The 256754-nt window shown below is 33.3% G+C and overlaps 4 protein-coding genes across 10 annotated transcripts; 1 reads left to right on the top strand and 3 right to left on the bottom strand.

Annotated features, from left to right (window-relative positions):
- The first annotated feature begins 1200 nt into the window (after nucleotides 1-1200).
- LOC124360200 (V-type proton ATPase subunit E 1-like) lies at nucleotides 1201-12432 on the top strand. Of its 4 annotated transcripts, XM_046813599.1 has the most exons (5): nucleotides 1215-1333; nucleotides 3329-3483; nucleotides 7005-7180; nucleotides 7616-7790; nucleotides 11895-12432. In XM_046813599.1, exons 2-5 carry the CDS (start codon nucleotides 3415-3417, stop codon nucleotides 12195-12197), a joined length of 723 nt encoding a protein of 240 aa, XP_046669555.1. In that variant the 5' UTR covers nucleotides 1215-1333; nucleotides 3329-3414; the 3' UTR covers nucleotides 12198-12432. The 4 variants fall into 4 exon arrangements, with proteins under 4 accessions (XP_046669556.1, XP_046669555.1, XP_046669558.1 ...); XM_046813600.1 differs by lacking the exon at nucleotides 3329-3483 and having other exon boundaries at nucleotides 1201-1333; XM_046813602.1 differs by lacking the exon at nucleotides 7616-7790 and having other exon boundaries at nucleotides 11895-12034.
- Nucleotides 12433-67432: 55000 nt separating this feature from the next.
- Nucleotides 67433-78574, bottom strand: LOC124360198 (protein ROP). 4 transcript variants are annotated; one of them, XR_006922221.1, is made up of 7 exons: nucleotides 78309-78574; nucleotides 75701-75802; nucleotides 73996-74203; nucleotides 73238-73486; nucleotides 72961-73148; nucleotides 70703-71020; nucleotides 67433-69864 (listed from the first exon to the last, which is right to left on the bottom strand). XR_006922221.1 is itself a non-coding variant. In XM_046813596.1 (7 exons), exons 1-7 carry the CDS (start codon nucleotides 78557-78559, stop codon nucleotides 69803-69805), a joined length of 1215 nt encoding a protein of 404 aa, XP_046669552.1. In that variant the 5' UTR covers nucleotides 78560-78574; the 3' UTR covers nucleotides 67433-69802. The 4 variants fall into 4 exon arrangements, 3 of the variants coding, with proteins under 3 accessions (XP_046669552.1, XP_046669550.1, XP_046669551.1); XM_046813596.1 differs by having other exon boundaries at nucleotides 70703-70857; XM_046813594.1 differs by lacking the exons at nucleotides 67433-69864; nucleotides 70703-71020 and adding an exon at nucleotides 71488-71620.
- Nucleotides 76524-77701, bottom strand: LOC124360199 (polymerase delta-interacting protein 2-like). Its single transcript, XM_046813598.1, has one exon. It carries the CDS (start codon nucleotides 77563-77565, stop codon nucleotides 76564-76566), a length of 1002 nt encoding a protein of 333 aa, XP_046669554.1. The 5' UTR covers nucleotides 77566-77701; the 3' UTR covers nucleotides 76524-76563.
- A 5946-nt stretch (nucleotides 78575-84520) lies between the features above and the next one.
- LOC124360196 (voltage-gated potassium channel subunit beta-2) lies at nucleotides 84521-227782 on the bottom strand. The gene is made up of 7 exons (XM_046813593.1): nucleotides 227666-227782; nucleotides 120945-121163; nucleotides 117225-117432; nucleotides 116000-116127; nucleotides 110026-110232; nucleotides 87043-87140; nucleotides 84521-84589 (listed from the first exon to the last, which is right to left on the bottom strand). Exons 1-7 carry the CDS (start codon nucleotides 227697-227699, stop codon nucleotides 84554-84556), a joined length of 930 nt encoding a protein of 309 aa, XP_046669549.1. The 5' UTR covers nucleotides 227700-227782; the 3' UTR covers nucleotides 84521-84553.
- Nucleotides 227783-256754: the final 28972 nt, after the last annotated feature.

The raw sequence follows: 256754 nt of genomic DNA, 5'->3' as shown, positions 1-256754 counted from the left end.
TATTGTTGCAAATGGTAAATAGCCGGAATAGAACAGGGCACACAACGGGTTATGAAGTTTTATTGTAATAAGATATAAGGATCTGCCACTTTTGAATAGATGTCTTCACTGTTACATAGAACAGCTCACTGGGTTCACATGGAACTTTGGACAGCTGGTAATTTACTGGATAACCACAATCTATTGGCACTTGATCGATAATTAGTTTCACCAACAGTTTGTAATATAGTTAGTAGAGAAGGTAGAGGTGACGCGTGACCTCAAAGAGTTTTATTACTAATTGAAAAGAAAATGCCACACTATGAGCTGACAGAAAATATGGCACAAGGCGGGGAGAAGTTTTTGCAGACAACACGGCCATAGTGGGAGATACAAATCACATTCAAAAGGTAGTGTGAATAAGCTAATCATAAGTATTTTATAAAAAGTATGGCTTTACAAATAGTCAATGGAGAAACAAACAACGTAATCAATTAGTTTTCTTCACGATACAACACGCCAACTTGATCACATTTTTGGGCAAAACTACGCAGTCAGCCTGCTTTAAAGATTGCCTAATTAGTTTCAGATATTATTTCCAAAAATTGGGACAGAGACTGAAATAAAAATCATGGCAAAAACGACCTACATCTTTTACACGATTGGAATATGGCCTTCCTCTATTGTTTTATTTTTGTTTGATGTTTTAAAATACGTAATTTATCACACATTCAACACAAATAAACAAAATATTTAGCCTGCTCAAATGTATACTAAGCAATTCCGATTTTAATCGTCACTTATTCTAAAAATACAATACTTTGAAAATAATGGTTTAACAATTAAATGGGAAACCCAAGTCGAAATTTATGGCTTTAAAAATCTTAGTTTTAGTAAAGCCCCCGTTTGAATTCAAGTATCATTTTTAGTTTTAGCCTTCCATTACTCTTAGATATCTACATCAATAAAGTTCATGTACAATGTACAATATCATGTAGTTACTAATCAAACCACTTATGTATTATAATATTTTTCATAGTGCGTAAAGAAGTTAGACTTACAAGTTTAGTTGTTAAGTTAAGACTATATATTATATATACGTTTGTATTTGCTTTCTTTAATAAAGATGGTTTGCTTCAGCAATATTGGACATTGGATCTTTATGATTTCTCGGCATCTTGATAACTACTGTCAGTTACAGCTGTTCCATAATATGCAGTAGTTAAGTAAAATTTTGTAAATAAAAAACAACTTAGTAAATCTAGGTATTATTGATAAAATATTATGAATTTGTAAATTTTTTGTACAAACTAAGTTACCTTCAATGGCTGGCCGGGATGACTACGGACTTCGGGTAATGATTGATTTTTAGTGTGTTCAGGTAATATATGTATAAAATATTGTATAACCTCAGCCATTTTGAACAATACCCTCTGGACTCTTGCAATGACAACGATTCATACAAGTATACAGTTTTGGATTTTCATGCTATACATGTTATGGAGTTTATCTTTATAACTCTAAGACTTTACACTTCTAACCATATGTTATATTATATTTCATGCAGCTATATATATTTAAGTTTATCTGTTGGCATTGTCTTCAAATTTTGTACCACCCGAAACTGGGAGAGTGAGGCTAACCTCAAAAAAAAAAAAAAAAAAAAAAAAAAAAAAAAAAAAAAAAAAAAAAAAAAAACAGATACCCAGCTTTGTGCCCATGACAAATTTTCATGATAGAAATAAAGGGATGGTGTTGTAGTTTGACTCAGATCCTTCAGTGCAAACAGCCATGTTCATCAGTAGTGTTTGGCCTTGTTATGTTTAGTTTGACTTAGAGCAAAGCAGAGACTACCCAAAGAAGTTAGTGAAATATTACACTTCCATATGACTCACCTGAAAACTACCTACAAGAAGTGGGCAACACCAAAGATGGTATTCCTCACCAGAATCAGAGGAACATAAGCTACATAGTACTCATATGGATAGAGGATTGTTGAATAGATACAAGGACAAATGACATGTTTTTTTTTAGATCAGAAACTGACAATTCTAGCCATAAACAAGACTTAATTAGAGTGTCTGAGCAGATGTTGGGATGCACATTGATGGAAGAGGATAAAGTTTTAAAGAAAGAAATCACAGAATTGAACATTTTATATATTGAGTAAACTACTTGATTCAGAAAGTAGGTCAAAGGCAACATTCTTTTTTTAACGCCTAAGTTTTAGCAAAACAAGTTTAGGAAAATAATTAAAAAGTTCTGCTTGGAAATAATTGGGAATAGATATTGCACTTGGATCAGTCGAGCTCACCCTTTAGGAAGTGGGCCCTTTAGAATTATTGCACATATCACAGAAGATGTAAGTTTCACAAATACTCGTATATAATGTCTTGGGTGAAACATCTAAAGAGCACTGTGTATGTTGTGCACAAACTCATGACATAAGATACTACACAAGCATGTTGTTAGAGAAAAGTTAGGGTGGAGATGGAACGAGTGACAGGGAGATGAAAAGCCGATGGTTTTTTACCATCCACCAGTTTACATGGAAGGAAAGAGGATGATTAGTTTGATAGATGGAATAGAAAGACTTTAACTACAATGTTTCAGAGTACATGGTCAATTCTAATAAATAAGTTTTAATAGGGTAAGAAGCATATATGGCACAGAAGGACTCAGACCCACAAATCTGTCAGGAATATGATCAAGTGCAACCACCAAGAAATATCAAGACAAACAGCTACCTTCACTGAGATGTCAGTGCCAATCTTGTGGTCAGCAGTTATGGAAAATAATAGAAGAGAACAATAATACATCACTTTTGTTATTGTAATATTTATTATAGCTAAAATTGCAGAATTAGGTAGAATAGTTAATGTAAATGAAGGATTGAATGATTAATGAACATCGTATTAAAGGATTAATATACACAATAAATTCTACATTGATATATGCTAAAAGTCTGACACTAGTACATAAACAGTGTTACACAAAGACAAATATTAAGAATAACAACAAAAGAAAGCATTTGTCACCAATATTTTGAATTAGCTTATAATTCAAGTGATAGTTTAAACTTATGCAGGGACCATAAGTACTCTGGTACTCTGGTTACCTACAATAAAATGTAACTACCAGGAAAAATTTTAATGAACACATTGGGAATGGAAAGAGCTTTTCAGATAGAGCAATAGATAAGTTTAATAAAGATTTTAATTTTGGCAGAGTATCAAACAATGAATTTAAAAGCAGTAATGGGAAGAAGATAAGTTTTTATAGGTTTTGATCTAGTAGTTTTGAACGGAAGATCCAGAAAGATCGGTTTTTGGTGAATTTTCTTTTGTAGGAGCCATAATTTGGTGGATTGCTTACAACTAATCAAGAACTGTATAGCGGTAAGTAACACAAATTCTGACCATATATATCAATGACATGATCCTGTGGTCATGGAATGGAAGGGGGAGGGAAAATCCAGCCACTTCCTCTGTTACCCAAATTAAGGTGAGTGAATATGCTCAATACAGAGCAAAAGTTGAAATATTTGAAGATTTGAACTATGTAGGTGATGTTTCATACGGTGTGAACTATAAATCTACTATTATAGTCATTGATAATTTAAATTAGTTGGTGGTTTTATTTAGGTAAATTATAAATAATAATGATGTTCCACTGAACACAAATTTACTTAGATTATTATGCTATTATTAGAGTTTCTTTTTTTAGACATAATAAAGAATTTAGTCCTCAGTTTATTAGAAATCTGTACAGACAACAATAATTTAGATTAGATTTATAAGCCTGTAATGCTATATTAATAAAGGCATTCAAAAAGAGTGTGATTTTGTTACACTCCAGCCAACATAATAAGAAATAAACAGTTAAGTAAATTAATTATCCACAATAATGATACTGTTTATTCACACAATTCTAATACGTTTTTTTTTAGAAAAATGGGAGATGTTGGTCTATTATTTAGCTTTAGTTTGCTCTTATACTATAGCTTATTCACTGAGATTGGGATGAAGTGCATCCACCACTGCCGTAACGTGACAGATCAGTTCACATGTGGTATACAGCAAGGTATGAGTAAGCACTTGGGAAATTTGTGGGTGAGCGCACCAGTAGTTTTGAAACTTGCGTTGTCCATGTACCAAATCGACTTAACTAGGTTTCTCTCCCTAATTGATCACAACCACAGAGACTTGTTAGTTGTGCTGTGGGTGGGCTTTATTCTCAGCAACTGATCAATGGACTATAGACCATATGAGTGTGCAAGGGTCTTATCGAGCATAATGAGGAACAGTTGGTAGAGTATGAGGTTGACTGTTTTGATACACTTTGTTTAAGCATACAAAATAGTTTTTTGATACATTTATAAAGGAATTTACTTAAGAAAGAAATCGATCATCACCAGCTGCATTTGTTTTGGTGGGAGAAATCAGAAATCAGAAATTTATTGTCATGTAACATTACATAATTGTAATAGATAAGATCTACAATGAACAGGTGACTCGTCAATATAATTTAAAATATACTTATCCTAAAAAAATTTTAAACATAATTAATAAATCATTGATAAATAATCTATATTAATCACAAAAACAGTGATCCAGTATGTAAATGAATTATCCAGTATGTGTGCTATATATATATATATATATATATATATATATATATATATATATATATATATAAGCACACATGAAACATTAAATTCTAACGGTACAGGTACAGGTTATAATTTTATTTATATTAAAATTAAATGAAGCTAGATGTAGCCATTCTTATCCTAAAATAAAATAATTTACAAAACATAAAACACATTTTAAAATAATGAGTGATAAAATAAATAAAGTGGAATATATATATATATATATATATATATATATATATATATATATATATATATATATATATATATATATTAGTATAATTTTAATGTATATATATACATTAAAAAGTTTTTAAATGGTTGGAGAGTAATTTATTCAATGAAGGTTGCATCAATTAGAAAATCATTTTCTGAGTAATATTCTTTCTTTATTAAGATATTTTTTTAAATTTTATAGAGAGCTTTTCTAGAGGCAAAGAGGACAGAGATATTGTACATATATTGTATAATTTTAGTCCTTTTTTAATAAGGGACCGTTTCAAATAATATAGTTGTATAGATTGTGTATGTGTCTGTCTCTCTGTCTTATATTGTAATCATGATCTTTTGTGGTGATATTATTAGGTAAGTTTTTATGGGTATACATTAAGCCCTAATATATATAAAGTGATGGAACGGTCAATAAATTTAGCTGTTAAATATAGACCTACAGGATGATCTTAAATTTAATTTTGTTATAATTCTAAAGTTTTTTTGCAATTTAAAAATAGATTTTGCTTTGGAGGAAGAACCCCATGCCAATATGCTGTATTTCATGCGAGGAACTAAATAACCATAATACACTGTCAATATCACTTGAAAATTGATAGTATTTTGTAAAACTCTTAAGGCAAAACACACAGAACTCAGCTTACTTTCTAATTTTTCAATATGATGTTTCCAATTAATGTTTTCAACAATGTATAATCCTGAAAACTGTACTGTATTAGAAACACCTACCGATTCATCATTAACATTCACTGTCTGAAGAATAGATTTATTTTGGTGTGTTTTAAAATGAACAATTTCTGATTTTTTGCTGTTTAAAAATAAACTGCTTAGATTGAACCAATTATTTAATTTTAAGATAAGTGAAGAGATTTTACAACGCAAACTTACAGTGTTTAGGTCTTTTAGTATTGCTGTTGTATCGTCAGCATACAATATTAAACCTTCCTCTGTTACTCTCTGTAGGTCATTTATATAAATTAAAAATAATGTTATGCCTAAAATAGATCCCTGATGCACCCCCTTACTTACAGACTTCCATTCGGATTCATATTTTATGCTTACAATTTTAATCAAAATTTTTGTTTCCTAAATTGGAAATAAGACTTAAACCAGTTTTAATTCTTTCACACCATAAAATTCCAATTTTTTAACAAGAATGTTATGCATAACTCAATCAAAAGCGCTAGATAAATCGCAGAACACACCGGTAGTAGCCCACGACTCATCCAAGGCTTGAGGAACCTCATTTACCAAATGAGCCAAGACCTTTTCAGTGCCATGACCTCTCCTAAAGCCAAATTGATTCTTATGAAATAAGTCATATTGTTCCAAATATCCAATCAACTGAGATTTACACTTTCAAAAATGTTTAAAAAAACTGTGGGGACTGAAATTGGGCGATAGCTTTCAACATGAGCTCTGTTTCCTTTTTTTAAATATAGGTGTTATCACAGAATATTTCAGTCTGTCAGGAAACTTGCTTTTCATAAAAGAGAAATTAATTAGAGTGTATAGTTGCAGATGTAGGGATTCACTTTTTTATAAGGAAGGTAGGAATATAATCCCATTCTGTGGAATTTGTACTTTTTTATTTAACTATGGCTTTTGATACATCTTTGTTTTTTATAGTTAAAAATTTGAATTCATGAGGGATTTGTTTCATATTGTGAAAAATCATATGTTCTTTATAGGGTATACTTCTGGAAGTTTATTTAAGTTTAATGTAGCTAAAGCAAAATGTTCATTGAATTCATAAACAATTTTATTTGGATCAGATATTGTATTATTGTCAATAATTAATTGTCCAAGATTTTTATCCTTTTGACCGAAACCCAATTCAGACTTAATGACTGACCAAAGAACCTTAGATTTATTTCTCGGCTTGGAAATTAGTTCGTTATTAAAATTCGTTTTGCATTGTTAATAACTTTTCTAAATATCCTGGAAATCGAAATGGGAGGTTGTGTGTTTATGCAAAGCATATTGGCTCTCGACTTCAGACTAACACGGTAAATTACCTCTAATTTACACCCAAAATCTAATACCTTAGACCGTATAGCCTCACCCTCATCCAAAGGGTAGCCACTTTACTGGTAACAAAGATGTTAAACTCTTTGAGATGTTTCAAACTTATTTTCAGCTACAAAAAATGGTACAGTACATTGAACAAGATGGCCACGAAAAAGCAGAAGAAATTGATGTGTTAACAGAAGAGGAGTTCAACAAAGAAAAGTTATCATATATGGAAGCTAGGACTGAAGCAGTCAAGAAATATTATGATAATCTTGAGAAGAAATACGAGCACCAGATTTTGTTGTAAGATCACATACAAATTATTTTGTGACTAGGTAAATATTAGCGAGTACATTTCATTTTCAGATCAATTTTTTTCATGCTTCCCTGTTACCCAGAGGAAACATTCTGCTGCAAAATTTTATATTCTGAGAATATCTGGATTGTACTTTCATATAATAAGGATTGCAAATATTTTTAAAATTCATGTAAAATTATTACATTAATGTTTAAACATTACATGTTACATAAAATGTTTAATCAAACCCTATATACGAGGGTTTCAATAATAATCCATAATACCAGACTGTAATAATACATCTTTAATCTTAGAAGATTAGATTAGGGTAAATATCTAAGTTTGTTGAAACTTTATTACTCTGTCCAGGAGAACCTTTGTGTTTTTTAATAGCATCTTTAAACGCTCTCCTTCTTTTATACATTTTTCCTGACTTTCAGGGACATGTCAAAAATGAAAACTCAAGGACATCGAGATATTCTGGCAACTCGTCACACGGTTATAGATGAGTTGTTTAATACAGTTCAGTGTCGAATTACTAACCTGACTCTTGAGGAAAATGTGTGCTTATACAAAAAGGTTTTGTGCAAACTAATAATACAAGGGCTTCTAAAAGTAAGTAATCATTACACTAAACACCCAAAATATAAATATATATAAGAAGTAGTATGGAAAAAAGTTTCTTGTCTTACATACTAAATATTGTATTTTGATACATCCATACATTACCATAGAGTTCTATAGGGTCTAGCTTGGACTGCTGGGATACAATTTTACTTACTGTGCTTTTATGCAAAATTATAATTTTCCAAATTCTAGGAGTCAAGTATGTAACAGCGTCAGATTTCAGACCCTTCACTAAGAGAAAGGAAAGCTGGAGCTAAACTCAACATTTACATTAAATCAACGCTTTGCACCATAGCTACATTACTCGTGTGTGTAGAAAATTCAGGTGCTCCACCATGTGTAGAGATTGTACCTAAAACATCGTAGTGCACTCAACTGTGCACCTGACGAGACAATCGGAAACCTTATCACTTATATTATACCTACTATATTTTGTAGTCCAGGTGACTTTAACGTCAAAACTATGTAGAGTTCATAATTTAGTACAAAAATGCATTAAAAATTTGTGTATGCTGTACATGTGTATCATATTGGTATTTTATTGCTTGTAGTAATCAATAAAAATCTTAATTATTGAAATTTACAGTTTTGATCCTATTTCCCCCATTTTCTTTGTATGCATCATTTTTAACCATTCCATAGGCATTTTCATTAAATTAGTAGGTTTCACTATAATAATTTTGTTTTTTGACCAAAATATAATTGTTTTGGTAAAGCTTAGATTTTCTTCTTTAAACTTAAAAAATTAAATTGAAACATTTTTTTTGTAATCTTATTAAAATTACAATTCATATCTTCATACAATTTTAACAAACATGTTTACAGAAAAGCTGTGTTAACTAAAAAAATCCCAATGTAAACAAAAAATTATATTTTTCAAACTATAATAATATATGTAGTATTAACTCCAGTATTGGTAGAAGGAGAAATAGAAAAACAAATTGAATACTACTGTATAATATTTTCTAGTATGTATAATTTTTTCCAAGGTTATCTTTTGAATGTTTTTTTTAAATGCAACTTCAATTTTAACAGTAGACGTAATTAAACCCACACCTATAAAATAAGGGTTTACTTTTTAAGAATATTTTACATTAAGTTTTCAGAAATATGTTGTAATGCTTAACTGTTATTAAAGCATATTGGAAATTTGAGCTTAATTTAGTTCAATTTTCACAGTCCACTTGATTGTTAAAATTATAAATGATGTGTGTTCAAAAGGAATCCTGCTTTATTGTCTAGTACACAGCAAAATAATCAGACTGAGTTATTCATAGTAATATAGTCACAGTCAACTATAGTGGGCATGTTCTTCTTCTTCTAAAGGGTGGTCTATTGTCATACACTTAAGCCTCAAGGGCCTTAAGCACACCCCGGAAGTATACCATGAGGCCAACCAGTTTCCAGTTTCAACAGTTCTACAAACCACCGTAAACAACCGATCAGGTCTTCCTGGGGAAATTCACCAGTTTTGTCCAGACTACCAAAGATGGCATAGCACTTCCTTGCTGTTGCCGGACAGTCAAAGAGGAGGTGTTGAGTAGTTTTCTCCTACTTTTCACACTTTCTACAGGGTGGATCCTCACGAAAAATGCTTAGCCTGTGAAGATACTACCTCAGGTGACCATGTTCCATAATTAGACCCAACCCAAACCCTGTCAAATTTTTGTTTTATGAATTATGATGGAACATGTGGAACAGTAATACTGCATTCAGATTTTGTAAACAATAACTTGGCGATCCTCTATTAGAAACCATTTGAAAACTTTAACAGGCCTTTGTAGGGTATGCTTTGAGTGTGATAGTAAAGATAAAGGAGTGGTGCAAAGGGATGGCCACACTTCATTGGACAGTGAAACTCGTTCTGAAAGACCAATGGCAAGTCGAAATGATGCAGTTATCAATCATGTTAACATTTTAATGGTGGAGTCAAACACAATCATGATCGCTGGATCGGTGAATTGATGTGAGTTAGCCTGTTAACTAGCTACAGAGATAAGTATTGAAGTGGTACAATTTATTTGATTTGGCTATGTGCAGATTTGCTGCAAAACTTTTTCCAAAGAACTTAATAACAACAAACTTTTTATGGATATAACAACAATGTCAAAATTTAATACAATTTTTTTTTATTATTTATAGGACATGTTTTCTACTATTACGTATTGTAATATTTAAAAATAAATCAAATTAAATATAACTGAGTATAACCTTGGAGACATCCAAATAATTTTAGGTAATTTTTTTTAATTGTACATTTTTAATTTTGTTATTTATACAATGTTATATTATATGAATTTTGTCCACTGTGTGAAATCTCTGGACTTTTTTTTGACATTGGTTTCTAATATAATATATTCTAGAGATTTGTTGTAAAATCTTACTCCTTCCTGTGATGGAAGATTTGTAAATCAATTTGAGTTGCTGAGGTCTAGGGTTTTGATTATATTGTGTGTTGCGATTGTGGTTATCCTTTCCCTCAAATGACTTACATTTAAGTATTGAATGACACGGTCAGAATTTCTAATTCTTTAAAAGCAGATTTATACGACTCTCATCTGTACTCGTTTAACAATTCATATAGACCTTCTTTGTATGACAAACAGTCTCTGAAACTAATTTAAATTAGATCATCCTCAAATGGCAATGTCGTATGAAAAATAAGGTTGTACAAGGCCATAATAGGCCATTTTAATACAATTTTTGTGTAATCTTAACTTTGATTTATTAATGCATATATGCCAGAAGAAACTTTTGAACAGCCAGTATTAACATATTGCTTAAAATTTAATTCTTTATCAACATAAATTCCTTTGAAAAAAAATACTTACTCAGTTACGGTTTCATCAATTATAACATTAATGTTAATGTCCTCAACAGGAACATGACAAATAGAAAATGTTATGAAATGTTTTATATATTATTATGATTTTAAATCAATAATAGAGAAAAATTCTGCACATGAATTTAAGTCCAAAAACTTGTAAGCAGAACAAAAGCAGTTGTGACCTGAAGAATTATACAAAAATGTTAGATGCACACAGAATTACCCTATTTCCCCCAAAACTGTCATGACAGAAAATGAATCTTGGGTGAATGGTTATAACCCACAAATCAAAGGGCAGTATTCTCAGTGGAAACATACTAAGGCTGGCAACCAAGCCCCTTGGTGTTACAGTTCTCTGCAAGAAGCAAAATGGTTGCTTGTCGACTGTGCACCCAGACCCAAGTGGGACTATTGGTGCAGTGTGGTTGGTAGGTTGTGAAATGGAGTGTTCTGTTGGTTTAGTAGTCGGCGATGATTGATAATCAAGTGGGGTCAATGGAAGTCGACGTCAGCTGGTGTCTATTCATGCATGTGGCTAAGGTGGGTGGTCCAGGATGACCCTAAGCTGGGGGATTCTGCATGGCAGGACTCAGCTGTCGCTGCATACATAGTCCTAGCCTGGTTGATGTAGTCATACAAGGTGGGAGACCCCTGCAGATCTTAGGGTGCCCTAGATTGTGTTCCTGATGAGTCAGGGTGTGTTCATCAGTTGACAAGAGTATCCTCTTCTGGAATGCTTCCAGTGCTGTCCTAGTTGACTTGGAGATGTGTGAGTACCAGGCAGGAGCAGAGTATGTGATGGTGGGTCGAACTATCGTCTTGTAGAACAGCAGCTTCATGTTTATGGGCAGTCCGTAGCTTGGTCCCAGTAATGCCAGCAGCCCTTGACAGGTCCCCATGCCGAGGTTGATCCTCCCTTTAGTGGCTTATGTGATGGTGGGTAATTCTTCCTTGTCGTTCTGGTGTTCGTGATCGGCCTTCAGAAAGTCTCCACTATTCCAGAGTGTTCGTTGTCTGGATGCCATCATTCAGGGAGAAGAACTGAGTCTGCGTAGTGTCAGCAAAGACCTCAGCAGAGTAGATCTATCCATTCTGTCCTAGGATGGGGCTGACAATTAACTTTGTCAATGAATTAACAATGAAAGTATTGTGAAATTAGGAATTATAGGCGAATAGTTGTGAATATGTCTTTTTTGATATTTAGATATACATCTCATACCACTGTTCCTAATAATTCTTTAAACATTAAATGTTTTTTTTTTCAGATAATGGAGCCAGAGGTTGTTATCGAAGTTAGGCAAAAAGATATTACTATCTCAAAGAAGTTATTAAAACAAGTTCAAGACTATTTCCATGGAAAAACCGGAATGACAATAAATTTACTATTGAGTGAAAATAGTTTTCTTCCTGAAAACAGCAATGGCGGAGTTGTTTTGTACACAAAATCTAAAAGTATCAGACTCGATAACACATTAGAAACAAAACTAACTCTAGTGCGCAACATAATACTGCCTAGTGTTCGAAAGGCATTATTTGGAGAAAATCCAAACAGAAAACATTTAGACTAGCATTTAACTATTTTATTATCGTAGCAGTTAAAAAGACATGGGTAAACATTAATAAATCATTAGTTGTTACAATATAGATAATACGGTGCACAAATTTAATCTTACTTTTATCTTTTGTTGAATTTGGTAGAATATGCTTCTACTTTTCTTCGGTCATGAAATAATAAAAGTATTCAAAAAACTATGTGTAATTGGCACATTTTGCTTTAAAACAATATAACTTTATTATATTGCAGATGTTTTATTGTTCTCAGATGTTTAATCTACTGTCATTTACTCTAGTATTAGTGCATTTTAGGTTTGTGAAACCAAGTTTTTATCTTTTTTCTACAAAGAATAGCGTATTTATTGCTTGTGTATTATTAACTCTTTTTTCTGAATAACCTCCACTTGATTTACTGATTTGGATTCTGGAGTAAAAATGGTACATCCCCTTATCATTATCAGCCTGAAAATTCTTTATCACATAGGCAATCTTCTGTAATCTTACATGGCCAGTGCCATCATTATCCTCTATATTTTCCAGTTCACAATGTGTCGAACAAAGCATTACTTACACAATTGTAATCTTGAAATATTTCGGCTTCGCTGTGGAGAGTCATAACAGTAAAGACAGTTATGCATTAAAGATGTTAAAAGATTTAATTTAAAGTATAATTTCTTAGATTCTTTTATTTTTAATTCTGTGGCAATGGTTAAAAATTATTTTTTACTTTTGAATGTTTATTTTTATTATTACTGTAATTTCATGTCATTTGAGTAATCTTTATTCTGACACTAGACTTGTTAATAAATTAATTAATTTTTAATATCGTTTTCTTAACAAGCAGCTTACTGACAGTTTAGGGCCATTTTATTATATATTGTGTATGAAACTGTGACTGTGCATGTTGTATTTTGTTTAAAATTTGTGATTATTTGTTTTTTTATGCCAGAAAGGCCTTCTTAAAATTTTAAAAACAATAAATTTCTTAAATAATAATACACTCTTACGCATAACGGTTCACACTACTATGCATTCAAACAAACGTTCAGAGTATAAGGCAGCTGATGCGTAGTAAAAGATCGCCGTAGACATTACGTACTATCTCACTCGCACCCGCTTGTATGTATATCTCTCGCGCTCGCACCTAGAGTAACTTTTGAGGTGCCTGGCTGCGTGAAGGAACCATAGAAAGTGTCTGGGAACTGAGAAAACATCTTTTTATAGTTCCCCTAATAACATATATAAATTTCAGGTTTTATAATATGACGAAAGTACTATTTTGATTAATCGTACTTTAGGGATGCCTGGCAGGGGATTGGAACTATACTAAGTGTCCGGCAACGCACATGCAGCTTTCTATCGTTGTTTAATGTTGAAATGTATAAAAACTGAGCTTTACACTATTACGAGTTTAAACTGTGATTTCACTCACCTTTACTACCTGTTACCTGCCGAAGCCACCGCGACCCAGGCTCCATACTCAAGGTAAGTTTATACCTGTATAGTACTCGTATACTGACAAGTTGTCAGCTTTTATGAAATAACGAATGCCTGGGCGTCGCGGGCTCTTAGACTAACAAGTTATGACTTCTGGGAATGACATGTTTTTTAATGCGCAAATCCTAATATAGTAATTTTTTATAGTTATATAATTTAAAAAAAGTACTTGGCTTTTGATAAAATATTACAAAGGAAATTACATTTTATATCAATAAAAAGTGCCACTCTAGTTATCTTTCATTTACATATTGTAAAAATCCTTATACTTATGTTCACCCATTTTTCTGTTGGTCTGATTACAATATACTCCCAGGTACTACTTTGAATATATACAATTCCTCAAGGAAGAACCAAATACCGTTTTCTATATTTATATTGTCTTCAAGAAAGCTATGACTAAAAAATCTTTAAACAACAAAATGATTTACCTAGTTGGACTTCAATCCATTTTTTTCTTCTTGCTACTTTCTTTAATTTAGTTGTTTCGAAATAGTGGACTGTGATATGACAAAACCAAAAACTATAGGTTTTTTTTAAATTTACCAAGAAGGGTAAATTTGATTAGTGTAGCACTATAATTCATACTCTGGGTGAAATTTGTATGCGTTAATTAGTATTTACAATGTTCACAGTTGTAGGCATGTGTCAATCAGTCTACTGTGGCATTCTCAATGTTTCTGTACATTCTCTGACTCAATCATTTGAAAATGTTTAATTGATGTTTGCAATTATTCAACCTCATTACACCAGTATATCCTCATATAGTGAATGTACTATATGAGGAGGAAAATTGAAATAGAACAACCATATTCGTATCCATCAGATTTTAATTAAAAATCACAAAAATAATACTTTCTATAATACAATGACGATAAAACTACAAAATACATTTGATTTGCTTGTAATAAAAACAAAGTATAGAAGTACCGTACAACAAATATAAGTTGAAGGTATGTATATTAATACAAGGTACACTAACAAAAGTAATCAAGAACAAAGAAACAAGCATATCTATATTTTGAGCTATTGTTTGTTACAAGTAGTTTTTAACCCAACTATACACTTTAAGATAAACAGTTGATGAATTTAGGGTTGCAGAATGATTAAAGACAAATGGAATTTGAGTTTAAGGTACTTCTGCCATTTCATTAATTTACGGATCAAAATAACAAATATCTGTTTTAAATTTAGAAGTCAGATTTATAACAATGAATGTAAATAGCAAAACATTATATAAAACACAAAATAGCAATGAAAATATTACAACAGGATTGGATAATAATTAAGAGCGTGTTGTTTAATTGTTTTTGTGAAACTGTTTTTATTATTTCCAAAAATATTTATTTTTATTAAACATTATGCAATCACATAAATAATTTCTCATTCCATTTGTATTCTTTATTTCAGCTTTACTTTAATCATTTAAAAACATTTGATGCTGTGTAGGTTGATGTGAAGTTTTAAATAAAAATCTCCAAATACAATTCACAATATCAGTTACAGTTTCAAAAAAGTCAGAATTGAATCTAGCTGGAGCCATGAAAGTATATAATTTTTCTAATTTTGTTCAGAAGTAATTTGAAGGAATTCCATATACTTTTGGATGATTTACTTGACAAAATAGTTCAGTTTAATGAGTTGTTTATACATTAAAAAGAGAAATACGGTATTGTTATAACCTGAACATCGCATGTACATTACACTAAACAAAATACTTAAATATTAAAAATAATTAACAAAAATACTTATAAGGTGTAGTATTAATTAAATATACTGTTTGGGAAATCCTTAAAGAATTTAACACTATAACATTATTTACACTATACATTACTGAATAATTTACATGTTTTAAATTACTAAACATTGATGTACATTTAGTTTGATTTACATACAAGGCAATCCGTGACATCAAAAAGCATATAACTAAACATCATTACTTGTTAACGTTTGTTCTAATATTATTTTACCTTTATGACAATACAATTTTTTCCATACGATTTCATACACCCCATTACATTTTGTATATTCCATGTAAATGTAATGTTGTCTAATACCACACTATTAATGTGCAATTTCATTACTGATATAGTTTGGAGTAGAGGTTTAGGTAATTTCATTCAATACATAAAAGCGGCTGCTATAGCCTTTTACTTTGGTCACAAATTGACCTTAAGAGCCGCTCTAGTAAAATTACCTTGAATTTTTCCTATAAGAACAATGTTAAACCTTATGCAGTTTTACCCCATTTTTATCTTAAAGATAATATTAATATGCATCCAAATGTTTTTTATCAATATTTCTATGTATTTTTCAAGAAAAAATCTCAAACATTAATGTATTTCATCGTTTAAATGTTCAAAAAGTTCACATATTACAAAAAAAATTAAAAAATCATTTTAATTTGTATTAATTATATCTTTAAAATGAGACCTCTTACACAATGATACAAAATTAAGGATGTAAAATAGTGTGAATGTTAACATTGTTCTTATGAGGAGTACCTCAAGGTCATTAGAATTACCTATGTAAAACATCACAAAATATTTTATATTTATGAACACAATGCACATAGTACAAACCAGTTGCTAATACGTAGTGACAGTTTCTTCCAGTGTTTAGAATAATATATAACATAAAATGAAATTAAGTATAGCAGGCCCTAAGTTTAGATAACAAGTACAAAAGTATAAATTTACTACATAAAACAAGCAATATATAATAATAATACCTGCATGTAAAAGAAAAGGATTTAACCTAATCTGATTAACTTTTATAATTGATGAAGAGAAACATTTTTACTTGAGTTGTTATATTGTAGTTTACATGGATATAATAATTATTTAAACTATAATACAAAATTTCACTTAAATATTTCTTCCAAAATATTTTTTGCAAGCCAAGCATGTTTTGGATCCAACACTACCATGCAAGAACTGATTGTTATTTTGTTGTGTAATAGTGGTGTTACTCTGCAAAGGAGATTTGTTCCAATCTAGCTGATTATTGGACATAAAATCTTATAATCTTTTTCACTTGAATAAAATAGACAGCATTCACCATGGAAGTGAATTATTATTGCCACATTTAGTTGAATATACTCAAAATTGATATATCTCTCTTTCTAACTTCAGAGAAAGTAACTCTGCCTATTCTGGATTCAGAGTTTTGATGATTAAGCACCAGTGCCACTGATCTCTATAGAAATATTAAACAAGGTCTTAATTTAAATATTGGTCAGCATTTTATGGTTAATTATGAAACATTTCCACTTGTAATGTGAGATTTGTATAATGTTCTCCTCGATTGTTTACATTGTTCCCACCTCTCAATACATTTCAATAGCCTTTTCTATTTGAAATGTTCTTAATAAAAGATTCATTTCCATTCTGACTTGACCTTCTTGTTGCCTGCTAATGAAACATTTCGCCAAATAATTTTGAAAGGTTTTAAACTAGATATTTCCGATATTATTAATAACATTCATCACACTATTATACTTCCTACACTTGTCCGTGTTGTTGTTTTTTTTTTCAAATATATCCCACACCTGGGATATACAGGGTGTTTGAAAAGTATGGGTACGGCTTAATATTTTAAAAACCATAGGAGATAACATCTATAAACTTTGCACAGTGTCATATGACTATGTAAATTATTTTTTCTTGCTATTACCATGACATGCCAACCATGGGGGGACGGCCCACAGAGGAAAACATGGAAATCTTAAATTGAAGCATGGGTCGAGTGATACCTCATTTGAAAGAGATCAGTTAGTAGAGTTGAATGCCGCAAACCGCATCTCAAAAGGTTTATCCAATCAGAAATGGCGGGTTGTTTTAGGTACACATTTGTGAAGTACATTATGTGCTGCCATTTCTGACTGGATCGTCGTATTCTGATGCGGTAGGCGGCGTTTCACTCTACTACCCAATGTGTTTTCACTGACTTTTATTAATTAGCAAATTATGTCATAAATTTATAACACAATAAATAAAACTAAAAAACATCAGTAGACCCTATTTATTGTGTTTTATATATTGTGTTATAAATTTATGACATAATTTGCTAATTAAAAAACGTTAGTGAAAACACATTGGTTAGTAGAGTGAAACGCCGCCTACCGCATCAGAATACGACGATCAGAAATGGCAGCGCATAATGTACTTCACAATGTGTACCTAAAACAACCCGCCATTTCTGATTGGATAAACCTTTTGAGATGCGGTTTGCGGCATTCAACTCTACTAAGTAAGCTCTTTCAAATGAGGTATCACTCGACCCATGCTTCAATTTAAGATTTCCATGTTTTCCTCTGTGGGCCGTCCCCCCATGGTTGGCATGTCATGGTAATAGCAAGAAAAAATAATTTACATAGTCATATGACACTGTGCAAAGTTTATAGATGTTATCTCCTATGGTTTTTAAAATATTAAGCCGTACCCATACTTTTCAAACACCCTGTATTTCTGTGTGTGTCCCATTTGACATTAGGAATATATATAGTAGCATTTAACGAGAATATAAGTGGAAGGGCAGAATTGAGTTGTAACCTGAAAGTGCTTGTACAGTAATGGTTTGACAGATCACCACCATGACGCTACATAGAGAAAAACTTGGCAAGGGAACCTAACATTATGCAATCAAAACAAATCAATAGACAATACCTCTTTTTATTTGAAATTTAGACTGCTGAAACCTCTTACGACCACCACTAAATCCCACAACAGATTATATCAACTATTTTATAACATTATCAACCATGTGAGTAAATCTGATAATGTTGTAAATTTTCATCTAATACTGAACTTAATCTATATGATTCATAAGCTGAACACCAGAATTGATCATTTGATATGTTTTGATTGTTAGATCAGAACAGATTAGAAATTACATTTGGTACTTTTAAGTTTTTATAACAACATACATAGGGTTACCAAAATTAACTGTAACCTCTAACCAACAGTATTGCTAGTCAGTGTTGTAGTTTTTTAATATTTTGAATATTTGCTTAACCTAACTGTAGTTTAATAAATGTATATAAAATAATGTATATAATTCTTTGTGTATTTTAATCAAGTATATGATTTTTAATACTTTTCAGAAAACAGGGTTTGATGTCAAATCTTTCAACTACAGTATGTAAAAATATATTTTGCCTATTCTAAAATTAAATATTGTAATGACAGTAGAATTAGTCTCAAGAGGCTCGTTGCCAGTCGAGCGAATCAGACAAATTTTTACACTTACTACATTAACAGACAATCCAGTTCAACTACAAATGTTGTACCGAAAATAATGCAGAAATTTTCATAACTTGTGTTCAAAAATAGCTGTTGAAATTTGTTCAAAATGCTGCTATTCAAAATGGTAACCACTGAAGCGTTCTCATAACAGTTTTACATAAGATTCATATTTTGTTTGAAAATGTTAGTATGCTGCATCACTACTTAACCAACAACTGGTTTTCCCAAAAACTACCTTTCATTGGCTAGAGGTAGTGAAGGTTCAAATCTTGTCTGTGACCTAGCACATTTTATCAGTACCATCGACCTTTTACTGCATCAACTCTCCCACTTATTATGTTTGATACGATCCTCACACAGGCCAGTGGCCCATGAGGATGGGCGTATCAAGGCTTAAAAGGGAATCAGCCTCTCCTTTGGAAAATCACCAGAAGCCATATAAGGCCAGATCTGGGTTGCAACATAAATGGGAGACTGTATACTAATCTAATTTAATTTCTCATAAATCTGTTCTTCCAATGTCATCGTAGCCTCGAGAGTTGATAGAGGTAATGAATCTTTTGTTAGTAACATAATCGCATTCTTTGAAATTAAAAAGAATGATACTCTTATTCCTTCTGTCACACCCAAAAGAAAATAAATAATCGTGCCCTGTTTGACTATATGTTTTAATTAATTATCTCATTTATTTCACTGAAATAACTACACAAATAATGTTGCTCAAGGACAATTCAAAATTGAACGCCTTGCCGAGGCTAGTAACTAGGACAATCAACTGAGGTTGCAATGCTGTGCTTGCGCTAGGTTATGTCGATGTTATACAGTATTGGTCTTGGGATTACACAGTAAACAGCTGTTGAGTCTTATCTCTTCTGCGATTTTATCTCTCTTTTATATTTCATACAGAAGTTAAGATAATGTCTGCATTATTTTCGGTACATCTCTTTTTACTGAGAATGTACAGACTAAAACAAAAAGCTACTTTAGAAAAAACTATGACTTTTTCTCATAGATGCTCCCATTTGGTTATCAAACGGGAGATTATGAACCATGTAATGAAATTGATGTTAAAGCCAGTATTTTTATAACAGAGTTTCTTCGTTTTTAGAGAAATTTTTACCAGTATTTTGACTGAATTAAATAAGTTTTATTTGCGATTGATCTAAAGTTGTATTTATAGTGTGAATCAAACTAACTCAAAAATAGAAACTGTAATAAAGTGACATTTAATTAATAATAGACCTTTGGTAAACATCTTACTGGAACTCAACTCTAATAACCCAAACGTAGCAGAAAATGTTTTAGGAGAATAGAAAATAGTTTAAAAAATAACTATATACACTCATGTAGATAATATTAATTACATCAGTATATATATATATTATCAGCAATAATTACAAAATAACTCCTCTCTCACAAATGTGATTTAATAAAATATTTACATGATGTTTTCTAAAAGAGGCATTTCAAAATGAAGAAAAGTTCTTGTGTTGCATCTTTACCCTCTGAGCTCAGTAATTACATTGATTAAGTCTAGTAATTTAGAAGTGTAGAATAATCTTTACCATAAAATAAAGATTCAAAATGTAATATTGGAACTTTTAAATTACAAATACTAGCTATACATATGCAAAAAGTTGCAGGGGCGGCCCGACCTTGAAACTTAATGCGTGGAAAACTATTTTGGAGACCCTCAAAATTTGCCATTCCTGGAAATGCCCCTTCCATTTTTACAACCTTCCATCATAGGTATTTCTGTAGGTATTTTAATTTGTATAATTAATAACCTCTCCTTAATGGCCACACTCCAAAACTTCCTAACAAGTACAAGTATTTCTTATGAGTGGAAGGGGGTGAGAGGATCGACAGTGTAGATTCAGTGGTGTATTTTGGACAGGCTTAGGGGGAGCCAAACCCATGAACTCATGATATAGACCAAAATGTTTAGAAATAGTAAAAGAATTTTATTACTCAGAAACACTTGTACAAAAACAAAACCTTTTCTGTTAGTACATGCTATGTAAATCAACCATTAAAGAAATTAGTAATACCAGATTTAAATTCGTCTAGTTTAGTTTCTACAGATTTCTATGATATTCGGACACATGTTTATAACGAAAAGTAATTGGGTTCTAATCGAATAATTAAATTGAATGTCCCAATCACTAATGCCCAGTTGCGCTAAATTTCACGATAAGACCAAAGGTGCTGTTGAAGCGATCGGAATTTGGGTTCTTAGATATAGAGATAGAGTTTTATTTTATTCTTATAACTAAATATTTATAAAGTGTTAAATTTTATGTCATTTTAAAATTATAAGATTAATAGAATTATAAATAAAAAGAATTATATCCTTATCGGGCATAATTTTACGTGTCTGACAACCGCAATAATTTTACAACAAATGGCAGTTTGATTTACACAAACAAAAAAATAAAAATGAAATGAATGAATGAATGATGGGTATGTGCATAAAAATTAATACAGAATTTTGAATTGAATTGAATTGAATTTAATTTCTCGAGTTTTGAATCCACTCAACATTTTCAAATCGCGGATAAAGTGACGTCGGGGAGGGAGGAGGGCTTCACGCTGAATTACCAAGAACGTCTACTTTTCAATTCTTAGTAGAAAGTGGGATTAAAGTAATTTTTTACGCAAGAGCTTTCTGAAATCCCTTAGATAAGTGGTACTATGGAACTATTAACAATTTTTATGGATACAACATGTTGAGTGAAATTAATTTTTATCATGTATTTAATTTAATTTGACGCCCTTTCCTAAACGGTGTAGGGACACGGGTCACATTTACCTAGAGCCGCCCCTGACAGACTATCCTAACAAATTTCATGATGTATTCGTCTAAAACTGTATTATTTTATTCTACACAATGAATTCTTTGTAGCCTAACATACAACTTTATTTTAAATAAATTATTTTATGAATAATTGTAATGAATTTAGTTGCTTATATTATTATTAACTTCTTGTATGAAACGTGTTTCATCACAAACGAGAATTGCTTGAGAAACGCATTTCCTCCAATATCCGAATAAGATAGATCGAGCTGGGATTCGTTTCGGTGGTCTGAATTTGAAGATTTGTTAACACAGAAATAGATTAGTAATACAGTACATTAAGCAAATATATGAAATTACCAAATTATTAATTCCGTATTACACAGATTTTTAATTTTGATGTTTTTCAAACATAAGTAGGCATGTCAGGTACATATTATGTCAGTGTCGATGGGTAAGATATTCAAAAGTCTTGTTTCAGGTTTTGCACGTGTAGAAGCATGCATTTCGTGATCAGTCAATTATATTTCCGATACCAAAATTGAGTTTGCCTGTGGTTCACCTATACAACTTTGAATAGGTCCTGAAACTTTTAATAGTGGCCTCACTGATAAGAAGAGCAAACTGTTGTTGGAGCACTATTTTTAACAATGTTGTGGACTGGATGAATTCATGATACTGATTTAATTAGTATATGAAATGTACTCGTGTATCAGTCAGAAGTAAACAAATCAAAACAAAAGTATCCTAGTTTTTCATCAAATAAAACTTAATTCCTTGAAATACGCTTCCATGACAATTATGGGACAGGTGTTAGAGCCTATACTAAAGTATTGCAAACATGGGTTTAACTTTGTGTGTGTTAATCATAGGCATCTCTGTTGATAAACAATGAAACTTGTATATTTTAAATTAAATTTTCAGGTTTAACATTTCAAAAAGTTATATTCTTGTCATTCGATTTTTTACTCAAACTATTTTTTAATATAGCTAAATACTTTCCTATGTTCGTTTACTATAATGTCAGAAATATGTAAATAAAATTAATTGATTTAGGCTTAGTAGTTTTGAAGAAAAGTATGCCATAAGTAGAGCAAAGTACATTTCCAGAAAGGCCCATTTAGCGTACCTTTTGTAGTAAAATCCTCATAACAACATTCTCGGTTCATTTTTAGTACATTCTCATGGAAAATATTCTGTTACTGCCAAAATAAAGCATAGATATTATGTCTATTTTGTATAACTGTACTCAGGAAACGGTAAGTAATATCAAAAACAATAAATACAATTTTCTAAATTAATTTTTAAACACCGACTAGGTTTTAATCTTAAAAAACGTTATCATAAACATTGGTGAGTACTTTTTATTTTGCCCCTTTCAAACTGCTTACTTGATATGTGTACCTCGAAGACTTGATGTTTTTGAAAATCTAGCAATTGATATAACAATGTTATAATTTAGAAATGGTTGAGGAATGTAAGCTACCACAAGCTTATATACTTTTTTAACTTACTGAAACAATATGCAATGTATGTTTTGTATGGTGCTGGGAGAACATTTGGCCTACATTCCAGTTACAAATTAATGTCTTTATCTTTGCTTTATCAGTGCAAAACAAATAATTCTACACTCACCTAGTAAAGTTAATAGTGTTCTGGAATAAAAGTATATTTGGAAGTCTTGTGCAAAGCATTGGAAGTTAAACAACATTAAGTAATTAATGTATTTGCTTTCTATCTTGGAAACAAATATGTAAAGCAGGATTTTATGTAACCTATATGGATCGAAAGAATATTAATAGTTATTAATATTATTTTTTATTAAAAATAAAACTATTAATTACTTCTCTAGTCAGCTCGAAACGTTTTGCTCTCTACTTTTTACGTTCTATTTTTAGATATTACAAAGCTATCTAAATGGACTGTTTTAAATTACTTATATAATAAATATATACACAATGGTGGATTTTGTTACTGTAGTCATAGGAGTCGCTCGTTGATCAAATACAAGTAATAATGGTGAGAAGGCATCGTTGTAAGTCACAGTTTATTTCATATTTAGGCACGTTGAAGAAATATCTGAAACAAACAAAAAAAAATATTTATTTAGGTGAAAGACTACTTATTATGCAAACTACTATTATATAACGATAATTGCAATTGTTGTCTCTGGTTAAGTATATGTATCTTGATGTACTATTTTTAGGATTGATAATGGTAAAACATTGGTAATTTATTAGATGAAAGAAAAAATAATAATTAGTGAAAATTTAGGAAGTAAATGTTTTACCAAAATAAACTATTACTGAAGAGTAACATCAAACGCATCAAAATCGAAAGAAGAATACATTTATTTCTTTTTTTGCAGTTTGGTATTAACGACGGATGCTTTTGAAATGCTAATATGATTTTTCGGACATTTGCCCGAAATCCCTATCTCTACCGACCATCACCTTCTTGTTCTCTTTGTTTCAGATGCTGCGCCGCGGTGTCACAGGAAATGCCAACATCGATTTTCCCGGCAGTCCTCCACCTTGCTGGTGTGTGTGACGTCTTGTTTGTGCTCTTACTTCTGTTCAGTGACACCGATTGAATTCTTCGTCTCCAATCTGGACTTCATGTTTTTGGTTAAGTCATACCAGTTAGGTATTACGTAAATTTTTGAATGGTAATTTTTAGTTTTTGTATTAAGGTTGTTTGACAACTGAAGAAGAGGGTAGATTTCAGTCCTCGACACGTAGTGTTATACGTTTTATAACCTATAAAGATGGTAAATGTCCGAAATCAAACTATCCCTTCAAATTAATTTGAAAATATTATTCTTTATTCGGCTACAAAAACATTATCAACACGAGGTTTTGTCTTTTATTATTAATTTTGTGGTTATTTGTTTTAAATTCAACATGGGATGTTAACCCAGTTGAATAAGTTGTTAAATTTGTACAAGATACGAATTCCAGCGTCTAATAATATTGATGTTGGGTTTTCTAACACAAATTTATTATTTATTCAACACCGATAGATAGATGTAGATTGGATTTCTCCTAAATTGTAACACACACCTAAGTCTGATGTATAATACGTTGGTTAGCTTAGGTAAATGGCAATGATGGCAAGGAGGGTGATGGCCAATGTATAAGAATAAAGACTTTAAATTTTATATATATTTCCAAAAGTTGTCATTTTACTATAAAACCATCTGTTTTAAGGCGGTGCAATCGATTTTTGATTGAAACATTTTCATGTTAAGTTTACCCTTTATTCTTTGCTGAATGCAGAAAAAGTATCTATAAAACTTAGTAAATAAAAATAAGTAATAAAACATTATTCGACGTGAAATTACAGCCATTTAAGAGAAGGTGTAGGTAATTTTGTAATCAGGCCCAAACTGCTGAAGATAAAACTGTGAAATGTTTACAGTTTGTGTATTTAATTATATCTTCAGTAAGTGAGATGTTTTTATTCATTCAACTGAATAAAAATTGCATTTTTTTAATTTAAGAAGATTGCATGTTTCTAAGTGTTTTGTCTCTAACAATGGTTTGTATTGAAGATTTCTCCTATATTGAATGCCTGTAATTTCACATAGAATATTAAAAATAGTTATATCCATTTTTCTATAGGCTATTTAGTCAAATTATTTATTTAGGCTATATCAATTTAACATAAAAAATATATACGATTCCAAGTCCGAAAAGCAAATGGACCACCGCTCTAAAACAGTCACTATTTTGAAATACTTTTAAGTATTCATATTATTCAGAAATTTATATGTGGCATAACAGGACCACAACAGGCTAATTTATAATATTGATCCGGGGTAGTTAACAATAATAACCATTTTCATAATTTTCTATGAATCTTAAAATACTGATTTTTTTCCTTAAAAAGCTTAATGTTAACACATGAAAAAACAAGAACAAATTTTTGACAGATGTTTTAATGGGGGGGGGTGGGGGGGGGGGGGGGTGGGGGGGGGGGGGGGTGGGGGGGGGGGGGGGTGGGGGGGGGGGGGGGTGGGGGGGGGGGGGGGTGGGGGGGGGGTGAACAATACAGGATAGAAATTGTACGCCACCACCAGGCCATGTATGCATAGAGTGTAAACACCACTCAGTGTCATTCCCAATATCACGCCACTAATCGTGTAAACAGGCGTCGTTTTGGAGGATATATGCAAAGGCTATAGTTTACGTGCGTTACGATGTCGCATGTAAGAATATCGCTTTGTTTTTTACAAATTGATCTCATTCTGCAAACTTTTTTTTTCGTTGTCATATTGGTTACAAATTAATGCCATAGCATGGTCTTAACGGGTAACTGATATATTAACGCTCAGCCAAAATCCTAGGGAGTAGTATTGTAACGGGTAAAGGCCGAGCCTGTATAACCTAAATCAAACTTTTACAATTAATAATAAATGCGAGAATAATATAATACAATAAACCAATATTTTTCTATTAGTAAACAATCTAACTAAATGAATAGGAATCCAAAAACCTGGACAATTTAATTGCTTAGTTAATGTTATTCATTCTCATATTTGAAGAATAATCAAATTTCAATTTATTATGAAGGTTAGTTGTGCATGGTGACATAGCCCCGTCACTGACAGTTTTGTAACCTCAAGACATAAATCTCAAATGGTAAAAGCGGCCATATTTAAATAAAACTTCGATAGTTTTCTCATCAACATCAAAGAACTAAAACTAAACACGGCAACACGCGTGCACGATTGGGCTAACGTACGTAAGGATTATTCTCATTGGAGGGTAGCGACCCCCGCGGGAACGCAAACTCGTTTTCTTGCGCACCGAATTCGAGTGGGTTGTCAGCAGAAGTAAAAGCGGATCATTTTTTTTCGACCAGAAAAAACGGAAAATTTTACCGTTTTGTGAGGGGTACAGTAGAACCTCGGTTAACCGAGGGTGGTATTGGGACCCGAGGGTAACCCTCGGATACGGCGAACCTCGGATAAACACGGAACGTATCCTAAAAATCGTTTACCGGGGGCTAAAAATAGCTCGAAGATATACTAAAACATGAACAAAAGTTATTAAACTGAACTGTTTTGTTTTAGTTTATTAGTACAAGAGGGGGCCCCACCCCCTAATGTTATTAGTACGCAATAAAAACGTGAGAGGAAAACGGTAAACACTCACAATACTAAACACTAGTTTTAATATAAACTACTCAATTTATTGCACAACTGAATAACGTATGATATAAGGCTACAAACAATGTACAGAAGTTTAGTTACAGTCAAACAGTATTCCTGTTTTTACCCAAAATTATAATCAAAAGAAATGAAAAATTAATTTTACTGTACATTTGTTACAAAAATAAACAAAAGTAAGCTAATCTTTTTTTCCCAAAGAAATCACGTTATTGTTTTTTGACTTAGATTTAGAGGATCTTAGGCTAGCCCGCCGCTGTTGCGCCCAGCGTCGCAGACCAAAAACTAAAATCGTTTGTTGTTGCGGTTTCTTGTTGTTCATATGTGTATGCCAGTGCTCCCTCGATCGTATCTTTAAGACCTTCTGTATTGGTGATATTTGTTCTCAGTTCTGCGCCCCAATCAGGTTCATCGCTTGTAAACAAAAAAACTTTTGTTTTAAGGTAACCGTAAAAGACGCAATCAAAAGGTCAGCAGTTGGAATTGGTAAAATGAAATTAGTTTTTGGATTGATGAATGGGCAACATTTAAACTTAAAGTGTAAACAAATATTAGTTTGTGTATAAAAAATTGATGTTGGATTATGTTTTTAATGTTTAAAAACGTTTGCATAAATCAAAAAAAATCAAAAAACTTACTTGTTCATCATCTTCTGGTTGGTTGAGCATCTCTGGATATATCATCATCATCAGTTAGGGCCTGAATCACCTCATCTCCATTTGATCCATTCCACTGAATGTCCTCTGCACTGGATGGGCTCAGCCACTGGAAGGTGGTTACAAAGATATCAACAAGCTCTTCATTTTCAGGAGGGACATGCTTCTTGGGCTGGTTTTCAGCGAGCAGCTGCGTCTCTTGGCGGGCTTTGCCTTTTTCAATTCCGAAAAGTTTGCGCCATGGACCTTCTTATAGTGGTCCCCTCCCTAAGACGTTATCCCAAGCTTTCTGGACACCCAGTAGACAACATCTTTCATCTGCTGATTAAAACTTGAGAGCATCAGTGACACCCAGCCCGTCCTCTAGCTTCTCCAGTAGTAATTTCCTAAAAAGTCAGCCTCTTTTTGTAGTTTTCGCTTAAAAAAGTTTCGTAGAACTCTCCTGGTCTAGAGGCTGGTGATGAGGGCCAGTAAACGTTTTGGAGGCAAAAATTAAGAAGTGTCTCTAATGCCATCGGCTGACCTAGCTCACTCAGCATCTGGAATGGGACGAAAAGCGTTGTCAAGAATAAGAATGGGCCATTGCCGAGGGAGTTTTTTTGTTCTCCAAGAAAGCTTCAACGACCTGGAAACGAATTCCTCAAAAAAAAACCATTTGTTTGAAAAAATCCGCGAGTCCCATTACCATGCGTTTTTTTCCTGGGGGGTTTTTTTTTTTGTTGTATGTGCTGGGGAAATGTGATCCACATTAGTATTTTTTAAAAGCACGTGGCTTTTTATTACTTGCCCTATGTATCAAGCTGGTTTTGAGTTTCAAACCCTTTTTCCTGCAGCATTGGCACAATCCTAAAACTGTAAACTCGATCTTTTAGATTTGCTTTATAAAGCCCAGGAGCTGAATGTTTCCCTCTGCTGACTGGCTATAAAAAGTTATTTTGAGAGGCAACCATGTCTGAAGTTAAGAGGGCCTGTCTCATCACAGTTATGAATATTTGATTCGGATGGTAAAGAAACCCTCCACACTGTCAAAATCAATTTTCCTTATTTTTTTCTTCAAAAACTGTCACATCCAGTTTTCATTACCTGAAAGTTTTTCCCTCAGTATATATTAAGTTTGCCGTCACTCCATAACGGTTCTTCCATCGCATTATTACCACCCGGAACTAGCGCGGTAAAAAGGTTCATGCGCCATCGCCAAAAGATTTTTATGGGAAATCTAAGCGCTTTTATGCCTGCCAAAATAGGCCCACTTATTGGACTTCCCCTTAGCTCTCATTTCCCGAAAATCCGCATAAGAATAAAGCCTCGGAAGTTTTTTTCATACTCCACTAAACTGACTTTTAATAAAACGTTTTTCTCTCTGAATTGCAATTGGAATTTAAGCTCTGAGCACCCCCGATTTTTCTAACTCAGCCCTCTATCCTCCTCCAATACTCCGACGAGTAACCTCACCAACAACCCAAGTCGTTTAGCGACTGTTTTCCTTATTGACTCACCATTGTACCAGACGACACGAATCGTGCAATTTTAGTTTAGCTCCTCTAAGGGGAACAAACACAACGACACGTTTTGCGTTGTTAGCACTCATTTACACTCTACTGATAGAACTGCACTCTTAAAACACTACAATAAAAAAAACAGTGATAGAACACTTGACCTTGTAAAAGATAGAACAAAGGACTGCCACTGAGAACGAAATGGCGTCTTCGGGCAGACGCGCATGATGCCACGAACTACATCCGAGCTGGAAGCCTGTACACCAGGACAGCCCTACTAGAATGCGCAATAAGCTACTGGAGTCCGAATCGGGGGTGGTGGGGGAGAGCGAGTGGCTCAGTCCGCGTCTCGGCATTGAAACAGTTCGCATTGGTCCGGCGGCGAGCGGTGTCGGGTTACAACACCTGCAGCTGCTCTGGCGAGCGGTGTCGGGTGACAGTGCCGTATGCATTCGGCAAAGATAAGCGCTAAGCTACGCAAATATTTGGCCGAGGAAACACAACAGTTGCCAACAATTTACTGTACAGTAAGTTTTAACGCATTGCAGGCTAGCGTGCGTATTGCGATAAAAGGAGCACCCAAACGCTCATTACTGTACGTAGTTTGTGCGTGTTTCTTTTGCTTTTTAAATAAAAAAAATCGTCCGAGGACGGCCTCGGTTAACCCGGAGTCCTCGGTTAAGCGAGGCTCGGTTAACCGAGGTTCTACTGTATCACTTTTCCCTCTCTGCGCTACTGACGCGGAGTTTGGAAAAGAGAGAGTCCTTCTTTCCTCGACCTCTTGATGATGTAGTACCTTGTGAAACAGTTTTCAAAATTTTTCAATTATTAATCAGTCTTTTTTCAATGTGATCCAAATTTAAATTTTTCAATTATTCTGTGAGGACCGCCGTGTCGCCATCATGGGATTTGGTGAATATGTTTAAGAGTATTTAGACCTTTTCGATAAACATTTTTAACTAATCAAGACTCTAAATTTTAACTGCTAAGGAGTAGGGGTATTTTCTAATTAATTATTTCAACCTAATTGGATTTTGTGTTGTAGGATGTTTATTTTAAGCATAGCCATAATTTCATTTCATCAAAATTATGTTTCATTAGTATTAGTTTTTATTAAATAAATTTAAAGTTTTGTTTCTATAAAAATTTATTTTCATTTACCACACATAGCTGCCCTACGCCGCACCCATTGTAAAACGACCCTGTAAAGACAAAGAGTCTAAAGCTAATATATTTTTCACAAAACCTATCTTTTTACTATTTATTATAATGTAACGTATCCGTTACAAATGGCAACCCAGCAACGTGGGGCAGCTAAAAGTGGTGTAGCTTAATAATTGTGTAGGGGTTTTCTAATTTGAAATAGACTAAATCAAATTTAAAAATGATGGATCAGAACTTGGAGAATATTGACAATTCGGACAGTAGTAGTGAGATGACACTCGCGGGAGCTAGCTAATAGGCCTAGATCAGACAGCTCTTTGGCTAATGCGAATAATGTTGAAAGGGTGGTAGGGCCTAGATAGAAACTGATGCATATCAGCAATTGTTGTTTTTGATGACAAAACTTAATGACAAATTTGATGGATTAAATTAACAAGATGGATGAGATAAAAACCGATATTTATAACAAGATGGATGAACCTAAAAACCGATATTTATAGCAAAATGGATGACGTTCAAACGGGCATGACACAAATTGAACAAAAATTAAACACAAAAATTGAGAACGTTCAAAGTGAATTGAAGGGAGAGATTAAAGTTTTTTTTTTCCTGGGGGAAGAAGTTGAAACTAAAATTGCTAAAAGTCAATCAAAAATTCGATCAAGAGGTTTCACAGGATTAGTTCTCGGGTTGATGAGATTAGTAAATAAAATCGATACACATGCAACGGAGATACTGAGAATAAAAGATTAATGTAGGGATGAAGTGAAAGTACTAAGGTAAGCTTAAACGAGGAAGAATCTAAATCAAATTTAAAAGAGGAATCAGACCTACTAGTTGAGTCGAACAAAGTTCAGACCACTCGTGAAAAGCGTAAAAATGGAGGGTAGCGGTCTTAATCAACAACCGGCTTGTAATATTATGGCGGAAACTCTATTTGACCGAGTTTGATGAGGGTAATGATAGGACTCACCCTATGAATTTTTTGAAATTGGCTGAAAAATTTACTAATAGTAATCAAGAACACTGGGAAACAAAACTTTTGTATATTGTAAAATACTTGAAGGGGGAAGCATCTGAGTGGGCTCGGAGAAACATTGACAAATGGGAGAGTTTTGAACAATTTTAAAAATGATTTCAAAAAGAGATTCTGGGGCATTACTAAACAAAAAGATTTTGAAAACAAATTGATGGGTAATGGGAATTTTTGTGAAGGTAAAACCGATTTGACAAACTATGTGCTTGGGTATTTTTGACATAGCAAAGAAATTGGACAACCAGATGGATAACCTTACGTTTGTTGGCTTTATTTGTCGACATTTGCCGCCACACATAAGTGCCAGTCTGGCAATTCTACAATCCCTTGCTGGTAGGGAAGAACTAGAAGTAGTATTAAATCAGCTCAGTTATGTAAAGCCTTTCAAAAAAGAAAGTTTCAGGGATACATACAACACTAATCATGAAAATGGAAATAGACAAAAAAACATACACAGGAAGGGCCAACACAAAACTTTCATGACAGTACCCAAGGACAGCAGTATAGGCCAAATCATGAGAACAGGGCAGTAAATACCACACAATTTTCTCATACCAACAATGGTAGGGCCAATCACACTAATGGAATCATTTTGAAAGGAATCGGGAAAATAAATAGGGGATACAACAGACCCGAGGGTTTCAGAACATTTCGAGGTAGGGGAAATTACAGGGGTGGACCAAATTACCGGGGGGGACACAAAACTATAGGAACAATTCAGAAAACTTGATGGGCCTAGGGAAATTGAAAATGGTCAAGATTGACAACCAACAATCCCAGGGGAAATAACTCGGAACTTAAATTTTGACGAAAGACCAAAAATAAACAACTTTGAATTGATAGGCGATAGTCAGTTTTGTAGACTATCAAACAAAATTTTGCAAATGGATACAGTCAAAACCCCTGGTGGTAGAACATCAATAGGACTTTGTGTGGGGGGTCAAACGATTAAAACAATTATATGAGCAGGTAAAAATACATTCATCAAGTTTATCTGAAAACCTAATGATTTTTATTAGTACAAATGACATTCTAAAAAATAATTCACTTGAGCAAATGAAAACTGACATGAAAGATTTAGTTGAATACCTAATAAAATTGTAATAAGAAATTAATCATTTTGACTCTACCCTCCAATTCCGAAAGTTGCTAAAGACATTGATATCAGAGGAAAGGTTAAAGATTTTTAACAGGTTCATACGGGCATTAGACTATGGGGATACAATCAAGATTAATCATGTCACACCACACTTTGTTGATCACAATGAGTTAGGGTGTAATTTAAAATATTTTGAACAAAACATCAACTTTGGGGGAAAAACATTTGCTGATTTGGTTCATCTGAATATTGATGGGTTGAAACTTTTAAAAGAAAGCATTGATGAGTTTTTCAATCAAACAAATGAAGAGTTGAAAGGGGTTGTGCAAAGTAACCAGAATCAAATCATTATGGATCAAAATATAGCGGATGATTTTTTAGATGAAAGCAACTACAATGATGGAGTAATGCGTGATAGGGTTCAATCTTTACCAGAAATTGATATTGGTATTGGAGGGGTTAAATACAAGTGTTTAGTAGATTCAGGTAGTCAAGCATGTATAATGTCAGATGAATTCCTATAAGAAAATAAAAAATCAAGTGGGGTACAACATTCCAGAGCTACCTGTTAGTAATTCTGTCAATTGTAGGTGTTACAGGAGTCAGGTCCAAAAGAATAAATGTTCAAATAAGACTGGAGGTAAATATTGGTGAACAAGTTGTCCCAATAACCTTTTTAATTGTTCAAGGACTAAAAAATTGAGTTTGATACTTGGTTGTGACTTTTTCAGCAATCATAAGGCTGTACTAAACTTTGATACCAATACTTTATGCTATAGACATAACGGGAAATATCTAGAGACTAAAATAGTGTATAGAAATGGTGAAGAATTTGTGGGGGGGGTTAAGAATAATATATATTAACAGAATTAACTTGTATAAAGATGAAAATGAAATAGACAATACTTTAGCGAATTTAAATCCATTTTTTGAACACAGATCAAATCAAGTAGGCCTAGGACAAAAAATTACTAAGATCAAACATGAATCTGAATCAGAAGCAATTGAACAAAGGTTAGTAGACAGAATAAGTGAATTAGAGGCAGATAATTTGAGTATTAAGGATGAGGAACTAGAATTATTAAGAGTAGTACTTTTTGAAAAATAAAGAAGTTTTTTCGGATCAACCAGGGGTGTTGTCAAAGGATACACAGCAAAGCTGAATGTTGAAAGTGAAGTCCCATATATTGGCAAGTCTTATCCGGTTCCGTTTAGTAAAAGAAAATCTGTAGAGGAAGAATTAGAAAGACTGAAACAACAAGATATTATAGAAGAGTCAAATAGTCCTTTTTCTAATCCCTTAGTCCTGTGTAGTAAAGAAAGATTTGAGTATAAGATTGTGCTTAGACAGTAGGAAATTAAATTCGTATCTTGTTCCCGGATAGACAAAGTACAGAAACAACTGATGATAATATTTCAAAAATTTATGGGAGTTAAATATTTTACAACATCTAGATTTAACGCAAGGGTTTTTTTTCCAGATCAAAACTCGATAAGGAATCTAGAAAATTTGTAGCTTTCACATTCAACGGAAAGAATTTGCAATTTAAGCGATTACCATTTGGTTTGAATGTAAGCACGGCTCATTTTACTAAAGCGATGAATAAAATTTTGGGCCATGAGTTTAGTAATTTCGTAACTTGTTACGTTGATGACATTCTAATTACGTCCAGAACTTTTTTGGAACATTTGGATCATATCGATAGAGTACTGAAAAGACTGTATGAGTGTGGAGTGACTGTTAAACTTAAAAAATCAGATTTTTTGAAACAGGAAGTAAAGTTTTTAGGTTTTGTTTCTTAGTAAAAGATGGGATAAAGATGGATGAGGATAAAGTTGAAAAGATAAAAAATTTTCCAACCCCAAAGAACTTAAAAGAACTGCAATCGTTTTTAGGTTTATGTAATTATTACAGAAAATTTCAGAAGAACTATTCAGATTTGACGGGTCAGTTTGGTGACATTTTGAGTTCTAAAAGTAAATGGTTTTGGGATAAGACAAAACAAAATCTGTTTGAGAAAAATAAAAGAAACATTTTTAGACTCAGTTTATGTTACATCATCCAAATTGGAGTAGGGCATTCTATTTAAGTACAGATGCATCAGACAACAGTGTGTCAGCCATTCTTTATCAAGTAAATGATCAGGGGGAACATTGAAGTGATAAGTTTTGCAAGTAGGACTCTTTTAGCAACAGAGAAAAATTATAGCATAACAGAAAAAGAATTATTGGCTGTGGTCTTTGCTTGTAGAAAATTCCGATGCTTATATTATTGGGACATTTTTCAAGTAATTGTTCGTTCAGGTACCACAAGGCCATTATCTTTCCTTACAACCTGTAGGCTATCTCATGGTAGAATTTTGAGGTGGAGTTTGGCATTACAAGAATACAATCTCACTATTGAGTACATCAGCGGAAGGCAAAATAGTTCCCGCTGACATTCTTTCAAGAGTAACGGACGAAAATTATAAAAATCCAGTTGAAAGGAATTCGGTAATGGTTTTAACAAAATAAAATTGAAATTGAAGTTAGCGATAGGAAGATTAAAAACCAATGTTCAGAAATATAGAAGAAGAAAAACAAAGGAAGTGATTTGATAAATTTGGGCCTATTTTTACTAAATTGGAGGGTAATGATCAACAAATAAAAGATCAATTTGTTATTCATAATGGAATACTTTTTAAGAAAGATTTAAATGATTGTGATAGTTTTAAAGTCTGTATACCAAAAGCAATTCAATCAGAATTAATTCAATTTACACATTTGAAATATGGTCATTTGGGGGGACATAAAAATCTATTTAATACTAAGGGAATATTGTGTTTTTCCTAAGATGGGAACTTTCAGTAAAGAATCAGTTAAAATGTTGTCAATTGTGTCAATGTGCCAAAACACACCACTGTTAAATCAATAGGATTTTTACAACCAATAATTCCTAAAAAATTGAAAGATATAAATCTCAGTTGACTTGATAGGAGAATTGCCTGTAGGAAGAGGAGGTGTAAAATACATATTTGTTGTGTTGGATTTTGTTTTCTAAATTTGTGAAGTTGTAATCCGGTCCAAAAGAGCTGCTAGCCGAGTATTACTAAATAAATTGATCAATGAATACATAACCTGAGGTAGGTGAGATAGGTAGTGTTTTGTCCGATCATGGCTCGCAGTTCACTAGTAATTTATGGTATAATACCCTTAGAGACTTAAACATTAAAACTATTCATAGTTCCTGTTTGGCATCCAGCCTCAAATCCAGTTGAAAGGGCTAATAAGGAAATTACTAAAATATGCAGGATATACTGCCATGAGAAACATACTAAATGGCCATTAGTACTAAATTTCATTGAAAAGTGTTTAAAATCATTCCGTGCATGAGACCACGGAAGAAATCCCGTTTGAACTAATGTTTGGTAGGAAAGATAGGAATTTTTTACAGGATATGGTTCAATTTCCCAAAGAGAAAAGAATGTTTAGCTGACTATCCAGGTAAAATAAGATTAGTCAAAGATAGACTAGTTTCAAAAGGGGAAAAAAAGGAAAAGAAAATTTTGATAATAAGGTCAAACCAATTAGATTTAGTTATAGGAGATGAAGTTCTAGTAAAAACACATTATCTGTCTGACAAACTTGACAAGAAAATTAAGAAGTTCTTTCTGCTTTATGAGGGCCCGTATAGGGTGTCACAAATAAAATTGGAAAAACGCATATGTTTGTGGTCAACGAAGATGGTGGTGTGATAGGAACATTTAATGTAACACAATTAAAAAAGTTTTTATCGAAATTTGGTTTAGTTCAAACAAAGATGGAGGGTTAAAACAATAATGGGTTTTCGTGATTTTTATTATTCCTTTGTAGCTTTTTCCCTTCGAAAGATAAAAAAGTCTTACAAAACAGAATAAAATGGCATGGCCTGGATTTTGTACGATTTGACGGCCCATGGGGACAAATAAATGTCAAAAACCACATATCATCACACAGTTTAGGTTTTCTTGGGTGGTTAACACAAAAAAACATACTTGAAATATGATTTCAAGACAACAGTACAAGGTACACGATCACACACAGTTTATTGTTTCTGGGTGGTCAACAACAAAAAAACATACTCATCTAAGACGATTGAAGTCAACTTACAGTAACAAGTTACATAATCACACACAGTTTATTGTTTCTGGGTTTGTAAATAGTTTAAAAGTGTAAGATTCATAACAAATTATTAAATATGATTGGATTTGAATAGGAGAATGAACATTCAAGTAAGGAAAACACAGTTTATTTAAATTGAAACTACAGTAAATTCTAAAGAAAAGAAAGAAGAAGAGAAAAGTAAAAGCACAAAAAAAAAGACTAATTAAAATATTTATTATTGAAATAATGTATTGTTTTTTCTGATGAGTTAGTTTTATTTTGTTGTACGGATAAAATAATAATAATAATAATGAAGTAAACATGGGGGGATACTGAGATGATAATAATAATAAAGCAAACTGGGGGGGTATACTGGGTATAAAAGTAATTATTCCTTAAAGTAAAATGTTAGAGGTTAGGTCAAGTAGGAGGCCTGTTTAAATAGTTTTTTAATATGATAATGATAGATAGAGGGGTAGTGTAAAATTACACTGAACAAAGGCTAAAGGTGAAGGATATATTGTGAATGGAGTGGATAAATAATAGTAGAGAATAGAGAGTGGAAATTGAGAGGTTGGGAACAATTTAAAAGTGGAATGGAAAGTAGGAGTTACAGGATAATGTATGAAATAGAATTGAGCCAATAAAATAAATTCAAAAGTCAGTACTAAATTTAATTAATTCCAGAGGGGGGTATGAATAAAAAAGGAAATATATTAGGCTAGTAAATATTTGGTTTAATAATCATTTAATCAACTTATAATAATGAAGTGCAATGACACTTAAAAGGGATTTTACTGTGCGAAATGGGTATTTTATGGTATGAGGAAGTTAGGAGAATATTGTATTAAAATGAATACAAATAAATGAGTGAGAAGAAAAGAATTCAGCCTAATATATATATAAAAAAAAAATAAAACTTCAAAACAAAGGGACAAAATTGTATTATTATGACTTGGGGGGGTTGCAAAGGAATTTCATTAGTTTAAAAAATTGGTAAGTAATTAATAAAAGGTGATAAGTATTAGATAGTGCGTTGAAGTAAAATAGTACAACAAATAGGTAACAAGGAGGGTAAATAAAAATAAACTACAAAATAGACAGGTTATAATTATTATAACCTCGATTAAAATAAACAAAACAAAAAATATTTAAATTATGTAAGATTATTACAAAGGATAAATAATTAAATAAATTTTTACCATTTATTGTGTAATAATTTCTAAAAAAAAAGGAGAAACAAATTTTATAAACTGTGTGGAGAGATTGTTAGTTAATTATGAATGAATTTGTAAGATGAAAAATGCTGAGAATGAATTTTTATCTAGTAACAATAGTAGTAATAATTTATTTGAAAAAATAATGGTTCATATTTATGTTATGTTGATTGTTTTTTTTGACCTTAGTTGTAAGAATGTTTAATAAATAATGTAGGTACTATTTGTGAAAAACTTTAATTTTAAATATTAGGAAATGTTTTAGTGTAAGATGTGATAAGTCGAGTGCGCGAATATCACAGGCAAATCACAACAAATTAAATCACCAAAGCAACTGGACTTGGACACTTTTAAAGTCATGGTGTGTTTTTTATGAATCTACCACAAGTATGGACACTTTGAAGTCATGGTGTGCTTTTCTTTATGTCTGAAAATAAGTCTAAGGACACATAAGTTTGAAGAAGTTTTTTGTCAGTGAAGATGAGAATAGTGTTTAAAATGGAACATTTTTTAAAAGCATTGGATGTGAGAAAAAGTCAAAAACGTTTGGATCAATTCACTGCAATAATACAATTCACTTTGGTAACAAGTGATGAAATAAAAACTGTTCTCCCAGAAGGGAAATAGAAATGTGGAAAGGCAAGAACTTTTAATCAAATTCAACTTCCAAAGGTGATGTTAAATGAAGTAAATGTGGAAAGGCAAGAACTTTTAATCAAATTTCAACTTCCAAAGGTGATGTTAAATGAAGTAAATATGGAAAGGCAGGAACTTTTAATCAAAATTCAACTTCCAAAGGTGATGTTTAAATGAAGTCAGACAGATAAAGCGCTGGGCCAATAAGTATAGAAGCTGTGATTAACTCACCATGACTGTAAGTCTATGAATTAAGAAAGTAAACTGTGGATAACTTAGCCTGTAGACGATAGCAAAACTTAAACTTCACAAAATTTTAACTTTAAGTAAAAAATTTGTTCGTCAAGAAGCATGAAGAAAAATTTGTATATATTAGATTTAATTAACAGTTGTTTGTTCTTTGTTCTTCAATTTATTTGTTTTTGTTGTTCGGATTGTTTAATATGTATATCTTTGTTATTTTAAATCATTCAACTGTAAAAGTTTTTAATGAGTAAAATTTTGTAATGAAAATTTTCAATTTTACCACAAAATTTGGGGGGTATCTGTAACGGGTATAGGCCTAGCCTGTAACCTAAATCAACTTTTTACAATTAATAATAAATTCGAGAATAATATAATACAATAAACAATATTTTTCTATTAGTAATAAATCTAAATGAATAGGAATCCAAACCGACCAATTTAATTGCTTAGTTAATGTTATTCATTCTCATATTTGAGAATAATCAAATTTCAATTTATTATGAAGGTTAGTTGTGCATGGTGACATAGCCCGTCACTGACAGTTTTTGTAACCTCAAACATAAATCTCAAATGGTAAAGCGGCCATATTTAATAAAACTCGATAGTTTCTCATCAACATCAAAGAACAAAACTAAACACGCACGGCAAAAACGCGTGCCACCGATTGGCTAACGTACGTAAGGATTATTCTCATTGGAGGGTAGCGACCCCGCGGGAACGCAAAACTCGTTTTCTGCGCACCGGAATTCGAGTGGGGTTGTCAGCAGAAGTAAAAGCGGATCATTTTTCGACCAGAAAAAAACGGAAAATTTTCCGTTTTGAGGGGGTATCACTTTTCCCTCTCTGCGCTACTGACGCGGAGTTTTGGAAAAGAGAGAGTCTTCTTCCTCGACCTCTTGATGATGTAGTACCTTGTGAAACAGTTTTCAAAATTTTTCAATTATTAATCAGTCTTTTTTCAATGTGATCCAAATTTTAAATTTTTCAATTATCTGTGAGGACCGCCGTGTCGCCATCATGGGATTTGGTGAATATGTTTAAGAGTATTTAGACCTTTTCGATAAACATTTTTAAACTAATCAGACTCTAAAATTTTAACTGCTAAGGAGTAGGGGTATTTTCTAATTAATTATTTCAACCTAATTGGATTTTGTGTTGTAGGATGTTATTTTAAGCATAGCCATAATTTCATTTCATCAAAATTATGTTTCATTAGTATTAGTTTTTATTAAATAAATTTAAAGTTTGTTTCTATAAAAATTTTATTTTCATTTACCACACATAGCTGCCCTACGCCGCACCCATTGTAAAAACGACCCTGTTAAAGACAAAGAGTCTAAAAGCTAATATATTTTTCACAAAACCTATCTTTTTTACTATTTATTATAATGTAACGTATCCGTTACAATATGTACCATCAATAACCACAATGGATCGTTGGTAAACTCTAATTTGCCTAATCGAAATAAAAACTTCATGGGATCTTTCAAGTCAGTTGATTTAGAGATTAGTGTGGACAGACAAACAGATAGACAGAAATGAAAATGTTGCTAGACCCTCGAGTGATAGGCGTCACTAACCGCTCAGGCCAATAAGTATATTACTATATCAGGAATTGAAGTGGAAGAAAATATGACGCACTGGCCGGTCCTGAAACGTCAGAAACGTTTGGTGATTCATTGATTCATCCAATTTGGACAGATCCCTGCCTTAATTGAAGCGTATGAGTGGGGTAGGAAATAAAATAAGCTGAAACACTCACATGTTCCTGAAAAGCAAAAAAATAACACTTCATTCCATACCTACTGTAGAAGTGCTACACTTTCATATTACCTAACCGTAATAACAGCTGTTTTTTTTTTAAAGACATATGTTTTAATTCCACAATTCCTCACATAACCACTGTGCAGAATTTCAAGGTTACTGTAAATTTCAATAAATACAAAGTTTTGTTTGCTATGGGTCAGTGCATAGAGACAATTAACAGTTGTATTGCATGCGTCAACAGAGTAAATAAAGGAAATACTTAATTTAAATGATGTTTTGTTAACGTATAATAATTGTAAAAATCAGAACATGGAGTTTTTATTGTTTTTTTTGTTCTTCAAAACTTTTCTTCCCAGATGTCCATTATGAGTTAATCAATAGAGTAAAACTCCTTTGACACCGGGAGGTGTTTCAGGCAAGCTTTGATTTTCTATCAATTTACTTATTTCATACCATCAGGGAGACCATTGATTAGTCTGACACCAACCTGAGACAGCAAGCGTTGAAAAGCTGTATTCTGTGTTGTTACGATTCAAAAGGTGTCCCATCTTTAAAAATTGTTCAAATTGTTTAAAGAAAAAGCTTTTTTGGAACAATTTTCTAAAAATAGGGAAGATGAAAATTGGGCGAAAAATTGTTTGGGATGCAAGGGTAGTCTTTTTTGACAATTGCAATGACTTCGGCAATCTTCAATGCCGATGGAAAGACGTCTTGTGCAAATGAGAAATTCATCAATTTTGTGATTTACGTCAAAAGATGCTTGAATCTCCCCTTGAACAACCAAACAGACATGCCCTTGAAGTAGTGTCTTGATACACACTGTAACAACATAAATAATATTCTCTGTATCATCCGACAGCAGTCAGTTTCTATATTACAATTAACTTAGATGTTTAATTGGTGCAATACTGATGGGACAAACAACTCATGTTATGTTAATATAACACTTTCATACACTCAGGAACTCCATAATCCTGAAACCTTATTAGACAAACCATTGTTGTAAACACACGTGGAATTGATTTAGTCACAATTAATCTATTATTATTTTTAAATATATTCACCTATAACTGTTCAATAGTTGTATACTTCTGTAACTTTAAAAGACCACCGTATTAACACTTTGGAGTTATCGTAAAGTAAGCAAGAATAAATGTTGTTTAAAAGTGCTTCACAGTTTTAAGAAAGTTGTTGATTTTGATTTTATGTTGATTATGAAATATCCGAGACAAAAATGTTACTCAAATGCGAATGGACCACCATCCAGCCAGTTTTTTTGGTAAAGACTGGCTAAAGAACTCAACCAAGCTATGTGTAAATTATATTTTTTTACCACGTTAAGTCTGAATATATTAAGAGCCATAGTATATTATCGAGTTCATAATTAACTTATTCCCCCACAATGTTGTTATACTACTTTCTTAAAAACTATAAACGCCGACTATCCTGGCAATCTTACGATATATAAAAAATTACGCCTCACTGACAATCATTATTGTAAACTATCTGAGAATTCTAAAATACTTTTTATGTGCTATGACGCATAATAACATATATAAACCAATTCCTTTTCAAAAATGTAAATGGTTACCATCTTGAAACCTTAAGGAAATGTCGAAGACATGATAAAACAAAAGTTCGTCATAATTATGTAGTATGTTCAAATAATCATCATTTTGGGTCTGTGTTGGGAATTATTCGAGTTACAATTTTTGCACCGAATTGTGAATGGCCCGCCACCTTGAAACGTTTTATTGGATAAGACGGAATAAGGAACTCATCCAAGATATGTGAAAGTACTGCCTTTCTACCAAGTTTAGTATGGATAACATAAAAACTTCAGCAGTTATCGTGTTTACAAGCTCGCCGAAAATACTATATATACGGATTATGGTAGTTTTGTACTCTCTGGGGGTCGTAATCGGTGAGAACGTGTAAAAACATTCTCAGAAATTCCTTCGTGGAGGGCAATTACATAGGTAGACTTTTATGAAAGCTATTAATGGTATTTCTCTGTCTTATCTGATAGCAGAAACCGGCGTATTATTACAACACCAAGAGTACTGCAGAAGTAGTACATGACACACATGTAATAACATAAGAATAAAATTATATCTCTGTATTATCTGATAACAAAAACTTGTCTATTGTTACAATGTACACTACTTCTGCAGAAGTAGTGTTTTACACACACTGTAGCAACAATAGTATATCTATGTTGTCTGACAACAGAGATTGAATATATTGTGAAAATGTCATTAGGAAGTATTCTACACACATTATTAGAACTTAAGAGTAGTATATTATTCCTCAGTGTTACAACTTACATGTGTAGACTGAATCTCGTGTCTTGAGATCGCAGTAGCCATGTTTAGTTAGAGACGATGGGATGTTTGTAGCGACTGCGTACTTACGACACTACTTGCAAGCGTGTTCACCGTTACAGTTTCACTTTATAGTGCTTACGCTGTAGTTGAGAAAGTAATATATCCACAAATCTTACGGTTAAATATCTCACTAGTGCTAGCCAAAGTTCACACGTGCATGGACATTAGTATGGCAATGTTATCGATTCCCTATTGCAATGGTTGAGCATGGCGTGCGAACAATCAGAGATTGGCAAGGGAAGAGGGTTGTATGTCTGTCTTGCGGCACTCTAATTATGTCTATTAATAGATCAGAGAAATGGAGTATCGTGGATCGATACAAACGTCATCAATCGATCCGTCCAAGGGCTGCTGCTTCTGTCTGCTTTCACTGTTTAGGTGGTTACACTGTTGTACTATTCGCTTACGACTTTCTTCTTCATATTTTAGAAGCTTACGTTAGTTGTTCGATATGTAGGTCTTCCATTTTAATTAATTGATCATATAACAGAAAAATCACCAATAACATTAATAGTTTTATATGATTGAGTACAATTTATATGGTATGTACTATTTCAAATGCTGAATGTCGATACCTCACAAAAACTCTGTACATAAATGTTTGATCCGAACTAACATTTCATATGCTATTCAAAACGGCCCCCCTACATTGTTTTCTATGACGTTTTTAAAAGAATAGGGGTTTACCATCGCGGAACTTAGGGCCGCTACTATAGGCCATACTACACATTTTTTATTTATTTTTTATAAATGTCAGCTTTAATTCAGAAACCTTCAATTTTATTTCAGAGTTGTTATTTGTATTGTAGAAAATATCTATTTCAGAAACACTACATTTTATTTAAGAACATATAAATTGAATAAGAAATAATAATTTGAATTTAGGACATAATAAAATGTAGTAGTCAATAACAAGAAATGTGGATACTTACACTGAAGCATTTTAACTCATACAATTTGTACTTTTTTAATCATGTTTACATTATGACAGCAATGCAAAAAACAAGCGAAAAAATAAAACTTTCTGAAATCATCACGACTAGTTTATTTGCGTTTATATACGGGATAGCTTATCGCAGATGTCGTTGAAAAGATCTTAGATAAACATTTTGTTTCCCTGGTGAATTTGAAATAATCAGCAGTATTTTTAAAAATTCTCTATTTGCATGATACCATTTTGAAAAGATAGCATGGAAAGCAGTTTCACTATCACAAGAAGGAATGATAATCTAACTTTATGATAGATTTATCTATTTATTCTTTTCCAAACATTGATAGTATATCACTGTACTATTGTTATCTGCTGTTTTCTAAACATTGATAATATAATCTCTCTCCAACGATAAAAATAGGATTGTTTAGGAACTGTACATTTTTTTTGTTCTCGAGAGTAGTAATAAGATGTTGAAACGTTGGTGGGAAAGTTATTGATTTTTTGAGTATTGAAAATGCTTCTCTCTGGGGTATGGCTCGTTGTCTGTTTACCGAGAAGTACGGGTTAAATTCTTGGGAAGTTAAATAACAATTTTTAAATGATTTGAACTGTTTTCCGTTTTCTGTAGAAATAATTCCTTAAAAAAGAAAATACACAACAATTTAGGGTACCTACAAGGTAGAAGCAATTAAAAGTAATAAACAAATGTAGAAAATTAAGCAATTAGCACAGAATTTTCTTTAAGGGCGAGACTTTGGTAAATGAATCTATCAGCTTAAATAACGCTATTTGTATTTCGAATTTTATTAAAATTCAGTGTAAGAGGCTTTGTTCATGCGTGGCTCCGTCAGTAATTAGTCGTTAAATTAATTATGTTGGTAAGTTAAAAAATTATCTTAATTATAGCGGTAGAAAAAGGCTAAGTAGATTTTGTTGGACTGATTTATCCTTTGAGTAGGCCACCGACTGATATACTCCTTGGGATTTATAGCGAATCTACTACACCTACTATGCCTTCGTTATGGTATAGATTTTTATCTCGTAAAAGTGTATCCAGATGGTTATATGGAGAAAACAATTTCTCCAAAATCTTTTTTACCTTAATAGTATTTTCAGTCGGATACCATTAAAACCATAAAATAATTATAACGTTCATATAAATGCATATTATGAACATTTCTAACTTCTCACTTTTTTATTTTTTTTTTTTATTAATGCGCTCTTGATATGTTGCAAAAGTAGTTTATCTCCTCTCAGGACTAAGTTTCTGAGTTCGATCCTGGTATCTAACTAATATGGCAAATTCATAATAAACACCATAATTACAGTGCATCCATTAAATATTGTTTTATAATGTCGCGTGTTTTTATGTTACGATTATTTCCCGACATAAACATTGCGTCTGTAGTTCAGTCATTCCGTATTGTAGCAATGTAGATACGGTGCCTTGATTAATAATAAAAAAAAGGAAAAATTAATCCAATGATATTAATAATTCATGTTGTGATAGGTAATACAGTGGGATTGAAGGATAATTAGAAATTAAACCAATACGAATCTTTTTCCAAAATATACAGTTGTAGATCATTTAGTTCCATAATATTAATACTTCCATATTCTGTTGGATGATACATTGGGGTTGAATTAGAAATTAAACAATACGCATTTCATCCTAAATATATAGCATTATAGATAATTCAGTTCCATGGTATTAATACTTCCATGTTCTGTTGGTTAATACACTCACGGTGAAAAGGAAAAAATAGAAAATAAACAATACGTTATTTTCTACAAAATATATCGAATTTTAGATCATTTAGATAACTAGACCAATTTTCTGTTGCTACATGGTTAATTAGCATTTTAACAATCGTACTGAAAGGGGCAGATATTAATAACGTCACTTGCCATTTAAATCTCTATTCTTTCTGCGTAATCTTCCATTTTTGGCTTCCCGGAATGATGACGTCAGCTACTGCTGGCCAACGTCACAATGTTGTGTTTATCACATTCAAAGTTAATGAAGGCCTTATCTTCATCACGAAATGAGGTTTGGATTTTTTCTCTTGGAATTAATAAAAGCAACTTGTTAATTTAAGATTTGACAGTTCGAACCTTTTTTTAAACGTTCTTAACTATTTTATTAATTAATCGATATATATTTTTTTATTAATCTATTTTTAATAACTATCCTTTCTTATCCAAAACTGATTGATATTATACACGAGACGACCCCTTGCTTTCTTGAACCAAGATGAGAAAGTTTTTCACTCTCGGACATTCTTTTCCTTACTAATCATTTCCATTAAATTTGTCTGTATTTCTTGGAATTTTCTCTCTTTTTGCTCTTTCCATTTTTTTACATTTTGTTACAAGCACCAAATTAGATCACCATTTAAAAAGGCTGTCTTTAAACCGATTTCTTTCATAAGAAATCTTCAATCGCTTGCAAATCAAATTTGTTTAGTAACAATATTGTTGAGGATAACTCTTACATTTTACTTGATCAGCTGTTCATTAGAAGCCAATGTGTTTTCCGTATTGCCTGGGGAGGCCAAACTAGTCTAGAAGCAAACAGCAAATTGTCTTTGACTCGGTTTACTGTTAGCTTTCTAAACAGAACGTTGGACTTGCTCTCAATATACCTATTTAAACAAGAGATCGTTTTTATCTCGGTCACTTTCATTCTCGGTGTTGAGCAAAATCCATAAACTATTTCCATTATTTATATTGTTTTTTCTAAAATTAAATACATTGTAAATGGGACGAGTAAAAATAAATAACTTACTCCTCAAAACTAACTACAATCTATGCAAAATTATACTACAAATAATGTCGATGTACATCAAACACTTGGAAAACAAATTATTTCTTAATCGAAGAATGATGAAAATTTGACTTAGGTATTTAACTGTATTAATCATAATCACAGTCATAATTCTACTATGAATTATTTGGCCATTGCGGCCCTCTTTGTTATCGTATACATGTATTCAAAAGAAAATGAGTTTTTCGTTGATTAATTTGACACTTTTAGCAAAATTTTGTTCGCTTCAAATAATGCCATCCCCCGACCTAGTTATATACTTTGCCACATTCATTGCATAAACCTACCTACATGGCGGGTTTAGTCTTTAACACAGACAAAAATGTAATAAACATAGGCAGCAATCAGACTATAGAGGTAATTAGGTAAATAAAGTGTGTGTTACCGGATTTTAATATTCCCTAGCTCTACACTGATGGTTGTAGAATTGGCTCTTCAACATAACTTCCAATCAGAAACTGAATGGAAGACATAAGCTCTAGGGTTTGGACCAGGAAACAAAGAAATTCAGTCTAAGGGAAATTCGGCTTTGGGTCCTATGCGTGCGTATAGCTGCCATGGGAGGTTTTTAATTACGTTAATTGGCAATACGTTTCTCAAAGAACCTATTAAAGATTATCTGTCATAAACATTTAATTAGCCTTTTATTTTAAAGGCATACTTTCATAACAACGCTTTAAACCGAAAAGGGCTTAACTTGAATCTCAACCATTTGGTAAGTATTGCAATTTAAAACAAAGCAGAATACATAATAGTTAATTCAAGTGATAAGTTGAGTTTGACGCAAGTGGCGTTTCGGAAAGTTGCGGTCACTGACTAACACTGGTTTCTTTACTGACTCAATTTGGGTTTTGTTGTGCTCCATGCAAACCCACGTTTGTACGGTTCAAAACTAAAACTAAGGTCCATAGTTTTCCTTATTTCCAGACTTGCCTTTCAGCAACTTGCAACCAGGTATTGTTGATTTGCCTTGGGAGACACCATACGCTACCACTGGTTCATACATTACAAGCTAATCAAATTAAATAATACAGCGATTATCTTAATGAAGGATAATATTATAAATAAAAAAATGCAAGTGTTTCAGGGACAAGCTAAATAGTTTTCAGATACAAAGTATCTGCTTTAAAATATTTGATATGGTTCTGTTACTACTAAGTGCTTATTCCGGGTCTAGAAATTGAAAATTGGTGTCCACTGCAGAATAAGGCAACATTACTTCTATCAATTTGTGGGGGGGGGGGGGGGTGGGGGGGGGGGGGGGTGGGGGGGGGGGGGGGTGGGGGGGGGGGGGGGTGGGGGGGGGGGGGGGTGGGGGGGGGGGGGGGTGGGAGTGGCGTTACACTCCATGCATACATGGCCCTGGTGGCGTACAATTCTAGCCTGTATTGTTCTCTAATGTCACAAAGAATGAATATTAATTTAATTTTTTACACTTTATTACACGGAGTAAAAGTAATTAACCGACCTTTTCAGTTCCTACGGCTTCTATAAAAAACAAATTACCGTATTTGCTCAGTCCATTATATAACGGTGCTTTGGCTCGAGATCGTTTATTGTTACAGTTACAAATATAAAGTAAATTATTTTTAAACAACGTCCAGTTTTAATGACGGTAAGAATAAAAAATGTATTGGTTTTTTTCGCGTTTTTCAACCAAAATACAACTTTGAAAACTCATAACTGCGAAACTTCTGGTTCTATTAAGACCAAATTGTTATATAAGGCAGGTAAAAACTTACTGTTTCAGAGTGTGGGGATTATCTATGTTGTAAAAGTTGTTAATAAATTACCATCTTAACTTTTATTCTTGATTGGGCGGGTGTTTCGAAACCATTGGTATTGGTCATGTTATGGAACTACCACTATGTAACTGTTTAATTTTTAAATCAGATTAAATTAAGCAGGTTTGTTTTAATTGCTACGGCTAGCGTCTGCTCGTTTAAACGTGCCAAATGAAACCCCGTTGATGCAGTGTTAAATATTATACTAGTTAGTTTGTGGTTAAGGTTCAAACTGGGGTAATTGGGAATACTAGGTCTGACCGTCGGATCGCGTAGTTGGTCCAGTAAGACCAGCCGAGTCTTGAGTTCTTGAGATATAGGCTAGGCGTGTCTCCATTAATGGCCAACAAAGTATTTCGGCAATCGTTTTAGTACCAAGTAGCAGTTTGGGTACAGTTTTGAGGTTTATCCTGCTCTTTTTTGAGGTAACAAGCTAGACGTACACTGTATTTACAATAATGTTGTTAGTCGAAAAATTGTATTACTTCACAGAAACGTCATTTGTATTGGAAGTTAAAGTAGGAAAATGTTTAAAAATGAAAGTCAAAAAAAGAAATAAAAACCAAAAGCGTTTGGTGAAGGTAACATTTAACAGATGTTTATTAACAGTTATAACTATGTATCAGTTTTCCTTGCTTTTACCAAACATTGAAAAATTGAGATCACTGCACTGAAGGTCTTTTACAGCTTTATTTCGTTAAAATAAACTACTTAGAAACCCTAATCGCATGTTGTATAGAACGTTTTAAAGTACTCTCTCTTATAATACGAGTATCATGAACTGGTTTTTCGATAGTAATGTAATACAACGAACCATTTTATAAATTTTTAAAGCGTTTTCTAAACTGGAGTAAATGTTTGATTTTATAGATAAATAAATTACTTACAGTAAATCTATGAAGTCCTTAATTGTCAAAGAAAGGAAACGCCATTTTCAAGTTGTATTAATGATACTAAGAATACTTTGGAAAAGAAACTAACAAATAATGTAGGAGTAACTATTAACCTGTGGGACACCTGATCTCTTTGCCGCAGCGGTGGTGACCAAGTATTATAATTATTAGTTTGTGGTTAAAATAGACAATGTAAAAGACGTTGAATTGCTTAAAAGCGTTCCTACTTAAAAAGGATTTAAATGTTCCATCCCATTCGTCCGGTGGGTCAAGTTAAAACCTATAAAGTATTAACAATTTGTATCATCAACAAGTGTGTCAATGGGATTTGAAATTCTTATTTATAAATCTGTCGAATGCGAGCGTTTAGAGCACCTTCTAACTCATTATTACCACTGTTTATGCAATAAAATCACAGTGTTTCTGTGCAAATTTTGTACTCTTACATTGCGTTTACAAATCACCCACAAGCGAATACACGTATCCAAATCAACTAGTTAACATCCTAGAATCATCAAAGGATCTGAAACAATCAGTGACGGTGACTTTTGTTGTAATTGGGACCTTTCACATACATAGAACACAGAAAAGGAACCTGTCTGTTCTAAGTTAATACAACACTGAGGCGATTCTAACTTTAACTTTGCACCATTTGCCTACAGTCCAGGGGTGCCAACCAAACACTTTCATCCCTCCTTCACAATATATTTCTAACCATTTCTCTATCTATCCATTTAATTGGCTTCCCACTACATTTTATCTAAACTATGTGATTATGACATCGTAATTCTGACTAGAAGGTAAAAATAGATATGCTCTAGTGTAGGCGACATAGCATGCGATGTTTTTCGTCTCACTCACCACGCAGTGGTGACTCACTTAGTCCTACGCTAACATTTCCCACCCCGTCATTGATCCTTCCAAAGCATGACATCACAATGCACTCTTGGTAGTTTTCGTATTTATATGTGATAATGCAGAAGTGGACCCACGGAAGAGTTTGGGGCAGTTTAAAATCGCCCTCGGAATTTAAGACTAATTTGGCTGAAGAATTATTCCTCTGACTTCCAACATTATTGGAACGTTTAGTTGTCAATAAATTTGGCTAATGTATAGATTACATTAGTAATAATAACTAAAGATATTTGCCAATCTAGCATAGATAAAACAACAAGTATCCATTTTTAGGTGAAATAAAACTATTCCAGCCATCCCCGACCGCGCCCTTGCCATTAAAATGAAACATACAAGAGTTTTAGTGAATCGTAGCAGAGCTTAATGTGCTTAATGTTTCATGTATACAAAAAAGATTTCATATAATAACATCTGTTACAGTTATAAAATAAAGGAGATAAAGGAGTTTTATAGACTAAGTTAGGGTAAAGAAGCCTTTCTTATATCATCCTGAGGAACGACTTCCAGTACAGTAATTGTTTGTTTTGCCGCAGAACATCAGCCACTGTGTCATTTGGGAATGAAAGTGTGAAGGTTACTTTCCAACCCACTGCCAACATCAGAGCAAGTGGGGTAGTTGTAAGGGCAACAACCAGACCAATGCCAAAGGCTACGCATTCAAGGAGCCTTCGACGTTGCTTGACTTGGTTAATTTACGATAAACCGCTGAACCCACCGGACTACGATATCGCGGCAGTTTTAAGTTCTTGGGAGGTCTTAAAATGTATTCTAGATTAAAATGAAAAAGTTTGAACTCTGTCAAGTTCTGATTCAAGCATCTACTATGTTTTAGTTTAATTCCATCTATTTTGACTCTCATCGTGTTCTAGTTAAAAGCATATTACTAACACAATTAAAAAAATTAAAACACTCCAGCCTTGCTGCGGAGAATCATCCTTAGTCAATTATGCCGACTGGCAAAGCCAGTTAAGTATAAATGTGATTGGAAGGAGCGGAGCTGTTTAGTGATAAGCTGAAGCCTAACCATTCAGCGATCAATATTACTTCCTTATCACATACTGCTAACTTTTTGATAATATGATATCTCCTTATGATTTGCTTATTGTTGCATAGAATTTTATTTACGAAAATAAATAATAACAATTTGCTTATCTGAGTCCTCTATTCTACAAGGCAGTAAACAAACACATATAACACACGACTTAATAACGAATATAATAATACGCCAGTAAAAACGACACGCTTATTATGACATAGGCACAAGCTAAAGTTAATATTTTTACAATTGGTTTAAAAATTAGTAAACAACACTTTTAATTATCTCCGAAACTTCACTTAACACAACTTTTTTTCTATTTTTGCGTAAAAAATTGTGTATGGCTTGTGAAATGAAAAGGAAAGGGGACAAGGCATGTTGTTCGTAGAGTTTGTATTTTATGGTAGTTAGCAACGAGCAGTTTATGGCTGTTAGCTTTGTTGATTGCAGCTGCATGGCCGGTCCTTAACCTGTCTCAAATACTCTTTTCTGTGAAGCGGTGTTATTATAACAGATCATATTCCATACTTTTTATTTCCAAGAGACTACAAAGTGTTATATGAGCAATTTTCGGGTCACATATTAACTCATACCCGATTATTTGTTTTGCATGTTAGTGTACAGGTGCTGAAATCCTGAATAGTAGTTTATATTATTTAAGTTTATTTTTTCAAATTCCAAACGAATTTTGTGTTTGTTCTTGTATTTAAAGCTAGTTTATTGTACATACAAAACTAGCTTGTTTATATGATTGACATTCTTATAATTTTATTTTTTAGATATACATAGGAGAAAATTCTACTGTATCTATTGCGATAGGGGCCATAATGCGACTTCCGGACGTTCTTTCCTGTCTTTTGCGTTTAAAGAACCACTCAGTATGAAATAATTCCCAGTCAAGAAGTGCTGAGTTGTTATCCTTGGTTTGCTGACTCCTGGCCTACGGTCTGTGAACCTCTAGAATATCTGTGCGAGATAAGCCCTGTCTTCCCGAGTAAAACTCCGTCGTCTATCCTACAAAGTAAATAAACAGCAAGTCACCACAAATCTGAATCTTCTTCAGCTTGTAGGTCGTGTCGAAGGAGGTTATTTTAAAGTGCAACCAGTACTATACTAGCGAGTCTTGATACATTAGAAGTGGTTGACAAAAAGTACCACATACATACGTGCTACCCCCATTACACAAATAGGAATGTACCCCCATGTTTAGACCTTAGCAAAAGTGCTTATTATCGATTTAGTAAGTTTAAATGAAAAATGATGTAATACGTCGCTAAAAACAAAACTGGTCATTTTTAAGGGATAAAAGAAACTCTGTTACTATGATAACAAATTTTAGGTAGAATGTAAAATACCAATCTATAAGGGATTACTGAAATATATTTTTACATTAATTAGCTATCCAAAAATAGTTGTGAAGCTAACAGGATTTTTCAGAAACTATTTTGACGATGGAAGAATTTTGAAGGCAGTCGGAATTTTTCTGATATTTTCCATCGTTCAAAGATACAAGAAATTAGGAACACTACTTCGACATCTGCAATCTGATCTATCCTAGGTGAATAACTAGCACATAATTTTGAAACGATTTTACTGACTTCTTGTATCTCCGAACAATGGAAAACATCCGAATAATTCCTATTGCTTAAATAGGACCTTTTTTAAATAAATTCGGAAGAATATAACATTTCTGTAAATTTTCTCAATTACGCGTTTATTCCTGCACCAGTCGCTAGGATACATTTTTACATAATTCACTGCGGTAAACAGCTGATTAATCGTCGATTACTTACATAATCTTGTTTCTTAGTATCACTGTATCACCAACCATGTATTGCTTTTAGGAGGAGGAAGCTTTCCCCTCTTACCCTCGTTTGGAATGCCCATGGTTCAACTCCTGATTATTCACACTGTTGGGTGGGATTCACCGCAAAGAATGGCAGTTACAATAATGAAAGATTTGTTTTCATACATGGTAGGCCTTCACTCTCAAAAATAGGGTGGAAAACAGATAAGTTAAAAACTGATCAATGAAAAGATTAAAATTCTATCAGACAAAAAAAAATAAATCATGGGAAAGTTGCGTGTAGAACGTGTATACTGCTAAACCGCGTGTCTGCAAAATAAGGAGGGTCTTGTAACTTTACCCTACCAGGAAAATTTGCTAATGGGCTAACACGGGATTTCACGGATGACTGGTCACCACCCTCCTTGCCGCCATTGACATTCACGCAAGCTAACCAACGTATTACGTAACAGGCTTAGGCGAGTGTTACAATTAAGGACAAATCCTACCTACATCTGTCAGTGTTGAATACATAATACATTTGTGTTACAAACCCAACATCAGTATCATGTAACTCTGGAACTCGTACCTTTTGCAAATGATGTGAACAGTTAATTCAACCGGACTAACACCCCATGTAGAACGCAAGAAATGTTTTCATTGTAACTGAATTTGAGCTATTTCTGCTCATCCTTTAGATTATTAATGTGCTTTTAACAAGGGTATCTCTGCAGAATAATTTAATGTAAAGTGGTAAGGCTTTGCTTAGTTTTATTTGTAAACATTACACTGTCAGAAATTTGGAAATAAAACCCTTGAAGACAGGAAAAAAGATATTTTTGTCTTCCAAAAAAAAATGTATAGATGTACCCAACCTACTACATACAACTACCAACAGTACTGCTTTCTTCAACTAAGCCCAAACGAAAACAATTAAAGATAAGTATCTGATTGGTTGCATATGAAAAAAATATTACTTAAAGAAAAGCATGTTGTAGTTACTTAAGACACAATGAAACGATTTAATTTGTCTTAAATCACATTTCATACAAAATGTAGTTTTCTTAAATAATAATTCTTATCAACCATATAAACATTTATTTCTCAATAAAAACCGGTGAACATCGAAGCCGGCATAGCTAAGACGCTGAGGCTGAAAATGAGGTTAGAAAAAAAAACTACCTGAGCAGCCCGAGTGTTTGAGTCATCAGCTGTTTTAAACTTATCAAAAGTACTCTTAAGGTAACACTGGAAATTTGGAAGTCAGTGGGGCAAATCCGCAGAGTAATTTATTTTAAGATCCCCAAAGGCGAAATTAGTGTAAGAGCTTTTGATTGATACTAGGTACATATGTATTTTAAATGACAGTTTTAGATTCCTAAATCCGCCGTACAAAAATCAAGAAATTCTTTTAAATAATATAATGTTCCTTAGTTTAAAAAAAATGCCTATAACACTACTGTACCTGCCAGTGTGTCGAGCTCGTGGCCACGATGTAGTGTGGAACGTACAAGAGAACAATAGGTATTCAAACACCTATGAACTGATAACAAACGGAGAAACGCGATAAGAGACTGCAATAATTATTCCAAATAGATATTCAAGCAACCCACATAAGATCATACTAATTTAATTAGTTATAGTAACAATGGTAGATTCAAAATATCTTTCAAGTTCAACGTATTGTTAATAAAATTATTAATTAATAAAACGAGTTGTTTTTCAAAACAGAAGTGAAAATAATGTGCGGCTCGAATACGCCGACTGTTATACAATGCTCAATTAATAGTCAATTGATGTATACAACAGAGCAGTATACAAACCAGGAATTTGTGTATTATATCATTGTCTTGCTGGTTGCTCCCTCTCCCTCCCACCATCAGAGGAGGCTAATAAGCCTAACACCTGGAGGCCAATTGAGGTATTGGTGTTACCTAGTTTTTCATACCGAGTTCTATTTGTACAGAAAGATTCTAAATTTGCATATCTTGTTAGATATCTAAATTCACTACCGATCTTAAACACACTCCTACTGAACCCTAGATATGCCTTCTTTAGATGTAGCAAAAATCAATGAGTCACTTAAATCTGGGCAACCCAATGATGCCCAACATTAGGGAGTATCATCCCCTGCCCATTTTGACTGAAAGAAGCTAGAAAAGGGGTGGATTTCCTTCTCTCAAGGTGGGATAATGTACTTATCCCTGATCATGGGATCTCGGCAGGAGGCGACCCCTACTCCCAATCTTGCTCATCCTGATTATCCTGTCACCCCGAAGCAACAGTTTTGTAACATTTTTGGTTTTGTAACAATTTGTTTAATAATATAATAAACTGCGTCCCCGTGAAGACAAATTTTCAGTTTGAGACCCACTGCCATGTGTGTATAATGAGATCACTAAACTATTAAATTAATGTATATTGTTGAAAATGCACTTTAAACAGTCTTATTATGATTGCGAGCACGTTGTATGATCCCAATACCTCACATAAATGACATTCAACAACTGTCCTGCAATTTAAACATAAGTTTCTGTTTTGTATTAAGCTTTTGATTTCCAATAGCTATAATTGTTTTAACAAAAGTTTGGCCACAGAATTTTAGACATTTTTTCTGAAGATAGAAACATAAGGAGACAGTGTTGATCACTCCATGGCCAGTAGTCGGAATGTGAAGTAGAGTTTATAAGTATCTTATTATGAGGGAGAAAAACTATTAAAGATAACTACACAAATTGTCAACAGGATGTAGATGAAAAATGACTGGCTAAGGACATGTTTGAACTAAAACAAATATTAATTTCTTAAAAAGATCTTGTTGAAAAGCGTAATTTTTAAAATTATATTGTATTAAAAAAATATTATTTACTTACGGATAACTATAACTTATTTGCATGCTGTAAAACGTTCACATTTGTATCTTTAGGTGTTTTTATTATGTTTCAAAACCAAATGAATTTTTCATTTTAAATTCTCAAAAAGTTATAAACAAATCCCTGTTTTTACCTATTCTATATTCAGTCTCATTATCTTAATAAATGGTTTTATCAATCATTGAACTATCTCATATTTGCCATTAATCAATCAGGTATTTTGTAAAATTAATAATGTGCAACGAATCCAATGTAAAACTTGTTCCCAATATACAATTAAAAATGAAATTCTGTCGTTACTGTAACATATATCATAGTTTGTACAGAAACGGTTTGCCTAATTGAAAAGATTCACTACGCATAGGCAATCTTAATGAATTTCTATAGGCTACTGGTAATTGTCCAGCAGCCGAGAGCGAATCTGCATTGTATAATCACCTAACCTGGCTATCTTAAAACCATTAGAAACATTTCCTTTAAGGAAGAAATCGTTCGTCAGGCACCTAAATAAACGTTAAATCGTCGTCGGCTAACCATATAAAAAGACCTAAAAGAGGTGACATTCAGTCTCTTTATTTAGTAGACTGACAGCCGATCGCAAGTGCACCAAACTAAAAAAATCATAATCTGAGAACAAATTACCATTTCATATTTTAACACTTTCGATACCATCAAGTCTCATCATTTCAAGTTCGACCAAAAACTTGGGTAGCTACCGATTAATTTCCGTTTACGGAAAATTTCCTCTATCGACTTCAAGAAAAGCCAGGTTATGTTTTCATACAGAGCAAATTGGCTTTCTGCTCATGGGCTAAAAAAGTATACTAGGTAAAGCACGATTTATATTTTCCAGAAGAGTCACGAGTACCGGAAGAATGCGAGTGTCTGTCGCCCCAGCAGCAGACGAGCAAGGAGATGACCCACTTGAGGAGCGAAGGTCTGGCGGGGGCGGAGCCCGGTGTGGCCTGGCGGTCCGTCCTGGAAGGGGGACACACGAACACAGTACAATGTCCCATCACTTGCTACCATCGTGGTCGCGGGCACTCATCACACTAGCGGTCTAGAACACGTGATACACGAAGTTCTCAATCATCGAGAGCAATCCCATAATAGTGTCTAGTCACTGTGAACTTTGTCGATTCCAGTTTTGAAACGTTTAAAACTCTAGAGGGCGATCCACCGTCACATCACCAGGAGGTTCGCGCACCGGTCTGTGGTCACCTGGGCGGGCAGCGGCACTCTGCTCTCCTCCGTCCACCGACCACCGTCAGAGCCGCCCTAATCAATCCTGGCCTGCGTACTACGCCGCTACTCTTATCAATATTGTACGTTTCATTTGGGGAGAGCTTTCCCGCAACACTCTTCATATCGCGTCAACTCTGCCACGTGCGGTCCACTAACAATCAGAATACACGACATCTACTTTGTACTTTTTGAGGTTTACGTCATTTCTACCGTTCTACCTGATCAGGGTATTCTGACCACCTGTTAGGGTGTTCATGCGGTTCAACCTTTATATTTAAATACACGTCACCCAGACATTCTGCACCAGGATGGAGAATCCACTACCTCACCTTAGTCTCAAAAACGGCCATCGGTATCTAACTACATGACAAATGCCACGTTTACCACACTAATTTAGTCTTTAACTGTCCATGAAAACTAATTTAGATAATCGAATCCTTATTTTTTCGAAAGGTTGATAAAGGAACCTAACTTGTTGAGACTGTTAATAAATTAAATACCGTACTCGCTTTCGAAATTAATAAATTAATTTGATTTTAATCAAACATTTCAACACAAGCATGTATTTTAGGCTGAGTTATATAAATTGAAATATGCAATCTAAATTTAAATCACAGGTTGCTATTTAAATGGGTGGGGTTTAAAATCTATTGATACCACCTGTTATTGTTTTATCGCCATAGCAGATTTTTAAATAAAAGCTCATATATTACGGTTTAGACTACAAAATGTTTGCTAGCGCTCTAAACAAAGATCCCTTAGAAACTCATTCTACCATTTATTTTGATCAAAGTGACTGTAGTCTAAACGGCTGAGTAAGGACCGAAAGGGATAAAAAAATGTATTTTTACAGTATTAAACTTGTGCAAGCAGACTTTTTGCCAGGGTCTCTTTTTATTGTCCGATAACCTATACATTGAAATACCCACACACACAAATTTCGCTATTTATTAAACTTAATTAGTACCATAACTGTAAAAATTTACCACTATTCTTGACAAGGTGTTGCCAAATTAAAAGAAAAAACTAAATATTTTAATTTTGATGACAATGCAAAAATCCGCAGGTGTGGTTGAAGGAGCAAGTGGTTTTTGATCAACCTTCCATTTTTTACGTAAGAATGTTTTTATTATTACATATGAGAATCCATAAATTTTTAAAAACTAATACGTGTGGCTTGTAGTGATAGTAATAAATATTCGAGCAAACTTCATGACTGATGAATAGAATCTAGAACAACGCCCGCAATAAGAGCCATGTTTACAAAATATTCGGGATGTTACTGATAGCAACATTACACTTGGCTAATTACTTCTTCAACTCATCATTTTCCTTCCTTCCAACTAGCTATTTAGCTGTCAGGCCAATATCAGACAATGAATTTTAACATTTTCCATTCAGAAATATTCCGATTGAAGTCGTTATGCCTACTTTATTACTCTTACGTTGAAGCGCGAGGAACCGTATCTTTGCGTACTACAAAATAATGAAATAAATGTAAGGTCGAATACCTTATGCCTATAGGGTTAACTCTAAAAACTCCTTTTCATATTAAGAAAGCCAATAAAAATTGGTCTTATTAATCTTTACTTAAAGAAAGAATTGCATATCATCATCGTGAAAGATGCCTCCTCAAAAATAGTATTAAATGTAAAAAAACTGAATTAAAAAAACTGATTTAAAAACCCTGAACGGTACAGAGTTCAACAACATTCTCGAAAGCATCCAAAATAGATGTAAAAAGTTTCTGAAATAGACAAGAAAAATAAAATCTCAAAACTTGAAAAAATTAGGCCCAACAATGTGATTTGCCTAAAAATGGCAACGTAAATACGGATGCAAATAATAAAAATGTAATCAACCTCTCTTCAAAAATCCTCAATGAAGCGGAGATATCAGTTTTATCCAAGGGTTTAAAACTGTGGCACAAAAATCGGTAAAGGCACTGGATTTCGTAACTGGAATCGAGTCGGCTGTTTCACAGTTATCTGAGGAACAGGGTAACCGGTTTCGTTGTGAGGCCAGTCTTTTGCTCAGGAAAATTCCTCTCGCAAAGCCCAATTTAACAATAGAGGAGAAAAAGGCCTTGTTGATCCTTGGGAAAGGCGACACGGTCAAAATCATACCAGCTGATAAAGGCAACGCTGTTGTACTTAACTCAGTAGCGTATAAAGAAAAGATTGTGGAAACTTTAAATAAAGATCCGACTGATTCATTTGAACGCAAAGTAGCTAACACCTTAAGAAAACACAAAGCATATTTTTCAGATAAATTTAGATCTAAATTAACTCTTCACTATTCTAAAATCTTCCAAACGTTTGGCCTTCCCAAAATCCACAAACGTATCATCTGGCCCATCATTAGTTCTCGTGATTCACCTTGCAGGGCATTGTCTAAAGTCCTCTTGTACATTTTAACGCCATTGGTAGGAAAAACTGACTCTTTTATTAAAAATTCTAGAGATTCTGTAGAGAAGTCAAAATCCCTGAAGTTCACTGAAACTGACAAACTAGTAAGTTTTGACGTTGAAAGTCTATTCACAAATGTACCAGTTCCTGAAACTCTCGGAATCATTGAACCACGTCTCAACAAGAAGACCACGCATTAAAGGTAAGGACTAAACTTCCCGTGCCAGTAATTGTAGAACTGTTAGAAATATGCTCTCAATGCAATTATTTTGAGTTAGAGGGTAAAATTCAAGAGGGGATGGCAATAGGTTCTCCACTGTCTCCTTTTTTCACCAATATCTTTATGAAGGAATTTGAGCAAAAAGCTTTAACTTCAGCTCAGTTCAAACCGAAGATTTGGTGGAGGTATGTGGATAATACCTTTGTTATTTTTCCTCATGGAGACACTGAATTCAATGAGTTTTTGAATCGCATTAATAGTATTTCTCCTTCCATCTGTCTCACAATGGAAGTGGAAGTCCAAAACAAGCTTCCTTTTTTGGATGTGTGTATATTAAGAAATAGGGCCCTTAAGACAACTGTTTTTCTAATGAAAACGCACACAGGATAATATTTAAATTATCAATCCAACCATCAAAAATCTATCAAAGAAGGAGTATCCTACTCGTTGTTTGATAGAGCAAAGAGCTTATGCTCAGATAAAGATGGATTAAAAGAAGAATTTAAGAAAGTTGAATCGGATCTTAGAATCAATGGATACCCTCAATTAGTAATAAATAAGTGCAAACGAACCAGAAGAATCATTCCTGAGTCAGAAAAACAGAATAGTGATAAATGTGCCGAGATTATCGGAGAAAAGTAGAAGAGTAGGTAGAAAGTATAACATTAGAACCGCGTTTAAAACACACAATTCTAAAAAATTAACTAAAAAGAAAACAAAAAGTATAAAACAGATTAGATATGTCTAGTAAACCAATGCGGAGTCACAGTATAGTTTTAAGAAGTTAATCTAGCATGAACCAATAATAAAAAAACAAAAGAGCCGCATTCCTGACTCCCTTCCTATTCAGTGCCGCGATCTTGTTTCTGCCGTGACGATCGCCATTTGCTAATAGCCTTTGGTCAGTCGCAGGTAGTTGATCGATGAATGCAGACGTATTGTGACTTATATTCTGTAGTTCAGTTTTAATAATCAGTGTTGTGTTTAGTTTTTAATTAAGTGCATGTTTTAGAGTTAGTGAAGTTGACACACAACATGGTGATTGTGATTCCTGACTTAAGCGTGTCACAACGCTCTGGTATGATTTGTTTATTTTAACCTAGTTTGTAATATTATGTGTTAGGTTGGTTATTTACCTGAAGAAGAGATCAGATTGCAGATCCCGAAACGTAGTGTTACTGATTTTTTGTTTCACTGAACGATGGCAACTATCCGGAAAAATCCGGTTTCCTTCACACACATGGGTGTGCGCAAATCGCTCACGTATGTACATATAATCCTGAACTATGTTCAAAATTTCAAGACTTTTACATCTAAAGTTTAAAATCGATAAAATATATTTTGCAATTAACAGTCAAGTACGTGATTTAATAGAAACGTATTAACTGCCATACATGATATCATGCTTTATCCATCCAATCCTTTTAGTAATAATATCAGTCAACAAAATGCAGTAAAAAGCCCTTTACCATTTAGCCCGTTATGTAGATGGGATTACAGATTCAAGCTATATATGAAACCAACCAATACAACCAAGTTACTTCATAGCATTTGTTGATAAGTTCCTGAACGTGTCATACGATTAACCTCCACAATACACTGTTTCTTCTGTGTTTTCTTGCTGTCGCCGTGGTTATCCAATAGATTAACATACCGGATTACTTTCTGACAGACATTTGAAACTCGAAATGGACCGATGTGTACCATATCCCATTGTGACTTGACGTAAAGATAAAATTTCGCGCCAAATTTCAACTCATTTGACAATTACTGTGCATACAGACAGACAGTATCGGATTTCGTTCATCAGCAACTGAGGGGAGGGTCTTTGCTGAACGCTCTACCAATAAATGAACTACTGTACTTTGATTTTCATTAGAACTAAATTTGCTTAACCTCACCATCTCCTCGAAAATTTGCTTATTTGTTGTAGACACTGGTATCGCGAAAGAAAATCTTTACATGCCAATCGATTACAGTACATCTCAAAAGAGGTCAAGGCCTTATTGATCGTTATATTCTTCCCTTTGCCTTGAAGCTCTCGTGATGTTATCAAACTTCCGTTTTGTTTATTCATACACCCACTACCGGCCCGAGAAGATATTTTTGGCATCACCTCCTTTCAGCAGCAAGAAATAACCATCATTCGTGCCTGCAAAACTGTTTTCCCAGTAAAGTAATATTTTATTGTTGTACATCAGGAACTATGTTTTTTATAATTTTTCAATTATTTTCTTTCCAAGCAGTTTTATATACTGATGGGACTGATAGAGCAAGTGGTGCTACCTTGTTTGATATTCTGAATGAAATTATTTCTCTTCATAAGGAGGTAAAGTAAACCAACTTAATTGCACATTGCAAAAATCTTCAGATTGGTTGGAAGAAAATGCAGGATGTATAAAATAAGCTCACTGTTGTGTCGAATAATATTGAAACACTTTTTCAAGAAAATGTTAATTTTATGAAGAAAGTTTATGTATTGACTAATAAATGATGATTTGGAACAATGGGAGTTAGGAAATGAAGTTTAGATTCAGGACGTACTGTGTGAAAAAGGAGAAAATATTATAGTACTACTGGAGAAAATATTATAGTACTACTGGAGAAAATATTATAGTACTACTGGAGAAAATATCAGAAGTAATTGGATTTAAATTTGAGGAAGAAATGGTCAATAATTGTTACAGAAAACTGAATGACACTGTTGTGCGTTTTCTTCACAAACTTTATAAAATAAAATATATTGACTGTCAGAAGAAGAAGAAAAATCTCAATTCACGATACCTTGGTTTCAATACTGGAGACGGTCACTTTATATAACTCAATGACACTCTAAACTCGAGAGCGCCACAAGCTGCTAAGAGCGGTGCATGAAGTAAAGATGACTAAGCAATACGCGTACGTATTTGTGGGTGAAAAACATCTTCCTGCGGAAAAATTAGGGCGATCGTTATGTGACTGTGGAAAGTGTCAGTGACTTGGGAAAGTTGGCATGACTGCATGAGGTATCTCAAGGAAAAATTTATTTATTCGTTTTTAATTAATGTATATTAGTTACAATTTGCATGAGCGTTTTTTGGTGTTTATACTTGGAATTCAATGTTTTGTTTACAGATCAATGTGCTTTATTGTGTTTAATGTTTAAAATGTCACGTCTCCTTACCACCGGTGAATCTAAATGTTACAAGTCTTGTGTTATGTTTTATAATCCTCTCTATGTCGGATAACTTGATTACTCAAAAGAGAAACAAGATCAGCTGGTTGTAATAAGTCTACAAAAATTTTGAAAGCTGCTCATGTTAATGTGGAAAATCGAATTGTGCATTATGTTTCTTTAGTCTTGTCAAGGAGTGGATTGGATTTCATAAGCATGGCGCACACTGCAGACGCGCCGCGCCGCGCCGAACCGCGCCGCCTTTTGGAAAGTTCCGCTGACCGTCGCACATACTGGGCGCGCCGAACTCCTTCCCTCACCACAGCTGCAGTGCTATGTGCAGTCGTATGGTTATGTTGTGTCGTTTTGTTTAATAATTTACACGATGAGCAGCTCTGAAAATGAAGATCTGTTTTTATTTTGTCTTCTTCAATCAGAAGAGAAGAAGAGACAAAAAACAATGTGAGTTCATCCTATAAATGAGAAAAGGAAAAATACGGGGAATTTCACCACCTTTTCCCCGATTTATTAAAGGACAAACGGAAATGTTTCCAATATTTCAGAATGTCCCCCGAAAAGTTTTATGAACTATTGAACATGCTTAGGCCTTTAATTGAAAAACAAGACACATATTTTAGAAGACCAGTTTCACCTGAAGAAAGGCTTGCGGTTTGTTTAAGGTAAGTTATTAACTAAGTCTTTACTAAATACCAAAATATGGATAAACTTACAATAAAGTAGTTTTTATTAAATGTATGCAAATAATGTTTTGTAAATTTTAATATTTTCAGAAACCACAATTTACTCATTAAATTTTTTTTCTTCTTCGGTTAGAAAACATAACATCAAATGTGTTTTCAGCAATAAATTATTATTTAACAATGTATCTCTGTTCAGGGCTTTTTTAATAAGCAATAGGCTATTTGTTTCAAAAATGTAATGTATTTTATCTGTAAGAAAGCAAAGTTTTAAAAATAACACACAAATTATGCATACAGTACTTCCTACATATTACAATAAGTTTTATCATGTGCCGTTGTATCACTTGACCCTGCTGAGTTTGAGGTTTATGAATAGTTACTGGATCCATCAGGTGAAACAGCAAACCGTCCCTCTTGTGCCCCTGGGTATTGTCCCATCTGACCAATAGGAGATGGTAGTTGCGGCATATATTGGGTTGTCTGAAAAGGAACTGCTGTGGGTGTAGGATCTGCGCGTAGAAATGTATGAGCGGTGTTATAGTATGACCCAGAAATGGCCTCTAGCTCTGCAACATGAATTATTCTGGAAATGTTAGATTTTTACGTCGACTGCTATACCTCACCGACGATGGCCGAGGTAATACGAAGACACCCGAAGGTAACCGCGGCTAAGAAACGGTTCCGCTGCCTACGCACACTATAGACGCGCCGCCCCAGCGGAACAAATTCCGCTCGACTTCTCCCAAGAGTTCTGGCAGCGGAATTATTCCGCGGCGGACGCGGCTGCGCTGCGCGGCGCGGCGCGCTCTAGTGTGCGCACTCCCATTTGAACACATGCAAACTATTAAGCCGGAATTATTTACAAAAGGCGGCGCGGTTCGGCGCGGCGCGGCGCGTCTACAGTGTGCGCCATGCTATAGCAGTTTCCGAGACCTTTCTTCAACCTGTAATTTCATTTTCGCCATATAAAATAAATGGATATAATATCGTAAGGAACGACAGACAGGGTAAGGAAAAGGGAGGAGTTGCTTTATTTATTAATCAATTGTTTACATATAAAATAATATCATCATCCCAACCCACTTACTGTAAAAAAACCTGAGTATTTAATCGTAGAAGTATGTCACGGTTGGAAATTATTATTATGTCTAGTTTATATACCTCCTAAGCAGGTCAATAAACTGAATTATTTTATGTGTTTGTAAATTTAGTCCCTAATTACCAGAATATCTTAATCCTAGGTATTTTTAATAAAGATATTAGTATTGGTAGACCGTTTTATGACAAAACGCAGTTATTAAAACTGGTGGGTAATTTAAGTTTCACTATCTTACCTTTGCAACCCATCTATCACTTACCGCAATCTGATACATGGCTTACCTTAGTTATTTGTAATGACATGGACAAAGTGAAGAGTTATGGACAGGTTCCGGCATCCGGGGTATCTTACCATGACATGATATATGTGGAAATTGATCTAAAAGTTAAGATAATAATAGTTGTACAAATTTAGTACGAGATTTTAAGAATATTAATATTGAGGAGCTTAAAGCCGAATGCGCTAACGTGCAATGGAATGATTTGTATGAACAATGATCTATTGTTGATAAAGTAAAAATACTTGTTAATAATCTTAATTTTTTATTTAATAAGCATGTTCCAGAAAGGAGAATACATAATAAGAGGCTTGTTTGCCATTAGATGGATACTGATGTAAAAAAGATGATGACTGAGAGAGATATTTTATATAGACATTATGTCAGAACAAGTAATGTTAATATATGGGAAAGGTACATAGTACTGAGAAATAATGTTAAAAGATTATTGAGAGACAAACGAAACAGCTATTTTCAGTCATTGACTTCTTCTGAGGGTACAAATAAAAAATGCGTGGTGTTATTAGAAATCAAGGTGTTGGTAAACAAACTGATAAGGTAATTGAACCTAAGCTTAATCTTGATAATTTGAATGATTATTTTTGTAGAGTTCAAAATAACTTTAACTTGAACCTCATTGAGTACTATGAGAGACTAAATAAATCTAATGAACAATCATTTAATTTTTGTGAGTTTTCATAGGAACAGATTTATTGTGTTTTTAATACAATCTCTTCAAATGGAGTTAGTCCGGATGGGGTTCAGATTAAATTTCTTAAGTTAATTTTGAAGGAAATTGAGCATGTGCTATGTCACATTTTTAATTACTCCATTAGCAGTTAATAGTGTTTATCCCAAGGAATGGAAAAAGTTAATATCTTGCCTTTGCCTAAAATAGCTGATTCTGTACAATGTAATCAATCATTTTAGACCAATAAATATATTATGTGTACTGGGAAAGTTACTTAAGCTAATATATTATCAATTAAATGAATTTGTTAATAGAAATAACTAATGTTTAAGTCAGGTTACAGAAGTTGTTACAGTACACAAACAACACTAATTAAAGTTACAGATGATATTAGAAGAGTTATTGACAATATAAACGTCTAACTATGCTTATGTTATTGGATTTAAACCGTGCTTTCGACTGTGTTAACGATTTATTGCTAATGTCCATTTTGAAATTATAATTTTGGCATTGCATCTATCGAATGGTTTGAGTCCTATTTGTCTGATAGAATGTAAAGAGTAAAGACACAATGTAGAGCAACCTCTGATTGGATAATTAATTCTGTTAGTGTTCCACAAGGCTCTACTTGTCAGCCCTTTTGTTTAGTTTGTATATAAATAGGATAAGTGATAACATATTGTTTAGTAATACGGAACCAACAGTGTGCACCTACTTTAACAGTGTGCACTGTATGTTTGATTGTATTGTTACATGTTCCTTTTAAAATGTCAGAAGTTATTGACAAATTGGTATATGTGGACAAACTGATAATAGTAGTGACAAACCTAGTGCTATTTGACATTACTATAAAAGATCATCACAACCAGGATGAAACATATTATCCAACATCTGGTCAAACTGCTGTAAGCACTTTGCAACATTAAATACTTCTTGTTCATTTATGCTGAAAATTTAACAAGCAATTATTTATTTTTTGAACTCTCAATTCAAAATGTGTCTTTGTTACAAGCTGAAGGAGCAAACTGTCAAAATGCTCTTGACAAAGTGACTATAGATGCTACTTCTGACGGTTTGCTCCACCAGTGCGAGTCCAGTCTAAGGGACCTTCATCCTCCTTCCTTTTGCCCACCACTTTTTGTTTCATTACGCTACTGCTTTTAAATAAAAAAAATTGATTTAAAGAACTTAAAAAAGAGCAAAGACATTGGCAGACAGATATGTAGAAGATTTAATCCGATTTTTATTTTTTTAAATTTACCAGTGATAGTAAACTAAACTTTTTCCCAATGCTCCAAGATTCTTCATTCTTCAAAGATTTTTATGTTGCTTATCTGTTAAGTCTCTGTGTAACAAAGATGACCGATTTGAGTTTATTGCATTGCGGTTCTAGATGAGGCTCCCCCTGTGGGGTTATTATGAATACCTAAGTATTTATTAGATATGACTTTGGTAATTTCAAGAAGCTCCTTGTGATGGTTTAGTATGGATATCCATTATAACATTTTATGGTGTTTCATAAGGAATGGTGAAAACCCTTGACCAGTTACATGGCAACATTTATTTCAAATGTAATTACACATACCTAAAATGTATTACCATAAAACGCTTTTTATGTCGTGATAAATAAAATCAACTTATATTTATTTATTAAATTACCGAAATACATACTGTACTTCATGGTGATGTGACTGATATTATTCTGAAATTAGAGGGCAAGATTGATTGATTTTGCACTGCTCATAAACGTTCTCAGTCCAAATATGTGAATTACACTCAATAAGATTTTTATATCTCCTTACAATTTCAGACATTTATCCAAAGACTCTTTCTTTCATAGGAGTTATAAATGAAACACTAACACCTCTCAAATGACTAGAGCATAATTTATTATTATACATACTAACACAAAATTCAACAATAAGTCACAAACTGCACTAAGCCAATTCATTGTTAGAATCATGCCTTACCCAATCTAATAAATGTCACTATACAATCATAACTTGAAATAGTCTCACATTCCTAAAATTTCTTAGATTACTAACAAACCGTATAGCGCTAATTTGTTCTTCAAGATTAAAGATTGTATAATGTTATGAAATAATACAGTGCAATCTCGCTAATTTGGTGCAAACGATAACAGAATAGTTCCTTTGTAACAATATATTTAAAAATTATACAAATATTAACCTTGTTTAACTGAAGTTATAATTTTTGGCAAGACTAAAACTTTATCACGAACAATAATATTAACAGTTACGATTAGTATTTAATACTTTATTTCAAATAACTTTAACAGGAGTTTTTTTATTCTAATTAAAATACTGTGACAAACTATATACAATAACACTACAATATTTAAGGGTAAACAATATTCTTATCAACACAAAAATCTTAAAGTTACCACTAAAAACTATTTTAATTATTAAGCCTATAGATATTAATCAAAGCAAACCCCTCTTAATGTATATAATTTACAACAAAACTACATCCTTAAAAAATTAAAGTAACATGATAATGTTATACTACTTAGAGATTGATATTAATATTTTCTATGGCAATTTAGTGGGTTTATATGAAATGGATTCACCAGTCCTGAAAATATAAGTAATTCAAATATTTGATGGTTGTGAAACTAGTTGAAGACCAGTATCTAATTATTTTTAATGTTCACTCAATATTTTGTTAAAAAATAATTTGGTAACAGCTTATTTAAATTTAATTTTTTTTCCACTTGTTGTACGGGAGCCAATAGTAAATGAGAACTAATAAATATATTTTAACATCCAATACAGCAAATAATAATTTTAAAAGTTTTTAAATTATTTGCAAAACGGCATAAAACACTTTTTGTTAGTTTGATGTCTTACACTATTCATTCTCTGAATATTTTTACACATTCAACATTGAATAGAATCCAAAAAATTGTGTTTTTATCTAAAAGATCTATTAAGGCAATGAAAATGGTGAGACTTTATATACAATATTGGCACCTACTGACACACAGACAAGAAATACAATCAACACTGACGGACATGAAGCTCTAACTCTGCTATGACTCAAGCGGATATAAAATTGTAATACTTTCTTTTAAGTACAAACAACAGAGCTAGCCGAACTAGTAAGATACTGATTCTACAAGATTAAACTGAATGTTAAATATCAGATTCAATATTTATCTGAAAGATTGTAAAATTCAATCTACGATACTATTGAATTCCATTTATTGTATAAACGATTTTATTTATTGCTTGATATATTTAGGTATACAATATGAATAATCATTTTAAATTGAGTAAATCAAAAATTTGAAACATTGTGACAGTTGCGTCGCATTAAATGTGCTGTTCTTGTGATAAGTTCCCTGTAAGACAATATACATGTAGTACAAATTAAAAAACGTGCTTATTTCAGACAATAAGAACGTAAATGATATTTCATTCTTTAAATAAAAGTCTGAATATAAATACCTTTAAATATTATTAATCTACTTTAAACGTCCATGAGTAAAGATTAACAATTTAAATTTCCACTAAGCTCTCATATGTACAATGTACATTGAAAATATATTTTAGATCAAAATCTAATGAAATAAATGAAGATTAAATGACTGGAAATGGTGTTGGTGATAAACACGAGTAAAATATTATGAATTTTAAAATAATTTTGGAATTTACTTTAAAAAGTTGTTTGTTTATTTTGATTTTAAACCAAATTATATTGTTGAAATGATTATACATAAAACATATGTACAAAGTAATAAACAAGGCAAAAAGCAGATAAGATTAATTGCCAAATAAATGTACAATACAAAGGTATGTAACTTGAATGACTACACATCTCATCAGAAGATAATAAACAGCTAAGCTAAGCTACTGTTTCGTCTAACCATCTTGGTTACAACATAGATTTATCATTTAAGACAGCCTTCTGATGATAATAAATGAAACGCTGTGTTCACTACAATAGTTAGAGATTATGTCTTTATCACTTATGCTTTTATTATTACCTTTTCTAAACATCATATAATCAACTAGCCATCATATTATAAGCTAACATAAATATAACAAATCTCCAATTCACTTAAAAGCAAACTATACTAAAACAATTAATTACAAATTAAGCAAATTAAAAATTGAAAGAAAAGAGAGGAATGTTGAGTTCATAACAAACAACGGTTGGTAGTGCTGGTAGCAAGTAGGCCGCTGTCAGCAATGCATCTAGCTGAAGCCTGTGCTTAAGTGCTCAAGTTTGCCAGATTGCTCAGGAAATCCTCAGGAGTTAAAATATGAGAGGAACCTGAAATAACACAAAAACAAATCTGATTAGTTAAAAGGCTATCGTTAAAAATTTAACCCTTGTACTGTTCTTCAGCATTTTTTATAGAAAATATCAATGTGATTGATGCATCATTGAATTGGGAAAGAAATTAGCAGTTCTGAGTAAGAAAATATGAAATATAATATATTTTCAGGGACAATTATGAAAACTATTATTATCAAACTTAAACCAGTCTTCAACATTGACACATGCATAACTTCTTTTTGTTTTGTTCCTTGAGCACAGTTCCATATGTGTAAAAAGTTATACTCGAGCCTTAAAAATACTAATATTATCTATATTCCATTCTGAACTAAACGATTTATATCTTCTTGTCACGGAATTTTCGTAAATTTTAAAATAATATCTTGCACAAAGCTCTACAGTGATGACAGTACAGGAAAAAAATGTTTGAAGACTACAGATAGCAGAGTTCATAGGTTCGAGTTGAAATCTTAAATATTTGATATTGTTTTAGTTGAAAACAAATAAAAACTTTCTTTGCCTAGAATGGTTATTTTGTTTGTTTGGTCACATGATTTTGAATATAGAACATTACTTTAGTAAGCATTTCTCAAAGTACTGTCCACTTCTACATGAGGTGTAATGACAACACAATCAGGTCCACATTGAACATGATCCAGACTTGCTAGCCAATCTGGACAGTTTGATGTCAGTCACCAGTCAATGGAAACTGACAATGATGCCTGTATTGTTTTAGATATAAGCGAGAAAGAGTATCAGGATTAAGATATTTTTTTATTTTACGTATATATATTTCGGTAGTAAGCATTAATTAGATGCTTGCACTGCCTACCGATAATGACTTCCCAGTTCTTGTTAGCAGAAGTGACCTCATAAGCACAGCGGATCTCAGAGAAGCTGACACCACCAACAAAGAAAATGATGATACGAGGGACATTCTTCACTGTGGGCTGACCCTTGTCCTTGTGCCAGTGGCCATACCTCACACTGAAACATATGTAAGCACAATATTAGTGAGTGCAAAATATCAACTATTTAAGCACAGCTGATCTCAGAGAAGCTGACACCACCAACAAAGAAAATGATGATACGAGGGACATTCTTTACTGTGGGCTGACCCTTGTCCTTGTGCCAGTGGCCATACCTCACACTGAAACATATGTAAGCACAATATTAGTGAGTGCAAAATATCAACTATTTAAGCACAGCTGATCTCGTGATGATACGAGGGACATTCTTCACTGTGGGCACATACCTCACACTGAAACATATGTAAGCACAATATTAGTGAGTGCAAAATATCAACTATTTAAGCACAGCTGATCTCAGAGAAGCTGACACCACCAACAAAGAAAATGATGATACGAGGGACATTCTTCACTGTGGGCTGACCCTTGTCCTTGTGCCAGTGGCCATACCTCACACTGAAACATATGTAAGCACAATATTAGTGAGTGCAAAATATCAACTATTTAAGCACAGCTGATCTCAGAGAGGCTGACACCACCAACAAAGAAAATGATGATATGAGGGACATTCTTTACTGTGGGCTGACCCTTGTCCTTGTGCCAGTGACCATACCTCACACTGAAACATATGTAAGCACAATATTAGTGAGTGCAAAATATCAACTATTTAAGCACAGCTGATCTCAGAGAGGCTGACACCACCAACAAAGAAAATGATGATACGAGGGACATTCTTCACTGTGGGCTGACCCTTGTCCTTGTGCCAGTGGCCATACCTCACACTGAAACATATGTAAGCACAATATTAGTGAGTGCAAAATATCAACTATTTAAGCACAGCTGATCTCAGAGAGGCTGACACCACCAACAAAGAAAATGATGATATGAGGGACATTCTTTACTGTGGGCTGACCCTTGTCCTTGTGCCAGTGACCATACCTCACACTGAAACATACGCAAGCACAATTTTAATGAGTGCAAAATATCAACTATTTTAATTATCCATCTCCCCTTTTTACAAACCTGAATAGACATAATCATATTAATGGCGGAGGGTGTGTGTTTTTACAACAGCAACAGAAACGCACATTTTATTTATCACCTTCAGACCAGATTTTTCATAATATTATGACTCTATATTTCAAGAGAGTACACTATACTGCATAAGAAAATCATACAAAACAAAAAATACAAATACAAAAAAATACAAAATTTTTCTAAAGTAGTAGAAGTATTTATTTTTCAAGAAACCAACAAAAATGTACACTAGGGTGTACATCAAACATAAATTATTTTATTTAGTGTTTTCCCTGGTGGTGAGTTTTGGAACTAGTTCAGCCTGTTTATTTATAACCCTTTCAACTGTTGTTCAACACACCTCACACAGCTGTCATTGTTTATATTATTAGAGTTATTTGTGAGTGTTTATTTCGATATATTTTGATTATTTAAACTCTAGGTAAGTTAAGAACTGTGTAAAAGTCCTCCTCCGTAGACTAATCGTTATAGTCTTGGCTCTCCAACCGAGAGATCACAGGTTCAAATCCCGGAGAGGTCCAATCATTTACTTTTAAATAAAAAAATTTTAAAAAAACCAGTGCACTTCGAAGCCGGCATAGCTGACACTGAGGCTTAAATGAGAAAAAAACTGTGTTAAGATTTGTTTCAACCAACAGATAAACTTTGTAAACACTAATTATTTCAGTGTACAGAATAATGTACAATTTTACGATTGGTACTAACCAGTATTTATTTTACTAACATGAAAATGTATGTCATCCTTGACACATCCTTTTACACTATGTAAAAGTTTCACTGAGTTTTACTAACTAATATGTTTAAACAATTTTCTGTATTTTTTAAATGGAATATCCTGGTGTTAAATAATATATTACCAAAAAATGTATTTCATTTTACTTCTATTTGGCATTCTGTACAGTATAATCTACATCTGATAAAACTAGTTATAAGAGATATAACTCTTTTTCATAAACAATTGTTTATTTTTACTGCGATTCAAATATAAATTGAGTCAAAACTCCTGTACAATAATAGTGTACGATGAGTCTAGGAGGTTATATTAGACTAATTCTTGTCATTACGAAAGAAAGGAGTAATGCACCTTGTTGGAGCATGGTAGCCGGAGGAGGCTGCTCGACCACCGAGGTAAGGGAAGTGTTTCACATCCAGTTTGTCTTCGATGGCATCCTCAATAAGATCCTTCACAACAGGAGTCCAACGTGACATCTGGTAAGTTTGCTCAGTGATGCGCTCTTTCCTTTGAATCTGATACATCTTCTTCCTGTTACCCTGTTGATCAAATACAACAAAATAGAATTACTCATTCCATTTCAAAGACTCAGGATGGCAAAAGATTAAATACTAAGTGAAAGGTTTACCTCGACGACGACATTGACGCCTAAGTTGGCCATGTTGATGATGGCCTGCTTCTCCTGCGGTAAGATCTGTGCATGCTGCACCAACTTGTTGAGGTTCTCCTCGGAGATGCCGTTGCGAGAGAGGATATACAGCAGGATGATCCTCATCTTGTCATAGTTGGAGACGGCCTGGTCCAATAGGATCGGCACAATGTTGCGCATGTGATCCTTGATACGCTCTCCCTCAGCGTCTGTTCCCATTGCTAGGTCCTGTACAGTAGCAAACATTACTTCAAGTTCTAGATTAGTTTCATCATGTAGATATCTTGTTTTTTTTTTACAGTTTCATAGAACATTTTAATATATACCACAGAAATTTCGATATATTTTTCATACATACATGTTTGGTTCTTGGATATACAGGTGTCCATAAATTACTCTATCACACTTCATCATTTGATTTGTCAGGCCATAATAAGTAAAAAATCAAAAGAATTTAGTTTCTTTTGGAAGCTTAACTACAGCATTCAATTGCCATACAATTTGTTTCATTAGGATATAATTAATCCATTCATAATCACATATTTGTGCTTATTAAAATAATGAATAACAAATTATTGAAGTGAACAATGCAATTAATGTACATCAATATATTCTAAAATATACACTTAATTAAATAAACACTGTTTCGTTTCCCTGCTCATATTTTCATTCATGTACCTGTAGGACAGCTGAATAAGTAATCAAGTAAATTCCTAATAAGAACTGTTTCGACTGACCTGTTCCACCTTGCAAAGCTTGTCAACATAGCCCTGGTACGCCTTCATGCAGTCTTCGGCCAAGTGGAGATGGGTAGCATACTTGCTCAATTCCTTCTGGTACTGTGGCATCTTCTTGATCATCTGTGACAAGTCCCGCATCGATTGCTTGTCGCCCTGTGGCACTCGCTTGGACTCAATGAACTTCTTCAAATTCTTTGTCACGTTTCTATGAAATAAATTTCTCCCTTAGTTTTATCTTTAAAAGGATTGAAACAATTATTAGATACCTAAAAATATGTAAATATTTAAAGATTTTGCCCAAGTACTAAGATAAAAAATTATTCTAACATGTGATATTAAATCAGTTTTTTCCTGATTTGAGAATTAAAATTATGCTCATGCTACAGCACAAACCCCTTTGCGAGCTATGGACTTGAATGTTCACACAGAAATTAGTATTAAGAGTCAACAGTGTGCATACATGGATAATTACTAAATGCCTTTTTTTAATTAGCAACTTTCTAGGAAGTGCATGCAAAATTATGCTGTAGATACCATGTATGTTTCTGATGTGCGGGAGTCGAGAGCACTGGGACCGTTTGCATGACTCTATTAGTCATTGTTACTTCGAGCAATGACATACAGTACGGGGATAGAACAAAGCTATTGGTTGTAGCTGAGTAAAAGTCACATAATTTAATAAAAGAATTAAACCATTTTATTACTTAATATTGGGGTTTTCTGTAAATTAGGATATTTTATTGAAATTTCCATGTTATCCGAGTTTTTTGATAACCAAGGTAGTACTAGCCCCGTTTAGCTTGGTTAATCGGTTCTGTATTGTATTTAAATACAATTTTTACTACAAATCTAAAGCCCTTTGCTAATAATGACATATTAAATTTGTGTGCTTATATAGAGTGAATAATAATCATGTATTTAGTTAGTTTAAAAGTAAGTTTCAATCTGTACTGGTAAACGAAAAAATTATTTATTTATACCAAAATTCCACTCAGTAAAAGAAATTTCTTTACTCAGCCTTATTGAGTTTACTCAACTCATGGCTTTACTAGATTTGGATGATTGGATGATGTGATTGCATGCATACAATTTTGTATGTAGGCTACATTATAATAATTGTATCAATATATTTATAATTTTGCAATTCTCTTTGATCTAATTGTAATATTTGCAGAAGGTCACTTTATATTGTCACATATTATTACAAGTTCTAATTTCAAAAAGTAAGAATGAATAATTAGTTGTTTTACAATTGTAGTGGGTTATTTACACTGAATTCAATTTTATTTGTTTATTTTATTTCCCAACATATTTTAGCATAAAAAAAATAACTAGTCATAAAAGTCTTTTCAACAGAGAACGGAATTTTAGATATAAATTCACATTTTTTAGAATTTTCCAAGTGCATGATTAACTTGAGAGCTAAAGAGCCCATTATATCCAATATGGCTGGAAACTGGTATCAGATTCTGGGAGAGATGCCATTAATCACCAGCGTTATCATCTCTCTCTGACTCAGCAAGTACTTGACAAACTGCTCTCATGGATCGTATCGTGACAGTTGTAAGTGTATAAGTTTCAGAGACCCATATTACACATCAAATATAAGCTGGCCATGTTAGAAAATTTTTGGCTCATAAGTTCGTCATTAGTCAAAACACCTTGTTCAGAATTTTACTATTATATTAGGTATTAGACTTACTGAGACACAACAGCAATGTGTTGGTGGCGTAGATCTACCCACAGTTCATCATTCTCATCAAGTAGTACCTCCTTCTCTGGGCTTCCAGCTGTCGCTTCGTACCTGTTATAACATGCATAAAACTATAAAAACTTTGCAGTTCAATCATTTGTGGATCAAACTGTTTCAACAACTTCAAAATATTTGAAAAAGGCTGTAAAGGAATAAATTATTTTGGTTTGTAGTTTATTTTAAACCAACCATCATTCATGGTTCATTCAGTTATTCAAAACTGTTGATTTATTTGAAACATGAATATTGAATGCCATAATAATGAAGTTTTTGACATTCATAGATTTTGGTCAATGAACTCAAACCAATATTCTCTATATAAAAGCAAATCTCATTCTGAAATTAATGAAACACACCCATAACAATACATCAAGCTCTATTTTAATTATCAGTTTCTTAGCTAACAAAAAAGCCTACAACTAAAAAGGTTTGTGAAAAACTTCTTACTTTAGAAATCTCTTGCTAGACCTAGACCAGTATTATACAAGAAATCACCATATTGTGTATCTTGATCATTTCTATTTTGCTACACTGCATGAATTCCAATGAATTATTGATTTACATTTGAGCTCTATGAGATTTATGGTTTGTCAACAGAACGTGCTGGTCATTATTACACAATAAAACACACATCCCTCCATAAATTATCACAGAAAATTATTTCCCCAGAAAGAAATTCCTAAGAAAACTATTGAAAATTACTGAAAAATTATGTTGGTTTTTAACTTAAATCTGAAAAAATGTCTAACAAACTGTAGTGAAAAAAATAAAGTAACACAAAAGCAATTATTTATTATTACAAATCAACTGAGTTAAAAAAGAGTATCATCTTGGTTTATTTTAGTTTCAAGAAGAAATAATGGAACAAGGCAATCAAACGAAGAGCCATCCTCTCTGTTCACTTGAAAAGAGCCACTCATGTGACCGTACGGTGTAGACAGGTTGACATGGCCACAATACTGGAATGAGGGAGAATACTTATCCAGTGACAGTTCTTGGCCCATCACTCCCTTGCCTTTCACCGTCTCCGTCAACCCTGACATACTAAATATTCTCCAGGTGTGACTCTTGAAATGAAGTGACATGTCACTCAAGTTCTCCAGTCGAATGCAGTATCTCCAGGAATATAATGTAGTTTCTGGCATCCTTCGGCAACCCATGAAAAACGGTATCGCTGTGATCCTCACTTCCTCTGTTGTCTCTTTATGGACATCTGATATCCTCAGCCAACTCACGTTGTTGTTCTTCCAGACCTTTAACGAGTCCTTTGCTTCTATATTCGGATCTTTGTTCGGTTTGTAGAGGAAGAAACTGTCGAACATTTCATGTTTCAGAGGCAGTTTCTCTGTAGCAGTGTACGGCAGGATGTCTCTGTGAGCCGTGTAGTCCAGGCCTGGAACAGATTGCAGTAGCCTATAGCTACTGCTGGCACAACCCATGAATGTCACTGCCTCGGTCTGAGCTCTGATGTACGGGCGGTCCCGGCAGTCTATCAGGACCTGGTAGTAGTTCTCTGTGCTACACTTAACCTCTCTGCCTCCAAGAAATGTGAGATTATACTTGATTTCTTCAGAACAGTCTTTCAAATCTCTATCAAATATTCGTGCAACCCAGGGAAAGAGAATGATTCCCCGATAACCCCACACTTTATGTAGGAATAACTGTCCTGTCTCATAGTTACTGGTAGTTTTCGGTTTCTCAAGATGTCCTATCTCTATAAGTTGAGATGAAAGGGCTGTTTGGTTCACCAAATAGACACATGGTCTCAACAAGATTTTACTTCTACATTTCAGCAGCAAATTTGAACTAAGCATTACAAGAATAGGCAACAGTAATTTTAAATAAAACAATAATACAACCAAAATTAAAAGTAAACAAAATAATTTTACTTGTTTGTTATGAGGGGACTACAAGATTATTTATGAATGTTATTTGTTATTTATTTTTAACATGTGATTTCAATCAGCAGTTACAAAAAAAACTTGTTCTACAGCATGGTGATAAGTGAAGAAAATACAAAGTGAGTGAAATAGTTTTCAGAATGTTTTAATTTTAAATAATAATGATTGGTATTTTACACAATAGTTAAGAAAGTTACAGCCAATAGTTGGTTTGACAGTCTAAACAGTATTGCTTTAACTTATTTCTCTGAATTGCATTTAAATATCAATTTCCTGAGTTACTACCTGTAAACCTTTACATTAAAAAAATAATTAATTTTTGAAAATTCCTTAGTAAAAATAGGAGTTTTACCATTTTCTTTTCTCAATAATTAACAATTTCCTCATATCTAACTCAATCTAAACATATGCACGGTTCAGATCTTTTATAATACAAATGGAAAGTATTTCTAGCCTTAATAAATGAATCTGATGAATAAAACAGTGACAACACTAATGAATATCTTAACATGATCTCAATAGACATCAAATTTCAGGATAAGTTATGAACTTCAGTAACGATAATTAGTGTTAATTTTATCTGAATCGTAACAATATGATCAAAATCTCACTTATATAATATCCCCTCAATGTTCATGTATTGAGGTTCAACCTACTTGTAAACATCATTCTCGATGGGCAGAAGGTCGTACGCCATGGCCTGCAAAGTGAGCTCGTGCAGGAGCGGGGACACGCAGTCAAAGCCTCGGTCCAGGATGATTAATTGTGACCTCGCCTTCTCCGGCCCCTCGCCCATGGTTGGCTCGTCCGCTTTGTATGCGTCCAGCTTCTGCTGCACTAACTGTGCCAGCTCTGCGTTCTTCTCAAAGTCACTGCGACACAAATAGTCATGTAGATGGATCACCATCTTGTGTACATTTTTTGTTGTTTAGCTTAAGGCACATTTTCATTTATACGGGGTGAGGCAGACCATCCACCCATGATGTATAATGGGTGAATGGAGGAACCTACCATTTTCGTTTCAACTAAAACCCCCATACTTCAACCTCAAAGAATTTGGGAAAGAATTTTTAACACTTCTGAGCAGCACTGGCCGCAAGGTTGCAGACAGCCCGTGTTAGTTTCACCGTTGTTTGTCCTCGCAACTTTTATGGATGGCCGCACTACTTTCATTGATAGCTCGGCGGCCATATTTGTTGTTTGCCTCTCCAAATCAGAATTATTTTTCAAATTCCTCTGTGTTATTCGCATAGTAAATTAAAATGTTTAAAGAAGAAATGGAAATAATCTAAAATTTATTTTTAATTAATCTTTCTGATACAAAGATAAACATACATTTAGGAAATTCTACTCTTATGCATATATTGTTAAGAAATATATGTAATAAAATATTACAAAGTAGGCTTTAATAGTTATGTGACACTCAGATATGAACTATTTTACATTTTTTTCCGTCTTTACATTTTGTATGGAATAAAACTTTTAAAAATACATACCTGTGTGTAGTCAAGAATAGTTAGCACACGTCTTCTAATAAAATTTTCTAGGTTTCTATCCCTTCTATCACTTCACTGTATAGGCCCCCACAATTTACTGCTTTACACTTAAAACTTACTTTAAAATAAAGCTGCTCGATAGGTTTCAGCACTCGTCATTCATTATAAAACAATGCGAATATTAGAAAATAACTGCTATGTTGTACCGTTATTTAGTTGTATTTTATATAATACACATTTTAATAACCCTGTTACTCGTCACTGGTTAATATAAGTTACATCTGATGTTCTTGAATTAAATTCTTGGCGGATAAATAACATAATTTGTACAAGTATTAATTTTTTCTAAACTTCGTAGCGACCGATCCTGCTGCCGAGCAACACCTTGCGCGCCTTGTTCGTAATTCATTACGACCTCACCGGTATCCAACCCCATGTGTTCGTCCATTTGGTATAATATTTAGTGGTCGGTGATGCTAACCTTGCGAGCTATGAACGTATTATATCTTGGCCAGTACAAATGGACATATGAGCTGAAATAACATTATGGCAAAAATTAATTCGCGTTTCCGGCAAAATGGCGGCAGCCAGTAGAACTGGCCATTCAAGCTCCAAGGACAAATTATAAATACTGCCTTAGAGTGCATAAGGTTAAAAATCTTTTAACTTCACAAAGCCTGTTATGGGCATAGTCCTAATTAAAAATAGCAATACAATTGCAAAATAGTATATTAATATCCAATTTTCTGAACACATTTAAAGCATATCACAAAATCATTCCATTTACTACCAGATTATAAGCCTATGATACACTAGCACACCCAATACTACTTCCAATCTACACATGAAACTACAGCATCACAACTGCATTCTTAAGTTTTTATTTTTGTTGCCGGTACTGGTTAACCCGGAGTATCAGATAATCAAGTTTGGTTAACCCTTTTAGACCCAGAGAAATTTGTCAAATTGTGCTCCACCAGTGCCAAGTATTTATTACCAGTGTGTACCTGCCAGTGCCAGAGGGTTTCTATCTCACTTTGCAGTGTGTTGGTAAATAATGAAATGAAACCAACATAATGTGTATCTCTGTTATTTGTTACACAAATTTAATTATTGTTATACCTAATTATAGATAAAACATCAGTCTATTGGAATAAAACACTAAAAATAGCCTTATTCAAATTAAAATATTTTTATTGCAAAAGATTTAATTACATGGCAAAGTTATTGTTTTTTCATTTTGATCTCCTTATTATGATTAAAAAAACTAGCTGGGCTCTATTCAAAACTTTACTGCAAAGAAAACTAAATTGTAAACACCCTTTTAAAATTTCACAATAAAATGTTCACAAATATAAATGTTGTGGCAATTTTGTTTTAATCAACTAAAGCATTACAAACAGCTCATGTACACAAAATATGAGTGAAAAAAAAACATTCAACAGTAAAACAATCAAAAATAAACAAAATTATACATTTTAAAAGTTATCAAGATTTTTCAAGTAACTGTATATGTGGTGTTTATGTTAAAGCATTTTTTTTACAGATAAAAAATTGTTTCGAAATAAATAAAATGTTTATTATTTATTTTTTATGATTGTTTTTGACATCCGGTTAACCAGACATTGGTATTTTAGGCATAGCTTTTAGAACGTCTAGTAAAACAGGACATTGGTACTTAATGCATAGTTTTTTTAGATGTTCAGATAACAGGACGTTGGCAATAAATTGGGGGGGGGGGGGGGTGGGGGGGGGGGGGGGTGGGGGGGGGGGGGGGTGGGGGGGGGGGGGGGTGGGGGGGGGGGGGGGTGGGGGGGGGGGGGGGTGGGTACATTTACAGAGAAAAAATTCATGATCCTGGAACCAGCCATAGACCACACTGTGCCAGTTTTTTCAGAAAAATTCTACTATCCCATATTACCCTTTACTGCTTGACTCGTAAATAATAGCAACCAATGCTTTTATACTAAATTGGACTACTACTACTACTACTTACTAAATTGGACTTTGGACCCATCTGATAATGTAAACAATAACTTTAATGCTTTTTTGTCAGAATTCTTGTTAATATTTAATGAATGTTTTCCAATGAAAACCATTAGTGGGAAGACGAGAATTTACTAAAAACTCCTGGTGTACTACGGGTGATAAAAATTTCAAGTATAAAAAAAAGAGAGTTACACAGCTTAGTCAAAACAAACAAATCACCATTTCTTTTAAAAATATTATAGAAACATACAGAGGAATATTTAGAAAAGTTGTTAACAATGCTAAACGAATGTTTAATGACGAACTAATTTCCAACTCAAGAAATAAATCTAAGGCTGTCTGGTCAGTCGTTAAATCTGAATTGGGATTCGGTCAAAAAGGAAAAAAGTCTTGGACAATTAATTATTGACAATGATACAATATCTGATCCAAATAGAATTGTTCAAGAATTTCAATGAAACATTTTGCTTTAGCTGCAGAGAAACTTAAACAAACTTCTCAAAAGTATACCCTATAACAAGGATATGATTTTTCATAATATGAAACAAACGCCTCATGAATTCAAATTTTTAACTGTAAAAAACAAAGATGTATCAAAAGCCATAATGAAATTAAAAAATACAAATTCCACAGGATGGGATGATGTTCCTACCTTCCTTATAAAAAAAGTGAATCCCTACATCTGCACCCAACTATGTACATTAATTAATTTCTCTTTTATGAAGTGCGAATTTCCTGACAGACTGAAATATTCGGTGATAACACCTATATTTAAAAAAGGAAACAGAGCTCACATTGAAAACTATCGCCCAATTTCAGTTCCCATAGTTTTTTCAAAAATTTTTGAAAGTGTTGTAAATTCTCAGTTGACTGGATATTTGGAACAATATGACTTATTTCATAAAAAATCAATTTGGCTTTAGGAGAGGTCATGGCACTGAAGGGGCCCTTGCTCATTTGGTAAATGAGGTTTTCTCAAGCCTTGGATGAGTCGCGGGCCACTGCTGGTGTGTTCTGCGATTTATCTAGCGCTTTTGATTGCGTTATACATAACAATCTTATTAAAAAATTGGAATTTTATGGTGTGAGAGAATTAAACTGGTTTAGGTCTTATTTCCAATCTAGGAAACAAAAAACTTTGATTAAAATTGGAAGCATAAAATTATGAATCTGAATGGAAGTCTGTAAGTAAGGGGGTGCCTCAGGGATCCATTTTAGGCCCAACATTATTTTTAATTTATATAAATGACCTACAGGAAGTAACAGATGAAGGTTAATATTGTATGCTGACGATACAACAGCAATAGTAAAAGACCTAAACACTGTAAGTTTGCATTGTAAAAATCTCATCACTTATCTTAAAATTAAATAATTGGTTCAATCTAAATGGTTTATTTTTAAACAGCAAAAAATCAGAAATTGTTCATTTTAAAACACACCAAAATAAATCTATTCTTCAGACCGTGAATTTCAATGATGAATCGGTTAGGTGTTTCTAATACAGTAAAGTTTTTAGGATTATACATTGACAAAAACATTAATTGGAAACATCATATTGAAAAATTGGAAAATAAGCTGAGCTCTGCGTGTTTTGCCTTAAAAGTTTTACAAAAATATTGTGAGTTTTCAAGTGATGATGACAGTGTATTATGGTTATTTTTTTCCTCACATGAAATACGGTATATTGGCATGGGGTTTCTTCCCCCAAAGCAATTTCTATTTTTATATTGCAAAAAAGAGCTTTGAGAATCATAACAAAATTAAATTTTAGATCATCTTGTAGGTCTATATTTAAACAGTTAAATTTATTGACCATTCCATCACTTTATATATATGAGGTCTTAATGTATACCCATAAAAACTTACTTAATAATATCCACAACAAAAGATCATGATTATAATACAAGACAGAGAGACAGACTTACATACCCAATCCATAGAAACTAAATTATTTGAAATGTCCCCTTATTACAAAGGACTAAAATTTTACAATAAAAAATTCCAATATCTCTATCCTCTTTGCCTCCAGAAAAGTTCTCTGTAAAATTAAAACATATTTTAATAGAGAAAGAATATTATTCAGAAGCTGATTTTTCTAAATGATGCAACCTTCATTAATTTAAATTACCCCCAACCGTAATCAAAACATTTTGATGTACAGTATATTATATTAATTCCACTGTATTTATTTTATCACTAATTATTTTTAAATGTGTTTTATGTTTTTGTAAATTATTTTATTTTAGTGTAATAATAGCTACATCTGTCTTTATTTAATTTTAATATGAATTATAATCTGTACCTGTATCATTAGAGTTTACTGTTTTATATACTGGATCACTGTTTGTGCGATTAATATTGATTATTTATCAATGAATTGTTAATTATGTTTATAACTTTTTTTTAATTAGGTTTAGTATATTTTAAACTATATTGACGAGTCACCTGTTCATTGTAGATTTTATCTACTACATTTATGTAACGTTATGTGACCAATAAATTTCTGATTCTGATTCTGATTTTAAAAACACTATAGGATACTATTAAATACTTTTTGTGGCTATTCTGGATAATACTTCAAGTACATGCTTCCAATTAACACGACTTCCATTTAAGAATGCAACTAAGGAATTAATGGTATTTTAATATTGAAAGATTGAATACAACAATGTGATAAACAAAATTTGGCCACTTTTTTTCCAGATTATCCGTACAAGAAAGCTTATTCTGTCAATTTCACTGATTATTAAACATCTTAAAGTTATTTTAATGTGGGGTATCCACAATAAAATTGTAATAATTAATAAGTTTAATAAATAGATGATAAATAAACAATTTGGGTTGTTTTAAACAGTAACAACACATACATTTATGTTAGGAAATAGGAGGATACTGAAGGTTTGGTACTAAATTAAAGGTACGAGAAAACCTGATGCAGCAATGCACGGACACACTTGCGTATCACCCACATAAAGTATTGAGATGAAGTTTTGACCTACAAGTACAGCATTCTTAATGAAAGGGTTTCATGTTGATGCCTACTACAGATTTGAGACATCTTTGAAAACTGGATACGTATATTATAAAATGTTGCATTTATAAATCCTATCAACAAAATCACCACTCAGGTAACAGTGTCCATCTTAAATTTTGAAAATTTCTGATCATCTTTGGATTCTAATGCTGATAAACATTGCACTTTATAAGTATGAAAATTATATAAATCACATTGGTTTTGTTTGTAACTTGTTGCCCTTTGGTCAGGATCGTTGCAAAAACTCAATACCAACTTCTGACTAAATGTGAAATATGAATTATTTGTATAAAAATAAAGTGAATGATGCTTAACTTTAATTTTATCATACCATTTTCTTATGTGTAAATTACTCACTTCTTTTGTTGACTGAGTCTCATCTTCAGTCCAACTGTGGCTGAACGAGGAGTAACTTGTTCTGTAACAAAAAAAGATGGGAATACACAATGTTACTAGTAAATATACAGTAACACATTTATGGTACATATTTTTCATTTTAACAAATTTTAAAAATATCCATTGCATTTTGTTGTTTATACATTACCAATGAGTTTAAAAACCGGAAGTATAGGTGGTCTAGGATTTCCTAGATTTCATTTGCATTTTACAAAAAATCAAAACTAACTTAAATACTCTATTTTTTTTCAGAAAATTTTTCTTTATTTTTGGTTCATTTCTCTATGATTTTTTGATGAGAAACTAATATAAAAAATGTTTGTGTCTTTATTTATACTTTATTGTAGGTTATAAGTAGTACAAAGTCAATACTTGCATAGTTCACTTGAATAAAAGGGTACAAAACATCCCATGAATATACAAACAATTTTTTCTAAGGAGAATAGTAAACAAAAAATGAATGAAATTAAATTAATTAAAATATATTTGTAATAACAACCTACATTTTAGTTTTTTAAGATAATACATTAAAAATAATTGTAACAATCTACATTTTTAGTTTTTTAAGATAATACATTAAAAATAATCGTAACATGTCAAAAATGTGTAATTTTTTCATATTAAAAAAGTAAGTTTTGATGAAAAAAGATTGTATTGACTCACATATTTGACTCATAACACACAGACTAAATTCACAGGCTGCCCAACTCTCTTGCAATCTAAGTTACAAAAACAATTTTTGCTTACATGTTACTTGATTATTTTCTCATAACGGTTTTGTTATGGTCTGCAATTTTAATTTTACTATAATATTGTTAGAAAAATTTTTTAATTTTGATGATTTTGAAAGTACCTACAAACACTGTAATCCACACAATTTTTTAGATAAAATTTATATATTTTGCCTCGAAATAACTAAAAGTTGCTCATAACTGAATCACAATATCTGAAAATCTTCATAAGGTACATCGAATGAGATAGTAGTAGAAATTTTGGTTTCCAATGAAAACTAAATAAAAGTGTGGAACACATTTAACCCACTACACACTTAAGTAGTGTGGGTGGGGTTAAAAAATAACACAAAACTCATATAAAAGGGAGTAAATAAAATTTTATCGTTTCAATTTTAAAATTATACACTTTTATTAAATTCATAATAAAGTAAAAACAGTTTTACATTTCAGGTGTTTTATTGCATTTACTATTTAAGAGGATCCCAAAAACCCATGATAAAAAAATCACCTTAGTGTATCAGAAAGAATAGTTACATGAAAAAACTACTTTTTTTACTTAAATTATTATTATTATCTAAGTGTCCACTCAGACTGCAGTCTTAAATGGGGACTCCCACATAAATTACCTTGTAAAGCAGCTTAAAATAAAGAATTAATGCCCTGAGGTGCCCTATCTCTATTTTCCTCTTAGGAATCTCTCATACTGTGTTATAGTGGCTCATTTGAGTCAAGAACTAGATACGGCATTACTTTTTGGGAGTTTTGTGATGCCAATTTATGCCAACAGAATGAGAACTCTGAGAATAGTGTGGGGATTGGACCAATGGGAGAGTTGTAAGGAGTTCTTCTGTTCAAGTGGTACTTTAACATTGTCAAGCCTTTAATTTTACCATTCCATGTTATATATTTTTTAAAACAGAAGTAATTTTGATGTTTGTGATCACTCTTACAATACAAGATACAAACAAAACCTTGTAATTAATAAATTCAGACTATCCCTATTAAAAAAATCTCTTTTTTCTTTGGTCCAAAATTATTTAATTTCCTTCCTGATTCCTTTAAAAAAACATAAGAGTTAAAATTAATTTAAAGCACCAATTTGGCCAGAAGAGCTTTCTATAGTCTACAAGAGGCTCTTGGAGATGATCCTGATGTATGATGCAGCAGGTCCAATCACTTTCTTAGTTTCTTTAGAGTAAATGGTTATTTATTTTTATTTCTTCTGGTTTCAAAGTTCTTTGTAATATTTTGTACTTATGTTAATTTAAGAAAGTCTAATAATCAATTTTGTCACTATTAATTGTTAATTTATTTATAGACTAATATGTAATTGATGTACAAAAAAAAATTTATGTTCAAATATATAATAAAAAGATTCAATTCAATGCTATATAAAAATGTTCATCCAAAAATCATTTTTAAGTAACGGTTGCTAGAATGTACTTTAATATACACACATAGAATTCTTGAATCCTCATGAGAACAAAACATATCAGAAATTTTACATATCGTCATTCAAAATTATCAACAAACAATTTTTCAAAAATGTTAGTGTCTAAAATTTAAAAAATAAAAATGCCAGTTAAATAATAAAAGATAAATTACTGTTTTCAAAATATTTTATTGGTTTACTTTTATGTTTTTGTAGTTGTTCGTCATAATTTGCTTATTAAATAGCCAATATTCAGTTTTTTCAGTACTTTTTGTGATATAATCCGATAAGAAGAGAGTTGCTTAGTACCTTAAGTGATGATCTGGACAGAACGGGAAGGCCACCATCATCAATCTTGCCTGAGACCAAACCCATGGCCAAGGGAGACCACGCCATCAACCCCACTCCTGTGTTCACAAAACATTACAAACTTTTACTCTTTACACAATCCAAATATTAACAAGTACTTAGTTTAAACATATTTCAGCTTTTAATTTGCAAGTTCTTGGTTATCAAGAAGTCCTCAAGGGATTTTTATATCTCTATATCTTGAAAAACCGTGTGAAATATAAAAAAAAATGGTTGATTACATAAATGTTTTGGAAATGTTATAAGCGTTCTAGAACACTTTAACATTTTTCCTGGGTCCATGAGTAACAGAGTTGTTAATTAAAAGAAATTTAAACAGCTGCCATATTATAAGTAAATGTATACCAAGCTGGCCATTATGTTATATATATAAATGTGGCTGAAGTATTTATAAGATCGACTTTTGTCGAACAAGCCATGTTAGATAGCATACATATAGTATTTTCCATATTATTATAGCTTTGAACTACAAATAGTTAATATTAACACATAAGTAGATAATAATATGGGGTTCCTGGCGCACTTTCGGAGCCGACCGAAAAGCAATGTAAAAATACTGTTCAATGTACCATAAAGGAAGCTGAGAAATAACACAGCAAATCTCAATGAAAAATTAACCGAATCTACAGTCGTTCGTCTCCAAAAGCGATCGGTACATTACTATCTACTCTGTGGAATGAAAAATTAACCAAATCTACAGCTGTTTGCTTCTACTTTTCTTAAGCTGTGCTTTGTAAAAATGTTGTCAAATCTGCTACGAATAAAGGAAAAATCTTCGAAATCTTAATAAAATTTAATCAATTTAAAACATTTTTACTAAAAACATACTGTACTTTAATAAAAAACTTTTCTACTAAATAAACAACATGAACTCACCAAAGTCTCTACAATTTCTAGCATTAAAACAGTGCAACAAAGATGAATTCAGTGAATTGCCGGTTTATTTTCAACAACAGTTGATACCGTCTTCGATACTTTCCTTAAATGATACAGAATTCAAAGAACTCGTAAAGTCTTTTGCAGAAAAAACGTCTAATGGAGTGTTTTACTATCGGCAAAAAACTAAAAAAGTAAGGGATTACATATTTAATATAATTACGAAAGATATTGAAAAGAAAGTAAAAAATAAACAAACAGAGAGTTTTCATCGTTTTTTTATGACATTTTTCCCATATTATACGTTCTTTTAAGATAATCAAGACTTAATTGATGAATTTCTTAGGAATTTTTGTGAGTATCAAGATTTATCAACACAATTCATTAAAGAGCATTATAGAATTTTTCTTATAGAATAATAGCCACATTTTGTGTGAAACAAAAGGTATTACTGTAGATAATATTCCATGTGATTCCTATGAAGAAAGACACCAACTATGGTTATCAAAACAGTACTATGACGTGGGGAGGGACTGCAAGTTTTAGAGTTAAGACTTTATTCTACAAAGTTAATTGTTATAATATTTCTTTATCTTTTATAGTCTTCTTTCCAGTAACAACCAAGTGTTAATTTATCATGTTTATTCAATTCTTTAATCTTTTTTTCATCCAAAACAGTCAAAAATCTGTTCGGTAAGTGTACTTTACAATCTTCCAACTCGGCAAATTATTGTAAACCCGAATTTAATCCTTCATTTTCTCCAAATTCAAAATTTTGTATTTCTTATTTTCTTCCAATTCATTTAACTTCTTATACTCTTTGAACTTACATTCTCCAATATCATTTAACTCTTTGAAGAACTCCATTTAAATAGAAAAAATTCAAAGACCGAAAAAAATGAAATTTGCTAACAATCACTCGAGAAGTCGAGGGAATTGCCAACATCTTCATTGTTTGACGAGGTTCTTCATTTACTTTCTCCAAATGTACTATAAAATCATCGAGGATTTCTGGCTTAAAATCGTAGACAAATTCAACATCCAGATAATGAAAAAATACAGGTAATTATCTTTTCATAATAAACGTGTGTATCGATACCTACAAACCTAATGTATTCTTTGAAAAGGAAAATAATTTTTTCAACGGTTCCAAGAGATAAGTAAAAATTTTTATTCTGTTTTCTAAATTCTGTAACAAATTTTGTTTGCTTCTTGTCTCCATATTGCAATTTTGTAAGCAGATTATTCAAATGTGTTAGTTTATTTCGAAATTTCTTAGGTTTAGGTCTTTCGTACAAAAATTAAATTACAATCTCTACAAACTAAATATTTTTTTATCAATAATTTCTCCTCTATTATAACACTTGTAACAGTTGGCATTATACTCTTCCATTTAAACAAAAAAGATTTTTTTATAAATGGAGATTATGGAACTAACTCTGCCGAGATATAAATTTTTCAGCGCAAATGTTTGTGTTTACATTTCTACAACAGAGATAAATAGAAATAATTTCATTCTATTGTACAACTATTTAGGATATTTTGTCTATGATTACAAAGATTATTCCGGAAGAAATCGAGATTTTTCATCAACTAAAGAGTATATTTTTGAAGTTTTAGAAGGAATGAAAGAGAATAATATGAACATCATCAATTATTGTAAAAGACAAAATGAATGATTGTGTCTTTGGTGTAGTGTTGTTAGTGTGCGTGTTTGCGCTATGGGGAATCACATCACATTCAACTTCTACGGTGTCTATTGTTTAGAGACTTGGCCCTGCACTGCTACTGTCCAACCAAGTTAATGGCTAGGAGCTGTAATTCGGGTCTTAGGACTCTGGAATTTTTTTGTTCCCAAGTCTCAATTTTCTTTGGTAACTACTGTGTAGAAGTTGATGGAGAGATACAATTAGGGAATTTGTGTCGGGTGTTTTGTAAGTGTAATGTTGTATTAATGAACGATGTGAATGAATGTAATGAACGAATTAAGGAAGAGAAGGAATTAAGGAATGAAGTGGAAAGGTGAGGAAGCAAATGGCGCGCCAACCACAGTTGTCATTACTCGGCTTGTTCTATAGTCATTACACTATGGCCACTCGTGTAAAGACTTGTCCCCAACCACTGAACGACAACCATGTCTTCCTCAATAAAAAGCGCGCCTGAAGCTCTGGGATTTGAACCCAGAACCTCAGGCTTTGAAGGCAAGCGTCTTACCAACTGAGCTACGGAGAGTCTCGAAAGTTATAAGCTATATCTCTGCTATATAAGTTGTTCAATTAGGAGTGCTAGTTTACAAATTTATTAATAAATTTATATTTCAAAAAACCACTCAACCGATTTTAATGAAATTTGGTACACATATAGTAAATACTCTTTCGACTTAACTTATCCATAAGGGTGAAATCATCCCCTATTTCTTAATATTCATAAAAAAATAAAAAAAATTATCAGAAAAATCTGAAACTTCAAAAACAAGCGAGTTCAACTTAAAATTTCATGAAAATAACAAAATTTTCAAAAACTACCCCAATCATCCCTTATCTTAAAACTCTTATATCTCGAGAACTATTGGAGCTTTTTTGCTGAAATTTGGTATATAGGATCAGTAAATATTAAAGTATTTTTTAAAATCATAACTTCCGGTCCAACCCTTAAGATGACCTTGGAATAGTTTTTTGTTAATATCATCCCCATTTTTTAAGATATTCTTTTGAAATTAAAAATGAATACTTATATCAATGTCTTTAACAATTCTGTAAAGTTTTAAAATTATCCGATGAATAATAGTGAAAATAACGTGATTTTTACTGAATTTCTCTAATATCGTTCTTAATCACATCATAGGCTAAAAAATTTCTCAGAAACCACAACCACATAACAAATCGCGTTTGTAACAGCTTTTTGAAAATCCATATTGATAATTATATCGTTCTTTGAACCAGAAATATTTGTCAAACTCTTTGTTGTATCAATGACATAAATAGGTCTATTCGCTAAAAATTCTTTAGGATTGTAATACATTTCCTTATTATTACAGTAAACTTTCTTAAAATCTTGATACATCTGATACATGATTCTGAAAAGACCTCCGGAAATGTTTAAATTTTGTAATTCATCTGGATAATAAGAACCGTTCAATTTTACTCTGATATTTTTTACATCCAAACTATCAAACTTTGAAGGATTTTTTTCTTGATTATTCTGTCTATCTGTTTGAAAACCGATGATAACGAACTTAGGATTGAAGATATTTCTATAAATATTTGTGATATCGAACGAATAAGTTGTTCCGGAAATACCTTTTTGTTCAATACATTGCCAATCTAGAAAATTAAACATAATGTTTTGACTTTTTGTAATTTCATCAATCAACCTAATTTTACTCGTGGTTTTATAATCAATCATTGGAACTCTAATAAAAAAATCTGTAATTGTTATTTTTCCATCAACAGGCATAACATTTCCAGTTGCAGTCTTCAGAATCACATCATCGTCTTCTGCTCTTATAAAACTTAGATAAAATCCTCCTTTATAGATCGGAATAGTAACATTTTCAAAAAATCCTAATCCAAAATGAGATAAATTTCCAGCTGCTTCAAAAACACCAAATTTAAAATCTGATTCAAAGCCATTAGAAGTTTGAGAAATAACATCACTTTTTGAATACGAAATAGTTCCTTTAATTGTGCTTAATTGGCCACAGTTTTCGACTTCTTCTATCAATTTATTGTGTTTTCTTACTTCAATCTTAGAAAATAAAAACGGTATAAAATTATCGATTAATCTAACATTATCAGTTCCAAGATATGCTTGACCATCTTGTTTTGTTAAAGTTCCAGAAATATAAAACTGGAAGTTAGACGAGCAAAAGTTATCTCCAAAATCAATATTAAACTCAGTTCTTTTATTTGGTTCATTCAAATGTTGTTTACTACTTGGATAGAAATTTTTAAAACTCCGCCCTTTCAATATCACTAGCATATTTTCTGTAGTCCGCCATTTAATAAGAGAAAATTTAGAAATTTTAAACATCGTGTATCATTTTTTTCATCGATCTAATGTACGTTTTTATAAGAAAAGATATAAATTTTAGTAAAATAATTAAAAAGATTAGAGTCATTTTTAATGATCTACTTCGTCATATTCAGGATTCTCTTCCTTAAATTTTGCGATCTCGGTCACATATTTCAATAAAATCTGCACAGGATAGTAACCGCTATTTATAATATTGTTCCAATCAACTGTATCTTTATTTTCATCCAAAAACTTTATACTCAAGTGTTGATAGAGACAAAGAACAGACATATGATCTTTTAATTGATAATGTATATTTTCTTGAATGAACTCTGATGATAAAGTTTGATATTTAGCAATGTTATACCAATTCAATTTGTTTACGTATAATCTCATCATATCTTCGGATAATTCATATTTTTGAGAAATGTCATCCCAATGTTCTTTTTTCAAATCTCTTTCGTGTTGCATGATAAAAAGATCGAAAGCACTGTAATGTCCCGCCATCTCTATTTATTAGGAAAAAATTTCAAAATCAAGTTTTTATAAATTGACTCTTTTTTGAGTTACATTCAGCACATTTTCCCGAAATTCTTTTAACTCCGTTAATGTTTGCATAGTATTTTATATCATTTGTTGCAGTTTTTTCTTTACATCTCACACAATATATGAGCATTATATAAGGAAAATTAGTCATCATAGCCGCCTAATCCATTAAATCTGTTATCAATATTTTCAAAAGTTTTATTAACATCTTCTTTAAATTTATTAAAGTTTTCTTCTAGTTTATTTACTTTATCGAGATATAAAGAGTATCGATCATCTATTCTTTTAAGTAATTCATTATTATGTGTTACATTCTCATTGAAAACGTGTACCCAAATTTTCAAAAAAGTTTATTTTTCTCATTGAAATGTGTATCAAAATTTTCCAGAATTTTGTTAATTGTTACACCAACTAATTCATTAACATCATTTTTATATGTATTAAAGTTTTCTTCTAGTTTATTTACTTTATCAAGTAATTCACCAACATCGTCTACTGATCTTCTATTTCTGGCTTCTAACTTGTCATAGACTTCTGTTGTAAAATCTTTAACATGCTGTTTATGATTCTCATAATTTTGTTTTAGTTCATTAAACATTTTAATAGGATCTTCTAATTGAATCATTACAACAACATCAAATGGATTAATTCCTTTACTAACACTGCTAATTCTTTTTCCTTTAAAATCTAAGGCATTTTTAACATTCGGATCATGTAAATCAACAATATCGATGTTTTCTGATAATTTTAGAGGTTTTAAAATTTGTTCTTTAACAACAACATCATGTTTGTCAATACCAGGTCGAACACCGACAATTCTTTTTTTATTAGCCAAACTAACATAATTCTTTTCAACTTTGATCGCTTCAGTAATTTTATCAGCTTTTTCGATATGAGACATTAAATTGGTAAATAATTTTTTTACACCATCATCAACTTCTTTTTCCAATGTTTTTATTTTATCAGCAACTTCATTTGAACTCATGAAATTTGCAAGTTTGTTATCATATTCTGCTTTAAAAATCTTCAATCTCGACAGCAAACATATCTGAATCTGGAAGGTTTTGTAATAAATTTTCTAACTTGTTATCAAACTCATTTCTCAAACTATCAAAATTCAAACTATTATCTACATTTTGAATAATTTGTGTTCCAAATACGTCAAAAATATTTTGTGAATCCATATTTATTAAGTAATAATTTGTTAACAACTTCTTTAAAATCTTTACCAGTACTCAGTTCATTCAACACAAAAACACATAAATGACCACAAATTGGGGGATCTTTATAGTCTTGAATCTGAGAATCATTGTAGTAGACGCTTGATTTTTTCAAATATTTAATCAATTCTATAGGTGGTTTGTCCTCAATTCTTCCATACGAATCAAAATAACATGCATTCTTATCATTTTTATAATAACAAATCCAATGCGTTCCACTTCCCATAATCGAGTCTAAATTCACAATTCCACATTCAAATTTCTTAACTTTTTCAGGTAATGTATCTCTCATGAAGATTCCTCTAAAATGTTTAATATTTTTGCAGATTTCTTCCAATTCCCCGAATGTTAAAGGTTTAAATTTTTTTTTCAATGTTTGATTTCACGTAATTCAAAAGTTTTTTCAGCTAATCCAGATCCTGTAACATCTTCCAACTCTTTATCTAACCAATTTAAAAATGTTTCGAACAATAGGAATCACATCCTTTTTAACGATTGGAGCAGCTTTATGAACATAAGGAACAACATTTTTAACAACTGGAATATTTTCTCCAAAATCTAATAAATCTTTCAAAAGTCCACCATTTTTAAGTTCTTTCAACTGATTATAAGAAAATTCTATTCTGGTTCCTTTATTGTTTTTCTTATGTTTTTCGAGTTTATTGTATTGTCTATTTGTTAAAAATATCTTATCTTCGCCATTTTTTAGTTGATCTATTTTAAATTGAATACTAACGGGTATTTTCTTCTTAAAAGCGGATTTTTATTTTTTCTTTCTGATTTTTGCTGAAGTTTACGTTCACCTCCATTTATATAGTTAAAATTTCAAGTTCTCTTCGATTCCCATTCCTAGTTTTCTCTTCAAAAACATTGCTCCAGCTGTTGGAAGCGCAACAAATCTTTCACCTAAACTAGCATCTTTTGATAAAAAATCTATCCATTGCCTTATCTTGCAAAACTTTATCTGCGATATGTCTGGAATTTGTGTCTCTATGTTTTGCATAAAAAATATCGTGTTCCATAGCAGCTTGATCTAATTTATTTATACCAGTATCTCCTCTTTTTAGTCTTTTTTCGAGTTTTGTGCCAGGCCCCAGATACTGATAAGTTGGTACGTGTAATTCAAAAGGTAAATTGTTGATAAAATCATTCAAAAGTCCACTACCCTCAATCATAGATGAACTTATTGCCGGCAAAACTCGTTCTAAATATTTAATTCCATCAGGTTTTTCAATCATTTCATCAAGTTTGTTCGAAATAAAATCTTTAATCGCTTTCTTTTCGTTCATAAAATTGTTGTTTCCAGCCTTCTCTTGAGCATAAATATAATTAATAATTCCATCGAGTTTTGTCAAATCGTCGATATATCTGTATTCAATCTTATTATCACTGTATTTTCTCACACCTGATCCTTCGATTCTTTTTTCCCAAATTGGTTTAATCAAATTGAGATATTTTTTACCTTTACTTGACTTTGGTTTCTTAGTAGATGGATCATTATTTTTGTAAATTGAATCAGATTTCCATAAAATTTCAGTATACTTTTTCAAGTCTTCTTCAGAATATAAACCGTCTTTTGGAACATCAGTGCCTGTTAATAATCTCCATAAACCCTGAGTTCCTTCATATGTTTTTTCATTAATAATGATATCATTATGCTCAAAATTCACGGGCAAATTTCCAATCATAAAACTTTTCTTTTTTCTGTCCCAATACAAACCAAATTTATCATCCTTTGCTCTAGGAAGAAATTTTTTACCAATTTCACCAATTATTATATCCGTTGTTCCAGGACTTATTGGTTCAACTATGGTAGAGTCTTCAATGATTCGAGGTCTAAATGGTGTTGAAGATGGTAATTTTGGCAATTCAAACTCAGATTCTGGTATCGAAATATCAGCAAATTGTCGTACAACTGGAACCAAATTCATCCAATTTTGATTATCGCTTAAAACATTTTCAATTTTGCCCTCAACATTTTTTATTGCAGAAGTTACAGGTTGATTAATTTTTTGAATAAGTTCTTGTTCTTCTTCATCCATTCGAATCTGTTCTTTAAATTCTTTGATTAATTTCTTTTCGATTTGATCAAGTTTTTTCGCTTCTTCAGAAGTTACGTTCGCCATTTATTTAGGAAAATTTTGAAACGTAAACGTGGAACGTGGAAACGTGAACACGAAACGTGAAAACGAGAACACGAAACGTGAACACGGAACGTAAAACGTGAACGTGGGAAACGTGAACACGAAACGTGGAACGTAAAACGTGAACGTGGAACGTAAAAACGAGAGAACACGAAACGTAAACGTGAACGTAAAAACATGAAAACAACTAGATTATCACACGTTTATATTGGAAAATTTATTCAAAATATTTGCCATTTTTAGGCTTCAAAGTTAGATTAATAGTTAAAAATCCGTAGTCTTCCTTCCAAATTTTATCACATAACTCAATAAAGTGGTTAAAAACTCATATCAGATCCCACATAATTGTTATAAATCTTTCTCGAATAGTGATCATCTTGCTTAAAAATACACAACATATTCAGGTTATTTCTTATAAACTTGTTTATCAACCTTTGAAAAGCATTGGGAAAGATAGATACAAGATATGTTTTTGTGACGGGACATTACGAAATATTCCTTAATAACGTCTTGATTTTCTAAAATACAATCATCAAAAACGATTAACGAATTGGGTTTACATTCGCTTAATGGAACTATGTCCTCAGAAGCATTATAAAAATGTGATATTTTTTTGTTTAAGTTTTTCTCAATATTTTCAAATCTTTCTTGTAATTTTTTATAGGCGTCTTGTTCTAAAGATTTACTAAAAACATACAAATTGGAATAAGGAATCAACCTATTGTAGATAAAATTCAATAATAAAGTTGTTTTTTCCACATCCACTTGAACCAACAATTAACAATCTGATTGGTTGATCTTTCTTATTTTCTTCAAACGTTTGAAGTTTTATCTGATCTTTTTTGCTTTAAAAATTTCTCCATTTAAATAGAAGATTTTCATCTTGAAGCAACGCTTGCGAAAATGAAGCTGTTCAAGTTGACTTCAGAAAGCTCTAAATTAGTTTTAAACTTGGAACATCCTATACACTTAGAGGAAGAATCAAATTATTTTATCGGTTTAAGCGGTTTTTATTCTGACAATTTTGTAATAAATATTAGTGAAAGTTCTCCTTATTGTATAGGATTTAGTGAGAAGAACATAACAAAATATTATGGTTTAAACAAAAGGATATTATACTTTCGATCAAATAAAAAATTCCCTTAAAAATTATCTGAAAACATTCAAACAATCAGATAAATCTTTAAACTTTGACGAAAACAAGTTTGAAATGCAAAAAAAATTATCTCTCTAATAAAATTCAAATTAAAAAATCACCAGTAAGAATAATGTTTTCAGCAATTATTGTACATTTATTAGGGTTTGTTCAAGAAACTATTGAGCCAAATCAGGTATATTTAGGAAAATAAAACGCCAAAATTTAGACCGTTTGATGTAATTGAAGTACATTGTAATCTCGTTGAACCTAGTTTTGAAAATCATACCGAACATTTACACAAAGAATCTGAAATTTTGTACACATTTTTCCCAAATGTTGCTTATGGATCAAAAATCAGTGAAAAAACCGAATGAAATCGATTATATTCCAATTAGAAAAAATATTAAAAGAATTCAAAAAATCGTTCTAACTATACAAGACTCTGAGGGAAATTTATTAAATAATGAGAGTAAAACAACAATATATTTAAGATTGTCGAAAGAATGATGAATCAAGGGGAGCTATTGAATAGCTTACCTTCAAATTTTCAAGAAAACAACTTTTGAATGTATAAATTACAGGAGTCTATCCCATAGACCCCTTAACAATCTTCATCCTGACCCTGTTTTTATCAATGAATCTAGACTTTATACTGAAATAAAAATTACTAGTTAAATTTCTTTTCTATCTAAATGGAGTCAGTTGTAGACCTACTCAACAATCAACTTACATTCAATAATAAAGACATTTGCACGATTGTTGACGAAAATAATGAAATTTGGTTTAAGGCTAAAGATGTTGCAGAAATTTTACAATATGAAAATACTAGACAGGCTATCATAAATAATATTGATAATGACGAGAAAATAGCCTTTAAATATATAGATTACAAGAGTCTATGCCATAGACCCTTTCAAAATCTTCATCCTGACACTATTTTCATTAATGAATCTGGATTTTATTCTTTAATACTAAGATCTAATAAATTAGAAGCAAAAACCTTTCAAAAGTGGGTTACAAAAGAGGTTTTACACCCTCCATTAGAAAATTTGGTGAGTACAAACTTGAAAACAAGATTAAATATTTAGAGGACGAAGTTAAACACTTGCAAAATTAAAGATGAAATGAAATCATTGAAAATAGAGAATCAAGAATTGCGAATGGAATTAATGAAGAGAGATATGGTATGTAAAGATTTTGATAAGAAAAAACACCATGTTTTTGTGTTAATTAAGAAGAATCACATGTGGGAATGGCCTTATTACGTTATCAGAGCTCAGAAACGAGAAATACCAAACCGATTAAAAACATCTAAAAATAAATTATCCTGAATTAGAGATTTTGTTCATTGATGACGAACCAAATTCTATCAATCTGTATAACCAAATGAAAGAATCTTTGAATATTTTATACAACGGAAATCATTTTACTACAAATATGGCAGAATCTCGACTGATTTATAGAATATCTAAATTACACGATGAAAATGTTTCTAAATTTTACTAAAAACTCTCGATTTATTATATTTTGTTTGTAAATGTTTAGCATAACTAGGTAACCATCGTAGAATTTTTTTTTTCATATTCACAAGGCATTTCGTTTTTATAACTTTCGCTGAAAATTTTTTTAGCACAATCTTTGCAAAAAGCATCTTTTCTATCTTTACTATACTGCCAGTTATTAAATTCAGAAATATTTTTAATTTCTTTACAAAAGTAACACTTTTTCTCTTCTAAAGTTAATTTGTTCATTTTATCATATAATTCCTTACAATAACAGTCTTTTCTATTCTCTTCTTGACACTTTGTACATTTCTTTTGAGACTCCATTTATATAGAAAAAATTATTACACGATGAAAATGTTAAACTCTTAACTTATGATATTTGGTTTGTAAATGTTTTTGATAATTATTTAACCATTTTATAGTTCTTCCACATTCACATTGAGTATCTTCATAATATAATCTATGAAGATTCTTCTTTAACACAATCTTTACAATATGAGTCTTTTCTTATCTCTACTATAGTGATCACTATTAAACTCTGAAATTTTTTTAGTTTCTTTACATTTAAGACATTCTTTATCTTCCAAAGTTAATTTTTCTATTTTATCATATAATTCTTTATGATATTCCCTTTCACAATCTTTGCAATTATAATGCATTCCATCTTTCCTATTTTTATCTTTATAAAATTCGTTTTAAATCTTTAAATTCTTTGCACTTTGTACATTTCTTTTGATGCGCCATTTTATATATAGAAAATTTATATTACAGTTTTGACTTCTTCAATTCATATTCATAAAACTTTCCGGTTATTTCTTCATTATTTAAATCTTTTATACTATAAGTTACAGGATCTGTGTTATTAATTTGATAAATCACAAAGATTTCTCTTGACCAATTGTTCTTATATTTGTTCGAAAATGTTTTGTTTTTTTACTAACAATTCTTACATGATCATTGACTTTAAATTTAGTTTTCGTGTGAATTTCAGGTGGAACATACTTAAAAAACCGACTCTAATAACTCTTTTTCTGCATCCTTATCTACGTCTTTGGGCTTCATTTTGATTGTGCTATGAACAGTATCGTTATATTTCTTTACGATTTCTTGAAGAATATCGATCCATTTAAAGTTTTTATTAATCTCAAAAAGAACCTTCATTCTTTCATTTTGAGTTCTGTTATATCTCTCTACAATACTTGATTTCTCTTCGTTTTCAGTATGATAAATCTTAATGTTGTATTTTCTCAAAACTTCGTTAAATTCTTTATTTTTAAACTCTAAACCCTTATCTGTATGAAGTAGATTTGGCGGTTTGTGATTGATCTTTATCGCGTCTTTTACTATATCTTCGAAGGCTTTTGAAACATCTTTACCGTTTTTTCTTTTGATAGCTCTTGACCAAGCATATTTTGAGAAAGTATCAATAACATTTAACATATACTTGAATCCATCATTTTGATCCGAATAGTTAGACATTATAACTAAATCTGCTGTCCATAAATCGTCAATTCCTAATGTTATAATTTTTCTCTTTTTAAACTTCTTTCGTACCGGTGCATGAATTTCTCTAGCTTTCAATCTCTATCTCATCTTTAGTCTTCAATTCTTGCTTAACAGGTTTTGGATTTGGATTCTTTATAAACTTACTCTTGTTTGTCTTACATTTTGAACATTTTGCTGCAATTCTATACAATCCATTTTGAGTTTGAACGATTTTTGAATCTATATTTTTCGTTTTCTTTTTACACTTGTGACAGTGAATTAAATCATCTTCCATTTACATATCAAAGTTTCCAAGTTTATTTAATTCGTCTAATATATCAGATTTTGCTTCATTTTTATAGCCATACGGTACTGTATCGATCTTATTTTCTAGGACAATTCTCTTATCATCTCTAGCGTTCAGTGCCAGCTTGTTTTATGGTAACAGTGTACAACTCATGTTTATAACTTTTGATGACTGTCATCTCCCTAAATTCTTCTTTATCTTCGAACAAACATCTCTTCAAGTTTTCGATATTTATTGTTTTATTTACAACGCTTCTCTTAATTCCTTTACACCTAACTGGGTTTTTATCTAGATATTTGTACGAGTACATCTTAGACCTTAAACCACAAAATTCTTCTAAAACTTCGCTATTTAACTCATCTTTGAATTTCCCTATTACCTTCTTATTTTTAGTAGTGAAACATTCATGATCTTTTGGATAATCACTTGTATCAAAGTCATCTATATTTTCTTTAATAATTTTAAAAGGATCTCGTTTCAATTCTAGGAAATAACTGTCTGTATCCATGTAACACAGATTCAAATCTGGATCAAACTTCTTTAATTTGTTGTAATAAAACTCGTACATTAGCAATTTTGAGAGGTCGAGAACTGAAAATCCTATGTAAATCGGTTTGTTAAATTTAACCTTTTGTTTGTACATGTGACTCGCTATACAGTTGTCGTCAAAGATAGTGAAGCATTTGAAATTTGTTTTCTTAGCTTGTTTCATTGAAAATTCTTCATTTCCAAGCTTAATATCACATCTGTTTCTCACATTTTCCATAGATTTTCCAAAAACTGAGTTGTTCATCAGCTTATAAAAAGTCCTTTTCAAAGTCGCTTGTAGCTTTGGTTCTCATGTTTTGTGTTAAAATCAATGTATTCTTTCATAAAAGGCTTCTGATCGAATGCGATAACTCTATTCACATGTTTCAAAATCATACCTTGTTCCAAATAGAACTTCAAATTTCTCGAATGAACAACGTATTCAGTTTTATCCAGTAGAGTTGTGCAAAGTTTGTTTTTAAAATGTTCTGGAGCAAGAGGTAAATCCTTGTGATGTTCGTGTAAATTTGTTGGATATCCAAGATCGACTTCGAGAATATAGCCATAATCTTCGTCGCCAGTGAGTTCTAAAATTGTTTCTTGCCATTCTGCAGTTGTGTAAGTTTTTGAATCCATCCACTTGATATCACTAAACGGCAGTTTTTGCATTAGGCCATACCCATAAAGGTTGTTTGCATCGAGATAGAGTAAATAGTTTTCGGGCTTTGTCTTATCAAAATCTTTTAAATATTTGTTATTTGCTTTCACATATCGTTTAATACACTGAGAAATGCCTCCGCGAATACCTTTTTCGATCATTAAATACATATCGTAATCGTGTATCAGTTGAAGCTCGATTTTAGTTAATTTTAACATAGCATCCCATGCAAGACTGGGAGCTGTTAGATAGTGTGCTGGATCAAGCTTATAGCAATTCAAACAAATATTCCTAAAATTTTCAAAGATATCAGCGAGCAATAGAACATCTTGAATGTTATAGAGATCAGAGTAATTTCCTAGATTTTTCTCTTTTTAATTTGTTCCAAACATTTAAGTAGTGTTGAAAATCTTTCTCAGATATGCTCTCGTCTGTCAAAAGTGAATAGAAATCTTGAATTCTCAATTCTTCTGTGTAATCAAGTTTTTTCAATACTGTCGATAAATTCATAGGGAAATATGCCTTTTCCAGATAGAATTTTAAAGATTTCTTCTTCGTCATTTGGCTGTCTTTTTAGAATTTCATTCAGTCCATCTTGTATAAAATGATTTGTATGTTTGAAGTCTTCTCTCTTTAGATTTTTAGCTAACTTTTCTATAGACGAGGCCATGAATCTGAACGTGTCTACAAACGAAAACTTGATGAATTTTCTTGGCTTATCACCTTCGAATTCATAGCCATATCCAGAATTTACAGAATAATTTATATATTTTTCATCGGTGTTTGCAATCAAATCAACATTTCCATATTGTTTAGCCAATTCTTTTATGTACAAATGAGTATCGTAATTTGACATATTGTGGCAGAAAACGGGAATATTCTGAGGAAATTTCAAATTTAGATTGCAACATGCATGAGCTGCGCCTCTAAACTTGCCGGTTAAAATGACAATGATCTCTCACTTTATTATAACTCTTATCTTTCCAACTATCAGGAGTAAAACCATACTGAATTGACCCAACATCATAAGCAGACCATTCACAGATATGACAAACGTTTGAATTTTGATACGAAATTTCTTCTTCTTCTGTCAATTTCATAGGTTTCATGTTCTTAGAATTATATTTTTTCGCTATGTATTTCGATAATTTATTGAGTTCTTCAAACAATTTTGTTGGGACGTTTTTCAAATCTTCTTCATTTTTGGCACGATAACATATCGGTTTGTACATGCGATTGGTCACATTCGACACTAAATATAGAGTAAAACCATAAGGAATGTGCCTCTGAATCTTGGTTGTAGTCGATCTTTGTGGATTGTTCTTGCATGTCGGAATTTTTTCTAATATGCTCTCAAAGTCCATATAAATTACGTACGGATGGTTAAATTTCTTTTGATAATTAGTAAATTTAGTTGTTTGACCTGGAAATGGCATAATTGGCTTACAAACTTCATGATTTTTACAAATTTCTAAGTGATCTGTTAAATCTCCAGATTTGTAAAAATGGCTTAAACATCTTCTACACAAAAATTTTCTTTCTTTATGTTTAGACAACTGCGAAGAAACAAGCTTATTTAAATCGGTTATCAAAACATAATGAGATTTATCATCTTGTTTAACATACAATAAATCAATGTTTGTTTCAGCGTCATATTTTTCAGAAATTTGTAACGGAACAATGTTAATATTTTCATCAAAACTGTAGACATTGATAGACATTGTTGGATACTTATACTTGGAATTGTAGCTTCGTTTTTCAAATATTTGTATATCTTTCAGAGACATTGGATACTCAAAACCTGAAAATATTTCGTCATTCACAAATTTTTCGTATTGCTTTACACGTTCACAGTCTCTTTCTGGTTTTTCAATAGCACATCTTATTGAGTAAATAAAGCAAAAATCATCTCTATTTTTTATATTTATACAAGCTTTTTTATCTTTGATATTCTTTGGTAAATCGATGTATGATCCTGCATTCATCATTTCGTGTTTGTTAAGGCTCAAAACTAGTTGTTTACAACTTTTAAATGTCCATCCGGAACCTTTATTTGGATTATTCGTTTGTTCTCGATGTGTTAATTTATTAAATTGCTTAGTAATAAAGTCGTTTACGTCAAAGATTTCGTCTGCTTTGATAGTAAAATACATTAGACATGTTTGCGGTTCACCATTCACTAAAGTTCGTTCGTATTCACATTCCAAAGAGAGATAGCCCTTCATATTTTTAACATTTTCTTGAAATTTCTCGATTAAACTTTTAATTTCTGACCGCATAATTGAAAGATATTTGTAAATTGACATGGAATTGTCGTTCAAGTTTGTTAAAATGTATTGCTTGAAAAGACCGTGTATTGAGGATAAAACTTCTACATCAATGATATTTTCGGATTTTACTTTAAGAGTTTTATCAATTTCTTTGATCATTTCAGACTTGGTTTTATCGTTAGTACCGATAGCCAACTTTTCAGCTATTGAATGAAGTTTTTCATCATTAAATAGGTCGAGATTTTTCTTTTCAACTTTGAAATTTCTCTTTAATTCACGTAATTTCTCAATATTAAACATGTTTTTCGTGATCGGCAATTTTATTTTCTCTAGCCCATTGTCTTAAATAATTTAGTTCATTATCGTAAATTTGCTTGTTTTTTTCGTGACTTTTAGAATTATAATGGCGATCATAGTTTTTTCTTAAAATTTCTTTTTTGCAGAACGGACATGATATTTTTTCGCGCTCCATTTAGATAGAAAAATTTATTTAACTAAAATGGTGCTTGTAAACCAACGATTGCGCCTCTCACGGCGTGATATCACTACGGATATGATGCAGGCGAAGCGATTATCGTGATGGTCGGTCTGTAGTAGCACACCTCGACTGTCATTGAAGATTTTTCCTTTATTCGTAGCAGATTTGACAACATTTTACAAAGCACAGCTTAAGAAAGTAGAAGCAAACAGCTGTAGATTTGGTTAATTTTTCATTCCACAGAGTAGATAGTAATGTACACGATCGCTTTTGGAGACGAACGACTGTAGATTCGGTTAATTTTTCATTGAGATTTGCTGTGTTATTTCTCAGCTTCCTTTATGGTACATTGAACAGTATTTTACATTGCTTTTCGGTCGGCTCCGAAAGTGCGCCAGGAACCCCATATTATTATCTACTCACATACCTTCATCAAACAGTTCAACAGTAGTCACATACACTACTACAATTTCAAATTCTAGCAAGTCATATTCTGTGGTTAATAAGTATTAAAAGTGAGGATTATCCACCTGTATTGTTTATAGTTTAAAATTTAAAAACAAAACAAAACACGAGTATATTAATAAATAACTAAATATAAATAAGTAATTATTGCAAATAAAATAATAAATAAATAAATGTATATTTTGTTAATTTTTTATGTAATATTTTTTGTACTGTTTTTTGAATTGTTTATATACAATGTAGAAACTTTGGAATGATGATTGTTTGGGCTTAAGGGATTATATTTGTTGAAGTGAAGATGTTCCTTAAATGCTTTCATAACAACAATTGTAATAGACTGATTTTGTAAATGAAATCGATCTAAAACTGATCACACCACCTTCACCAACAATGTGTTGTGTTTATAAAGTAGATTTATGCATACAGTAACATAACTACTGGGATCCAGAGAAATGAGTGATGAAATGAGGTGATCCATTTTTTGTGTAGTGAGTGAGACTATGACAATACATAAACAACAGACAATAGACAAATAACTTTTTGTACATTCCTTGACAATAATTCTCAATTGTAATAATAATAATTTCATCAAAACAGTGATATAATTTAGGTAAAATGAGTGTCAAGGTTTCATTGATACTTCCAATTTAACAATTCATCAATTGTATAAAATAATAATGCATCCACCATCACATCTGCAGAACTGTTCTGAGATTTAATGACATACACGGCATTAAAAAGCTCCGATGTATGAAGGCTTCCCTGAATACAGTGCCATACTGCAGGTAAGTTCCTTACATCATATTTTAATGAACTTAGATGATACGTTATTAATCCTGCTTAAGTTTTATTTTTTAAAGAGGAGATCACTCTCTTTACATTATTGACTGTCACAGGGCCTTAAAACAAAATTGTTTGGTTTGGGATTTGCAGCAAGAGCATTGTCAGCTAATTTTATGAACACCAAATCGAAGAACTTAGCCATTAATTGGAGGTCACTGATAACATAACCCATTGGACCAAGCAGATCTTTAGGGCCCTTCTTGCTTATGGTTTTTGAGATTATTGAATTAGATTTTGGTTCTACCCTCAAAACCCTTCCTTTAATTTTTCTCTTTTAGTATGAGATATCCTATTAATTTTTTTGCCTTTAAGTTCAGTTTTTATTCATGGACAGACATGTGCAATGATCATACTTATTGTATTACTAAAATACTTGTAAGCATCAGATGTGTTTGTAGTATTATACAGTTCCAGTCACACTTCCTGAACAAATTTGGATTTGAATTCTTTTAATTTTGTTCTATAAAGTGCATCTTCATTACATAAGATAGAGATGATTCTATTTGCAAACACTGGAGGCTACACAGTTGAGCAGAGTGATTCAAGATACTTGCACACCTGAACCATCGCTTTGCATTTCTCAATATTTTCACATATAAAACCAATTGAAGATATCAATCTCATTGGAGTAACTTCTTGTAGGAGGAAGTGTGACTCTGGCTAACAACATCTTTTCAAGTTTGGCCTTGGATATGCTCTAGACAATTTAAGTTTGTATCACTCAAGAATAATGGAACTGCTACAGGTTGGGGCATCTTAAAGAGGTTGCGAGACATCCTAAGAAGACTCCTCTGCATTACCATGTGGTCTATAGGTTCCTAAGACATATTATACTGTGTGTAGTTTGGTTTTAATTTTAACCAAGATAACCTCATAACAGCTCTTGACTAACCTCTGTAGTGGGAGATGTTCTAAATTTGATGTCAGAGATTCTTTACAGAAAATTTCTAAACCTCCTTTTCTATTTTCTTTATGATTAAAATGTAATAATAGTATGTAACCATTATTGGAGTGTGTCATCCTTCAGTCTTCTGTGTTGTGTTAAAATTAATAAATGGGGGTCAATTATTTCTAAAAGGTGATTCATAAGGTCAATTGTATTATACAGACATTCTGATGCAGGATGGTCAGATATTTTGCTGCCTGCTTCTCCAAAGTTAGTCTAAAAACGGTTCTCTGGTGGGTAGCTAACTGTTTCTCTGCCAGAAGAGGGTAAGTCTGAATTGGCAGTTACTTGTTTGACAGTTTTTTTCTTCAGTTTTTGACTGGATCCAGGACTTTAATCGTTTTTATATGCCGTTCCAATGATAGTCTGAGGATGGTACTTCGTTTTTTCTTCTGGTTTGACTGGTTCCACAAGTTAAGATGATGTTTGGGTCAATCTTGGGAACACCATTCTCAAAAGCGTTTTGTTGCTGTTGAATTTCATGAAATGAGATAAGTGAGTTTTCCAATTAGCCAAGCTTGATTTTTAATTGTTCATTATCAACAAGTGAGTGAGTGTTCCTCAGAGTAGCCAGCTTTGTGTTACTTGTTTGTGTTTCAGCGTTTTCTGTAGATTTATTAGATTATTTAGTAAAACTAATGGTTCCCAATTTTGTAATTTAAGTTTTTGCGGTTCCTTTAATGTTTTTCTTTGTATTTCTTTATGCTTTACTTTTTTATTTGTCAAGGTATTCAAAAGTTGTACAAAGCTGGCCCCTGAGTCGCCTCTCCATTTGAAGCTGGCTCTTTAAGTGCTGTTACCAGAGCAATGTTCCTAAAAGAGCTTGATTTTTGTTTTCAAGCTTGTCAATTTGTTCTTGATAAGTTATCTGATTATAACTTTTTATTTCCAGGATTTTTTGGCCCAATTTTGAATGTTTAGAGATTTGATTTTGAAGATTGAGCCTGAGCTTATTACTTTCATTGAACAGTACATTTCCTACCTTTGAGGCTAAAATGAGTGAGGTCTCCAAATCTTGGTCTTCACTGTTTGAGTTTTTTATTATATCTTCAAAAGCAGCAAGAGAGACAGAATATTGATTAGTGCTTGTGACTGCATCAACTTCTTCTAGTTCATTATTTAAATGATCTTCTTTAGAATTAAAAGCTATTTTGGCCTCTTTCAGAACAATATAAAAATGTTTATTCTTAAAGTTTTTATACTAATGGGTTGGCATAAAGGTGGTTGTTTACTTGGTAGACTAAAATATTTCCATTTTTTTTACTATTGCAGTTTTGCCCTCTTAAAAAAAGGTTGTACCTAGTTTTTTTGAAGTGAAAACTTCTTTAGGCGCGTTGAGCGTTTTGGTAGAGGGTAAAATCCTCGGTTCGCGTCACCGACATGCTAAAGTGGTTTCCATGGAAACGTTAATAATCTTTGGAAAATTTGTTTATTCTATTTTAGTCACTTTGTGCTATTTATGATATATTAAACGCCTAATACTAAATCTACGCAATGTAATATGCTAATGATAATAGTATATCTATAGCTATGGAGAGCCAGACTAGCGCACGCGCAGTAGCCTGTGTAAACGTATACACTAATACATCGACTATTTCTGACTGTATTATGTGCGCGTTGGACGCTTTTTGGATAAGTATAATTTTGTGAGTCACGTCAACAATACGTTATAGTAGCAGTACATCTGTAATTGTAAATGTGACGCGTTGTACATTAAGTATTAGAGTGTTGAATACATAAGTAAAGTTAAATTGACCACGTGGGAAGTTCAACTTGTGTGTACTGGATTTTGTTTATTTAAGTGAATTTTTAATTTGACTATTATTGTAATTATTTAATTGAAGGATTACTGTTTATTTATTGAATTTAAATTCATTGACTTCAGTATAAAAGTGAGTATGAAACATATTAATATTTTGATACAGATAAATTAATAATGAAAACAACGAATATATTTTTAAACATTGATATTAAGCGGAGACTTTAATATTAACTTCGCAGATGACAAAAATTTATCATTAATTGAATTTTTGAATGAAACATTAGGTGTGACTATGTCTAATGATCGAAAAGTCAGTACAACAAAGTATAAAACGACTATCGATGCTGTTTTTATACGATATTTAGATAAATTTCAATCAAACATTTTTATGTCTTATTTCAGTTACCATAAACCTATTGTATCTTTTTTAGAATACAATGAAATGATTGAACGAACAGATAATCTAAGTATTGTCGAAATTAATGATGACAATGATGTAAATAATGAAAATAATGTTCAAACTTGAATTCATTGAAATTCGTGTAAATATAAATACTATGTATAATTAAGATAATTGTATATTAATTATTTTTTCAACCACTTTGTATTTATATTTTGTTCATGATTTGTTTAACCCATCATATGTAACTAATAAATAAAACATAAAAAATTTGATATAATTTTTTTTCAACCACTTTGTATTTATATTTTGTTCATGATTTGTTTAACCCATCATATGTAACTAATAAATAAAACATAAAAAATTTCATATAATTTTTGCATTTAGTTTTAATTACTCTCAACTTAATAGTTCCGTTTTCACTTCTATCGGTAGTCCCACGACTGCTATTTTTTTTTTTTTTATGTATTATGAGTTGTGTTTTTTAGCATTTTAGCAGACGTGATAAAGCCCTTAATGTTTGCAAAAACTATGTCACCAATCTGATAAGTAGTTACTTAAGAGTATTTACCAAGAGGAGGTGAAACAAGAAAAGGGCGGTATAGTAATGAGACTACACAACAAATGTAAAAATTAGAATTTTATGTAAGCCAAACAGTAAATCATCATATCATTTATTTAAGGTAATCAATAGCCATGTCAATATGTAGTACACTATAAGCAAGTATACTGCTAGCAGTACAGCTGGTGCAGTGTCAGCAGGTGGTGGTTAATGATCCTCTCTGTCTGACACACTAATGGTATGGCTGTATCGTTCTGTATGGCTGCTAGCTGTGATAATGGAAAATGTGTTGGATGTACTGTGTGTTTAGAAGGTGTAACATCATATGCTTGACCTTTACCTAAGAGCTTCTGCTTGACAGTTGAAATGTTTTACCAGTTTTTATGTTTATAGAATGATGTAATATGAAAACTCTTTGGAAGTAAAATAAGTCAAAGCTTAGTAGTTGAAGTAACTTTTGTAAATGTTGCTGCCATCATGAAGTAGGTCAGCTGTTCATTTGTGGATATTGTTCTTTAAAGTTTACATTTAAAATATTGTTGTATTGATGGATTTTTATTAGTGAGTGTACTTAAGATTGCTCCAGGTAGATGTTGTGTGCAAGGTAAGTAATAATTATTGGTTTATCACCACCTAAAACATGATTTTCCTGAGGTTACTTCAATAAGACTGTAGTTAGTCAGCCATGTTTGTTTGTGATTAATAGTAATGCATTCCACTTGAAATCTCTCTTGAAGTGTAACTTATTGGTGATTCTGTTGTTGATGTTTACATACCGATTTTATTGTACAACTCAGGCATGTAGAGCTCTGTCTTCTCGCGACAGAACATGTGATACTCTGTCTGCTCGATGATGGGGGTGATACAGTTGAACTGCCGGCAGTTGGTGTAGGCCTCCATCACTTCCACTGGCGTCCACTTGGCTGTGCCCCAGTACATGACCCAGCCCTGCCCGATCACATGGTGCATGGCCCTCACCACCTCTGTAAACATTACAGTACAGTGAGCAACATTTTGAGATAACACCTTTAACTGTTTGGAAATGTTCTTGCCAATTAATTTGGCTAGTCCAGTTGCTTAAGTTATTATTACAGTATAAAAGGGAGATAGCCAACTTGACCCTGCCATTGCACCAATCATTATGATTATGTACAGCAATACTGTTTTCCCACTAGAAGAATCGACAGAGCCAGAATCAATTTTGATTCAAACTTGGTCCAATCTGTTAAACTGGAACTCATAAAAAATCATTAGTATTTGAATCAGTTTCTTTGCTATGATCCAAAGATAACAGGAATTTAAAATTCTTGCTATTTAATGTCCGAATTTATTGTGTAAATATAATATAGTTTTCTAAATCATGTTTCAACTTTTAATTTGATGAAATATTTAGGAAATGGACAAAACTAAATTTTTTGAAAAAGATTGTGAAAGATTAGAACTATTTACTCTGTATTTATATATCAGTCATAGTCATAAGTTGTGAGTAAAATATAAAATAATAAAACTTTAATAGGCAAGGGCAAGTTGGATCCATAGACCTTTGTTTGGAATATGTCCAAAGATTTAACATGATGTTTTTAAATCTAAAAAGTTATCCTAATGATGGATTTCAGAATATTTTATGCTAGAGAATTACAAAACAAAATTAATTCAGCTCAACTTAGCAATATTCCACAAAAAGTTATACGAGTATTATTGTGGAGAAAATAATGTACTGTAATTTTTTTAAGAAGAGGTTGATCCCCTTTTAAGCCTTATTCTGCCTGTGCTTATGGGCCACTGGCCTGTGTGAGAATCTTGTGAAACAGAATGAGGAGATTCAACACAGTACAAGGTGAATGTTAGAGATAAAAAGTGCTATGGTTACAGTCAGCATTTGAACCTGCGATATCTCAGATGCACTTGTTAAACATCTTAAGAGTCATACAGCCACCGGCTCTAACCACTGAATCTATTAAAAATGTATTAGATTTCTAATACCAAAATGTGCTATCACCAATAAAGCTCATAATACACTACATGTCTCAAATTAAATCAAGAAAATTAATATGTCAACTGTAGCAGAAAGCAAATCCCAATGCAAATGCGGTAACACCACAATGTTAGAGCAGTAAGAAATTATAGCTTAGAGTAGGACTACGGTGGACTGGATTCTCTCGGCTTATCATATCACAATCGAAGCAAGTTAGGTAGATAATTTTGATTACCAGTACTAATCTTTCCAACATTCTCCCTTAGTTTTGTTCTTCTGACACACTGCATCTATGTAGGCCTAAGCTATTAGCATAATTTCACCATCACCTGATATACATTTTGATACAATGTAATGTTTTAAGTATGTTTCATTTAAGGATGTAGCCAGTGAGGGAGTCCAAGGGGTCCAGAACCCCTCAAATTTTCAGTTTTTTAAATTACTTTTTTAGTATATCATTAGTATTACTAAATGATAATACCTTCACTTCGACTTCTGAGCTTCTCATAGATGGGGTAATGGAAGAGCTGAGCCTCTTTGGAAAACTGTCCACTATCAGATCTGGCTGCACCACCAAAGAGACGAGCCTCTATTCAAATAGTGTTAAATTTTGTAGAGGTGATTTAGATCTTGGTTTCCAGAGGTCTGGTAAGGATATGTGGGTGAATGTGCTACATCTTAATGTTCAATCCATAAGAAATAAAGTAAACGAAATTAGCAGTGGTCTTGGATGAAGCCACTTGTGATGTTGTTCTAATTAATGAACATTGGCTCCTTGAGGATGAAGTAAAGTTATATGTGCCCAGTGGTTTCCAATTAGCTTCAGCGTATTGTAGAAGCGAGCCCTATGGAGGGGCCTCTATTTTAATTAAAGATTATATTAAATTTGAAATAATTGACGTCTCACATCTAACCTGCCCCAGACTTCTGGAAGCTGCTTGTAAATATGTAAATACTTTTAATGTAATATTTATCTCCTTGTATAGAACACCAGATAGTAATAGTAACATATTTTTTACTTATCTTGAATATTTACTACATTTTATTTGTAATAGGAAACCCAAGAGTAAGATTGTTCTGGGAGCAGATTTTAATTAGATTTTTCAAAAGTTAATGATGTTAATACAGTTATTGCTCATTAACTTACTTAAATCTTTTAATTTATATCATGTCAATGACACTCCAACTAGGTATAATAATATTATTGATAATATTGTTAACAAATCTAGATAAAAACTGTTTTAGGTGCTGTCTGTGGAATTACCAGATTTCGGACCATGAGATGATTCTGTTTAATTTCTGTGTCCCATCTGTAACCCCTATGGTGAAACAGATCTCCTTTCGAAGAGTAAAGGAAAATAATGTAAACTCATTTGCTGAACAATTATCTCAGTTTGATTGGTATAGTCTGTTTTGAAATTACAGACACTAATGCTGCTTTTGAATACTTTATAAATAATCTTATGTGTTTATACAATTACTTTTGTCCAATGATTCAAAAGTCTGTTAATTTACAAAATAAAAATAAAACTGGTAACTCCAAATGGTTTGATGAGTCTCTCCATAACATGAGAAATATTGTTAATACCTTGGGGGATATGTTGAAAATACCAGCTTATAGGGACAATGTAGCTTTAAGGAACTGCTATAACTTGCAAAAGAAAATGTACAGAGAAAGAATTAAAGAAGCCAAAATAAGGTGTAATGATACATTTATCAATGAAGCCAATAATAAGTGCTTAGCTGCCTGGAAGGTTAATAAAAATTGGAAGCAGGAAAACATTTTAGTACTGATGATAATCTGCCACAGATAGCTCCAGATAAATTTAAAACGACCAACTACATTAATATTGGTAAGGAAATACTTAGTAAGTATCAGACCAACAATAATATAGTTTTTAAGACACAGTGTTTACCTTGCTAATGCTAAAAGTTCACAGTTCAGTTTTATTTTTAAAGAAATAGACGAGAAACAAATATGTGCCATAGTTAAATCTTTAAAGCCATCTAAGTGTGAGGATATATATGGCTTATCCAATAAAATAGTGAAATTCATTGCTCCTCTTATAATCAAGCCCTTGACTTATGTAATTAATCTTAGTTTGTCTTCCTCACGTTTTTCCAAATTGTTTAAAACTTTCAAAAAGTATCCCCTTGTTTAAAAAGGGCGATAGATCCTGTGTAGATAATTATAGAACAATAACGATTGTTTCGGTTTTTTCTAAAATATTAGAGACTTGTGTTAAAAATCAGCTCATGGATTTCCTAGATGTAAATCAAATCTTATTCAAATAGCCAATTTGGGTTTAGGCCGGGCTACTCAACAGTTAAGGCATTAGACAATGTTGTGTCTCAGATATTGACAAGTTTTGAGGATCATGAGTACTTGGGATTGACCCTGTTGGACCTCAGCAAGGCTTTCGACAGTATCTCTCATGATATTTTATTAAATAAATTGCAGTATTATGGAATAATGTAATGATACCTTACAGTTCTTCAGAACTTATTTGTGTGGTAGACTACATATGGTCAGTGTTGGTGGTCAAGATTCGTCTGTAAAAAGAAGTCCTTGCTGGGTCCCTCAGGGCTCTGTCCTTGGCCCCCTCTTATTTATTTGTATGTCAATGACTTACCAATCAATTTGAACTGTAATACCGTATTGTACGCGGATGATACATCTATAATAGTAAAGGGCAACTGTGTACATGATGTTCTTAGTAACACTAATAGAGTAATCAATACAGCTTCTATGTGGTTTGAGTCTAATCTCTTAAAAAATGAATGATAATAAAACTGAAAACATACTATTCTCTCTAAGAAGTATTGAAATGCAAGACTCTATATTGAAACCGGTGAAGCTCTTAGGGATAACTTTAGATTCTAAGCTTATCTGGCATGAGCATACAAATAATGTAATTTCAAAGTTGTCAAGAGTTTGTTTTTTACTACGTAAACTAAAAAGCTGTGTTAGTAATAAGTTACTTAAAATTGCTTACTTTTAGTTTTTTTTCATTCTCCATTTGTTGTATGCTAACATTTATGGGGTAATAGTGTAGGTGCAGAAAGAGTTTTCCTGTGGCAGAAAAGAGCTATAAGAATTATGTTTTGTCTAGGTTATAGGGATAGCTGTAAATCATATTTTATTAACAATAATATAATGACTCTTCCATGCATTTTTATTTTTCAAAATTTAATTCATGTACGAAGAAAAACGTAGAAGATTTTACAAGTTTTAACAATATACATAATTATCACACACGACATGCTAATGACTTAGTTTTGCCTACAATGAGATTAACCAAATACAGCAAGAGTCATAAATATTTGCAAATCAAGCTCTTTAACAAGCTTCCCGAAATGTTGAGGGTGTTAGATTTACAAAAACTTTTAAATCAAAAATTTCCAAATGGCTCATCACTCAGGCCTTCTACTCTGTAAACGAGTTTCTGAATTCAGAGGTAGCTATTAATGCTTAGCGTTTTATCCCATCATATGAAATGTCCATACTTTTGTAGGCCAGTATATTTTACTGTGTTGTTTTTGTGTTTTTAACTGTACATTATTGTAATATGTATTGTTTTTTATGACTGACTTTGTCAATTCTGTAAAGAAAAATGGCAATAAAAATGATTCTGATTCTGATTCTATTATTTAAATAATTCAGTATTACTGACATCTACTGCTGAAAGTTAGTTCTCAACAAAGAAATGGATCAAGAACTTTTTAAGGAACAAAATGGGGCCTTACTCTATATCCACTACGGAATATCAGTTGTCTGGACCCCCTCCCCAAAATTCTTTCCTGCTTCGTTCTTGGTTTCCAGATGTAAGATATTAATGTAGGTTATTTGTATTTACAATTAGTATACAGTAATTTAATATTTGTGGATAGAAAAATGTAATTTTGCTTTATTGGAGCATCCCACAACTTGTATGTCCAAGCAGTAATTTTTGCTTGTTCCACTACATACATAGCTTGTTCTACTATGTAGTTGGAAATCTGGTTAAATTAGTGTTAATGAGTTGGAAAACACTGCCTAATCATCGCCTACTGGCTAAGGTAAATCATTAGAAAAGTGCTTATGGTCTCCATAATTTGGGTCCATCGATTTAGGGTTTATGGGGTCCTATAGTTGAAACAGAACTTGCTTTTATCCATCCATCATTTAGATCAGCTTCCCAGAATGAGGAATAACATAGTAAAACTTGACAGTCATCATTAGGCTGAATAATCAATAGAAATATTGCAAACTTAGAAATTTTAAACTTCTGTGCATTATGTGCTGCCTTCCCTCACTGAATTACCTCCACCCACCTTTCTTGAGACAGTTAATTGTAATCAGAGGTCATGTTTTAGTACAATGCCGGCTGTGTACCTGAAACGGCTTTAATATGGGGATTTAGATTTAGATAGTGTCTCTGTGCTAATGACTTGATAAAAACGATTATCTCTTAATAAATATGGTTTATAATACTCCTTCTAAACTTGTAGTTTCTTATGGGAAAGTCTATACTGAATATAAATAGCTGTAGCAGATAATAACAAATGACACATTAGCACTGAGGCGCTTAAATCTAAGTTTCTGAAATGAAATATTTATGGATTTGTATATAATTTATCAAACAGTTATAACATTAGAACCATATAGAAAACGGAGCCTAAGATGTGTGGCCGGTAGCTCTAGCTTTACTCCTCAAAAATCAAATCAAGTCTGTCTGAGTGTTACTCATAAGACTAATATTTAAATTGGGCACTTGTTGATGTAAGAAACTGACCTTCAGTCGGGCACATTGGGTCTGCTCTGTGAACTATGACCACATCAATGTAGCTCAGCTGTAGTCTGGCTAGAGACGCTCTCACCGACTCGATGATATGCTTTCTCGATAAGCCTCTCTCCTCAGATCTAAGAACATAGACAGAGACCTAGAGCAAAGTAGGGATAATTGTTCATGCACTACAGCTAGAAATGTCTATTTCAAAGTACTTGCTTCATGTATTAGGGACAGTCATTGTAGCTCGTACAAACCAGTCGTTTCTTTTTTGAAAACTCTTTTCTGTATTATTTCAGAATAAAATATTTGCCTTTAATTTAAAAACAGCCACGTAACAAATATTTAACAATACCTTCACAAAATGCAATACTTGTAAACAAACTTTATCTTTCTTGCAATTTGTATAATTTTGAAAAATATAATAATCACCAAGCATTGCAACTTGTGTAGATATCAAAAACAAAAATTAAAACACCAACTGTAAAAAAATCAAAGCTATCTATTATTTAAAAACATTCGTATAGCATGTTTATATTATTAAGTTAATTTTCTGATATCAATATTAAACTTTAGGCTTTAATAGGTAAATAATAGATTGAGATATAATTACAATTCATTAATATAATAGAAGTTGATTCATAATTATTTGGTTTGTTAAATTATGTACTTTATTTCTGAAAATCAGAAATAAAATGTGTGCACTAAATTTACTTATAACGTAATTTAGAATTTTAGAATTTGTCTTGATAGTTTCTGTAATAATTATGTAAGGAATGCAATGTAATAATTATTGACATTATTTATTTATTAAACTCTCTGGAGTCAACAAGAACCACATATTTAGTTTAACATTGTATCTCAGTTAGTGCAACAGCCCTTGAACCTATTTTGGAAACCAGATTTTCATCTAAATAGCCATCTGTTCCTAACTTGAAATATGTAATATTGCAATAAAGGAGTTCCATGTAAAGGAAGCCATGAACAAAGAAAGAATTGAGCAATAACCAAATTATAATCCTTTGATAGTCTCTGATTTAATATACATGTAAATCAAACAGGTTTTTGGTTTGATAACATACACAGCTCTTTTGTACGAGATAAAACATTTAAGAAATTCACTTTTTTGTTGCGCTACATCCACGCAAACACTAGTCCGAAAATATAGACTTCCATACACCAAGCAATATTCACCCAAAATATCAAAATCCTCAGCTGACAAGTTGCTTACTTAGAATTCCAGTATATTTTGGTGGTGACTATGTAGGAGCTCCGTTTCCAGCCCTTCTTCTGGAGAATGTGGCCCAGTTCCAGCTCGGCCGGGATGCCGCAGTGAGCCTCGCTCAGGTCGAACACGTTGATGCCAGACTCGTACGCCGCCTGCACCACCGCCTCCGCCTGCTCCTCGCTGACATTGTTGCCGAAAGTGACCCACGTTCCTACACACACAGAACAACAGCTTAGGCAATCATCGAAGAACAGTTCACCTGCATACATAGCGAGTAACAAGGAAATGTTACGTCAGCATTAGATTAAAACTTTCCAATGGGAAACCCAGCAGGGATCACTTCTGGCTGGTTTATACCTTTCAGTTGAACCTACCCCTGGGCACAGCAAAAACCTATGTGTAACTTAAATCTAGAAAACCTTATGGATATCCAGGAGCGGCACACCACTAACAGCAAATGTCGAGATTCTGGGGCTCATGGGCAATTCGATAGGTCTAGTCTACTGTTGGAGATGGAGTTGGCGAGGTTTGTTCCCTAACCTCAGAGGTTCTTGCTAGCCTCAACAAGGGTATGCCACCCCTTGACTGGAGAGGCTGGTTCAGAGCTGGCCTTCCCTTCTTCAGGAGGGACATGACTTTGAGATGTAGTGCCCTAATTCTTCCTCATGGATCACGATAAGAGGCGGCCCCTACTCCCCAACCTTACCCATCCTGAATATCCAGTCACTCCTGAAGCAGCGCAAAGATTCTTACATGACTAAGAGCAATTTATAAGCTTCTTGTCCTAAGAGAACATAACTTTCCAATGGGGTTCTGAATGGGTTGTACCTGTCGTGGTGACAATCGAGAGAGTCGATGGCCGCACTGTCTAAAGCGTCAGACTTTGTATCTGAGTTAGAGAACGCAAATTCAAATCCAGTCTGTAACCGTAGCACTAATTATCCAGTACCATTAGCCCCCCTGTATTGATTCTCCTTATTCTGTTTAATAAGATCCCTCCACAGGCCAGTGGCACTTGAAGAATAGGGCTTTAAAGGAGATCGACTTTTTCTTAAAAACGCCGCGTACAGTAAAATATATTGTTAACAGTACTGTAATTGGTTCCTATCAAATTCTATCTGAAGAGTTGGGCAGATTCTATAATATTCTCTTCCTTGAATAGAGTTTTGGACTTAGGACTTCAACGAAACAACAACTACTAGCAAAACAGCTTTTGACAACCTACCTTGACATTTGATAAGAATAATACTAACATCACTTACTGATGGAGAACATCATTGCATTGAACAATAGTTCCTGAATTGCTGATGGGAAAGTTAAATTGCAATCACGTCTGGTGAAGTGGCTGCCATTTGTTAATAGAGCCATTAGTTGGCTCTCTCTAATAGTATTGACTGGGAATGGAATTTCTTTCTTTTGGGATACAAAGTCCCTCAATGGTGATGTGCTTATCAGGTTATGCTGGTCTTCCTAAACCTACACTTCAACTACTGACAATTATTTATAGCTTTTTTAAATGAACTCCTTTTGAAGGGTGAAAATCACCTTTTATAGAAAAAGTTATCTAATGAGATTTTTTAAGTGACCTCATAGGCGAAACACTTGATCCAACTCTACATTGTTATTTCCTCATTAAAAAATGTTTGACATTATATGAATATGGTAATCAATGAGATCGACGTAGAGCATTGTTTCCTAATTTAACAGAACATTATCTCACGCCACGTCAGGTTACAAATACTGTACAACCTTTCAGTACCAACGTTCCTAACCTGACCGGGGGCATTGATTCCATAAACACACCGGTACTGAATTGTTGATATAATATCGTAATATTTGAACGTTGCCAAAGAATATTGATGTACAAACGGAAATGAATACAAGTCACTACAGAATTACTAGTCGATAGATTGTTGACGCCGGAGATTTGTGTCATCAGGTGTTAAACCTAAGTTATAATACTGTATAACCTTCGCGTGCCGAGGCTGATCGCTTTGGTCACTGATAACACCGTGATAATAATCAGCTTATCTGAGCATCAATATCGCGCTAATGCGTTAATGAAGGCCATTAAATGACAGGATACAAACAACTTGACATGTAGATGAATAATTACATTGCGGAGGTAAAATTTACATTCATGCTAAATTTTAGATTTTACAACATTTTTACGTAATTCCTGTCTACGTAGATGCTAATTATTTTTGCCTTTTGGTTTTTATTTTTATTTACTTAGAAATATAATGTAGTAACTAATATTAATTAAATATTATATTATAACTGCGCACAGATCATAGAGATGAATGCAGTATTTAACTAATACCAAATACTAAAGATAATTCTCATACCATGATAACTGCATGATTCGAGCTTAAAAAAACTGTTACCTCATATTTTTTTGTACATTACAACTCGTTAAACTTCCGTTTACTCCCGAAATCAGATCATTTATCCTTTTCTCCTCTCTACTGTGAAATTCGGACACGAAAGTCCAAAAAGAAGAAGTTACAATTTTGAAAAAGGTAAGGTGTACACACAACGTAACAAATTAACAAGGATGATAAAATATTCCCTAGTAAAATAGGGGGAGTTAAAATGTTCTATACAGTTTACCAATACTACTGTTTAATAATTCTAAAACAAATACATTAAGTTATTTTACACAGCTTGAAGATGCCGATGCAGACACAGCAATTTTAAAGTGGAAATGGATTTACTTGCCGAACATTAGACTTTACAGGGGCGCGAACATTAGGTGATATGTGCAAACATTTAAAATAGCTTTTTAAGCAGTCTTCCTTTTATAATTACTTCCTTATCATTGCTAGCACATAGCTTATCTAATTTTTAAAAGTTGGAAATTAAAACTGGGCTTACAGTTTAGGTTGGATGTAAAGTAAAATTAAGGCAATATCATAAGTTTAGAAAATCATTTGAATACAATACGATAAGTGCACAAAGGAACTAAGAAATATAAAAAGTATAGCAGTTTTCAATGGATACTTAACTAAATTAATGAAAGTTTATTAAAACAACGAAAGGAGAATTAAAAGACTTAAAAAAAAGTAAAAACGAAACTGGCAGTGAATGAGTTATGGTCCAATTTATAAAGAAATCAAAAAAAGCATTTAGAAACAAAACGTTGTCATGAACATAAAGTTTTACACAACGAATAAGATAAATAATCTAATTTTAAATCCAAAAGATGAAATTTAGATGAAAATAAAAGTAGAACTTATGAAAGTAACTTTGAAGATTATGATAAGATTTACATTGGCCAGACAAAAAAAAAAAAAACCATTAAAAGATTTAAAGAACATGAAAGATATTATAAATTCGGACAAACTAAAAAATCAGCTATTGCCAAACATGCATTAGAAACAAATCACACCTGTAAAAACTTCGCATTATTAAAACAAATAAAAACAAGAAGAACTCGACGCTTATAAAACATGAAAACATACCGATTCTTAAGTCACCCTTCCTTTAAAATATAACTAAATTAATTTTGACCTAAATTATACTATTTCAAAAATTGTTGATTCACACCTGACGATGGCATCTTTGAAAAAATTGAAATGATTGGACAATTAAGAGTTTTTATTTTATAATAACACAAATAGAAAATTTGAATACAAGTTTTAATTGAATAATATTTTGAAAAGTATTGTAGTCAGATTGTTTTTTTCTAAAGTTTGAGCTAGTATAAATTATTTAACTGACCCAAGCCGACGTTGGAGACTCGCAGCCCACTCTTGCCGATGTTCCGGTACCGCAACCCCGGTGTGACGGTAGACGACTGCCTCGTCACGGACGGCGTGTTGATGTTTTGCAGCAACAGTTGTTCCTTGGAGCACGGTTGTTGGAGCTGCATACACAGTTGTTCATTCGTGCTTTGGAATTCCTCCATACAGTCCCAAACTGGCAATTGGAGCTCGACAACTGGAAACACAAAAACACATTTAAGCAACAATTGTTCCTTGGAGCACGGTTGTTGGAGCTGCATACACAGTTGTTCATTCGTGCTTTGGAATTCCTCCATACAGTCCAAATTGGCAATCGGAGCTCGACAACTGGAAACACAAAAACACATTTAAGCAACAGTTTTTCCTTGGAGCACGGTTGTTGGAGCTGCATACACAGTTGTTCATTCGTGCTTTGGAATTCCTTCATACAGTCCAAATTGGCAATCGGAGCTCGACAACTGGAAAAACAAAAGCACATTTATAGTGAAGTGTATTTGTCTCACATTCGAATTTACAAATGGTCAATAGTTATTATTGTAATCAAGGAAAATTATTTTGTGCTAGTGTTCCGTTATTTAGTTGTATTTTATATAATGCATATTTTCGCAACCCTGTTACTCGTTACTGGAAGCTGCATACGATGTCCTTGGAACTAAATTCTTGGCGGATTAATAACCTAATTGGCACGCGTAATAACTTTTTCTCTCGTGAACTTGGTAGCTAACCATCTTGCTGCCGAGAAACATCTCGCGAGCCTAATCCGCGAGCTCAACTGAGTATCTGGTTACAACTTCGAGTGCTTTTAGAGTTATAATCTACTAATCTTCACTTTTTTCCGAGTACAGCTGCAATGTCCAGCCAAGATGCTGACGCCCGCGCTTGTGAGTCGACATCAACGTGAAGGGAAGTCAATTTTAAAGTTTTAAATAGTTCTTAAGTTCGTAAAAAAATCCCCATAGAACATTGGAACCATTAGGCCCACCCCCATGACATTTAGTTCATGATCACTCTATTTGGCAGTAAAGTGGCAATACATTATTTTATTTTTAACATCTAGAAGTGGTGCTTTTATGTTTATTAGCCATAATTAAACATATAAGTAAACTTTTCAAATCGAGTATTCATTACTTTGACCTTAGCGGTATCGAACCCCATGTGTTTCGTCCTTTCGGTACACTAGAAAGATAACATTTATTTTTTTGGTGGGTTGACAAGAAGTAGTTTGAAAGCAGAAGTCCCCGAAGTAGCTTTACTGCTTTTATACAGCACCATAAAAAGCTTCTCATCGTGTAAAGTAAAATAGCGCCGTTTCGAACTGATGTTCAGTTATAAAGTTTTCATTTTAGGGCTATCACTTCGGAATAGGCAATATTGAAGCTTCATTAATATTTCATCTCACAGTTGTTAGATTGTTATAGTACGCTTTATTAGTTTCCTCTCCTGTCTTGGAAACTTATGAGCTTAAACTATCTTTAATGAGTGTGGAACTGTCAAATAAATCTAACCCATAAAATGACCAGTAATCGTTTAGAGTTATTTCATTTCAATTGGTCGTAAAGACAAAATAATGCCATAAGAGTGATTAATTGGTAAATACGACCATTGAAAAGAATGACATACACGCACAACTCCATCAATATTCACTGTAATGTAAATTTATTTTGAAATTATTACACAATATTTAACTTAAGAGGTTACCCCATGAGGGTTCAACTTCTGGCTGCTTTATGTCCAGCAGTTGAACCTAGACTGCATACAAGAAGACCGACGTGTCACTTACATCTGTACAATACACCAATGGATGTCCAGGATTGACAAATCAATAACAGAAAATGTCGAGATATTAGGATAATGGATCAATCGATAGTTAGTTGGTGTGGGTAGGAATCTCATTTCTTCCTCTAATGGTCAGCCTATTGCTATGCACTTAAGCCTCAAGGACATTTTACCTAACCACCCAGTCTACGATTCCTGTCCGATCCCATATACAAACCGCCGAAAACAACCGATCAGGTCCTCCTGGGCGAAATTCGCCATCCTTGGCCAGACTACAGCTGGCATAGCTCTCCCTTGATATTGCAGGACAATCAAAGAGCAGATGTTCATTTTCCTCCTATCCGTCACACATTTTACAGAGCGGATCCTCCCGGAAAATGCCGACTCTGTGAAGATACTTCCTGAGATGACCATGTCCCGTAATTAGACCCACAACCTGAGAAGAGGAGAGGAGTCTATTTAAGGAGAGGAGGTCAGACGCCATCTTGGGGGAAGGCGGCTGCAGGCAGGACCATTTTGCTCATCCTCAGACCCGGATACAGTCTGGAGTTTGAGAAGTCTGAGATTAACTCATCTCAAAGTAAGCACAGGTAAGTTTCAGCACTATTCTAAATGCGTGTATGAGACAGAGGCGTATAAAGGATGTTTAGTTCTTGTTCTTATGCGGACAGTATCAAGCATATAATCCAAATTTTCGGTTAAAACCGTACCGAAACAATTACAATCTTGAAATATTTTGACCTTGCTGTGGAGAGGCAGTTGATGGGGTGGATTTATATCGTGATTGAGAGGTGCTTAACCAATCAACAACCAGTATAAAGACAGATATCTATGTTGTTTTCTCATTACTGATTGCAGGATTTTAATAATGTGATGCCATCGTCTTTGTTGAAGTTATTTGTTTCTTTACGTTTTTAAAATTAATCGTATCTTTTTAAAATATTACAGAATTTTTGAAAGTATTCGTGTTTTAACAAATTCTATTCATGTTTGGATTTGTAACTGCATTCGGCTATGACAGATTTGACCTTTTTTGTCGTTTCATGTACCAAAACTTTTCATCAACTCATGTAAATATAAAAAGTGTTGTTTCATCACAGTAGATTCCGCCAAATACATCTATTTGGCGATTTCTTAACAATTCAGGCAAAAGAAACCTAGGATGCGCTGAGTAAAATTCTGAAATAAAGAAAAAGAAATTAGAACTATCCTAACAAAATAAAAATAATTAAAGACTTCACATATTTTCGTTGTTCGGAATTTATATGAAGAGAATATTTCGCAAGAACGTTAAGACTTAGGCTTTAGTAACAGGAGTAGAAATGAAGTCAATTTTTCAAAGGATTTTGGAAATGTATTTTTCCATTGTCACTGCACAAGATCCTACAAGATCCTGACAACGCCTGGACTAGACTCCAATCAGCTTTTAGGTATGTTTGAACCCTTTTCTTTACTTCCTTCTGTTCTTTATTTTTGGATGTATTAAAACCTCCCTCACCTGACAAAGAGGATAGATTCCAAATCTCGAAACGTTGTGTTATACCTTTTGTAACCTATAACGATAACAAATGTCCAAAATATTGTTTTCCTTTCAAACCTTCCATCGTCAAAAACAAACATAAAAAACAATATTACATATGGATTCTCGAAGGAAGATTTACGGAGTAGGTTATAATTGAATACTGGAATTCCAGCGAAAAAGAAGTTTCTCTCAATAACGAATAGCACGGAATAGGGAGTCATAAAACATTAAGTTTGGCACTCGTGTAAGGGCGACTGCCGCAGGTGTATTTGCTGAGGGATTAAACAAGTATTACTCAAATTACACACGAAAGCACACGTTAAGCTGAACCGTGGGGTCTTGCCTGTAAATACTGCAAAGCTCCCATCGGCGATGCCATATTCCGAACTGTAAATGCGAAGTTATGAAGCACCGACAGCACTTTCCTTTCAATTTGTACGTGTTTATAACACGCACAAGGTTCATTACAAACACCGATAAATGAGCTCGACACTTCTGTGTTAATCTAACGTGTTAAATTTCATTTTTAGGCATTTTAAGAAGTAATAGTCACTATTTTGTTTTTTTTTTTAGAAATTATCCGAATATTTTTATAAACAAATTCTAATGTGAGTAAAACTCCATAAAAATCTGTGCATGTAGGATTAAAACGACATACTAACCGAAGCGCTGTATTGATCTTAAATATAATACTTAAATTACTTGGCTCATTTAATAAAAAACGATTTACAGCTGTGTGTGGATTACATTACAATCCTTGTACGAGAATTTAATAGCTGAAAACTGTAGATCTCTAAATAAAGTATAAGCAGCCAAATTTCTAAAATCCAATTCAGTTATTTATTTTAAGTAAATGAAACAATATGCAGGTCAGTCTGACTATTACCTGCTCTAGCTGGTAGCTATTTGATATGAAAAACTGTTTACTATTATTTTAATAGCATACGTTCACTATTGCATTATAAATATGAATATTGTTAACAATGAGTAACAATACAAATATATGATATAAATAAAATGTAATAATAATTCAATTAAATATATCATATTAATAACACAATGATAAAACAATATTATAGTTAGAAGCTATGATATAAACGCAGTTTTGTTTTAAATAATTGAAAAAATATATTTACAAAAAAGAGTTCACTCAAATCCACAATTACTTTTCGAAGTGAACAATGCAACAATCGGAATACCGCATAATATATCGATAGTATTTTTATAATGTGAATATGTCGAATTAACTTTAGACTATGAAGACCCGAAGTCCTTATTACATCACAAGAATTGTTGACTGTTAATGAATACATATATTTAGATAGGTACTTGAAGCTATTTCTGCAATGTCTGTTTCACATTACTAAGCCTGCAAATTGCAGAACCAAGAGGCCAGTCTGTTTGCAATAACCATCAATCCACGTGCTGCTCTCTGGGTGTTTCTCTGTGTACCAATATGTTACACGTATTATAGGAGTTTTAGGTTTGTTTATAACGGCAAACAAAACAAACAAACGTTAAATAGTTTTGCAGTGTGTGCAGGATGTTTGAAATCGTGAGCCAAAACTTTGGCAATAAAAGCTAACAAAAGCTCTAAGCTTATGTTACCAATTTTAATTAATATAAAATTAAGATTATTTGTAAATTTTTATTTTACAATCGAACGATTTGAAGTCTCTTTAGGTTGCAGCATACAGATTCCTAAAACGTTAGCAGTATTTAAACGTACTTATTTCTTAAATGCTGCCAATGATTTACTAAACAGCAAATAGTAAATAATTAACATACAAAATGAATATTTAGTAGCTAATACTATAAAATTTGACAGAATTCATCTAGCCAATTGAAAAATAAAACTACGCAAAATTACATGTAGCTAAAAACGTTATTAACTTATTTGTTTGGATTACAAAAAACCGAAGAAAATAACTTCTCACTGTTTATTAGAGTAATTTTAAGTTAATATTGGTGTTACGTCCCAATATTCTGGCGTAATTTACAGGTAAAATATAAATTCCTCAGTTTGTTCAAGTGGTAGCCGATTAGAAACAAGAAATTATATACTTGTATTCAACTAAAGAGTTGTCTAATCCTTACCATTTTCAGTTGGTTTTATTACTGTAATATACAGTATATTTTTTTTATCTTTTAATCATATTTTTTAGCGATAACAATTATTTACATTTTAGCTTTAACGTAGTCTGGTGAGATTTGCATAGTAAAACCGAGAAAATCTTATTAGATCTTTTAAACAATCGTGAAAAAGTTAATAATCTAATAAGAAATATAAATAAAATAAAAACACATACATATTAAATGGAGTGAAACAGATAGTCTAGATAGTCTCGTGTTTTTCATGCCGTATTATGCCGTTTACTATACGAATTTTTTGATTTTTGGCACCATCTTAAATGGACATTCAATATACGTATATGCCCCTTGTTATTCGGGAGGCCGAGCATAAAGATACATTGGTACTCGATGCATTGACGTCTTCCTATTTCCATGTATAAAATATACTTGTGTTTGTTTATAATTTATTTTGTAAATTGGAATAAAACAATGAATTGTACTGAATTTTTATTATTTGTTCTTATCTTCTTTAAATATGAATATCAGAAATTAGAATGTAAATATAACTAAAGGACTGAAAATACAACCGTTAAAAATATTTTTAATATAGCTATCGACATGTAAAAAATGAATATATATAAAAAAAATTGGAACTGGAATCTTCTCAGAAAATGGGTTTGGCGTGAAAAGTTCGAAACATGGCCTAGTTACTCCTTTTTGTCATACAATAGCCAAAAGACTAGTTTTATTGGATACGAATCCTTAGTTCTAATTTTATTGGACGCTTTGTCACAATATTAAATCACTGTCAAGAAAGAAATGTCGCGATGATGGTCTATGAGTCACGAGCCAATTTGCATTATATAAGCAAACAACCTTGTTTTTCTTGAAATCGAAAGATAATAATTTCCCCTAAAGAAGAATTTGATCGTCAGCCGATTTTGGCGGAGGTCGAAATGGGAAGGTATTGAAAAAGGATTAAATAAATGGAACGATAACTTTTTCTCAGATCATATTTTTTTTAGCTTCACACACTTCAAACTAACTGCCAAACACATAAATAAATCAGCAAAAGCTAACCAACCATATACAGACCGACAGCTATTTAGCTAAACGTGGTGATTGTTAGTCTCTGACGGAGATATAACTATTATTGATTTATCTGACGTTAGGTTTGTGCGAAACTAAAAAAATATAACCTGAGGAAAAGTATTGTTTTTATTTTTAATACTTAGCATATCCTGGTGTTTCGACCTCCAAGTAAATAAAACTAGTGCGAGTAACCACAAATTTGTTTAAGAGAAATTCCTTTGTCGCTTTCAAGAAAGTCCAGGTTGTGTGTTGATACAATGAAAGTCGTTTTGTGACTACCAGACTAAGATAGATGAACTGCAAAACAAAAAGTAACACGAATTTTGTATATAACATTTCACACACTATAAAATTTATGATATCGAAAAAGCGACTCAATTTTCAATTAATATCGCCAAATGAAAAGCTGAAAGGAACAAAAATGTTGGCGTATAACAGTCGGGTTGCTGTTAAAGCCGAAAGCTAATGGACAGTGCAGTAACAGTTGTGACAAGGATGGCATTGTTTTGTGTAGCGCACAATACAGTAAGCCGACCCGGGCCACAATAAATACGTTAGCGTGGAGAGCTTGCAAAGTATTGTAGGGTTTCCATCGCGGCACTGACTGTACTGGTATAGGCTTCTGTCATTCGGTATGTCAATAAAATACTAGGGATATTAGATATACTGTGATAGTGTCATAATACATCATTCGAGGTTATAGAGGTTATATGCTGCATGGTCATAATACTTTTATTATTCTCTCAAATTACTCTCCACATTTTACTCCCAGCATTTTAACGGATACTGAGGGACTTTTGAGCATAAAATATAGTTCAATGGATCAAGAGGAACCTATGTATAAAATTTCAAGAACTCTAGGATTTCTATCAAGAGTTAAGGCAGAAACGGTCCTACGCCGAAGGACGGATATGGCACAATGTTAAGAAGACCCTATCGGACCCATAACAGCTGGCTTTAGTAAAATGATGTTGAGTTTCTCCACATAAGAACAATCTTAAATCTCATACAGTTTTAGAGTAAATTATAGTAGACGTCTCATTTTAAAGATATCATTAATACGTGTCCAAATGCTTTTATTTTTATACAGGTTATTCAGAAAACAAATCTCACTTTTTTGTACTTTATCGTCAAATATTCAGAAAAGCATACACTTAAAGAAAGCGTATGAATCCGTATTAATTATATTTTAAAATTATACATTTACCATAATTATAGTTATATTTCACATTGTCTCATGGAACTAAATAATAATATGGCAGCCACTACTGCCGGTTCTTAAAAAATGGCTTAAACCTAAGTACGTTATTAATTCAATCCGCGATCCAATTTCGATGTTTCGTACTTCTTTTGGAAAATCTTTAATGACGTAATAACGAATATATGCATGAAACGATCTTTTATATATTAGACATTGTTTATAGTGACTTTCACTTATAAATAACGTAAAATTGGGCGAAGTTAATTTCAAATTTTACATGTGTGTAAATTTATATTGTTAGGTTTATATTGAAGAAAGAGGCACACATTACAGACAAATAAGTTTACCAATTATTCATTAGTGGAGCAAGATATTAAAATTGAGACATTGGTATTGTCTCTTGTACCAATGATTAAATTATGGTTACAATTTCTTTTGTTTGGCTGATTAAAAGATGTTAGCCAGATTAACTTTACTAGTCATATAAAACTAATATGATCTGAGTTACCTTTACTGGTCGTATTAAAATATGAAAAGTACCAATCTACTATAGGTAGATTCAAAATTGAAAGTAATCTATTAAATCAAAAACCGCTTAAATTCTTGATGTTCTTTGAGAAAAAGTTAATCGTGTAATGTTTTGCTCAAGTTAAAATTTTTATTCTTAATTTCAGCACACTCAACAGCAACCTGTAATACCTGGTAGGAGTGTTGGAGAAGTCTTGTAAATATCTTAATATATGATGATTAAGAACAAAATTGTTGACATATAAACATTTTTAGATGATAAATTTTGTATTTTCGTCAACAAATTAGCCATTGTAGCAATAGCAATGTTTTGTGATCAAAGTTAAAAAACAAAAAGACGTAACAAAAATATATAATTAACTTCATTGATTGAATACTATTTTTTAGTACTGGTAAAGCAGTTGTTTCAGTATCCCTCAGAGATTAATCCAAGCGTAGCGTAGGCTACCCCGTTTTTAGATTAACTAAACACACAATAGTTTTGTACATATTTAGTATAATCTCAACACAGCCAGAACTACGTTCATTCAGTATTCAAAATATATATATAAGTACAAGCATCCTTGTACAGATCACATAGTGTTAGTTAACAATCATCGAGACAGCTATATTAATAAAACGATACTTGGCGCAACTGTCAACTGTCAACTACAACAACGACAACTAAGATATCGATGTCTTACAGTAGGAGAGCACATGACGGTGTGGCCGAGTGATCACAGCACTACGAGTACGACACTTGTAATGAATACCGTTGAGTCGGAGTAATGAAGACTCGGAGAGGTAAGCGAGAGACCAGGCACTGGTTGCTAGGCAACGCTCACAACACACGTGACCTTTACAACATCAATGGCCTTACACGTCAGCTTCCCGCTCCGTCGCGCCGCACCGCGCGCCTGTAATCGATATATCATTCTATTATTGATCATCGGTTATTGCCAAGTCGATCAATCGTCTCTGTCAGTCTGACCATTCCATCGGTCTATTTTGACTCGAAACGAAACCCGTTCATCTATAACAGTTCGGACCTAAATAGCAGTTCTCTTTACTGTCAAGAAATATATCATAATTATTTTGGTTACTTTGTTATTATATGGAGGCCACTATTGTACTTTACCCCTGTCTACTACTTGTAATTACGCGATTAAGTACGTTAATAGATAAGTACGTATTACAAATAGAAAAAAGTTAAAGTTAACCTTCATGAACGCTCACCTGATCTGCTTGAATTTAATCTCGAGCAATATTTTTCTTCTTTATCCAGAAGTGCAGAGTGGCGCCATCGAAGCTCGCGCTAATGGCAAAAGGCATTTCCGGTCGGTACTTTTCCGACGTTAGGTTTCGTTGGACGACGAGGCACGTGATCTGAGGTCGGGGAAGTACCGATCGGAAATACTCCTGGCTATCACTGCGGGCTTCGGTGTAAAAAGAAAACATCCCTCGACATGGAACCCAAATTCAAGCTCAGATCACGTGAGCACTCGTAAAGGTTAACTTTTATTTTGGTACTACTAGGAACATTTTTATGATAACCTAATCTAAACTTACCCATGTCTTGTGATTACAAGTAGTAGATATGGACGGATTGTAATAGTGGCCTCCGTATAGTAGCAAAGTACCTTATTTGTAATTTTTGAATGCCTAATTTTAAATTAATATTATTAAATAATTAAATTAATTATGAACGAAACAGGATGTTTCCGGAAATTTGCTATCATTCAGTGATATAATACAATCAGCAACACTACGTTTCGGGATCTGCAATCTGATCTCTTCTTCAGGTAAATTACTAAACTAATGCATGAGTACAACCAGAGCGTTGTGACACACACAAGTCAGGAATCACAACAGTCATGTTGTGTGTCTACTACATGCATACTAACTCTAAAACATGCACTTAATAAAACTGACAATAATTATTTAAACTGATCTAAAGGTACAACTCAGAATGTACGGCTGCAAGCAAGGGCCAAACTGTGACACCTGACCAATGGCCAATAATAAATGGCGGTCGTCACGGAAGAAACAAGATGGAGGCAAATCAGGAAACGTGGTTGGACCTTTTCTTACTGTTTCATTCTAGATGAAAATCTTAATCTTAAAACAATACAATGACTCCACATTGCTATATTACAAATCTTTATTCAGTTTGATTCTCTTAAGGTTTCCTTTTAGAGATTAAGGAAGATGTTAAACAATTCACGGTAGCCTATCAGTATGAGTTACGCTTGATTTGCTCACGAGATCTGATATTTTAGTGTGTTATATCCAAGACAAAACATTTTGCAGTAATTAATAGTTGTTTGAAGTGTGTTTTTGACGATGTACTATTTTAATGGCCGGTGTGTGCAGACCTAATATGACATGTATTCTGTAGTTCAGTTTTAATAAGTGCACGTTTTAGCATTAGTATGCATGGAGTTGACACACAACATGTTTCTGAGAATCCTGATTTATGCGTGTCAAAACTCTCTGGTATGGTTGGTTTACTTTAACCTCGATTGTAGTTATGTGTGTTATTCACATGAGGAAAAGATCAGACTGAAGATCTCGAAGCATAGTGTTACTAATTTCTTGTATCACTGAACGATGGGAAATGTCCAAAAAAGGGTCTTCAAAATATCTCCATAGTGAACAACTGTATTTAAAGAGAGGAATGGATTGCTGACTTCTCAAGTGAAAATTAATTCTCATATATATTCAGTTTTTTCGCGTGAGGCTAAAACTAGTGGCTGTTGAAGGTAACCGAGGAAACCTAATTCGTCACAAGATATAGTGTGTAGCAACCGGAAAGTGAAAGTAATGTCTTACTGATTGTACAACATACACCTAGAAGCGAGTGACATTACTCATGGATCGAAATTAGAATATATCCACTAGAGTTGGAATCTAGAAACGTTCAGCTGCACGAACAGAAGATCAGTCTCTCTCAGGTTATCCTTTTTCTGGATCACCTTTCACCTGAGCTGTCCCATCATTACGAAAATAATTCTAGACTCATTTTGGTCAGGAACTTGGACTCGTGACCAAAATGACTCATTTCTTCTCTAATGCTTGGAAAGATCGAATAGGCTAAACCCTTCTCAACGCCACAATCTTGTACAATAACTGTCCTAATGGGGTATATAACATATATAAGACCTTGATTACTTGTTCACTCATAGTTTAACTTCAAATTATAATAAAATTATAATCCCGATGTGAGAATTTTTAGTGGGTGAATTAGATATAGTGTATTAACAACCGTTGTTTCATATCTATCAGAATGTATATAAATAAAATAACTAGAAGTAACCAATAGGATTGTTAGATAGGATTTGTCATGTGTAGTAGTTTTACACATAAAAGAAAAAGAAAAAACAACTTATACGAAAGCTATTGCTCATTACTTTCATTAATAGGTTGAAAGTCTAAGAAGGAGAATTTAAATGAAAATAACCCATAAGTAGACAGTTATATAACACTTTGCAAGTTCAAAAAATAGTAAAAAATTCTGCCCTGCTTTGAAACTTTTCAAAACTTGATTGTTGAGAACTAAATAACAATATTTAAAAGTCGACAAATTCTGCCGGTTAAGATAATAGTGTTATCGTGTGAGTTTTTTGATACTCGGTTTATGAAATAAAATTCATAAAAAAGTGTAGTAGAACATAATAGAAGAAATTAGGTTTTTTACAGACTAAAGGTGCGTCAAGTACACTCTTCGGGGGGGGGGGGGGGTGAGGTTAATTGACAGCACTCGTGAGAACGACCAGGTTCATTTCCCGCAGAATTCAGAAGTGAATTATGAAGAGAATGCTGTAGCGGAGATCCTGTATTCAAAAGAGTTCAACTTGCAAAAGCAAATGGCAACACTAAATTTCTAAATATGGCCAGATTGGTGATGATACGACGAGAAGGGCGCCTACTAACGGAATTTTGAGATGAGAAACACAAAAATAAATAATGATAGAAACGACGGACGTAAGAAACATTGTCGAAACACTATTTCTTATGAACCACTGTAGAACGTAATCACAAGAAAATATTTTTAAATTATAAGAAACAAACTATTCTTGAGATACTAAACAATTTGTTAGAAATTAACAGTCGAGTTATTCTAATCAAATACTTCACACCATATAACTCCTTCAGTTATAATTTTTTGATGAATTTTAACAAACCACAAACCACAATCTACAAACCAACACTACCACTACCACCTTCTACATTTTTCCAACACCTGTTCCAGAGTATTAAACACAAATAGTTTTTATTTCTAGTGTCTTAGCTATGCTGGCTTCGATGTTCACTGGTTTTTATTGTCAAAGTACATGATTGGACCTCCCCGGGATTTGAACCCATGATATCTCGGTTAGAGAGCCAAAACCATACAACCATTAGTCTACGGAGGAGGTCTCATATATAGTTTACTAGCTGTTCCCCGCGGCTTCGCACACTTTTTGTAAGCTTTGCTCGTGTATGAGCACTTCTGGTTCAAGTGAATTATATTGTCAACGCCGATGTAGAGTTTACCTTGTTGACACTATCAAGAAAATCTGCCAAAAGTGTATGTTTATAGCCATTGTACACGTACATGTACTTAATAATAAAGTGGTCTAACATTCAAGCTATAAGGCCAAACAGAAATTCATTTGAAAGACAAATATCCATAAAAACTTAGCGCCTTCACATAGTGTGTGGTTATTGTACACAACTATCTCGTAATTGTAGTTTACAATGTGCAGGCGCTTTGATAACTTATATATTTTGCAGCGCCTCCTGGTGGTGAGTTACATCAATGGGCATAGCATATAAACCTTCTACGTGGAAAAATACATATACATACAAATTTGCATAATGATCGGTCAAATAGTTTCTGAGTCTATAAAGGACAAACACACAAACATTCATTTTTATATATACAGATAAAACAGTCAACACTATTCACTATTGAAAACTCCGGACTAAAAATGTCTTGCTATGGGCTAATGCGTATACAGGTGACTACGTGTAAACAACAGCTGATACCTCGCAAATACGATATTTGTTGCTCCCGGCTTGTGCAAGTATACCTATAAATTGATTATGTTCACTTATGCGTTGTTGAATGTCGTTGAAAAAAGTAGGGTTGGAATTTTTATAAAATTTCTAAATAGTTAGTATCTTGTAAATTCTTTATAACTATGCTGACTTTTTTATTTGGCTTTATAAAGGTCAACAAGCGTCATTTTGTTAACATAAAAGCAAATCACATAATTATTTTTCATAGTTTCCTGTTATTTGTCACAGCTTATGGGCAAAGTTTGGTATCTGGAGCTTTACTAGTTCTAGAGGTAATAATGTTATATAGAATATAATTTTAGTACCTCGTCAAATACACACGATTTCATTAAAGCCAATTGGTTGAGACAGACAAAATTAAAAGAACGTCAAATCGGAAAGTCATAAACGAGAGATAAAAAGAAAAGTACAGAAGGATAATTCCAAAGACAATTAGGTGTGTTAGGGAGTACTTGAAGTGGATTAGCAGGATTGTGAGAGGGGGGTACATGCCGGATATGGGTCAAGGGATATCAGAGCGGTGCGGAGAGAATACAGACAAATGGCCTCACCATCGATTGCAATATCCCCTCACCCCCCACACCACCCCCTCAGCCTCCCCTCATAACCTATATACAGACCAGATTTCTTAAGGGTGCATATTGCCCTTTACTGTTCAGTCAAAGGCGCTTTGATGCCGAACTCTGCTCATCTTGACTTTTCAGTGTAAACACGGTTAAAGTATATATCATTCGTATAGAACCATCAATTCATATGGATCCTTAACGTTTTACAAGTTGCAATACCAACAAATGTATAGTACAATTTTTATTTGTGTATAGATATTGTTAATACACAGTAGTCTATTAACAATATCTATACACAAATAAAAATAGACTACTGTGTATTAACAATATCTATACACAAATAAAAATTGTATAGTAAAATTTTTTATTTGTGTATAGATATTGTTAATACACAGTAGTCTATTTTTATTTGTGTATAGATATTGTTAATAGACTACTGTGTATTAACAATATCTATACACAAATAAAAATTGTACTATACATTTGTTGGTATTTAGATTCCTAAAGACATAAAAACTATAATTTATTATTGATGCAAAATGTTTGGATGTAAAATAATCCTACCAATACTATAAAATTTTGATACATGTATGCATGCTTGAATGAATTGATATATTTGTCGTTCCATCACACAGAAGTTATTCACTGACAGATTGATTGATTTTCAGTTTTCTATTAATTTAGTTTAAATACTGGAATGACATAAAGGATCATTTACGTTTCAAAATATCTGCGGGGATTTACCACACTGATATTTAAATGTTCTATTTAAAAATTCTTCCATGCATTATGTTTACAGAGGTCTTATCTATGTTGTGAAAGATGACTCGAGGGCTCAAACGAAAATAGTCTGTCTGTATGGCCTGTCTAAGTATGCAGAGGTATCCCTTTAGGAAGTTATAAATTTATGAGTGATACTAATCATAAATTGTAAAAAATATGACATTTTGAATAGTGTGTTTTTATCACGCAAAAACTATTATGTACAGCTGTGATGAAATTGTGAACGCATTTTTGTTTAAACACACACACACACACACACACACACACACACACACACACACACACACACACAAACACACACACACACACACACACACACACACACACACACACACACACACACACACACACACACACACACACACACACACACACACACACACACACACACACACACACACACACACACACACACACACACACACACACACACACACACACACACACACACACACACACACACACACACACACACACACACACACACACACACACACACACACACACACACACACACACACACACACACACACACACACACACACACACACACACACACACACACACACACACACACACACACACACACACACACACACACACACACACACACACACACACACACACACACACACACGTACACGTTAAAATAATGTTTTTAATTTTTTTAAATTATATATACGATTCCATCGCATTACATTACAGGAGCTCGCTAAGAAAGAGGTTGGGACTCCGACCTGAGAACCCAACCTCACTTGCCGTAAATAATTCAAAACAAGGACTGGGGTCTTAGGAACTGTTTAACAAAATACCTCGGAAGTTGTATAGTTTCGCTAGTCATCTCGTAGGTGCTCATGGAATCTGCTTTGCTCTCCTATTGAAGGACTCATGCTACCATATAAAATTTAAATTATAATTACTCGAAAATTGACTAGTAAATGTAAATATCTTTCAATGCCCATCAGGACTGTTTCCAGTTAAAATGGCCTCGTCAATACCGGGTCTTTTATACTGCTGGAAATTGCGTGGAATGACGGAATTTGCTGCAAAGTATATAAATCTACCAAGTGGTATTTGAAATATATTGAAATAAAACTGTTTACGTGAATCATAATTATAAATATCTTACTGCGATTTGAACCATCAACTATTACTTTTGAAAATCTTTGATATATTTACAAAAAATACATTTATAAAAAAAAATAAACGATGACGAAGTTTCTACACGCACTATTTGACTTCAGCTGTGTTCGTTAAATTTAGTCACTTAGGGATTGAATGATTCTCACTTTAGCACGAATTGCCCCAGATCCTTTTAAATATAATTGCGAGTTCCGTCCTTTACTAGTACTTAAAGTTGTATAACTACAAGATTCGCGTAACATACTTTGCTCAGGTTGCATGCAACAGTTTTGACCTTTAAACCATTGTATTATACTAGATGCGATACTATGTGACATGTTAGTCAAATTGTACTCAGTTAGTTTAAAAATTTATTTATTCTGCGATTTTCTCGTTGCTATCATGGCTACCCATAAGAACATTGTAAAAATGCTTGCTAACGCTCAGCCAAATCGACATCAAAGTCAATCATCAAACTCGAGATTGCTTTAAAGAAATGCAGCTTCATGCAACATTAAGTATATACGTTGATTGAATTTTGTGTTTAGCTCAATTTCACCTTCCTTTTACTGCAGCGTCTGGTATCCGACACTGTATCAGACTTGACTCCTGGAATCTGGAGTCATGTTCATCTGAGGATATCCAAAGAAAGTTGACGACGAAGAAGCTCAAAACGAAACATTTACATAGTTTCGTGTGTTTGTTACATCGTTATGTGTACATACGTTAGTTCGTTTTCGAAAAATCTTGTGGATAGGGAGACAGATAGACAGACAAAAATGCATTTCTTCCAGTCCCTCGCTCAACTAATAATTGTATTTGAAATGGCATTATTGTAAAGAATAAATTGTACACTTTAGAATGGATACCGTTTATAGAACGTAGTTAAACAATAAAAAGACACCATCCTTTGATAAATAAAAAAAATTGTTTGTGAAAAATAAATCAACCAGAGCTTTATAAATATGAAATTGCTGAATAATTTCATAAAGTTATCGGTAGCAGAAGACATTTTCACAGCTGAGTATCGAATGGCAGCGAGCAGACTGCAGTATCAATGCTGCATTATTGCTGCCATACCACATCGCCTCGGGCTGGTATAAAGGCACTTTACTGCAGTATTTGTTGATATACCGCAATATTATTGAATTCATTACATTTCTATGCTAAGCATATGGCAAAATGTACGTTATGCTTGTTACTTTAAATTATTAGTTTTTACCGATTGGCCTACTTTGAAATTGCTTCAAGTAACGATACTATTCGCAATGAATTCATTTCATTTCATAAATGTTTGTTAACAACATTAGTAGATGCAGTTTTCGTTTTAAAAAGTTTTCTTGTGCAGTGTATACTTTTTGTATATTTAGAGGATGAGATGTAAAAAGTTCAAGTTAAAAAAAATAAATAAAGAAAGCAAATAAAGCGATGTACGTGGCAGTAAAAAAATATAAACCAATAATTACGTCAAAAGATGCAATTTTCTTAAATTATATTTAATTACAAAAATTAATTTCTCTAAGTCATAAATGAATAACAAACAATCCTACTGAAAGATTACACCTTTTTATTATCAGTTCTGTTTACATTTACCTGAACACGATATTGCCTCAATATCCTACTTTGAATTTTACGTGGAGTGCTCAAATTTCTTTCCATTTTCTGTAATGAGAAAAGTTATCTTCATAGACTGTAAATTCAATAAAAAACCTGTCCAAACCCAAAATCCCGCCTTGACACCACCTGAATAGTGAAGTCATAAAATCTTTTAAACCCCAGTCGGATTAAAATTAATATAGTTACATTTTTAGTATTGACATTAATTTAAATTCAGACTTAGTAATTTTATTTCGGAAATGCGTAACATAAAACTCGATATTTACAAGACAGATTTATAACTGTAAAGCCCAGCGGACTGTGTTGGTCGAATAATCTGGTTCAGCAGACATACTCAATGCTGTCTTGAACGTAACCTGGAAAGAAGTAATCACCGTACCGGAAACGTACAAGGGTTGCTATTAGAGACTGCTTTCCTCTCTCATTACTGTTGCACTCTAAGTTAACATGTGCGGTGTACCTGTTTAGGAAAGCAAATGTTGCAAATTTATTGCACGTTCTTGTGGCATATGCAGGAATGGTTAAAATATGCAGGAAGAAGTAATCACCGAACAGGAAACGTACAAGGGTTGCTATTAGAGACTGCTTTCCTCTCTCATTACTGTTGCACTCTAAGTTAACATGTGCGGTGTACCTGTTTAGGAAAGCAAATGTTGCAAATTTATTGCACGTTCTTGTGGCATATGCAGGAATGGTTAAAATATGCAGGAAAGAAGTAATCACCGAACAGGAAACGTACAAGGGTTGCTATTAGAGACTGCTTTCCTCTCTCATTACTGTTGCACTCTAAGTTAACATGTGCGGTGTACCTGTTTAGGAAAGCAAATGTTGCATATTTATACCACGTTCTTGTGGCATATGCAGGAAAGAAGTAATCACCGAACCGGAAACGTACAAGGGTTGCTTTCCTCTCTCATTACTGTTGCACTCAATGTTAACATGTGCTATGTAACTGTTTAGGAAAGTTATGCTATGCTGCAGTTTTCTTGCACGTTCTTGTGGCTCATGCAGGATTGCTTAAGAACAGTTATTGCATTTATACTTAGATCATTGATACCCATGCATGATACCCGTGCACATCTCACCCCTTTGTTATTGGCTGAGCGTCAGCGAAGCTTATCATTCGAGTGGCTGAAAAAATATAATTAGTAACTCTTCGCACGATATCTCGTAAACGTGATCTACGGATTTGAAATTTTATATGGGATTTATTTCAACATGGGAAACGTCAAGTTCGAAGATGGTACAAGTCCCACCATAGAATTTGGCTTAGATTCAGTGACAATCTTTACAGTGATCTTTTGGGTAACTATAATTGCAGACAAAATTGCATAATAAATAAATTATGAAAATAATTAGTACTGTGTTGTGGCACCCTAACATGCGGCATAGTATCAGATGAAGAAAATGAAATAAGCTATGAATATGAAATTTCAATTAAACCTCAGCCAAGCCTGTTACGCTACACGGGGTTGGCATACAGCAAATTCAAATGTTAAAAACGCGTACAAAAAAAGCAACAATTAACATTAGTTTTATTACATGCCAAGATGTGTTTCGTTTTCTAAAATAACAATAGTTATATGTTTAATTCTATTTTCATCAAATTATGTTTAGGTACGTACTAGTGAAATTGGTTAAACATCTGAAATATTAACACATTCCAAATATTTTGTGCTGTACGTTTCCTGTACATATGTTTATTGGAACTTTAAAAGTATTTTTTTCAAAGACCACTGAGGCGAAGCCTGAACGGATTTTAGAAAAATGGGCCTAAATGTTAACCAGGGACCCTAAGAAGTCCATGTAAAGCTTCAATACAATCGGTCCAGTTGTTTTTGCATGATTGAGTAACACACACATACAGACACCACTAGATTTGTATATAATAGGGCAGATAGGTGAATAGGTCTATATGTGAAGAAATTAGTATTCAATAAATGGTAACCTATACACTCCGAATTTGTTCAAAATCGGACCACCTACTTCGTCTTCATTACATTAGAACTTTACCGAAAATTAAAATATGTTGGCCTTTTAAAATCTATTTACTGAATTTTTAATCTTTGTTGTGGAGATGTGGTTATATCATATTTAGTTATAACGTTTAATGGTAATATCTAGTGTGATGAAGTGTAAAATTTAAATAACAAAGTTATAAAAGACTTTTTAATTTTCCTAAAAATAGTGAGTTTTGGTTGGAACTACTTCTAAAAGTAAAGCGATTTGGTATAATAACTGCTGCGTCGCATGTATTATTTAAAAGTCTTATTTTCTAAAACCAAATATATTGACCGAAATGAAGTGTACGTGCATTTCTATGGGCAGGAGGCAGAAGACAACACAAAGTTAACGACCGGGTAAAAAAAAAAAAAAAAAAAAAAACAGTATCGATCAGTTAAATTATTATGATTATTTTGCAATATAATTATATCATCTGTCATACTATTTTACGAAATTCACGTAATAAAATAAGTTTATGGTTGAAATTTTAATATTTTTACACTTTTCATGTCTAAAAACAATAGCACATAAAACTGTATTAGTTTGACTTAGCCCGAATGTTGATGGCGTGTATAAAACTGATCAAGTTGCCAAGCCACGTCGTATTTCGAGGCCTGTGACCTTTGAACTCACACTGCAGTACCGCTGTTCGTTAACTCCAACATGTCAATAGCGTTCGACTCCATTCCAGTACAGGTACAACTCGATCCAATTATTGCATTGATCAATGTTGGACCACTTGTACGGGAATGTACAGCACTTCAACAAGTTCAACGGCATAGCGGCAAGTTTTGCAGTAAACTCATTAAAAATACTCAGTTTGTATAGCGAGGCAGTGATGACACTCCGCTAGCGCTAAGTTTAACTTTGTGTAAGTAAGAATACTATAGAGGTCTCTTGCTGAACTCAGGGATGTCGGCTCTTTGAGAACTACTTGGTTGGCCAGATAATCTCTCTGACTCTGAACAAATCACAATGGCTGACCAGTGCATTATTTTCAAACAATCTCTGTACTAGGCAAACCAGTAACTCAAATCTGATGGCAAGTTCCTTAAGAGTTTTTAATTTCCTATAAAAAAGTTCCAGTCACTTTTTGGCGTATCTCCAACGGTTAAGCCTCAAAGTCAAAATCTTTGGGTATGTAAAAAGTAAACATACTATGGACTACTTTTAACCCCCTGGCAAAACTCATCTCCAAATTCAACTAATCACCAAATTCCTCTTATCTCCGAATTTTCCAAACACTCGAATAGGGCTTGGGGGCGTAGCCCCCGGCGAGCCTAAGGCGAGTCGTTGTTATGACCTGACATAAACAATCTTTAGTCAGCGGAAGGTTTTTAAAAACTAAATTTTTTCTACGGACCCATATGTTTCATTTGCAATCAAACAATAAGAGCCTTCCTGTAAATCTGAAAATAATTCAAAATATCCTTCAAGACCAAATTAAAATGTCACTTGGCTGAGCGAACTTTCTTGAAGTGACACTAAGTGAGCCTCTCTGTGAATATTGTTAATGTCTTAATGATATAACGGGTTTTAATATATTTTTATTTCATTTGTTTTTTAATGTTTCTATATTTAATTTATTTGCATCTTAATATATTTTTAAGCAATTAGAAAGTATTGTGTGATGTATAATAAGAGTGTTATATGACTGAGAAGAAAAATGTATAATTTCCATTTTGTAATACTGTAATTTAATTCAATTCAATAAATATTCGCTATAAACAGCTACTAGCGCTCGGTTATTGTGAAATTTACATGCTCCTTCTGGAAATTTACAACAGTGCATTAAAAGAAGTATCAAGCACTATTCAGTGCTTTTAATGAATATTTATTTCAAAGGTAAACAGCTAGTTTACAATTATACAACAAGGGTTGGTTTAATGTAGAAGGGTATGACAACTTCCAGCTGAGGTAAGCACACGGTTCAACAACCACGAACAGAAATCAACAAAAATAAATTCATACACCAAATATAACAGCAGTTAAATATTCTTGGTATTTAAACGATACCTAGCACTCAGTTATAACTCGTATGAATGTTACTCGTACCTGGAATTAACAACAGCTCACTAACAGAAATGTCAAGAATTCTCTCAGCGCTTTTAATAAATATTCGAGTATTTGAACGCTTCGTTATTATGACTGTTACTCGTACCTGGAATTGAAAACGGTTCACTACCGGAAAGTAGAGAATTGTCTTAAAAATTTTAATGAATATTCGGATATGTGAACGATATTAACTCATAGTTATTATGAATGTTACTCGTACTTGGGAATTACAAAAACTGTTTATTACAGGAAAGTCAAGTATTCTCCCGGTGCTTCTAAGGAATCTTCGGATATTTGAACGACACTAGCTCTTAGTAATTGCCTTATCCTGCCTAAGTCCATGTGACACGAACGCGCCACGAATACCCGCCAGTTGTAAGCGGTATGCCTCAGGGTTCGATATTGGGACTCAGGCTTCTCTTCAGTCGTGAGCCCATGTGACACTAACGCGCCGCGAATACCAGCCAGTTGTATATGCCTCAGGGTTCGATATTGGTATTCAGGCTTCTGATAAATCGTGAGCCCATATGGAACGCGCTACCAACCGGTTGTAAGCGGTATGCCTCAGGGTTCGATATTGGTATTCAGGCTTCTGATAAATCGTGAGCCCATATGACACGAACGCGCCACGAATACCAACCGGTTGTAAGCTGTATGCCTCAGGGTTCAATATTGGGACCCAAGCTTCTCTTCAGTCGTAAGCCCATGTAACACGAACGCTCCACGAATACCAGCCGGTTGTGAGCGGCGTGCCTCAGGGTTCGATATTGGGACCCTGGATGTATAATGTATAGGTGAATGAATTCTCCATCGAGGAAGGAACACCAACTGTCTATGCTGATGATATAGTTATTAATATTGGGGTTGACACATTTGAATAGCTTGAAATAAACTCATTTATTACACTTTACCAGACCTACCTTTAGAATGTAAATCTTGAAACAAGTTTTGTTAAGTCTTTCTGTGTGTCTTTCTCTTTCATTAACTCACAGAACGATTTAGAAAATTCAATACAGGTGATTGTTAATAATCATTTGCTGAATTATGAGAATCACTCTCAATATCTAAGTGTCGTTATTCACAAAAGTCTAAAATGGAATTTACATATTGATTTTGTGTCAAAAAGAGTATACGCATTAATTTTATCCCTACAATTGGCTAATTATAAAAATACTGATTGGTTACAAATTTGTTACCATGCTTTTTGAGAGCAGACTTTGCATCGTTATGGTATTGTAATCTGGGGAAGGGCAGCTTAAACCAATCTAAATAGACTTTTTACAATCCAGAAATGGGTAGTTAAAATAATGGCCGGTTTACGTAGGCGCCAGTCGTATCGACAGAGTATTGTCTATTCTTACTTGTCATATTTCTTCATACTTGAAGCCACCATTTTTTGCGAATGTTGGAGAGAAGGTTGTACGAAACTCTGATGTACATGGGTATAATACTAGGAATACACACGACCTTAGATCTGGGAATTGTAGACTGAAGGTTTCCGCCTTGACTACCACAAAATGTTGGAGCAATTCTTACTTAATAGATTACCTCATGCCATAAAATCAGCTTCCATCTCGGCGGGTTTCAAGAGGCGACTGAGGGAATACCTTACCAACAATGTGTTTTATACGGTTGAAGAGTTTCTGAGATATTAATGATCTTAATTTATTTTAAAATGGTGTATACACGCATTTAAGATACATGCTATTTATGTTGTGCTTGTATTGCAAGGCAAGCAATGATTTTAGTTTGAACAACAGTTATACAATTTTAACTAGCGATTTTCAATTCTATAACACTGTGTGTCATGTAAAATTATTAACGTGACATACAAAATTAATTTAATACGATTGAATGTTGTTGTGTGAATCATGTCTTAAAAAATAAATCATTTGTAAAATTTCACCATAGGCCGTTACTTTGACATTAAGGGCATATTTAGTAAATCGTTAATAAAAATTAGGAAATATTTACTGCCAGTACTGAGCCTTCCAGGACTCCTTTTTTATAACTCTTGTTAATATACTTTTCTTTGATTTTTACTACTTTTTCACGCCCTATTACATACCTCGGAACCAATTCAGCGTAACTCCTCTTATTCCAGCTTTTTCAAGTTTTAACAGGAGAATTTCATAATCAACCATATCAAAGGATTTTTTGACAAAGATAACTAAGGGTTTCGCCTTTTCATTCTAATTTAATGAGTTGTTAACAAATTCTGAAAAATTCGGAAGTTCAGTTCCATCTTTAAACCAAATTGGATACGATTTACAAACAAACTTATTATATATAAAGAAATTTACTAGCCTAGTCCTCACTATAAAAAAAACTTTTGAGAGTACCGGAATAAGACTAATCGATGTCAGGTTATTACCACTGTCCGAATTAAGCTTTCTAAATTGCAATTACCAAGCTCGTTTTAAAACAATCAGAGAACTATCCTGTTTCAAAACTGAAATTAAATATATGTTGTAAATATGGTAATAAATTTGTCGCGACCCTTTACATCAGAAAATTAATGAATAATTTATGCCACGAAACTTCTTATTGTTTAACCTCTCAACTCTTTCAATCTCTTCTTTAATTACGAGTGAAATGATAAAGGAATTCCCTAAGCTAGAATAGTTTGTGCCTAATATAAAATTTTCATAACAAACCTATTTCTATTGAAAGTCTGATTTTTTATTAATTTGTTCGGTTTTTTACAGTTATGATCATATATGAAGCTGAGTTCTAGTTTATATACGTGAAAAATAACAAATGTTTCCTACTTAACCAAATGTTGACATTCAACTTATATTGTTCTCATGGCCCAAAGCGTAAAATTCACATTTTGGGGACTAAAGAAAAATAAACACCGATCAACGATCTACTCGTATAATCTCGTAACTTTACAAAGAGGCTTGGACCGTTTTTGTATAAAAACGTTTATATAATCATAAAAAACACTGTTGGTGTAAAAAAATACACCTGAATAAACCTAAAATGTCCTTTATAAAAGAGAATCCCAGTAAAGGATATGGCTGTCTGCTGTGGGATCGTCCGATTCTAGAAATGACAGAAAAGACATAAAACTACTGAAAATGGCAATAGAAAAGTTGTATATAATTCATATGTTTGAACGCCTAAGCTAAGCCGTTATTTCCCAAACCTTGAGAACCAAGCAATAGTTCAACGCCATTTTAATAATTAAAAAAAGAGATTAATTTAAATATTTGCGAGATAGAGGAGCCTTTTTTCCAGTAGCGAAAAAGAATTTGTGACTTTGGCGCGGGACTCTTGCCAACTATCGACCCTACTGCGTACACTCAGTCCCGTAGTCTGCAATAATTATCTCTCACTGGCTCACATCTGCCTCATATGAATACACTAGTTTTAGAACAGGATTATTCGAACTGTATGAGAAATGTCTATAGTATAGGTGAGATAAATTCTTCGCAGATTTTTCCAACAAAAACCAGCCTAACTGCTTATATTCGTTATATAATATAACTGATATACTCGAACTCTGTGTACTCTACAAATCAGAATTGCTCAGTTGTCTTCGAAGTATTTAAATAGCTGAGATTTGTCAATAGTAAAAGGCTGCGGATTACAAGAACGCCGCCGTGTTTTGGCTCTAGGGCCTGTTGCCAACTAACTATTGACCCCACTGCGTCATGCACGACCTCTCTCATCTTCCCTTATTGGCCTCTATAATTTACTCAGCAAAATTGAGTATCACATATATTTATTGTACTATTGACTCCACTGCTCATTCCTTCTATGTTATAATCAAAGCAATTATTATTAAATGTTTTAGTTGTTAGATGTGATGGATTCATTATGTATCTGTAGACATTTTACATTAATAATAGGGCAATGTTTGACTTCTGGATTAACAAATCACAATATTTAGTCGATTAATTACATCCAGCAACAGCAATTTTAGATCGTGCGCTGGCTATACCCATGCAAGCTTATTTCCCTTTGTCGATTAATTACATCCAGCAACATCAATTCCATTTTGATCGCATGCTTTGCCCATGCAAGCTTATTACCCTCTGTCTACTAATTACATCCAGCAACAGCAATTCCATTTTTAGTGCAAACTTTGCTCATGCACGCTTATTTTCACCAGTCAACTAATTACATACAGCAATAGTAATTCCAGTTTGAATGCTGGCTTTGCTCATGCAAGCTTATTTCCATCGGTCTACTAATTACATCCATCAATAGTAATTCCAGTTTGAATGCTGGTTTTGCACATGCAAGCTTATTTCCATCAGTCTACTAATTACATCCACCAATAGTAATTCCAGTTTGAGTGCTGGCTTTGCTCATGCAAGCTTATTTCAATCAGTCTACTAATTACATCCAGCAATAGCAATTCCAGTTTAAATGCAGGCTTTGTCCATGCAACCTTATTTATCGTGGACCATATTTTCCTTATATGTTTATTTAAAAAATTACTTTTCAGTCATGTTTCCAGAAATAAAGTTCTTTTTTTAGAAAATGAAAATGTAAATGTTGTATATTTAGGAGAGAAATGATAATTCATTTATTCATACCTCATGTGCCTTATCACTCTCCAAAACCACATCAATCACGACCGCTTATTTTTATTATTATATCCCGTCACAGATTTGGCTCAAGGCACTATGTATTTCACACCTTTCATAAAATAAATAGTTATATAAATAGCAAGTTGTTTTCACGTAATTTTATTCCTGTTATTACTTTATATTACTGGTTATAAACGATCTAACTCTTTTCAATTAAGTTTAAAAAACACAAGTTCAAATGTAAACTACGAATAAAATTACTGTAATTGTCACCGAATATAGAAATTAAACCCCATTATCATCTCAAGATAACAACAAATCGGAGGTGAAAATCCACAAAAAGTTGTACCGAGTCTTAGATGTAATCGATCTTCTATTAAAAAGCTGAATCATAGAGACGTTGACTTAGATATTTTTTAAGTATGAAAGTTAATTACGAATCTAACTTGTTATCAAACTTAATATCAAAGAAACAATTTAAACAAACTTTAATTCAATTGTCATCCATGTACAAAGTAGATCTATAATCAGTGACGTATACCAAATAATACTTGTGATCTTTGTTTTAATCATCTATTCATAGCTTAAAATATCAATAATCAATTGGGAAATGAACTATAGTAATGTCCATGCCAATATATTTAATTTTCAAGCCAAGGAAATTAACATAAAATAACATCACAGATATTATCAGATGTCTCTCTGGAAATGGACCATCCTCTGGATTCAGGAGACTACACACCATTCATCGAGTGTTGAGTGATGCCCCGCCCACGCCGTGGTGAGTCTTTGGGGTTGTGGCCAATCGGGAAAAAACTCAGGAAAGTCCTCATAGATAGTGCAAGTTCCTAGAGTATAAAAGCGCCAAGTTCACGCGCTTGCGTAGACCGCATGTGAACCGGCCTGTCACTTGTCACGGCAGTAGTGGGCGGTCCCTCACTCTCAACATTCGATGAATGGACTATAGCCCACATCGCAAATCGCTGTAGCATCTGTTCATGATTTGTTTAGACTTTATAACATTCTAGGAAGTTGAGTTATCTTGTAAAATAGAGAAAACTGTTTTTACGTCTTTGAAGTTTAGTATCGTCACAGGAACCATAATATTATTTAATGAATTTCGTTGCATAAAACATGAAATTGGTTGACTTACACTGGTCATACGTACAATTATAATACGACTGCAATAGATGTATACGGCATATGTTGCATCGTGTACTAGTAAATCGAATGTTCTATATCTATTTTCGAGCAGATTCGGAATCATTGAGTCTTGTAAAGCAGATAGTTTTTGAAATGTAATTTAATTAGTCCTAATTGCTAGTTGCTAATGAAATAATGGTCTTACAGCTGGCTAAGGACTTTGACAAGGAAAACGGCCGAGTCAGCCATGTTATATCAATGGGATCAGTGTTGCCAACTAACACAGAAGCGAGTGTTAATTGAGTAGGTGAGGAGCAGGGGAGTGGGTGGGCGAGGGTGGAGGAGGCCGGAGCTTGTTTTGATTTTATCTGCGACCCACGGCATCGATTGGCCAGCCTGCCACTTCTCGGTCCTTGAAACTGTGCCGCCACTGTACACCCAACCACCTCAGACAAAACTTGCCCGCCACAGAGCTTTACCCACTTTTATTACTCGTTCCCATACTGAAACGTTCTGTTACTCAAACACTCGAAACATTTAATACGTTACAGAGAGTACTGTTTTTGGTAATGTCGTAAATAGAATAATTTAGTGTAAGCTATTCAAATTTTTATCCTTTTTGGCAAAATATTTATTTAAATTCAGACATATTTTATTTTACTGATGTAAATTATATTTGTAAACTATTTCATCACATAGTTTTGCAATCTTGGTCATTTATTTTGACTGTACACCATATTTCTCCTATACATAACAAATTATATACGTATTTATGTATCACGAAAAATAAAGCTGAACACTCTCAAGGTGGGTATGGAACACTCTGACTCACTTGCTCACTGACACACAATATGGAGACTTTCTATTCAATTGAAAACGTAACATTTCGAATATAAGTGGGCCCGGGGTTCTAGACGTTACTTAAATTTAAGCTTTGCCAATTTTTGGTTTCAAGTAACGTTTGGGAGGCAAGGATTGTAATGTATTTCTAATAGAATAAAGAAAAACGAATTTGTATTCACTAGAACATTTGTGAAGGAAACATAAATAGACTTTACATGCACATATACATTAAAAGCTCTAGATTATAGTATTAGGGATCTATAAAAAACAAAATATTGTACGATAAACTCCGAAAATTGTAATAGTTGGAATTTCTAAGCAATAATAATATTATTCACTGCATATAAAAATGTACTAAAACATGCTCGTTGTAGTAAATTAAAAGTATTATGTCCTGAGTCTAGTAAGGCCCAATATACAAAAAACCCATAACATACCTACTTACAATATTTGGAACTAACATGATTAAAACTTAACCAAATTAGATCTAAGAATGCCTATATTTTGAAAAAAAAAATAAATTTAGCAGAGACCGAAAATTCAAATGATATGTCTAATATTCTAAAATTCAAAAGAAAAGTTTCAAAACACACTTAAAACTTTGAAATATAAATTTGTAAAATTTTAAGATGTACGTAGTCACAATTACAGGTCCTAAAATATTATATATATATATATATATATATATATATATATATATATATATTTGAAAACAGAATCAGGCTTTTAATATCCCTTCTGGTGCAGATTGAAGGAAGGTTCATATGTGACTGTATCTCGAATTATCATATAGAATATGTTATGTGTTATGGAGGTTCATTTTGGCAACACTGATAGAATAGCAACTCCTCTAGCTTTGCATGTTAAACATTCAGAAACTTCTTTACTTTGAAACCTTATAATATATATATATATATATATATATATATATATATATATATATATATATATATATATATATATATATATAGTTGAATGCATGTAAAGACTTTCATAAAACGTGAACTTTGCTTGGTTGCTATTAGTTAGAAATCTTGTTTGTAAACATTTGTAATGCTACCGTACAGTACATAGGCTATACACTTGTATATCCCCTTTTTTATGGTATAGAATAATTTTTAAAGTTTGTTCGGTAGCTGTCTTGAAACCGAGAGCAACAGGATGTAAAAACAAAACTTTTTGTAATGGTCGGACAATTCTAAACTTCTTTACAATGCCTAATTACTGAAAAGTTATAATCCTTTATCCGATCTTTGAACGCCCGCCATTTTGAAACCTATTATTTGGTTGAGACTGACTAGTGAACTCATTAGTGTGCAAACACTATCTCTGTACACGTTAGTGTAGTATAAATGTATTAAGGATCACGGAGTTTACTATGCTCAGCCCTACTTCGGCTGTCATTGCATACTTTTAAAAATATTTTACAGCCACATTATTTTGACATCTTTCAGGATATAAAAACAAAAATATGCAAGAACAAACATTGCTGTAAATTACCTGAACTTTCTAAAACACTTTTCCGTTTTCCCCTGCGATGCCGAAAACTCATAAATAACCATTCCTTTACCAAATTTTGACGTCCGCCATATTGAAGGCATAAAATATATAAAAAACAATTGTAAACATAAATTAATTGTTTAAATTGCTCAATATTTCTGAAGAAATTTGTTATATTAGGAAATATTCGAGATAAACATTTATCACAAATTCGAACGGTCGCCATCTTGAATTTTCATTGGTTCATACTGGCTAACGAATTTGTCCAAGCCAAGTGCAAACACTATCTCTGCTCCGAGTTTAGTCTGAATATATTAAAATATACGGCAGATACCTGGTTTACAAGGCAGCGTTATACTGCAGAAAGCCATACTTATACAGGGTGGATTTTGTAAATGGGTCACCGTCGTGATCATGGAAAATATATTGAAAAATGGCTGCAATTGAAAAGAAATATATAGTTTTAAACGCCTCAAAAATCAAGGAAAGGTCCTCATTTATAGTTTGCTGTAGTAAAAGTTCATATTTTCTAGGTTCAATGGCCCATTTAAAAAAAAGCCATCCCGTATAATAGATATAAATACGGGATATTATACGGAGATCCAGATTTCGCTACGCTTAGCCAAGTCTCAAGAAGGGGTAAGTTCCATCACCGTACCATATCTTTTCCATGTAGAATTTAGGATCTCAAGTCTAGATATAGTTCAATTCTTTTTCGATATATCGTGCGGCTAGACAGACAAACAGAAGGTTTTGTACTTTGTCGTGTCTGCCCTTGAGTGGCTTTGCACGAGAAAGAGCTTAAATCTTATACCACTAAAGTCATGGCTTATGTAAAAATGTAGTTTTTTGTGATCACTTACAAAATAATATTGAGCTTTTTAACGTTTTGTAAATTATACTATTTGATATTACATAAAACTGGTGATTAATGAGTTTTATTTTCCGTACTTCAACAGGTGCGGTCATACAGAGAGGTATAATAAGGATAAATTTGAAGATTAATCGCCAAAATCATTCTAATTTATTGCATTTCAAGATTTTCCTGTTTTAAGTGTAAGCCAACTATTTATTAAATCCCTTTTACTGCACGTACAAAAATACAAAGAATATACAGAGCTCAAAACGATACTACTAGACAGAGAACACAGTTTCGATATCAGATACCTAGACCAAATTGTTCCATAGAAACATTTTACTCTTTTTACACAGCTCATGTGTAAAAGCTTCATAAAAAGCTACCAGAGCACATGTTGGAGGCTGAGGGCGGAAGTGTTGCCGAGTATAGAAGGATGGTAGGTCAGTGGTTTGCTCAACCTGGGTGGTTCTGCTGCAGAGGGTGTTTTTTACGCAGTACTAATAATTGATAGAGAATCCAGCTAACAGAAAATTATTTGAAAATGTCTCTTTGAGAATTTATTGTAATTGTTTTACTGGTGTATTTGGATTTTTCTCATCCATTTAACAGTAAACTATCTGTGGTTAAGCGGTACCTAAAATAAATAGATATATGTATATATACATGCTTTTTGTAATAATTTATATTGCACACTCTTAAACAGATTGCATATTTTTTTTAAAAGCCAAAGCATAGGCATTGTACACCAAGAAAAGACTGATATATGGACTCTTCCCCTCACACAGACCGGCAATCACATTGGGAATTTTTAATTTGAAATGATTGGTGTGTACTGTAAATGTTATTCTTTTGAAATTTGTCGACTAAAAATTTTCAACTTCTTTAAATTGAAGATCTTTGTTACATTACCATATGCGTAATATATGATCAAACACTCCAATAAATGAAAATTTTTTATTTTGTGAGGCCTTTCGTGCTCAATGAACACATCGTCAGACATTACCATATGTTGAAAATTTAAACTTTCAACCTTTAATGGTTTAGAAAAAAATTTAATGTAAAAAACACAAACAGACGGAAAACGATGCATTCGGATATACATTTCTAGGAACTTTTACGATTATATTTTGGTTGTTATTTATTTTAAAATTCATAAGAAGTGGGATCTTTAATCTGAAAATGGTTTCTCCCAGACTGGCAAAATGCTGCTATATCCTCGCTTCAACAATGCTCCATATACTCGTATTAGCGTAATAAATCCAAAGCTAATGCCAGATAAAAGTTAGAATAAACAAACTCCTTTGTTTCCGTGTTGGTTAATACAGATTGATAAACATTTAGGAACAATACCTTTTGTCTGGGAACAATAAAGAGGGAACAATTGACAGCCTCGAGCCGCGCTGAGGGATGAGCCTAACAATGATTGATCATAATCTGTTGTTGACACACGACAGGCTTCCAGCGGCTTCACACTTTACAGTCTTGGTGTTTACTCGCCTAAAATGTCCACTAAAAAGTGCATCGGCTTTAACGGCCAGTGGATCGATTGCATCCTTGCGTACCGCTGAGTTATTGTCCCCGTTTGTTTTTACCACTTGCCCTAATGATGTAGCACTTAAAGATCTAATTTATTACAGTGAGACCATTCGGTTGTTAGATCGACTCATGAATGAATCCAGCAGGTAGATACCGATATCAACAGTTCGTACAGTACTAATCGATACAGCTTGCACATGAGTGACGCTCTTTTGTCATCGGAGAAGATCCATGTAAAGGAGAGCGTCTTGTAGAGATTTAAGTAGCACTTAAGTTCCCCCGAGCTGTTAGATCAGGTGTAAGTGGCACTAACCGTTAGAGCACAGTGACTGTGTCACCTCCGCGTCACCTTTATACACTGTGACTACATCGCCACCTGTGAACTTCTTAGGTCATGAATTCATAAAACGTGGGTTTACTAGGTGTTTGCTACATCGTTTTGAAAGTGAAGGAACGATATTTTTGTACTTCTATGGTATCAGTATTACCCATGTTTACAATTATACTTTATTAGAGTAAGACTCAATGTTATTATTGAAAATAGTTTTGTTTGTATTTGTCTTCTCGGTATAAGCTAATCCAGAAGCTGGATTGGTATGCACATAGGCCGAACCAATTTGAAGTCACGTGACATAGCCTGATCTTCATAGCGTTTTCGATAAAGTGGCCAACCAGTGCAGAGTGGGTCCGAGTCTTTAAAAATGTACTGACGTCACTCTATTTCACTCGAATTCCCAGATCGGTCCCTTTTATCAAGGTGTGGATATTTCGAAATCCCCCTTATTAGATGCTGTAAAACTTTTTAGTATCACAGACAAAGTCAGATCTCAAAAGGGTGACCGGGCTCTACGAGCTTTCGAATTCCAAAAGAGTCAAAGACAAAGTCGGATTTGAAAAATGCGGTACTTGGGCAAGGTAATGTTATTGTTTACTTTTTACCATCCACATCCTGTCCTAAGGTGTGTGTGTGTGTTGCAGCGAAAATCTGCTGCTTCTACACATGAACTGCTGAGAGCTGAAGAGACGAATCGAAGTTGAAACAGAAAATCCGCAAATATGTCAAGAGCGTAAGCTCAAAGAATAAGTTTGCATTACCACGCAATCTAAAAGCTTTTTGGCCGTCACGGAGTAATCCGCAAATAGATCGGTTACCCTTTTGGGATCCGAAAGCTCGTAGAGACCGGTTACCCTTTTGGGATCCGAAAGCTCGTAGAGCCCGGTTACCCTTTTGGGATCCGAAAGCTCGTAGAGCCCGGTTACCCTTTTGGGATCCGAAAGCTCGTAGAGCCCGGTTATCCTTTTGGGATCCGAAAGCTCGTAGAGCCCGGTTATCCTTTTGGGATCCGAAAGCTCGTAGAGCCCGGTTATCCTTTTGGGATCCGAACGCTCGTAGAGCCCGGTTATCCTTTTGGGATCCGAAAGCTCGTAGAGCCCGGTTGTCCTTTTGGGATCCGAAAGCTCGTAGAGCCCGGGTACCCTTTTGAGATCCGTTACTGCGTGACATTTTATAAAGTTACATTTAATTACAAAACTATAATTTTCTTGTCATAAACCAATAAAATATGATACTTCTTAAGCTATATAAGTTAAATACATACTGTATACATTTCAAATTTATAATTTAATAGTTTTGATCTTCGCCTGATTAAAAGATTGTCTGAATTTTCTTCTTTAAATGCCTGTAAAGTATTATTTCCTGGTGAAGTGACTAAAGAATGTTTTTTTGAATTTTCCCATCTCTATGGAAATTATCTTAAAAACTATGAATTTAAAATAAAAAAGTATTTTCGCAACCACCTTCAAGAACTGCTTGTATATTAAATTGAAGTTTTGTATACAAATGAATTGTTGGTGTGATAAGACCGAACCTCAAAGTCAAGGCAGTGTGTCAGTATGTAGAGACTTTACCTCTACAGGAGGTGAGAGGATCAATAACGGTTCATTGTACAGTTGAGTTGACACCACTCCAGGTCTTCTGTCCTGCATATAGACCTTCATGCAGGCAACTCAGATTTCATATACGTCATGTCTGATGTATGGATATAAGTTTTATATATACATATATAAATTACTGATACCTGTGCCCGACTAGACTGGATATCTGGTAAGAAATAAGATAATGTTGAACTTACACATATTATACCTGTATACACACACCTTCAACAGCGTTTGTGTTGTAGTTATAATTTTAAACTAAACCGTAACAAAACAATTTTGTCTTTTATATCTATTGTTTTTCTGGATAACTTTACAATAATCTGTGGCATTAAAACATGTAAATGTAGATCCGTTAAAGAGTTATTGATGAAGAGAATAAAGAGAAACGTTGATATTCATACAAAAAAATGAAAAATCATCTGTCAATGCCTAATAAAAAGTTAAAATAAAAAAATAATTAATTCATAATTCGCAAACCAAAAACAATGGCGCACACAATAGAAAATCACACATTTTTAAAATAAAAATTTATTCAACTTCAGACTCACATTTAAATACGCGAAATATAGATAATTCAGAAATAACTGAACAAGAAAATGTCAATATGAATTTGGAAATTTTTCATGATAACAGTTTACAAGATTATTACATTTCTCAACGTGATACACGAAACACTGCTTCACAAATTCAATCGCGTGTTAATAATCAACAGTCTCAACATTTTCATTCTTGGCAGCGGATAAAATTGCCATTTTAATTAGCAAACGTATTTCTTCAACATATAATATTCACAGCCCGTTATAAGAAGTAGTCACTTCTGTCGGTCAGTCCCGCGACTGACTTTACATTAAAAAAAAAATAAACGACAAAACTATATTAATTATAAAATCACAATTAATTAAACACAGAATACAATGCATTAAATACGGAAATTTAATTGGTAACGTAGTTAATTTAATCGTAGTAATTTTAAAACGAAAACAAAAACTGGACTACGTAGTAAAAGTAATAGAGGTGTAATATCAAGTGTCGCCCCCCACGATAAAAGTTATGACACACAATACCGTGTCATATAAAAATTCCAAAGTGTGAACTATTTTTGCTGGAAACAAAACTGAGTAAAAAATAAATAAATGTAATCATAAAAACTATGTTTGAACATACATAATATATCAGACATAAAACATATATCTTGATTCTTATAACTCGATCTGAAGAACAAATCCACATATCGAAACACATTGAAGAAAGTTCAAGTCACGGAATGAAGACGCGTTCAAAACCAATTGCGGACTGACAAATCTGCCGGAAAGACAGATGATGCTGTGCAAGTTTTGGTGTCCCAGACGCGCCGCGCTGGCACTGAAGCGAGGCTTACTCTATCCCAGATATCTCTCTCGACTTTAATCGACTTTCTCTTCTCCCCGGTATTGTCTTGGTTCTCTTGTAATGTATGCTACGCTGCATAAATATGTTTTACGTAATGGAACCCTTTTTACGTACGTGCGTTTTGCATTCTCTGAAATCTATATATATAAAAATGAATGTTTGTATGTTTGTCCTTTATGGAATCGTGAACTATTGGACCGATCATGATGAAAATTTGTACGTATATGTATTTTTCCACGGAGAAGGTTTATAAGCTATGCCCATCCCTTTCCCGATTCAGGATTCCGCCCCACTGGTTACAGAAATACCCATAAGAAATGCATTGCAGCAAACATATGTTAACGTCTTTTCAAATTTTTAATCAGCTGTTCTTTGTAAACATATATTACACTTATAGTTTTAAAGCATAGAGTAAGCTTAAGAGAAACGACAAATTTTGTTTAAACTTTTTTGCAATCACTGTTAAACATAGACTTTACTATCCAGATAATACAATTCAAATTTGACGTAAAAATTCACCTTTAACTGCAATATTTATTTTAATATAAACCATGCTCATGCTTGATCAGAAGAGTAATGCAGATATCATAATTACTATCTTACGTTGGCTACAAATATAAAGAATGTTATAAAATCAACCTTAGTTGTTTTTTTTTGACAGAAGTATGGTTCTCAAAACTCCGTGTGTACATATTCTCTCGATCGAGACAACAAAGCAAGCTCAATCGTGGCATCGGAGATATAACTAATTTAATCTAAAATTTATTATAGTAAAAAAAAAAATTTACTAAGTAATATAAGGACTTCGGTTCTTAAGATTTGCGTGCGAAGCCGTGGGTAACAGCTAGATAGATACCTTCATAATACGCCCAAGAGGCTCACGATGGAACGACTATCAATTATCTCAGCAATGTTTAGAATGTGATAGAAAAAGAATAAGTGAATATAGTGTACTGTTTTCAACGGGAAATTGCGTGCGAAGCCGCGGGCAACTTTTGCAAAAAATTATTGAAATGCGCAGCAAAGCGCGCCGGGCCCGCTAGTCTATATATAAAAATGAATGTTTGTGTGTTTGTCCTTTATAGAATCGTACACTATTTGACCGATCATTATGAAAATGTGTATGTATATAGGCTTTTCGACGGAGAAGGTTTATATACTATGCCTATTGATGTATCTAGCCACCAGACGGTACTGCATATGTTAAAAGTTTTTAAAGCGCCTGCACACTATAAACTGCGATTACGAGATAGTTACGTATATTAAATAGCGAAAAACTATTTGAAGGCGTTAAGCTTTGATGTATATTTGTCTTCAAAATACATTTCTGGTTGAACTTAAAGCTTGAGTGTTAGACCACTTTATAATAAAGTACATGTACGTAGACAATGGCTACAAACATACACTTTTGACAGATTTTCTTGATCGTGGCAACAATAAAACTCTACATCGTCGTTGGAAATATAATTCACTTGAACCAGAAGTGCACAAACACGAGCAAAGCTTACGAAAAGCGTGCGAAGCCGCGGGAAACAGCTAGTATATAATACATAGTCATGTGAGGTTGTTTTATAGAAACAAATATTAATACTGCATTTACATGGGTAGAATAACGAATCGAGTAAACATTTTTTGCAATCACTTTGTGGCTAAAAACCACATTCGAGACCAGCGCAGTGCCTGAAACGCGTTTTAACAACACAACAAAGGGAATGAAAACTGCATTAAGAACTCGTCTGAACGCACGTTATAAAAGTTTAAACGGTGCAGAGCGTACGAAACAAGACAAAAATGTTTCCTCTTGACTATCTAACCAGAATGAAGGCTACGCTACTAAAGGTGCGAGCATTCTTGCCGCAAAAGGGTGATCGCCCTTACATCAAATCATTGTGGCTGACCTCTTAAAAATGTGGAAAGAAATGGTATTCATATTTAGGAAACAGAAACGATTAACAGGAATATTATTTGTAAATTGTTGTTGTTTAGCCATTGTAAATCAATACAAGACAGAGAGAGGGTTAGAAGTTCTTAATGTTTAAGTAATATTTTAAATTGTTATAGGCCTACTTTATACTTGTATACTTTCTAGACAATCATTAAAAGCAAACATTAATTCATATGCATGTTTGATCGCTTTGTTAAAAGTGTAGTATTAACATTTAAAGTTTTAAAAGTTCTTAAAAGTAATAGCTTTTTATGACTAAACTCTTAGTTTGCATTACAAACATACAGACAGACATTCACTAAGGTTTGCCTTTTAACTGTGACTAGAAAACTTCCACAGTTTGTTTAGTTAATTTTAATTTTATTAACATTTTTTAAATTTAATAATTAATTTTACATGAAGTATCTTATAAAATTCCTGATGTGGATCATTTAAACAAGAAATATAGCATATGTTTATAATTATATAATATTTTTCTTGGCGACAAAGTCATGAGAAATTAATTGAAAACAAAATCAAGAGCAGTTTTTTCTAAATGTTCTCGCAAGTCTGTACAAATAGAATAGAACATTGAACCATGGGATTTTGTAAAGGGTTGTTTGTGTTACACCAGTCCCAGCACCTCGAAGGACTATTGATCGCTCTCTGATGACATGGCAGGGCTTAGCTATACTGTAGTGACCAATCATACAATACAACGACAGAAAGGTCGCAGTTACGAAGGACAATATAAAATAGAACCATGTGATTTAGAGCAGAACAGATTTGTAAAGGGTTGTTCGCGTTACACCAGTCCCAGCACCTCGCAGGACTATTGATCGCTCTCTGATGACATGGCAGGGCTTAGCTATACTGTAGTGACCAATCATACAATACAACGACAGAAAGGTCGCAGTTACGAAGGACAATATAAAATAGAACCATGTGATTTAGAGCAGAACAGTTTTGTAAAGGGTTGTTCGTGTTACACCAGTCCCAGCACCTCGCAGGACTATTGATCGCTCTCTGATGACATGTTACGGCCTAGCTAGACACTGCCGCTCCACAATGGGGCAGCTGACCTAAATTGTTGCCTTTTATTAAAAAATGAGACTGTATGATCAATTTTATTTCTAAATGATTGTTACTGTCCGCATACCTAGGGCTTAAACCAACCATAATTAATTGACGGTCAGTTACCACATCCTCTTAGTTGATGTTAACAGTGTTACTTATGGCTCAGTGTCGCTGTTAATTTAATTAATTGGCATAATTATTTACACATTTTTCACATACCTGCAGTAGTATTATCGGTATCACTCTAATATTTATAATCCGTCGTTAAAATTCTGGCCAAATTGTAAATTAATCTCCCAAGGAAAAGATCAATCTTGAAATTTAAAAAGTGAGTAACATGTTAAATACTATCTCTCATGAGCCCATTTACAGTTCTAAATTCAAATTTAATGTGTTTAACCAGAAGTTGTTGATATTTATATCCATGACCCAGGTAACACTAAGGGGATTCAGCACCTTTGAAATGGTAAAAAAAAATATTTTTTTACAACATTTTTTTTTATAAAATGTTACTTTATTTAGTTATAAACAAGAAAAATATAATAAAAAAGTCGAATACTTCTTTATTTCATGTGTAATTGGCGTTATTCTAAAAGCATTACAAGCCTCACCGCGCGGATGCAAAAGGTAGGCTAAGTGCAGTGTTTACTCCATTCCCTCCTATGCAGTTGCATCTTGTTATAGTATTCCATTTTTATTATATTATATACTTGGCTTTGTTTACTTTGAGGTCTATGAGTCACCTGTTTCAAAAATAGCCTATAATAACAAAGTGTAAACAAATGATGTCAGTAGTTCTTCAGTAGATGTCAATGTAACCAGATGTGTTTTGAGAGGTTTTTTTTATAATAGTTTTTATTAGTGAAACATTATCTACTTGTGTTACAATGGGTAGGAAAAGTAAGAAAAGGCTTGTGATGAGCCAGAAAAATAGGAAGAGTATTATGGAACGGTGGAAATCTACAAATGAACAGGAACCTAACCTAAACCCAGCTTTAGGCCAAACAACCACAGAAACTGTTCTTCTGAAACATACCATCAAATCAAGGTAAAACTAGTGTTGATGAGGAACAAGCAGGAAAAAAAACTGGATTTGCTCTATATTATAGCTATAATGATAATATTGATGTTGATGAAAATGCAACTCTATACTTATTAGTTGATAAAGATCAGCTAACAGCATTTATATGCACATTTCCCTGCCCTGATTGTTTTATCTGTTGGTAGTGTAGTTTTGGAGACACTAAATGTAAATGGGTTTTGCCATTACTTTTTAAAAATATATTGCAGTGAATGTGCCTATAGCTCTCGGTTTGATACTTCGGCTAGAATACAGCAAAAAGCCAAAACACCATCGTTTGATGTAAACAGACGCATGGTTCAAGCTTTCTCTTCTATGGGCAAAGGACTAAGGGGCATTCAAACTTTTTCGATGTACATGAACATGAAATCCAATCAGAATAAATCTTATAATGCCCACAAGAAAGCCTTACTTCTATCAGCAACTCAAAATGTTGAAAAAAAATCTTGAACTTGCGCGCTGCGAGGTTCGTAAAGCTAATACTTTATTGGGAGGTATTGATACTGATTCAAACCTTTGGAATTCACAGTGAGTTATGATGGCAGTTGGCACAAGAGAGGTTTTACCAGTAAATATGGGGTTGGCTGTTGCATTGAAATGAACACAGGTCTTGTCATTGATTTTGAAGTTTTTATCAAAAATACTGTCGAAGGTGTGACATAATGTCAAACAAAACTAAAAGAAAAGCCTGCAGAACTAGAAACTTGGATGGCTTCTCACAAGTCGAATTGTGAAAAAAAACTACGATGGATCATCTCCTATGATGGAGGTCGTTGCAGCTGAGAGATTTGGTCCCGTTCATTGGCTCATGGGTTTCGGTAATAAAACTCTAATATCTGATGTGATTCAAAGACACTTGTCCACTTGAATTCACTGAAAACCTTATGGTGACCTGAAATTGAAAAGATTGAATGTGTCAATCATGTTTCCCAAAGACTAGGTACGGCTCTGAGGGAATGTTGTCCAAGACAATAAAAAGACCGGATGCACATTAGGCGGTAAATCTCTTGGTAGCCTAAAAGACACAACAATTACAAAGCTCACCGCATACTACCGAAATGCCATTCAAAACAACATTGGCAGTGTTGAAAATATGAAAAAAGCAGTATTTGCTACTTTACATCACTGCATGTCCACCGACGATAAACCACAGCACATGAATTGTCCAGTTGGAGATGAATCATGGTGTTTCTACCAGAGAGCGCCCTTGCGAAAGGAGAAAACCCGCCATCCCATAAAAATAAAATAAAAACTGACACTAAGGCAAGATGTGATGGCAAAGATTATGCCAATTTATCAAAGACTAGGTTCTACAACATTACTATCTAGATGGGAAAACTCAAAACGCAAATGAAGCTCTTCACGGTTTTTATGGTCTAAATGCCCAAAAACTATATTTAGTTTTTAAAAGTACCCTACTTATGAGACTCAGTGAAGGCATCTGTACTTACAACACAGGGTATCTGAAAACAGTAACTGATATCCAACAAACATCTGGCTTTGGAACCAGTCCTGGTACGAACACTGCGAAAATCGCCAAATCTTTTGACGCCTCGAGGCTTAGCATAGCAACAAAAAGGAAATATGCTAAATACCAAGACTACAAAAGGAAGAAAAGATTAGCAGTAATGAGGGAAGAAGAAAGAAGATTGGAAGGAGAAGGGACATCATATGGTGCAGGACAGTTTTAAGTGTAAGTCATATTTTTTAAATAGGCCTAGGCTAAATAAATTTGTAGCTTACCCAGTAAATTAGCCTATGAAAAAATTTTATAACCCATGAATATTCATTATTATTGATGTACAAATGGTCTTTACTATCTATAAATCAATATATAATTGCATACAAATATTTAACTGTACCAAAATACACAGTAATTTAGATATCAATATATTGTCTAACTTTAATTGCGATTATCCGAAAGTTTATATATTTTCTTTGTTTTTCAGGAGGAAAAATTGGATATTACTTGAAAACCGTTAAAGATAGATCCATGATTTTTTTTGGATGAAACAATATAGTACTACAAGCTACCTTTTTATGTATTTTGATCAATATTGGACCATTGGTGTTTTTGTAAAAAAATTTTTTTTTTAAATGTTGTAAACAGTTTTTTTATGAGTTGAAAAAAATAATTTAAAAAAACAGTGTTTCTGTAGATACAATAATGAAAATACATAAATTTTTTGAGCATAAAAATACCTTTCATTTAACACCAAAATCATCTATTTTGACCAAGTAGTTTTTTCAAAATAACATTTTTATTAAATTAACATTTTTCTGAAAAAACGTTATTTTTTTGGTAACGTTAAATAAAAAATTTTTTTTAAACTTTTTTTATGTATGTTAGGGCTCTATGACCAAACAACAATAAAAAAATTCCATGCAAAAATTAAATATAAAAAAAATATTGCAAGGGTGCTGAATCCCCAAGCCAGGATAAGCATATAGTATGAAAACTGAATTTTAAACCATAGGTGAGCTATTGTAGGAGGAGATTTAATAAACTGCTCACTTTATTCTTATTCTTTTGCAATTAAATGCATTTCCCCATTCCTAAACTGGATTCAAATCTGATCCTAATTTTATTATTGTGACTCAGATGTCTAGTCAATGAGTTAAACATAATTTTCAACTTTTGCAATATTAATACACTATAATATAAAGCTGAACTGTTCGGTTGATTTATTGACTAATACATCCAGTTTTCAAAATTAAACATTTCTCTTTAGCCATGGACTTAGTAACATTTGGAGCATAAAAACCTGGGCTTTGGGCAAAAACCACTGGGAATATTACCATACAGCTCACGATAACCGTCACAATTTTCAATTGATCAAGAATAAACTTGGTATAAATAGAGTACTTGCATAGAGCTTGGATAAGTTCGTTAGTCAGTTTTAACCAATAAAAGTGTCAAGTTGGCAACAATTCATATTTCTGTTAAAATTTGAACTCAGCTAATTCCAGATATAGACCAAAATATATCTGTGCGTACTGCGGGGAGTGCGACGCTACTCTTCATACTGTGTTTGTATGTCCACGGTGGGAATACCAGCGGAAAGGAGTTGAGGAGAATCTGGGAAGAGCTCTTACAGTGGAGAGTATTGTGGCACTGATGGTGGAGAGCGAACACAACTGGTGCACAATAGCTGACTGCCTGGGAGAGGTAATGGGATGAAAAGAAGAAGATGAAAGGCATGTAAATGTAATTTTAAGAGCTGAAATAAGAAGAGGCCTAAGACAAAGAAGGTAAGCAGAAGACTGTCCTCTCACCTTGAAGAAATACTGAAAGGTGGTACCAAGATGAAGAGGAGTAGAATTATTTTAGAGGGAGGTTTTTTTAGTGGAATCAACACAGACCCCCATTGTGCGGACCCAATGGGAAATCCGAAAGGATTTTTCCCCCTCTCGAAAAAAAAGATATAGACCAAAAGTTCCATGTTACAAAAATATTACTTAATTACAAACAGCTTTTATTCTTTAAATTTTCGTTTTTTTATGACTTCAAGATGGCGGCCTTTGCATTCGTGCAAAATTATTATCTCAGGGGGTTTACAACATAAAACCAAAATGAAACGTTTAATGTTTTGCAAATCATATCAAATCGTCATAATATAAGTGAATAATTTTACCAACAATATTTCTGATTAATTTTATTGTAACTAAATAAAGCCCAAATTTTTACCAACAAATTCATATCCTTTTAACGATGTTTGTCTTCAAGATGATGAACTTTAAAAATATTTGATAAAGTTACGATTATATTATCATATATATTGAGAGGTCTCATTCCACCATTGTTGTGCACATTAAACATTTAAACTAATAAGGCATCTTCCATTTAAAAATTCGATGTGACGGTCAAATTGGTAATCTGCCTTTCTCCCGTCTAAGCCGTAAGTAAGAGCATATTTTGAAACAAAAATTGTTCCTATGTAAATTTTTATTTTAACGCGAGAAGTATCAAAAAAGGATGATGCACTTTCCCAAAAATACGTATTACAGATTTTATAAACCAACACTTGTTAGTATAAAATTTTGATGTATTATTTTGTAAACATATAGAAGTTAGTTTTAGGTCAGATTTCCTATTAACTCACTATAACCAACATTAATATCGAATAACCACTCCTTAAATAAGTTTTAAACCATGCTTCAATCATTATATATCTGTAACCGTAAATAAAAAATAATTTACCTATATTTTATGATCATGTTTGTTTTATTATCAATCAGTATATTTACAGTTTCTAGAAAAATATAAACTTAATGTATATTAGTAGCTACCAATAAAATGTGGCATATTAAAAGCATTTATTAAGACTTAATAAATGGAGATTCAAATTGAAGATATTACTTTGAATATGAATTCCTCGTAATATCATTAAATATTAGAACAAGTTCAAACTTGGGTTCTGACGCCATAAAATATTTTGTATTTTAAAAACAAAACTTTAATTTTCAAAAATATTTTAGTATATGGTTTTGTGTTACCAAAAGAGGAAAAATTGCCATCACTGAAAAAATTTAAAGATTATTCTTGTCCTTGCAAGATTCTTTTACAATTAATTGTTTTCTCTTTTTGACTGGGAGTTCTTTTTCCATTTCTAATTGTTTGTATATAGTATTATAAGGTTAGAATTTGCTTTCTTTTAAAATTAATGGATTTATGGATTATACGAGCGTATCTGCGTATGCTCCACTAAAATCAGAATGTTCTAGATACCATGATCAAGTCGACCTATGCCGTGGTAGTGTTATGCACTGGTCAGGTATTAAAGTAATAAACTAATTCTGGAGATCTGTACTAATCAAATAGTTAAACACATTCTTGACTTTGTTTTATTTCCAAAATTTGGGATATGGCTGATCATTAAAAAAAGAATTTATTTCGCTTCGTGTTTAAAAAGAGGTCTAAAATGTCAAAATTGCACGGGTTCACAGTTTGTTATTGTTATATTTTTTTAAACTCAAATTTTTATCCAAGAATACCAAAGAAGTACTATTTTTACAAATATTTTACAGTTTTCACTTTCAGCACATTTTAATTTTTTAATATTTCAGATTCGAGATATTTGTAATTCGTAAAATATTTAAAATTCAAATAGGAAGGTATGACTTTCATTACACTAATCAACAGCTCTTTTAAAAGCTTAAAATACTTGTACTTAAAGTTTGGCTTTAGCTAGTGGAACTGGATCGCTGTAGAAAGAAATATTATAGACAGAATATCAAAAGAAATATGAAAAATTGAAACCTGAACTTGTCTGACCCGGCCGACTTCTGGAAATATATTAATCAGTCTCGGAGAGATCCTACCCTTCTTTCCAACCCTCAATATTGATGATGGGATTGTCACCGACACTTCTGTGTCATTCTCATAATTTGAGAAGTATTTTGCTTCCATTCATAAATCTTAATTTGATGAAGGGATCGTCACTGATACTCCTGTGCTATGTTCACAATTTGAGAAGTAAATTCATAAAACTTAATTTGATGAAGGGATCGTCACTCACACTTCTGTGCTATGTTCACGATTTGAGAAGTAAATTCAAAAAACTTAATTTGATGAAGGGATCGTCACTCATACTTCTGTGCTATGCTCACCATTTGAGAAGTACCTTGGTTCCATTCATAGATCTTAATTTGATGAAGGGATCTCCACTGATACTTTTGAGCTATTCTCACAATTCGAGAGGTATCTTGCTACCATTCATAAATCTTAATTTGATGAAGGGATCGTCACTAATACTTCTGTGCTATCCTCACCATTTGAGAAGTATCTTGCTTCCATTCATAAATCTTAATTTGATGAAGAGATCGTCACTAATACTTCTTTGCTATGCTCAACGTTTGAGAAGTATCTTGCTTCCATTCATAAATCTTAATTCGATGAAGTGATCGTCACTAATACTTCTGTGCTATCCTCACCATTTGAGAAGTATCTTGCTTCCATTCATAAATCTTAATTTGATGAAGAGATCGTCACTAATACTTCTTTGCTATGCTCAACATTTGAGAAGTATCTTGCTTCCATTCATAAATCTTAATTTGATGAAGAGAACGTCACTAATACTTCTGTGCTATCCTCACCATTTGAGAAATATGATATTCCTCACGAACCTCAAGAAATGTTTGAGCGTTATTTTGATTACGACACTAACAAACTATATTCTTGATGCCATTATGATAATGAACAAGTAGATAGTACGGATTTTGATAATTTCTGATAGTTTCAAAACTGACCCTTGGACGCGAAAGAAAGCTAGAATGAGGTTGGGTCTTGTTATGTGGATCGACAAACATTCTCACGATGCTTTGTAGACCGTTATTCCAAAGCCACCTTGTGCACGGCTTTGTTGTGAGGAACAGGGAACGGCGTTAAACACAGACACGCACCAATTGAGATTTTGCAAACTATATTGTTATCGTGGGATTTTTCAGAAAGTTTCCAAAGCTGGTTTGAGTAGATGTGAGGCAAGAGCTTCGTCTATATTTTGTTTTTACTCTATAACTTCGTCTTATTGTCAATTATCTTCACAGCGTATTTATTGAGTTATGCAAAGATCGTGAAGAAAATATTTCTTAAATTTCTGGGGTACAAGTTTAGATTTCTATCATCCATTCATCGATAATTCGACGTCTGTGGCACAGTAATTATATGTACTTGAATTGCAACAATTTTAACAATTAATTTTTGTAACGGTTTTAACAAGATATTACGTAACATGTAAGTAGCATGTGAGCCATGACTGTGTGACTAATTCTTGCAGTCAGCTCATTATAAGACCTCATTATTTTCAAGAGATCCTTTTTGGGCGTCAGAGCTATTTTGGTCACTTGATTGTTCGAGAGTTCTGCTAGTTGGGTGTCATTGACATTGGGTGTCCGATGAGAAGAAGCATGGGTCAGAGGCTCATTAAAATAATATAGGCCTATACATGTGACGTTGAACAGGTAGACTGATCTACTAACACAAAAAAATAAGCTCCTTTCGTTCAGGTAGACACTTGAACTTATACGCAAAAATACACTACGAAATTCACATTTAAAACAATTTTAAAGAAAAATATTTTAGAATATAATGAACCTTATTTGAAAACAAAATTTTAGTTTCGTAGTGTTTGAATTAAGTGCCATACTGGCTAAACAAAAAAGCCATCACATTATTATTATTATTAAAGCTGAATGTTCTTCACAAAGAACTAGAAAAATGAATAGCATACTCTTATATTGATTTTAAGCTCACATCACGAAGAAAATACGTACTTTGCTCACTGTGTTTATGGTAGAGCATTTTGGAAGGGAATAAGGAAGAAAGAGCTAAATAATTTTTATAAATGCACACTGTATATTCTAGTTTGAAATTTTAAGCTCAAAGATTCCATTCTACATTCAGTTTATCAATGATACTTGCACATGTATTGTGGGGCGAAAACAGAAATTTGAAAAAATTAATGTTAATATTTATCTATTACAGTTGATGGAACCAACAATTAATTAATGGAATTTTTTATAAACCTTACTAAGAAATAAACGAAAATGGGTACTATGGCGATACAAGTGAAAAGTATAAACGATATTTGAAAAAGTATCGACTGACCTAAAAAATTGAATGTAATATATATGTAAAAATTTATGTTTGAATGCGTGAGTTAAATTACAATATCCCAATATGTTTGCTTAATGTTATTTACTTGAGTTTAGGTTTTATTTCTTGATGACTAAAAAAATAGAAAATGTAGGAGATAGAAAGAACTCACAAACGGAAAAGAACCACCCAAAGTGAATGTTCAAATTTTAAAATACACGAAATTTGATATAAAAATGCTTTCAAATACTGAAAAATTGCTTCAAAATAAACAATTGATGTCCAATAAACTTATCAAAATGTATTGTACTTGTTTAGAAATATATTAAAAAACTGTATGACAGCCAAATTGTAAATAAAAAGTCAGAAACAATTAAGCCATAGTTTAGGGTTTTATACGTAAAATTCATGCTTTAGTCGCTGATTACTGATTACTCTGATTACGCTGATAACTAACACTATGAAGATGTTTAAATAATGACCTAGTACGTTTAAGAAAATTAAAGTGAATCCTTTCTTAAATTTTGACGTATTTTTAGATTTGAAAAGAGCATACAAAGTGTCAATCAACTAGTTTCGACAACATTCAATATTTTAAAATTTACCCAAACGACGAACAAGGTATGAATATTTTCTGGGATATTTAGAATGTAAATTTACTTTTTTGGAAAATTCCACAGCATTTATCGTCACTTTTAAAAATGTACAAACTATTATGAGGTCATTTAAAGCGATTAAATCTTATCAGCCGCAAAGTATTAATGTTTTTAGTAACAACATTCCAGTAATATAGGGCGTCAACTCAGTTGGGTACAGAAGTATAAAATAATAGTTCTTTCGGTTCAGTCGGAAGAAATAGGTAGAATTTGTGACAACTGAATAGAATATTATTAATTTATTCTCATGAGAATACATTTAGGCCTACTCAATATCTTAAAACCCGCCAAAGGTACAAAGTGTTTATAAAAAAATTATTTAGAAATGTTAAAATCATTTAAGAATACTGTATGTTTTATAGGTTTATAAATGACGGAGGCTTAAACAAGTTTTAACAGTCTCCATATTAAAACGAAATGGAGATATTTTTAGTAAAAGCTTTTTACCAGTTTTTTTTTTTTAAACTTGATTGCATTTGTTTTAGACAGCTGTCGTTTAAAATATTTAAAATTTTTTGGACGCAGGGGGATGGTTTGGATCTCTAGTGACCATGTTCGGTGAAGATATGCAGACGCGAGAACAATTACAACAAACTGATATTATACAGAAAATCTACCTACCAAACTACCAAATATTATTTTATTTTATTTCCAAAACTGGATTTTTCATAATTACACTATACAAAATTCATTGTGTCCAGCTCTATTTTTTTGTTTTAGGTAAATGCTTAAAGCTCTATGAAAACTAAATACGTCTACACGGGCAATATCAAGAAAATAGTGTCTATAAATAAATATCACTAATTAGTAGTGTGGTTTAGATTATTGTATTTTAGTTCAGAGAAATTATTAGCTGCAAATATTTTAATTTCTTTAAAACAATTTCTCAGCCTTATAAAATTAAAATATAATCATAGCAAAGAGTAGTTTAATAAAATAATAAAACAGTATTACTTACATTAAGCAAAGTTTCGGTAATATAATTGACAAACCCTAGTTGCGGCTGCAAAGTAATGTAAAAGGACAGATTTTCTGCTCTGTGACTACATTACGCGCATTTACATAAATAGCGCTGGTCTGTAATCCTACAGGGACGCGGAACACCGCCATAAACTTGGGCCGCTTCTGCTCCAGATACCAGCACCCGCTTGACTTCTTATTAATGGCGTTTGTCTATGCATTTCCTCAGAACACTACAATGATAAGTCAATTAATAAAACATTGGATATAAAAATTTGTCATACATGATATAACAAAAACAGATAATTATTTCTACCTGTCATTTTCTCGAATACTACAGGTAAGTATACATTTTTATTAATACAACTCACACTGTATTAAACAAGACACGAGTAATACTCCAAAATATCCATGTGCAATGTTACAAAAACATTTGAAATATGTTTCAAAGGTTATAAGTAAATAAAAGCTGGGCAATAAGCTTGTAGCATCCAGTACAATTTTACAATTCAAGTTACGTGTTGGTGTGGTAGGGGGTGAGAGAGGTCAGGGACGAGTTTATTATTGGAACACCCAGCACGTCTAAGGGCGACTACACGACCTACCAAACTTGTTTAAAACTTTACACACAATCCTAGTGAACAATCGTTTTGAGCATCCAATACAAGTTTAAAATTCAAGATTTGTATTGGTGTGGTGGGGGGTGAGAGAGGTCAGGGACGAGTTTATTATTGGAACACCCAGCACGTCTAAGGGCGACTACACGACCTACCAAACTTGTTTAAAACTTTACACACAATCCTAGTGAACAATCGTTTTGAGCATCCAATACAAGTTTAAAATTCAAGATTTGTATTGGTGTGGTGGGGGGTGAGGGGGTCAGGGACGAGTTGGATATTGGAACACCCAGCACGTCTAAGGGCGACTACACGACCTACCAAACTTGTTTAAAACTTTACACACAATCCTAGTGAACAATCGTTTTGAGCATCCAATACAAGTTTAAAATTCAAGATTTGTATTGGTGTGGTGGGAGGTGAGGGAGGTCAGGGACGAGTTTATTATTGGAACACCCAGCACGTCTAAGGGCGACTAGTATTTTATTTCAAACTAATTCCGTAATTCATTTCCGTGAAATTTTGAAGTAAAATACACAATATTTTATCAACAGTGTACTACTAAGATAGATTACAAAAGTATAATTTATTTCTCTATGACGGTGAATTTCTATGCTCTTAGTAGCTGAAGGGCAAAATGAGGTGGGCGGGCGTAACAGAGAGCACTAACGATGTAATGTACCAGAAATGAGGAAATACACTTTATTGCATCACGTTTACAGAGGATGTGTAAACCTTCTAAGAACGAAAGTTTGGGTGTGTAAACGAGCATAGCGAGCCTGGATGTTTGGTAAGCAAGCGGAGATTTTGTAGGATCTTGGATTGAACACTAAAATAATATTTAAGTTAAATATTCACATTCAAAACCACTATAGGAATCCGACATATTAAATATGCACTTACTTAGGAAGGGTAATGAACTTCATCTTCAAGCATCCGACAGACTGCCATTTAAACTCAAATATCCAGTTATTCGGAAAGCAATATGGAGATGGGACTATTCTCCTATGACTACCAATATTTTCAAGTGTGTTTTGTAGCCAAGTGTGTTTTTCATTTATAGCTATACTAGCACTTACCCACGACTTCGAGCGCAATCCCTCTGCATTGCATTACATATAATAGTATTTGATTGAATAGTTCCAACCATGTTATTAACACTAGAACTATTTTACACCAACTTAAAGAAACCTCAAAGACGAACTTTTCAGTTTTCTTAGTGAACAAATGTATGATATAATACGATGGAGTGATACAAGAACGCAATTTCCTTCGACGGTTTTATATCATTTAAAAAATTGCATTTATTATCTGGTATATATTGGTTTTTGATTCCACTTTGCAGTTCCACCCGTGGCTCCGCACGAAATTTCGTAGGCTTTGCATGTATATGAGCACTTCTGGTTTAAGTAAATTATATTTCAGATACCAATGTTGAGTTTGCTATGTTGACACGATTAAGGAAATCTGTAAAGCGTGTATATTTATGGCCGTTGTAACTTACTCCGGTCTTAGTATTTTTTTGTTTTACACAGGTCTTGGAAGCCTAATTCTGTTAAAAGACAACTGAGATGGGTTTTATAACAGTTTTTAAATTTATAGTAGAAATAACAGTACTGATAAACACTGCATACTCAATATTTGCTAAAATTGACAGTTAAAAAGTAAATGTTTACTAAAACTTTTAATTGTAATATCTGGACACTTTCTTACTCTGTGCTTAACAGCCATTGATACTATCAAGATTACTTTAGCTTTCAAGACTATAAATGTAACCAAACTGAATATTATTTAAATTAATTAAACATTTAGTTGTGCTCGCATAAAACATTGTTTACACAGAAAAGTTGATTACATTTATCAGGCTCTTTCAATTAATAATAGTTTTTGCTATAATGGAACTTTAGAGACTAAGTGGGATTTTCGCTACTTTAAAGTCCAGCGTAGCCCGGAGAGGCTTTTGTGATAGTAGGTCAGTTTTGAGTTACCCAGAGACGCTAAGAATGCCTATTTAAAATTTCACAACGATCAGTACAGTGGAATAATTGGAATAGTGGAATACGCGTGAAAGCTAACAAACAAAAAACTCACTCTCGCATTTATAAAACATTTAGGATTAGGATGACGCACAGATACTGCAGGATACTGCAACGGTAATCACAAAACAAACTTCCTACACACCTGAGAATATCACACATATACCCTCACACATAGTCAGTTCGTAATTAACATTGTGTTAAAGTTAAACTGAAAATAGCGGAAAAAGCCAATTTAAATTATTGCATAGTTTAATAGCTATTAAAAAACGGTCACTACTATATCTTTGCTTTATAAAAGAATAGTACGTAATACAAACACAGGAACGATTTAAAATAACATATAGTATTAAAAGGGCATTATAAGACGAATAGATATGGAGTTTTATTTATCAAATAATCTTACCAAATTAAACCTAATACAACTTTATTAGATATTTGCTACAACAATAATAAGGTAGGAGTACGTTATACCTTGTGTTGCATAACTGGTTTCGCGAGGGTTTAGTGAAAGATTTCAGGTCTATAACTCATTTCATTATTGACATAAAGAACGGCAGACAAACACACGGCAAAGAAATATGTACATCCGCCGGAAAACAAAAATGAAATTGTGTCAGCCCACTGAGTGACACTCAACAACGCTCAGCCAAATTCCTTGGTTGTACATGCAACGTTATATTGTCTATGTAGAAATGAAGATTCATAAATCAAAAGGCAAAGTTCCAAATCTGCAAGCGAAATCTTTCTCGAGATATCTTCCACATGGCAAATTTACATTTTTTATGCAATTGCGTTTCATGTCGGTGTTTAAATATGCCTATACACCAAATGCCCATAAATGAAGGATATTTTGAGATAATTAGGCTATGTGTTAATATATCACATGTTAAAATGTATTATGAGTTGGTTTGAAATTTATTTATTCTGCTATTTTTTTCGTTACCATCGTGGCTATCGATAAGACCAACGTAAACATAAACATTCGTTAACGAGCTACCGTTGGCAAAATCCCATGGAGTGACGTGCACCACAATCGAACTCCCCATATAGATATGAAGCTTCAATCATAATTTCAAGTTTATACGATTTTTTATATTTCCTAAATGTTTGTATTTGCATATTTACACCATATGGTATTTTAATTGTCATAAAAATTATGTAAATATTTATTTGTGGAGTCGCCTGATGATGAAACCTTTGGTTTCGAAAGGCCTCGTCCAAAATATGAATAACTAGCTGTTTCCCGCGGCTTCGCACGCGTCTCTTAAGCTTTGCCCGTATATTTCTTTGCCTTCAAATAGTGTTTGGCTATTTAATATACGTAACTGTGTCGTAATTGCAGTTTATAATGTGCAGGCGCTTTGATAACTTTTATATCTTGCAGTACAGCCTGGTGGTGAGTTACATCAATGGGCATTGCATATAAACCTTCTACATAGAAAAATAAAAATAAATACAAATTTTCATAGTGGGACACAAATCGGTCCAATAGTTTCAGGACAAACACACAAACATTCATTTATATATATTATTATTGATCATTGGTGCAATCTGAATTTAAAATTAGGCAATGACGTCTTCTATGCAACCTGCATTACACTACTGATCAAGCACTTTACAATAAAAATTTTCTAAATCTTAAATGTAAACAAATGTTTCTGCCTCTTTGATGAACTTCAGCTGAAAGTATTAACAGCTGTTAAGTATCAGTTCGCTTCGTATTATGTGTCGTAGCGCAGTCTGTCGGATCCAATATAAAACACTCTAACATCAACAACGATTTATAATTAAAAAATTAATTAAATAAACTATTTAAATTGGACCAAATTTACTCTAGTATGTATGCCTATGTTACTTCCAGGAACGTGTAGAATCACTGTACAAAATTTCACGATGTTTCGTGCATTGGTTCCAGAGTTATAACGGAACATACAAACAAACATTCGCATTTATATATATATATATATATATTATATATATATATATATATATATATATATATAAGAAGAAGATAGAAGATTTGGAAAAATATTGTATTATTTACATTTAGTAGTATTTATAAGTTTATTCGAGTTCGTTTTAGAGATATGGTGCGGACAGACAGACAGAAATACATTTTTTTTACTCCCAAAAGTGATAGGCTTCGCTAACGCTTAGGCAAAAACGTATACTTATAGGTTCATATCTGAGTTTAAATAAAGTAAAGTATAACAGTTGCCATTAATTATGAATGTTGTTTAACTGTACGAAACAAACGGTGCAAATGTTAGGTGTAACACTTTAGACGACACTATAGTTGGATACTGATTAGTTATGTTCAACTAAGAGCCAAGTCTGGGATAAGGTGTGGAGTTAGGTAATTTCCCCACTCCTGATCTCGCAGAGGGTCGGGCTCGTACCGCAATCTAGATAGGCTTTCCCGATAACGCTTTTCTCATGAGTATGAGCTTCCGTGCATGTGAATATAAACAGAGTGGATTTTCAAAGTACAGAATTTTACAAACCGATTAAGCAAATTTACAATTGTGAACCTTTGTCTCTCTTTGCGAGAAGTCTTACAGAACAAGGTATATAGAGAAAATTAGGGCGTTCTTTCGTTAACCTAATGATTGCGTATTCCCCTTTCCTAAAGTTTCTGCTATAATTCTCCAGTTGGAAGCTATAACCTGGTGTATTTTGAGAGTTTATTATCTGTGATGGCAGATTAGGTGAAATTTACGCAATGGTAGTTTCTAATTTGGTTTATAATTCTATTTTCTTAAGTGGACTTAAGGAAATAATTCTAAATGAATAGTCGATTTTCTCATGCTCATTTAGTTCACTTGATATTAAAATACATCATCGCCGATATATGTTATATGTATGTAACAAGTCATGTCAGAAAAAAAATAAAACTTAAATATTTGAGTTTCTGGCATTGTAAAATAGCAGCTTATTGTTAAAACTTTACTGGTAGTATTTTTATTTGTAATCATATTACAACGATTTTAAATTCCGCATAACAGTTTTAAAATGTTACTTTTTGTCATATAATAATTTTTAATGTGGATTAAATGTTGGGACACACATAACCGCACCGCGCCCGACACGTGAATCGGCCGATTGTTGGCCGTCATACGGTGAAAGAATTGCAGTGCAGTTTTCAACCTGCAAGTCCATACTTGTCCGCACCGACACCAGACGTTGTGGCCGCACCGTGCCCGCACCGTCACCGATAAGGTTGGGACACACATAATCGCACCGCGCCCGACACGTAAGACGGCCGTTTGTTGGCCCGTCATACAGTGAAAGAATTGCAGCGCAGGTTTTAACCTGCAAGGTCACACCTGTCCGCACCGACACCAGACCGTCGTGGCCGCACCGTGCCCGCACCGTCACCGATATGTTTAATTTGAATTTTGACGGGCACGGTGCGGTCTACGAGCGGCATCATATGTTGTTTACTGTTGCGTTCTTCTTTTTATAACTATTTAAGTAGTCTATACGTTCTATTTTATTTTAATTATTTAGTATAGCCTACTAACTCTACATCCTGTGTTCGCGTACAAAATCATATTTATATATAAAAGTATTACATTTTCTTACCTTACAGTAAAACTAGTCATATTTTCGTATTCTGCATATTTTCTTATTACAACAAATTTGAAAACCATGTTGTACATTAAGTGATTTTAACAACGAAATCCGAATTATTAAAAAGTGTATAAACATTTTTCATTATTTAAAAAATAACAAGCATGTAATTATTTGAGCAAAAATCTATTTTTCCTTTATGTTTTGAAGTTACTTTATACGGTGCGGCACACGACGGTCTGGTGTCGGTGCGGACACGTAAGACGGCCGTTTGTTGGCCGTCATACGGTGAAAGAATTGCAGCGCAGTTTTCAACCTGCAAGTCCACACATGTCCGCACCGACACCAGACCGTCGTGGCCGCACCGTGCCCGCATCGTCACCGATATGTGGAGTTTGAATTTTGACGGGCACGGTGCGGTCTACGAACGGCATCATATGTTGTTTACTGTTGCGTTCTTCTTTTAAAACTATTTAAGTAGTCTACACGTTTCTATTTTATTGAATTATTTAGTATAGCCTACTAACTCTACATCCTGTGTTCGCATACAAAATCATATTTATTGATAAAAGTATTACATTTTCTTACCTTAAAGTAAAACTAGTCATATTTTCTTATTGTGCATATATTTTCTTATTACAACAAATTTGAAAAACCATGTTGTACATTAAGTGATTTTAAACAACTAAATTCGAATTATGAAAAATCTATAAACATTTTTCATTAATTAAAAAATAACAAGCATGTAATATTTGCGCAAAAAATCTATTTTTCTTTGATGTATTGAAGTTACTTGAAAACTTTATTCCGGTATTTTGTAAGGGTCATATTAGAATGACATTTTTATTTTTTTTATTCTTTTCACTTCAATAAAGTAAAAATAAAAAATATTTTATTTACAATAAGATATTCCAAGCAAGAAAATCCCATGTTAAAAGTAAATAATAATAATAATAATAATAATAAATAATTTATTTCCCCATAATAACAAACAGAATACTACAAATAAATATTATTCCCAGTGCTTTTTTAATAATAAATAATACTATGACATAACGTATTTACAATAGCAGTAAATAAAAAATACCAAAAAAGATTTTTTACGTACTTTATTTCTAATTTATGTACTTAGAGTAATAAAATATAAAAAGTAGGTTACATCCTTTTAGATTTTTCTTTCTTTTTTTAAACTAATAATTAGGCCAATAGATTTACAAAATAAGGGAAAAGTAGGTACCCCATAAGAGGCTGTGCCTGGGTTGGGGATACTATATACAAAAAGGGTAAAAAATAAAAAATAGCGGAATCGAGCAAGAATGAAATGATAAAAATGAGTTATTGTAGCTTATGTAGTAAATAATGTAATATTACGTTTCAAAGTTTAAATTTAGTATAACTATTGGTGCTGTAGTAAATAAAAAGGATTTATGCATGATTTACAATTCAAAATATCAGGCTTTATACATGTAACATTAAACATTATATTATAAATAATAATTTTATAATGCTCTAACGTGTCTATTTAAATATTATTATAACTTGGCAGATAAGACTAACCATACACTAATTTATTATCTTAAACATATACTCAATATCATTTTGACCGATCAACCATACTCTAATTTTTTTAGAAAATATATTTATGTTTCTACTATATTTGACTAATTCTGGCCATAAATTATATGTCCTCGGAGCTATAAAAGAAACAAATTTTGTAAAATGTGTTTTTTGTATGTTCTCCAGTATATATTTTACAAATATTTACAAATTATTACGAACGGGCTTGCAACATTGGCAAACTCTTTGGCATCACACTATAGCTTTTGAGTTTAAACATAAAATACCAAATATACTGTTTATATAGTGTATTTGACCGAAATTTACTGCAATGAAACACAATGAACAAGAATTATAGGGATAAAAAATATAACAAAGATAATGATATTTACAAATTTTACATACTAGCTGATTGTACAAAGCTTTACTGTAGCATTGCAATGTTTCATTCACCACAGCGATTAATAAAAATAACAACAATAAAAAATTAACTATTTTTCCTCAAGCAATTTTACTTAATCTTCCGAATATTTTTTAAGTATCCGTCCACTTCGAATTCAAAAGAAAACATGCACTAGTTACAAACAGTGAGAATTGTTGCGCTCGGACTGCATACGGACATGTGTGGCCTCACGGTAACCGAGCCGAGCCCGCACCGACAATCGGCCGACTCACGTGTCGGGCACGGTGCGGTTATGTGTGTCCCAACCTTAAATTGTTGTTTTTCACAAAACGTTGTTCCACTTCTTCGTTTTTAATCTTTATAGGTTTCAAGAAAGCAATAAAGCCGTATAATTACCCGTTAAAACAGTTTAAGTGAGCCATCTCATAATTTTTTCGAAAAAAAGTCGAACATAATTTAAAAATTTAGGCCTAATATTGTTCTTACTTAGTAAAAATCAACTCCGTCTCATTTAAAATAATTATTGCGCAGTTATCAGCACGAGAGGAAAGACGAAGGACGAAGGGTAAAATAATAATAGTTTTATCATAAAATACATCAAGGGAATAATGATAGTGGGCCTTTTCCGGAATGTCCCGGCACTTATGAAGAATGTTCTGTACAATCTACACTGTGAGATTTAACTAGGAACATTTAGACGTAATTTGTGCAAACTTACCTTCAGGGAATAAATAGTTCACATGAACAAAAGGTAGTTTTATTAACGCGTGGAATGCAAGAGCAATAAGAGGCGATGTGCCGCTTTTTATTTCGTCCAAACATAAAGAAGGTTTGAAGCTCTCACGTGATATTAGCGTGATATCCTCTTATCTTATTCTCGATATCTCGATGGAGGTCTTGCTTTTACTGTCAGTAGTATAAGGGGGCGTCGCGTCGAAGGCGCCATCGAAGTCCACACGATGACCAGAAAAATTTGTGACCGGTACTTGATCAGTCCACGTTGACTGATTCGGCACGAGAAACAGAAAAACATCCCTCGGTTTAGTACCTAAATCCAAGCTCAGACCACGTTAGCGCTACAATTACAATGGGAATTGCATAATTACATATCACATAGTGCTCATCAATAATAAAAACGATAAAGCTTATCATATCGATATAACAAAGGTTTAAATACAACATCATCGCAAAAATACACTTTTTCATAATCCATAGTAAAAAGTTCAGATTGTATAGAAAATTTATTGTCATTTCGGGAACATTCCGGAATAGACCAACAATAGTTATGGAAGCAGGTTTGTAAAGGTTTGTTAGGCCAGTAAGCCTTCAGAACACAATCTTCTCCAGCTGGTTCTACTTCTAGGCAGGAATCACCCATTGAGAGTCACGTCACTTTCATTCAATGCAAGCGAACTGACTAATTGGGTGACCTTGCTTTATGTTTGTAATTGGCTGATGTAGAATTTAGCACCAACATGAAAATTCTTTACATAAGTTTCTATAGATGGTGGAAAAACTACGCGAAATGTTACAAATCAAAAAGCAACGTTCGACGAAATAGGGTAGGTACATAAAAAGGACCTAAATACTTAAAAAGGGGATTTTTATTTTCCACACATATTCTTTGTCCAATTGCATCAGCCTACGTCTGTGAGCAACCGCCGCTTGCAGAACATCACATGAGAGTCTCATCACATGTTCCAGTCAATATCCATCCTTATTTATCAGGACAACAATAAAAGTACAAGTAGGGATTATTTGGACAGGTTACCATCTGTTTAAAAAATAAATCTGCGAAATTTCAACGCATGAAGCGTGTAATGGTTTTGCAGTGGTGAAAGAATAAACAAAATTAATCCATAAAATTGTATTAATTTCACTGATCGAACAAATTTTTCTTGACATATGGCTAAGAAAACATCTTTCTAATATCACAGACGAGTGTACGGACATGTTCGTACATGTCAGATTTGCGAAGGAACGGGATGTATAATTAGTCATGTGAGTAGACAGGTTTGGCAGCAGGAGTATGTACGACCAAGCCACCTTGTTAGTGTCACGTGACTACCGAGTCCAAGCCGTAGGCGGAGAGTGACAGGGCAGCCCTGACGTGACGAGAGACATACAAGAATAACGGGTAAAAATACGCGATTTGAAGGCACAAATGTAAGGTGCAAGAATAGCTCTGGATGGCCAGTCGCCAGCAGCCGGCCAACTACAGCTGAGTTCACAACAATGAGACGGCCAGCAGCAGCAGCAGCAGGGTATAGCAGTGACCGTGTCGGGACAACAGACTGCCCTCTCATCTGGTCGATTCAGCAAACAAGGCTCATTCATTGATTAAACTTCCACTGTGAGCCTGAGACTCGGATTTAATCGTAGTTCGCGTGTATTTGAGGCATAGTTTACATTTTTCAGTGAACAAGTAAATTTTGTTTTTGATTAGAAAATTGAATTATATAATTTTTTTACAGTAGATAGATCCAACAATATTTCGTTAAGTGTAATATAAAATTTTAAATTTGATTGAAGATTTTATTTTTCAGTAAGATGAGGGAAACAATTACAGAGAATATTCATTAAATAAAACCTAAAAAATCTTTTGTTATAAATATCAGAATTTTTATCAATTTCGAAAAGGTTTTCTCGCCTGCTTAAAAAGTACACGCATATTAATACTTAACACAATTAAATATAACGACATGGAAATGTTTTAATTTCATTAATTTAACGAGAATTGTTTTTCATTGATATATTTGATGTTTTAATTATAGGAAGTGTCATCTGGTTTTACGTATAATATGTAGGTATCTGAAAAGTCTCTTTAATGCCAAGCCGAAATTACACGCAGGATCTGTAACAAAAGCATAATTCCTTTAAGAATCTTTTTACAAAAAAGGTAAATGTTTTCACGCTTTAATATATAGACCATATTAGTTATAATAACTAGATTTATTATTATTAACTATCATTATAAATTATTATTATTGTTTTGTAACCTGTGCGTTTCTCCCAAAAGGAACCTTTTATACTTTAAAAACAAGTAGTACGGAAATGTAATATAAATTGAATGCGCTGTGAAAAATCTAACTAACGACTAAATCCACTGCTCGGCATTTCTCGTGAACTTTGTTAACGTCAACGTTATCGGTTCTTGGCATTTGTCGTAAGCATAATGCCTAGTACTGGCACGAGATTGGATTTTAGCATTTCTCATGAACATATATATATAATATAACATATATAATATATATTATATAACATATAATAACGATGAGATCAGACCTTGGCATTTCTCGTCATCATTACTAATGATAACGTGATTAGTTCTCGGAATATTTCATAAACATTACCTACTAATAACGATGAGATAATTTATAGGCATTTCTTGTCAACATTACCTATGGCATTGAGATAGGCAGTTGGCATTTCTCTTATAATATAGTGATGCTATCTACTGACTATATAAGTTTTTCAAAAGTTGAAAAATATAATAATTAAAATAAAATAGTTTAAATCGATATTGATGAAATTTTTGTGGAACAATTAACACTTTTTATTTTGGTTTTTGTAACTGGGAACAATAAACATAAATCTACATTTTTAGATGTAATTTTGAAACAAAAATGTTTTTGTACATAATATTGGCTTTTATATATTAGAATATACACTCCCTGCAGATACTTTAATTATAAAAAACCAAAATTATTTCCTTTAATTTTGTTTTGATTTTTTGCTGTAAGCTTCCAACCGCCAAGCAAATATTAAACTGCCAAGTAAGTTTAATAACAATGTTTGGCCGTTTCGTACCAATAATTGGCGCTCTTTAGAGTATAAAATGCTAATTTTGAACGGTTTGTATTTTTATTGCATTTACAAGTATTTATACTGTCATCAACAATGGTCACAAATTATTATAATACGGTAAACGTCTAATATCTCTACAAAGCACTTATTCTATAAGCAATGCTAAGAATTGTTTAATACCGCAGTGATAGTCATTCAAGGAATAGCTTATCTTTAATAAGATAATTAAGGACACTTATAAGATATAACACTTACGGATTCAAATGTTGGAATGTGAAAATAGTATTAGCCATTTTAAAATCCAACAATACAGAATCTTAACACTTTAACTCAACTTTTAAATAGAAACAGTTGAAACATTTCTGTTTTGAAAGGGTGCTCTCTCTCTTTTTAAAGTGTTTTGCAAGGAAAATCATTAACTTAAAAATGTGACACTTGTCTTTTCACTGGATTTCGCAGCAAGGGGAGAATTTTCCTTCCAGTATGTCGGAGGATTTTAATAATTCAGCAGCTAGCCGGGGGCACAGTTCGGCCAGCCGTAAAGTGCCGACCCCGGCCTCCAGCACATCTCGCTGCCCCGCGCCGCCCCCACATCGACACAGCGCACTACGTCACTTTATGTTTTGCTTCTGCCACACTCGATGCCGTGCCAGTTACGTTTATTACCCTTGTAAAATGCCGAACCTCTCTGTTGGAAACGTCAAACAAACGTTAAACTCACGCTTATTCTTAGCCTTTTGCGAACTGAACGTTTACCTGGAACTATTCAGACTTCACTGAAACGTCCATATTTAAATCTCTGGCCAAATATAGAACATATTAAACACAATAAATTCCAAATGTATGTGTGCTAAGTAATTCGTGTAAATATACATATGATGATTGTTTTTAAATTTATTTTGATGGTCTTTCAAGGACAACATAAAAAACACAAAATTACATATTTCAAACAAGTGTGAGGGCAGATAGGCTCTAACTGCGTAGATAGGACTGTTTTAGAATATAAGAATGTTTATTGACTCGATTGTCTAATCATGTAGGTACTCGTATGAAAAACACGTACATTTCGTAAGTTTTATTTTGTTGAGCACGGAAAACAATACGCAATATATGTGCAATAAAGATTCATTATTGGTAATTCATCTTTGAATGAGATATCCTGTAATTAAAGCTGCAAAAGTATATGATGTATCAAAAACGATTATCTCTTCCAAAAACACTAAAAATTATATGGGTCGTAGAAAACGCAAGTAAAAAGGACCTCTCAAACCAGATAGATATGAACATTGGGGACAAACTTGTTAGCAATGTTACTAAAGTTTATAATAAATTTAACAAATGATCCTGCTTCGTAGCATATGAACAAGGAGATCTCCCATCATAGCCACAAGCACAGCACTCATGTTATTGTTAAGACAGGAAGGGGTTGAATCAACCATCCATCCAACAGTTCCCGGCCAAAAAACTAAATGATCTCAACCTTCAATGTGGTTTGTGAGGAAGTGCTCAAAACATAATATGTCCAGGCCCAACGGCTGTATTAGTTAAGCAATCTTTTCAATCAGGAGTTTTTCCTGTAAATAAATTCCTAAAATTATCTAAAGTTACAGAAATATTTAAAAAGTAAGACCCATTTTATATCAATAAGTGCACAAGCCTCTATTGTAAATGTTCTGAGTAAAATATATTTCAGGAAGGGCAAACCGATAGTGGACGCTGTAGTAAAACTGACCCAGATGGTTGCAGAGGGACTATGGGAGCGAAGACTCACCTTAAGTGTGTTTCTCGATTTATCTTAAGCGTTCGACTTTGTTCACAAAACATTGCTTGACAAGTTGGATGCTCACGGGATTCGAGGACTGGCACTTCAATGGCTCTAGTCTTTTTTGAGTGATGATCTCAAATCGTACGGATTTCAAAAGGTTTGGCTACGCTAAACCCAGAGGGATCCATACTCAGTCCAATGTTGTTTTAATACATGTCAACGACATACGAGATTCGTCGCTACATATCGGTAAACTAGTAAAGTACACAGATGGCACGACTCTTAATGTCAGTGAAAAACCTTAACTTTGTTGAGGATTTGAATATTTGTGTTGAACAATTCAACCGGGTGAATTTAAAAACCAAAATTAAAAAAAAATTTTTATTAATTTTGTCTGCGTGACAAAAGACTTTAATGCGGCTTGAGAGTTGGAAATAGACAACAGGAGTGTTGATGACATACTCCATGGTTGAGGAAATCAATTCGAATAAAGTCCTTGATCAAGGTTTGATTTAGGATGTCCACATCTTAGTGCCTACACGGGTGAGGCATTCACCCACTACGTCCTAAAGAGTGACATTGTGGAATTTCGGCACAGTATCCCAAAGTTCTTAGAACATTCCGGGTAAAAAGACATTTCGAGTAATTGCTTATTTGGGACAAATATTCATGCAAACAACGATAAAAAAAATGCAATTGTTGACTTTACTTCGCCTCTATGTTTTGCAGACAACTTTTCTGCCTCTCTAAATGTACTTTCACAAGAGCGGATGACGAATACAACACTAGAAGCACTAGAACACATATTGGGAGGCACAGGACTGTGGTTTGTAATCACCTGCTGAGGTAGGCGAGGGCTATTTACAACAGGTTGCCAAATTCTACAACAACAAAAAATATGCTCCACCTTTCAAAGCGGTCAAAACTCAGATTCATGATATTTTGCATCTGAAGCGCTTCGAAAGTGTTATACAGAGATTTTGATTTAACTGGGAGACCAATGAATTGGAGACAGCATGGGGGCTGGAGTGGAAACCAACTAGATTATGAATAAAGAGGCATGAATGACTGCTTTTTGTACGTTTGAATGAACGGCTAAATTTTAACTTAACTTCGTGGTGGTCATACATTATAGTATAATGTGTACTGTCAATAAAGAATATGATTGATTGATTGAGTGAATATGGGCTGCCCCAGGTACACCTAACCCTTTCAGAAATGTTATTAGTTTATTTTCCTCTCCTACAGACGCCATAGCTAATACACAATTGTGATTGCACTAACGTGTTTGTCACTATTTCGGTTAAGAACAGCCTACATTGTTGTAACCTTAATTATTTTCTTGTAATAGAACTCAATTTACATTTTATAAACATTAATAAAAGGTATAATTTGTTTAAGTATATATCCTAGTTTGTTTGTGTACCAAAGTACTTCATAACTGAGTTTGTTTTGATAAAAATATATCCACTGTAGAAAATTACTGCCACCTGCTATTTTTACCCGCAAGGGTTTCGGAGACCAAATTAAAATACTTTACTGCACTTTAAAATGAAATTATATTCGAACAAAACTTTCAGGTTGGACCAAGGCTAGATTATAGTTGTTATAAACAAAATTTTCTGTAAAATAAACATGGCAATGTTTTGTAATAAACATTTGAAAGCAAACGTGAATTGTTGGAAATGAGGTTTTACCGAACAACTATACTACTCTTTTAAATAAATGAAAAAGTTAATTTTATCTGATTCCCAATTCAATTCACACAATATAAACTGTAATTACAAGGTGCTAAACAATGTTTGATTAAGGTAAAATAATAACGTACGTTCGATTATTTCAATTGAAAGCAACCAATTGCTTTAATCGTAAACTGAACTATTGCCCTAGTACCTCTTCAAAGTTATTCATAACTTACGCTTTGTAATTTTATATAACCTTTATATTAAGTATACAGTCCTTGTACACTTCAAATATATGCACCAAAGAAATATATTTATGACAATTATCACACATTCAAAAAATATTTTTATTTATATTATTATTGTATTTGGTTCCAAAATCAACTTCAGTTACATTTTCAGACTTCAATTAACCATTTAGTATTTTAGTTAGAAACTTGAAACGTTAGGGAGCTGCAACTGCTTTAATAATTAACTTTTAGGATTATTGTGTGTATTCATGATATCTGGAATAATATGTGCAAGAATACGAATATTGGACTGCCGCTTAAAGAAAAAGATACTAGAGTTCATATGATTGGCTGAAACCTATATTAAAGTCTCTGACAGTTAGCTTTAAGTGTCAAGCCATAAAAATATTTGGTTGATGTTTTATTCTTTTTCATATTCTATCATTTCGATTCCCACCAAAACTACCGCGACCTCTTCAGTACCTATTTCGAGTATCGATCGACCTTTGAGTATCGATCTCTTCTCGATATCTCTTCACAAGCTAATTTCTGTGCTTATTCAATGCAAATTGGCTATCGGGTCCTAGCCTGTGTCGATTGCAGTATATATCGTCAAATTAATATTACTGACGTCACGATAAGTTATATCTCAGAACGTTCAATGCCCGTGGTTTCTATGATCTGCACAGAGAACAAGGGCTCATTTCAATAATAAACACACTTAAGTGGAGGACTCCCGAATCTTGATCTCAAGACGGGCCAGCACTCCAGTGAAGGAGGGGCTCAAGTGTCGCTCTTGCTGCTATAATCATCTTGATACCTTCGACCATCCGAGAGCCAAGTATAAACAGTGCCTACCCAGATTTGCCGGCAGAATATCCTTACTTTATACAAACCAGTAGGCTGCATGATCGTTGGCTCAGTTTACCAAAGAGTCTCGATTTATCTTTTTATTACAGAAGCTCTAATACGACTGATTTTACATTTCCATGTTGGTCTGTATTTCTACTTTTTTCAGTACAGCGAAAGATTAATAGTGATTAGTGGTACTACATAGATATGTTAAGGAGCATTACCATAAAAATTAGGATATATCAAGAAAGCGTTGAAGACACCCTTTATTTATTTTGTCACTCTAGTTACCTATGAGACTACTGGAAGACACTCCTCAAAAATATCGCAAAAGAATTCATGTGGATTGTGAGCCCGGACCCACTGTAGCCCATCTTTGTAGAATTATCAATTCCTTCACCCCCTCTATGTATGTCTTTTCTGTAGTGCTACATGTAAAAAACAATTGTTCTTTCCAGAACCATACCACTGTACATGGGCACAACTCTAAATTCAAGTTACATTTAGTACCAAAACGGTGTAATTTGCGTAACTCTTTCGCTAACTTCTATTTTATTAATGAAGGTATACAGATTTTCAACAAATTAATTCATCATCTCAAAGGGCTGCTTGACATTATTTTACCTTACATTTTAAATGTGTAATTGTCAAATAAAGAAATCTGAATCTAACAGGGTTCACAAAAGGGCGAATTCATTCTCCCACTCACCTTAGTCATCCCTTTGAGATGTGATTCGACTTCCTAGTACAATTTTACTTCACTAGTTTAACCGAATTTGATGGAACCCAGAAAATTCGGTTATACACAATAATACATAAAAGCGCCTCTTTTAGAACGAAAACGTATGTAAAGTATAATCTTTCTTCCAATAAATTCGGTTAATCGGTTTTCGGTTAGTTGATACTTTAGCCAATCTAGTAAATTCCCGACAATACCAGTGCTGAGAGATCCTATATAAATGATACAAATCAGGAATATCTGGAGTCTGGATTTGATATATATTATTTGTTTATTTTTATATAAAATGTTTAACATATAAAAAATTAAGATAATACTGATTTGGTTTATTTGATACGAGATAACACTAGTTGATTTATGAACCGGTTAATTTAATAATATTTTATTTGGTTTCATATATTTGAAATATGCCAAGAACAATCGTGACATCATAAATAACTATTACGTGATCACTTATCACTATTTGAGAAGCATTCCTAATAGATCCTAAAAAAATTAGGTATTTCATACTTTGGTTTTAAACGAAACTTCTAGAAAAAGAAAATAAAATACGGTGGGGAGGGGAAGAATGGCTGAGCTTGTACTATTTAAAAACCAAAGTATGTATTTTTTACATCCTTAAACCAGAAGTAATACTTGTTGTGTGATAGAACACGGTATTGTTCACTGGTGTCTACTGGAGTGGCAAAAACAGTCGTATTTTTAACGGAAATGTTGGAGACTTGGGACAGGGAAACCCGAGTTTGTGCCAAGGAAGTAAAAGATGGCTTGAGTCTTCGTTCCCACCAAGGAGGAAGTTACATACTATTTCCTATTTTCTTTTTTATAGGTTCTCGGCCTGGAACAGTGCCATATTTAACGTCTATCTGTTGTTAAATGTATAACACGATACTTTGGTTGCGTTGTACGTTAGTTTTGAAGCTTCTATGAAATATACTTTATTATGACAGATGGGGGAAAGTCAAATATGTTTATGTGTAAGTGCTATGACGCGCGTGGGCCCTGTGGTAAAGAACAAGTAATATGTATCCAGTAGTTTACGAAAATGTGAAATCTACGTAATAGTTTTACATGGGTTGATCCTTTTTGGGTTTTTTTTATGAAGAATAATCCTCGCACCCTTTCTGTCTTGTCTCTAAGTGAATTTAAATTTCGATGAAGCACAAAAATGAATTCATTCTGTTTTAAAAATGTTGTAATGAAAATGTTCATTTTACTAGACTAATGAAATGAACAAATATACGAAAAATGTACATAAAATATTACTGAAAAGAAAAACAAAAGAAAGATAGTAAGGTTTTGAACTAAGAAGTTTTGAATAATTTAAAATAGCTGAATAAAAACATAATTATGAAATAACGCTTTTTAAATTTAAAAATGTAGATTATTTTAAAGTTACAAAAATTAAAAGCACATATGAACAGAGAAGTAATAGAAATGTACAAAAAGAAAAGGAAATAGAAAGGAATCAAATCAGAAAAAAACCTTCCTCTTGCGTGCAACGTCTGAAATCTGATGCTGTTAGAGACTCGACTCCTGAAATCTGGAGTCATGTTAGTCTGAAGGGATCCAAAAATAGTCGGTGACGAAGAACGAAGACGCTCAAAACGAACCTACCGCACCATTTCGACATCAGAGACACCCAGACTAGTAGCAGTAGTGGAAACAGTAGTGAAATCTAGGTGAAGAAGTATACTAGATGAACTGGAGCTAAATTAAACATTCACATCGAATCAGCCCTTCCCACTAATACTGCTTTATGTGTAGAAAATATATGTTAAAGATAGTTTTGGAACAGTTTTTGTAGAAGATTAAGTTGTTTTTGGACCAACCGCAAAATTACTATTTTTAATAGTATGTGTTGTGTTGTTTCAGGTATATTACCTGAATATGAATGTTGAAAGTAATATTACAGAAATTCAATAAAATTTTATGTACAGTTTGGATTTTAGTTATTATTCTTAGGAGAACTTAAACATTTTTGTAAACATTGATAAATGCAATAACTTTTAATTTCATAAAAACATATCAACATTTAGAAAGATACTATCTTAATTTTAACTTTTAATCTTAAAATTTTATTCAATTGATAATGCATCTTTAGTAAATGAGGTATATTAGTTGTAATGTAGAGAATAATTTCGAAAATTGAGTTATTTAACATGATCTTATTATTAATATTAGCAATCAGTATTAGGAATTTAAATACGATTTTACTTACTCCTTAATTAATCTAAGTTAAGTATTTGCTGTATGTACACAAACTTAGATCAAAATCGAGTGTTTGGGTTATTACATTTAAAAGAGAAAATATCTGTGCATTTAATATACATTTCCTGTTATCATACTTTGATAAAAATTGTCAATCACACATTGTCGGTGTTAATTTTCTGTTAAGGCTTATTTTACGTTTTAAAGTTTTCTTAGTAATCACATACGTAGTGTACTTCGAACTTTCATTCATTTTATATTTAAAATGTTCAATGTTTTGAGTGTTTTTCATAAGAGTAGACCAAAATTAATGGTAGTTTTATTTCATACACAATTCAGTACATGAGCTGATGCGAGCGTAACATTTTCGTATTGTACTGAACGAGAAGCCAAAAAGAATTTCAGTTGATATATTAGTCACAGGAATCACTTAGTATAATTCAGTTGTTTGATACTTTTTTTTATAAAATACAAGCTACGTAACTTGGTTATTAGTACTGTACAGCGTAACAGATTGACGTAAATACAAAGAAAACATACGTTTGTGAGTATAGCCTTCCTGGCAGAGAAAGAAAGCCATTCTAGCGATCACGAGAAGCTTTGAACTTTCAAACGGAACCATCTTAAGCGATAAATCCATGTGGGTTGGGACTTGTTTGCTTCCATTGCGACGTGGATTCTTTGCTATTTCTATTTTTGGGGCAAATATGTTTACACTGATATTAATGAGATCTGTCTGTCTCAATTCAACTGTATTATTATAATGTTCACTGAATGGATCAGAGGTTGAATTATTAAACATAAAATTAAAGCCATCTAATAATCGAAAAATTCGTACAGACTTATATCTAATAAAGCACCATTTGATTTTGCTATTTGAAATCTTTATATTTTCATGAATAATTTGATTGATAATACCGGGCTGTAACGAAACAACCTTATCCTTACCCATAATAACATGTTAAACTTCAATCACGTTTACGCCATTTTTTAGTCATAGGGAGAGGAGTACTTTTACTTTTTTTAAGGATGTTAGTAGGTAATACGCATATAAACGAATTAATTTTTTTCGTAAGGTGAATACTTTTTTAACTTTTAAACGATTAAGTACTAAAAGTTTGGAGATTTATTCTGAATGACCATTATAAATCTCGGAAAAAAACTAAAAAAAAAGTTTGGATGTATTAGTTATACCTAGGACGAGACCTATCTATCAGCTGATTAAATTGCGGTTCGTCAAAGTGTTTACAGTTTATTATTGTTCTTATGAGGCTAAGAACAAAGCTGTACTGGCAGCCATTTAATTTTTTTTATTCAGATAGAAAAATATTCAGCTTTAAAAATACTTACTTTTGGATGACAAACGTTGGGAAATGTCAAATTTTAAAGGTATGATTTCTAATACAGTACTGCTTTTTATTTTTATAAATATTAACAAAAACTATACACGCTAAAACTAACACGCTGACAGATGAGTACGAACCAATTACTTTTAAAATAAGACTTATAGTTATCACAATAATTGTAGCAATCTTTTACTCTCTAATTCCAAAATTTAGTGTTAACAGGCGATTTTCAAATTCAGCTGTCTTTTGGTGTTTAATTTTCAAACAACATAGTACAATTCTCCTTGGTAATGTCCTCCTTTCTTATATATATATATATTGAATCGTAATTACTCTTTTGAATTTAACGTTACAAATGAATACGATAATTTAACATACGATAAATTAAAAAAAATAGTATGCCTGATAAAGGAATTAATGCTTTTAAATAAAACGTGCTTTCACAGTTTCAATGGTTTCCGTTCATTAGGAGACTATTGTACAGTTGGACACTATGTAATTACTCTTTCGTAAATTGTTTGGATGGACCCAAAATGCAAGTGCTGTGAAATACTTGTTCATGACAGTACAATATATTTCATGTACTGGTTTCTATTAATATTCTAGTAGTTAAATTATGAGTGGGTAAGAATTCTACTCTGAATACCATCCATAAAACTCCTTTCGTAGAACTTAGCGGAGATATAGTTGGACTTCGACTATTTTGAGACAGGTTACAGAATTTGGACAAAACACACAACCTCAGATGGAAATACGCATTAAAGACAGGTAGTAATTGTAAGGTATTACCTTATTTCACTGAACATACTTTAGCTGACATTGTAATGTAATCCCAGAGAATCCCTATTTAATGTTATCTGAAATGTTTTACCTAGGTATGTAAAATTACTAGTTGAAGAAATACATTTTTTTAATCAAATATAATGAAACAGTTTGGAAAGAATTCCCAGTTTAGAATAGTTTGTTGGCAACTTAGTTGAACAATGGCCTATGTTGCAACTGTGTAAACTACTCTGTGTTTAGTGCACAGGAGAAAAAGTGCACACGAGCTATTCAATCACTGTTGAGAGGTGATCAGGTGATTCCTAATTGAGAGGACCTCGTGATGCATTCCGTCGCTGATCCTGATAAGTAATTTAAATCAAACTGCAGTAGTCGAGTTACTGAAAGGATTTCTGTGTTCTTTACTGCATTGGTCCCTTTTTACGAGTAGGAAGTAGCACAAGTGATGCAGGGATGCTTAAAACATTTGATGACGTCAACGGCTTATCAGTGTGTGTCCATGCACAGATTTCAACTCGTGACAAAATTAGTTAATCCTTATACCAAAAAGAACATTCCGTCATCCAATCTGGTAAAAGTCGAAGTCAACCCAGCGTTCAAGAAACATAACCCTTGCGCAGCTGCAGTTATAGTCGATTGAAATCCTTTACGTTCACCTAAAAATGTTCACAATCTTACCGAGGGTTTTATGTTTCTCGAATAACTATGGAATTACGAATGCAACACGATTTTGATACAAGAGTAATAAGTCAACAGTTGATTCAGAAACAAACATTGTAGAGAAGTCGATGATTTGGAAGACGAGAGCGAAGCCTTTCCATTTTCTCGATCTCTTGAAGGATTTTGACTGTGTGCAACATAAGACTCTGATAAAAAAACAGAAACATGTAAGGTTCGTGGTTTTTATTTAACTGGCTTTTGTCATAAATAACACAGGCCTATGTGTTCGTCCTTGACTCACTTTTAACGAAATCTAAAATGTTCAATGGAGTCCTTACAGGAATCAATTCTGCAGCTGGAGACCGAGGATTGTTATCCTTATTTTGTTAACAGTTCGAATTGATTTTTCAGTATAGAGCGGTGGTTAATGAAGCTGGCGACAGGGTTATCTGTTTATTGATTACATATAAATAAATTCAAAATAGCTTCAAATAGTTTCTAAAACTAGTTTTGTGCATCCATAATTTAACTGAAATGATCTTGATGTTGAACCATTAAAGGTCATCTTTTATTAAATTTGACAAAAACGAACAGAAGAATATCTTAGAAAAAACATAATTCAAAGAGATTTTGGGATTACATTCATTGTAGGCTAAATGACCTTAAATGGTCATAATATGTCTTTAGACAGTGTAGCAAAACATTGCTCTCTGTCGTTTAAAAATCACCCATTTTGGTCTGGGATACCCAAATTTGTTGTTATAGTGTGATATTTGGAGAGAATATAGCTAATATAAACTTAATGAATGATTAAACTAAAAAAGACAATTTGGACCACTTTCTGATTAAAAATATTCTATGCAATAACTGTTATAAGAAAAATAAGAAATATAAGATTCTGAAATAACTACTCATATCGTCTAGACTTAAATGCATTATTGTAAACACCAGTGACTAATAATTTATTCGTAGCATGAGATCCGAATTTGTACCATATCAAATTAGTAATCCCAGTGACTTTTCACACCCTCATTAAACCGGTTAAAACGAATTTACCACCGATTTCTGACGTTGCAATTAGGGTACACTACAACCCAATTCATAATTTTGTTCATGATTATTAGGATATCACTATTAGGTCGTGCACAAGAATTAATTACTGTTAATTAGAATTAAAAATGGAACAAAGTTGGCTATTCGAATTACACCAGGCCTATACTTCTTCCAACCCAAAGACATAGTTTGAACTTTAAACGAAAACTCGTTTGGAATCTTGAAACTCGTTAGGCAATCTAAGTTGCGATTTGTCAAATAAAGCAATCCTTAGATAATGCTGTACTCTTGTTTGAAGCTAGATTTACTTTATTTGAGGAAGTCAGAAATCATTCTAATTCTGCATTATAAAGATATAATATAATGATATAAATGCACAGATAATTTTAATGTGACGTAGACACGCCCGTGTCACGCTGACCGTTTCAAGTTGTAAATTTGGAGCCACTCTCCAGTATAAAAAAAGTAAAGTAAAGATGTCTTATTTTACAAGGCGAAGTTAGGGCTAAGAAGCCCTCTCTAACACTTAACCTAGGGACCAACGGCTTAAAGGTGATTTCCGAACCACCGCCAACGGCCGGGTAGGCGGGCTGCTTGGAAGGACAGGGTCGCTCAGCGGTCACCGATCCAAGCAGCAGCCACGCTCTTGCGATAACCGTTGTACCCGCTACACTACACCATTGACGGATACGTATAGTTGAAGACGAACTACTACGTATTGTTTTATGCGGATTTTTATAGTTTACAGGAATGGTTTGACTTTTAAATGTATCCATACTTTGTTTCTTAAATGTATGATTACATTCAAGATTTGTTATGTATCTGCGGCTCTATATAAACCTCCCAAATGGCCTCAGTCTTACGTCCACACCCAAGATATTTGTAAAACATTGATGCTCCATTGTTCATCCTCTTAAAAATACTTGGAACTCTTAGCTTAATATAGCAAACTTCAATGTTTGCAATTAGTGCAGTAGGTTGGTCGGATATTTTAGTTGGTGCTTGTTTATAGTTGAATATAATATTATTTAACACTAATGTTGAAGGTTGGGATGATGAAGAATTGAGAGTTCCATTTGTATACTGTCTTGTACTAAGAGATAAAAATGAATCGAGAACATAAAAACATGTAACGCAAGTTCATTTAGTCTAGCTTATACTAGACAAGAAAACAGAAGACTGCAGAGGAAGATGTTATCCTCGGGGAACCGGATGAATGCAGAAGACAGTCTTCCTTATTGGGGACATTGATGCGCTTGATGTTGGTGCCACTGATATTAATGTTATATTTCGATGACAAGAATCACAGCATAACTTGCGGCAAGAACCAAAAAACCTTTTATAGATTTACCGGTAAATGAATTGGTTGGTCTGAGAGTAGTTGTCCTCTCCGAGGCCTATTTTGCGGTTGTTGTTGGTATCACTGACATGAGAGTTCGATGACATCAATCAGAGTATGATTTGCGAAAAGAATCAAAACAACTTTTTAGACACCAGTAAGTGATTAGTATGAAGCAGAAGTTGTTGTCCTCAGAGATATTGTTGCGGTTAATGTTGGTATCACAGACATTGACATAGGAGTCGAATGCCAGCGAACATTATTTACGATACTATTGGCTAATATTTATTAGGCTTACCGGTAAATGGTGGGTATAGGGAAGATATCGTCCTCCTCGGAGACAGTGTTACGGTTGTTGTTGGTATCACTGACGTTGACATTGGAGTCCGATGCCAGCGAACATTATTTACGACACTATTGGCTACATATTTATTAGGCTTACCGGTAAATGGTGGGTATAGGGGAGATATCGTCCTCCTCGGAGACACTGTTACGGTTGTTGTTGGTATCACTGACGTTGACATTGGAGTCCGATGCCAGCGAACATTATTTACGACACTATTGGCTACATATTTATTAGGCTTACCGGTAAATGGTGGGTATAGGAAAGATATCGTCCTCCTCGGAGACATTGTTGCGGTTGTTGTTGGTATCACTGACGTTGACATTGGAGTCCGATGCCAGCGAACATTATTTACGACACTATTGGCTACATATTTATTAGGCTTACCGGTAAATGGTGGGTATAGGGGAGATATCGTCCTCCTCGGTGACACTGTTACGATTGTTGTGGGTATCACTGACGTTGACATTGGAGTCGAATGCCAGCGAACATTATTTACGACACTATTGGCTACATATTTATTAGGCTTACCGGTGAATGGTGGGTATAGGGAAGATATCGTCATCCTCGGAGACATTGTTGCGGTTAATGTTGGTATCACTGACGTTGACATTGGAGTCCGATACCAGCGAACATTATTTACGACACTATTGGCTACATATTTATTAGGCTTACCGGTAAATGGTGGGTATAGGGAAGATACCGTCCTCCTCGGAGACATTGTTACGATTGTTGTTGGTATCACTGACGTTGACGTTGGAGCCCGATGCCAGCGAACATTATTTACGATACTATTGGCTAATATTTATTAGGCTTACCGGTAAATGGTGGGTATAGGGAAGATATCGTCCTCCTCGGAGGCAGTGTTACGGTTGTTGTTGGTATCAACTGACGTTAACATTGGAGTCGAATGCCAGCGAATATTATTTACGACACTATTCGCTACATATTTATTATACTTACCGGTAAATGGTGGGTATAGGGAAGATATCGTCCTCCTCGGAGACATTGTTGCGGTTGTTGTTGGTATCACTGACGTTGACATTGGAGTCCGATGCCAGCGAACACAACATTATTTGCGACATGGCTAAGACACTATTCGCTACATATTTATTATACTTACCGGTAAATGGTGGGTATAGGGAAGATATCGTCCTCCTCGGAGACATTGTTGCGGTTGTTGTTGGTATCACTGACGTTGACGTTGGAGTCCGATGCCAGCGAACACAACATTATTTGTGACATGGCTAAGACACTATTGGCTACATCTTAGGCCGTACATTGCTCTTGGTTCCGGTGCAGTTTGGTGCTGTCTCTTTCACAACTTAAGTAGGAACGAATAGCGCGTTGTCGCAACGAGGCGAACTTGATCCCTAGTTTTTCCGTTAACGGAAAGAATTTTATGGTCACTGCAGAATTGACTTGACAGTTCTTTTGTGGACTGGGGCGAGGTGTGTTCTAGAGTTTGCTAATAAAAAATAACATTTTCTACATTAAATTGTGCTTTTTATATATACATGTATAATATACATATGTATATTATATCCATGGCTGTGATACTGTAATTAGGTTTGAAACTCGCTAAAAGTGCCGGATTATCTGAGAAATTAAAATTAATTATGTTTAAACAATCAGGTAACACGAGGTATCATCGTAATTGATCATGCATAATAAATAGCAAAATTTGTAAAATTAAATTTTATTGTAATTGGAAACAAATTAAGAACGTTCTAAACACGACTGACGGCTATTAGCTTTGCGGTGGGCAGAGGTTAGATCAGACAAAGGGCGAGTTATATTGATTTTGCAATAAGCGGAGCCTTTTTATTTATTCATCGAATCTTTAATTTAAATTGGACCATTTACATAACGCCCTGATTTACGTTATATATTGGAATTATCGCCTAATCAAATTAAACTATTTTAAATAAAAGTTTTACAAGTCAATAAATCAGTGTTATGTTATTTGTTTACTAGTTATTAATATTAAATAGTTTAATTATAACATGTGTAGTTTATTAATTTAGAGGCGTCTTAAATGTAATAGGAGTTATATGAGCTATTTATTTAGGGTCAAACCACCTGAATGACCATATTTACACTGTTGTTAAAAACATTTCATAACGGTTGGGAAGAACTATTTATTAAACACTGTTAATGGTACGTTTATCTGCATATATAAGGTTAATATTTATGAACAACAAACTAGAAATGAATTTATAGAGAATGCAATAAACACCATCGGTTCAAAACAAATTAAATCAGTTTGACCCAAATTGCAAACAATAAATGGTACTTATAAACAAAATAATCGTGGTGCTTTACAATTTTACCTAAATGTATGGTATGGGTATGAACTATTTGTGCGTCACTGAAAAATAACAGTCTTTCTATATCTACAGCGAATGTGTGGTGCAGTACACTAAACAACGAACAGCGGTCGAACAAAAATACGAACAGACATGAAAGAAAGACAGACAGACATGTGGCCTGTACGAGGATATGAGCGGGACTGGGCCTGCAGGGGTCGACCGTGACGAGTGCCCGGCCGTGCCGAGCTGTGCCGTGCCGGTCTGCGCCGCCTCCACCCCCGCGCCACCCCCGCACCGCCACGACCCACTGTACTGCTAATTATTCTGTGTACAGTGCACCTGCCCCCCCCCCCCTACCACCCCGAACACACATCGATGCGTTAAACTAATTTATTGCAGTAAACAAACCAGTCGACATTATCTGATTAATTCCTGAACGAGTACCTACACTGGTTGTGTGCTGATCGACAGCGAAGTTGTTTTACCATTGACTTTTCGCTGGTCTTTTTCAATACTTCAAATACGAGATTTTCACACCTCATAAAGTTTCATTGGGAACATTGAGCCAAGCAAGGTACATGCGTAATTGTGATAAATCTTTTACTATTTTGGTATTATCTGTCGAGCGAAACGAACGATGTATAGAGACCCAGAATCGGGAGTTTAGGTGAATTGGGGGCAGGTTGTTGTCTTGGACCAAATAGAACCGCCAACCCACAACTGTTGATTGTGAAAAATAAATGGATAGGGTCGAGAAGGGCTAGGGGTGGAGAAGATACGGGAGGGTTCAAAACAAGAAAACAACGGATGGGGAAATAATACTCATTCTCTCCGAAAATGAGTGTGGTTGGGTCTTCTGATAGGATTTGTATTTCCATCGTCAAAAATTACAGATCCGTTTGATATGAAAATTGTACGAACTTAATTTAAACACTAGTATGGAACTAATAGGTGTACTTTTCGACACGGTGGAGTTTAAATGTCAAGTTTATTTGCATAGAGATGTTTTGAAATTGCGAGATAGACTAAAAGTTTTGTTTGAAATAATTTTGTCAAGAAAGTTGTCACACGTTTTATTTAAAACCATTCCACAGTTATTATTCCACACAGAGTACATCCAAATAAAAACAGTCGGAGTTTTAACTGGTAGACCCTTTTAAATACTGATTTAATAAATCTTAGAGATACAATGTCCAATAGTGAATTGGGAATAAAAATAACAAAATTAAGCTATTATATGATTTTATTATAGATTGTGTCAGTGCCTAATTCAAACCATTTTATCGTTTAATGTATAGAGGGATAACATTTTTGCAGTGCAACTAAACTTAATTTAATCTACAAACTGAGAATGTGAACACGTAATCTACTAAAAGATGACCTACTAGAACTTGTCATGTTTACAAAAGGAGAATAAAGGAAAAGAACACACGCACTAAAGTATTTATAAGACAAAACGGCCATTCCCTCCAAAATCTGTATTGGGAAACAAGCGAGCGAAACGAGCTTTGGCAATTGAAAATGTGATACAAAATAATACAAATGTCTCTAAGAGAAACGTTTTCTAGGGCTGAGGAGTGCAGTAAGAACGCATTGCAGTGATGAGAGGTACGATACTGAACTGATGTAACTTGGTATTACTATTAGAAAAAAGGATCAATTAAATTTGAGAATATAATGAATAGTGATCGGCAAGCCAGTTCACAGACTATATTGCGTGAACTATAGTATTTAGGGCTTATTCATAAGTTCCAATAACGGAAGTCGAGGGTACAAGTAAGTACAGCACCCTGTGAAAAAGGCAAAGTATATTTTTTCCTTATTCTACGAGTGAAAGGGGTTCTATCACCCGAACAACTACTACTGATGTCGAAAGTGCTGTTGAACCAAATGCCATACATAGAGTTTTTCATTAAAACCCCATGTTAAAAAGGTTGTCTAGTAGAAAGTTTAATGTATTTAAATGGGACTTTTAAATAACATCGAGAGTACTTTATTATTTAGAGAACATAAATACGCTTATGAGTTGTACCGTATTACTAATGTTTAAATTAAGTCTCAACAAAATTTCAAATCGATCGGCTCTTTAGCTTTTGCACTATGGGAATAAAAACCCTATCCATAAATCTAAGTCGCCAAGTTTACTGAAGATTGAACGTTATTTTCCATCATATGTTATCTTCTTTTGAACTCTCCTCGTTTCTTCTCCACCTCTGGGACTTTTACCACTCAAAACCATTAAGTTTTAACAGTTTACTGCTACAAGTTTGCGGTTATATTTGGTCCATGATAATAAATTACTCATCCGTTATGTTAATGGAACAATTTACTTCAGAAGCAAACTCAAGTTAAAAATGTGACAATAATGTTTATTCACCAACTACAAATCTCTAACACCGTGTCTTTAAAAGTGTATATGTAATTATTCGAACGTGGGTCTGAAAATGAATTTATATAATGTAATAACACATTTCCTATCTCAAGAGTTATTAGTATGTCTGTAAAGCCCCTGTTGTACTTTAGAGAATTGTGTGCGATGCTGTAGGTAACAAATAGCAAGCATACATATTTTAGAAAACAGCTGAATAATCTAATATCACATTTTCTATCTCAAGAGTTATTAGTATGTCTGTAAAGCCCCTGTTGTACTTTAGAGAATTGTGTGCGATGCTGTAGGTAACAAATAGCAAGCATACATATTTAAAAAACAGCTGAATAATCTAATATCACATTTTCTATCTCAAGAGTTATTAGTATGTCTGTAAAGCCCCTGTTGTACTTTAGAGAATTGTGTGCGATGCTGTAGGTAACAAATAGCAAGCATACATATTTTAGAAAATAGCTGAATAATCTAATATCACATTTTCTATCTCAAGAGTTATTAGTATGTCTGTAAAGCCCCTGTTGTACTTTAGAGAATTGTGTGCGATGCTGTAGGTAACAAATAGCAAGCATACATATTTTAGAAAATAGCTGAATAATCTAATATCACATTTTCTATCTCAAGAGTTATTAGTATGTCTGTAAAGCCCCTGTTGTACTTTAGAGAATTGTGTGCGATGCTGTAGGTAACAAATAGCAAGCATACATATTTTAGAAAACAGCTGAATAATCTAATATCACATTTTCTATCTCAAGAGTTATTAGTATGTCTGTAAAGCCCCTGTTGTACTTTAGAGAATTGTGTGCGATGCTGTAGGTAACAAATAGCAAGCATACATATTTTAGAAAACAGCTGAATAATTGTTGAGCGAGATTTTATATAAAATAAACACGAATTATGAACTTGAATTCACGTTCGTACCTTAAAATCTCTTATAAATAGGTTAAAAAACACAATTTTCTGATACACAAATTGTGCAAAAACGGAGAAACTAAATGCTAATATTGAGTATAGAACAACGCGATATTCCTGGGAAAAAGAGATATATATCGGCGAGAAACCGATATAACGAATATTTATGTGCAAATATCTCAGCCATATCCGAATTATTCCCCCGTTTCTGACTCCCATACCATAAGGTAATATCCAGGCACTTCCTTCCTCACATCGTTCGTCTCTGAACCGGAACTCATGTTGTGATCATGGCCAGAAAAAATGACATATTACAAAATAAATAAGGAAGGTATTTTCAGTAACAGAAAAAGATATGTACACACTGACTAAAACCCAGTCTTCAAATAAAAAAACGATATCTTCAAAAAAGTAAAATGTATTAGTTTTACCAACAGATATTTTATTTTACGTAAAGAGTATGTATATACTTATGCATGAATTTAATAGTTATAAATAACACTGAGACGCTATAAGATAGGCATATCTTAGTTATAATAATTTCTACATGTTGAAGCTAAATAATATTATCAGAACAGCTTGCTGTGGAAAAAAGGTTTTTGCATAACATAACATATATTAAAGCATTACAACTCCAGTCCTTCTGTACATAAAACAGTCAGACTATGTTTTAGGATGTATTCAATAATAGCAAAATGAGAGTAATATTGAAATATCACATTAAAAATAATAATGAAATATGGGTTTTAAGACATTGAAACCAAACCTCTTAGATATTGCGTATTTGTAAAGATAACAAATTCAGAGAGCTAGCGACTTATCAATAGATCCGTGAAGGTGTAAACATTTTGAATGATTTCTTGCACTTGAAAGCTTGTGCCGAGCACCTGTTGGTGTATGAAGCGTTCCACTTGATTGACAAGTTCATGCAGCCTTTGAGACATATTTTCATTAATGAACTACTAATTGGTACCAAACCTCGATTTTGACGATATATAATGTAACTAACTGAAAATAAGTATGTAAGTGTTGTAAGTACGAGTCTAAGCACTATGTTGTAATCTGCTATTGCCATTGACGAATCTAAGCACTATGTTGTAATCTGCTGTTGCCATTGACGAATCTAAACACTATGTTGTAATCTGCTATTGGCATTGACGAATCTAAGCACTATGTTGTAATCTGCTATTGCCATTGACGAATCTAAACACTATGTTGTAATCTGCTATTGGCATTGACGAATCTAAGCACTATGTTGTAATGTGCTATTGACAATGACGAATCTAAGCAATACAGTATGTTGTAATCTGCTATTACCATTGACGAATCTAAGCACTATGTTGTAATCTGCTATTGCCATTGACGAATATAAACACTATGTTGTAATCTGCTATTGCCATTGACGAATATAAACACTATGTTGTAATCTGCTATTGGCATTAACGAATCTAAGCACTATGTTGTAATGTGGTATTGACAATGACGAGTCTAAACACTATGTTGTAATGTGCTATTGACAATGACGAATCTAAGCACTATGTTGTAATGTGATATTGACAATGACGAGTCTAAACACTATGATGTAATCGACTACTAAGCACTACGTTGTAATCTACAAATGACATTTCCAACGCACTGTTGTCTTCCTGCAATTAAGAAGTATGATTTTATTTATTACAACAGAATTTCAAGAAGTGGGCATCGTTATATGTTGCAGCAGATGAAATACTACGTTTCGAGATATGGTCCTACTCTGCAAACATGAAAGTCAAAATTTTAAAGAAACGCCACTTGACAACAGATTACGTGTAGGTCGAATGTCTAAAATATACATGAAACTCGGAAAAAACCTCATGACAAGTATACTCGAAATACCACTACATAACAAGGGCACATGATGCACACACTATAGCAAGTAAGACATCTTAGACTGGCAAAAGAAAGGTTGGAGTGGGTCGTAAGGAGTGCGATTGGGCAGAAGTCTTGTGCAGACGCGTGCCGGGATTATCAAAGAGAATTTGAAAACAGGTGTGTGTTCAAAGATGCTTATTAATCATACCTTTAAAACGGGATCTCTTTCATATCTTACGACTAAAAACAAGGGCTAAAAGTGTTTAAAGTTTTACATTGTTCTTATGGGGTATAACTCAAGGTCGTTGCTGTACAACCGGTGTTCCATGTGACACATTAGGCATATTGTGCATCGTATTCTAAACAAATAAATATAATAAGGGACAAAACACTTATAACTAAATTTTTACAGATTAACGATAAACGAGTGACGGTAATGCAAAGTATTCAAAACCTCAGTGATGACCGGTGTCATAAATTTAAATGACCCCACCAGCGGATAGGTAATGGGATGTAATAACAAACGTTAGAGACGCTGATTAACTCGTCTGAACCCATTAAATGGCACAACGACGTAATCCATCTGCCAGAGAGATTAAGCCGTCTAGCTTTATTACATTCTGTTGTTTCATGTATGACCTCTTCGTTCATACCATATTTATTTATATGCCTCTATAGAGATTACAAGCTACAGCGCAGACCATGGGTTTAAAATTACCTTGTGTTTATACTACTAAGAAGTATTGTGAAATTATTTTTAATTTATGTACCAGAGCTGGTAAATTACATATATATGGATTCCAATAAATAAAAAGTAAATCAAGAATTATTGCTATTACATTCCTATTTTTTAAAATGTTGTATGCTTGACGTACCATTCTATTTGTAAAACAAGTAAATTGCTTTATTCGAATACTATACAATTACAATGCAGATTTATCCATAAAAAGAGAGATATTAATAAATGTATTTCATAAATTATTAATTAATTTCCAGTATATCTGTCTGTTGTGTTTTTACGTTAAAGTTGGTTGATGAAACAATTAGTTTTCATGCACAAACAACAGTTGGTGGTGACTTTAAATTAAACATCGGCTGATTGTTATAAAACAGCCAATTGTTGAAAATGATGTTTTTATACACATTTCTCTTAGGATATTGGGTTGTCAATCCATTGCTTCAACAGCTGCTGTTTCAAAGAATGATGTTTGATGATGTATAATTTTATGAAGAACGACACTTTTTAGCTAAATAGCTTTTCTGTAATACTTTGTTTATATAAATAGTTTATATAAATATAAGTAAAGATTTACTTTACTGTGTGGTATGTAATATAACTTCTATATTCTGGTTTGTTTAACTATACACTAATATTGAGTGCCCGATTATAAATATCGTTAACTTATTTGATTCTGGTTATTAATAATTTCATATTTAACTGGATTGAAAATGTTCAGTACTTTTTTTTCTTTCGCGCGTTGGCATTTAACGGAAGATTTATGGAACTATTATAAATGTTTATAAAATTTTGATTTTACGGCATTAAAATTTAAACATGTTTACTAAGCCAGCGTTTTAGAAATTTATTTAGGGTTAAATAGTGGTAGATCTTTGTAAGTATAGAATAATTCCAACTATATTGCCTTAACTGTTACTTGGAAAACCACTATAACGTAAGCATTTTAGAAAAAGCGTTTATAGAAACATTTTTGTTTTGACGTGTTTAACTTATTCCTCAGGTTTGGAATCACACTATTATATATCATCAGTCAGTTAATAATAGTGTAGTTGAAAAGAAAATAGTTGTAAAAAGGTAGTAGTACAGTGTTTATTAGAGTTAAAATGTTTTGAACTTTTATGTAGTTAAATGCAGGGTCGCCAAGAAGGACAAACTTGAGCCTCTAAGTAAAAAACCCAGGAAAATATTTTGAGATCCCTCATATTACTAACGTCAACATAAATATTACTAATATACTATTAGTACGTCTATATCTGCAGTTAGGGACCCCCAATGTCTTCACAGTGTCTGGGTAGTTACTATATAGCGTCTGGTAATGGTCGACAAGTGAATTCGTCCCAGTGATGGAGGCATTTGTTTATTTTTACTTTAACATTTAAAATGCCGGGCGGAAGGCGTTATGGATTATTTATACATGCTGTTTGTTGAAGCGCTGTTACTACAAAAGAAGCGTAGTTTTGATAGAGACACTGTTTAGCATTTACAACTGCTGCGTGGATGGCGTTAACAGCATTTACAAATGTTAATTGGCTTCGTAGGTGTATCGTAGGTAGGTGATGAACTAAAGGTCAAAACGCCCTACCCTGGAAAAAGTTAAAAGCCATTATTGAAAATGACAAGTTTTACAATATTCTCAGAAATATAAAACGTGACCCCACACGATATTGTAAAGTTGTTAAGTTATGATGACATGATAGAAAACTTTACCAGAAAGATGCCAATAAAAGTAGTAATATAAGAGCAAATGTATTGTTTGTAAGCTTTTTATTATTCAAGTTCATTATAATATATAAAGTGAATATTATCAACTAGTTTTGTAATAAATAATTATTACAAATGTACCCTGATGCTTACCGTTCCATACGTTGTAACACCAAGACCATCCAAAAATCACTTAATAATTATTAATTTACTCATTCAATTGGATTTTGTATTCAGGAAAAGGTCAATTGGCATCCATTTAAAATGTTTTATATAGTAAATGTGTTTTATGAGTAAAAACATACATTTACAGTGAAAAGGTAATTTCTCATTCACTGCCAAATTGAGAATAATAAGGCAATAACTTTTTGGTAGGTTATATCTGGTGAAGGCCATAATATATTGAATATCTCATTCTCTTTCCCCTTACATAACTGGGTTTCATAAGTAGCCATAATGATATTAGATTCTAAAGCGAAAGACTATTTCTTCTTCACATGCAAACACACAATGATAAGGTAATCTGTCAGTGGTTTTGAAAAGACCATGTCCAATCCAACCACCAATTTTCCTATGCACCAATAAATATTTTTCTTTATAGAGATAATATTAAGTCTTTAAAGATTATAAAAATGAGAGCTCAAAGTAAATGCGATATACTCATCAGACCATCACGTATCATGCTTTCAATTAGTTTCTAACACGAATGTAATATTAGTTCATTTTAAAGTAAGCAAGTTTTTCACTTCTTAAAAATTACAAACTATAAGATATTTGGCATTGGTTAAACTGATGATTCAGTCAATAAAATATCCGAATATATTAAAATTATTATATTTACTAAACCAAATGTTAACCCAACATTATTGTGATTTATACACAAATCTATAAATATATACCATTGTCTAAGGTGGTATGATATTTATAAACAATAATTAAGTGTGTGTTTTGTACACTTTGCCGGGATCGGTCCACGAGGTGCACGAAGAGCCCCATATTTAAAATACGTGATGAATCTTCAAGAATGCTTGCCAATAGATGGCAGATGTGCTTTAAATATACCACATGATCTAACGTTAGAACACAGAATAGCCTTTTCAGGCCATTATGAGCGTCATAACCGCTGACCTGTGTTACAATGACACCATACTACAGATAAAATCTGTACTGTTATCCTTTCATAAGATTTCAATTTTAGACAAAATTATTTACCAGTCTCAGAAAACTTTAAACGAGAGACTCACTCATACGAAACTCACGTATAAACATTATTATTTATACCGTCGTGACAGCGTACGGAGGAGATGACAAGAGGATTTATGAAGAATGGGCAAAATAATTTGCTTTATGATGCATCACCTTGTGGATAATATCTGGAATTGCAAAATTAAAGTTTTCGTATGAAATAAAATGATTGATTTTGGTGTGGCTTGAACAAAAGTATAAACTATATACTTCGAATAATTAATAAGATTTCCTTATTTCTGTGATTTAAGATCCTATTAAACATGTTGGGGCAATTTATTAAATACAATTCTTAAGTACGAGTTTTTCCACTGTCGTCATAGAATGTACACAACTTTGTAGTATTTGCGAACAATTACGCAATTCAAAGATATGACTGTAATAAATAATAATTTTTTTTATTCTAAACTTACGACGGGTCGCAAGGAGTACCCCCTTCAAAGCTGACTACGTACTTACTTGTTCAATGTGCAATTAGGCCTATTTCGAGCTACGGCCGAGATGTTTGAGATAGGTTTATTTTACCCGAGAAACAACTTTTATTTGAAAAGTACTCAAGAAAAAGTTTTGTGAATGTTTTGTAATTATTGTATTTTGAATTAATTGTAATTGATAATTCTAAATAAGAAGTTCACCATCATCATGTTAACCGCTATGTTGTGTTAGTAAATAAGTTTAAAAAATTCTTTATATAATGAATTTCCATTCTATAAACCTGGCAAGGAGAGGAAAATAATTTCATTTAACTGTTTGGTGGTCTTTTAAATCCAATTTCCAAAGTGTTTGCGTTCAATACACAAATTGAATGGTTGTATGAGGTCGCACCCAATTGCTTACAATGCACAGATCGGTATTGTCTGGGTCGGATTGTGTTCGTCGATTACTTAGGCCCTACACTCACATTCAAGTGGAAATTTACTAATACACACGTAAGAGGTTTGTAACTAACGAATGTGAGCACAACACGCAGTGAGATGACAAGGTGGTGTGAGAGAACAGAGCATGTAAATGTAAATTGTCTCGTTAGGAGCCAAGCTATACAATTAAGTCTTAGAGTCTGATCTAGGATTTAGATAAGCGAGTTATGAGCAGAGAGCTTTGCCTCTAATCCAATTGAACCAAATATCTTCAAGCTTAAATCCTAACATTGTTAATTAAATTGACTAAGTCTTTGTGGTTTAAGAGGAAATTTGGATCTAACAAGATTCCTTTGGTTTAGTATCACTATATACAGGACAGAAGGACAAATTGATTAATTTCTGCCAATGTATGTAAAATTTTTAATAACATTTGATTAGATCTGTTATAAAACCAGATAACATACTCACGCATCATAAAGCGATCACTTAAGTAATCAAAATATACCATGTTGGAATTATTATTTGAGACTCATTATATAAATAAGTCTTGCACAATTAATAACAAAAAATTATATAATGTAACAAAACTAAAGTAAAATTAAATGCATCCAATAACATTAAGCATTACTGAAACTGTTATTAAAATTATTGAACTAAAATATAAATCTAAATTTTACAAATCTTTCTTACTGAGTGTATCCACTTGACTTACTTATTACAAATATAAATAATATAAATATAAATCTTTACTTCATCAAATAAAGAAGACATTATGATTGTAAATACAATTTATGAGGCCAAGCTTGGCTGTTGTTATAGGACCGGCATCTCAAAGGAATCATTCCACCCCCTTAAGAAGGAATAGAGGTGCTCAAATGTCCTTAACAGGTTAATGAAGATTATTTGCATTTAGCTTTGATGTCGTATTTGATGTTAACGTTCAGTTAATTAGGATCAATAAAATATGTATATTGATAACACTAAATACAGGGTGACAATTAAGTCTGGAACCTCTTTTTTAATTTTTGAACCACAATAGAAAGAAATACCAAAGTTCACACGTGCTTACTGGTGATAGTATCGCACACATCTGCCCAATTATCGACCGGATAATCCCTTTGGGGGACGGTCCACAAGGAGTCAGACACAATTCTTAAATAGCAGCATGGGTCAAGTTTGGTATCAAATTAAAGGTCTTACTTAGCAGAGTACAATGCCGCAAACCGGACTTCAAAAGGTGGATTAATTCAGTAGTTATAGCTATTTGAATGTTAAAACAATTGAACAATGTAAATTATTAAGTATTACAAGTAAACACCAATTTTTAAGTACCTGTGATCAAAGTAAGTATTCAAAATGTTCCCCTCCCATCATACGACTACCAGGAATTGGGAATCTGGGTACATATTATTTAAATAAACTGAATTATAACTAGAAATATTATCGTGTAATTCAGTAACCTAATTGAGTATCCCTACATCCTGTTCTGGGAATTCGGACACATAAGAACCACATTCGATCGTCTTTCATTGCATTGGACTTTGACATTTGTGGCCATCTATAGGGGATTCAATACAGAACCTCGCTTTACGTGATATATCTTTAAGTATCCCCAATGAATTCAATTTGAGCTACTTATTTGTGCACTTATAAATCCCACCTTGCTGCAGAATTCTCGGTAGTTCAAATCCTGTAACTGGGGCGAAATACCTTACATAGCTGACATTCAATAGAAGTTCTGACAACATTATGCCAATGGATGTCTGGATGGTGAAATAACGTTTTACATTTTAGTTTTTTGGAAATTGTTCATAGTATTCTTTTGATTTAAGAGGAGAATTCCATAATCCTACTACTCTCAAAAGATCATCATGCTATCGGAAATCATACATCTCTATAGTGCACCATGTTTAAAAATATTTCATACCATGAAAGATTATCATTGTAATGAAATATACTGGAAATTTTAAATCGGGCTCAAGTGAGTAGTGAACGTATATCCAGAAAGTAAGTGTACTAATGTTGTCACGGCCGGAAGGATTTTTCTCGATATTTTGGTAACACTGCCGTGCAGTCTGATTTCCCAACGTCTCAAATACTCTTGCCCGACCTACACTCAATTCAACTTATGTTGGTCTGTCAACTGTTTTGGGATAAACCAAAAACATATGTTCCGACATCAGAGGGTTTCTGTGATGGTTTCGTGTAACAGAGATCTAGAGATTTACGGAAATATCGGAAAGTTCATCCGCAGTCAATCTGCGATCGTTACGGAGCACATTTTTAAGTTTTCTAAAACTTTCCAAAACTGTCACAATTGAAGGTCTTCTGCTCCTCTGATTATGATGCACAAACATACCTCCTTTTTTAAACTCGAGACACCACTTAAACACACTCGTACGGTTCATGGCTTTATCACCATATACAGTTTTTACCTCGTTATAAAGTTTATTCTTTACAAACGAGATAACGGATGACACCGCGCATTTCACACTTGGTGGGAGATTAGAATGACATTTTTCACGAAACGTATTGTCGCATTCGAAACGGTCCCGTTGGGGACATAGTGTAGCCTTCACGTAAAAAAAAATCTCTCCAGCTGTGAGAAAACATGTCACCTCCATTCAGTTAAGGGAAGATACGTCGCACTATCTATCGGCTGTCTGCAGTATTCTAAGTTATACAGTATATGTATATAACTCGAACATGCAAATAATTGTACAAGGCATGTGTAGGCCACTACACGTGTCACGTAGCAGACTTTGCTGAGGTTGCTTACACAATTTCAAATCTATATCTGAAATTTTGCAAATAGTCTGCTCATTTATATACGAGAGAGCTCATTTCATTCTGGACATGTTCTGCAGTCAGACAGACAGACAATCATACAGAAAAGAAATATTACATCCTCCCGAAAGACAGATGAGTCAAATGCCTACAAATTCCGCTCAGCCAAATTCCATAGTTGGACACGCACCATCATAGAACCCATTGTTGTCTTGGTAGAAATTAAGTTTCATGTAAAACTTTAAGTCTACAGATCAAATATTTCCCAAACTATCTTGTCACGTGATACACATATTTTGTTCTATTCTGTATTATATTCACATATATGTTCATTCCGCCAAGTTTCATAGTAATGATAAAATAATGAAGGTTCCGGTAAAATAGGAAGGGAATTACAACAATAAAATGATCTGAAATAGAGTAAAATCAGCGACTTTCCACTCTATTACTCTTTTCTATTTACTATATAAATAAAAATTGTTTTCAGTTAAAATTGCATATCCTTTTACTCAGTTAAAACATTACTCTATTTCCTTGTTGCTCTCATATTTAACAACAAAACCAGTGTATAAATATTTGCTAACGCTCAGCCAAATCCCCTGAATCAACATGCACCATCACCGAACTCAGTGTTCATAATAAACAAATGAAGATTGATGCAAAACTTCAATTCTATATGTATTTATTTTTTAAGATATCGTGCGGACAGACATATTAACAGACAGACAGAAGTGCTTCGTAAAAGCTCACTTAATAAATTGAACGATTTTATACTTAATTCTGCTTATTTGCTTTATTCAATGTGTATGATACATGGGCCGGAATGTTGTTACATTTCATATTCTATACCAACATAGAGCATTAAATCCTGAAAATTTCTAGAAAATTATTCTGAACAAAAAAAAAGAACAACAGTTTTGATTAAATTTGTAATGCTTTAAAACGTTACTTAATGTACCAACATCTTAATAAATTACTAGTTTTACTTGCGGCAGAAACAATGTATATGTTATAAATATCACATATCTAGATACATTAGAGAGTCAACATTGAGATGAGTTAAGCTTTGTCGTCTTTCGTTTGTATTACAAATGTACATATTTTATCCACTTAAAATCTTTCCAAAGTATTAAAACAACACTTTTATATCATTTCAATGATCTGCGAAACTAAAATACTGTTGTGTTGTAATATTTGAATGTAAGATTCAGCTGTTGGATAGAATCAGATTGAAGAGCTACACTGAGCCATAATATTAGACATTAGGTAATGAGTATTCTTACATAATACAAGGTAATTCTCCACAGATAATATGCCAGTAGCCAGAAAGAGAGGAAGAATCACTCGATATTGGACCCACGACACGAACAGAAAGAAGCTGTGCCAGAGAACGTGACTCAGGTACTACAAAATGTGACCAGTATACTTTATTGCTAGGTGAGACCACTCTTGGCGCTTGCCACTTCCAAGCAGCAGCAAGATAATAATTTTATTGTTAGGGTAGTGTGTTTCTCTTGAATTTGTCTTTCAAATAACATGTCCCAAGATAGGGATTGCAATTAAAAAATTTAAAAAGTAAACCCCCTTTACACCCCTTTCATAAAGGGGGAGAAAATATTTTATCCTTCAAAATGTAATTTAAACGTATTTTAATAGTTATAGTGAAGATTTTACATCAATATCGCAATGCATTTGGAATATATCCAGGCGTATCAGGACGTAATTTACACCCTGTATATAGATTAAAATGGTATATACCTGTATAGTCTCTCAGGAAAGATTGAGTATAGTATCTCTGAAATTCATCACTCATTTGGGTAAAATAGTACGCTACTCAATGTATCGTTAAGATGAAATTGTATGCAAAGTTTTAAGTATAAACTTGATTTTATAAAGATCATTTCACTCTCATAGTAGTTACCATCGAACTTTAGCTTTATGAAAAAGTTCAAATTTACAGGTCGGTTTTTTTCTTGAGCCGTCGTCCCTAAAATCAGACAGACGGTTATAAAAAAAAGGTTTTCCACATTTTTGAATGTTTCTTCAGTAAACTGTTTAGTGCTTTATATCAAATATATTGAAAACTACAGCATTTTGAATAAAAGTTTTATAGTAACGAAAAAATATTATTAATCTTTATACGAGTATAAGCTGTATACTGGAACATGGCTGCTGCTTGGATAGCTGACCGCCGAACGACCCTGTTTTTGCAAGAAGTCTGCCTGAACAGCCATTGGTGGTGGTTCGGAAATCATCTTTAAGCCGATGGTAGTCAGGTAAGTGTCAGAAAAGGCTTTTTAGCCCCACCTTCGCCGGGTAAAATAATACATTATTTACTTTTACCTTTCTGTAAGCTGTTCACATTTCAGTGTTATACATGATGTTTGGTAATTAGTGTAAAGGGTTTTAACTGGTGCAGGTATATACAAAGTGCGGAAAAAGGTGCAATTTTGTTCTTCATGTAAAGGATCTTAGTGTATCAGCCATTCTTATATAAAAATAGTAAAACTATTATATAATTGCATTTGCATTAAATAAAACAAATATTTAGCTCAATGTAACACCTTCTAAAATTTGTATTTATAAGTTTATAGTCATAAAGTTTATTAAGATGCAGGTTTTTGTTACTATTAACATTAGATACACTTTTAGAATGATGCTCCACTATTGTATGAAATATAATGATAAGCAGTAGATACACTTTATAATGATTTGGTGCAACTGCATAGGCTGTATACAATCGGATACACCTGCATTTACGGTATGCTATCATATACTTTTCAAATTAGAAATGATTTTATCTTGAAATCTTACGAGACGATAACTGCAATTTATCGGTTCATTTTCAAATTTGGAAAAAAAACCTTCCAAACAATGGTCACAATCTTGAAAGTTTGAGAGATATCGTAACATGTTAAACACTAATTTTGGTTTAAAATTGCTTTACTTTTAAATACAAAGTGAAAATTTTGGGTTACGATGATTAATAATCTAGATAAGAATTTCGTAAAGTTGCGATCGTCCGATAATTCATAATCACCACATTGATTGTTACTATTGAATGAGTTCACTGAAAGGGCGATGCTCATCCTTTGTATAAACCATAAAGTGTTTTGCAAGAAGGTTCTATAACCTTTCTTTGAAGTGGTTTGGTAGAGGACGGGTAATGCAGATTTATATTACCGATTGAATACACTCTCTGATGCTGCAATATTGTATCAAATATAACGATACTTGCCACGAGGTTCATACCATTCCTTTCTTTGCAGTAGTTCATTCATGCAAGTCTGTGTTAACATTTAATACACTTCTAGGGTGATGTTCTATTATTGTATGAAATATAACGATGTTTCTATGAGGTTCATACCGTCCTTTTATTACAGTACTTCATTAAAGTCGGGTAATGCAGGTCTATATTACTGTTAAAATTCGATACACTTGTAGCGTAATGACCCACCGTTGTGAGAAAAGTATAACGATGCTTCTATGAGGTTCATACCGTCCTTTTATTACAATACTTCATTAAAGTTGGGTAATGCAGGTCTATATTACTGTTAAAATTCGATACACTTGTAGTGTAATGACCCACTGTTGTAAGAAATGTATAACGATGTTTCTATGAGGTTCATACCGTCCTTTTATTACAGTAATTCATTAAAGTTGGGTAATGCAGGTCTATATTACTGTTAAAATTCGATACACTTGTAGCGTAATGACCCACCGTTGTGAGAAAAGTATAACGATGCTTCTAAAAGTACATACCGTCCTCTAATTCCAGTAGTTGATTAAGGTTGGGTATTACAGGTCTATCTTACAGTTAAAATTTGATACACTTGTAGTGCTGTATGAAAAATATGATGCCACTAGCTACGAGGTTCATACCACATACTTTCTTTACAGTATTTCTCTATAGTCTGGTATTTCAGGTATATTTCTATTACCAATGCATACACTGCAAGGGAAACGCTGTATGAAGTTATAACGAGACATCTCAAGAAGTTCTTACCACGGCCTTTCATCGCAGTAGTTCATTAAGGTCGCGTATTGCAGGTCCGTCTTACTTTTATCATTTGATACACTTCTAAGGTGACGCTGGGCTATTGTACGAAATATAACGAGACTTGCCACAAGCTACATTTCCTTTCTTTTTACGTGGTTTGGAAATTCTAGAGTAATTTTAATATCGAAACATTGACTTGCAGTGTTGTATAAATAGTGTATGAAATATAACGTTCTTTGTCATGAAGTTTGTGGAACGTACTTACTTTGCAGTATGATTATAAATCATTAACGATGATAATATTGGAGGTTTGTATTACTGTTCCCATTATATACAATTCTAGAGTGATTCTTTTTAATTATTGCATGAAATAAACTTTCGAAATGCTTTCTACATGGTACGGTAATACAAGATTATATACGTGGTTCACAATGATGATACAGATTTTAAAATATGTATGTGAAGTTTTAGATATATACAAAGATATCTAGATGAGCATCGTAGCGAATCATGTTAAAACATATTTTAAAATTTGCCGTATTAGTTTCTTAACTTGTCGAATAAAATTAATCTAAAAGTTACTTTAAAATAAATTTTCTTGACCTGTATCCTTGTATACATATATATTATAAATTATTTTTTTATTTGGTGGTAAAACAGTGGAAAACATCTAAACAGAAGAATAAACAGATTTTACTAATTCAGTACTCTGTGGTGCCATTGTTTATATAGAACTTAATTTTATGTTGTCTAGGATATTCTTCAATTTCAAGACAAAATGATGTACAGATTAGGAGTATTTAAAAAAGACAAATCAGCTTTGATGAGGAGGCATACTTAACAACAATTAACCTATAAAGAAAAAAGACAATGGGATAGTTTATAAAAATGCGTTAATCAAGCAGTTGCTTGTGGTACGCTATTAGTACATTTCTTACATCTGACATAATAATACAACGAATTTCAATTAGAAAGTTTGGTTTAATTAAAAAAAAAAAAAAAAAAAAAAAACATTGCACCTTTTCACTGTATAAAGTAAAATATACCGTAGATTAGTAGTAATGTATGATTTTCTGATTTATATTAGTTAAATAGTTATTAAATTGCCTTAGAACAATACAAATTCACAGATTTAGATATCTGTGTCACTTTTGCCGCAAGAACGCTACAATGCTAGTATGTTACGGCCTGAAAAAGGAAAATTTTATTCTTTACAAAGAAATAAGTTTTAACTTTAATTATACTAAGAACTTAATCTTGAACGATTAGTTTATTGCAGCTTTAAACAATTTAAATATAAAGTGAAGATTCGGATTGTCATTAAGACAGTTCAATCGATTTTCCGCTGATATCAATTTTATTATCAATTCATATTTTAGCCTTGTAAGGTAAAATTGAATGTAAGAAAATATAAAACTGATTTGTATTGGGATACTTTTTTTGAAAGATTATTGGCATTTAAATTAGTCAATCCCGCAGTAAAACGCCTGAAGATAAGGATATACTTTTACAGCACATATATAAATTATGAATGAAGTGAAAGATCATGTAATAAAAATAACATTTCTTCAATTAATATTATACTTTAAAATGCCGTTCATTTTATTCTTTACAAATATTTTATTTCCTGAAGTCATAATTTATTCCATATGGAACAAGTTTAATTGTTTTTCATCTATAGCTTTTATTCTGGTTATAATAAGTCAGATTTAGACAAATTACAGAACAATTATTAAAATTATATACTAATTTAAATAAATTAAATACGACAAATATTTTAAAATGTACAAATAGTAGTTAACTAAAGGGCTGTAGTTAAAAATAACGTTATATTCTTCTGGCTTCGGGGAATTCATATTATACGATTTATAAAAACTATTAAAAACCCTATTGGATTACATTAATGATAGTTAGATATAGTGATGCAATAATATCGTTAACTGCTGGAACTTTATTAATAAGACCAAAATTAAAGAATGTCTGCTTTAGCTTAAGGCACGAGGAACTTTCATTAAAACGTTAAGCTCACCGCTATTTTACTGCAATCTCTCAAACTATCTCAGTATTTAGTAGTATTCTATAAAATAATTTCGCACTGCCAATATAAAATAAATATTCTATAAAATATTTATTGGAATCACACTGTTTACTTACTAGTAAAAGGGAATTGTTAACAGGGTATACTGTAACAGACTATTAAATATAATTATAGAACGTAATAAATACTCAACCAAAAAGCAGATATTTCAATTCATTCCTTTGTTTTGACGTAATATTTCGGCTCATTACACCTGATAAATACTGATAGTTTAGACATTTAATGCTTATTACACATACATTACATAATGATTCAGAATACTGACTCAGTAGACTACTGATTCAGTGACTCGTAAACTCTAATAGTATTCCTCACCTACACAAGCGACGTCAAGTTAATGTTAATTGATAGGCACCAAACCTTGTATTCCAGTTTGTATTGGTTTTGAAGTATTTAAACAATCTTAAACAATGGGTGTTCCAAAACTTTGTACAAAATTTTGAAGCAGTTTTATGAGTCTTTTGAAACAACAGTTTAAGGACCCATCAGTGTAGCAGAGTCGTTTGGGAAAGCTGGAACGGAATACAATTAATTGAACGGCAAGACAATCAAGGCGCCAGACTAGCAATATAGACACACGACATCGTTTGTGGTTGCCTACCTTGCGCCTTTATATAGTTTCATGATTCAGTGAATAGGTTTGAGATTCTAACATAATATCAACTTAAAATGGTATTAAAGCTTTTGTTCTATATTACGTAATCAAGGCTGTCCAAGAAACATTTACGTTTTGCACACACAATGTTACCTTTAAATATATACAAAATACTATTGCACTACCGTAGTAAACTATTGTATTGTTAATTGAAGACAATCAAGGCGCCAGACTAGCAATATAGACACACGACATCGTTTGTGGTTGCTTACCTTGCGCCTTTATAATAGTTTTATGATTCAGTGAATATGTTTGAGATTCTAACGTAATATCAACTAAAAATGTTATAAAAGCATTTGTTCTTTATTGCGTAATAAAGACTGTCCAAGAAAAGATTACGTTTGTATATACAATTTTTACCTTTATATATACAAAGTACTATTGCACTACCGAAGTATACAATTGTATTAATTGAACGGCACGACAATACAGGCACCGGACAATATAGACACACGAAATTGTTGAGGTTGCCTATCTTGCGCCTTTATATAGTATGATTAGGTACCTATATAGGTTTGAGATTGTAAAATAATTTCAACTAAAACTTTTTAAAAGCTTTCACGAAATCGAGGCTGCTCAACAAATGTTTACGTGTTCTATAACCTCTTATTACCTTTTCTTATACAAAGTACGTACTATTGAACTACCTCAGTATACTATTGTATTTTTAATTGAACGACAAGACAATCAAGGTGCCAGACTAGCAATATAGATACAAGATATCGTTTGTGGTTGTCTACCTTGCACCTTTACATAGTTTCACGATTCGTTGAATAGATTTGAGATTGTAACGTAATTTCAACTAAAAATGTTTTAAAAGCTTTTCTACTCTATTACTTAATCGAGGTTGTTCATCTAACCTTTGCTTTCATTTTTATATAAAAAGCAATATTGATCTACCAAATAGAATACTTTAATTTCTAAACACATTATTTCAGTAAATACTGAATACGACTATGAAAAAAAGTAAAATAGCGTTTTCAGCAAAATCTGTCAAGATTTTTCTGATAAATTGAAGAACATAGTATATTTTCTATCCGTTCTCTACAAAAACATGTTAAATATATTAAATGAAAAAGCACATTTACAACGAATGTTTTTGTATAAAAAGTAAATATAAAACTGCACTGCTTGTACGATATAGGAGCACAAATTATTAAGTTTTACTGAAATCGAGATTTTACATAATAATTAGAAAATAATTCCAAGAAGTTAAGTTTTAATAATATAATAATGTTAGGATGAATATTCAAAAAGCCATATCGGTATAAAACATATGCCATCACAGAAAATAGTATCAAAAGACAAAAGCCAAAGACACAAGTATCAACTTTAGATTATACAATAAGCAATCAAAAAATGTAATTAAAAATATAAAATAAATCTCACAAGGTAAGAAATATAAAATGTGTAAATTGTAAAGGAAGAATTTACGCATAATGTGACAAATTTGACTTTTTTCGTTAAGCATATTCTGTAATGATTTATAACGTTAACTTTAAAAACATCTACCATATATCCGTGCAGAACGGAAATTATTATCCTACGATAGTCAGTTATTTAAAGTTGAAATGTATCGTACATATACACATAAATTCAATTGTCGTTCGGATAATTGAAACATTGAATTAATTAAAATAATATCATCCCTAACAACTAGAAATGGCCATGGACTCATGTAGGGTTAAACATTGGGAGTTATAGTGGAACCTCGTTATATCGAACTCAAAGGGAAGTACATAACTTCGATATATCGAGAATTTCGATTTAACGAGGTTCGATATACCAATGCTGTTTAGGGCATATATAGGGGTTTTAAATTATTGTTCTGTTATTCTTTATACCAAGATTAAATCAATAGGCTTCAATATATAGAGGTCCATAAAAACTATTTACATACCTGTATAAGACTAAACGTTCAACATCATGTAGTCCAAGATTTTAGAAAGGAAGGCATTACTACCTAATTATAATACCCATGAATTTTGATTATGATGTTTTATAATGCAAATATATCTTTTTTTAAATCAAAGAAAACGCCCTTGAATGTATGAAAAATATTTGAGATTGTGTGATATTTTAAATTGTTTAATAAAATAAACATAAACACTTAAAAATGACTCGGAAAAATTGATTTCGCTACTATATCCCTGTGATATTAATCTTAAAGATTTATTCAGACCAACTCAAATTCGACAAATTACACAGTTGAGAAATGAGCGAATTTAGAGAGTGTAGCATATATTTCACATATTTTGATCAACGGAATAATATTAGAATTAATAGCAAAAATGCAGTATTAAGCTTCAAAATATGTCAAGAGTTCTAAATGGCTAGCTGTAAAATCTCGCAAGATGAAATGCGATTATAAAAAATATGATAGAAACTGTTAAATTAGTCACTGTTCCAGATGAAACCGTTCCAAATGAGGTAGTTATCCACTACATGTTCCTGAACAAAGGTTTCATAATCAGATGGTAAGAAAACATGAATATACTCTATATAAAGTCGTCAAAGTTAAACATCAAATACATTTCTTACAGTCAAAATTAAAATAAATAGAGGACATTGGGAAATAAAAAAAACCTTATTTTTGTGTCCATCTTTTACAACTATGGAGCATTATTACGTTGCATTATCACCTGATGATTACACTTTTGGTTCTGTGTGTTATGACAACTAACCATATTTTACCTCAATAATCAGTTCCGTGGCTGTAAATAATGACTGTAGTATTTATTATTAATTTATATTTATACTTAATTTTTATGCTTCCTATGGGTATCTACACATATATATCCTTATACTGATATATATCCTTATACTGATATATATCCTTATACTGATATATATCCTTATACTGATATATACTGGTTGATGAATAGATAAATGCAAGTTGTATCGATACCCCTCTTCATACAAGATAAATAAGTTTTGTTGACAACGCTTTATTCTACTACTAAATATTTAACGATAGATTGATCAGCAATATATGATCATAATTGTACATATATTCAGCCTTTTCAAAAGACGTTTACGAAGATATAAAGCAATGAACCAAGACTACACAGGAAGCCGATTCTAATGTGGATGTGTAGCCGGCCGTTCAGTAATCTCTAATCGACCGAAGCCGATCCCTGCTAACATTCTAATCCACCCGTAACTTAAGCTATGGTGTAGGTTTCGTCACTAATAATGATAGAGCAATGAACCAAGACTACACAGGAAGCCGGTGCTACTATGGGTGTGCAGCCGGCCGTTCAGTAATCTCTAATCGACCGAAGCCGATTCTTGCTAACATTCTAATCCACCCGTAACTTAAGCTATGGTGTAGGTTTCGTCACTAATAATGATAAAGCAATGAACCAAGACTACACAGGAAGCCGGTGCTACTATGGGTGTGTAGCCGGCCGTTCAGTAATCTCTAATCGACCGAAGCCGATTCTTGCTAACATTCTAATCCACCCGTAACTTAAGCTATGGTGTAGGTTTCGTCACTAATAATGATAAAGCAATGAACCAAGACTACACAGGAAGCCGGTGCTACTGTGTGTGTAGCAGGCCGTTCAGTAATCTCTAATCGACCGAAGCCGATCCTTGCTAACATCCTAATCCACCCGTAACTTAAGCTATGGTGTAGGTATCGTCACTAATAATGATAACGCAATGAACCAAGACTACACAGGAAGCCGGTGCTACTGTGTGTGTAGCAGGCCGTTCAGTAATCTCTATTCGACCGAAACTGATCCCAACCAACATTATAATCCACTTATAAATCAAGCTCTTGTTTAAGTATTGTCACTGATCTTCCTTTCAGGATAGCTGTTATATAAAACTATATAAACAAAGTTACTGACTTCAAATTACTTTTCAAAATTTGCTCCAATAGTTTTTATACTTAGTTAAGTTATTGAACAATGCCTTACCACCTTGTGTAAATATATATACCTTAGTGTGTGAACGGAAATGAGAGCTTTTATGATGTGAATCTAAATGTTAATTCTCCTATAATTATACAAAAATGAACATATAATTGTTTGAGGCTTAATATTTTTCTAATGGGCAAAACCAAAAGACCAATAGTATAGCCGGATCTTTACAAAAGGTACCAAATCAATCCACGTCTATGCCCATTCTTAATAAACACTTGTGCGACGAAAAAACAAAATGGCTGTCTGTAAGGCCAGAGACACACGAGCGTTGTTAACGGACTTAAACTCGAATTTCTGTTTCAAATCTAATGCGTCTATTAAAATACCGATACAGGGATTACAAAAGAAAGCCAAACGGACGTTAAACACATCGGGGTGTGTACAGCTTTACGGTGGAAATTAAAAGCAGCAATATCAGCCAGACAAATTTATCTATATTGACGCCCGTTCTAGCATAAATCTGTGTTAACCAGCTACGGCGGACGTTACATACATACATACATATATTACTGACGAACGTTGGTCATGTGTCCAGTTACATTTATTCGCTGTAATCTGTGACGGACATCATCAACGAATGTTGGATAACGTTAGTTAACAACGCCCGTACGTCCCAGCTTGAAGCTGATTAGAATTTGTCATAATATATCAGCACCAATAATTGTACTGCGATATCTCGATGATATTGATTAGGTTATTCTGTACCTTATTCGTTCATGGCATCAAAATTCCAGCTTGTGTTTAAGAAAAATATGTTTTAATTGCAAAATAAACCTATACATTCCCGTCGAAATCAAACTGTTACGAATATCTTTTAATGTGGGTAAAAACTATAAGGATTTGCTTATTGCATTTAAACTCTGCTATGGACTGTCGAACTGTTTGTAGTAAGTTTATAAAGAAATTCTACAAACAAAAAAACAATAAAGAAATCGATGTCGTTTTTCCCAACTTTGATTGAAGAAGAAGAAGATTTTTGACAGAAACCGCCCATGGATATGTAATTCAGGAAATGACGAGAGTGACATCTATCTATACATTCAATATAGTTTTATATTTTAAAGTAGTCAATAATTTCCCAAGATTTATTTATTTACATTGCAAGAAGTTAATAAAATAAATACGTAGTTATTAGATATGAAGAGCTTCTAAGAGATTGCTTTGTGTAATCGTTTGAAAAAATAAATTGGAAATTCAAATTTGATGAATTTACAAATATACATTGTTGTCTATGAAGACGGTTTCAGTTAAAGTTTCGATGAAAAGTCTTTATTTCTCTTGTTAACAGGTATTTAATTTTATTATTTTTTTCGTGTTTTTGAAGCATAACTCAACAATTGCATCAGAGACTTGGTATATTGTTTGCCCCAAAATGACATTTCTTGTTTGTAAAAGCGGTTTCCCATTTCTTTTTAATGCTAAACATTCTTTCTGTTGAGTATTTATTTTCGTCTTGACATGGAATGAAGGATGACGTTTCTTTTTAAGGATGCCACAAATTAGCATAAAAGGTGAACTTTACCAACAACTTCTATTGACCGCAAGCTTCCGCGGATAGTCTTGCTTGGCTCACTGACCTTAATATGTTTTATATCTCATATTATCCGCATTTGAACTCGCATAAAAAGGGTTTATATATTCAAGGATTCAACCTCAGTATATGTAAGGAACTAAAAACAAATATGTTATGCGCATCATGGAAGAAGAATATTTGATTATTTAAATGCAAACAAAAGTGAGAAAGCCACTCTTCTACAAATCTCGTAAGTGCCATGTGAGGCGTAAAGGATCATGTTAAGCAATAAAATAAACTTATTTTAACTGTGAACATTACCATACCGAATACTAAACTTGGTAACTGCTGTGTGAACACATTCTCCATGGATCTGTTTATTAGCTTTGAGTAGTTTTTTACTTTTATTCTTAACGATAATAGTAGTTAAAACATAAAGTGCAATAAAAAGTCATATCATAACGAAAATGAAAGATAGGAGTTATGAACCAGAACCAATTTGCATACGAACACAAGAGAGTAGCTGATGTAAACATTGCCATGTATAGATGTTCCAGCAGATGCGGTGAATCAGCGGGTTTATCTTGCGGGGTTGTAATACAGTATCTACTAGTAACCAGGTGAGGGTGGGGGGAACATTGTCTCTACTCTTTATTGCATTCTGTAACATCATTCCCTCACATGCAACAGAGACCGACTATCACAGTTGACACATTTCAGATATTACACAAGAGAGTAGCTGATGTAAACATTGCCGTGTATAGATGTTCCAGCAGATGCGGTGAATCAGCGGGTTTATCTTGCGGGGTTGTAATACAGTATCTAGTAGTAACTAGGTGGGGGTGGGGGAACATTGTCTCTACTCTTTATTGCATTCTGTAACATCATTCTCTCACATGCAACAGAGATCGACTCTCACATGCAACAGAGACCGACTATCACAGTTGACACATTTCAGATATTACACAAGAGAGTAGCTGATGTAAACATTGCCATGTTCCAGCAGATGCAGTGAATCGGAGGGTTTATCTTGCGGGGTTGTAATACAGTATCTACTAGTAACTAGGTGGGGGTGGGGGAACATTGTCTCTACTCTTTATTGCATTCTGTAACATCATTCTCTCACATGCAACAGAGATCGACTCTCACATGCAACAGAGACCGACTATCACAGTTGACACATTTCAGATATTACACAAGAGAGTAGCTGATGTAAACATTGCCATGTTCCAGCAGATGCAGTGAATCGGAGGGTTTATCTTGCGGGGTTGTAATACAGTATCTACTAGTAACTAGGTGGGGGTGGGGGGAACATTGTCTCTACTCTTTATTGCATTCTGTAACATCATTCTCTCACATGCAACAGAGATCGACTCTCACATGCAACAGAGACCGACTATCACAGTTGACACATTTCAGATATTACACAAGAGAGTAGCTGATGTAAACATTGCCATGTTCCAGCAGATGCAGTGAATCGGAGGGTTTATCTTGCGGGGTTGTAATACAGTATGTACTAGTAACTAGGTGGGGGTGGGGGAACATTGTCTCTACTCTTTATTGCATTCTGTAACATCATTCTCTCTCACATGCAACAGAGACCGACTATCACAGTTGACACATTTCAGATATTACACAAGAGAGTAGCTGATGTAAACATTGCCGTGTATAGATGTTCCAGCAGATGCAGTGAATCGGAGGGTTTATCTTGCGGGGTTGTAATACAGTATCTAGTAGTAACTAGGTGGGGGTGGGGGAACATTGTCTCTACTCTTTATTGCATTCTGTAACATCATTCTCTCACATGCAACAGAGATTGACTATCACAGTTGACACATTTCAGATGTTACACAAGAGAGTAGCTGATGTAAACATTGCCGTGTATAGATGTTCCAGCAGATGCAGTGAATCGGAGGGCTTTCTCTTGCGGGGTTGTAATACAACATTTACTAGTAACTAGGTGGGGGTGGGGGGAACATTGTCTCTACTCTTTATTGCATTCTGTAACATCATTCTCTCACATGCAACAGAGAGATCGACTATCACAGTTGACACATTTCAGATATTACACAAGAGAGTAGCTGATGTAAACATTGCCGTGTATAGATGTTCCAGCAGATGCAGTGAATCGGAGGGTTTATCTTGCGGGGTTGTAATACAGTATCTACTAGTAACCAGGTGAGGGCGGGGAGGGGAACATTGTCTCTACTCTTTATTGCATTCTGTAACATCATTCCCTCACATGCATCAGAGACCGACTATCACAGTTGACACATTTCAGATATTTCGATTCTTCTGGGTCACAAAGTACTTCCTTTAAATTTCTCTGGGTAAAGCTTTACTTTGACTGCCTCATTTCAAAATTTTTCATAAAACAGTTTTAATCTAAAATAAGATTTGATCAGATGTAATAGTGAAGAAAACGACGTTTTTGATAAGAAACATTCATTTTAACAACGTACAATATTCGTTTGTTATTTAAATGCAAAAGGATTATATTGTGAATAAGAAACCAACAAAAGGAAATTTGTGGAAAGTCTTGAACATAGTTAAAAAAACTTCAAACCCGAGACTATTATTTAAACTAGAAACTATTATTAAACTAGATTGACTGATACTTCAGGCCATCAATGCATGGCTGTATCACTACATGTCATATACTGATGGCGACAAACGAAAAACATCCGTCCTAATAAGTAGTATCAGTAACAGATCTGAATACTCGATATTGAATGGTCTAAATTTATCATAAATCTGCCTAAGCATCATGATCCAACCTAATTGAGCAGCGCTGTTATCAGATTGACCGACCTTTGCCTTATCAACAAAGTACAGTAGTTATCACTGGTCATTCCACCTGTCGTGGCTATAGTTATGTTCACAAGTATTATTCTGTCCTCAAATAATACGTAACAGTTGAATAACAATATTGAGAATGAGGTAGTAAAATTAAACCTTTGCTCTTTTGTTATGTAAATCTATAGGAGAGCATTATCATTGTTCTTTTGTGCGTTATTGGATAAGATCAATTTTCAGGAAAACGGTAAAACTGCTAAATAAAAAACAAGAGAAAGTAAGAACCACGTGAAGTAGATGGAAAATAAATGCTCAACAGAAAAGATTGACGAGCGGTACTGAAACAACGGTTTCAAACAGTGAAAGTGTGGTACGATTACTAAAGTTGTTTTTATTTCCATTTTTACCAGTCCAATGGGAGAAATTAAATTAGAAGTGTTTTGTTTTTGTAGATGTTTTCTTGGCCGGTTACCTCAACATATTAGAGTTAATTTCCGCTCTTTTAGTCTGCTCTGGGAAAGGGATCTAGACTACCAAATACTCGACTGTACTCGGTGTCTGCGGAGGAGGTTAACACTTGACCGCCCCCTCCCTCTCAGCCCGGTCTCATCTGCCAACTTCAGGCCAACCCACCGCTACCCGCTACCCGCTACCCGGTACACTATAAATCATGAATCTGCCAATCTCGACACTTAGTGATCGTCCGTCTATCTACCTCAAATTGTAGTTTTTTTTTATATTTTACATTGCGTAGCGGATTAAAGCCAATATAGTCCATAGTCAGTTAAGTTGTGGTACTTCTGTTGATTCTTAGATGACTAATCTTTACTCTTAGAAAACCTGCCAGAAATTCTTATATTTGGAAAGCTTTTAAGAAGTTTCGGTGGAAACTGAAAACAATGTCACTAACCTGTCAATATAGTTAGTAAACTAATATTTAAATTACAATTATAATTTCAAACTGTGCTAGTTTGTGGTCTACAGCGAGTACTTTGATGTGTTTTACAGGGAATAGGCAAAATTATACCGAAATAAACCGATAAACTTCAAGTGGGAGGTGTGTTGGTCTCAAAAAATATTTATTTTTTATTTCGCAAAATCAAAATCGTAGTGTTTTCTCACCAGACACTTAATAGATTTAAATGGTAACATTAATCTGTAATGAGCTGTTATCTTAATGGATATCTTGTGTTATAAATCTGATAAAATACTTTTGTATGTATTAGTGATTTAATCAGAAGAAACTAGAGCAGCCAGTAAATGTTCTGTACGTTACGTTTTACTCAAAGAACAAACAGTGGGAGAAATGTTTTCAGAATATTTCGTTCTCAGCACTTATTTATCACCATTTTAGTAATGGAGAGTGAATCCTTAAAGCGGTAGGAAGTATTATTACTTACTGAAGAAGTCGTGAGGCGGCGCTGATGCAGTGGCGACGTTTCGGCGGGAAAAAGGGCCAGATTCGTTGTTAACAGCTGACAAGTGACAAGACTACGCGACCCTCGCTCTCTGTTAACTGACAAGTGCTAGACTCGGATGGCAACATGCCATACCACTGCCAGCCATGTCCATTGATCGACATGACTCGGTAGAGAACAAGAGTCAGATCATGCCGTACATGCCGGGGTCAGGCCCGGTTACTTGTATGATCATTGTAACAATGCTAACTTAGCTAATATTTTGTAATCACTGTTGCAGTAAATTTCCAATTTAATGTTTTATTATTTAATGTTGTGGTTACTTAATACTGTCTTCCCGAGTTTTGCCATCCAAAATTGTCAATACCACACTCAAAATCAAGTAACTAATATGTATCTCGGAATAGCGTTTGTTAATTGTACATATCTTTTATACCGCTGGCAATAAATTATAATATGCAATATCACCAAAAACCCACCGCAATGGAATTTCACTGTAATATTAAGGCTGAGTTAAACACCCACTTCCAGCGTAAGTCAGGAAGGTGATTCAAAATTGGCTTGTCTCAGACACAAACCAATTCCCAAGAACTCTATCCGTAAATACTAGTTTTTTTTTTATTTTGCGTATTTATAAAGTTACTACGCCGAGAACTTATTTTACATAACAAAATTAAACCTTTCAAGCATTAAATGATATCAACTAATTCTTGCCTTTTTGAATTTAATAATTAAAGCCAAGAGTTATGTTTACACATTCTGAACTGGTATGGTCAAGAATTTCTTAATTTTATAAGACATTAATATCTGTTCTTTGTTTATATTTTGTTATTGACGATGGAAGGTTTTGACAGGATAACACGATTTCGGACATTTACTATCCTTAAAGATTACGAAAGGCATAACACAACGTTTCGAGGTTTGGAATCTATCCTCTTCGTCAGGTGGTGGAGCTATTAATATATACAAAAAGAAAGAACGGAAAGAAGTAAAGAAGGGAAAGAAAAGGATCGAAAAATATGGACAAGCTGCTTGGAGTCCAGTCCAGGCGTTGTAGTTGCACAGGATGCAGTCCTGAGCACAAATCACAAGTACGAGGATCACAATCACACATCACACATGCACAGGCTACAAATTCAATTTTCAAATTCTTCTCTGCTAGAGTATGAGACAAAGTTAGGTAAAAATGTTTTAACTGAGATGTGAAAAATATGGAAGTTTTGATGACGGATTCATGGATTAGATTAGGCTAAGACGAGATAGTTTATTTCTGCGCTCAGGCATATAATGTAAATACTTTACATACAATTATAGTTGTATATCGATAATAGTGACAAAGGGGGCCAGGTTTGGTGCTTTTCAACTAAAACTTTGAAAATTCATAACTTGGAAAACTTAGTTTTATACTAGATATTACTAGATATATAGAAGTTTGAACGCATAAACCACCAGATTACCCAGGGTGGTGTTGCCTCGGTTCATACAATTATCAGTACAATTATACCCATCCTATATATAAACTTGGTTCTAATCGGACCAAGTTCCTGAGTTATGAATTTTGAAAGTTTCAATTTGATTGAAAAAAAAAAAAACTAAAAATCGGAGCCAGTTTTCGTGGTTATCGACATAAAACTGTTATAGTTTGCAAATTATTTTCATTATATTCTAAACGCAGAAATAAACGAGCGACTACACTCGAATGTAACCATAGCTACTATATTTCTAGTATTTAGTTTGAGGTTAGATTTTAAACTCGCCTATCTAACTTTTTAATCCAAGAGTAGGGTCTTGTGTCAGTGTATGTGGAGTTAGTGCGATGCAGTAAAGTTTTACACTGTCCATAACATACAAATTTACAATGTAAAGTAATATAAAAGATTACTGTTTACTAAACTCAGTCATTATTTATTAAATTAATAACTGTACTCACGAAATGGTGAATCAGATGACTTGAAATGCTTACCTAAAACAAATAGGTTAACGATTAGTTTATATTTTTATTTATAACACTGTTGAGTTCATAACAGTGATTGTTTGCTCGGAAAGGTGTCTGTGATTTTCGTTAATTTACCTGTGTTCTGGCTGCCGTAATCCACTTTACTCATCGAACTTCACACTATCTCATAGCAGTGAGTATCGTGTATTTATGTGAACACCCCACCACCTTCCAAATCCGTCGCTAAACGCATTTTCATTTTAATAAACCAACTTTTGTATCTAATAAACAAAACACCTAACGAACCTGTCAACGAACATCTGTGTATACATGCTAATGACGTCATCCATAGAGGAATCTACGCTGCGCGACTTCTCATCCACAGCCTTCTGAATCACACAGCGTCTTCAGTGTCATCACTATAAACATTTTTTATAATCTGGCTTTCTCGGCGGTGGACTGAGCAGCTGTTGAGGAAGTTCTGGATTTGCATCGTTCAAACACACACCCGTCATTTATTATTGGAATCGTCTGTTTATTTTCCCAGTAAAATGGCTAGTACTGCAACCACCTGTAAAGTTTGTATAAAACAGGTTCTAGATTCGGAGGAGGGGATCGCATGCAAATCAAAATGCAGCCGCTGGTTTCATCGAGCTTGCGTAAATATGTCTAAGGCTGACTACACCCAATTCTGCAAAGATACGAACAAGAGATGGCTTTGTAACCGAGTGGACTGCGTGCCCTTTCTTGAGGATCCTATCGTAGTTTTGACATCTAGTCTTAATAAGCTCATGAATAAGATTGATAGTTGGTCCGATCAAATAGGAAAAATAACAGAAGTCACAGAGGGCATCGGGGAAATAAAAACCGATATTGGACTTATCAAAGAACAGATTTCTATGCTTGAACCTCAAGTCTCAGCGAACGAAGCAAAAATAGACAATTTAATATCTGCAGTGGAATCTATTAAAGAAAATAAATCAAACAACCCTCAGTCTATCATCAGTGAAGTCAATGATCGATCCCAGCGTGCCAAAAATGCTATTATACACGGAATTCCAGAGCCTAATGGCAGGGATGCAAGGACAAGGGTTGAACAAGTTAACGGATCTTTTAATTCTATCTTTCAGTCCCTTAATTTATCTAACCTTCAAGTGACCAAAGTAATCAAGGATTGGGAAGCAGTCGCTAGATAAATCACGCCCAGTTAAAGTAGCATTCAAGGACGCAAAAGATGCCATTTCCTTTTTTAAAACTTTCCATCCAGACTCCTGTAAAGAAATCTTCCCAGGTTGCAAAATTGATGTATCCCGCGATCGCACGCGAATGGAAAGGTCTTATTTGGCTGAACTCAGAAACACTCTCGACGCTAGATCAAAGGCTGGTGAAAGAAACCTCACCATAAAATCAGAATGGAAGCCCTAAAATTGTGCAATCCTCAAAAAACTAGCTTCGATAAATGGACATCTCTTAGCTTATTACCAAAACGCTAATGGTTTAAGAAGCAAACTGGAAGAACTAAAATTATCTATAGCCACATCCAAATTTGATTTGATAATTATTACTGAAACAAATCTCTCTGATGACATACATGATGTCGAAATATCTCCTAATAACTATACCTCTTATCGTTGCGACAGATCCCATTTAACCAGCTCCAAATCCTGTAAGGGTGGAGTCATGGTCGCTATTAAAAACAACATTGCATCAACCCGGCTATTGTCTGGTGTGAGCAATATTGAGCATTTGCTGGTAAAGATTGAGCCCTTTAAGGGCATTTCCTGGCTCCTAGTAGCTTGCTCTATCCCTCCTCAACAGCACGTGTCCAGTTACAACAGTCTTCTATCGTCCATTGAGGAAGTGTCTACAGAACATGAATTCCATGAAATTATTGTGATCGGGGATTTCAACTTACCCGGTGTGGATTGGGCAGATCCTCTAAATTGTGTTCACACTCCTGCCTCCAGAGTGATGCTATCTCTCATGGAGCTATACGATCTTCAACAAGTTAATTCTATTTACAACGGAAGAGGAGTCCTGTTGGATCTAGTTCTATGCACAAATTAAAACACTATCGTATCTCTAGAAATTGATGCGCTTCTGCCTGCGGAGGAGAGGCACCACCCTCCACTGTCCATTATCTTGCACTGTAGCAACAGAAACACCAAGGGTTGCACCACCAAACACTTTAAGCCTGACTTTAAAAGATGCAATCTTTGGGAAACTTACAATTCCCTCTCAGTCGTAGACTTCACAGCCGTCCTGAGTTCCACTTATTTTAATGAAGCAACCGAAAAATTCCTTTCTACGATCGCTGAAGCAGTCAGGCTGAACTCACCATTGAGAAGAGTTGGTGTCTCACCATTTCCCAGATGGTTCTCTGCCGAAACAAAAGATCTGGTAATTGCAAAAAAAATACTCTACACAGACAGTATAAGGAGCTACCGACAGCCTGCAATTACCTTCGTTTCTCCAATGTGAAAGCGTCTTGTAAGTTATCTGCGAAGAGAGACTACCGTCAGCACTTAGAGAGAGTGGATCAGGGAGTATCCGTGAACCTTCGTTTCTTCTGGAGCTACGTTAACGCTATTAGAAACTGTTCCTCGCTGCCCTCACGCATGTTTTACAACGACATCGAATCAAAGGAACCTCAAGGGATGTGCGAACTGTTCAGGGATTTTTTTCTCCTCAGTGTATACGAGGCCCACGGAGATATTTATACCTGTTAGTGGTGACCACTTTGGAAACTCCATTTTTTCAAGACTCTCACACCAAGAAGTATTGAGCTGAGGAAGCTCGATAAGACCAAAGGATGGGGGCCTGATGAAATTCCCCCGATGGTTTTGAAACATTGCGGTGGTCTGTTGGCGGGGCCAATTTGTGATCTTTTCAATGCCGTCACTGTCATCTGGTGTCGTCCCAGAATCTTTAAAATTAGCCTACGTTGTTCCCCTCCACAAAAAAGGGGCCGTTGAAGATGTTGCTAATTATAGACCAATCTAGATTTTGCCAGCTATTGCCAAAGTTTTTGAGGACCTCTTTCTTGACCGTTTAAAGCTTAAACTGGCTGGCTTAATCTGCGCACAGCAGCATGGTTTCATGAGTGGGAGGTCTACTGTGTCGAACTTAAAGTTATTTCAGTCCAAAATACATGAAGCCTTCACCGTCAATAATCAGTTAGATGCCATATATCTGGATTTCTCCAAGGCTTTCGACACGGTAGACCACACCCTACTTTTGAGAAAATTGCTTGATCAAGGATTTGGAAGCACGGAAATTAAGTGGCTGACAAGCTACCTCTCAAACCGGCGTCTATTCATCAAGTTTGCTTCGGCCACTTCATCAGAATTCATTTCATACTCTGGAGTTCCCCAAGGATCGCTGTTGGGACCCTATCTCTTTTCACTCTTCATAAATAATGACCTTCCTGAAGCTCTACAATGCGACTCACTTCTGTTTGCTGATGATGTGAAACTGTTTTCCATCGTATCCACTGAAGAGGACTGCCTACGAATCCAGGAAGATCTTTGTGCGATCGACCGCTGGTGCGAAGAGATGACCTTCCATCGCAATCTCTCCCCCGTTGTCTATGAGTAAAATATACGGAGTGAGCCCTTAACTCGTGTACTGCAGGTAAAAGATCTTGGTATTACATTAGTACCTTCACTGAATCCTGAGTTGCATGTGCGAAACATTTGCAGCAGAGCAAACAAAATGCTTGGATTTGTCTCCCGCTTCTCAAAAGGCTTAAGTGACACGGCTTTAAAAACTTTGTATTGTGCTTTGGTACGCCAAATCCTTGAATATGGCTCTCCAGTGTGGAACCCCCACCAGAAGTTTCTCATAGGTGAACTAGAGACTATTCAAAGAAGATTTATTCGAATGGTGGGTGTCAGGAGTGGTCTTCTCTATCGTCAGGTTCCCATCGGGGAAATGTCTCGTGATCTGGGACTCCTGACTCTTGCGGATCGCAGATTCTCCGCTGACGTTGTACTGCTATCAAAGATCCTTAACGGCAAGATCGACTGTCCCGATATGCTGAGCCAGATCCTCTTCAGGACCCCTTCAGCCACTCGCTCCAGAGACCTGTTCGCTAGGCAGCAACATCGCACAAACCACGCAGCAAACAATACGATGTACCGACTTCAGAGTTCTGGTAATAGCGTCGCCGACATCGTTGACTTTTTTGTGGACAGTATACCAGTGCTCAAGAGGAGGATCGCCGGTCTGCATGAGTTATCTGCCTAGTAGTTGCACAATGAGGGAAGACACTCGTTCTTATACTTTAACTGTACGTCTCGCATTGCTGTTATTTTTATATTGTGCCTTGTTAATTCTTGTCTATTCTTGTTTATTCATGGTTTTATTCTCATTGTTTCGTGCTAATTTATTGCTGTTATTGTTCGTTGTTTTCCATAGTTCAAATCACGGTACACTAATAATTAATTACGTTATTGTCATTCATAGTTTATATCCGTTTCGTCACTTTATTAATCGTTATTGCTCTATTTGTCACTGTAGTTGTTAACTTTTCATTGTTTAATTATTGTTCAAAACTGTAAAAATGGAGATGTCCGTTGAAATGTAAAATAAAAATAAAAATAAAATAAAATAAAAATGTAACAGGATTGCAAAGAAATTAGCAGTTAGTTACATATGAGTATAAATAAACCAATACAACGGATTATCGAAGGAAACGACAAAACGTGACAAAAGAGTCCGTTTCAAATGGACAGACAGGCAGACAGACGGATTGCCCTTTGACCTTTTGACCCCAAAATCAATAAAACTCATCATTGGATCAAGAAGAACGGTTAGGAGGACGGAAAGACATAGAGAGGGATTGGCCTTTAAAATTATGATCAAAAATCAAGAAAAATGTTTCTTCTGTAGACCAAGAAAAATGTGTCTACTAAGTTTCTAGTTTCTAGGCCCTTTCTATCAAAACTCACACAGTCTAGTACAGAGGGCTAGACTGTGGCGTGTGCCACTTTTATTTTTTTGGCAGGTGGTCGGGCCAGTAGCTTTGCCGAACCTTTTTTCTATTCTCGTCTACAACTAGGCTTGCCGTCTGCTTTTTCTGGGCTTCTAAGCTAGTTGCTATTTGTTTCTCTAGAGATTACTTGTCTGTACTTGTTCCTTATAAGGTTTAATCGGGAATATGTGTTGCTCGCCCTCTTCTCCTGGAACTACCTTACAGTGAAGTTACAGTGCTGAAGAATACAACTGTACACAGAGAAGCTACGTTTCTTCAAAGCTGACTCCCCCGCTCCCTAAAGATCCCGACACCCAATGGTTTTCAGCGTCATTCCTTGATTTCCAAAAAGGTCCACGTATCTTTAAATTATTTTAGTGTCCAACACTAAATTTATCGCAAGTCGAATGGACAGATTGACAGATAAACAGACTGCCCTTTTATTGTTCAACCTTAAAATAAATTCTTCCTTGGACCAAGAACACAAAAGGAACCTATGTGCCAAGTTGTATGCGTCTTTTGCCTTTATGTCAAGAGGGAGAACGAATTAAAATGTCCTGTCGAATACTAAATAATTTGGAAATTAACTGCTCTGGGATACAAAGATTTTAAAATTAATGCTTTTAATTGCATTATTGTCTAAAGACATAGCTGAGCAATATCATTCACTAAACGGAAAAGCACAGTACAAAGCACTTTAAATATAATGCTTGAATAATATCGTCAACTCAGGACATGATATCAACCGTACGCTGCACTATTGGCGTGGTGCATTCATTTAAAAATGCAGCAATAGTGAAAGAAATACAATATTTGTCTGTTTATTCATTGACTGACGTCACGATATAAAGCGACTCGGTTCTATACTATCGATTTTAGAGACGTGCCGAACCACATTATTGTTGTGGTACTGCAGGAACTGGAAGTAATACAACTACAAAGCAATAAAACTTAATACTGCATCATCTCATGAAAGTTGCGTTATGGTGGGTAGATACTGGGTCATCGAGTCTGACATTAATTCAACACTTTCTCACCTGTTTTAACAGCGATTAGTAAACAAACCGATACAAAGGAATACCAAAGCACGCGACAGAACAAAAGTTTTAGCGTACAGACGGACAAACATACGGATAGACTGTTTTTTTTTTAATTTTTGACCCTAAAAGCAATACAGATCGGCCTTGTATCAAAAGGACATGTTTACCAAGTTTAAAGTCTCTAGAACCTTCTATAAAAAGTTATATCTCCGATGATCAGGTGGACTGACAGACATCCATAAGGACCCGGAGCTCTGATTGTAGATTATCTCTCATTCAGATCGTACATTATGTTTCATATTTTGTAGCTCAGATTGTACATTATCTCTCATATTTCGGAGCTCAGATCGTGATTATCTATCATATTTTGGAGGTCAGATTGTATTTATATCTCATAGTTTGGAGCTTAGATCGTACATTATTTCTCATAGTTTCGAGCTCATATTTTACATTACCTGTATCTCTCATATTTCGGAGCTCACATCGTAGATTATCTCTCATAGTTCGGAGGTCAGATCGTAGATTATCTCCCATTGTTCAATGCTCAGGTATAGATTATCTCTCGCACACAGTTATAAATAGTAGAATAATGAACCCATCCTCTATTTTTAATGACATCTTAAATTTCTTTACCAGTCTAATTTGTTATAAATTAGACAATTACTTTTTATTCAAGTGAAAACTGAAAATAAATATATTTTAGCAAACGAGATTTATAGGTTACGAATTTAAACAAATTTAATGTAAGGGCTTACCAGAACGAGGAAGCCAGAGAGATACCTGTGTTTTCTCTTTGAGTTAAGAGAGGAGATATGAAAACAAAGGATATTGAACTAATATCTCATGATTACAAAACGACCTAATGTTGAATAATGGTCAGTTGTTTCATTCCGTACCGTACCAGTGGTAACACTGTTGAGCAATTCATCAAAGGGGTTGGCACAACTGTCGTATATTTCATATACGCTTACACTTTATGGCATTTCATTAATTAGATTAATTATCATTATACATTACTCTACAAGGGGTCAGAGTTGGAAAACATCTATAATTTAATTGTAGTTTATGACTAAAATGAAGAGAAATTAACAATCCCAATAAATGCGAAAATGCCTCTGTTTGTTTGATTTGTTTTCACGTTTAAATTACTCAACCGATTGTACTGAGAGTTTACATGGACATTCTTACTGCTCCTGGAATGAATATAGGCCTATTCTTATTTATAAAATCTCGGTGGGCTACGCCTCATTAGCCTTTAAAGTAGCGAAAAACCCCATCTTGGTAACTAAAGTTGTTTAATATTAATTGAACGAATCTGTCAAAAGTAATCAACTGTTTTGTGTAAACATTGTTTATTATTGTTTCTATTTAGATTTCAGCGATTAGGTAAGTACTAATCTACCTTCGAAAATGTTCTGAAACATAAGAAAGTCAGAATTTGACTTCGAAGACTACCTTTGAAGCAGCTGACAAGAACTACGTTAGATGAAATTCCGGTGGACTGTTCTTTAAAACTAATGTACCAATTCCAGCTTTAAATGTTCTAAAATATTTAAAAACATTTAATGACCCTAACATATAAAATCCTTCTTAGTTTCTTTGACAGAAGTAGGCTTCTCTGATATGTGTTGTATATTTTTTGGATGGGGAAACAAAACATACTAAGAACAAAGTAAATTACAATGACCATTATTATAAACTAAATGGTCGTGGCAACAAGGCAAACTCAACATTGGCTTCAGAAATATAATTAGCTTGTACCAGCAGCGGTCATAAACGTGCAACGCCTACTAATTACATGAACATCTGTGGGTAACTGCTAGAGTGCAGATATGAGAGCCAATATAGTTTGACTTTTACTATACAATTAAATACTTTTATGAAACCTATCTAAGCTGTGTTTTGACAAAAGTAGACTTCTCAGAGCTGTGTACATGTATTTTCTTGATCAGGAGAGAAGCAAAATAAGCTTTGGAACAAAAAAATACTAAGACCGAAGAAAATTATAATGATCATAAATATTCTTATTCTTGATCGTGGGAAAAAGGCAAACTCAATATTGGAGTGGGAAATATAATTCACCCCTCGAATCAGCAGTGCTCATACAAGTGCAAAACCTATGAAATTGCGTGCAAAGTCGTGGGCAACTGCTAGTTTTGAACAGTTTTCAATTAGGTAAACTAAATATTAATTATAATATATTTATTACTACGATTACTATCATAGCTGGCATAAGCAAATTATTCTTAACCTACATTATTCTACTGGTACTTTGTTATCATGGCCGCAATACCCTACAAGCATACGAGTATGTGAACTGTCACAAATCACTGCGTCGCTTGTTACCAAAATTCTTAAAATATTGAATCTTTCTTACCATATTAATCCCGCTGAATTCAACTATAGTACATAATAATATGCAGGTAAAATTGCTTATTTATAAAGTCATTGCATGTAGCTGTCCATCATGCCTTTATACAATGAACAGGGCAGCGATTCTTTCATTCGACCAATACTCCAACCTAACAAACCCAGTATGGTCTTGATAGAAATATAGTATACTAATCACTATGCATGCATAATATGGATACAATATTCCATAAAATCTGTTGTACTACTAATGTTATTTTTATAAAAAGGACGTTTCCGTCCGATAAAGGATGATGGTTGTACGAAGATATTGCAAACATTATTGTGACGTTCAATTAAGAAAAAATGTTTTATTGAAAAACTATGAGAAAGCAGTGGGACTCAACATGAAGTATAGTGTTTGAAGTTGAATTATTTATTAATAAGGAATAAACAAATAAATGCCCAATTTAAGACTTTGAAGTTAACAATCCCACACACACAGTTTATGTTGGAAAAGGACTTGATTTTTCTTTTATAATTGCACTTTAATATTGGTAAAGTATATAATTAAAAATACTGTGAACTAATTCACACCAAAATATGCAAACATGATAAGACCTTACCTAATAGGTAAGTAAGATTGTAAGAGCCCCAAGGTATATGAAGGTCATGCAACCATATGACCTCGATAGATCAATCTTGAATCCTCAAGACCTGAACTCTTAGCTGTGAACGTCTGTGACCTCGGTGGCCTCTTTGGACACGAAACGTCCTCTTAATCTCAGCCTCCAATTGCTAAAGGTCTCCAGTATCTTAGACTGTTTACCTACCTAATCAGCAAGACCCTGAGGCCTTTTTGATTATATCAGTGCTCATGAGTTCTCAGGAAATCTTGTTTCTGGAACAATCCAGCTTTTATTTGTTTGAAGGTTATTTTTGACGATGGAAGGATTGTGAAGGAAACAGGATTTTTCCGGACATTTGCCATCGTTCAGTGAAACAATAAATCAGTAACACTACGTTTCGAGATCTGCAATCTGATCTCTTCTTCAGGTAAAGAACTAACCTAATACATAATATTACAAACTAGGTTAAAATAAACAAATCTTACTAAAGCGTTGTGGCACGCCTAAGTCAGGAATCACAACCTACATGTTGTTTGTCAACTTCACTAACTCTATAAACATGCACTTAATAAAAAACTATACAAAACACTAATCATTAAAACTGAACTACGGAATACAGGTCACAATACGTCTTCATTCGTCTACTAACCACCTACGACTGACTACGTGCCACAACGCTTTAGTAAGATTTGTTTATTTTAACCTAGTTTGTAATATTATGTATTAGGTTAGTTCTTTACCTGAAGAAGAGATCAGATTGCAGATCTCGAAACGTAGTGTTACTTGATTTATTGTTTCACTGAACGATGGCAAATGTCCGGAAAAATCCTGTTTCCTTCACAATCCAGTTTTTTAGGCCCCTGGGTTCTTGAGGTTTCCAATCTGATCCTGCATATAACCACTTCCGAGAAGCATCATACATGCATCCTCCTTGTGTCAACTCTAATGCTTGCATAAATCTAATGAAATCTCCAACTTTCTACGACAACAGGAAATATTAAATTCTTATTTATACGTCAACAATTCTTTTAGGGAAGATTTTAAAACATTAAAATTTACTTAACGGTATAATTCCCTAATAGATAAGGATTCTAAAATGTTCACATTATTATTTAACATTAGCGTCATATGTATGATATCTTAAAGGTAGACCACGTAAGTACTAAACACAGAACTGAACTAGCGTAATTTCGTGTAGCCTAAGATAAGACTACTGTAAGATTTTTCATGTAAACAGAATCTGTAGGTGGCGAACTGCTTGCGTGTAGCGATGACAGTGGGGGGGGGGGAGGAGATGGGTTGTTGTATGACCCACCCTTGATTGTGTCGTGATGTATCACACATTATATACATCGTGACAAATTAGCCCATATATCACACCCCTCCCTGCGCCATTCTCATCGCAACTCGTCCTTCTCACCACACCGCACGTCCTTTTCATCCGCCATGTTCTCGTCGCTTATCCTGGCCATTAGGCTCCAGCAATCCCAGGTTGAGCTTTGATTAATACAACTCTTCTCCGAATGTGGTGCTCAATTTGCAGCGCTCCGGGATAAGGAGACAAACCGGTAGCAATTTTTCAGAAGCGGGAAGAGAATGGGAGAATATTGCTTCTCATATTGAAAGTGAAAGTGACAAATTGACATTTTCTGATTTCAGCTAAGAATATATTGGGCGTTTGAAAATCATTGAGAAACATTTTAGCAAAGGAAATTAAATATTGATTCTGGTTAACAATATAATTAATTGCCCATTATCAAAACATCTTCAATTCAGCAGTGATTTTTTTTTCAAACCAGTACCATTGTACATCTTCAGCATACCATTTTCACACCTTGAGAACATAGGCTATGATAAATTCGAGAAAATTTAAATAATAGGCCACGCTGTGTGACTGAAAATCGTCAATAAAGATAACTACAATTTACCTATTACAGTAATGGGTTTGTGAGTTTGTATAATATATGATGCTCACAATATCACCTTGCTTCTATGAAACTTAGGCTATTAAAAACATACTGTAGTCAGTATTGACTATAAAATATATTTTCATAAATATTTCATTATTCATTCACTCTATTTTCATGTCCAATTTGTTGTCCAATTCTTTACTTGTCATTTTGAAAATCCCTTTTTGGTTATTACACGATTTGCCACTTTGATTAACAGCCAACGGTGAGGGTTTTAGAGTTAAATCGTTTAAAATAATAATTCGATGTATATTTAATGCTGGAAGCCGTGGCGGGTGGTACCACTGCACACAACAGCTGACCGCAATACCCACACTGTTGACCCTCCCCCTTCCAACCCCACCATTTCTCGCCGCAATGTATCACTTGGTTAAGCGCATCCTTATAAATCTATTACGGATAAAATGTGATTAATGCAATAAATGTCTGATCAAACACTTAGTCTGGTATATCAAGATACTTGTTATTATACAATATATCTTCGTGGAATAGAGTTTAGATATTGAACGTTTACTAAAGATAAAACTAAATTGATTTCATAGGAAATCACTATAGTATCACAGCCAAGTTCAATTTGCATTGCATAAGACCACAACTTATTTGTTTCCTGATATAAATAGAAGAATTCCCCCTAAAAGAAATTGACTGCCAGCCACGTAGGTTTTGCTGAGATGGAATTGGGAAGGTCGGTATTATAGTATGGGTTTAAACTCATATGATCATATTTTCTCAGATCATGTACTTTTAGCTAGACTCCGACTATTTGACAGGTAAATAAAGAAAATACATTAACCAACCGTATGGAGAACGAAAGTATCTATATTTCGTTAGCTGATGGTGATGAAAGTGCTATATACTTTAAGAATTTAAACTGTTTTTAAGACCCTCTCATTTAGAAACCCACCAAAATTGTGTGATAGAATATCGACGTTTCTCTTGGTACAGTTGCAATGATTTTACAAAAATATGTGTGTTTATATAAATCAAATGTTTCTCGATTTTGTAGTATTAGTGAGTATTTAGGGTAAAAAAAAAAATTAACAACAGTGAAACCTATGTTGTAAACCTATAATTACTATGAAATACATCTTTTGTAGAGTTACAGTTATTGGTAATTTGTAATAAATCCCGTATAATAATACTCGTAAAAATACTTTATTAAAGTATACTATTGACATTGGATGATTTGAAATTATGGTAGGATTTAAGATATTTTACGTTATTATACTTTTTGTAATATATAACGATGACCAATGTTTGAAATCTTACTATACTTACAAGTAGTTAAAGATATTGTGAACAACTTAAAAACGTGGTGAATTTTTATAAAAAGTGACCAAGGTTCTGCTTAGTTCACCTTTACTTTGTCGTCATGTAAGTTTTATATCTTCTCATAAATAAAAATAAATTGTGAAACAAAGCGCTAATTTTGAGAATGCCTGGGCTTATTGGGCTAATTATATTTGTAACATATTGATTTAAAATCCGAAGAAGATTTATATAAAGAGAAAGATTATAAAATTTACTTTTTGCATTCTGAAAAAAATTTAATATTTGTGTTTCATTGTCCAAATTTAAACACACACTAAACAGCTGTTAACACTTCCAACTAAATTTCGCCAAATTGGCTGAAACATCTGTTTACACTTAAATGTTATAAAATACTAGCAGTTACCCGCGGCTTCGCACGCATTTTCCTGTTGAACACTCGAACAATATATTCATGTATTCTTTATCTATGACATAATAAACACTCCTGAGATAATCGATAGTCACTCAAAGCTATTCCAATCTCCTGATCCATTTTAGATTTAAGTTTAAAGAACAGTGTTTTGGGGTTCTGAAGTCGTAAAGTGAAACAGTTTTTATAAGATTCGTATTCCCTCCAACATTCCATGATAATTTATTGAAGTTCTCCGACGATTTCAGTAACAATAAGAGTTAACCTTTTTATCTCAATGACGAAAGTGTATAGTCCAACTAAAAAGTTGCTGCGGTCAATATGAGTCTGTTCTGGTCGTTTAAATTCACCCCCGTCTAATCTATTTACAGTTCCACAATTGATTTATGCTGTTGCACTAACCAAAACAATGGTTAGTTTGTTGGTTTCATATGTTGGTTTCGGAATTCAACTTAGATTAAATTTTGGTGATTAAGTGATTTTGATATTTTTACCGATCAATAAATATGTATAAGGGGTATATGCTTCTAGTATAAAGGCAAGAATGTGTTATACCCATTTGCTTTTCAATAACTACAGTAAACATGCCAGACACAATGCTAAAGGAGCTAACCAGATTCGATTACTTTATGTGCAAACATTCACAGCTTTATGTAATGAGGTAGTTTTTATAACAGCGTATAAATAACATTTCAATGGCATTAGATGGATTATTGATCATTTTTAAAATTAGATAATAACTTTGTATTTGCAATCTGCATTACACTACTGGTTAAGTACTTTACAATAATTTAATATTAATTTACTAAAATTTAAATGTAAACACATGTTCCTGCCAACGAATTGTACTAATGGAACGCGCTCTGGGCCGGAGAAACTGAGCCGAAATCCTGGGCTGCGTTCTGAATCTGCAGGCGCTGGAAATGGGCAAGAACTCACTCCGCCCACATGGCTGGCATTATAGTAATGATCTAACATCACTTTAAAACGCCATCTAGACTTAATAATATTGTTAAATACTACAATTTATTTATTACTACAAAATAACTGTTTTTTTTTACCGTGGATTTTTATTTTTAATTAAAAAAACTGATTTTTGTACAATATCAAAATAACTGAGATTTTGACTTGGTATTTTACTTATAAAGTCGGAAACGAAGATTACAGACATTAAAATATTTCGCAGGTGAAAAAAAAACAACTTTTCTATTGACAGTATTTTATTTCAAAGTAAACTACATAAAATGTACAAACTCCAATGGCTGTTGCATATGAGATGGAAAATAAAAAATTGTTGGAACTGCTTAATTTTTTAGACATTTTCTTAGTGTGTCAGGCAAAATTAAATGGTAATCATGTTCAGTAAAATGTTTACTGCATAAAACAGTATGTTTTGTTGGCATACAACTTTTTCTCTTTGTCACAGTACAGTAATCCACTTTTTTAATAAATTGTCATCATTCAATGGAAAGCTAAAACAAATAAATTAACAAATAATAAAATACAGGTAGCTGAAAATCACAAAGACCCAATAATTATAAAGTAGAGTAGGTCGGTAGATATTGTTTTTAACAATGATTTATAAGTGTATGCATTTATAAGTGCTATAACGACCAACATTGATATCTTGGATCAATGCGGATGAAATAATTGAGTGATAAGCATGTTTTACTCAACTATATAATTATTGTTCATGATTAAAAAACGATAGCTCATTGGGCTATTAACTCATTAACAGTCTTACCGTAATTTTAATTATTTGGGTAATCCAGTTAATAATTTGGCAATACAGAAAATAATATTGGTGAGAATTACTATTTTGGAAGTTGTAAATAAATATTGACATGGTTGATACAGTAAGAACTTACTTGTGAAAAGAAATGTGGCTGTCTTTAGTCCATCTGCACGTGCAGTTGTACGCAGAGCAACTCTTCACCATGTCACGAAATAACAAACATTAATAACATTGACAAATAAAAAGAAAACAAACTAGTTGAGTTGCTCAGATCAGACGTCTTGACGTAATAAACAGAAAGTGTTGCCAACAATGCTAATAACAACAATTATTTTTGTTTCGGCATGAAAAGGCGAGATGCCGTATCGTCCCGATGATCGCCGCACAACTCGGTGAGTCCTTGCCCACTTTAAGCGCCTGCAAGTCCATGAATACACCCGAAATGCACAGCTGTGTGCGACCGGAAAACACAACATGTGGTTTATGGGCAGTGCGCGTTCCAGTAGTATAGTTCGTTGGTTCCTGCCTCTTTGATGAACTTCAGCTGAAAGTGTTAACAGCTGTTAAGTATCAGTTCAATTTATATTACGTGTCGTAGCGCAATCTGCCGGATCCAATGTAAAACACTCCAATATCAACAACAATTTATAAATTAATAAAAAGTTAATTAAATAGACTATTTAAATAGGACCAAATTGTGAATGTAAACTATTCTCGAATCACCATCAACACACACACAAAATTTCATCAAAATCTGTCCAGTCGTTTAGGAGGAGTTCAGTCACATACACACGAACACAAGAAACATATATATATAAAGATTAAGTATTCAGAGCTTGATCAATAGTATGCAGATATAAAAAAAGGTTAATATCTGAAGTTTCCTCCAGATTGCGCTAGTATCATCTAATGCATTGTAAATACTATTTAAACGCTGTTATAATACCAATTTTATTGAAAAAACCTGTGATGTAACACATAATGAACTCCAAATTGGTTGGACTTACTTTAAATTGTGATATGGCGTTTTAACAGTGGTTTATGGAAAAACAGAGAAATAAATACTAAACATGCTTCAAAGATCCATTCTTTTTCATACTAGAGTCCTAAAACAAGACTTCTATAACACAAAATCTTATAAACGATTATTTTGGAACTGTACACTAACTTATAAGGATTTCCCCCTTATACCGGAAGTGGCTAGAAAATATGTAACATTGCTCATATGTCGTAATAGGTTTATGGGTCCTACCTATGTACGAATATTTTCTGTAACGGGACAACTATGCACTAGAAATGGTTAGACCGAAAGCAGATTACAAGAGTCGAAAGTAGACGCTTTTTGACCGAAGAAGACTTCAGGGTGCTAAATACGTATATAATTCTTTGATCGGTGGCACCGTAAATGAACGGCCGGAAGTAGGGACCTTTTAAACTAAAGTAGGTTTCTCCTACGTACCGGTATGTATATATTAGGCTAAAGTAGTCCTCAATACGAATATATTTTTTCTCCGACGGGAAAAGGCAAACTCTACTATGGTACTGAAAATATCTTTGATGGGAAGTACATGAAAATGAATATAAGTAAAACGCGTTTTACCCGCAGTAAGTTTCAAGCCTGTGTGTTCGTGTATTTTCTTGATCGGGGTGACATAGCGGACTCAGCTGTGACGTTAAAAATATAGTTAATAAGAATCGGAAATGCTCATACAAGTGCAAAATATGATACTAAAGCCAGGTTAAAATTTGATACTCTTAACCATGAACATTTAAATGATATCTACCTGACGTATGTCTACTTACGTTTAAAACATTTTGTGGTACTCATATTACATCTAAGTGGTTTTACTAACTTCGATTTTATAATTGCGTGTGAAGCCTCTAAAATCTAGTTAAAAAGTAAAACACAAGAATACATGGCATGTTTTGCCGTATACGATCAAATTACATTAAAAATTTGTTTCACATGGGGGAAGTCATCGAGTCGGTATTTTTCTTGTTTAAAGCCTCTCTTCAAGAATGGGTGCATCGTTCCTTCCATCCTATCTCTGCCAATGCCAATGTTCAGAGCTAAAAGAAAAATACTTTACAGAAAATATGCTAAGTATTATAAAACATATTTATAAATATTTGTACATCACATTTTTACCAAATAATATAATGCAAAAGATTACTCGCAGCAGTATAAAAGAGACTTATTTTGTTACTTAAGGACTACTAACAGTAAGGCATTTAAATGGGTTTTATATGTACACGATTTATTTAACGACAAAGTAAAAGCTGAACAATTTGAGGGTATCATACCACGACTAACAATATTTTACGAGTACTTTTATTACCCAGTTGATACAATCTCAGAGCAAGTGGTCGTAACTTACAGATGTGCAGATATACTGCAGTGGTGTCCCGGAATATTACGTGTGTTACTCGTGTTTCACAAGGAAATATTGAGCACACTCTGAAGCGTGTTGTAATTTAATATTACATGTGTTTTGTTTGTTGCATAATGAAAGGCCCTCATAATTTTAATGTAGAACCACTCTAAGTTAAAATTAATCTAATAAGCTATTAAAAAACCAGTTTTATGTTTACAGTTATTTTAAAGACAAAATTATTGAACTTCATTCTTAATCTGCATAAAGAAACACGTTAGGAAAAACAGCTTTTAACTGCAATCATAGTAGATAGTACTGTACTGAAAGTAATATGGTGATTTATATGGATCTTAATTAAATGAGTAATATATAAAGAAAACTAAGATTAACATAGACCTTGAATAGCATTTGTTTATTAGGTAAAATTCCTTTCTTACCTCTCATTTTTATCAACATCTCTACAATCCTCATTTCCTCTTCTGGTATGGCGTAAACAACACTGATTGACAATGATCTTTTAACATAAGCATCGAGAGTGCCGTAACTTTTTAAAAGGGGCGGTTACACAACTTGCTATGTAAATATCTATTAAGACATGGTTAAGCATAGGCCAGACTGTAGGTCAACGAGAGAGCCACTGGTACGCGACTTTAACTTTGTTACAACTCGGAAGTAGCATGCACTTTCCGCTCGATGGTTCTGATTGCACGCTTCTAATACATATATATATATATATATATATATATATATATATATATATATATATATATATATATATGAACTAATGCAATATAGTCCCCTTCCACTTTGTTACAGCTCGGAAATAGAACGTTTCGAATTTGACTTTGACGTTTCCTGTGATTTCTGGATTATCTTATTATATTAGTGTCTATATGAAAACGATCATACGGAGTTGTAACCAGGTAAGGAAACTGAAACTGGAAACTGTAACTAATGAAAACTGAACGTGTCTCAAACAATTTCTCAAGTTTAATGTTCTTTACAGTCAGTTGCTACAACAAACATTATGAGGGGATAGTGAGTACCCCATCCAGGTTCAGTGTGTGTACAAATATAAATTTCTATCATTGAATATCTTTATAGTACTCAATTTAGGGTGGTGTAGTTGGTTTATTTTAATTCCAGATTCATTCCCTTTAAATTTACTTCCCTGAAGGGAAATAAGTCTTTATTTTTTTTAATATTCCACGATTATGTATATGCGTTTAAATCAAAATTTGTAAATATTTTGTAATTAGATCCAAAGCAAAAACGCTGGGGATAATAATGTGTTGTTTACAGTTTTTATGTTAGTAATAGCTTCAGGAAATTCTATGGTTTAAAATAATTTATATCTTAAAAAAATGAAAATGTACTAATTAATTTCAACTAAAGAATTTATTTTCAATGTAAATTTCAATTAAACAGATTACAGAGTTTTAACGCAATATTGCCTAAGAAAATTAAATTTTTGTAAATAAAATGTATTTATTAAGGCACTTTTTATATACATATTGTTTAAAATTTAATTTCCTAAACCTCCGCCAATTTTCTTTGGCCCTGATACAAAATACCCCCAAATTCTATTTTAAATGCCTTCAATTCATCATGAAATACCAAATAATCGTGTCCCATTTTTCTTTTCTTCAGGAAAGATATCTTACAAATCTGTGATTAACTTTTCGTAATTTCAGCCATCCGAATTCTGATTTCTCACCAACTAACGTGCTTTCTATAATCGGAAGTAAATTTGCACAGACATGTAACTCGAGCCTTGTGTCCAGACAGGAACTTACGAGTAGGTGGTGGGATGTAATCGGAAAGACTTGAATTGGACACCTTAATTCCTTCACTAGCTCATATTATAGTGCTTGTTCTCAGAGTGATTACACTAATACGCGTATTTATCTCTAAGAACCTTTCTACTAATGTCTGAAGAATGAGAAATGATTGTAAAACGATTGTAACTGAACCAGAAGGATTTTTAGGTAAAGCTTAACCTACATCTGTTTCTCAATGCTTATGCTAAAAGATCGTTATCAATAAGTGTTGTCCAAAATATACCAAAAGTTGGAAATGAGTGTAAATCTCGTAGAAACAGTTATAAAAATTAAAAGTGATACAATAATTGTACCTCACAAACAAATGTTATTTGAGGTTAAACCTTAACCTTAATTTGTGTTGTACATTTATGGAGTAATTAAGATAATTAGTCTGGTAGCCGAGAGCCAATCTGCGTTATATAAGCACCCAACCTAGATTTTCTTAAAATTGATTCAGGGGTTTAAACTAAGAAAGAACGTGATAGTCAGTCACGCAGGTTTGGATAAAGTTGAAATAAAAAGGTCACAAAAAGGTTATAAAAATGTCATACGTAATTTTTTTCCAGTCAAGTTGTTTTAACTTTACGATTTCTAAACCAACTTTTGGACATGTAAAATATAATAACATCAGTTTATCCACCATCAGCAATCTAGATAAAGAGGCTGAGATTTTCAGCCGAATTGTTGATCTTCAGATGGTTACCTGATGTTGAGCTTCAGCGAAGACTATCTACTCGTGAGGCTGGAAAAATTATATTTCTGTCTGTCTGCCCGCACGATATCTCGAAAAAAAACTGACCTATAGACTTGAAATTGTGGATGCAGTTTTATTTATATATAAGGAACACTGAGTTCGATAATGGTGCACGTCACTCCATGGAATTTGGCTGAGGGTCGTTGAAGCCTATCATTCAGTACACTAACAGAATTTCTCATTTTATAGCCGGGAGATGTAAAAATTCCTTTGGCGTATGATCTTCTATTGTTCTACCTAACAAAAATCACATGAGCTAGAACATGAAATTTTGTATTGAACCTCAGCGAAGTCTCATACTCAACACGTGGTGTGGCGTACTTCTGTCTACCTTGTTTAACTTAACGTGTACGTACTTTTCCACGTATATGACACTTAATTTTAAGTGTGTTAATGTGATAAATGTGACCAGAAAAAAAGTTGCCTTTATCGTTTAGTGCCTTTATCCCTTCGGACACATTTATAGTTCTACGACCCTCATCAAAACCTGCGCGGCTGCCAAAGCATTTATTTTTTCTTAGAAGGAATTTCTGAATCGATTGATTACACGAGAAAGTAGATTGTGTTCCTATACAGGACAAATCAGCTCTCGACTTCTAGTCTGCATAAAACGCTTCCAATATTTTCAATATTCCTTATTTAACCCGTTAATTTAACGACATTAATAGTGTGTTTGATTTATGCACATAAAGAATTAAGTTGACCGATTATCTTTCCTAAAAATAAATCAAACATAAGAAAAGTTAAAAAACAGAATTCAATGATTTTAATTTTAATCTAAACTATGAGGTTTTTAGTTTACACAACGTACAATACAGTATATTTCAGAGTGTGCTCAATATTTCCTTGTGAAACACGAGTAACACATGTAATATTCCGGGACACCACTGCAGTATATCTGCACATCTGTAAGTTACGACCACTTGCTCTGAGATTGTATCAACTGGGTAATAAAAGTACCCGTAAAATGTTGTTAGTCGTGGTATGATACTCTCAAATTGTTCAGCGTTTACTTTCTCAAACGTCGTAAAGTAAAATACCGTGTACATATTGGGAGTAATCCTTAAGTAACAGTTTCTTTGATACGATCTCCAGATCATGTCTTATCTGCATTAATGAGTAGATATTATCGTAGAGTTATGATACGGATATGGATTAATTATGGACAGATTATGGTAGAGGATTAATGGTAGAGATCGAAATGACTGTGTATCATAAGGGTTGACAATATGAAATGATAAACACATGCGTAAAACTACTACTATTACATAATGTTATAACTGGTTTTTGTTTGGATTGATAACAGTTATGAAGTAAATAGCGACCTTTAAAAGGAATTAAATTTGTTACAGATTAATTACTAGATGACTAAAACTGACATTGGAATCTAAACATGAAGGCACATTGAAATGTTCACATTTTCTTTCGAAATTTATCTTTCATTTTCGTGATGCACATAAACTGATACACCGAAGTGTCGAAGGACTTTGCTGAAGGTAACGTCTCAGAGGAGTTTCTTTACGGGGTTACTTGCATCTTTACTGCCTTTTGATATTTTAATCCCAAACTCAATACGGTTCTACATTGGACCTGTGTACCAACTTTCAAGTCTCTAAGACCTTTCTATCAAGAATTAACGGACAGACGGTCAACGACATGATTTTAACAAGGAGCTACCGAGTCTTTCATAGAGTAAGCACAAATTTTGATAAATTACGAGATAAGAAAGAATATAATACATCCTACGAATATACCATGAACAAAATTCCTTTTATTGTATTTGCAGACCACATTGATATTTATGGCTCGGGACAAACATAAATAGTATTCTTGAGCAAAGCTAGAAGGGGAGATAGCTAAAGGCAATACAAGGTGACCGCACGAACAAGCAGGCGGCTGGTTTAAATAGTTGACGATACTGGTGGCTCAGGCGGGGTGAGTCGGGCGGAGGGTGGGTGGTTGGGGTGGTTCGATATTGCACTGCTCTGCAATGCGCCACCTCACCCCAAGGCCGTTACCCAACTATACTAACCTCTGGACTCGTACACTTCAATCAATTTCAGTAGCAACTTTTTATTCTGTCCACCGCTTGTACTCTAGGAGTAGAGAGCTAATTTGCGTTGCACAGGCACACTACCTAGTTCTTCCTGAAGTCAACCGTCACCCAACACTACTGAGTGGGTATCACAAGGGTTAACAATATGAAATGATAATTTTTCTCAGATCATATTTGACCTAGCAGAAACCGACCGTTTGCTATATACAGGGTATTCCGTAACTCTCTGGACCACGTTATTGCTCAGATCAAGAAAAACATATTTCACCATATGTTTTGGGTCTCCGATGCTTGGTTTCCTATCTGTCTGTCTGTATGTGTCCTTTAGTATTAATTAATGTGTCAAAACTAATGAATTAAATTGTACCAAAATTTGATTTAACTGTTTATGATAACAAGGAAAGTTATTGAAAAATAGCATACAATTATCTTCAGTATTTAAAAAATGGCAGCCATATAACCATTTAAACTTTGAATATCTTAAAGTTTTTCTCAAGAACTACAAAAATAACAGTTTGAGAGGATATTATCACAAATCTCTTGACACCAGACTACTTAAACCGAATAATAAATAATTGATTTAGAGCAGATTTACTGTGACAAGAAATGCCCACATTGAGAACTGCCATTCATTTTGTTTTTGTATTGTTGGCTATTCACTGAGAACCTCAAAACTAGACATCACCAATACCGAGTAACACATATTAGAGAAAATTAAAAGGTATTCATTATATTTGTTATTCCTAATTTGTGTGTTTTTTATACTTAGTAAGTTCATAACAGTTTTGCTCTTTTTACCAAGTACAGTATGAAGTGGTTTTTTAAAACAAAAGAATCCTTTCTCAGAACGATGAATACAAAACAGGATTTTCATTTTAACTTCGCAGTATCAACAGACTGACAGTTATTATGCTGAATTTAAATATAACAGAGCTGCCACAATTCACAGTTGGTGAAATGAATGTTGTTATTCTTTTTCTGTATGCTTTCACATGAAAACGCAATACATGGAATAACTTTGCTATTTTGTATTCAGCACGTAGAGACTATAATGTTATTTTGGTGTCCACTACTGTTTACTAAATGTAATCATTAAATTTGTATGGACTAAAATGAAACTCAATTAGTCGTGTATGAATAAATATAAATCGTATAATGCATTTTATTACAAGTGATTTGTATGTTCAATTTAACACGTGCATTGTTTGAACTGGAATGTGCCATACTTCATATAATTTTGCAAAATAAAGTTTATTTTAACTTGAACATGAAAACTAACATTTGTTATGTAGGGACGTTTTAAAGTATTTACAACTCTACATTCATTATGACATATGAATAAAATCAACTACAGAGAAAAATGACGAGAAAATAATTTTACTTTTTTAATACACAACACCCTTGTTCTACGATTAAATATCTTGCATTCTTACCTTATTGTTATGAGTTTTCATTGCTAAATGTTGCTTTGTGAAGTAAAGATTTAAATAAGACTTTCACACTTTATTGGCTTAACAAAATTAAACATTTTAGTTCAATGCGATGAGTACACAAGTTAGACCATCGCTGATAGATTTCAGTAGTTTGCCATAATTGTGTGCACTTTGTTATCTGCTGTTAACATGCTGACAAGAATGTCAGAGTTTTAAACGACAGACAGCACAGTGCTCGCAGAGTATTTGACAATTTAGTACTGGAATGCAATCATTGATAATCACTCGCCAATATTCGTACTGCAATACGGCACTTGCCAATATCCGTACTGTTGTACGGAACTCGCCAATATTGATGATGCTGTACGGCACTCTTCAATATCCGTACTTTTGTACGGCACTCGCAAATATTAGTGATGATGTACGGCAGTCTACAATATATGTAATATTGTATGGCACTCACTAATATCCGCACTGTTGTACGGCACTCGCTAATATTCGTGAGGTTGTACAGCACTCACCAATATTGGTACTGTTACTCAATTTATATAATAGCTTCTATAATTAAATAGTTGAACAGTTACTGTTGTGGTAATTGGGTAAGCTGTAAAAACTATCGTAAACGAAACCTTGGATTTTAGAATATTATTCGTTGGAGTAATAATAATAATATTTTTTACTGCAAAAAAGTTATTATTTCAATATTTGATCGAAAATTCCTTTTAAAATTTAGACAAAATGTTTAAACAAGATTTGAATCACATAATGTTAAAAAAAATAATTTCATGGAAACAAGTTTCAATTAACATGTTTATAGAATTTTAAAACAATCCCTTCTACTCGTTAGATGACTGTATACGAATCTAGGAGGTAACTATAACACTGTAATACAACTATAATAATTGCGGCAGGATGGCCTGGTTACATACTTCTCTGTGGTTGCTCTATTGCCATTCTCACCTAAACTCATGAAAGATCAGCTTGCCTTTCAAACAGTCTCGCTTGCTTTTCACTAATTGCGCCCGTGAAATGTTAAACATGGCGGAAAGGACTATGAAGGGGTGGGGTGCAGATTGTCTTAACGTTTCGCGTTCCGTTCTAAATAATTAATGGAACTAGTTAGACTCGTGGAACACTCGCTACGATGTTGTGAGAGCTTTCATGTTTGCTATTTATTTCTATACGATTGAAATGAATAGAGTTTGAGAAACAATTTCAAAGGAACTTTTTGTCGTGCCACTCCTGCTGTTTAATTATGGCTGCTTACAAGTATTTGTAGCGGCAGACACTGGAGTGAGCTTGACAGAACACTAATGTTAAAATTACAGTCACATATTTTGGACATAGCTCAGTAGGTTGTGGCGATTGTCTGGTTTATCAGATAAACATCCTTGGACATTTATACTGAAGCCTAATCAATGTGTTAAGTACATAATTAGTGTTTAAAAAGGTAAAAACAAAAGATTAACAAAACTTCAATTAATAACCGTACACCATTCTTTGTTAGAGATTGTTATTGACGGGTGGTGATGTGTGATTATCCTAGTACTTGTGATTTGTGCTCGGGATGGACTCCAAGCAACTTTTAGGTATGTTTGAACCCTTTTCTTTCCCTTCTTTACCTCTTTCTGTTCGTTATTTTTATTATTAATACCTCCACCGCCTGACGAAGAGGATAGATTCGAATCCTCGAAACGTTGTGTTATACCTTTTATAACCTATAATGATGGCAAATGTCCGAAATTCTGTTGTACTTTCGTACACTATTCACCTTACAAAGGCTTCAAACCTTCAAACCTTTTTAATTAACATCACACTTTTAGAAAAGTAAACCACACAGTAAGAAAAAGATAAAATATTATCTTAAGTTTGATTGATTTAAATACAAATAAAACACAACCCTATTGTGATCCAACTGCTGTCAGTTGCACCTCTATAAAATAACATTGCACGTTCGTGTCACTGGTGACCGAGACATCGCGACGCCACTACTTCCGGTTCCGTCACGTCACGTGACCGACCCTTTTCTGTGACCTTTATGACCCTCCCTTCATCTGTCGAACCCATTACATCCTTTCTGTGTGCAAATAAAATAAATTGTATTGCCTTGGAACTTATTTAACATATATGTAAGAGATCAAACATTGTAATACATACAACACAAAACTATAAACTGAATGTTAGGGAACATTTGTTGTGACAGTATTCTAAAAAGTTGCTATCCTACCTTCCCCTCAAGTTTTCAAAAAGAGAAGATCTGCTGTAAAAGACAACTAGTAACCTACTTCACGGATGTATGGGCTTGTATTATCGGTGAAGTATGGTGCACAGTTATGACGTCATAACCTCCAGACCAGATGGAGCTCTGCAGGATATGATGGGATAATGAGGTTAGTGGAGATCATGGTTGGCTTTAGGACTTAAGAAATGCAGTTTCACTGTCCTATTTAAAAGCCTCAAGCTATCAGTCTGATATATGCAACATGGGATGGAACTACGATCAGAAATATTTCTATCATAGTTAACCATCATTCGCCAAGGAATGGTTCACCTCTCGTTTATGTATGTAATGATACCCTATGATGGATGTTTTTGTTGGCAACCTCGATCTACCTTATAAAGCGAGAAAACCCTTGGAAAATGGCAGGAGATTGAATAGATTATCGTGTAAGTATGGTTTACAACTCTAAAATTACCACTGCTCCTCGGACCTTCTTGTCAAGACCATTTTCTCTCGGCAGGCGTTGCAAAGTTCACTATATACTTCAGGCAAGTAGGCAATTTTGAAGTGCCACACACGCCCTAGAAAGTTAATTTATTCCTAGGCTTTTAACTGAACCTCAAGAATGTGAAGGTCCTCGTTGACAACTAGCCTATATAAAAGAGGTTATACTCACGAGTCAGCGTGGGAGGTATTGCATTCGCCCTACAGCACCATCATTTACCGTATTAGTATACATATACAATTACGAGGTGTACGAGTGTTTATTATGTAAAGTAGTAAATTTCATATTATAACAATGTTTCCTAGTTCTGCGCTATGATCCGAATTACGAAACCTTAGGTGATTGCTAAGTTAGTTTAAAATTGATTGCACTTAACAATCAGACAAGAAAGAGAATTAATATAAACCTTTGAACTACCATACAAAAGAACCATGCTCCGTATATCGCATTTTATTAGTAATTCCAATAAAAATATCACAATAAATTAGATTTTTACTGTTTTGTGTGCTGTAAAGATGAAACGAGGGTACAGTTTCAAGCCTTTTAGGATTTCAGCCAAACCAACAAGGTTACTTCAGGTGTTGATTGAGTTACCGGAAAAGCTTCACATGATTAACCGTTACTATTTTTATAAATATTTTATTCTAAGTCATTCTTTCTGTCAACATGGATGATCAATATAACCTGTCATTTTTGGACGGAAATCAAGACTCACAATAGAGCGATGCGTATTATTTTTTATGGTGATTTAGAGGCAGTAGAAGTAAATTTTCACCCTAAATCACCTCATTCCGTGTGTACAGACAGATATAAATGGGATTTCGTTCATCAGTAACTGGTAGGAGAAACTTTTTAAACGTTCAGCTAATAAATACAATCTCAAAATGTTATTTTTAAATTAACATACATAAAAAAGTAACGTTTAATAGATTTTTGGTCAGTATAATGCCGAATTTACAACAAACGTACCTGGACATTGATATCGCAGACTTATTTATTTGTTTATTTCAGAGGTAGCCTTTAAATATTTCAATTTATCAGAAGAAAATGTAGATAATACAACATAAACACCTAATTGATTACTAATAATATAATCAGCTGTTGGCCGCTTAACTAAGGACTCGCTTTTAACCATGGGGCCACTGTTTAAAACTGCGTTAGAAATAAGAATTGTATTTCCCAAATGAAAGTCTACATTATAAACTATTAGTATTAACAGATAATCATATTTTAAAATTCATTAGCAATGAGGCAATAGAATGTAAGTTTTATAGTGAAACATTCATGAATTTGAGACGTATTAATATTTATAACGCAGTTTAAAATTTTAGCCCCATTTTGAAAGCGGACCCTAAGATGTGTGCTCCCTTAGCCCACCTCAGCGCTTACTATAATGTATAAAGTAACTTACGGGGGACCAAGTTAACGGTTAGATCATGTAACTGTAGTTACGTTACTCCCATTGGGTTCGCTATACTAGACTGTTTATATCAGGAGCCTTCATCTTGTGATAAACAGCAGGACACATCGAGCAACTGTACTCCATTTTAAGACCTCCAAATATGAGCTCAGAAACATATTCCGACATATTAGTTATTCTAAGAGTAAAAGTCGAAAGCTATACGAATTCCTACTTTTTATTGAAGCGAACGAGCTGAATGTACTATTGTTCTTGCTATTCGCTTTCCTTTGTTCTACTTTCCCATTCTTCTTTAATTCGTGAAAAATCTTTTGTGATCAGCATCCAACTGGAACGCTCTCGCCTCGCTTTTACCAACTGAGCTGGTGAAATGTTAAACAGTGTAGGGCACGTGAAGGGCGGAGTGGAGAGCAGGGCGGGGGGACTTTTCACCCTTTCTGATAAATAATTAAGGGTTCTCATGCAAGAAGTCATTCAAGTGATGTTCACTGACATTCATTCATTTGAGCTCACAGCGAATGGGTGTGAATTTCCATGGAGCGTTTCTTACCTCGCCTTCATTTAAAACGTTTCAACTGTCACACATTTGTATGAATACTGATAATACTTTATCTTTTACAGTCTGTAAAATATATATTTTTCCATATCTGTAGTATTCCAAAGTTTATATATATATATATATATATATATATATATATAATAAAGAAATATATATATATAAAAGGAAATTGTACAATTAGAATATACTTTTTCGAATAAAGAGCCAAAATTTTATAGGATATGTAAGAAGTTAATTGAGACAGCTTAGCTAGTTTAGGTTGATGTTTTGTAGAAATCACTACTTGTGAGTTTATTTATATTGCATATCGTTAAAAAAAATCCTTTACGGAATGTGTGACGGGAACCATTAGGTTAATGTTATGGGTCATACGTAAGCAAAGATATTAACTGGCTGAACATTAGCGAAGCTTATCACTCGAGGCTAGGAAAATTCCAGTCTGTCTGTCAGACTCTCCACACGATATACCGAAAATGACTTGACCTATAGGATAGACATTTTTCACGAAGCTTCATTTCTATTTAGGCAACATCAAATTTGAAGGGATGGGTATGTTCCTCCTTAGGATTTGGAAAATACTTTTGTATTCGTCTTATGGGTAACCACGAAGGTAATAAGAACATATCAGAATAAAGAATTCATTTGTTAACTTGAAATTTTTCATGATACTTTATTTCTTCACAGACAAGTTCTAGGATTGGTCATTTCCTCTGAGGTTTGGCTGAACGTTATTAAAGCCTATCACTCAATTAGAGTAACACAATATTTCTTTTGTCCCGGGAACTTTAATCGTAAATAATTATCTTTAGATTTATACTACTAACGCAGACGTATATCATCAGTCAGCAAATAGTACAGGCGTTGAACAAACCAGTTTCGAAATGTATTAATGAGAAGAAGTAAGTTTATTGTGGCAGAAATACAGTTACTTAATTGGACAAGTCAAGACTGGGACTCCAAACGCTATTGAAGAATCGAGCTCTTTCTTTATATCTCCCCAATAAGGAGTATCTTGAATTGGGATATTGAGATCTGAACTAGGTCATAATTGCGTTTTATTTATCAATAACCTTCTCTCATGGAAAATTATTCAAGTTAACAAACCAGAGTTATTATAGTAGCTTGAGCTCTATTGATTTTACTAACAGTGTTTCTATCTTAAACGCAATAGTTGTTTTATGATATGATAACATTCTAGTGGTAATAGTAAATTACACAGTGTGTAATAAAGCTGTTTACATAAGCTTTTGGATTGGTACCATGGACCAAGAGAAGATAATAACTAAATTAAACCAATGGTCTATCATTTTACGTTTACCGTTCATCTATCAGTATGTGTTTTTTAGTTTTGTTTTAATTTCAGAAACAAGTACAAAATATATAAAATTTGTTCATAAAAGTTTTTTGGTAAATAATGTAGAAGTAAGCTATTGACTGCTGTGAAATACAACAACATTTTAATTGTATACATTTTTACGGCACCATTAACTATGGTTTATAAGTGTTAAAAGTTTATATCTGCATTATTTAAGGACAGATTTGTATGCCCTATACGTCAAAATGTTGGTATTTACATTTAGCTAAGTTTATTATTCTTTCAAAAGTTTCGTAATCTTATCAGTTTTCACAGTATTACATTTTAAAATATTCAATCATCCGCCGATTGAAACGTCATATGATAATAATACATTATTTTTTC

The sequence above is a fragment of the Homalodisca vitripennis genome, chromosome 4 (genome assembly GCF_021130785.1).
Source record: "Homalodisca vitripennis isolate AUS2020 chromosome 4, UT_GWSS_2.1, whole genome shotgun sequence".
Classification (NCBI taxonomy): domain Eukaryota; kingdom Metazoa; phylum Arthropoda; class Insecta; order Hemiptera; family Cicadellidae; genus Homalodisca; species Homalodisca vitripennis.
The sequence above is the reverse complement of the archived record's forward strand: the minus strand, read 5'-3'. Positions and strand labels throughout refer to the sequence as shown.

Excerpts from the sequence above, each read along its gene's own strand:
- LOC124360200 (XM_046813599.1), top strand. The coding sequence starts at position 3,415 with ATGATCCTGTGGTCATGGAATGGAAGGGGGAGGGAAAATCCAGCCACT. Across the intron at positions 7,181-7,615 it reads TACGAGCACCAGATTTTGTT|GGACATGTCAAAAATGAAAA; the intron begins GTAAGATCACAT and ends CCTGACTTTCAG. Across the intron at positions 7,791-11,894 it reads TAATACAAGGGCTTCTAAAA|ATAATGGAGCCAGAGGTTGT; the intron begins GTAAGTAATCAT and ends TTTTTTTTTCAG.
- LOC124360199 (XM_046813598.1), bottom strand. The coding sequence starts at position 77,565 with ATGCTTAGTTCAAATTTGCTGCTGAAATGTAGAAGTAAAATCTTGTTG.
- LOC124360198 (XM_046813596.1), bottom strand. The coding sequence starts at position 78,559 with ATGGTGATCCATCTACATGACTATTTGTGTCGCAGTGACTTTGAGAAG. Across the intron at positions 73,149-73,237 it reads GCGTCAATGTCGTCGTCGAG|GGTAACAGGAAGAAGATGTA; the intron begins GTAAACCTTTCA and ends TTTGATCAACAG. Across the intron at positions 69,865-70,702 it reads GAACTGGGAAGTCATTATCG|GTTCCTCTCATATTTTAACT; the intron begins GTAGGCAGTGCA and ends GTGTTATTTCAG.
- LOC124360196 (XM_046813593.1), bottom strand. The coding sequence starts at position 227,699 with ATGAGTAAAGTGGATTACGGCAGCCAGAACACAG. Across the intron at positions 121,164-227,665 it reads TTACGGCAGCCAGAACACAG|TTGTCGAGCTCCAATTGCCA; the intron begins GTAAATTAACGA and ends TTGTGTTTCCAG. Across the intron at positions 84,590-87,042 it reads TGTCCAGATCATCACTTAAG|AACAAGTTACTCCTCGTTCA; the intron begins GTACTAAGCAAC and ends TTTTTGTTACAG.